This window comes from Onychomys torridus, chromosome 2, assembly GCF_903995425.1.
Source record: "Onychomys torridus chromosome 2, mOncTor1.1, whole genome shotgun sequence".
Taxonomy (NCBI): domain Eukaryota; kingdom Metazoa; phylum Chordata; class Mammalia; order Rodentia; family Cricetidae; genus Onychomys; species Onychomys torridus.
The window spans coordinates 165,592,763-165,808,721 of NC_050444.1; the positions used below are offsets into that span (position 1 = coordinate 165,592,763).

A 215,959-nucleotide genomic window follows, 5' to 3' on the forward strand; every position below is an offset into this window, starting at 1 on the left:
GGATGAGTTTTAGTAAGCAGGCTTAGCTGGACCCCTGAAGGTGGTGGCTGTTTGCCTCAGAGGATAATCATGTACAACAGCCAGCCTTCTCCCAAGGTCACCAGGCTCAAGTCAACAACAGAAACAGACACTCCTGACTTTGTGCCTGGAGGTGTGAGCAGCCCAGTTTGCCCTCGCTGTGAGCCTGAGGCTACATGGACTCCTGTGTTTGCTGTCTCTGTTTATGAGCCTTGCCTATCCCTAGATGAGGCTGAGACTGAAATTATAACCCTCATTGATGTGGGGGGGGGTGATTTTTCTGCCCTGACTATTGCTGGTTTGGTCTTCTGGTCCCTAGACCTCCTCACTGATACTGATGGTAAGCCCCAACCAGCCTGATTTACACCCAACATACTTTCACTCATTCCTTTCTGGCCCAACCTATCTTCCCCATTCCCCCCTTGGCAGGACGTCACATCTAAATGTCAAGTTCAGTTAAGGCTTTTTGTGAGTCTAGAGGCTCTTATGAAATTCTTGAGTCCCCTGACCTGAAATGGCCTGGAGCCATCTAGTATCCAAGGACCCTTGTTGTAGAATATTAGTTTAAGATGTGTTACATTTGTTTATACTCTGATACATTTGTTTAGTGGTGCAAAGATGTTGCATATTTAACTCTGTGAAGCTACTGTTACTTTGCCTGTCTAAAACACCTGATAGTCTAATAAAGAGCTGAACCGCCAGTAGCAAGGCAGGAGAAAGGATAGGCAGGGCTGGCAGGCAGAGAGAATAAATAGGAGGAGAAATTTGGGAGGAAAAAGAAGAGAGATCAAGAAGCAAGAGAAGGAGGAGGATGCAAGGGGCCAACCACCCAGCTACACAGCCAGCAATGAAATAAGAAAGAAAGGTATACAGAACTAGAAGAAGGTAAGAGCCCAGAGGCAAAAGGTAGGTGAGTTAGATTAAGAAAAGTTGGCAAGAAACAAGCCAAGCTGAGGCCATGTAGACGACATAGAAATGTCCTTTCTCAGAATACAAAATAATGAAATAAATAAATAAACAAAAAATTAAGAATAAGCCTCCATGTGTGATTTATTTGGGAGTTGGATGGCAGGCCCCCCCAAAGAGGAAAGAGTAAAAAGAGAAAAAAACAACCAACAACAGTCCCTCCCCATATGTCTCTAGTTCACCAGACAAGTTCCCTCTCACATCTGGTATACTCCCATTCCTGGGTGCTCACGAAGAGATGCAACTGCCCCTAAGGACTCCAACAAATGTTCTGAAAGTCTCCAATATCCTAAAACTTGAAGCACAGAAATGTTCATAGCCTCTCTCAGTGAATTTCTAGTTAGTAGGCTTCTGTACTCTTGTAACACTCCATGAAACACCTCTACTTCAACAGTAAGGCAGTCAGATGGATCCTACAGAAGGGTCCAGAACCTGAGACCTGTAAATGAGACTATGCTCTCCATTTACCCTGTATGTCCCCATCCTTATACCCTCTTGGGACAGATGCCTGCAACACCTTCTGGGTCACACTGTTAGCTCTAAAGAGAGTTTTTCTTTCATATTCCTGCCCCCCAGACTCTAAGATCCTACTTTTCTCGTAATGGCAGGACCCATCTACCCAGATTGCTCAGCAGCTCCTGGGGATTGTCTCACCTCAGGGCTTTTAGTCTAGCCTCTGACTTCATGGACAGACCCTAGTAAGAGACCTGCCATCCTCTAAATTTTACCCTGGAATTAGTTAGCCTCCTTCCTCACACCCATCATTTAGACACCATCCTAACTCTTCAGAAACAGCCTCATATAGACAAAAAGGGTTCTCTTTCAAAGGCTCAAGTCTGTTTGCAAAAGGTACAGGTCTTGGGACCAGCTAGACTGTATAATGGGTCACACAGTGAAGATCTAGTTTTAACTACAGACCCCAGCCACAAAACAAATAACCACAGACCCTCTTGGGGACAGTCAGATTTTGCTTATAATGCAGATGTTCAGTGGGTGCTGCTGGGCCAGTGTGGGGGCACACACTCCCTGCCTGTCTGTGCTTGCCTCTGTTCTGAGCTCTCCTGTGATGCTCCTCAAAAGCCTGAGGGCTAGGTTAGTCATAAGAGCCAGTCACGGGAACATGTGATTTTTATTATATTACAAAAACAAAATTTCCCACCAAACACAGCTAAAAAAATAACAACATTTTTCTAAGATGACATTACCCAAAACAGTTAATAGTGTCATTGGACTACATCCACCAATACTGCTTGGAGAAGCATTTCATTACATTGAAAATAGAGAGTTTGGTTTTGGTTTTGTCTCCTGTGTGAAATGCTGTTCTAAGTAGCAACTTTTGAACCTTGCAGGAGTCTTTCCCAGGGATCCAGCATTGGTGCTGCAAGCTCAGTGCAATGACCTCAAAGAACCAGAGCCAGAGCTATCAGACGTGGTAAGCAGTACTGGAGGGCAGGAGAGCTGCTGCCAGCTGGACACACTAACCTTCCTGGGACCATTACAGGCTGAGGCTGGAGTGGCCTGCTGGTCCAGCTAATGTGAGAAATATCACTAGCAGCAATTCAGAGTCTGCTTAAAGGGCAAAGGAATTTATTAGAGAAAGAAACTCATGAAACAGAACAGAGGAATTATTGCAGGATCCTGGAAGGGTGAGGCATAGCCCCACACCATTCTTCCACCTGTGAGGTACCTGCCCTTGCTCAACAGGTGTCTTCTGGGGCACCCCCAAACTCACTTCCAGACTACCACTTCAGCACTCCTGGGAAACCTGGTGACTGCAAGACTGGCTATCTCCTGCTTTCTGTGTTTTGCAACAGCCAAAAGGCTAGTCCCTGGAGAGCTACATGTGTGCTCAGCTATGGCAAGGCTTGCTTCTGTGACACTTATTTTCTGGAAGATGGTCCTTGGCGGTTTCCTCCAAACGTGGCAAGATCCTGGAGGCTCATGAGACAGCTTTGGCACTTGAGGCAGGGTCTGAGGAGACACACAGCTTTGGAGACACACACACTGGAGATGGGTCTTCCCTCCTCACATGTCTATTGAGAGCCACCTTTAAACCATGCCCCCCACCCCTTCTGGGAGCATGTGGTGAGGTGCTTACAATGGTCACTCCTGGGCAATGCCCGAGACATACTCATGTGAGACCCCAGAACGCAAGCACATCTCAGTGGGTCTCACAGACCCAGGACTGAGGATATACCTGTGTAGTTCCTGAGGTAGCATGTGCCTCAGGAGTAACCACCCACCTCTGCCATGGCCTGATGCCAGAGGCAGGGATGCAGGGGATGCAGGGGATGCAGTCTTTCTAGCCTCAGTTCCCTCACCTGTGCAACAAGAAGTGTATACGTGCTCTCACTCTGTGAGGTGTGTCAGCACATGCCAGGATGATGACACCCTGCAAGGTCTAAGCCCACTGCTATAGCTGCTATGGACCATCTGGGTGCAGGCCTGCTTTTCTGGGAAGACTGGGGCCCCCAGAGGCTAAGTCATCAACGCCTGTCCATTTGGAAGAGCCTACATAGTCAGCCCTGATATCTGGCAACCTGGTGCTTGCACCCACCCTGAGTGCACTCGAACCCTCAGAGTCCCATAAAGGTGGTGTGGGTGGTACCACCTGAGTTTGCAGAGCCTGCTAAGATTGTCAATGTCTGCCCCTATGCTTCCAGGAGGCAGCCCTGATAGGAAGCTCATCCTGTAGTACTGACTATATTGCCATCCCATGGGATTCACTGCCTCTGCTGGGTCATGCTAATGAAAGCCAGGTCTAAGAGGAATGGCTGCACAGGGCCTTGGCAGCCCAGCAGGCTTCACTGCAGCAGGGGCTCCTCTGTGGCACTCCACTCCTGCAGAAACTGCTAGGGCTCTTGTTGCAGAAGTTTGCTAAGTTTCTGGCAGAAAGAGGGGGCCCCACTGGCTGAGTGCAGGAGCTGTCTCTCCAAGCCCACTCCCTCCTTGGGGTACATCATGAAGGCTGGGGTCCCCAGAAGCTGCCCCAGTTCCACCCATGAGGATGAGTTAGCATTCAAGGTGAGCAGAGCAGATGTTCTCACAGCTGGGCTTTGACTTGCCCTCCCACAGCTGTGCTCTTTCTGAGTTTCTTTCCTAACTAAACATCCTGACTTGAACATAGGGTTTTTTTAGACTTGATGACAACAGCATGTGGAAAAGCCAGGAATGCACTAGGTTGATCTCAGAAAGGAATGATGGGAAAGTTAGAGGGGAAAACAAAAAGGAACCTGACCCATCAGGTAGAAAGAGTAACATTTTATCAAATATTGACAATTCAATTTTCGATAGTCTGAGACTCTCACACTGTCCGTCTGTCTGCTGAGAGGTGTCTGTGGAGGGGCTGTGGCCAGCATGTTTTAAGTGCTGGTTGAAGGCTGATCCCAGAAGCTTCCACTGGTCTGCAAGTCTCCCCTAACCCCAGCAAACTGGACTCTGACTTTGTTCCGGGCAGGAGATACAGGGGAACAGCAGAGTGGCATCCATTAGGGACAGATCTGTCCCCATTTCCTACAGAGGATGTCTCTGGACTTCACCTTCAAGATGCAGTTCGAAATCCACCTGCAGATAAGTGCAGAAGACATAGTGGTCCAGCTGCTCACGGCTAGCCTGGAACGAGAAGACGCTGGAATACTTTGTGGCAGAGGATAGTGAGAGAAGGTTCTCGCTCTGTCCTGGAGATGGCAGAGTCCTCAAGAAAGAAGGGGCACAGAGAGTGGGTGCTGGCATATCCACCCACAAAGGGATAGCCCCTGTCTCAGCATTTGGCCCACAACCTGCCTCGTGTACTTGTAGGTAGGGCAGTTCTCTCAGAAGTTTCCTAAGGGCAGTTCACGAGTGACACCCCTTCAGAAATGGCATCTAGCAGCAGGCCCTTGCTGTTTCCACGCGCACAGCTGAAGGGGCCTGCGTCCAAGAGTAGTTTCTCCCAGGGGAAGGAGAAGGCACACCCCTCAGTGGCTCTCTGTCTCTGTGAACTCCTCTTTGATGGGTTGCTTACGAGATTTGCAATCAGGCAGGTCAAAACCAAAGTCTGCCCACTCGTCGGGGCCTGTCACTCCACCTGGGCCTCCGCGGTTGGGGATAGTGATGGTGTGGCGTACACGGAAATGCACAGCTTCCATGACCCGCTGCCGCTGCAGCTCGCCAGAGCCACCAATGGAGATGGTGGCTGCATTGCTGCTGGAGCGTAGCAGCTGCTGACCACAGTCATGGCTCTGCTTCAGGTCCTGTAGGCCCCTCCAGATGGTCATACGGTACTGATCAGGGATTTTCAGCGCCCCAAGGTCCTGCAAGAGTGACGGCCACCTTAGGGTTATAAAAGGGAAGCTACAGGGTTGTGGGTCCCCCACACCAGGAATGTCCTACCTGCAAGGAAGCTATTTTGGGGGTGGGGGGCACTGACTGATTAGAACATGACAATGTAGATGAAAGCAGCCCAGAGAGGGACAGCATCAGGATCACCTGTGCACAGTGTCTAGCCACATATTTTTAGCTAAATGACCTGTGGGGAGTGTTGGAGGGGACAGTGATGAGGGCCTCTCTGGGGCTGCATGCAGTCTGGAACCTGGGTCATAGAGGCCTAAGAGACCACCTATCTCCTGGCCTCAATCTGCCCCTTGGCACGTATTAGCTGATTGCTACTCCAGGCTCATCCCTCAGCTTCAAGCACACAAATCTCTCCAGGGAGGCAAGGGTTAATATGTGACTCAATGTAGAAGGACAGTAGTTAGTGGTCACACAGATGCAAGTTGTTAGGTGCTGGCCTCACTGCCTCTGATGAGTCTTTGTGTCCAGCTTGGGTCCCTGAGCAGGGGACAAATATGGACTTGCCTCTCAGGCTAGGTAAGAGTCTAGAAAATAGTTACGGGAGAGGCAGGAGGTACTGAGATGATGCACCCTAGGCCCATGGCTGTGTCCCATGGAACAAATCAAGGCTGACTGTGTTACTAGGCTGTAACCAGGTGCCAGGGCTTTGGTCTTGATGTCTAGAACCATTCTAGCCCACATTCAACCCAGAACGTGCTGTGCTGTATGTATAAGCTGGTCTCTGGGCCTCGTGTCTTCTTTCTAGGCCTGTCCCCCCTCCATCCCCATCCCCACTTCTGTACTTCTTAACCATTGGGTTCTGGAGAAACCTCAGCCTCCCAAATTAAAGGTAGCCTGGCTGGGGGCTTTAACAAGAGAGAAAGCCCTGCAGGCTACCCCTAAGGGCTCAGCCCTGTGTTCACTGAGCCTCCTTCAGGTCATATGAGCCTGTATCAGCTTCTGAGAACTGACTTCAGAACAGAATCTGACTGTTTGTGGGAAAGGCTCTGGGAGTCCCCCCAATTATCCACCCCAGGTGGTGCACTCTGCCTTGGGCCAGGCCCTCTGTCCCTTTGGGGAGGTCTGCGGGCGTTTACCTCTATGGTGAGGTTCTGCAGGTGGTAGATGCTCTGTAACCCTTGGGAGGTGAAACATTCGATGCAGTTTGGACACCCCAATCCTGTTAAAAAACTGCAGAGAGAATTTGAGAAAGTAGCATTAACTCCCGGTGCTGGGCTGTGTGCTCAGGTCCCCCAGGAGTGGCCCTACTGGGGAGGGAACTGTCTATCTCCAAGGGCAAAGTTGCTGGTCTCTTGGAGCAGGTGTGGCCAGCCGTCAGTATCTCAGCCCAGGAGTCCTGGCTCAAGTGCCCTTCTTCCTAAGGTTCTATGCCAGCGCGTGCTGGTGAGCCCTGATATGACATGACCATCTTAGCCTGTCTTCCCATGGGCCAGCCAAGCAATTAAAACACAGGATGAGACAGAATCACATGCAAGACTGCTCCCCCTTGCAGGAACCACACAGTTAGTAGGAGGTGGGCAAGAGGGAGGTGCAGCACAAACCCAGGTCCAGCCACAGCCTACGCACCTGACAAGGCTGGGGTCTGCGTGATAGGGGGGTGGTGGGGTGCAGTGGGATCCTGAAACCATGGTCTGGGAGCTGTGGCCGCCATTCATCTCGCCATTGGCTGGTATGGTATGGCTGTGGCTGTTGAGCATCCCGGAACCTGGGCAAAAGAGCGGGTCTAGGAATCTGAGAGTAAGCCCCACACACCATGGGGGGTGTCCCAGGTCATGATGCAGAATGGTAATGTGACACAGCATTGTAAGGGCTGTCTGAGGCTGAGCAAGGGCTGAACCCCTAGGCCCAATTCTTTCCCTCAAGAGGTGGAAGTGGAAGGGGGTTGTGTACAGGGCACTTGGTTTAAATGAGCCAAGGTTAGCAGCTGGCACGTGGGTGTTACCAAGTTCCAGAGCCCTTATGTGGGACCACCTGGGGGTGTTGTTCAGTGTCAGGAGTGTGTCCATTAGTGCCCACATAAAGGCCTTTCAGAGGAGACCCACACTGCAGTCTGCCCAGCTCTACAGCTGGCCCCCTGTGAGGTCTCATATCCTATATTTGAAATGAGGGGAGCTGGTATTTCCATTTTGCTGATGGAGATAGTGAAGCAGAGTGAAGCTAGGGATCTTCTTTAAGAGGAAGGACAAGATATGTATGTGTTATTAACTCTATCACTTCTGCAAAACCCAGACACAGAACTCCTGAGATTGGAATGAACATAGGCAACCCCCCCCCCCTCCATGGCCATTGCCTTCTCCAGACTGGAGCTGCGGGGAAGGAAGGCATCAGGAGTCCTCTACCAACCCTGTTCATGATCCTGGTAAATCCAGTCAGGCCCTCCCTTGGGTCTCTGTAGCCCACACGAGGCCTCCACTGCCCCAGGGACTCACCCATGGGTCCCAGGTTGGACCCAGCTGCTGAGCTGTGTGGTGGAGGCTGACCCACCAGCTGGTTGACGGAGGGTAGCTTGTTAACGCCGCCGTGTATCTTATTCATTGGGGAGAGGACAGGCCCGTAGGATGGAGGCTGTAGGTGACTCCTGCTTGGAAAACAACAGCGTACATTCATAAAAGTTAAAAGCAAACTCCTTCCTCACCTGGCACTTCTGTGGACACCCCTGAATGCAGGTAGATGAAGACCCGCCTCTCAGAGAGCTACCAGGAAGATTAACACCTCACCAGCAACTCAGCCCCTCCTGCCCCTTACTGATCAACATTTACAAGGCCCATGGGAGGCAGAGGTGTGGTGGAAGTGGGGGCCCAGGATCCCAGGGCAGGCTAAGTTCCAGAAGGCTTCCTAGAGGAGAAGATGCCAGCTGAGAACTGAACTGCCTTGATCCTACTGTCCAGCCCTGTGTGCCATACCTCCTGTGCTCCTGGCCTTCTCTCTGCTGGGTCAGAATACCCACACTTCCCATCCAGACAGTGGGTTCACTCACGGCCTCTGTAGGAGCTGCTGCTGCTGCTGCTGCTGCTGCTGCTGCCGATAGGATTCAACTAGGGGCTGTGGCACAAGTTCCATCAATTCCAGACTCTCCTTGACTTTCATCAAGATCTCAAAGTTCTCCCGGCCTCGCACCTGAGCACAGAGAGGCAGACCCTCTGCCCAGGTGCCCGGGAGCCTCCACTGGCTCCACACCCCTGGTGGGAGGGGCAGCTGAAGCCTTAGGAGGACCCCAGGTGTGTAGCAAAGGGTTGCTCTTCTCTTGGAGTCCCCTGGTATTCCAAAGCTCAGGATACCCTGGATTTCTTTCTTCTTTCCAGGGGTAGGTATAGGAAGTGGGTTCCTAGGGGTTCAGAGAACCATGCCCAGTCTTCCCTGCTAAGAAGCTCTACTCCTCTTCCTCCCACTCACCAGCTATAGGTCTTAAAGCAGGACTCACTCTCCAGAAAATAGCATTCTTTCAGAGTACACCATGATCTCGCCACTATCCAGTGTTCAAGTCATGAAAACATAGGCTATACCCTAGAGAATCATAGATTCCTACTGAATCTCCACCGTGCAGAGCTAACCTGGCTGGCATCTTCACGCTCACTGAGTTTAGGCACTACAGGTTTGGACTCTGAACAGAGAGCATCCTTTGAACCCCACCTCCTATAGGTACATAGGCTCAATCCTCAGGTGTCAGGATGCCACCCACCCTTGCTCATCTCTGGTGGCATCTGGAATTCCCCAGTCTAGGCTCTTGGGTAATGGGAACACATAGGCCTTGTCACCCTAGCCCACCCACTTGGTAGCCAAGTGCCCACTCACATGCATGTAGAACATGTCCTCATCTCCATGTCTCCTCTTTTTCACATTGGCACCCAGGGCAGGGATGGCAGGAGGGCTCTGCTTGAATGCTGGAAAGCAGGTCAGGTAAGACACATGAGCCAGAGGGCAAAGGCTGAAGTGTCCAGGTGAACCTCAGCCACGGGTGTAGCATGGGTACGGTGCAAACCTAGGCCAGATAGAGCTAGGTCCAGAGTTGCCTCTCCCTAGCCTCAGAGCATAGACAAGTGAGATGTATTGGGTTGCACTTGTCCTGTTCAGCCAGAGAGGCAGTGAGACCATAGACGGGAGTACGCTTGGTGCCTTTCTGCGGTGGCGCTCCAGCTCATACCCGGCATGTCCAAGTCCATCCTCAGGGATAACCCACCCTGCCCCTTGGCCCAGAGCACCACGCACCACGTTTACTGGCAGCCCCATTCTTTGTGGCACTCTCATTCAGGGCCTGCTGCTCCCGGTAGTGGTCTTCATCAGCTTTGCGGTCACGGCCAGGGCAGGCACAGATGCGACCCTCGAAAGACCGGCGGCCCAGCACCTGTCCACTGTTGGGTGCACACAGCACAACTATCAGCTCAGAGGACCACTCCTGACCATGCTCACCCCTGCACATCCCACAGGTCTGGCCTTGGAGTTGAGTGCCCTCAGAAGAGAGCAAGCCCTCTCTGTGTCCATGACATGCCCCCCAGAGTGCTGGCCCAAGTCCCTGCCCCACCTCTACCATCCTGTCACCGCAGACTCACTCCCGGGTCTCCAGGGTGATGATAACGAGGATGGGCCTCCGATTCATGCCCCCTACGCAGCTGCTGTTACACATGAAGTTGTAGAGGATGGTGGTGAATTCTGTTCCCACCTGTCCACAGGGGAGGCAGGGAAAGGGCTCGGTGTTAGCAAGCAGGGCCCACATATTGGAGAAGGCTCTTTCTAGCTGCCACATTTGGCCCTGGTTCTGCATAGGCATAGAAGTGCTGCACTCTGTCATCTACCCATCTAGCCACCATCTATTGATCATGTCTATGCACTCATCCATTGATCTCTCTACTTACCCATATACCATTCATCAAGTCATTCACCCATCCGTCCACTTACATGTCTGCCCACTCATCCACATATCCAGCTACCCAACTATCTACCTACCCACCCACTCACCCATCTGTCTACCGACCCATTCACCTACCCCATTCACTTGCCTGCCAACTTCTCACCCATTTATCCACTCACCCATCTATTCATTCATCTACTCACCCATCCACCCATTCATTTGCTTTCCCATCTACCCACCTATCGACCCACTTACATTCCTGCCCATCCACCCTCCCGTTCATCACCCACTCACTTGACTGACTACCCACCTATCCATCCAACCCATCCCTCCACCCACACACCCATACACTCACTTGAGATTGCCTCCCCACCCACTGATCCATCTGTGCCCTCATAACACTCCTCTGGCTCTGGGACCAGAGAGCTCAGTCTTGGTTTCTGCTCTTAGGTGAAGTTCAGAGTCTATGGTGTGATTGCCTCAGCCTTCTCCAATAAGACAGGCAGAGGTCAAGTATCAAGTCTCCATGTGAGTGAGTGTGTGCATGGGCCTTTGTGGCATGTGTGCATTGCATACTGTGGGTTCATTTGAGCAGAAGAATGAGAAGGAATCCATCCCCAGAATGGAGTTTCCATGATCTTGCTAGATCAGGACACGAAAGCCCTAAATGCCAACCCTTTTTAGAACTTGCACCTGGCAGCCACTAGAGGGCAAGAGAAACCCACTTTGTCTGCAAGCCTGAGCTGGTGGGACCTCCTATGAGGAAGGGGAGGATGCTGGTGTGTGCATGCTCCTCCCTGGGCCCTGTCCTACTGCCACAGCAAACTTTCTCAGAGGACCACAGGGCTTGGCAGAGGGTGGGGGCAGGCCTCATCTTGGCACAGAGATGAGACCTAACTGAAGTCCTTCTTGGGGTCTCCACCCTGGTGCCACCCACCATCATTCCTGCAGTGCAGCTTCCCTCCACCTTGGCCTTTGGCCCCAACTGGAGCTCATGTCAGATCTAGAATGGTGATCACATGCCCTTCTGCTGTCAAAGTTGACACCCTCCTTCTCCAGTCTTTCTTCACTTGACTACTTTCTGTAACCATCACTTACAGCCCTCACATCAGCCCTCCAGCCTGAGCCTCTACGTCCACCCTGTACCCCATATCCAGCCTGGGCCACTTACCTCCACTATACTCCACCTCCAGCTTGTGCCCCATTTCCAATCTGAGGCTTGGCACACAGGCCCTTCAGTCTCATCCTTCACTCCATCTTTCCTACCCTCCTGAGGCCACATTCCACAGCTCCAGTCCCCTGTAGTTATCTCCCTAGCCTGGTCTTGGGACCTTTTCATGATCTCTAGCCCCCAGCATGGAATTCCCTACCTTCCATTTAACACCCTATGCTTGCTGAATTGTTTTTTGTCCCTACCAATGGAGTCTGAGATGCCCAGGAACTCTTTCTCACTCCCATGTCTAGGAAGCTATACCAACATTGGGAGACACAGACAAGAAGATTAGCACCTCCTAGGAGGGAAGGGCTGAAGACTTGGAGGTCATGTGATCATTTGCTATACAGTTGGGGATAGTGTGTGTGTGTGTGTGTGTGTGTGTGTGTGTGTGTGTGTGTGTGTGTAGAGAGAGAGAGAGAGAGAGAGAGAGAGAGAGAGAGAGAGAGAGAGAGAGAAAGTGAGAGAGAGAGAACTGAAGAGAACTGAAGTTGGATAGAGCCCAGGCCTGAGGGTCAGGGCTCACAATGTGTGGTCACAAATAAACTGTCAAGAAAAGTCCCTAAGAGGCATGCTGAACTCAGAGCAGTGTCTCAGGGAACCCCATCCTGTAAGGTTGGCTTTGTATCCCAATCTGGTCCCCAGCCTACCTGTGGGGGTTCGTATGGTACAACCACACTTTGCCTGCCAGTGACAGGATCATCCACATACTGGGAGAGGTTGTTGCCTTCTACTCGGATGAGGTGGCTAGCCGGGGCAGACTGTCCTGCCAGGAGGGGATACAGCTTTAGAGAGAGGTACATCTTCCAACTTGTCACCCCTGTACCAGGTGCATGGCAGAACTGACACTGTAGGGCTTGTCCCTGTGGGAGTCCTAGGCAAGGCTCACATCTCTGCAACCCTCGTTCAGGTGGCTTTGAGCCTGTAGGATGCTGTTCCAACATCTTCTGACCCTGGGGTTATTATAGGCTTCACAAGGAACACTGCAGAAATGGTCCACAAGGCTCCCCGGTGTTAGCTGGTCCCTCGGACTTCTGAGCTACACCCTTGCTGGAACATTAGCTTCTTGGGCTGCACTCAGAGCTGAGGAAATGGACTGAAAGGGGTGGGGTGGGGTGCTTGCTGAAAGTTCCTGGTGAGGGGACTGCTGAGAGCACCACCAGCCCACACTCACGGGCCTGCATCTCTCAGTTCCGCTGCTGGCAAGGTTCCCCCTTCAGTTGGGCCCTCAGGCCACTGGCCATGGTGCTACCGAGTTTGGGGACCCACAGTGGAGAGGGGGTGCTCACCTTCATTGAAGTCCCTGCCAAGCTCGTGGTTAGGGCAGCGCTTAACGATGTCAGTCACGTGCTCTGCCTTCTTGTAGACAGGCATGGCCCGGATGGCCGTGCCTGGGGGCGGTGGTGTGGACACCTTGATCTGGATAGGGCACGTCTTGGCAATCTGACAATACAGCTTCTTCAAAAGTGGGGAGTACTGGAGGGAGGGAAGGGCCAGGTTGAGATCACAGCCCAGCCCCATAGGCTTGTCCGGGCTGGACCCCTTCCACGACACCCCTTTCCAAGCACCCTGACGAGGCCTGCTTCCATGTACCCCTCTTTCAGGAATCCTTCCTTCAGAGTGTAGAGATGGGTATGTCTGCTGCCCACTCAGCAACTGCCTGGCTATTTACACCTGAATCCCGAAGGCTGCACGGGGTGGGCTGTCGGATGAAGATGGTAAAGGGTGGGAAAATATGGGGAGGACAGTGGGAATCAGTCTGTCTTCGGCCTGGCTGCAGAGGTAGATGTGCAGCATTGAGCTTGTTTGACAAGCTGCCTTGCACAGAAGAAACACTCTGTAGGTGGACCGCTTGCCCCTGCCACCCTTATTCTCCAATGGAGCGCTCTCTGGACCATCAAGGCCTTACCAGTTGACCAGCCACACAGCACTGCTCCACCAGTGAATGTTACTAAGTCCAGGCAGCCAAACTCTGCAGCTGTGTGAGGCAAGACCCAGTTCCTCCCTCTCCCCCATCCTAGACCCTGACTGGACCTGAGATCATGCCAGGGCCTGCCCTGGGGACAATAGATGCTACCATTGCTCCAATATCCATGTCCTGTGACCCAGGCCACCCATCTGAGGACTGAAGTGGCCTTGCTGAGGTCACTTCAGTTCATTTATTTGCAGCCTAGCTGACCCTCCACTCTTGCTCCTGAAACTCCTGGAGACTCCTCACACCTTCCTCCTCAAGGGCAGTGGAGGTTCCCCCCACTTGAGTTTAGAGGGGATTTTTATGGTGCTTCACCCCAAGAAAGTCCCCATTGACTCAGAATCATGAGTTACAACAGCCTGGAAAGTGTTCACCATGCTCCATTATGACAGTTGGGGAAACCGAGGTCAGAGATGGCAAGCTGTTAAGAAAACTGGAAAGAGCAGGTGATGCTCACACAGCAAGTCTTTTCTTTTAAGAGAGAGTGGAGGATCCTATAGGCCTAAGGTTTCCCATAAGGAGCTTGCAGAAATCTCATCTACCATGGGCAAATGCAAGGAAGAGAAGGCAGGGAGAGAGAGGCACATGAAGTAGGTCCCTTCCGTTCTATTTAAAAAGCGAGAGAGGCTCACTATAAGGACCTGTAGAAGGCCTGAGGGGTTGTTTTGAAAGGCAGAGAGAGCCGTTGAAGGAGCCTGTATTCTCAAAGGAGCAACTTGGAGCCACACCAGGGAGGCCAGCTTGATTTTCTGGGGTGACATGAAGTTCACAGTGTGGGGATCCCCAAGCATTAAGTAAATTCATACACACAGTGTCAGGCAAACAGTTGGTACCAGTGGAGTGCCCAGGCCTCTTGCTGGTACAATTGGAGGCTTCCCAACAAGACCCAGGCTCAGATAATTGCACATGACCTAGCTAGTCCTGAGCTCAGAGGGGGCTCAACTTAAGGTCAACCAAGGCAGCTTCCTGGTGAAGGGATATCCATGATTAACAAGCATCAGCTGAGTACCCATTGTTTGCCCATTGCTGGGGCCTAGGCTACCTACAGAAAACAGGCTGAGTGGTGGGGGTGGCACTGGGGTCAAAGTCACCAGGGGCAGCAAAAGAAGATTAGCCTTTGAAGTCTGGCCGATTGGCTCCCTGTTCTGGCTCAGGAATGTAGGCTGGATCGCTCTAAACACTGGACCACCTGCCAAGTTTGTCTACCACTGACTTACCACAAGACCCCCAGATGCCAGCTGTGTGGCCAAGTGCCAGCAAGGTCAGATGCCTCTTATTCCAGCATGGTTGCTCTCGTTACCAGGTGAGATAATTTGTGGGTTGGCACAGCTGACCGGGGACCCACAGACCTGGGGTCTCCTACAGTAGTCTTTCCAGAGCTGACTACCCAGAGGTTCCTCCCTCTCCCAGGCTTTAGCTCATGACCTGAGAAGGGGTCACAGACCCAGTGGGGCCTGAGCCAGGACAGGCTGGGAGCAGGCCAGGTATGGTGGTTCCCTGGGGCCACATTCCTGGGAAGCCCAAACAAGCCTGGAGGGAGGGAGGGTGCATTATGCTCCTCTCTGTGTTCCTACCAGGATGGAGCCAGGCTCAGGGCACAGCCCAGACACAGAGGGAGGCATCAGAGCTCCCCTCACCCACCCACTCCGGAGCAGTGGGAGGCATCAAACCTTGCCTCACCACAGTGCCCATTCCTAGAGCCCTGTCCCAGCCCTGCAGGCCATTGCCCCCCATCACTGCCCTGTGAGGATCTAAGACACTTGGCTACACCCCCAAGTCATGCACTACCACTGCCAAGATGTGGTCAGAGGTCTGACCCTCCTCCTCAGAAGGTGGCTTTTGTGCCTACAGGTGTCCTGGGATGGGTGTGAGGTGGTACTGCCCTCCATGGCTTACAGTGAGACCCTGAGGGGGGGGGGCGGTCTGGAGAAAGCTAAGGATACATTTCAGAGTAGCAGTGCTGGTTAAGGACAAGCCATAGATGCCCCACCCTGGGGAGGAGCTCAAAGTGCCGGGAGCTGTCCCTGGTACCAATGCAGCGACTGTGGCGTGATCATCTCCCAGAGAAAGAATCAGAGCTGGGATGTGAAGTCATCTCTGGTGGGACAAGTCTCCCACCTAGTCATTGTGGAGGGAAGCCCAAGTCCAAGGATGAAGCTACAGGGGCTTCTCTCCCTAGGGCAAGGCAAAGGCTTCTGCACCCTCAGGTGGTGTCCCTAGTCCAATGGTTTTGGGGTGTTGGGGCACACATACCTGCCAACCCTACACTGGCCACAGGTTAAATCTGTGGGGATCTATTTTAGCCAGGGTGGGGAGTTTCAGGGAGGGATGCCAAGGCTTCCCCAACCTGGGAGGGTCAGACGGTAAAACCAGCAACCTCAGGGAAAGTCTCCAAGATACTCCAGTCCTGAGACCAGGAGGTCGCCAGCGCTCCCCTCTCTGGGCAGACCTTATGGGATCAGTCCACAGGCCAGACTCTGAAGAAAGGGTGTCACGTGGGGATGCTTCCTCCCTGCTGCCCTCCTCCCGCCTCTCCTTCCCTAGAACCGCTAGGTGGATGTGTTTCAACAGATTCCGAGCTGATAAAATCTTATTTATCTTCGGCTGTTGACACAGAGCCGTCCAGACTTGCCTGCGCGCGGATGCGTGTGTTCCTCGGGCCTTGCGGGAAGTACTTTGCCCAACATCGGAGCAGAGCAGACATCCCTCCTGCCGAGGCTCCTCTCCCAACCCCTCCTCCTTCCCTCCCTCCCTGCCCCCACCCCAGTCCAAGATGGTCCGGGCCTGGCTGGAAGCCCCTAGCCTGGCAGGGCTGGTGCAGAGTGGTGGGTGAGAGGGCGGGTGGGGGCGGGCGCGGCACAGGGCTGTTAATTTCCTCGCACCCGCTCTCGGCAGCTGGGTGCCCGGCACAGGCAGGTTTGGGCAGGAGGACAGTGGGGAGGTGATAATAACTTGTCTGTCATTTTCTCGGGACATGTAGTATCTTGCAAACCGCAAATACCGTTAACCTGCTTGGGTGAATCTGTTAGGACAGATTCTGAACGAAAGGCTGTGGAGGGGGCTTTATTTTATTTTATTTTATTTTATTTTTTTCATAGCCCACTTTTATATAGTTTGTGTATGTGGTTGGTGTGTGTGTGTGTGTGTGTGTGTGTGTGTGTGTGTGTGTGTGTGTGTTTGTGTGCACGCGCGTGCCTGGTTTTGGACTCTGGGGCTCTGGACCCCTTTGAGAATCAGCCCCATGGTCACAGGCTTTTACTCTTGCTAGGGTAGATCCACAGAGCAGGGCACAGAATCTGCTAAGCTCTGACTGATCTCTTAAATCTGGAGGAACCCAGGTCCACAGCCCCTAAGTTGTAGCTCCTTTCCCTGTTTACTTTCCTCAAGAAAGGCCACTGCAAGAGATGCAGACCCATGGATCCTATCAGCCGCTCTGTGGGCACATCTGGCACAATTCACTATCATGACCACTCATTTCCATGTTCAATCGGGGGACATCTGAGAACATGGGTGGGTTCTTATGCAGAATAGGGAACCCTGATAGGACAGGGGTCTAAATCTAAGCCCTAGGGAGGGAATGATGCTCAGATGGCAGTCGCCCAGCCTGCGCTAGAGCACCTTCATGCCAGGATATAGGTTGAAGGCAGGGAGAGACCATGTCATATGAACCCATCTTTGGAGGCCTCAGGTTCCAGTGCCTGGCCCTGCCAAGTGTGAGATAAACAGGCAGTAGTTATTCTTAAAGAGCTGAAGCCTGAGGGAGGGTAAAGAATACCCGGGAGGCAGATGTGAAGCCTGACCACTGTCCTGTGAGTCCAGTGCCATAGTCTGTGGACAAAGACCTACTCCCCTGGGGAGAGGCAGGCCAAGAGCTAGCTGGGGACAGCCCTCAGGAGCTGGGCAGCCTGTCCCACCAAATAGGCAAGCGGGAGCCATACAAACACGTTGATGGCTTGGGAGACTGAGTGCTCTCTTATACATAAAGATGTAGAGTCAGAGGGCCCCAGGTAATGGGGTTTGGGCCTGCTTAGCCTCTGCATGAGCAGAGAACCTTCCAGCAGTTTCTGCCCTAGGCTATGGAGCTGGGAAGCAGATTGAGACCTACGTGTGAGGGCCAATAGAGTTGTGTCGGAGGAGAAAGGGAGGGTGATGGTTGAGAATCTGGAAAGAATTAGTGGTTGAGGGATCTACATGGAAACCCAAGGAAGAAGAGGAGCCCTGTCCATACTGCTTCCTCTGCAAGGTTCCTAGGTCTACCCCAACTTTTGGGAACTAGAACTTGGCTTTCAAAAGCTGCCAACTGAGCTGGAGTAGATCAGTAACCACACCTTGTAATGTTATATTTGCCGTACATCTCTAGTTCTTAGCAAATAGCTCTTAAAAATCTAGAGGCTCTTCAAAGCAACAATGCCTTTTTATGCCAATGACTGAATGAGGTCTAAGGGAGGCCTGCTTCCCTGTGGGGCTCCTGGAGAGATCCAGGCAGTATGTGCAGCACCACAGCCCCAGCCTTTGGGAAGGAGCAGAGAGGATGAAGGTCAATTCAGTCCCCAATGTCAGGTGATGAATCATGGCTACACAATGAAGCTTCTGCACACATCCCAAAGGACAGGATTTGGTCATCTTCTGGACAGCTGGACTTGTGGAGGTGCCTGGAGCTAGTGCCCAGAGAGAGCAGAGCCATAGAGGACTGGGAAATGATACCTTTTCTCTACCTTGTCCCACACATTCCTTCCATACCCACACTTTACCCCTTGTGTCTCTTTGTCTGCTTAGGTAAGTAGACAAGTAGTTTGCAGAGTCCTGTGAGCTGCTGGAACAGATGACAGCCCCAAATGGTAGCGGCCAGAAACCTTAAGTAAGGCAGTGGTACTATAGGGGGCAGCCTTGGGTTTAGAACCTTTCACTGGGGAAGGCAGTCAGCTCTAGACAGCTCAGCGTCAGAACTGTCTAGAGTTGGATAATGCTCGCTGGTGTCTGCTGCTGTAGTGTTGTTGGCTTGCTGTAGTGAGAAGTCTCCACACCTTCTGGAGGGGACAGTCACAGAAGTTTTAGAAGTGAGTTGGAGTTTGGTTCTGTCTTCTCAAGACCTGATACCTCAATCTTTGGCCCTTTGTTTCCACCAGACATGGCAGGCCAAGGGACTGAGATCAGGGTCTAGACACACTGGGTTAGTACAAGAGGTCAGGTGACCAAGCAGAACACCAAAGCCAGGAAAGACAGGCAGCTCTGGGCTGGGTTATGTTTCTGGGGGAGAGGAGGCTGCCGGGTGGGGGTGTCTCTCCTGACATCACATCATCAGAGTGGATGGAGCCTCCAGGAAGCTGGTTGGATGGGTGCAGCTGACCTTCGCACAAATGCTGTGTGATGCTCCAGTTCCAGAGGGCCACTGTCAGGATTTCCTGAGACTTCCCTAGGAGGTACTGTCACCTGCCCCTAGCTTGGACATCTAATCTTATTCCAGAACCCATGGCCACCTGAGATCTCAGGTGCAGCATAGCAGGGAATTTATTCAGAACTCATTGTGGTGGGGTCCTAAGTGCCATAGCCTCATCCTCCTTGTGAATCCAAACAGGACCCCGTCACTGTTTCTTCTCATCCAGTCAGCAGAACAGTAGTGCCTTGTGTCTTGACCACTTGTGGGGACAGCCTGCTGCTGTGAACAGCCCTGCCTGTCCTGTCCTCTGGCCTTCAGTCATCAGCCTCTGGAGAAAAACAATGCTCTGACAAGGGCCCAGTGATAAGGGGCTCACAGGATTGTCCCAGCACAAGATCCCACAGGAAGGCTAGTGCCCAGCCTGCTCTGTGCACAGCATGGAGCCCCTGCTGGCTGTCAGTGGAGAAGTCCCTACCCCATCCTCAAACTGTAGCTTCCACAGGCAGAATCAACCTTGTCAGTATGGGGACTGCTAAGATATCATAGGACAGTCTGACATGCCTCATCTCTACTCTAGCTGTGACCCTTCTAAACACTGACCTTGGCCAGCTCCTTCTCTCAGGACCTGTGGCTTTCCATACAGTCTCAGGGGCTAGTGACAGCCAGGAGTCAGGGAAGCAAGTTGGGGATGTATGCATGTGTGTGTGTGTGTGTGTGTGTGTGTGTGTGTGTGTGTGTGTGTGTGTTGGGGAGAGTCACTCCTCAGTGCCGTAGGCAACAGCTGGTTAGAATATAAGTTTCCACTGAACTTTTGGGACAGGAACATTCAGGAGTCTAAATCTCTGATCCTGCATTAAACATAGCATAGAAGACCAGGAGCTTCCCTGGAACCATGACCAAGTGCAGAGTACGTGTCACCCTCCCAAGGCTCAGCAGCCCCCTAGGCTGTCCAGCACAAGGGGACACCAAGTGAGTAGATACAGCAGAGACTGCTGATGGAGAGGCAGGTATACAGGCCAGGTACTGAGTGGTGTGCCTGGGATTTGGGTTACTGAATGGTTTCTGCCTTAATTGCCACATCAGCAACTTTTCCAAAGAGCTTCTCTGCCCTCAAGTGTACTGCACAGCCTGGCTTTGCAGCCTGCTACCCAGTCTCGGAGCACCAGCCTTGGTCCACCATATCTTCTTGTACCACCAGGGTGATGGCCAAAGGCCCCCTCCTCTGCACTCTCAAAGCCTAGAATATTCCAACTCATGTAAAAGCAGCAGAGTTCCTGGATGGGCTGTGGGCTTTTCCCAGAAGGGGGTGACAGGGTCTGGGCCTCCAGGGCACAGATAACTGTTCTAGAGTGGCCCCCATGCACCATAAGATTAACTTAGCTTAGCTTCCAAAGTGGGAGTCTGATAAATTTCAAGCATTTCTCCTATAACCTACCACCAGCCTGGAGGGGCAGGTATGCAAAACTCCACTCAGCTCTGGAGCTCACCTTGCTCTGTTCCCCAAACCAAGTCCAGCTTTAGCCTGTGATGGCCACTTCCCCTACCCTGGCCTCTCACCCAGCTGTGAAGTGTGCTGGTAGACCTGAGGTTCAACCAGCAGGGCTAGGATCAGCAGGGCCAGTGTATCGTGGATCAACAATGGAGAAAGACAGGAGGGGTGGTCCACAGGCCTGGCTGCCTTGCTCGCCTTGGAGATCGGTCAACCCTACAACATTCTAACCAGAAAGCATTTAACAATCTACCCAGGGTAGACAGTGGGCAGATAATGCGTCTCTCTGTCAGCACAAGTGACAACTGAAACTCTCAAGGTGATAAAGAACAGGCCAAGTTCCCTTCCTTGAGGCAAGCAGGCAGGCTCCTAAGTGTCAAAGCCTCCTTACGATTGTCCACAGAGCTCCTAAGGTCCCAGAACCACCCCTGGAGAACCTGGAGCGGTGGGCGGGCAGAGAGAGTTCCACAGACTCCTGGGATATGCCACTGGGTTACCATCCTGCCTCTGCCCTTTGCTGATCTGTGACCTGTCCTGGACCTGCCCTGAGTTTCTCATCTGTAATGTAGGAAAGGAGGTACATGCATCTACTGCAGGCTGAGGGATGGCACCAGGGGTCCTGAGATGCCACGGCTGTATCAGCTGCCCAGAGCCCAGGAAAAAGGGAGCCTTCCACAACCCCCATCAGATTAGGTCCCTATCAATTCTCCCATAAAGTTCTCCTCAGTGCGGCATGAGCTGATGTGAGAGTCTATGGAAGTATCAGCTCCAGGTCTTCCAGGGTCACACCAGCTTGCCTGAGTGGAGAGAACAGGGGAGTGAACCAGGAACCACACTCACAGTCCACACAGATGAGTCTCCAAAAAAAAAAAAAAAAAAGGATGGTTCTTTACAATATATGAATCAGAACTCAGTCCTCCATGGCACCATGGGATAGAGTCCTATCCCACAAGGTGCCCTGTTTCCTTGCCCCTACTAGAACTCCGGAGATATGTGGTGTGACTACTCAGGTGGGGAACATCCTTAGTCACAGGGACCAGATTGCCAGTGTCTAGCTGCACTTGGATCCAGGGGTTCAGAGTCTCCAGGCTAGATTCTGTGCCCACTGAGAACTAAAGTCCTTTGGGCCATCAGTGGAAAGGGGAGCAGAGACTCATTTCTGCTGCAGGTACCCAGCACAGACCCAGGGTCAGCCTACCGGGAGCCTGTCTTCTCCTGCAAAGCTACACACAATATGAGCAATTGCTGTAATTCCTCTCTAAGTGCTCTTGTTTCCCCTAATAATTCACATTTCATCTCCACAATAAACATTGTTAGAACCCTTCTCTAGGCTTTAAATATACATAATTGCTCCCGGTGCCAGTAAAAGGTATTAATTCCATTTATGCATTCCATAAACTTTTAGGATAACGCAATTGATACCACAATCATGTTGGGACACCTCCTCTATTCTTCTGCTTTGCAAACCTCTGAGGGGCTGGAAAGTTTGTTCCAAATCCATTAGTGTTGACTCAGCCCCATCCTCCCTAGGAATCCCTCACAGAGGCTTTGTGCTTTCCGCCAGGGGCTGGTGGGTGGGTGGGTAGCAGCTCTTTCTCAAGATAGGCAGACAGACAGACAGATAGACACACACACACACACACACACACACACACACACACACACACGCATGCATGCACGCACACACGCACACACGCACACACATGCACATATGCGCACACACAAAGGTTGAGGGCAGCTGAAGGTTACTTGGGGCCGTGTCCAAGCCATCTGTTCATCCATGATGCTCCCAGGCCAGTCAAGCCATCAATGAACATGCCCTCACTCTGTAGCAAGCTGGCTGTGTCACAGCATTCCCCTGGGGTTCTACAGACAGCACACCTGGCCAGGTAGTTCATTCATATGGGCCCTCTTGCCTAACTGCAGAGCCCTGTCTCTAAATGTCTGCAATACTGAAGACAGCCACCTCTCTTAGCAGGACAGAGCCAGTATGAAGGTTTGCACCAGGGCTGGACAGCAGCCGGACTCCCATCTCATCACACTGTTTGCGTTTGTAAAGAAACTTGTCCCATTTCCTCTGCTGAGGGACTCCTGAGACCAGCTGTCCACAATCTAACACAAACACAAAGCCCTCTTCTGTCCAATCCACTTGCTGCTTAGCCTTTTCTGAGGAAAGGGGCTGTCAGAACCCAAGGCAGCAACCAGGGAGGCTAGCATGTGTGCTCATATGCTCATCCACATTTGTTGGCATGCTGTGTGCTTACTGGTATATGTGTGCACATCTGTGTATCCACATATCTAGGTACCTGAGCACATGTATGTTTACATCCTTGTATGCTCACAGATATATGTGCATGCACTACACACATCTGTGTACCTAGGTGTCCATGCCTGTGGGATCCTGTGCACATGTATACAGTGTGTATATGTTCATACAAGACCACAAACTGAAGGTCCAGACCCCTTATTGCACAAGCAGATTTTCAGGCTGAGGGAAGCTGATTAGGGCAAACAGATCCTCTGGGGCTGGAAAGGCCAAGCCAAAGGCCCCATTAACAGCTGTGGTCACTTGGAGGCCAGTGGGGGTGTTTTTGCCTATCTTAGAGAAATGAAGGTAGCAGTCAATATGGAATTGTACTTGAGAAAAATATGAATTATCTATCAGTTACCAGCCAGTGGTGTGGCAGGGGCCTTAGTGGCAAGTCTGGGCAGCACTCACACAGTTGGACCCCCGGAGCTGAGAGCAGCAGCTGCCAGCCCCTTCCCTAGGCATTGAGAAAAGCCCTTGGGTGTCTGCTCCCAGGTCGCTGAGGTGCCAAAAATCTCATTATCAATGTTGGTCCCACCTCCACCCCCTGTGTGGCAGGGCTGGGAGGGGGCAGGAAATAGCATCCTCTTGCTTGACAGCTCAGATCTGCTGCCCTGGCATTGGGTGAAGTTTGGGTTGGGAGGCCAAGCCTTCTGTGCTCCCTGGTATGTCTAGCCAGCCAGGAACTACCCCATGAAGACAGTTAAAGCATGGCAGCAGGAAACAAACCATTATGGAAGGCTTGATGCCAAACACCTCAGAAGGGGTTGCAGAGGCCCCAAGTGGAAGGAGGAAGCCAACAGAGAGGGCAGTGCCTGGCTCTCTCTAAGACCATTGCTGACCGTCTGAGGTACCCTGAACCCTCAGACATGGCAGAGACTGACCTTATCAACAGCCTCAAGAAAATAGATGAAGGGCGGTAACCCCACAAGCTACATCATTTCCAGGATTTAGGGAACTTCCTCCAGACACCACCAGACATTTATGACTGGCTCATAAGGTTCCTGCCTCACCCTAAGAGAGGAAGACAGACTTAGGAAATGTGTTTGAAAGTGCAAGGGCAATATAGAGAGCCTCTTATCACTGGAGCTATCCATGTGTCTCCTGGGCTTCCTGACCTGACCCCAGGTCACTCAGCTGGGGTGGAGGAAGAGTCTAGGGTCCACCTCTGTCACCTCACCCCAGCTACAAACAGTATAGAAGAAGAGACCTTCAGCAGGGTAGTTCTATAGAAAGGCCAACTTCAGGAGGCCATGCTGGATGGCTCCCTCATGTCCACTGTCCCAAGACAAGAGGGAGAGCTGTGTACTATACCAGCTCCATCTCATTCAGACCTTATCACCATCCCTCAGTCAGCAATGGTTTGTGGTTGGGGAGAATGGAGCACATGGGCCTAGAGTAATTCTGGGTGAAGTGTGGTCTATAGTCACCTAGTCCCTCTTGGCCCATGGCAGCCCATCAGAGCTCCAGCAGTTGGGCTGAACCATCACTTAACCACATGTCAGAAGCTGGGGAGCCCACCATGAACAGTAGCCAAAAGAAACTACAGGAGGTCAAGGACTGAGACCAGACACAGGCCAAGCAGACTCATTGTCTGTGGCCACATACAGGGCTGGCTCTGTCCAGCTCTTCAGTCTCCAGGGAGAATGTGAAAGCCACAGCAGTGGGACTTGGGGTTTGGAGAGGAGCCTTGGGAAGGGGATTGCTCCTGTTTAGAAGAGGAGGTGAGACAGAGCTTGCACAGCAGAGGCTGCCCCAGCCCTAGCTCCAGCTGTTCCCCAGAGAGAATGGATGATGAAGATGCTGCTCAGTGGCTGTCCCAGTATCCCTCAGTCCGTGCACCTCCTATCATCCCAGACGGTGCAGGGGTCCTTGTGCCCAGCTGGAAATCTCTGGGACTGCCCTTCTGACCCAATGCCCTGTATACCCTGCATTTCTAGACATTGTCCCGAAGCCGTACTCTGCTCCTCCTGCAGCCCTTACTCCTGGAGACAGCCTGGATGCTCAGTGGTTAAGAAGGCTCATGGCAGTGACCACATGTCCTAAGCCTGGCACCTCCTTACTAGCTGCATAGCTCTGCACACCTCAGCTTCCCTGGCTGTACAATGGGGATGAGAACAGATTCCACCGTGGGTGAGTCAAAGCACTTAGCTGGCTACCCAACTCCCAGCAAGAGTGCAGGGGGGATTTCTGTCAACATCAGCTGATTCCCAGCCACAAACCAGACTATTCCAAGAGGTACTAGAGAAAGGACCAGAGCTCCCGGCACTGTGCTTACACCCCTGGAGACCAGGTCCCAAGCCAATGCAGGGATGTGAGAGCAAAGTCCAAATCCACAACCATCAAGTGGCCACACCACCTTGAGGAGGCAGCCTCCAACGGCCTCTGTGGGCCCCCAAGACTCAGCGGAGGCGCAAGACTCCACTCAAGATAGATTTCAAGGCACTGAGCACACACATACACACACGCACACACGCGCGCGCGTGCGCGCGCACACACACACACACACACACACACACACACACACACACAAAATAAAAATAAAAAAAATAAAAATAAAAAAGCAAAAAAAGCCAGCCATTCTCCCTGCCCCATGGACCTCATTGATTGCAACACTCCCAACCTTTCTGAACCTGTGGGAGGCTGGCTGACTCTGGTCACACATCTGTCCGTCCAAGGGGTGGGCACACCCACACTGCCCAGCCCCAGGACCCGCCTCCTGCCTGATGCTCCTCCTGGCCTTGGCCAGCTGGAAATTCCATGTGGACAGCATGTGTGCTCCGACAGGCTTCAGTGTCAGGACCATGGCATTCTACCACACTGCCCTCCCTCCAGACGCCGGCAGACAACGCAGCTACTTACCGTCCAGGTGGCTGACTTGGCTGTGCTCGACTGCTGGAAGGTGACCTCAAAGTGGTGGGGGCCAGGGTAGTCCGTGTTGGAAGGGATGACAGGCGCTGGAGACATGGTGTCGAAAGTGGAGCTGGGCTGCGCATAGGGCGAGTGGGTGGGTGCGCTGGCAGCGTGCTCTGGGGTGTAGGGGCTGGCCGGGGCCGCACGGCTGCCCATCTGGTCCATGGCGCTGCTGAGCAAATTGAACTGGGCCTGGCAAGGAAGGGGGAGGAGGGAGGGGAGAAACAAGGGCTAAGGTGGAAGGCCCAGATCAGTCTCTTGTCCCGTTGGGGAGGTGTCTTATTACAGGAGCCTTAAAGGGCCAGCCGGCTCCAAGTCATCCCAAATATTTCCTGGGGCCCCCACCCCACCCCAACAGGCCACTACTTGTGTTGGGATAAACGCACATTCACCTCTACTGCCTGCCCCTCTCTGTCTGCCTCCCAGGTGCCAGGGCTTCTGGAGATCCACCCAGGTGCCAGCAAGGTGGATTGGGGCTTGCACACCTACCTGGAAAGGAGCTATTAGGTTGGAAATTTCCCAACCAAAGACCCCTGTGGGCTCCACTATATTCCAGGGCAGCATAGGGACTAAAGTGCCATATAGCTCAATGTCCTGAAAGCCTGTAGCCTGGCAGCAAGGGTGGGGTAGGGATACACTGGGTTCTGGAGCATGGGTGCCCTGAAGCCATGGAAGGTCAGATGTGACTCCTAGGTCTAGCTCTCAGAGTGAGAGACCGAGGTCAGGCTGCCTTCAGTCCCCAGAGGTCCCAGCAGCCACTTTCAAAGGAATTCCTTTAAACTGTTGGCTTTATCTCCATTACAATGAATTCCCCATTCCTCCAGGGTTGGCTGCTCTTCCAAGCATCCCTGCCGGTTCTCTAGGAAAGTCCAGGCAGCCCAGCCCTTCCTCCAAATCAACTCAGTGAGCCCCTCCTTTACCATCCTTGGGACCCCACTGTCCCAGGAACTTTAGGGAGGCCCCACCTCCCTGCCATGGGGGTCTCAACAGGTATCAACCTGAGGATTACCCAGTCTACATCCAAAGGCATCAAGCAGGAAGGATTTGGGAAGACAGTAACAACGGCTGACGCTGGCCAGAGTGGGCCAGAGTTGCTTAATCGATCCTCTCTGTGCTGGTGATCTTTCCTGCAAACTCAGCTGGACTTCTGCAGGCCTAAGGTGGGTACTGCCTTTTGCTCCACTTCACGGATGAGAACTCCAAAACTCCCAGGGGAAAATGATTTGCCCCAGTTGGCCACAACATAGCAGAGACTGGATAGACGGTGAAGAAATGGGATCATAATGCAAAGTGCCCCACTTTACTCTGTTGCCCTCTTCAGAGAGGCCTCTGAATCTAGAATCTTGTCTTACATATGTGGTGATACTTTGTTTGTGCTCTAACAAATAAAGCTTGCCTGGAGATCAGGCAGTGGTGGCACACACCTTTAATCCTAGCACTTGGGAGGAGGAAGCAGGAAGATCAGGAGTTCAAGGTCATCCTGGGCTACACAAGACTGATCCAGTCTAAAAGGGAAACAGAGCCAGGTGGTGGTGTCTCACGCCTTTAATCCCAGCACTAGGGTGGTGGAGACAGGAAGTGATATGGCTGGGTGGAGAGAGAAATATAAGGCAGGAGGAGACAGGAGCTCGGCCCCTTTTCAGCTGAGGAGTTTGCGCGGTGAGAGGTGGCTGTGGCTGCTCCTTTGTCTCTCTGATCTTTCAGCATTTACTGGATATCTGACTCTGGGTTTTTATTATTAAGACCAATTAGGATTCATGCTACATATATATCCCCTCCCACTAGCCTGCCTCTTCTAGGTCCTAGAGCAATCAGTATTCCCAGAAACAAGGCAGGCCAAGACCCAAGGCTTGGGCTGCACAGTGCTCCAGACCACAGGTCTTTCTTCTTGCGGGGACCTTGTGCTCAGCCCCTCCTGTACCTCAGTTCTTAGATGGAGGATGGTTGTACAAAGTGGCTGGTGATGCCAAGGACCCAGTGGTCCACTGTGAGTTCTTGACAACAGTGACAACCCAAGTCCTTGAGTACAGGACAACACCAGATGGAAGCTAATACAGGAGGGAGGGTCCTACTAAAGGCTGCCCAGCAGGAGGAGGGTCAGCTAGGGGCTGGATGAGGGAACTGAGTGGACAAGGGGCAAGTGATAGGTTCTAGTTTGATTTTTTTTTTTTTTAAGATTTATTTGCTTATTTATTAGTTGATTGGTTGGTTGGTTGGTTGGTTGGTTGGTTGGTTGGTTGGTTGGTTGGTTTTTCAAGACAAGGTTTCCGTGTGTAGCCCTGGCTGTCCCAGAACTCACTCTGTAGACCAGGCTGGCCTCGAACTTAGAGATCCACCTGCCTCTGCCTCCTCCCCCTAGTCCTGGACACACTTTTCTCAACTTTCTGTGTCACAGGACACTAGTCCTTCTGTCTTACCCCAGGCAAGTGGACAAATGAGTTAGGAGACCACTGAGAACAAGGGCTGTGATAACATAGCAATTATGTAGATGTAACTCGGACCCTTGTTCTGAGCAGACACACACAGTGTGACCTCATGTCAGCAAACACCCAGAACAGGCAAAGCCAGAGAAGGCTGCGAGGCTACAGAGGAAGAAGTAGAGAGGCTCAGGCACTTTTTCTCTCTGACGAGGTGGAAATGTTCTAGAAGTGAGGGTTGCATACATCTGTTCAGACTAAACACTGCTTGGTGGTACATTTTATTATTTCCTTGTTTGCTTTATTGTTTGTAGTTTTTGAGACATGATCTCATGTAGCCCAAGCTAGCCTGGAGCTCAATATTTAGGAGGCTGACCTTGAACTCCTGATCCTTCTGCTTCCACCTCTTAAGTGCTGGGATTACAGACAAGCGCCAGGGTGCCCACTTCATACCATGCTGAAGAACTGAACCCATGGCCTCAAACACTCTAGGCAGGAAGCACTCTACCGTCTGAGTTACATGCCCCACCAGGCTGAGTTTAAATGAACAGATTGAATGGTGTGTGAATTATACCTTAATAACGCTGTCTAAAAACAGGAAGGGACCTAATCCTTACCTCCCCCAGCACCAAGGCCATGTAAGGGAAGCATGGGATGTGACAGCTGGCCCCATCAGAAAGAGAGGTTAAGCTTCCTATTCTAGAGTATCTAGACTAGAGAGACCCTGCTCCATCCCAAGATCTGCCAACAGATTCTTGGTAGAAAGGTCATGGTCGCACCCTTCCTGCTGATGAAGGAGTTTGAGAGGCATAAAGCAGAACTCTGGTTGGCCCAGCATAGCCTCCTACTCAAACACCCCCACTCTCACACTCTTCCTATAGACCTCTGATCACAGCCTTACCTCCCAGCGGAAGAAGCCTTCACCTTGGTCTTGTCACAGTCTCTGTTGAGCTCAGAGGCGCTAGCCCTAGCTACAGCAGCCAGAGCACCTCCCTGACCTTTGTCCCGTCCTCCACTGGAAGGTGTCACTACTATGTCCCCTACTGAACTGTGAGCCTCTGAGGACCTACATGGTCCTGTGAGTTACAAAGGGTTTGAGCTTGTGAAGAAAAGTATCCCAACTGCAAGGACTCTATGCCATAGAAAGAAGGTCTAACACCTCACTGCTAGTTTCAGATGACCCTAGGTTGGCAGGAGTAATTATTGATTACATTTGCTAATTCCTTTCATCTGTTTTATGTTGCAGTACTGGGCGTTGGACCCAGACTTCACACACAGCCACAGCTCTGGTCCTCTTTTCACCATGTAGCTATTGAAGTTCAGAATTCCACACATGGTTCACATTCTGCACTTGTCCCTCAGTGCTCATGAGCAATCAGACCCAGGAACCCCATGGACACCCTTATAAAGCCCTTTACAGACAATGGCATAGTATTTCTACAGAGCCTACACACATCCCCTAGCTGGCTCACAAAACCTAACACTGTATCTGCTGTGTAGTCATTAGACTGCACTGCTTAAGAAATGAAGAGAATCGTGTCTGTACATGTTCAGTATAAATGCAATTTACCCAAATATTTTTGGATCCCCACTCATTAGAATTTGAGGATACAGAGCATACAGACATGGGTCCCCACAGACACAGGATTTAACAGACTCAGGCAACCCCACAGACATAGAAGAACACATAGACAGATGGCTTGGTAGACACAAGATCCCACAGACACAAAGGAGCCCACAAACAGTATACGTATCATATACACTGAGAGTCACATAGACACAGAGGATGCCATAGATACAAAGGGGCCCCAGTCACAGGATCCCTGTGTTCCCTGAGTGGCATGTATTTCAGAATGGCTGCTTAAAGCATTTTCCATCCAAACAAAGCAGAGGGATGAATGAATGAGTGAGTGGATGTGACGGCATGGTTGTAAGTCTGGTGATGGCTCAACACATCTGAGTGATGGTCAGGAAGACTGCTCTCTCTGGTGTGGCTGTTTAGGAATGAGGACATTTTCTGTCTTCCAGGGGATCCCTGAACCTCAGGGAAGGGATTTCCCTTGTTATGTTTCCAATCCAGGATGGGACAGCAGGACCACCTCCTTCCTGCAGCCTTGGGTTCAAAGTCTTCCCAGTGAGCGGCACTGGGAAGGGAGGTCATGGCGGTGGCAGCAGGCAGTAGCAGTCTTTCCATGCCCAATTTCTGCCCCATCCCTGATGGGCAGGGAGCCCTGCCTCTCTTGCTCAGAAGCAGGGTACAGGCCCATGGCAATGAGGTTCATATTTTAACTTGTCTGCATTCTTCAATGATTGGAGGTAGGTGCCAAGGACTTAGTCATTGAACCAAAAGGAAGAGTGATAGCATCTGTGGGGAGTGTACTGCAGGAGGGACTGGGTGCTTCCAGAAAGCAGGCCTTCAGCACTGAGTGCAGAACCTGGCTGGCATGGCAAACCTGAGGCCCTGTCACAGAAGCTGGGGACACTGGGCCGGCCAGTAGACCAGCCTGCCCACGTGTCCAGTGAATGCTGGCTCTCCCACTTGCTCACAGTCTGGCCTTGGTGTCTATCATGCCTCTCAAAGATGGCAAGAACCCCACTGATTGGAAAGTGTAGGAGATCTTCTGCATAGTGTTGCCTCCTTCCTCCAAGGCTCAGGTGAAGGGACCACTACTGTTTCCTCATTGCCAGGCTGTGGGGCTCGGTCTGACCCCCTGCTTCTGCCTCCAGTCAGGCTGCTGAAATGAGGAGCCTTATCAGAGACCTAAGCAGGTCCATACAGAAGCCCAGGGGTCCTCCCAGCCCAGAGGCCACTCCCCAACCCCCAGAAGCCCAGACAAGGCCCACTTGGCCTCAGGGAAGAATCTGGGCAAAACACGAACTTTTTTGGTTTGTTTTGCTTTCAATGAGAACTCCAAGATAGTGGGCTAATTAGGACATGCCCGGCCTGCGGCAGCCCACATGTGCCTACATGTGCATGTGGGGTGCCTGGGCGTGACCTGAGGAGGCCCTGAGGAATGAGGGAGTCATGGAGTCAGCGGGTGGCCTTTCCTCCAGTGTCCAGGCTACTAGTGGACCAGCCTCCATGGAAACCCCAACATCAGGGTAGGGACAATAGCTCCGATGAAGATGAGGGTGTGAGGAGAACACAGCCCCACCCCCAGGGCCCTGTGTCACACACTAAACTTTGTCCAGAGGGGTGGGATCATCCAGCAAAACCCCCAGGAGCATAAGACCTGTCCTGGGCTCAGGCAGATGGGGTCCCTGTGAGCCCCACCCTCTACACTGTCCTGGCTCAGGCAGACGGGGTCCCTGTGAGCACCACCCTCTACACTGTCCTGGGCTCAGGCAGATGGGGTCCCTGTGAGCACCACCCTCTACACTGTCCTGGCTCAGGCAGATGGGGTCCCTGTGAGCACCACCCTCTACACTGTCCTGGGCTCAGGCAGATGGGGTCCCTGTGAGCACCACCCTCTACACTGTCCTGGGCTCAGGCAGATGGGGTCCCTGTGAGCACCACCCTCTACACTGTCCTGGCTCAGGCAGATGGGGTCCCTGTGAGCACCACCCTCTACACTGTCCTGGGCTCAGGCAGATGGGGTCCCTGTGAGCACCACCCTCTACACTGTCTTGGCTCAGGCAGATGGGGTCCCTGTGAGCCCCACCCTCTACACTGTCCTGGGCTCAGGCAGATGGGGTCCCTGTGAGCACCACCCTCTGCACTGTCCTGGGCTCAGGCAGATGGGGTCCCTGTGAGCACCACCCTCTACACTGTCCTGGGCTTAGGCAGATGGGGTCCCTGTGAGCACCACCCTCTACAGAGGCTTTCTCCACAGAGTATCCCATTCCCTCAGTCTCGGGGGTCTCTTCTTGGTCCCTGCATATAGGTCTGCTGGAGGCCTCCCAGGCACCCCTGCTGGAAGCAGGGCTATCAGTGCCTCTGCCCTCTTCCTTGGGCTCAGACTTCAAATCAGTTTTAACACTTCACCTTCCATAGTCTCTTCATGCCCTGGGGTGACAGCAGTCTGGTGATCTTGCCCTATAGCAGAGGGTCATGGAGTACAGGACACCCACAGCTGGCCTCTAGCTCCCCAAGCTCCTGCTGGAAGGCAGTTGAGTTTCTGAATAGTGGGAATGAAACCCATTCATAACTTGTAGCATGGTTGTGGGGGTGGGGGTCTGGGAGCATGAGACCTTATGGCTGGCTATTCAAAAGAAATAACCCTGGTTCAACCATCAGGACACTGGAATTCAGCAGCTCCATCGCCTTGAATTGGCATGTCACCACCAATCCACTGGCACGTGGCCCAGTGAGGAAGGGGCATAGGCTGTCTGCCCACAAGAAGCAAGGCTGGCACCAAAGACTGAGCAGGGCCATGAAGCTCCACGCGGACAGACTCGCTGTTCCTAGATAGCATCTGGGATCTCATTCTTGGATGTGTCCTGGTCATACTAACATGGAAAGAGATGCTCAGAAATTCTGGCTGAAGGAAACAGACCCTGAAATACCCACGCTGACCTAAACACAGTGGCCTTCGGGAGCCTCTGGAGGTAGTGTCCACATGTGTACTGGCTGCTGTCCCTGTTAGCCACAGACAGTGCCTGGGGCAGGGGGCAGGGGAGCCGGCTCTTCCTACTCAATGATGGAGTGAGGGCAGGGCCTCCCCCATCCATCTTTCTGTTTCCCCACCTGTCAGTCACCTGTCCTGACCAGACAAGGAAGCTCTTGCCTTCTGCTCCCAGCTCCTGCCCTCACATGTAAAACTTGGATGCTATGATTTCACCTTAATGATTCCCATCTCACATCTTAACTGTTTTAAATCCATAAACAATCTCAATTGATCTGTTCTTAGATGTCGACGGGAAATGAACATCTTTTTAAGGTTGGTAGCAAGTGCCTTCCCTACATTCTCCCTTCTGACACCATTGTCAAAGCCCAGAACACCACAATGGACCACAGAGGTGTACTGGCTGCACCCATTTCTTAGCCAAAAAGAGCACATACTTCCACATTGCATGCAATATTCTCCAGAAAAGTGTTTTGTTTTGTTTTTTCTAATGAAAATAGCAACAGAAAAACCTGCCTGTCATATGTCCTGGATGTCAAGCTTAAATGCAAAGGCCCAGGGGTGCAGGCTGACTTCACTGTCCATCTCCTCACCACAAGATCAGCCTGCCAAGGCGCCCTACCTCCTGGAAGCCCCAGTGTGCTCTCCAGCTGCCTCAGTGGCTTCCCCTCCCACTTATCTGTGTAACACACCTAGGGTGGTGTTATCTCCTGTCTCCCCGCTGCTTCACACAGAACCCAAGCTCTTCACATGACTGCTCTGTCTCAGTAACATCGAGGTGACGTAGGGTGATGATAGTGAGGGATTCACAAGTCAATACACACAGAGAAATGGGAACAGATCATGATGGAACATGGTGCTGCAGAAGTGTTGGGTACTGACGAGTCTCCCTCCATACTCTGCCATCTCAGAGAGGCACAGGCACCAGGCTCTGCTGCTGGCGTGCTTCTGAGGACCCCACACCGAAGCCTCCAGATCAACACAGACAAAGAACCAAAGCCCACACACCAAAGTTACCAATCAGTCCCTGAGCCACAGCCACCATCTCACCCTGATCCACAGCACTCAAGCATCTCTGTACTTTTTGGGAAGGAACCTTCCTTCAAGCTTCCTTCCAGCCTCATGCTGAACCCACAGCTGCTCTGATAGCCCACCTGGTCCGGCTAATTCCTCTCCTCAGCCAGGTTCACAGGGATGATGCCAAGGACCCAAGTACACAGCAGGAGGCTGCAGCAGCAGCCTTCAGGTCAGAGTTCTTACCCTGCTCTCCAAGGTTTTGATATGCACGGAGGGGGACATTGTTTCATAGACCACACAGGACAACTGGAGAGTCTGGCACACAACCCCACCCACGTCCACTGTGGCCTCAGTAGGAGAGGACCTTGTCTACCTTCTTTTCTTCTCCCCTCCACTCTTCCTCCCTTCTTTCCATCACTTCCTTCCTTCTTTCCTTCCCTCCTTCCCTTCCTCCTCTCTCCCTCACTTCCTCCTTCCTTCCTTCCTTTCTTCTCTCACCTTCCTCCTCCTTTTCTCCCTTCCTTCCCCTTTTGGTCCATCCTTTTTCCCTTTCCCCCATCCTTTACTTCCTCCCTCCTCCCCTCCTTCCTCTTCTCTTTTCCCTCCCTCCTTTCTGAAAATCACTCTGGCCTCTGTGTGTGCCCTTCTGTGGATGACAGGGAAATTCTGGCCCACAGCAGCTTCCTCGTGAAGTAGCTGGGATAGGAATTGGAGAAACAGGCTAGCTGCCAGAGCCCCATGTGCTGTGGTCCCTCAGGCCCTGGGCACTTGCTCTGCTGTCCCATGGCCTCTTCTGCTCCCTTCCTAGGGCAGTAACTCTGTGTAGGAGCCAAGAAGCATTTACCCATCCAGCACAGGTGTGGGGGCTGTGGCCCTGTGACCACATCTGCATCCATGGAGTCTCAGTATTCCTCAGGAACCTGTTCACCCCTGGGCCTCTTTCCTTTACCCTGGGCCAAGTGTCACACTCATTCTGTTCTGAGCCCACACTGATGGATGGGGAGACAGGGTCCTCCTATTTCTAGAACACCAGCCGAAGCTATGTGGACTCTTCTAAGAGTGAAAAACCTGGAACCCCAGTCTTCTCCCATAGGCATGTCTGAGCCTGGGTACAGCTTGCCCAGCGCTGGTGACTGACAGCAGCCTGGCCCTGTGGAGACAGCCATCCCTCCCGCCTGTGTGCTCTCTGGAGACCTCCATCCTGATGGTGTTTCCCACAGTCTTCCTGAGCCTATGATTAAACAGATGGAAATGTCAACATGACATGACTTGTGCATGGGGGGGATGGCTGCCTCCCTGGAGGTATGCACAGAGCACCCTCCTTTTGCCCGCTGAGGCAGAGCCTTGCCCGGTCCCATGCCAGGGCCATGTGGAACTTTCCATACCTCACACCCGGGAAACATGCCCCCAGAAGCTCCACTCAGCTCCCAGGCATGTGTCTGCAAGACCCACTGTGAAGCCCAGGCCACCCCTCCACCAGTATAGCCCGAACCCTGGGGATGATAGAGCAGAACATCCTTGAGGGTCTCTAGGCACTATACAAGCAACAGTGATTCACAGGAATTTTTTAAACCACCTGAGTGTACCCCAGTAGCACAGGGGAGGTGGCTTTCTGAGAAAGATGTAGGAGGGGGCATGCCTCTGCCAGCTTCTCTCCCTAGGCACATTCTTGTACTCTGGAAGTCAGCATCCATGTCCATGCATTCCTCTTACTGCCCTTCTACCCATCTGTCCTTTTTATGGAGCCAGCTGAGAACACCCTGGATCCCCCAGTCTCTTCCTAGATCTTAGGTCAGCATAGAACAAAGAATGAGCAGCTGAACTGGGAAATTAGATCATGACAAAGGAGATGTACAGTAAGAATGATGTGGGCCCAAGTATGTCACCTGCAGTGGTCCATCATGAGACCATGACACTATCTAAGGACCCAAAGAGGGAGAAGGCAGCCCAGTATAAGCTGGGGGATGAAAACTGAGGACAGAAGCTGCCTACATACTCAGGGTATCTCCTGGCTCTGCTTAGGCCATGGCATCTCTTTGCAGAGGGTCCTGAGCTCTCTCCGGGGAGTACAGTGATGAGCTGTCCAGCCAACCAGCAAACAAGCTCAGGGCCTCCAGGAAATAAGGGAGAACACTGCCCAGCAAAGAGGCAGAAACAGGTGTCCAGGTAGGGTGGGGCTCTGGGAGGGCAAGGACTGCTGTGGTTTCTAGTCTGTAGGAAGCAGCCCCTTGGCCCCCAAATGTCTTGTGAGATGTGATGTGGCTCCAGGCAGGACAGCAGGGAAAGGAACCTGGCCACAGGAAGGGCCAAGAGCAAGGGCTTGAGTACAACAGTTGGCACTGGGGTTCAAACTCTGGGTTCAGCAGAAAGGTCTCCAAGGACCCCCTGCTTGGTAGTGGAGGACATTTGGAAAGGCAGTGGCTCTGCATGTCTAAGCACTGGGTAGGCGGCACTGTGGCCCTTGGACACATGGTAGCAACATAAATAAGGTGTTGGGAGGGGGGTTGGGGACAGCTCTAGGGTTTGGGTCTGAGTCAGGGGAGTAGAAGACATCTCACTGGCTGAGATGATGTTGCCCAAGTGGGACACTGGAGCTCAGATTGGCTTTATGAATTGATACCCCATGAGCTGGCTCCCAGAGGGGCAGGAGGGAGCATGAAAGTAGATACATCCCTGGACAGCAAGGAGACTGAGAGATGACAGTTCCAGGATGATCTACCTGGATCAGGCTCCAGTGGGTGTGCCTCTCCCTCAGATCTAATTCTACTTGAGTTCTATCCTCCTTGGGGTTACCAGACCCCTCCCTGTGGTTGACTCTGGTCCCTTTCATAAGCTCATAGTGAAGCCCCTTGTCCCAGGTCACCATGATGCCTCATTATGGCTTCCAGGCTTCTACTTCATGTGCCTCTCTTTCCCAGAGCTGCTTCCTCCTCGCCCTCCACACAGCTCCCCAGCTCTGACTTAAATAACACTCATGTCCATCTCTACACCGTCCTGCCCCCCCGACTCCCACACCTGGGTGTCCACATGACCACCCCCATCCATGTGCATGTCCATCTCCACACCATCCTGCCCCCCCGACTCCCACACCTGGGTGTCCACATGACCACCCCCATCCATGTGCATGTCCATCTCCACACCGTCCTGCCCCCCGACTCCCACACCTGGGTGTCCACATGACCACCCCCATCCATGTGCTCAGGCTCTTTACATACCTCCCACACAGAACCCTACAGCCTTTATGACCACTGCTACAAGGCTCCTAAGGCAACTGCGGCCTTGTGCTCTAGCCTGTCTTGGTCCTGGGCAGGTTCTTCCAAGTCCTGTCTCACACCTGAACATCTCCACAGATGCCCTGTCCCGGGCCACAAGGTAGGCAGAGGCCTCTTCCTCCTTCCTTTCATTGCTTCAGGAACTCCACACTCAGTCTCCAGCTCCTACCTCGCAGTCACTCTCTGTATCTCAACTGTTCAACTGTGGAAGCACCCCAGGCACCGCACAGCCACAGTACAGTGCCCAATTGTCACTTCTAGGGCCCCTGCAGCAATTCCCCCATCACAGTAGAAAGACCTTGAGGTCACTCTCACACACTCCTGACCTCCAGTCAATCAATCATAGAGTCCAGTACAGAATCTCATTTCTCCACCTTCCCTGGGTGAAGGCTCCCTCACCTGGACCACATCCCTTCTCCGAGTCTCAGCCCTGCCCTCCTGTGGTCAGTTCCCAGAACTGCACCATGCCTTTCTAGAACCTAGGCCCGCTTCACTCAGCTCTACAGCCCTTTCTTGTTGCACCAGCTATCATTTCCCACTTGAGGCCATCCCTCGGGCTCCTCTGGTCCAGAAACCATGCTTTCTACCAGAGCACAGGGAAGCCTGCTCCAGGTATACTGCGGACTCAGACCTGGGCCACACATGCGCTTCTGGGTTACCTCACACAAGAGTATGCAGAGTTTGCACACTACTGTTTACTGACATGTGATGTAATAGAAAGGAAAACAACCAGGCTTGTCAATAATGCAACCATAATGCTGGTTCTGCAGACACAGCTGCACCCCACTTCACACACCAGATATCAAAGAACCAGGGCACCCACACTTGCCTCTATCTTCCTCTATTTTGGGGAGATTGAAGCATTCTCTCTCTCTCTCTCTCTCTCTCTCTCTCTCTCTCTCTCTCTCTCTCTCTCTGTATGTATGTATGTCTGTGTCTCTGTATACGTACACATGAAGGAGGACTGGAAATTGAGCAAGAAGCTAAGAATTTGGGGTGTCAGGAGGTAGTGCCAGCTACAACATGTTCCTGTTCATCTCATCCCATCTAGCAAGCCCAGCTCCAGTGGCCCTCAACCCCTTCCTACACTGTAAATGGGCTCCCCATATGCAGGAGGACCAAACCCATCCTGCATTGCGTTTAGGGCTGGACTCAAGCTGTGCAGCATCACTTTGCTAAAGACTTTTTAGTCCTTGGACAGAGAGAGAGGAAGGTGGGGAAGAAGCAGAGTCAAGGGCATAGGAAGCTGTAGGAGGAAGGGCTCATGCCCAGTTCTTGCAGTCACCTTCCTGTACCTCCATGGACATGTAAAGAGCTGGCACAGCCATGGCTGGACGATTTCATTGGGATCTCACAGCTCATCTCTATGGCCTGAGCAGACATCAGAGTTAGTACCACCCTGCTTACAAGAGAAGGAAATCATGCCTCAGCATGTGGCCTCACTCCCCCAAGAGTCATAGCTGGTGGGCACCAGAGATAAAGTCTGAACCCATAAGCTGAACCCCAAATCAAGATGGGGTACACTTATCCGAAAATCTATCCATGGATCAGACAGCATCCTGAAAATCAGTCACTTCTCCAAAGACAAGGCTTTCCTGTGGACTCCCAAGTGGCTGCTGCAGCCAGGCTGGGACAACAAAGACAGATGGGTGGGAGACACATGCTACTGAGTCCTTGGTTCACATTGACTTTAATATACTCTAAGCCAAAGCCTACTCTCTCCTACATGATCCTCTCATTCACTGGGACAAAGTCACAAAGAAATAAGGAAACTGAGTCACCCCCCAGTTAGGATGATGGCTTAGCCCAACTCCCAGAAGGAGAAGTTTGGAGCCCCAGCAAATCCTGGGCAACACTGCTGGGTTGGGCTGAATGCATAAAGGGAATATTGTGGCCGTGTTGATGTGATAAATAAAAGAACCAGAGTGTCCTTGGTCTAAAAAGAAACAAGATGGGGTGGGGAGATGGCTCAGTCAGTGATGTGCATGTCACACAAGAATGAGAACCTGAGTTCAACCCCCAGCACCCATGTAAAAGGCCAGACATGGTGGTGTGTGCCTGTAATTCTGGTATTGGGAAGCAGAGACAGACAGACAGCCCAATTTAGCCTACTCAGCATGCCCCCAGCAAGTGGCTGTCTTAAAATGCAAGGAGGGCAGCTCTTGATGAGTGATAGCCAGGGTTCACCTCTAGCCTGCACTTGCACACACATATAAACACACCCACCACCACAACAACAACAACAACAACAAACAACAACATAAAACACACAGACAGAAAAATGCTCAGGGTGCCTAAGCTATCCATGGCTAGCTTGACATGGTAGCCATTGCTGGCTCTGGGACCTAGGGTATCGGCAGCGGGGTGGGAGTCACTGATTATCTTGGAAGCAGGTCTCTGTGTGGTCCTGACAGTGGATCTCTGCCTCCTGCTGTCCTCAGGAAGGACACCCATGCAGGACCATGATTCAACCTCCACTCAGTCTTTCCGTGGGTGGTGCCTGCTCCATTAGAGGAAAAAGATACTAGAGTTCTTCTGCCCTCTGCTTTCAGATTAGACACTTAGGAGTTCCCTTAGATTCCAGACATGGCAGCCAGATGCCCCAGAGGTCAGTAAACTATACAGCCCAGAGCTGGGTACGGGAGTTGAAGGTTGCTGCCCAGGGAGCCCACGCCGATATCCAATAATGACACATTGGTGGACAGATAATCAATGAGTACATGGGTGAGGACATACAGAGGAAAGAAGGACACCCCTCCGTGGATTTCAGGTGTGAAGGTGGGAGGAAGGGCAGAATTGCTGTCCCTTAGAGATATGCCAGTATTCACACACACACACACACACACACACACACACACACACACACGTGTGTGTGTGTGTGTTCTGTTCACACTGCCAGGATTTGAAGCTCTCCAAAGATCTCTGGTCTTTCGCAAAGACTTCTACATCTCTGTACTCATGGCTCCTATCCTGAGCACACCTGGACTCTGCCAGCCTCCCACCATTCTTTTCCCAATGCAGGGTCCCTGCAGAGTGTATGTGCCAATGGCCCTTACTCTTCCTGCTCCCCTAAAGGAGAAATAGCCCTATGTGGGGCAGCTGCACCAATGCCTCCATCTGCTCAATTAGCAGCCTAGTGTCTGCTTGACCCCAGGGACCTGGCAAGTCTGGAAATGAGCCCAAGTCCCTTGGGCTCAGGCCAAGCACAGGCTGTGGCCCTTCTGCCTCCTGCCTTTCAGCCAGGCTAGCTGTACCTGAACGACAGGAGCAACAAGAAGCTTTGGGTCCAGCCTGCTGCCCGTCTGTGCCTTGGAGTTCATACTCACATTGGGAACAGCCCATGGCTATGTCCCATCTGTGCTGTCAAGTGAGGAAATTTCCAGGTGAGGATGCTCTCTGCAGGGCGGAGCAGCTTTACACTAAAGCCCAAAGCAAAGATGACCTCTTTGCATGAGTTCATCGGCAGCTGGGTAGACAAGACAGGATAGCTTAGGAACCCTGAGCATGGCCAGAGCCACCAACCTCGAACACTGTTTCAGGATTGCCCAATTCACAGGATAGGAGCAGTAGCTCACCCACCCCGATCAGACACCACCAGCCAAGTCTCCCAACCAGCTTCACACTCCCTGCCCATCCAGAAGCTGCTGGTCCTCAAGAGCTACCCCAGGATGAATAGAACAGAGCCTGTCTACCTTCCAGCCCAGGATCTGCCTCCAGCCTTCCCAGTGCCTCTGGTCACCCCAACTGGTAGCAGGCACCTGACCAGGGAGACAAGTGAGAGAATGTCTCTCTGAACCCCGACCACGGCAGATCCTGCCAAGCCCCTGAGATGCATGGCACCGGCTCTCTAAGCAGACCCTATACCAGGCGCAGCACACCTACCGTGGCAAGGTGTCTCATGGGATCACCGACGTAAAGCATGGTAGGCTCGTGGGGGTCTGCACACGCTGAGGAGCTGGTGTGCCGCGGGACGAGGCATGGGTCTGGGTGGCTAGGTGGGGTAGGGGCAGATTGGTGGCTTCCCGGTGGGGTGGACTAAGTGGTTGCGGCTCTGTGGCTAGGAAAGCAGGAGCCAAGGATGCTCAGGAGCGTGTGAGTTGGGAGTTGGCATTCTCTCCCTTATTTCTGTCAACTGGCTGCATCCAACAACAAACCGGGGCCCGCCCCTTTATCCTCATGGCTGTTCATCAACACAGGGCAGGCCTCAGCTTGCCCGGAGATGTGTTGGACCGCACCAAGGAGGCTATGCAGGGGGAGCTGGTGGGGATGCGGGGTCAGTGACTGGCTTGGAGATCCTTTACTCCCACCGTGCTCCTTCTAAGCTGATACCTAGTGAAGGCTCTGGGGGTTGTGGCTGTCACCTATAAACAGCCTCTGCTTTAAAGCGTGAGCAGTCAGCCCTGGTCTGGGAGATGTTGGTAGCCAGGGCTTGGCCACCCTGACGGAAGAGATGGTGTTGCCAGCCTTGGCGACCCAGGTGAGAGAACTTGCCTCCTCCCAGGGAACTGTGGACCCATAGGGATGACCCCAAGGTCTGAACAGAGGAGAGACACACCAGCATGCTTGTGCCAGGGAACCCGTGGAGAGCCAGGCACAGAGTCAAGTGGTCAAAAGCCCAAAGTGGTGGGTGCAGTCTAAGAACCCACAGCATCACCTTATAGATAGTATTTTGTCCTGGCCCTACCTAAGCCCAGGAAGCAGGGACATGGCCGCTCCACCAAACAGAATTCCCAAGAAACCCCTTGAGAATGTATCTCAGCTACCACGGACCTTGCGCAGCCGGTAGCTCCACATCAACATCTGGCTAGTGGGGACCGTACGTGGTCACCCACCACTGCTCTTCGTCTGGGGGCAACTGAGTCTCAGGTCTGTTTCAACCATGAAGTCACCTTTGGCAAGGTACCTGAACCCTTCTTGTCTACAACAGACATGTGTCCCTGAAAGTGGACATTAGCACTGAATTTCCAGGCCCCCTGAAACACAACAGCTTGAGCTCCACATTGAGAGTTTAAAGATGTTAAAGAAGATGCAGAGATGGTATGAAGACTGAATCCTTCCAGCCTTTTCTTGCCAAATTCCAAACCACCTTCTGCCTCTCCAGAGAGCTGGGAGTAGCTGGGCTGGGGCAGAGGGTGGGGGCTGTAGCTGTAGCCCCTGTTCAGAGTCCTGGGATCACAGAAGCAGTGGAGATGCTCTACCTCATCCTGAGCCCTACACTGGCCCGAGCAGCCACAGCCCCACATGGCTTGGTTGTGGTTGGAGACACAAGTTGCACCAGCTCTACACTGCTCATAGGTCAGCTCTGAATAATTAAGTCACTTTGTTAGTCAAGTTTTGGGGGAGGTGATCTTCTGGGAAACACTGCTCAGGGTGTTTACAGTAAGAAGTTCTGGGGGCAGTGGCAGCCTCCCTCCCTGGGGACTAAGGGACAGGTTTGCAGACTCCCACCCTAGGAGGTGCGGCCAGGCTGCTTCAGAGAACCCTGAAGAGACAACCTTCAGTTTCCAGAATGCAGTTTAGGAAACTGTGCCCCTCAGCAGCTCTGAGTCCTCATGTCGGTTTTACAAATACCCAAAGGAGAAATCGAAGAGGAGAATTAGCACAGGGAAGGAGAGCAAGACTGATTTCAACAAGAGCTCATGCCCACCAGAGGAGGCGTTGGCTTGAGAGCCCCATGAGAGAAGGCACGTCCAGCTCTGAGCTCTCCTCTCCACTGCAGCCTCTGCCCCAGCCTGCCTCCTGCCTCCTCCTAGGTAGTCTGTCTGTCTGCCTCAGGTGCCCCCAGGTAGTGGCAGGGGGTCCTTAAGTGCCCCCAGGTAATGGTAGGGGTCCTCAGGTGTCCCCAGGTAGTGGCAGAGGGTCCTCAGGTGCCCCCAGGTAATGGTAGGGGTCCTCAGGTGTCCCCAGGTAGTGGCAGGGGTCCTCAAGTGCTCCCAGGTAGTGGCAGAGGGTCCTCAGGTGCCCCCAGGTAGTGGCAGAGGGTCCTCAGGTGCCCCCAGGTAGTGGCAGAGGGTCCTCAGGTGCCCCCAGGTAGTGGCAGGAGTCTTCAGGTGCCTCCAGGCAGTGTCAGGGGGTCCTCAGGTGCCCCCAGGTAGTGGCAGGGGTCTTCAGGTGCCTACAGGTAGTGGCAGGGGTCCTCAGGTTCTCCCACATAGCGGCAGGGTTCCTCAGGTGCCCCCAGGTAGTGGCAGGGGTCCTCAAGTGCTCCTAGGTAGTGCCAGGGATCCTCAGGTGCCCCTCATAGTGACAGGGATCATCAGACACCCCCTATAATGGCAGGGGCCCTCAAGTGCCCCCCCATAATGACAGGGTTCCTCAGCACCTGCTTCTCTATGTCTCTCACTGGTTCCACCTTGCTGACTGCTCCTGCAGAATGCTCACAGCTGAGGCAGGAGAGTGAAGTTCTGCAGGCCCCTGTTGCTCTTTCTATACCACATGCTCTGGAGAGATAGCTTGTCAGGACAGGCAGGTGCCTGAATGTGGTGTGTTGGTTCAGGAGCAAATACACCATGTACTGACTCTGCTGGTGGCTTTGTCCTTTTCCCCTGGACCCTGGAGTTGGGGGGTCGGTTGAGTTCAGTGCTGTAAACGTAAGTCACTCTTACCACCAAAGCCTGACAAGGTAAGGGTGGCCAGGAACCACTAGGAGTAGTGGGTAGGCTTGGGGTTCCCAAGTGGACTATATTGAACCCAGTCCCTGTCCCCAACTTAGCCCCACACTTCCTCTCACTGTAAATTCTCCTTGCAAAGGTATAACCTTCCTGACCTACCTGCCCCAACAATGCATACACAGGGCTAAAGAGACACTCCCTCTTCAAAGCCAGGGAGGCTTCAGTGGATACCCCATGGGGTCTCAAGGCATTGACTCCCTGGCTCAGCCTCCTACAGGCCACTGGAAGATCAGCACAGTATATTCTGCCCTGTCCAGCTACAGCACCACCCCCAACCCTCTATGGCCCACCTGCTCACAACAGCTGATACCAGAGAAAGGTGCCAGACAGCAAGCAGGGGCACCTATGGTGGAGGTGCAGGCCTGGAGAAGGATGTGGAGGGGAAGGGAGTGATCCTGCAGCCCTGCCCAGGGCACCTGCCTGTCTCCTCTTTTCTTTGTTCAACCATGGCACCTCTATACTTTCTCTACATCCTACGAGCTGGAGGGGCCTCTGGCTCTCAGCGTCCACCTTCGTGTGGTTCACAGAGACTCTAGAAATTAGAGAAAAAGGCTGATCTAACACTGTGCATATGGGGTGAGAAGTGGGATTCCTGCCCTCAAAGCCAAGCTCCTACTGTCCCTTGTCACACATTGGTGCTCACGATGGGGACTTTGCTCTCCCTTCCATATTCCAGGACAGTGTGGTGGAAGCCTCGATAATCAGGGATTTCCTCCCCTCCTCCCCTTTGTATCCCCCCTCCCCAAGCCAACCACACACACACACACATGTGACAGCATCTGGTCCTCCAATATATTATGCACCCTAATAAAGCTTATCTAAGGATCAGAGGAAAAAGCCAGCTACTATATTAAACATAAAAGTTTAATGGTAACACATGCCTTTAATCCTAGCATTTGGGAAGCAGAGACCCATCTGGATCTCTGTGAGTTCAAGGCCACACTGGGAACAGAGCCAGGCATGGTGGCACATTCCTTTAATCCCAGTACTAACCATAAAGGTCTGGAGGTCTGTATAGACAGACAAGAAGTGACAGAGCTGGGCAGAAAGAGGAAGTGATGTAGCTGGGACAGAAAGGTATATAGGCATGGGTATACAGGAAGTTGGTCTCTTTGGAAGCTTAGGGTTGGTAAGATGAAGTTGGCTGTGGCTTGTTCTGCTTCTCTGATCTCTCAGTTTTAACCCCAATATCTGGCTCCTAGTTTTATTATTATTATTATTATTAAGACTGTTTAGCAATTCAAGTTACAATCCAGAGCCTCTCAACTTTACTGGGCACCCTAGGACAGGCTGGACCAGTCATTCCCATCCCCAGCTGTTGACATGGGCCCCTCAGCTCACCCTGCCCAGTACCTGGGAAAGGCTTCTCTGAGTTCTCCTCTTATTGAACAGGGGCTCATTTCATTTTTGAGACAAGATCTTCCTATGCAGATCAGGCTTGCTTCGAACTTGAGATTCCCCTCCTTGGGCTACCGAGGGGCTGGGATTTTAGGCATGTGCCATCACACCCAGCTACCAGGGCCTGTTTTAAAGTATGGTTTCTGTAAACCACCTGGAATCTTCAAGGACTGCCAGAACTGAAGCTCACTGCCAGGGCCAAGGAAACCCATACACAGAAGCCAAATTGGACAAGGGACAAAACCAGCTCAAGGACCTGGTGCCTCTGCCTGGCAAATTGTTTGGGATCTTCAAGAAAACAGTCTGGGAACATAGGACCTCATCCTTGCCCTCACCATCACACCCTGTGGGAGAAACAGCAACTGCTGTCCTCAAACCCTAGAGACTTCTAACTGTCCACCTCCCCATTTTACAGATGGGGCCACTGAGATCCAGAAGACTAAAGGACCTTAAGGTCTTCCCAACTTGGGAAGAGTGGGCTACAAACCCAGGACCTTCGATTTCCTCCTACCCATCACAACCTTCTAGTCATTGCTATGTCGTCTACATGGCCACAGGAAAATGAAGGCCACCAGGGCTCCCAGCTTTCCTCACCAAGCCTGGGGCTCTTCCAAGATCCACTAGGTGCCTAGCTGCTCCTGTCCACACCAAACCCAGTCACCTCAAGTAATACCAGGATGTGGTCAGATGTCAAGGCCTGGCCAGCCCCTCCACACAAGGCCAGGCAGGTGAGCTGGTACTCAGCATCAGCCGGTACTCGGGATTTTGCACATCTCCCAGCATCCTCTCTAGCCCCTTCCATCACCCAACTTCACAAGCAAGGACATGGAGACTCACAGGCATGCAAGAACTTGAACTCACTGACTGTACCAGTTTCTGCCAGTCATTAAGGTTGGGTGAAGGGCATCATATAGCTTTGAGGGTTCACTACAGCTAGTGGACCTGCTCAAGACCTCCCATGGGACAGAAAGTAGTCTTCCACTCAAGTCCCCTTGGACACAGAACAATTGAAGGGAAGAGATGTCCCACCTGTTCAAGGACTGGACTGGCTTCAGCCAGGCTACCTTTTGCTGGACTATACTGGTATTTGGGCGGGAATGTCCAGCACATAGGAACAACTAGGCACTAATCAGCACTGAGCAAGCGTCTGTTGGGGCAGGGGAGGGTACCTGAGGACACAGGAGGTAGGGTTGCTGAGAGCCCTCAGTACCTCAGATGCCAGAACTGCCCATTGACCTGAGAACAATTCTGGGTAGTATTCCTTGTCCTGGACCCAGCCAGAGACAGGCCTAGAGTTCTCAGGGCTGGGGCTAGCACTTGGGAGCTCTCATCCAGCCACAGTGTTGAATGGGCCCAGGTACCCAGCCCTCTCAGCACGGGTTCCTTTCTGTACTTCCCAGTCCCCCTGGACTCTAAGATCATACGTACTCAGTCATTCTCTTAAAAACCACCCAACGCTTCAGAAGCTACTGCAGATGCTAGGGTATGAGGCTGGGGCTTCACTTTGTGCTGATGTCCTGCTAAAAAGGAACAACACGTGGAACTCACATGTGAGTCCATGGCACGTGCACCCTCCTCCCTGTGTGAGTGCCGGCCAGCTCCTCCCTTGGATGTCCGTCATATTTCAGAGCCCCAAGTGTGAGTTGTTAACCTCAACTCCTGAGCTTCAGACACTAGATACATAAGAGCACCCACTCAACTGACCTTGAGAGTGTGGGCCTCTGCAGGCTACCCTCTGGCTTCCCCAGACCAGGAGTACCTACTCTGTAATCTGTGCCCTGACTACTTCTTCCTTAGAGCCCCACCCTGCAACAACAGGGGACTTTGTAGGTCCCCAAAACGCCCCCACAGAGCTGCACCCCAAGCCATTATTTCCATCCCATGTATCATAGGACTCAGCTGATAGCTAGGAATCCCACCACTGGCCACCTCACCTTGCTCTGGGAGCATGCTTCCTGCAGAGTCAGGATGTCCCTTTCTTCCCTGAGCATTGTGACACTGATAAGCTGTAATCAGCCATGTAATTTATGAGCTCAAACATTTCACAGTCTGCAACATTTAGTGCCCCCCACGCAGCTCCCCACAGCCCTCTGCCAGGGGTGGCAAGGCCATCTTCCTGCTGATGAGCTCTGAAGCACTGCAGGCAGATGGCCCTAGACATCGCTTATCTGAGTCTTGATCTTTTTGCTATCAGAGCTGCTGGGAGTTCTGAACATACAGGAAGCTTTTGGGGCCATAGCTGTCGCTTGAGAGGACTGGACATAAGGGTCAGATGAAGCCTGCAGAAGGGGGCCAGGAAGTCCTGGTTCCAGGGAATTCCCACTTGCAGGAGCTGAGCTGTGCACCCAAGAATTTCATCCATGGCTTTACTGCAAGACATGTTGCTACCTGACAAAGCGGGCCCCTTGTTTGTGGAGGCGTTGTGCCCCACCCGAGTTACCCCCGCTGGGAGCAGCATGCCCCAGCAGGTGAGGTCTCATGAGCACTCTGCCAACATGTTTACATTGGGCATCCTTAGGGCCAGGGGTGGGTGCCATATCCCTAGCCTCAGGGGCCTGGGCTACTGTTCCCTGCTTCCCCTTCAATCCAAGACCCCCACCAAGGTAGGTCAGTGGCGTCTCAGCACTCTGGCCTCTCAGGCATGGGATGGACGGCTTGGGCTTGGGGGAGCAGCTTCCAGCACTCCCAAGGCAGGCATCTTTAGAGTCTTTGTGTAAGCCCCCCACCCCCACCCCACTGCTCTGGAACCTGGCAGCCATCCTGTGCCTCGACTGGAAGACACTGATATACTAGATGATGAGGGTCAGGATCTTGTCTCTAAGGGGCAGCAGGCAGGATGGGGGACTATTATTCTTACCATGCTGCAAGGCCACATTCTGACCCATAAGCCCCAGGCTACCCTTCCACAGCATCTGCCTCAGTTTCCTTGCCTATAAAAATGGACACTCATAGGTGTTGAATGAGGTTGATCTGCTGCTCTGAGATACCAGGAATAGACAGGCAGAGAACAGGGCTGGACAGGCAGAGACCAGAGCTGGACAGGTAGAGACCACAGCTGGACAGCCAGAGACAGACCAAGGCTGGACAGGCAAAGACCAGGGCCAGAAAGCCAAAGACCAGGGCTGGACAGGCAGAGCTCAGAGACATGTACACCACCAGGCTGGCACCCAAAAGAACCCTGCCCACCGGGGCTGCCTCTGTAGGCAGTTTTCTCCCAGTTCCACAGGGACCAGTGGGCCTTGTCTAGCATTCCACCCTCTATGAGGGGGGTGGGACAGGAAGGTGCCTCCTGGCTCTTCAACCTTGCTCTACACTCATTCTTAAAGCTGGGTCTCCATGGGCCTCTTGTTCACTGAGGCCCAAGGTGGCCAGGCTTCCTCTTCCAAGATAGGGGTTAGCATCATACTTCCCCAGCCTCTCCAGTGCCTGGTCTTCTAGCACTTGGCCCATCAGATGCTAGTAGGAGAAAGGCTGTCCTGAGGACCTGCTCAGCCCCCTGGTGCCTCTGCGTCTGACATGTGCCAACCTGGTCTGGGCTTTGCTCTTCTGTCGTGTGCTTGCAGGGTTCCTCCAACAAGTCCCCACCCGACACCTTCCCAGCCCCCATGTCTAGTGGGGTCCTAGCACCCTGGTGGTCCAGAGGGGGGCATAGTGAAGAAAGAAGGCCTCAAGGGGCTTCTTCAGGACTAGAGGTCTTCACATGCCCCTTCTTGCATGCCCCAGCCCCTCCCTCCAGCTCATGGTACCACCAGGGCATGCCAGTGGTAGCGGAGAGTGAGCAGGGCAGAACCCCACTAGCTACTGTGGTTTGCCTTCTTGACAAGAGGAGCTCCCAGTGGGAGACCACATTTCAAAAGCTGGCTGCTTAGCACCCCTGCTGGTCCTGGGAAAGAGAACCCCCAAGATGGATCCCACTGGCCACATCTTCCCCTCCTGATAGAGAGGGCGAACCTCACTGCCCTCCATCCTGACCTGGTCCAGAGGTAGATATAGGGACACGGGCCAGTCAGAAGGACGGATAGCTCGAGGGTCAGCAGCAAGGAGCATATCAGACCAACGTGGAGCAGGCTCTCTGGGCAACGGAAAGAGAGGTGCCCTCTCCACAGGGCCTTGAGGTGTTGGGGGACCCCAACTCCCTTCTCTCTGAGGGTTGAGGGTGCCTCAAAACAAAGGCACCTCAGAAAAAACAAAGACAGAAGCGGTGAAAGAGGCACCTGGGAATCGTGTGGGTGCAGCCATGCCCGAAGCTCCTCTACCGCTAAAGCCGGCCATGCTTGAATCCATTCCTACCCAGGAGCTGACATAACATGAGCTGGCTATGTATTTACTTCTTTATAATTTAAAGTGTCCTGGCTAACCAAAGGTGGGCCACCCAAAACCCTGCTTCCTTGTTCCACCGATTCCTAAGACAAGCCAATCCAGATTTATTACCAATGTCCAAGTTTCAGCAAGGCCTGCTTCACTCACCATGACCGAGGAGGTCATGCCTGGCAGGTGGAAGACATCCATGTTGGTCTCCTCGCTGCCCACCGCCTCACTATTCCCTCTGTTGGGCGGGGGAAGGTCAAAGTAGGTGCTGTCTGGCTCCCTGTGTTGTGGGGAGAGAAAACTGGCTGTTAGCTTCGGGCCCAGCATCCCCCGGAGTTCCCCCGGCTAACCCATGGCCCCTGGCAGCATTTGTGTGTCCAAGAGATCAATCATATGTCCTCCATCTTCAATAGCTTTCCTACCTCTGCCTCCACCATCCCCACCAGCCTCAAGGCCTGGTAGTACTGGGGAAAAATTGCTTCACAAACATGATCTCCGTGCCCTGGACCTCTCCTGCCCACAGCAGTCTAGAGAACTGGCCAGAGGACAGACCATGACTGTGGGTCATATGCACCCAGGCCAAGGCCTAAGGCAGCTGCTACCCTGGCAGATCCCTCTTCCAAGCTGTTCCAAGCTGGCCAAGGCCAAGTAAGCCCAATAGGGGAGGGGTCTCCATACTCACAGAGAACTCCATAGATGCTCAAAGGTGGCTCCCTCACCCGGGGAGGAGGAGGGGGACTGGGCCATCTCCCCTACACTGCGGCTCATTCTGGAGGAAGAGGGAAGACAACATGAGCATCCAGGGAGTCCTATCCTCTGCCTTCCTCAGTACCAGGGGAGATACATGGACAGGGCTGGCTATGACAGTGCACAGAAACCCCAGAGCAGCAGCCAAGCTCTCCACCCATGCTGCTCCACTGCTGTTCCTCTCCCTGCCTCTCATTCTCTTTCTTCCCGCCTCCCTCCCCTTCTCTTCCTCCCTACCATTCCCCCCTCAAGCAGCCCATCCTCTGGTCCAGGAAGTGAGACTGAGGCAAATTTGGCTTTAGAGATGTCATTCCTACATCCTGATGAGATGGGAGGGGATCTGGACAGGCAGGAAACAGCCTCCTGAGAACAGGTAATAAGGGGACCCCTTGTGTAGATTCTGTGGGGTGAGTGAATTTAGTCTCCAGCGTCTTGGGTCAGGGGTCGGTTTGTGAAAAAATGAGCCAGGACTGCCATCACCATATTATAAGCCTACAGATATGGCCAGGATTAGGTCAAGCCAGGTCTTGATTGTGTGTTGGTGGGGGGAAGGACAGACTTGGAGATGGCTCAGACTTCATCCGTTCCTCTTAGTAAGGGCATGGGAAGGGCGCCGCCTGCTGGAGCCAGGCCTGAGATGCTGCTGTGCCGGCTGCTCAAGATGGGCAGGGTCCTCCCTGGACCCACAGGAAAGAAAATCTCACTCCGCAGAGTGTAAGGACAAGGCCCTGAGGCTGGACTGGAGTTTTCACCTGTGGGCAGTCTCCTCACACAGATAAAGGGGAGCAGGGTCACCCCAGCTAGGACTGGCTCTCTCCGCACTATTTCCTCACAAGGCCTCCCACACAGAGACTCCACCCGGGAGGGAGGGCAGGGACCAGCACATGAGTAAGTTGTATCACTGTGGGAGGGTGAGGCAGGGAAACCCCAGCCCACCTGCCCACTGCCCCCATCCCAGTTGAGGAACAGCTCCCCGGGGCAGCCTTCTGAGCCCTGGGAGCCAGCCTGGCCCAGCCCTGCACTGCCAAGCCAACAGGCCCAGACTTGCCCAGGGCTGGCAGGGCAGATCTGTCGCTTTTGTCTGACCCTAGGCAGGCGGCTGCTCATAGAGGTTTGTGGCACACATCTAGAGATGGCACACTCCAGGCCATCGGTCCCCAGAGAAGTGGCACAAGCTGGGAGGGCCAGTACAGGGGCCCAGCTGGGCATAGGCAAAGAGAAGCCTGAGGGTGGAGGCTCAGCCAGCAAGGGAGGATGGCACAGGACAAGCACCCTGTACACATCACAGCCCCGTCCTATTCAGGAGACAGGCTCTGAGACATTAAGTGCCTTGCCCAAGGCCACAAAACTAAAAGCCCAGAGATGAATAAATAATCTATACTCTTCTTCAGTAATAAGAATTAATTTTCCCCACCTTCCATTCACCACAATTATGAAGGTTTTGACAAAGCACTGGCCAATCAGCACAGAAGGTGGGAAGAAACCTGCTTTCACCAGTTCTGGGGGGCTTGCCCATTCTGGTGAGGAGGCATTCATTGGTCAGGGTGGGCTGGCCAGCTGGGCCAGGCTGGTGGATGGGGAATGAATGATGTGAAGATCAGCTGGGCTAAGCCAACACCCTCAGACCCAAGAGGACACTGCCTATGCCAGGCTCAGAAAGGGAAAGGACAGGGCTCATGTCACACAGTAAACGAAGCCCAAAGCCATTCACAGCAGTGCTATTCACTTCAGCCAGACGGGGTGGAGGGCCAGGAACACAACAGCAGAGGAGCTGACAGACATAATATGACCAAGCACATGTTAGGTGGCATTTGGCCATGACCAGAACAAGCTGCTGATTCAAAACCCCACAATGTTTATGAACTGTGAAAACAATGCTGAGCCACCCAGTGTCCGGGTCTGTTGCTTCGACAGGTATAGAACAGGAAATCTACAAAGGAGTCAAGGGTATATTGGGCGTACTAGCCTCAGGTGGTGCAATAGTGAGCAAATGCTTATGGGTCTCAGGTTTCCTTAGGGGGTTAAATATGCTGGGACCAGGGGCTGGAGAGGTGGCTCAGAGGTTAAGAGCACTGACTGCTCTTTCAGAGGTCCTGAGTTCAATTCCCAGTAACCACATGGTGGCTCCCAACCATCCGTAATGAGATCTGGTGCCCTCTTCTGGCCTTCAGTCATACATGCTGTATACATAATAAATTTTAAAAAAAAATAAAAAAAATAAAAAGACAAAAAAAAAAAATATGCTGGGACCAGACAGAAGAAGTGGTTGCACCAGAAGATGAATGGAGGTTGCTGAGGTTCAAGCTTCAAAGTGCTGTTTGGAAGCCAGTAGTGGCACATACACGCAATCTCAACCATCAAGAGGCTGAGGCAGGGACATCAGTTCAAGACCAGCCTCAACTATATGAGACCTCGTATCCAAAAGCATTGCTAATTATGTGTTAGCAGAATTTCAGGGCATTCCTTAAATTTGTATTTAATTACATTTATTTACATACCTGTGGTGCAGTATATGTGTGTACATGTGTACCATGGTGTGAGTGTAGCAGTTAGAGGACAATTTTCAGTATTGGGTTCTCACCCTACTACATGGGGTGCAAGAGCTGAACTCAGGTCATCAGACTTGGCAACAAGCATTCTTACCCACTGAGCCATTTCACGAGCTCACATCTTTTATTATTTTTTAATTAAAAAAGAGAGACCCCATGGCAGCATCTGGAACAGATGTCAGTTATGCATCTAGTTATGCACATTGCCCTAGATGGTATCCCCCGTTCCCTGGTCACCCACTGATGGCCAGAACTCAGGATAGGAATGACACTTTGAAACTCCCTGTCAGGTGGAGGACCCCAAGCACATGCTCCTCCAGGGTCCCATCTTGGATATAGTCTGGGAAGATGGCAGCAGGAGCCTTGGATTGAACTGGGGTCTGGGTATCCCAGCATAGGATATTCCAGGAGTGCCCTGCTGGTACCTCCACCTTCCACACCTCACCCCTACCTCTTGACACCCATGCTGGCTGGCCTCCTCAGTTCCAGCAATGATATTTCTGAAGATGGCAAGCCCTCTGGGAAAGCAAGGGAGAACATGGGTCCCACTTCCCCCTTGTGCCCTCATGGCCAGGACAAGCAGAGGGAGACTGAAAAGTGGCAGGTGCCGAGTGCCTGGAAACAAACCAGCAGTCAGGGAGGGGCTATCTGCCGGCACCAGACTCCCGGGAGCTCAGCAGATTTTGCAGCTCTGTCCCCACTACAAACTTGCTCAGTGCTCTTCTTTCCACACCTACTGCCTGCCAGGTCTTCCTGCATCCACACAAAAGAAGGCACATCCAACCAAAGCCTCTGTCGGGGGCTAAAGATCAAAACCTGGCCTGCTCACCATGGATACAACCCTCCCCCACTCCCATCTTGCCCCCCTCCACTGGTTCCTCTGGTCTTAATGGGGTGCGCTTGAGCCAGCTGCTGGTATTAGGCGCTACACTTCTGTTCCTTCAGCTGGGACATGCTTTTTGCCCAAGTCTGCTGTGGAATATTTTAGGATATGTTGCGTTTGTTTATGTTGTGGAACATTTGTTGTAATGAGCAAAGATGCACTTCACTCTTTTATGTTGTGTTTGTTTAACTCTGTGAAGCTGTGTTACTTTGCCTGTCTAAAACACCTGATGGTCTAATAAAGAGATGAACAGCCAATAGCAAGGCAAGAGAAAGGATGGGTGGGGCTGGCAGGCAGAGAGAATAAAAAGGAGGAAAAATCTGGGAAGAGGAGATTGAGGAGTGAGAGAAGGAGGGGGTCTCCAAGGGCCAGACACCCAGCCACACAGCAAACCATGGAGTAAGAAGTAAAGAATGATATGTAGAAATAGAGAAAGGTAAAAGCCCAGAGACAAAAGGTAGATGGAATAATTTAAGTTAAGGAGAAAGCTGGCTAGAAATAAGCCAAGCTAAGGCTGGGCATTCAAAAGAAAGAATAAGCCTCCAGCGTATTTATTTTGGAGCTGGGTGGTGGGCCCCTCAAAGAGCAAAGAACAAAGAGTAAACAAACAAACAAACAAACTACACAAGTCCACAAGTCTTTGACGGCTCCTTCCTAGCATCCAGGTCTGGACTCAGAGACCACCACAGCCTCAGGGAGACCACCTACACCATCCAGCCTTGTCTCTCTTCCCTTGTTTTCTACAAAATTCTCACAACTGCTAACCCAGTCTCATTACATTATGGCTTACAGTCTCTCTCTTCAGAGAGGGAGAGAGAGAGAGAGAGAGAGAGAGAGAGAGAGAGAGAGAGAGAGAGAGAGAGAGAGAGAGAGGAGAGAGAGACAGAGAGACAGAGAGAGACAGAGAGAGAGAGACAGAGGGGGGAGAGAGAGAGAGAGACAGAGACAGAGACAGAGAGAGAGAGAGAGAGAGAGAGAACACTCTGGGATTCTGCACCCTGAGGGCTGGGGTTTGGTGAGGGATATCCCTGGAGCTGGTCAGAACACACTGTTGGTGACTCCCTGATGGAGGGCACCAGCATGTAGTTTCAGAGCTAACACCCATTTAGCTCCCATTCACACTGCCTTCCCACTGAACCTCAAATCCTGCAAAGCTCCCTTCCTGCCCTGGCCAGCTTTGGCTCCTTCATTTTCCCATGCTCCCACCTACCACAAGTGGATGTGCAGCCAGGATACTGGGCATGCTGTCCCTTCTCATCCCAACCCAGACCTCGGTCCCGGCCTCTGCTGCCACCACTAGGAGTGTGCGATGCTGGCCACTACAGAGACAATGAAAGGGGCTTCCTGGGGCCCTGGCTTCAGGTGTGTGTGACCTCAGGGTGAGAGAGCAGGTCAGAACCTGCACAGCAGTAAGTCAACCTTAAAACTCTAAGTTAAATCCTCTCAATTAAATCTACATCCCCAATAACCTGCCGTGTGTGTGTGTGTGTGTGTGTGTGTGTGTGTGTGTGTGTGTGTGTGTGTGTACGTACATGGGAAGGCCAGGGGTCAACATGGTAGGGAGGGTCTTTCTCTATTGCTCTCCACCCTATGTTTCCTTCACTTTATTTTGTATGTGTGTTTGGGGATGCATTTTGTCTGTATGTATGTCTGTGTACCACACGTGTTCCTTGTTCCTCTTGCAGAGGCCAAAAGAGGCCAGATCCCCTGGGACTAGAGTTATGGATGGTTTGAGTCACCATAAGGGCACTGAGAATGGACCCAGGTCCTCTGGAAGTGCAGCCAGTGCTCTTAACCACCGAACCAACTCTCCAGCCCCTCCACCTTGTATTTTGCGACAGGGTCACTGGCTGAACCTGGAACACACAGATTCAACTAAACTGGCTAGCCAGCGAGCTACAGGAGTCTCCTACTTCCACAGAACTGGGATTACAGATGAATTAGGGTTAGGGTTGGTTAGGGTTACATGGGTGCTGGAAGAACTAAACTCAGGTCCTCGTGCTTGCATGGCAAGTAATTTACCAACTGAGCTATCTGTGTAGGTTCTACACTCCCTTAACTTGGAGATATGTTCACTAGAGGAACAGGAACTCAGATTTTGTAAGGATGACAAGTCATTAAAAACATTATATGTCATGATGGAAAAGAGATGGGTTTTGAGAAACTATTGTCAGAGGTTACAACAAAGTTGAAAAGTACAAATTCACTGTTGGAAGTATATATGTAAAAAAAATACAGTGTGTGTGTGTGTGCGCGGGCGTGTGCGTGTGTGCACGTGTGTGCATGCAGATGCACACCTCAAAGGTCAGAGGACAGCTTTCAGAGTTAGATTTCTCCTCCCACTATGTAGGTCCCAGAGGTAGAACTCAAACTGTCAGGATTGGTAGCAAGCACCTTCCACCACCACCACCACCACCACCACCACCACCACCACCACCACCACCACCACCACCACCCCGCCGAGCCATCTCACTGGCCTAGGAATTGTAGGTTTTTGATGAAGGCTTGAGTTTTTCTGGAGAAAGCATGCATTCTGTGATGTGATGAGAGCTACAGAAGGTCCAGGATCTTCAGAGGAAGACTTTAGGCTGAATTATACAATGCCATGATGTTTGCTGATAGCAGAAGCACCAATGGCCCTAGAGGTGCCCTGGGCTGCCTGGCCAATCATGTCGGAAGCTCTGAATCGAGGAAGGCTGTTGTATCGGTGCACATCTGTTCACAATGCAGCCAGGTCACAGCCTGTGGGCATGGCTGGGACATGGGGTACCTCTGGCCCTGTTGTAGCCCCCTCCTCCACCTCCTCAAAGCCTCAGATGAGCTCCTCTCTCTGCTGACCTGGACTTCTAGGCTTGGCAGTGCCTACACCAGTGAGCCAGGACCACTGCAAGCTGCCAAAGATGCTCTATGACAGACTCAGACCTCAGCACCTGCTACACCCCACAAACTCCCCACAAGCACTGAGAAGGGGTACATCAGCCAGGCCTGCAGTGCCCAGGACACCAGAGGAGAATAGGGTTATAGAAGGGTTCCTATATAGAATAGGAAAGCAATGCATCCAGAGAGCAAACCCTCTTTGAACCAAGCACAACACAGCTTATCACAGAGGTCTGGCAACTCTGCACTGGAGTCATGCCCCATGGGATAATTGCACATACTGGGGATAGTCCCATTGTCACAACTGGGTGATAGAGGGTCCCCTCACCCCCACAGAGAGAGCCCAGGGATGCTAACTGAAGACTCATGGAAGGACCACTGGGCTTCCTGGGTATGGCATGGGTCTTCTATCTGCAGGTCAGCAGGGAAACGCCCGAGAGGAACCCACCCTGCCTGGGACATTGCTATCGTTGTATGCCTACACGATGTCATGGTTAATGTGGTTTGTCGGTGGCTCATTTCCCATCTAGTAGTTAATTTCAGTGAACAGAGGAATGAAAGTCACAAGTGCTGGTGACAACCACAAGAGAGGCCCTCCAGAACCCATTTCAGTCACTGAGTGGCCCTTCTTCCAGAGAACATAAAATACCCTAGCACCTGTGAGATTCTAGTATGGGCAGAGGGCAGGTGTCAGGCTCAGGGACATGGTCAGGGACTATCCCTCCTGAAATGACAGTGTTTCTGGGCTGTGACACAGCCCAAAGACATAGGAAGCCAAGAACCTGACCACATTGGAGCCCTGGTGCCAGGTGCCTGTTTCTCTCAAGCTGCTTCTAGAAGGGGAGCTGCTCTCACCTAGTAGTCTGGGCAGAGACTGGGGTCCCACCTGGAGTGAGGCAGCACTTCCCTCCTCAAGGCGAGTGCGGCAACTGCCTTGGCCTGTTGGTCCTGCCCCAGCTGGAAACTGGCTGAAGCAACACCCTCCTTCAGCCTGGCATTCTGCTGCCTAGCCAGGTGGTCCTTGATATTCAGGTGGCAGCTGCCCTCTCCCCAAGCTGGGGGAGGGAAATGCTGGTGAGGAAGATGAATTTAGCCACTCCTTGCAGGGCGTGGTGTGCTGTGAAATATGAAGCAGCTGCCTTCTCTTGCCTGGGCTGAGGCCACCGGCCATGGATGGGAGTGGGGTTGGAGGAAGCCTGCTCCTCATCCCTCAGGTCACCCAGGGTTCCCTGTACTTCTCGAAGGAGACAATAGTTGGTCAAACTTCCCAGCCATGACAAGTCACCTGGCACCATGGGAACTCAGACAAGACCAAATGAAATGAATACTGCAGGATGCTGACTCGTGCCCCTCAAGACAGCATGAATTCCTCGATGTGCCGAGAATAGTATGTCCTGCATCTTATTTGACTAACCAGCAAACAGCCACAGGCTGAGTCACCCACTCAGGGCACATAATTAGGGCCTAGCTCTTGACTGCTGCACTTTATTTCACCTCCCTAGAGATGAATGTGCTTCCAGTACTCACTTCCACTTTCTCAGGGGAAGCCCCCATCCTGTTTTCAAGGCCCTGCTCACAAGCAGACATCCAGGGATTCCCCTATCCTCTGCTGACCTGCTCAGACCTTCCTTCTGCTCCTATTTCCCTACCCACATTTTGGGGTCATGTGGGACATATTGGGGGGTCTCACTCCATCATTTTCTACCCTGACACTCAGTCCTGCTAGGCACATAAGCCAGGTCCCTTCTGCTCTGTCTACACAGCCTACATCGGCCACTCTCTGGCTGTGTGAATCTGGGCAGGTGATATACTCATCCTGAGCCTCTGTGTTCTCATCTGTAAAGGGATGATTATGGATTGTCATGTCCACCCCCATGAAGTTAAGAAAGAGAATGATTGTGAAGCCACAGCTTTGGACAGGGTGATGACCCTGCACAGGGCAGATGCTGAATGCCTAGCAGAGTCACAGCGCCTTCAGTATTGGGGTCACCGTGGAAGAGAATAAGTCAGGTCCTGTTGTAAGGGAAAGGCAGGGTGAGAAACAGCATCTGTGGACAGAGACAGGTCATTGATGTGGTCTCTATGCCATCACAGCAGTTCTGGTCTCACCCGTCTTTGAAAGTTGTCTCGAGCCTGCTGAGCACGACCTTACTCATGGGACTCCTCAAAAAGTGAGTTGATTTCTATGCCATGGAAGTAGTGAGTGGGGGTAACCTGATTACCCGGGGGCAGGATGGATGATGCCTGTGGTGATGCCAAAGGCTGGATGCCAGGGAGAAGGACCAGGAAGCTGGGTCTGGACTCTCACCCTATGCCTCCCAGTTATGGTGGGTGGAAACAAGGGTGAATTGGAAGGTGGGGGCCAGAGGTATGACAGGCCTGATGGAGTGAGTTCCTCTGAAGGGACCAGGGGATGGGTGGGGCAATTCAAGGGAGCTTGCTGGTGTGACCCACCATGTACCCAGTGCAGCTGAGCAGACCTCCCCTGGCAGTGTGCAGCAGCAGCCTAGAGGAGGAACTCCAAGGGAGCATGGATGGGCAGAAGTGGTTCAGGCCAGCAAGGATGGAGTGGAAAGAGGACTGGGGTCCAGTGACTGCTGAGCACAGAGTAGGGCTCATGCTGAGGGATAGGAGAGATGGGAGCCTGCCGTCAGGGAGGGTGTCTGTCTAGACACTGTGTACAGGTGGCCAGAACAAGTCTCAGTGGGGCGAGTGCCCTCTTCATGGGAGATGTTGAAGCCTCCCCCTATGTCTCAGCTCTTCCACACACAGCCCTGCTCCCTACCAGGCTGCCAGTCACCCTTGTTCTTTCAATCTGCCCATCGAACTCATTTATACCCTGCTCACAGTGGGCAAATGGTCCCTTTACCTACTGGTCACCATCATTAGAGAGCCTGGGGTTTGGTCAGAGAGGCTCAGCTGCTAGGCATATCACATTGCTGCTGCTGAGTACAGAGGCCGAGGGAGCAAGTAGAGCTGCCAAGAACAGTGATGGGGACATGGACACCCTGACCCTCAGACCTCTGGACTGACCAGCACCAAGACCTTCAATAAATCACCAATTCAGGGGCCACCTCCTCTTCCTGTGTGTGAAGCCTAGATTCTCTAGTCCCTACATTAGGCTGTCCCACCTTCCTTGCATGAATGAGCCACGTTACCAAGGATCCAAGGTGAAAGGTAGTTCTGTGTCTGTAATTCTGCCACCTGTGGGTCTTCATGGCCCAGCTTCCATTTGGTTTTGGATATGGAAGGTGGCTTCTTGCAGGCACCCTCTGTCCCACCCACCTCTCTAAGGACTCACCCACTCCTGGAGAAAGTTCCAGGTGGCCTTTAACCTGGAAGAACTAGGTGCCAAACACATCAGAACCCTGTGCCTCAGCCCCTAGGCTGCAGGGAAGGCTCTATGCTGCCTGAAAGCAGAATCATGCTAGTCATCTGTAGGACTAGGGATGGTTCCAGAGCCTCACCTCCCACGGTCTCTGGACATCCCCTGGCTCCCTGTGTGTCATGACATCTGTTACAGGAGAAGAAGCCCATGTGTGTTCAAATATGACACAAAGAACAGACCTGACCATGTTGCTCAGTGAGTGCACCACACAAAGTTGGTGCCCAATGAACAGACCTTGGTGGCAGAGTGAATCATTTAATGTGATCAAGTGGTCCTGCAGGTCAGAGAAGGATGGGTGAACCCTCAAACCTCACCATTTGCACCCCAGGTCTAAAAGGCTCCCACAGAGGCTGAGTGGGATGGCTCAGCAGTTAAAGGCACTTGCTGCCAAGCTTGATGGCCTGAGTTCAATCTCTGGGATGTCCTCATATGCCTCCATACACATATACACACAAAATAGATATACAAAATTAAAATGACAAATATAAAGGAACTGTATCTTCATTTGATCTTCCGTTTGTTGGGAGTTCAGATTTTGGGACCCAAGGAAATGTCACTGGTCATGTGTGGCACAGCAGGACCTTGTGTCCTCTTGCTGGCCGTATTAGCTTTCTGTACTGTAGGTATGAGAGCCTCACAGCATGAGACCTATGAGGGTGACCTATAGTGAATGCTAATTGGACCAGCAATTGAAGTAACCAATCAAATCCCCAAGACAACCATGGTGATACATGCTCACAATCTCGGCACTGGGGAGACTGAGTCGGGAGGATTAGGATTCAGGGCCAGCCTGAGGTACAGTGAATTCTAGGTTAGCTTGGGCTACAGAATGAGAACCTGTCTTTAAAACTTGGAGGCAGACATCTCTCTTTCAAGCAATATTCCATCCATCTGGGATCACCTCCCAGGGTCTCTGGACATCCCCTGGCTACCTGAGTGTCATGACATCTGCTACAGGAGAAGAAGCCCATGTGGATGGTCCCAATCCTTTGAAAGGATTGATGATAAGACACAGGGTGTGGGCAATACATCCCCCCGATACTCTGCTTTCCCACCTACCCTCTCACTGATGTGTGCACACTGCCTCACAACGCACCACACAATGGAGGTGGTCATGTGTATGCACACACGTGCATACTCACACGTCCTCTGGCCTCACTGTAATAGTTTCTATGTAGGATTTTCTCTATCTCACCCTGATAGGACCCTATGTAATTTGCATTCCTAGGACATTCACCCCGTTCACAGAACAGCAGCCCAAATAGACAACAGCAGAAGAGCGTGCTGAGGCTCCTGTCCACATTCAGACCAGCCTATAGATGGCCATGTGAGTACCATGAAGCCCAGGACAGGCTCAGGCTGAAAGACACTCTGAGGGTAGGCAGTGGAGAGGTAGCTAAGGAGAACCAGTCAGTTCAGGCCAGTGGCAACATCCTGCAGGACAAACATGGCCTCAGAGGGTCCAGGTAGCTGTTTGGTGTCTCTTGGGCAGGGAATAAAGAGAAATCCAGGTGATTCAAAGGAGTGAAGGCTATGGAGATACCAGAACCACTTTTGTTCCCATCCTGACCAACTATGGGAGACTCTGTAGTCCACTCAGGACAGATGACTTTCCAAAGTGCCATACTATGACGCCTTGTCTCATCAGAACCACAGACAGTGCCTTCTCAGATTGCCTTGGCCACCAGCTTGCCTATGGGGCACTGCTCACAGAGTGCCTTACTTCTGGGCTACCAGGTGAGAGTTAGTAAGGGCTTTTGTATCTTGCTGGCACCTTGAGGCTGTTGTCCTGTGAAGGAAGGGGACAGCAAGAGAACCCTGAAGCCAGAGCTGGGAGTCAAACAGAACCCCTGCCTACCTTGGCTGAACCTGGGCCCTGGGTGGGTCGGTAGACTTGGGTAGAGGTGCTGGAGGCCCGTGATTTGCAGGCAGGCAGTGGCAGGGCAGTGGCAGCAGCGTCCCAGTTGCCTAGGTGATGACATTGGAGATACGGAAGCTGGGAGGCCTGTGTGGCCAGCTCTAAGCCAGTGGGTGGAGCCTGGCTGGGAGCCCTGGGTCTGGGGACCAGCTAGTAGGCTTACAGGTACTGTGCATGCTTATGTTCTTGACCCTTACTGATGGCAACCAACCTGAGGACAGACTCCCATTACCTGGAAAACAAGCTCAGGAGGTGAAAATCACAGGGGATAGTTTCTGCAATGTCTGCTCCCCTGTTGATGGTCCCAAGCACATAAACTAAGCCAGAAGATGGTACAGTGCACCTACTCACACTTGGGTACCATCTCTCTCCTTGCTTTTCATCCTCCCCTGAACAGTTCAAAATAAGTTCTGTGAACCCTGACATCTCAATAACATACCTCCATGTGCTGGCAGTGGCTAAGAACCTGTCCTTTTAAATGTTAGGCACCATGCCTTTGTCCTGTTCACACACACACCAAATACTGTTCACACTTACACCAAGTTCCAGTTGGTGTGGACCCAGGATGATGAGCAGCCAGAGTGCTAAATTCAGAATTTCTGCCTCGTGTTCTTAATCACTAGTCAAAGGACTTTGAAGGTCTTCCTACTACACTCCTATTGTGATACACTTTATACTGGTAAACTATTGTGTGCTGCTGAAGTTTTGCCAAAATTAGACTCTGGGAATAGGGAGGTTCCCTTGTTTCCCCCAAACCCTTTGTCCTGATTCTGAGAGGACCGGGTGGCCAAGCCAGGGCCCTAACAGGCTCCCCTAGCAGCCCTGGCATGGACCAGGACTTAGTTTCAGTTCACTTGAATGGGCTGGAGCTGAGCAAGCAATTCTCAGGAAAACCACAACTTAGGGGCAACCAATCAGCAGGTGCCCCCCAGCCTCCTGAAGGCTCAGCAGGCGTCCCCAAAGCCCTTCTGCTGGCTCAGGGGATGCCCCCAAGACTTCTGCTAAAGATAGATTTCCCTGCCCTCTCATCAACAAGCCCCTAGACACTAGACCACCACCACCACCAATGGGCCCTAACCATTACAGCCTCCCACCAATCAGCTCCCAGACTAATCTTTCCTCCACCAATCAGCACCACATTAATCCCTCCTCCCTGGAATTCTCCTAATTCTGCGGAAAGGAGCTTACAATTCCCCCCACACACACACACTTTGGGGTTGCTATTTGCCACCCCAATTGTTGGAAACAATAAATGCTCTTGCTAAATTGCATATGTGACTGCTGGTTTTTCTTGGGGGCTTCTCATGGACCCTAACAATACAGGCTGGCCACCTGACTCTATAACAAGGAAAAACAGCACACAGCTAAGAGCATCAAAAATACTGCTTTTGCTGGCAGTGTGGTGGCACACGTCTTTAATCCCAGCACTTGGGAGCCGGAGGCAGGTGGATCTGTGACTTTGAGGCCAGGCTGTTCTACATGGCAAGTTCCACACCATCCAGGGCTGCATAGTGAGACCCTGTCTCTAGAAAGCAAACCATTTCCAACAGGAGTTACTGTTGCTCATCTTGTGAAATAAAAATAAAGCATCAAGTCAGAAGCTCACAACATCCAGCAGGGATATCTGGAGTAGACTGATTGGTAGGACAAAGGTAGCATCCTCAAATTGGGGGTTTACAAACATCCAGCAGAAACTGATTGGGGAAGATGAGGCAGTCATAGTTCCTGAGCTTTCAGTGAATGTGTTTCCAGGCCTGAGCATCCCAGCTTCCCACTCCACTGAAGGCAGTTTTAAGATTAATATATTTCAATTATGAACACGCATGTGTTGGTATGTGCATGTGGGTGTAGTTGCCTTTGAGGCCTTTCTTTTTTTATTTTATTTTTTTTATTTTTCTTTCTTCCTTTCGTATTTTTTCTCCTTTTTTATTTATTATATTTGTGTTTTAATTTTACACATCAGCCATAGGTTCCCCTGTCCTCTCCCCTCCCGCCCCCGCCCCCACCTTCCCCTAGCCCCTCCCCTCCATTCCCATCTCCTCCAGGGCCAAGACTCCCTTGGGGATTCAATTCAACCTGGTGGATTCAGTACAGGCAGGTCCAGTCCCCTCCTTCCAGGCTGAGCAAAGTGTCCCTGTGTAAGCCCAAGGTTCCAAACAGCTAGCTCATGCACTAAGGACAGGTCCCGGTCCCACAGCCTGGGTGCCTCCCAAACAGTTCAAGCTATTCAATTGTCTCACTTATCCAGAAGGCCTGATCCAGTTGGGGGCTCCACAGCTTTTGGTTCATAATTCATGTGTTTCCATTAGTTTGGCTATTTGTCCCTGTGCTTTTCCAATCTTGGTCTCAACAATTCACACTCTTACAGTCCCTCCTCTTTCTCTACAATTGGACTCCTGGAGCTCCACGGTCAACAAGACAAAGCGACCGCCTACAGAATGGGAAAAGGTCTTCACCAACCCCACATCTGACACAGGGCTGATATCCAGAATATATAAAGAACTCAAGAAATTAGACATCAAAATGCCCAACAGTCCAATTAAGAAATGGGCTATAGAACTAAACAGAGAATTCTCAACAAAGGAAGCTCAAATGGCTGAAAGACATTTAAGAAATTGCTCAACATCCCTAATTATCTGGGAAATGCAAATCAAAATGACTCTGAGATACCACCTTACACCTGTCAGAATGGCTAAGATCAAAAACACAGAAGACAGCTTATGCTGGAGAGGATGTGGAGCAAGGGGAACTCTCCTCCACTGCTGGTGGGAATGCAAGCTTGTACAGCCACTTTGGAAATCAATATGGTGCTTCCTTAGAAAATTGGGAATCCATCTCCCCTAAGACCCAGCTGTAGCACTCTTGGGTATATACCCAAGGAATGCTCAATCATACCACAAGGGCATTTGCTCAGCTATGTTCATATCAGCATTGTTTGTAATAGCCAGAACCTGGAAACAACCTAGATGCCCTTTCGTATTTCTTATAGTTAACTACATTGACATTGCAAACTGCCTCCTAAATTTCTGTGCGTATTCCTGCAGCCTCAAGTAGAGATGTTTCACCTCTCAGCAAACAATGGGAAATGCAGAGATTCACCTGCCCAAGGTGCAGAAAAGTGACAGATGAGGACCCAATCCTAAACAAGTCACCTGTATCACACCCTGTAAGGCCCAGGGAACACTGTTCTGGGGCGGGCAGGGGAATGAGACCCAAAATTGACTCAACTACTATAATCATTAACTTACCTCAACTGCACTTACCACCACAGGCCCACACAAGACCAGCCCGATCAGCAATCAGTCAAGGAAGGGAGAGGGCCTCAAGGGGCTCAGCTCTTTACCTCTGAACTATGGCTATTGGTGGGTTCTGGAATATGGGGAACCACTGTCTTTGGTTGTGTACACTGTGCTGAGCCCAATGTGCTCCAGCAGATAGCTCTTAACTCACAGCCATACAGTCGGCCCAGATATTCATGACTGGTCACAAAACTAAACAAGGCAACATGAAGGGTGGACAGGTGAAAGTAGTTAATACCCAAGGCATACACTTGTGAAATTCTAAAATTAAAATTATAAAAATAAAAAAAATAAGAAAGCGTCCACATTGTCATAAGCTACAAAGGTAAGTGGGTGGTGATCACAGTGGATGCTGGAAGCAAGAGTTCCACAAAATGCCAGTTTGGGAAGTGTTACCTGAGATGGTGGCTCTGCCCTCCCGGCTAAACTCCAGCCATACCCAGTGGTCAAGTCTGAGCACTGTGTGACAGGTGACAGAAGCTTTGTAAGACAACAGGCCCTGGGTGGACAGACCCTGAAAGGAAAGTGGCGGCTGAAGATGTCCCATCACTGATCCTGTCTCCTGCATACCTTTCTCTGTTCAGGGACCCAAGGCCTAAGAGCTGGGGTACATCACACACACACACACACACACACACACACACACACACACACACACTCAGGTCAGGGATACTTGTGGGAGTGGCTGGTGCTTTTCTGGGTTCTCTGAGGATAGGCAGGGGACCAGAATCAATGATATATTATTATATTATATTGATGAACAATGGGTGAGTGGGAGGACAGATGGTGAGTGGGGGGATGGATGGGCAGTTTGGTGGATGGGAGAGTGGGTGGCCGATCACATCTCCATTTATGTGAGAAATGACAGTTCAAGCTAGGTCCCAAGCTGTTTCCTGATCCACAGAACAGGAGACACAATGGCAGCCGGCCCCAGTGCTCGGCAGGGAATTCATCAAGGAATTCAACGAGCGTTTTTGTACACCTCTCTGAAATGAGGCCAGGGTTAAAGATCTGTTCTCATCATACTCCAGGCCCAAGGAGGGTGTCCAGATGTGGACTCTAAAGTCACCCTCTGTCATTTCCATGGACAGTGGGGAACGCTTGTGAATGAACACACAGGAGCTAGTGAGTGAAGTCAGTGGCATCAGACAGTGAGTGTCTCTTCTCACACAGGACTGGAGATCTGAGCCAAACTGGCTAAAATCAAGGTGTGGCCACATGGGCTTCCTCTATTCCACAGAGACTGCTGGAGGGACTGCCTTCCATACCTCTCAATTACTCCAGACACCCATGTCTTCCATCTTTGAAACACCTGTCTAACATGCTTCTAGCATGACACACTCTCTCTAACTCTGCGCTCGCTCTCTCTCTCTCTCTCTCTCTCTCTCTCTCTCTCTCTCTCTCTCATGGCATTGGGTTGCCTGGTTAATAATCCAGGATGATCATGCTTGTCACCATCCCTGAAGCAGGAGGGAAAGCTCTGGGGGAATTAGGATGTGGTTACCTTAGGGAGCTAGTTTCCAGACTAGCTCATAGACGTCTTTTGAGCCCTGTGCTCAGAGCCAACCCTCAGCCACTCTGAGCTTCCAATAGAGACATTCACATCACACTGAAGTGGCAACGGTCAGGGCCCCCAAAGCCCTAGTGTCAATATTTACTCATTTCTAAAGCCAAAGGCTGCCTCAAGTGGGCCCTGTATCTGCTCAGTAAGACAGGACATGCCTTCCAGAGGTCAGAGACTGCCCTGGCGATAGCCAAGGCAGGGAGTTTGGCAGATGGAGGTATAGTTAAGACTACCTGCCCTCCCAACCTGCTTGACTCTCAGAGCATCCTTCCCTTGTCTCACCTGAATCTTCAGTCCTGGCTGTCAGCTGCCCCACCCCTGCACAATGGGTCCCAAGAGCGTGTAGGAGTTAAACAGAAGACGTGACGGACATCTCACGTTGATGCTGTGCATTTGGTATGAGTGTTAGTATTTACACCTATCAATGGTGTAACTGTCATACCAATACCATGAAAAGAGTTCCTATCCCTGTTTACTGATGAGAAAGTGGAGGGATTGATTTATCTAACACATAGCTCATGACTGGGACCATGTCCACCTCACTGCCTGCATCTGTTTTCACAGACGGCTGACCTGGGTCCCCTAAGCATAATCTTGGCCAAACCTTGTGCCTTTCAGTGCATTCGATTGTGTTCTCTAAGGGAGAGTCCTCAGAGAACAGGCACTAGAAGTCACCCTGCTTGCTGAAGTTTCTAATCGTCCCTTGAGTGACAGATCCAAACAGCCACTCCTGCCCCACTACAAGACCTACTCCCACCCACCCCTGAACAATACAAAGTGTATTCTTGGAGACTTGCTTCTGTGCTCCACATGGGCTATCTTATGATGTGGTAGGCTCAGTGAACTCCATATTATTCAAGAGGCCTGCACTCTGCAGGACAGAAACCTCAGCTTCAAATTGATACCACTGAACGTCAAAGGTATTTGCCCCACAACAGGGCCTAGTATACAGCAGATACTCAACAACCAGCAAGAGATTAATGTTTTCATGGTGGTTTTGTGGGTGTATGGATGAATGGACAGGTGGATGGATGGATGGATAGATGGATGGATGGATGGATGGATGGATGGATACATAGACAGATGGGAAGGATACATGGACAGGTAGATGGGTAAGTAAATGAAGTCATAAGTGAAATGCTTTTTTTTTTAATTTTTTTTTTTTTTTACCATATCCACAATCCTGTTCTGAATTTAGAAATTCAGTAACCTCATACACCAAAGGCTTGTCCCCACTCTAGTAAAGCTGGCTGGGGAGTGTTTTTATCAGCCCCTTAGTAGAATTATAATACATGGTTCAAGTATCACCTGCATTGGTGTTGAACTGGTGGACTTGAAGAGAGGTGGTAAAAATCAGTTCTCTTTTGCAACCCAGAACTTACTGTTCAGTATGAGTTTTGATCCACACAATAACCATGGTAATCAAGACAGTGCAAAGTGATGATATGATAAGATTAATCCCAATAATAAAGACTTGATAATTTTAAAAATATACATGGCTCAAGAACTGGGCTATTTGTCTAAATGAATATTCTCTGGAAACTGTTAACTCTTGCACAGTCTAAGTGCCAGCCAGGACTTGGGAGTGAGGCTAGTAGCCCAGAGTTAATCCAGACTATAAAGTATCACTGTGGCCAGGGGACAAGGGCAGGACACATCTGTTCTGCAAGGCTCTTCAGATGCCCTACAAGCCCTACAGAAACCTGACACCTTGCTGGCACACCAGGAGAAGCCATGGATAGCACTCACCCTGTCCCTTTGAAGAGATATGTCCCCTTACCTGATGAGAGCAGGGCTTGGAAAGTTCAGCCCACCATTCAGAAGTGGGATGTTCCTACCATAACTTTTATCACCTTCTGACACAATTTTCTTCATAAAATTCCTTAGGTAGCCCACACATAAGTTTGGCTCAAGAATTAAAAAGCACACATAGGGCCAAAGGGAAACAGAATGAGGGGATGGGGAGTTGACTCGGCAGTCACGAGCACATATTGCACTTGGGAATTTGACTCCCAGCATCCACACCAGGCAGCTCGCAATGGCCTGTAACTCCAAAGAGATCCAAGGTTTCTGACCTTCTCAGGCACCTACTCACAAGCACATACCCATACATACACACATGCACACAATTTAAAATAAAACTTTAAAAAAAGAAACAGAGGGAGTTTTTATTACAACTGAGGAAAGGAAGGCAGTTGGCACATGAAGGTTCTGGTGTCTCTAAAAATAACTCAAGCATCAGATATGACAAACTTAAAGAAACGGCCATGTCTCCCAAGTGGTTTTGCATGCATTGACTCAAAGGAGGCTGGGCTGACTCAAATGTGTTTTGCATACACAGTGGCACATTTTTGTATCAAGAGCAAACCTTGTCTGTAGCTCTGTTGTGTTTTGAAACTCACATCTGTCACACAAAGCTTGGGCAATGTTCTTGGAATTACTCTGACCTCAATCTTCCTGTGGTCTACCTCACTATTTTTATCCTAATCTATCATTTTCACATTAATCCAATTAGCGCCCTGTTTACCAATGCCTCATTTTTTAATTTGCAGCTTCATTCTATAAGCTCAGGGACACTTTCACAACCTTGTCTCTCCTCCCTCATTACTGCCAAATAATTAGTCAAGGAGGTGTCCCTGATCAAAAATTAAGGGCCCAGAAGCAAGCCGGAGCATGCCTTACTCCAAAAGAAAGAAGTGATAGGAGGCTGTTGCAATTACAAAGGCTTGTTGATGGTAGTTGACCACGGGGAGACCAAGGATGGTTAGTAGTGGCAGGAAGGAGGGTGGCCCACATTGTCTGATCCAAGTCTTGCAGATCAAAAAAGCTCTGTCCCTAACTTACATGGCAATCACTAACGGAGCCTCCTTCTCTAGCATGGGAGCTAAGTCTAGTCTGTATTGTGTGGTAAAGAATCCCCAGGACTCCAAAGAATGAGGGCTTGGAAAAAGAGTGGTAGGATGGGCTGCTTATTGCTCATGATCTGGGCAGCACAGATAACAGGAAGTACCCACTGCCACTGGGGAACTCACCTTCCCTTTGTGGTGCTACAGCATCTAGCAAGGGATGCTGGGATTTTTGCAGAAGAGAGACCCCTCTCTAGTATGAGCCTGTGCCTCTGCTGCTGGTGAGATACCCTGAAGATCCTGCATGTCCTCTCCTCAGCCCTGGCACCAGGGATGCTCTCCTTGATCCCAACAAGAGCCAGGGATTCCAAGAGGTCAGCTGAGCTGCCAGGGGTGTTCTCAAGCAGGGCAGCCTCCACCTGGAAGGTGGACATTGCTGGGTGAGGCTAGTGGTCTCAAAATCCAAGTCCTGGGTTTAGCTGAACCTAGAGGAGGGGACAGCTCAGAAGTCCTTTCTAAAGTCCAGGATATGATGGAAGAGTGGAGCTTCCTTACCATCTATAAAGGACCCACTGAAAGGTGTATACCATGCATATTGCCCACAGGGGAGGGGCCACGTGCCTAATTAGCACAGCTTCCCCAGACACCCCCTCCCAAGGATGGCAACTTCTCTGAGCAGCAGGTGAGCAATTAAGAGTCCCTGCTATCCCCGGGAGGGACCTGGCACCTGGCAGGGACATGGGGACAGCCTTTCTTAGATACAGCAACCCTGAGCAGGCTGACAAAGCCTTCCCTTGTGGGTCTCCTGCCAAGACCCTGCCTACTCCAGGCCCTGTCCCTGGTTGGCAAGAAGATAGGGTAATGGGGTGGGTGGTGCCCAAGGAACCTATACTGGAGCTGGTTGCAGAGAGGCTGTGCAAACTTTCTGGGTACCTGATATCCCTGCATTGCCCCCCAGGGGTTCTCAGGTGTGGTCCATGGTGGCTCAGGCAAGATCACAGGATGGGTGCAGCCTCGGCTTCTCCAGAGAGCCTGGTGTGGAGGCAGGTGGGTAACTCATGACTCCCAGAGTAGGACTTGGGGCACTCTAGCTCAACACATGACACAGTAGCATTTGAGAAAACAGCAGAAGTAGGAAGACTATGCTCTCTGTCCCTCACCCCTTACCCCTATAGAAGACCATTGATAAATGAGACTTCGTGAAGTGCAAAAGATTTTGTACAGAAAAGGAAACAGCTCCTTAGGCAAAGAGACGCACAAAACAGAAGGAAGTCTTTGCTGGCTATATGTCTGACAGGGGATTGATATCCAGAATATACAGAGAGGTTCAGCTGGTAACACTGGCTGCTCTTCTGGGAGCAAGGTTCAACTCAGTACCCAAATGGTAGTTCACAACCATTTATAATTCTTGTTCCAGGGGACCTAACACTGTCTTCTGCCCTCCATGGGCACCAGGCACACATGTGGTGCACAGACATGCATAGAAGCAAAATATCCCTACCCATAATATAAGAGAATATACAAAGAACTCAAAATACTAACTACATGGCTTACAGAGATGGTTCAGCAGTCAAAAGGGCTCACTGGTGTTACATAGGACCTGGGTTCAATTCCCAGAAATTGTATCAGGTGGCTTACAACTGCCCATATCTCCAACTCCAAGGAATTTGACACTTTTGGGTTCTTGCACACATGTGTTGCACATACATAAAAATAAAGCAAATAACCAGGTGGTTGTTGTAGAATATTATGTATGCTATGGAATATTAGTTTAATGATGCAAAGATGTGTTGCATTATTTTATGTTGCATTTGTTTAATGCTGTGAAGCTGTGTTACTGTGCCTGTGTAAAATACTTGATTGGTCTAATAAAGAGAAGAACAGCCAATAGCAAGGTAGAAGAAAGGACAGGCAGGGCTGGCAGGCAGAGAGAACAAATAGGAGGAAAATTCTGGGAAAAGATCAAGGAATAAGAAAAGGTGATGAGGAGGAAGCAAGGGGCAACCACCCAGAAACACACAAAATAAGAAGAAAAGAAAAGATATACAGAAATAGAAAAAGGTAAAAGCCCAGAGGCAAAAGGTAAATGGGGAATATTTGAGTTAAGAAAAGCTGGCTAGAAATAAGCCAAGCTAAGGCTAGGCATTTATAATAAAGAATAAGTCTCTCTGTGTGTATTTATTTGGGAGCTGTGTGGTGGGCCCCCAAAGAATCAAAGGGTTAAAAAAAAGGCAAACAAAAAAACCCCAACCATCAACAGGTGGTGGTGGCACACACCTTTAATCTCAGCATTAGGGAGGCAGAGGCAGGTGGATCTCTGTGAGTTCAAGGCCAGCCTGGTCTACAGAATGAGTTCCAGGACAGCCAGAGCTACACAGAGAAACTCTGCTTCAAACAAACAAACAAACAAATAAAGCAAATATTTAAAAAACTAAACATACATATAATCATACAACCTGATTTTTAAAAATGGACCAATGAAATGAGCAGACAGTCCCCAGAAGGGAAATACGTATGGTTAATAGTCAGAGAAATGCAAATCAAAACTATACTGAGATTCCATATCACTACCCATTCAAAATCAATAACAACCAGTGCTGGTGAGGATGTGGACAGAAGGGAGCCAGAGGGAAGGCAAACCAGTTCAGCAGCTATAGACGTCAGTAAGGAGGGTTTTAGAAATAGATCTACCATAGGACCCATCTGTACCACTCTGGGCATCTGCCCCAAGAACTCCAAATCAACACGAGGGAGAGATACCTACTTATCAATGCTCACTGCAGCACTAGTCATGAGAGCTAGCTACCCAACAGCAGAGGAATTGATAAAGAAAATGTGAAAGGCCGGGTGGCGGTGGCACACGCCTGTAATCCCAGCACTCGGGAGGCAGAGGCAGGTGGATCTCTGTGAGTTCGAGGCCAGCCTGGTCTACAGAGCTAGTCCAGGACAGGCTCCAAAGCTACAGAGAAACCCTGTCTCCAAAAACAAAAACAAAACAAAAAGAATGACAAAGTTATATCTTCTTCATAAAAATGGAAGCAACTGGAGATGATGACACGAAGTGAATTAAGCCAGTCTCAGCAAGACAAACATCATGCATTTTCTCTCAAATGTGGTACCTAGATGTTTGCATATATATATACACAAAATTACATAGGTATATGTGACAAGAAAGTAGAAATAAGTCGTCTAAAGGAATAAAGGGGACAATGAGAGAGGAGAGGGGAAGAAGCATGGAGTACAATCACTGTATACAATATATGCCTATACAAAAATGTCCTTATGTAGCACAGTACCACATACAATGAATACATACAATGAAATTCTCAGCCTGACCCCTTCTGTGCCCTGTTGTGCACTCACTATGGGATTAGCTTATTCCTAGTCTACCCCTTGTCCTCTAGCCACAGTTAAGCACACACACACACACACACACACACACACACACACACACACACAATGCACATACATACATGTAAGCAAATACTCATACCCATACAATTAAAAAAATCTTATTTAAAAATTAAAACCTAGCAGATCAATTGTGAACTTTCCTGCTGAGACTCTTCTTTCTCATTCTTGTGCAGTCCCTGCCAGGCAAGTGCTGTGCCACAGAAGTACATCCCAAACCCTTTTTACCTTCTGTTTTGAAACAGGGTCTCGCTAAGTCAGCCAGGTTGGGTTTGAACTCACGTTGTTGCCCATGGTGGCTTTAAGCTTTCAGTCCTCCTGCCTCAGCCTCCCCAGTGGCTGGGATCACAGCCCAGGCCTGAAATCATCTGTCTTTATGACAGCGGCCTCACCACCTTAGGATGAGCTCCCGCTTGCTCTTAGTTGCTGTAGTTTGGACCTCCCAGCCCTCTGCCTCTGCATCTGTAAACAGAGGAAATGAAGCCTATTGCAGCCAAGAGGACAAAGCTGTGACCTTTGTGAGTGGTTATAGTGGAGGAAGCATCATGAAAATGCGCTAGCCATGACAGCTATTCAGCCTTGTACCCAAAGCACTTTGGGAAGACAGAGGTAGAAGAGGGAGGGGGCTTTGCTGAGAACCCACAGAAGGTCCTAAAATGCCAGGTGTCACCACCCTTCAGTTCGTTGAAGCATGCCCTGGGCTGGTGCCAATCACCTCCATCCTGCACTTGGTCTTTGGGTAAACTGAGTCCAGCCTTACAACCTCATTGCCTCAGCCACAGTTCTATGGTCTATATTGAGATTCAGGACATATAACCCCTAAACACAGCTGCAGAACACTAGGATCTGTGATTCCAGAACATACCTGTTGGGCACCCTTAGTGTGTACAGGTCGTAGTGGCCTTGAGACTGCAGAGCCACAGTGGCACTGAGAAGCTGCTCTGTGTGGGGGCAGAGGGCACAGCTCTGAAGGACACATACATTAGGAAAGGGGTCCCAGCTGAGAAGGAGAGGTTCTGGACAATCGTCAAACCAAAGTCATGTCGGGGCTGGGGACACATCTGGAGCTGGGTCACTGAAGCACCTGCTGTAAGCATGAGGACCTGATTATGATCCCCAGAACTCATGTTTAAAAAGTGGGGTGTGAGGGGTCATTGAGATGATTCAGCAGATTAAGGCATTTGCAGCTAATCATGAAATTTGAGTTTGAAACTCAGACTCCATACAATAGGAGAGACCCAACTCCCCCAAACTGTCCTCTGACGACCATGACATGTACGTTCCCACAGGTGTTTCATCATCATCATCACCATCATCATCATCATCATCATCATCATCATCATCATCATCATCGCACTATAATTTAAGAAGAGAGCATTGGTGTCTTTAAAAACAAAACCCAGCATGATTATAAGTACTTGTCACCCAATGCCGGGAAGATGGAGATGGGGAGATCCCTGAGGCCCCATGGAGAGATTCAGGTACAACTGGGGGCTCTACCACAAATAAAATGGTGAATGCCACCTGAGGAACACACCCAGAGTTGACCTCTGGCCCCCATACCCATGTGTGTGTGCGTGCATGCATGCGCGCGCGCGCGTGCGCGCGCACACACACACACACACACACACACACACACACACACACACACACATGTATTTGCATATTCCACACCTGCTCCCCCTCACATTCCCACAAAGGCCTCTGCTAACCACAGGCCTCTTTCCTACCTGGGACCAAACCTTTATCTGTGGAACACCTGTGCATATGGATAGGCACAACTAAAACTGTTTTCTCCCATTCCCTATCTGGTGTAATCTTTTTCCCTCTATACTTTAGTGGCTAGGAAGGTACCTCAGTGGCTGGGACCTGCTTCCTCTGGAACTATCACAGCAGCTGTGGGATTTGGAACACTAACAGGAAGCCAGCCAGAGGCAAGAGGTCCAACTGAGGCATAACCCCACCCTAGGTCTGGTGTAAATAAGAACAGAAAAGGTCTTTGACTTTTAAGATTATCTTCAGCAGAGGGAAGCCTGTGGAAAATGGTTCTCATACAGAGACTCTGCTGGCCTTCTAGGGGAGCAGGAGATGGAGTCCAGGGCCTCCAGCCACACCAGACAAGTATCTAACACTGACCCTTGGGATTTGTTAGATCTATTTGTATGAGAATGCTTGTTTCTCTCACCCCCTCCCCACACACATACACACCATTCTTCATGTCTTTGTGGAAAGAGCAGCATCTTAGGCAGGATACAGACCCCAGCCCTGAAAGGCTATTGTCCACTGCTTCCTAAGTTAGTGACTTAAGGGTCCTGGCCAGACTAGTGCCTGCATAGATCAGCTTTATTATGGGTCAAACTGGATGAGACCCTCCCCTTAGTTTGTCCTGAGTCCTGAGAACCTGGCTCTGTGACTGGTAACCACTCTGCTCCCTCTCTCAGCTGGGAGCTCAGCACTGGCCTGTACCAGGCAGAGCTCAATGGCTCAACCATGGCCTCAGCGCTCAGTAGATCCTATATAAAGAAGAGGCCCAGGCCTGTGAGGGGCCTCTTTGTCTCCCTCATCTTCTGTGTGTGGTCAGTGCTGGTAGGGTACCGGCCCACAGCAACTGTCCTATACCCATCACTGGACAGCAAGTGAAGACTGAGCCCACATTCCTCTTGAGACTAGAGAGTTTGTATACATGTAAGTCACAACCCACCTGTCTAAAAGAAGTGAACTTGAGGGATCACAGGGGCTGCAGGATTTAAAAAAAAAAAAAAAAAAAAAAAAACCTTTTGAACACAACTCTTTTATATTCATTGTCATAAAAGTCTTACTAAAAATCTTGAGTTACCAACACCAGGAAATGTGTGTGTGTGTGTGTGTGTGTGTGTGTGTGTGTGTGTGTGTGTGTGTGTAAGAGAGAGAAAAAGGAAGAGAGAGGGGAGAAAGGAGTGAAGGGAGGGAGGGAGAGGGGAGAGACTCAGTACTTCCAGGAACACTTACTATTTGACTGGCTGAAACCTGATAATATACTTGAAAGTTTTTTTCTTTCTCAGAACTGTTATCAGAAGTTGGCCTCACAGAAGCCTGGGACTCAGAGGCTGGCAGAACTGTCTCCTGTGAGAGGAAGCAAGCATCTGGGGCTGTGCAGAAAAGCTTCTTAAAATTTCAGATTGAGGCATGGATCACTCCAGAGGCCAAGACAGGAAACTTATGACCACCAGGCTAGCATGGGCTGCATATGGAAACTGTGTCCACAAACAAACAAACAACAGGAAACAGCCCCAAAGCTCACTGTTCATCTTAGGATGCTTGAGTACTGGAAAAGAGGACACTTGAGGGAGCTAGTAATGCTCAGGGAAAAGGAGGTAAATAGTACTCTCCTGAGAGACTCGTAACAGTCAAGTGTGCCCCCAAGACCCCTTGGGGAAACTTGCATTCTCTCTTTGTACTTCTGAGAAGTGAACTTCCTTCGCTACTTCATCTGAAGACCATCCCTTGGAAGTACAAACTTTAGAGATGATTTTTCTCAGAAGAAAAAAAAATGTTGAAAAGCTGACAGAGGGGCTGGAGAGATGGCTGGTGAGCAAGAGTGCCTGCTACCCACAACCACCTGTAACTCCAACTCCAGCTTCAGGTGGTCCGGTGCCCTCTCTGGTCTCTTTAAGAAACTGCACCCACATGCACATGCTCACACACAGACACATAATTGAAAAATAAGATAAATTTAATTGGCAAAGACATAGTGGTGCATGTCTATAATCCCAGCACTTGGGAATATGGAAAGGCAGAGACATGGGAGTCCCAGACCAGCCTGGGCTACACAATAAGACTCTATTTCAAAGACAAAAGCAACAACAATAACAGTAAAATTTGACAAATGAGAAATCTTAAATTTTTCCTTATCCACAGTCTGAATAGAAAGTTTCTAATGTGCTATTAATCTCAATGTATTCCATCTACTCAAGACATAATCTGGGTCTGGGTGTAACTACCAGGTTTCAAACCTCAGCATGGGGCCAACAAGATGGTTTAGCAGGTAAAGGCACTTGCCACCAAGCCTGGCAACCTGAGTTCTATTCCCAGGACCCACAGGTTAGAAGGAGAGACCCAGCTCCTGCAAGTGGCACACAAAATAAATATGTAAAAATGTAACAATTAAAAAAAACACAACTCAGCATGGAAAGTACAGCCTTTTTCACTCTGCATGTTATACATGTATGAGTATTACATATATGTGATGTTTTTCTAGCTGCAGATAGTGTTACCAAACGTATTTCTGGGAGAAGTCTGTTTAATTGCTTAAAGAGTAATATACCCTTATATAAATTAAGTATTCCTAAAGCTCTAAAAAAATAGAAACTTAACTCGAAAGCTTTCCCTGTTCACATGAACTGCAACAATCTTTGGTAAATAAATCTAATTAAGTTTGCAGGTTTAATTTAAATACACAGATCTTCCAGGCTGTTCATGCCAAAAACGAGGCAGATACACAACAACTGCTGTTCTTCCTGGGGTCACATTTGTTCCTAGCCCTGGACAGTTAATCTTGCAGTAACTCAGGAACTAACTGTCATGTGACAGTGCCTGTAACTCCAGCTCCAAGGGATCTGTGACACCCCCTATGGCTTGTAGGTACCTCCACTCACATGCACATACCCACATGTAGACACACACATACCTATAAATAAAAAAATAAATAAACTTTTAAAATAAAGTAAACATTGTTTAAGGCAAGAGGCACCTATAAAATTTCTCCTGGAGTTTCTTATAATTCAAGCACAGCTGTTAGAAACAAAAAAAAGTAAATGGATCTCAGAAAAAAAATATAAGCAAAGTCTTCCACAATAATTAGGAATCATAATATGCCTGCTTTAAAAACAGCTGCCCAAGTCTTTTAAAATCATTTAAAAATGTATGAGTGTTTTGCTTGCATGTGTGTATGTGCACAATGTGTGTTCCTGGTATCTGAGGAGGTGAGAAAAGGGTGTCAGATCCCCTAGGATAGAAGTTACAGATGGTGGTGATCCACCATATCAGTGCAAAGAATCAAACCCAGGTCCTCTGAAAGAGCAGCCAGTAAAAACGTTCTGTGGCTGCCGTGGAACAATAATCCTTCTGTACACTGTAAAGATCTGTCATTCAAATTGGTTTAATAAAGAGCTGACTGGCTGGTAGCCAGACAGGAAGTATAGGCAGGACAACCAAACTAAGGATGTTGGGATGAAGAAGGGAGGAGTCTCAGGGGATGGCAGCAGATGCAGAGGAAGCAGGACATGTAGAAAATGAGGTAACAAGCCATGAGCCATATGGCAGAGGGTAAATAAGAAATATAGGTTAATTTAAATGTAAGAGTTAGCTAGCAACAAGCCTGAGCTATCAGCCAAGCATTTACAATTAACATTAAGTCTCCATGCTGGTTATTTGGGAACTAGCAAGCTGGAAAGAAAAGTCTGTCTACAAGTGCCACTCCGGAAAAATGCACAAGGTGCCTTGAAGAAATGCCTACATGGGCATTCCCACATTTGCTATCACATTTGCCTCACTGTTGTTTACCTCTTTGATTTCTTCTGGAAATTGGTATTATTGAGAGTTAAAATTCTTCAGTCTGTGTGTTTAAGACCAGTGGAAACTGTACGAGAAGAGGCGGGGACATCTTGTGGTGAGGAAAGTCAGAGGTGATGCTTTGAAGTTCAAGAGAAAGAACCCATTTAGTTTTAAGGTTAATTAAAAAAAAACAGCACAGAAGAAAGAAAAAAGGAGGGAGGTCTGGGATGAGGGAAGGAGGAAGGGCAGGGAGGCAGGCTGGGGAAGGAAAAACAAAACCTAAACTGATGTAGAGCATGGGAAAGAGACAACAGAGACAAAGAATCTTGGTGGTCAAGTTAGCTACTGACTCGGTTAGGGTTTCTGTGGCTGTGCTAAAACACCATGACCAAAAGCAATTTGGGGAGGAAAGGATTTGTTTCATCTTACAGCTATGGCCCATCATCTGGGGGAGTCAGGGCAGGAACTCAAGCCAGGACTTAGAGGCAGGAACTGAGGCAGATGCCATGGAGGAAGTTGCTTATTGGCTTGCTCCCCATTGCTCACTTGTCCTCTCTCCAGGACCACCTGCCCACAAGTGGCACTGCCCCCAGTGAGCTGGGCCCTTTTGCATCAATCACTAATCAAGAAAATGCCCCACAGGTTTGCCCACAAGCCAGTCTGTTGGGAGCATTTCCGTAGTTGAGGTCCCCTCTTCCCAAATGACTAGCCTGTGTCAAGTTGACATAGAAACTTGCCAGCACTTATATTTCTCACTGTGTGTCCCAGACTAGCCTCAAGCTCCCGATCTTTCTCTTCCTGTTTCTATCTCCCTCTTACTTTAGCCTCCTGAGTGCCAGTATCACAGGAGAGCTGGGATCACAGGAGTGCTCTGCATCTCTGAGTTCAAGTGATCTAAAATTGGGTACATTGTAGGGATTTTGTTGTTGTTATTGTTGTTTGATTTGTTTCTGACAGTCTCAATATGTGTCCCTGGCTGACCTGGAACTTTCTATGTATAGACCAGGCCAGCCTCAAGCTCACAAAAGATCCTCCTGCCTCTGCCTTCTGATTGCTGGGATACCTAGCTGCTAACTTTCTTTTTAAAAAACGCTTTAAAGTTTAATTTTATTACTTTATTTTATTTTATGCTTTTGGTTTTTTCAAGACAAGGATTCTCTGCATAGTTGTGGGGCCTGTCCTGGATCTCTGTCTGTAGCCCAGGCTGGCCTCGAACTCACAGAGATCCACCTGGCTCTGCCTCCCAAGTGCTGGGATTAAAGGTGTTCGTCACCAACTCCCAGCTCTTTTCTTAAAAAATGTTTTATTTTATTTTATGTGTATAAATGCTTTGCCTGCATCTAGTACAGAGATGCTTATTTCCATAGAGGTAGAGTTATTTGTGTAAGTGAAAAACAAAAACTGGCTTTGAGCCTGTGAGATGACTCAGTGTGTAAGATCATTACTACCAAGAGTGACTACCTGAGTTCCTTTCTGGAATATATGTGGTGGAAGGAGAGAACATTGTCCTCTGACAATGTATGCACTGTGGCAGACACACACACACACACACACACACACACACACACACACACACACAGAGAGAGAGAGAGAGAGAGAGAGAGAGAGAGAGAGAGAGAGAGAGAGACGTTAAGGATGTACCTGACTTACAAGGGCTCTCATAGACAAGGACTGTTACTCCCTGGAGGGACCATCATCCTTAAGGATGGACCCTGACTTGGCTGGGCCACCAGCACAGGCTTCTGAGGTCTGCTCTGGGACTCTGTCTGATTTCCATGACCACTTACCTTTGGTAGAAATGGGGTGACTGGGGAGATGGATCAGGCAGAAAGGTGTGAGGATCTGAGTTCAGATGCCCAGAACTCACATAAAACACATTTAAAAAGCGAGAGAGAAAGAAAGAAAAGCAACATCAACAACAACAACAAATAAAAAAACAAAAAACAACAACAAAAAGAGGCATGGCAGCAAATGCCTACAATCCTAGCACTGGGGGGGGCAGAGACAGCAAAAATATCAGTAATTGAAATAGATGAGAAAAATTCCATGGACTGTAAAAACTGTGGTTTGTTTATACATTCATAACTGGAAGATGAGACAATTCACTTAGGTATTGATGCAAATAAAGATGTTTTGTTTTTTCATACATGAGTTCACATGACTCTTAATTTTAGTCACCTGGCCTCAAAGAGTCCTTTCAACAGAAGGCAGTGACTCTGTCTTACATTTACTAGGCTGCTTGGCCCACACCAGCTACAGTGGAAAAAAACACCCAGAAGCCCCTGTCCTGGACTGTTGGTCAGAGTGAAGACATGTAACTCCAGGACCCTTGAATCCCATGCTAAAGCCTCCTTTGCCTCTACTGTAAATGGGCATAATTACAGTACCTACGTCAAGGAGGTGTTGGAGAATTACAGGAAAACAAAACAAAACAAAACCTAACTTTAGCCTAATACCAGAGCACAGCCATTACTAGGCGCTAATTCCCGCAGATACTTCATAAGCAGTAGTTTTGCTAAGCAATTCTTTCTTCTTTGGTCCTCCCCTGTGGAGCACCAAGTTCAGAAAAAGCAAACTCTTAAAGAGAAAGTGTCTGCAAAGGCAGACAGACCACACAGTTGCTCTGCAGGGTGGGAGGCAGAGAGAGGACATTGCCTGGATCCCAGCTGCCTGTAGCTGGACTAAAGGACAAAATGTATCTGTTAAACTCCTTGCTGCATATTCAAACAGAAACAAGATTGAGTGATCTGGGTTTTAGGAGTTTCTGTCAGAGAATTACTCATCACCGTTTCCTCTCTGATATTGAAGTAGAATTTGGTGTCAATAGCATTTCAAAGTCCCAGCTCAATCTTTGATGAACTGGAAATAAAGGCTGCTCAAATGCTGGCTAGTCAGAAGGAACACAGAGAGTGTTTGGAGGATTTTTTTTCTTTTTTTATTAACACCATTCACCATGTACATAGTCATTTGTGTGTTTGCGTCTGGGCAGTAAATTTGGTGATAGAAACAGTGTCAAACTGAGATGTACATGCAGCTATATTAAAATGCAATGAGTGTCCTTGAAGCTCCCTCAGCCCTCAGTCTCCCCTCTTCATCTCCACTTTAGCTGTGCTCCTTTGAATGCGTCAGCACTGGGAGCCCATTCCAGAACCTGGGTTGGGCATGCTCTATTAATAAACTTGAATCAGAAGCATCTTTACCAGAGGACCTACCCCTGACAGGCGCCAACAGCCTGCGCCCAGGTCAGAGGCAGATTCCTGCCTTGCTGCCACCAACTCTTCAAAACCTGGGGACTGGCCCCTCCCTGGGCTAGAGCCGAAATCTAGGACCAGAGCCACCGCATTTGGGGGCCACTTGGTGGGTATCAGCACTCTTCCAAACACTTTGGATACAGCATCCTGGCTCCTTTTCTCCCAACCCTTTGAGAAAGGCACTGTTATGACTGTTTTGCAGGTGGGTAACCTGAGGTTTGCCCAAGGTCCAAGGGCATGGACAGGTATTTTAATTCAGTGTCTGACTTCTGTTTTCAAATGGGGTACCCATCCAAATGAGCGAGCCATGCCTGTTCCACAGAGCCTTCACTAGAAGAACCATATTGCTCAGCATCCCACAGATACCTGTGCTCCCACTTAGGCCCACCAGTAGCCCAAGCCCGCCAGACTAGTGGGAATGCAACATCTTTGAAGCCACTTTATCTTACTTTTAAAATTGCACACATAGTCCATACAATCATGGATGACAAAATTTCAAATGCTTCTCTTTTGTCCACAGAGTAATGTTTTAAATTTTTTATTGAATAATTCAAAGGATGGAAGTGGGGGTCGACATTTGCAACATACTAAGATTTGTGACGCATTTTGTCTCTGTTGATTTTCTTCAAAGCTAATTATCAGCAAACAGGAACAAAGGCAGCAACAACAACCACCACCAAACGGGGCATCGAGGCACACAAGCAAAGGCGCTTGCTGCCTAGCCTGGACAGTTGAGGTAAATCCCCAAGACCGACCAGTGAGTGCACTGAGGCATGGACACACACAATTTAATTTTTAAATGAAGAAAAACAACAAGAACAGCAACCTTCCCCAAACGTTGTTGCAACCCAGGTCCCAAGTGTCCACTTAATTAATCAACAGACCACAACACACTTAGGGAACCAAGTGTCGTGGGGGTCAGAAGTCAGTACTGGTTTCCTGACTGTCCCCCCACCTCTCTATGTATGTGGACAGGCGCCCACAGATGCTCTCATCTCCTAAGTGTCCGAAGGTCATAATAGCTGCCCAGTTCAGAAGGGCCTGATCTGGAACAGGAGAGAGCGCGAGCAGCCTAGAACAGGTGAGGCATCACAGTAAACTCAACACAGGAACAGCAGCAACCCTCCAGGTAACCCACGTCTTGGGGCCAGCTTAGCGTGGCTCTACCTGGCTTTGCTGTCGATTACTAAGTCTGCATCCAGGGCAGGAACTAGAAGGCCTTCAGGTTTTGCATTCCTTGTAGGATAGGATACCCCTGCACCTCCCAACTTCCACTCGCACCAGACCTAAGCCCTAGCATCTCCCGGGATGGAGATCACCTGCTACCTGCGGTGGACAGGGTGGGCAGGAGGCAGGCCCATGGGTTGCCGAGACACCAACTGGATCAACTGGTAGCCCCACTCCGGCCCCTCCTGCCACTGACGCGAGGTCCCTGGGGCGGTTCCCAAGGCTAGCACCCCAGCTGCCGACTGCCGCTCACCCCAATCCCAGCAGCTCCAGAGCCGCATGAGGGATCCCTGGCTCTCGCATCGGTCCCAGCGCTGCCTACCTGCTGCTGGCCGGGGGTCAGCGTCGCGGAGGACTGGGCTGCACCGCTGCCTCCTCGCTGGCTGAGGGGAGGGCTGCGGGACGGCGGGTTATATGGGCGCGGGGCGGGGAGGCGGCGGCAAGGGCTTAGCGCCTTTCGCAGCAGACCGGCGGGAAGGCAGCGCGGGCACTCAGCGGTGGCGGGAGGAGGGCCGGCCACCCCGGCCCCGGGCTCCCACGCGCGCTCCGCCTCCCCAGCTGGCTCTGCTCGAGTCGGGGTCCCGGCCCCACTCCTCCCGCCTCCTTCCCGCCACCGCTTGGCGCGCGTCGCCCAGTGGAACCCCAGCGGGGTCTCCCTGCCGGGCCGCACGCTAGTAGCCCGAGCCCTCCGCTGAGTGGGACCGGACTGCGACCTTTGGCGGGGCTCGGGGCGCCAGGAAGGGTGCGCAGGCGCCGAGGGGTTGGACACAGGTGTAGACTGGGCACCCGATGCCCTGGACTCTTTCCGACCCTCTCTCTGTCTCCTCCGCCTTCTCCCCAGCCGCCCATCTCCCCCAATCCCTCTGGCTGTCCCTACTGCCCTGCGCCTGCAACCCAGGGGGTCAGGAGCGTCCTCAGCGGGGTAGCTGCGCCTCCTCAGGGGCTCGCCCTAGCCTGAGTAAACCTGGAGGAGGGACCGAAACTCAGGGCTAAAGGCCGGGGAGGAGAACCGTTGTCGACAGACCAGCATCAGCGGGTCTCCTCCTCTGAGAGCAGTTCGAAGCCCTCTCGATTTGCCTGATGGAGACTACAGCACGGCTCGAAAGAGTATTCAGTGTAGACCCTCTGGATTTGACTCTTCAAAATTCAGCCAGAGGTTGTGCCTCCTGGACCCATGCATCACCGGGGCCACGGGCCGCGCACCCTCCTCCCTCCTGGGTACGTCCGGGTTTGCTTGCCCTGGGCATCAGTCTTTTCTTGGTCGAAAGTGCAAGTGCGATGCCCAACAGAAGCCCACAAACTGCTCACACAGCGGCTTGGGGTTAGGCATCTCATCTCAGGCTCGAGATGTCTGCTGCACTACCGGCGATCTCCCTGCTGGGCAAGTGAGCAGTCTGGCGTTCTCTCACCTCAGCACTCGGGCACTGGGAAAGACCTGACACAGAACGAGTTTTGGAGTTGGCTTCAGGCACCACTAGATGTGCCCTGCTTGCGTGGTTATGGGACCCCTTAGTGGCTCCGCAGGGTGGTCCTTGCCCAAGATGTTCCCACCCGCCCTCGAAGTCGCGTTGGTGTCGCCAGTGGTATTGCAAGAGGGATGGGCTGGTGCAAACCGGATTCCCCCTCTCACCATGAACCAAGCGGATTGCTAGGTGCAGGGTAGGGACAAAGACGAATACCAAGCAAGAGTTTAGGACTTGTTGGGAACAGAAAAGACCAGCACTCCGCGCACTCTCCTGACAGTGCAAGTACCTTCAGTCATTCATTCTCGGAAGTTAGATGTATCTATCGGTGAGGAAGAGGTTCGGAGCTATGAGCTGGACCAAACAATACTAGGTTCTGTTCAGCTTTCAGAATTCGGGACCTAGCGCCAATGGCAGTGGCTGTTGGATAAAGTGATCCTTAGAGGCTCTGGGTGCAAACAGGAACAACCAACCTCCTGAATGAGCCCTCTGGGGCAGATGACTTGGGATGCTGAGTGAGTGAAGAACAGGGCACTTTGGGGAGCGAGCGGGGTCTGAAGCCCATTTGGTGCTCTATCCCACAGATGCCTAGTGGGGCTGCCAACCCTGGTGAATCAAGAGCTTCTAAGTTCACTCTCTAACCCAGTACCTCCAGGAAGGTGAGCTGACCCACATGCCTACGATTTTGTTTCGCCCTAGACCTGTGAAGCACCTGAGCATCACGGGGGTCACGCTGCAGGTGGTCGCTCTCAACAAAACCTCAAAGCAAACCTATATTTATACTTGTACATTACAAAAAATTAAATTGCAATACATACTGTGTTTTGCTTTGTTTTGTTTGAGAAAGGTCTCACGCAGCCCAAGATGGCCTCAAACTTTATAGTTAACGGAGGATGACCTCGAACTGCTGCTGCCTCTGCCTTTAGGTCTGGGATTAAACGTGTGCAGTCTCGTGCCCGGTTTGTGCAGTGCAGGGTTTCATATACGCTAAGCAAGCACTCTGCCATCTGACCCGCACCCCTACACCTTGTAACAGAAACTTTGTTACATTCTTTGTTGTTGGGTTTTTTGTTTGTTTTTCAAGACAAGGTTTTTCTGTGTAGTTTTGGAGCCTGTCCTGGAACTCGTTCTGTAGACCAGTCTGGCTTCGAACACACAGATATCCACCTGCCTTAGCCTTCCTAAAGGCAATCACTACCACCACCAACCGGCTTGTTACATTCTAAATGGATGTATCTGCATATGACTGTATACTTAAATACATACTTACAACTAAATAAATGTATGTTTACAAATACAAAGGTCTAGTTAAATCTGGATTTCAGATAAGGGTTTTTTTTTTTTTTTAGTTTAAGTATGTCCCATGTAACATCTGGGAACATATTTATATTGTGATTTATCTGAAGTCAGAATTTAGCCACGCGTTCCGCGGCTTGCTCGGAGATCCTCTATGGCGCAAAGGCGCTCGGCCCCTTTAAGGCTCGAGCTCGGACTCCCTGCCCCACAATGCCGCGCGTCCTCTCGAGGCTCCCATTGGCTGCAGCTCACTTCCGCCTCCGCACTTCCGGCCGCGGCCCGCGGCGGTTGCGGGCAGTACATAAGAGCGGTGCTAGCCCTGGCTGACCGCGGTCATGAACTTTTCGGAGTCATTCAAGCTCTCCGGCCTGCTTTGCAGGTTCTCCCCGGACGGCAAGTACCTGGTGAGCCGCGGTGCGCCGGGCAGAACCTGTGCGTGGGCGCGCGACCTGTGCTGGGGGCCAGAGCGGGTCGAAGGGGGGCGGGAAGGGGGCCCGAGTGGGACGAAGCGGGCGGCCAGGGGGACTCGAGCCAGACGTCAGGGGGACTCTCAAACTCAGGCGGAGTTTTGGGCCAGACGGGGGAAGACCTAGGTAGATGATAAGGGTAGGGGAGAGGGACCCAGGCCGAGCTAGAGGGATACTGGCAGGTGGCCAGGGTACGGAAGGGGGATGTGGAGCGGGTGCCCTGGGCAGGGCAGAGATGGAGTTGGGGATAGGTTGATACTCTGACAGGTGGTCAGGGTAGGGGAGGAGGATCTGGAGCAGGTGGCCCGGGCTGGGCGGATGCCAGCCTCCTTACTCCAGTTTCCCTTTATCAAAGTTAGGTCAGGTGATGATGCATTCACACATTTGAGGGCACAGGGGATGCCAGCTCATTTTAATTTTGTCACAAACAGCATAGTACATGTTTTCTCGCTTGTAAGCTGGTTAAAGGGTGCCCTCCTTTGTGGTCCTCACTACCTCTCCTCCTCCATCACATGCAGATTATTTTAGTAACTAGCTTTCAGTACCAATGTTGGATGTTAGCTGTCCATTCTATGGGTGACAGAATAGTGTTTAAAATACACCAATATGACCATTGTGCACTCTCTGAAGGCAGACATTTGACATTAGGAAGCCATCAAGGAAAAAAAAAACAAAACTCATGTCTTATAAAAACTATGGTTTTGGGCCACTGGGGTAGCTTGGCCAGTAAAGGAACCTGCCACTAAGCCTGATGACCTGAGTCCCATCTCTAGGACCCACATAATGGAAGGGGAGAACTGACTCCTGTAAGTTGTCCTCTGACCCCCACATAAGCCTTAGCTAGTGTATGACCTTTCCACATACAAGTGTAATCATAATTTTTAATGAGCTTCCTTTTATCCATCTATCATCTTCTTCTAATTGACAGATAACATTTTTTAAATTATTAGTTTTCAAGACAAGGTTTCTCTGTGCAGCCCTGGCTTCCCTGAAACTCACTCCAGTAGACCACGTTGGCCTCAAACTGCCCTCTTCTGCCTCCTGAGTGCTGGGATTAAAGGTGTGCACTACTGCCTGTCTTGGTTCTTAATCCACACTCGTGCTGTATTTATCCAGGTCTTTGAGACATTGTTTACCCACCTTATGTATCATTCTAAGAAAGTAGGAAATGTCAGGATCGAGATAGTGTCAGCAGGTAAAGATACCACTCTGCAAGCCTGACAGTTTGTGGAGTACGAATCCTAATTGGTCTCAATAAAAACCTGGAGCCAGATATCGGGGTAAATGCTGGAAGATCAGAGGGACAAAAGAACAAACCAAAGCCACCTCTCATCTCACCAGCTCCTCAGCTACCAAAGACTGAGCTCCTGTCTCCTCCTGCCTTATATGCCTTTTCTCTGCCCAGCCGTATCACTTCCTGTCTCAACCAACCTAGTGCTGGGATTAAAGGCGTGTGTGCCTACCAAGTACTAGGAGCATGTAACGGCATGAGATCCCAAGTGCTGGGATTAAGTGGGTGTGTGCCACCACTGCCTGACCTCTATGACTAACTAGTGGCTGGCTTTGCCCTCCAATCTTCAGGCAAACTTTGTTAGATCACACACAAAAATATCACCATAGACTTGAGTTCTGGAACCTATGTAAATGTGGAAGGAGAGAATTCTCTCCTCTCTCTCTCTCGCTATCTCTCTCTTTCTCTCTCATACACACACACACACACACACACACACACACACACACACCCTACCTTGGTATAGTTTACCTTTTACTGCCATGCAAGTCTGACAACTTGAGTTCTAGAACCCATGTAAAGGGGGAAGGAGAGAATTAACACCTCCCCCACCCCACCCACACACACTCCTACCTTGATATTTTATCTTTTTACAAGTATCTCCACAGATTAGAGTTGTTTTACTGTTGTGAAAGTTCTAATGAACAGCAAAGAGGTTTCATTTGGTTATCTGATGTTTGGGATTGCTCACTCATCAAAATATTGTGGACCTCTTGATAATTGTTTCTTGGGAGTCTTGCCATACTGTGCAGAGCAGGCTCATGTTTCCAGTTTCAGTGTCTTCAGTGGTTCATAAGGAATTCATTCATAACTGGCAACTTTTAAATCTGTGTGTACACCACATGCTTGTGTGTCTGTGTGTTAGTGTGCAACTGTACATGGGCGCCACAACACACAGAAGACAGGACAACCTGGAATATTGTTGCTTGACTTTCACCTTGTTTGAGTCAAGGTCTCCGCTGCATACACCAGGCTAGCTGGCCCATGAGCTCCTGTTTCCGCCTCCCCTCTAACCACAGGTACAGGGGGATTATAAACAAGTGCACTCAATTTTATGTGGCTTCTGGGGATCCAAACTTGCTTTTGAGGCAAATGCAAGTTCTTGGCTTTCAGACTATAGTAGAATATGCAAAGCTAGCCTCAGACTTAGAAAGTAGCTGAGCACCTCCCCAGTTTGGGGGTTACAGGTATGCACCATCACACCTAACAGAAAACCTTTTTTTTTTTTTTTTTTCCCCTAGTGGGGTTTCAGGACAGGGTTTTTCTGTATAGCTCTGGCTGTCTTGGAACTCACTTTGCAGACCAGGGTGGCCTTGAACTAAGGGATTTGCCTGTCTCTGCCTCCCCAGTACTGGGATTACAGGTGCGTACACCATACCTGGCTCCACTTGGTAATCTAATTTAAAAAAAAAATTTTTGCTTGCACAAATCTGGGGGTTACAGTTGCTAATTTGACAGATGTACACTGTTTGTAATGAAGAAACTAGGGTGGTAAACTTAAATCTTCATATGCACCAACTTTATCTTCTAACTAATTTTGGAATGAGCTCTGAAATTACTGGTCCACATGTAGCTAAGCACCTCTGAAACATGTCAGACAGGAGGGAAGGAGATGGCCATTGAGGCAAGCAGCACTGCTATTCTGAGAGCTCCTTCCTGTAGAGTAGATACTATCAAGTGCTTTCTGTCTCATTTTTTAGGCTTCCTGTGCCCAATACCGGTTAGTGGTCCGGGATGTGAAGACCCTTCAGATCCTTCAGTTGTATACATGCCTGGACCAGATCCAGCACATAGAGTGGTCAGCAGACTCCCTCTTCATCCTGTGTGCCATGTACAGACGGGGGCTTGTGCAGGTGTGTACCATGTGTCAGTGGAGCTTAGACAGATGGGTGCTACATATCTGTGGGCCCTGTTCCGGTGTGTGCTGCTTACAGACGGGGGGGGGGGGGGGGGGGGGGTGTAGGCAGGCCTATGCCATATACAGGTAAGGCTCATGAAAGTGTCCCATGTATGGATGGTGTGCATGGCATGTGTAATTGATCTGTTGATGTAGCATGTATAATTAAGAAACTTTACAGGGGTATAACTGGGAAGGAGTGGGGATTTTTTTGTATCGTCCCTTCAGGTTTGAAAAAGAAAATGCAATGAAACTCTAAAGCTTCTTTCTTTAAATACATAATGCTCTCTAATAGTTTAATCTAAATACTTTGGATGTGGGGGAAAAACCCACTAAAATGTTGTTAATCTTTAGCATGGTTTCTAGAGTGGGCAGCACTTGCCAATAGCAGTGGGGCACCTTGGACAGGGTGTCTGAGGAAGAGCTAGAAGGCAGTGTTCATCATTCACAAAGCCTAACTAAATGAGGTTCTAGGGATAGAGACATGAGCAGACCCTTTTAAAGGTACAACAGAAGGAAGTCTCCAAGAAATGAGGCCTGGCCGGGCGGTGGTGGTCACGTCTTTAATCTGTGAGTTCGAGGCCAGCCTGGTCTACAGAGTGAGATCCAGGACAGGCACCAAAACTACACAGAGCAACCCTGTCCTGAAAAGCAAAACAAAACAAAAGAGGTGAGGTCTGATCTGGCAGGTGCTGTCCTCTCCCTCACAGAGGTTTGCTGGTGGGGTGACTGGTTTGCAATCCTGTTTCTTTCACGAATCAAGGTCTGGTCCCTGGAGCAGCCAGAATGGCACTGCAAAATCGACGAGGGCTCTGCAGGGCTGGTTGCTTCCTGCTGGAGTCCGGACGGCCGCCACATTCTGAATACAACTGAATTCCATGTAAGCTGGCCACATGTGGCCCATCCTGTCCTGCCTGCCTAAAATAACCTGGGAATGTGAAAGTCTGGGCTCTGGAGTAATATGCAGGTCAGAGTTCATAAACAGCATAGTTTTTATATCCTATTTTTTTTTACATGATGTCTTTTTTAAAAAGCTTTTTATTCATGTATTTTATGTATATGAATGCTTTATCTTCATGCACACCAGAAGAAGGAATCTGATCCCATTACAGATGGTTGTGAGCCATCATGTGGTTTCTGGGAATTGAACCCAGGACATCTAGTAGAGCAGTCAAGTGCTCTTAACCACTAAGCCATCTCTCCAGACCCTTTAAATCCTATTTTAAAGAATAATAGAACATTAAAAGGGGTTGTCAAGATGGCTCAGTGGCTAAAGGCTCTTGCCACCCAGTCTGACCTCCTGAGTTTCATCCTGTAAATGCACATGCTGGAAGGGAAACCCTAAAGTAATGTAAACAAAGAAAAGTCTGTGTCTTCTGTTACAGGCTAGTAGAGGCAGGAGGCGGGGCCAACTCTGCACTTGTAATGCTAACATCTTAAAGGGACATGTGGCCTGGGCTTTTTTCTCCTTTGAGAGTTTTCTAGACAGCTTTAGTGAGCAGCCCTTCCTCATTCTTAGAATTCTGCAGACCAAAGTCCAGCCTCCATACCTCAGACCCTCAGTTAATGGCCCAAAGGAAAGTTACCCTCTCTAAAGTTTATGAAACATTTAAAAAATGTAACTTTATTCATTCAGTCATGTACACACTGACATGGAAAGGAACAAAGTAAAGTGTACAGATTGCCTTTGACTACCATTGTTATATTTTGGGACAGGGTCTCACTGTGTAGACCAGGCTGGCCTCAAACTCTTAAGAGATCTGCCTGCCTCTGCCTCTTGACAACTGGGATTAATTAAAGCTTTGTGTTACCATGTCCTACCTTATTCCTAGATTTTAAGTTTTAGCTTTTAAAAAATCCCACAGACTTCACTTACTACCAGCTATGATTGGTGGCCAGGAGGTGACCCTGTAGGCATCTGTCTGTTAGTAAGAATGGACATATAACTGAGAGGCAAACACATTCCGTTCGGGACTATTAGATCACTGATCACTGTTCTTGGGGCAGGATCTCCATGAGGGCACAGCAAAATGAAGGGAAGCCCTGCTTCTCATGCAACAAGAGGAGGGCTGAATTAGGCTGGTGCCTGAGCAGTGGAAGACACTCACCTACACACTTCTTAGAACTCCACAGGCCTTGAGAGCCTGCTGGCTCCCGAGGGCACCTTCGGCTGTGTTGTACAGTAGCCAGCTGTTGTAGGGTCTTGGAGTCTGCAATGCCTATGGCACTGTGTTTACAGTAGTTCACAGGTTATTGGAATATGCCTGGACATTGCCTCTCCTGGCAGGCATAGCTACTACTCTCGTTCCTTACAAGGAAAGGTTTGCTGGGGCTTACTCAGCTGTCATTCTGCTGCTGGGATCTGAGTTGTGGGGAGCCCAGTGGCTTTGGTCTTTCCACTGTGTCTCTTCTAGTGACAGAGGATCCTGTTGGCTAGTGCAGATGGAGGTGTTCATCTTTCCGAGGCTTTGCATTGGGATCTGAAATGGCTAATAGTCTAGGAGCACAAAAGTGATGCTGCATGGTGGGGTTTCTGTTAATGTTGGATGTGTGCTCCTGTATGTGCGAGCTCACATGTTGTGGATCTCGAGTGTCTTCCTCAGTTATTCTCCACCTTATATTTTGAGGCAATTTCTCTCACTTGAACTCAGAGCTCTTGAGTTCTGCTAGTTTAGCTAGCCAGCTTGCCTGTCTCTATCTCGCACATACCTGGGATTTTAGACAGGCCACCATACCCACCTGACATTTGGAAGAGTGCTAAGTTTCCAAACTCCACTCCTTTCTTAAGCAGAAAGGCTTTTCCCCTGAGCATCTCCCCAGCCCTTCACTGTGGTGTCAGTTTTCACCTGTGATGATTGTGACAGTCAGTGCTTTCACAGCTGCTTTATGCAGACATGCTAAATTAAACTACATATGAGTGTAGTGTGAGTCCATCTTTATCTTTTTCAGCTTCAAAAGTCTTTCTAAAGATGGGAAGCTTCCTAATCCCTCTCTCTCTCCCATTCTCCCTGGCAGCTGCGAATAACCGTCTGGTCCCTGTGCACAAAATCTGTATCTTACATCAAGTATCCCAAAGCCTGTCAGCAGGGTGAGTCTGCCAGCACCCCTCACACACAGTCTTTGTAACTGTTCTGGAGATGTCCTTCTGTCATGGAGAGCAGATACTCCCTCCAGCTAGCCTCCATGGCTGTTCCTTCCTCTATGCCCTCAGATATCTCCTGGATCTCCTCACTCTGTGCTTGTTCTGCCCTGTCTCTGTAAACAAGAGCCCTCCATGCCACTTGGTGACAACAAGATGATGTGGAAAGTAGCAGAGAGGAATGGCCTGCTGGGAGGGAGACCCTTCACCTCTGTTTGAACAGGGCACTTGGCTCTCTCTCATTAGCGTGTAGAGGGGCTTGTCTTCGGGACCTACCTGTTAGCCTCACTTCACTAACTTTTTATCTTCGGGTGTGTGTGTGTGTGTGTGTGTGTGTGTGTGTGTGTGTGTGTGTGAGAGAGAGAGAGAGAGAGAGAGAGAGAGAGAGAGAGAGAGAGAGAGGGAATTCACAGAATACAGAGAGGGCCATCACATACCCTAACGGTGGAGTTACAGGTGGTTGTGAGCCACTTGTCTTGGGTGCTGGGGTCCAGTTTTGTGGAAAAGCAGTATAGGCTTTTAACTCCTGAGCCATCTCCAGCTCATTTCACTAGCTCTTCTGTCAGGGCATCACGTCCTGTCACATCTGAGCATCCCAGAACAGGGAAAGGATATAGGAGCCTCCCCATTTGAGCCTTATCCCTGGGAGAAGGTAGAAGGCTGGGGTGGGTGTGCAGCTCTCGAACCAGAAACTACGGACAGTAGAGGGAGCAAGACACAGTGGGCCTCTTACTGTTTTCTTTGTTGCCATAAGCAATTTGCAGATCACATTGGACTGAAATGCATTGTAGGCTCATTTTGACTTTTGTCAAGTGTTTCTGTGCCTGAACAACCGTCTGGCTCTAAGTGGAGGTGGTCCTTTAGTCCTCTATTACTTGAAATGTTCTTGTCATTCATAAAGCAACAACCTCGGCCTGGGGCTTTTTATACTAATACAATCCAGGAAAAACTGCTTAATGTTTTTCTGAATATTCATCTTAATTTTAGTTACTTGAAATGATAAGTTCAAAAGTAAGAATAAGAAATGCTGGGCTGAAGAGATGGCTCAGAAGTTAAGAGCACATACTGCTTTCCCAGAGGACTCCAATTCAATTCCCAGCACCCATGTCAGGTGGCTCACAACTGCCTGTCACTTCAGCTCTAAGGGAATGGGACTCTTCTGGCCTCTGCAGGCACTCCTGCACTCCGTGCATACCTATACACAGAAACACACACATACTTACACTAATTTAAAATTTTTTAAAAAAAATCTGAAAACAAAAGAGAAATGCAGCAGTAAACTACAGAACTTACTCAGGGTGTAAAGTGCTTGTGCAAGCATGAGGACGTGAGTTCAGATCCCCAGAGTCCACCTAGGAGCCAGGCCCAGTGTCTGTAATCCCAGACTCCTATGTCAAGATGGGAGCTGGAGGCTGAGAATTCCAGAGCTTGCAGGCCAGTTACCCTGTGTCAAACAAGGTGGATGGGGAGTCCAGACACCTAAGATTGTCTTCTAACCCTTATACATATCTATGCCATGGCACAGGTGTGCCTGGATTCATATACACAGCACACACACAATAGCAAGCTGGCTTTTGACCAAATGTCGCTGTAGTTTCTTTGTGAAACATGTTAACCAGCTGGGCCCTTCATTCAGTCAGTGACATTTGTGCCACATGAAAATCAGGTGCTTGGCCCCTGCAGAGCAGTCTGTGTGTGAGTCACCACCTGATTTGCAGGAGGGATGAGACCTCTGCTTGTCAGGTTCTTGTGTGACAACGTCCTGCTCGCTAGGGGAACTGTAGTGTTTCACACTTGTGAGGCTTCCCCTTCTCTTGATTGGCTCTTTCCTGTGTCCCTTTTAAAGACTCTGCTGTTTGTCCATGTTCTGGTTCCAGTTCACCTTCTCTCTCCACAGGAGTAACTTTCACCAGGGATGGCCGCTACCTGGCCTTGGCAGAGAGGCGAGACTGCAGGGACTATGTGAGCATCTTCGTGTGCAGTGACTGGCAGCTCCTCAGGGTAGGGTAATCCTTTCCTGCTGTCGGGGAAGAGGTAGAGCCAGTGTGCTGATCATCCCAGGGGCCTTTGCAGTCCCCAGTATAGAGAGAGTGATGAGATTTCCATGGCCAGAGGGCAGGGTACTGTGTTCCTTTAAGCAGTGCACACTAAGGGTGATCCAGACCTCGTGGTGCATACTTGGTGCATATTAGAAGTTGGCATGACCTTTTAACCCTCTTGTTTGCATAAGGGAATGCCTCCCTGGGAAGAATGCTGTTGAGTTGCTCCTGAGCAAGATGCCTCAGGGGCTGTGACATTGAGCACATTGCCCCTCCACACACTTATGCTTCAGACTCAGGAATACAGTTCAGTATCAGAGTATTAAGGAATATCTGAGGGGGCACACTGGGGAAGCAGAGTGCAGGCAGATGAGGACATGTGGACCTTGCCCAGAATGGTTGCCGTTCACCAGGACAGCATGCAGATATTTTCTGTTGCTGCATGTAAAATGATGGATGCATGTGCCAGAAGCATTGGTTATAAAATAAATGTACTTATCTAAGGAAATGTTTTCAAATTGTCATGTTTTTCTCTCGTCTGGAAGCACTTTGACACAGACACCCAGGATCTCACAGGGATCGAGTGGGCACCAAATGGCTGTGTGCTAGCAGCGTGGGACACTTGCTTAGAGGTATAGCACATGGCCAGCAGCACATACTTTTTCAAGAGCATTCACCTGCAGGCACCTGTATGCACTTCAGTGCAGCGAGCTGCTGGGTGCTGAAGCATGTGTTCAGTGCCTGTGACATGTCTAATGTCTCATCTGCAGTACAAGATCCTGCTGTACTCCTTGGATGGCCGCCTGCTCTCAGCATACTGTGCCTATGAGTGGTCCCTGGGCATCAAGTCTGTGTCTTGGAGTCCCAGCAGTCAGTTCCTGGCCATTGGGAGCTATGATGGAAAGGTGGGAAATGGCTAGGGCACAGGCCAACTCCATGAGCTGCAGGACACTGGCAGCTCTGTGAGGTGTCTGCATGTCATTCTCATGGTTCCTTCCCCAGGTGCGCCTCCTTAATCATGTGACCTGGAAGATGATCACCGAGTTTGGGCATCCTACAGCCATTAATAATCCCAAGACAGTAAGTCTGCATAGATCTTCACTTGAGCACAGTGGTTTCTCCGGTGCTGTGAGCTAGTCTTGACCAACTGTGATGTTGACTTCCCTGTTGTCCCTGCACCCTCACATACTCCTCTGTCAAGGGCATGTCTGGTCCAGGCTCCTCTGGACTGTGCCTCTGTCCTAACCAGAGGCTGTGTTGATGCTGTCCTCTGCAAGGTCCCTGGTGTTTGCAGAGGGGACTGGGGAATCCTAAGCATCTGCTATCCTGCCAGGCACTGTGCTCTGGGCTTCAATAGACAAGCAGGGAAGGGTCAGGGGAGTTGTTCTGTGCAGACCTTGGGTAGGAGCAGCCCAGTTCCAGTAGCCAGGAAGTGCAGAGATACCATAGTTGAAGGCGTATTCTGTAGCTCTATAGCATTGAGTCCACGCTGTCTGCAGCAAGGACAGACTTCCAACTTCCTTGTAGAGGTCAAGGTGCTAGACCTGAGGAGGACAAGAAAGGGCCAGAACCCTAGAGGAAGGAGGAACTGGGCAGAGGCTAGCTTTAGTCAGGGTGCTCTTCAGGAGCGGTGGTTGAACTTGGCCAGAGCCCAGGTGAGGGGTAGCAGGCTGCCAAGGTTTGCCTGTGGTTCATGTGTCTAAGTCTCTTCATGTGTGCTGTGGTTTCTCTGCCTGGGACTGTGGTGTATGAGTCAGCTGTGTGTCACTGTGACAGAATGCCTGAGACAGGACCAATTTAAAGGAAGAGGGATTTATTTTGGCTCCTCATTTCCAAAGCTTCAGTCCATGGTTCCTTTGCCTTGTTACTTTGGGCCTGTATCAAGGCAGCACATTGTAGTGAGGAAAAAATGGCAAAGCAGAGCTAATCTAAAGTGGCCAGGAAGCAGAGAGGAAGAACAGGTGAGGTCTCAATGTGGGCTTCAAAGACATACCTTCAGTGACCTGCCTTCCCCCACAACTGTTTAAAGTTACCGCCAAGCCCCAACTTGTAGCCTTTAAGACTCACACTAACAGCAAGTCAGGCCTGGCTGTTTGCTGCTCCATAACCTTGCTGCTCACTGGCCTCTGGCCTGGCACCCTCATGTCATTTCTGAATAGCTGTGACATTGTTCACCACAACACAGCCATGTGATGAGGTCGGTGCCCATCTCTAAAGGACAGCCTGGTCAGTGGGACTGAGGTGGCAACTAAGCTGTCCTTCACTGTAAGGGGTCAGACTGACACCACTTCCCAGTAATAGTGGTTTCTGACACTTAAGTTGGACCATCTTCCCCTGAGTCCCTGGTTCTTGTCACTAACTGGTTAGTGGCCACATCCTATTTTTCAGGTTGTATATAAGGAAGCTGAGAAGATCCCACAGCTGGGGCTGGGCCACCTGTCCTTCCCACCACCCCGTGCAATGGCTGGTGCCCTCTCTACCTCAGAGAGCAAATGTAAGCAGCAGAGGGCTGTGTCTTTCTGTCTTAGATGGGCCTCTGTCCATGTGAATCTCAGGTGCTGTTTGTTTGGGTGGGGGAGATTTTGAGATGTGGTCTCAACCCTCCCTCAGCATAGGGATGACAGGTGTTCTCCTGTGATGCTCACCTTTCCGACAGTGCTCTGTATTCCACATCCCCTCATCCCATCTGTCACAACAGCTTGAGTTGATAGCCCTGGTCCTCCAAGGTGTCTTTTACACAGTTCTCTGAATGGACCTCAGAGGGATTTGGGAGGCAGAAGGAACAGGAACAGACATGTACTTGGTGGCTTAGCCTTTTCTGGAATAGAACCCTGAGCTTCTACTTCCTGCCCTGCAGGGAAATAGGAAGGGACCTCAGACTGAAGACGTAAGGGGACGGACATCAGCTGGGCAATGTGGGCTTAGATGGCTGAGGGTAACCAGGCTTGAGAGGTGCTGCTCATGCTGGCTGGTGTTTATCTAACATCTGCTGGTTGATACTCTTCCTTTAATTCCCAGCTGGAAGAGTGGCCATCTGTGCAGAGATGCTGGAAATGGATACACCTGCTAGATGTTCAAATAGCTGGGACTAGCTCAGAAAGCAGACCTAAGCATGCTTATACCTTTCCACTGGGGCTCCAAACTGCATGGTCCGCTCCCCACTTGGGGCCCTCTAGTCAGTGAGACTGTTGTCCCCTAGGCAACAGCCATCAGCTCTTTAAGCCCTCCACCCAGCAAATCTGTCCCCCATTTCCTGGCAATGTTTTCCCTTCCGTCTGCCTGCCCCCTCAGCCCTTCTCCACTGTAACCAGTGCCCACACGTCTTCCCTGTTGGTGTTCCAGATGAGATCGCCTCTGGGCCAGTGTCCTTGCAGACTCTGAAGCCGGTAGCTGACAGAGCGAACCCTAGGATGGGTGTAGGGATGCTGGCTTTCAGCTCTGACAGCTACTTCCTGGCAACAAGAAACGGTCAGTGTCATACTCATAAGCGGGGCCAGCTGCTCACTGTACCCTTTGATGCCAAGAGTAGAAATGATTGGAGAAACAAAGCTCAGGAGGGTGGCTGTGTGCTGTTCTCCTGATTTTCTGCTGAAGTGGATATTCTGCACAGCAGCTCCTTGCTCGCCTGTCTACACCCTAGCTGACTGCCTACTCCCTCATGCAGGCCTTCTCACTGTGCAAGAACGGGTCCAGCATTGGCCTCTGTGGGTCTGGCTTTGTTTGCATGTTTTTACATTTACAAATGTAAAAACCACAGGAAAAAGGGGTTTGTGGCCTTTGGAGGCCTTTTCTTTGTTATGGGTGCTACTCCCTGAGAAAGAAACCCAGTACACCCTTTGAGCCAGGGTTTGCTTGAAGAGGGCCAGCACTGACATGGTGCCCTATCTCTGTTTCCTTGCAGACAATGTCCCTAATGCTGTCTGGATCTGGGACATTCAGAAGCTGAAGCTGTTTGTGGTACTAGAGCACATATCTGCAGTGCGCTCATTTCAGTGGGACCCACAGCAGCCAAGGCTGGCCATCTGTACAGGAGGGAGCAAGGTGTACCTGTGGTCCCCAGCAGGCTGTGTGTCAGTGCAGGTACCTGGGGAAGGTGAGCATATCCCAGCAGACAGAGACACGGTGGCTCAGCACAGGCTGATCTACTTAAACCTTCTGCCATGTGTAGCAGTGACCTGCCTCCTGCACCATGCCTTTCTGCAAACCTGCAGGGCCGTGCCTAGTGTGTGCACCTGACAGGACCCACTGCCCTAAGCTTTATAGGCTTTGGCTTCACCAGCTCCTCACTCACTCACAGGCTGCCCTCCTTGGTCCTAGTTTCCACTCTAACCTTCTGACTACCTGTCTCTCTAGGTGACTTTCCAGTGCTTGGACTGTGCTGGCATTTAAGTGGGGATTCCTTGGCCCTCCTTAGTAAGGATCACTTCTGTCTCTGCTTTCTGGAGACCAAGGAGGGGCTTGGCACAGCCTGTGGACTACAGGATGGCCATGCCTAGGACCTGAGTGGAAACTGAGGCAGCAGGCCCTGCTGGTCCCAACATAAGCAACAGCTGCACAGTCTCTCCACATGGGATGCGATGCTCAGTTTTCTGTAGTGAGGCGTTTCTGTAAATATGTATAAAGTTGTAATATAAAATAGGTATTTGCTAATTCACGGAACAAGGGTGATCATTTTCCTCAAGGCCTTAGGTCACAGGTTCAAGGTCTGTCTTGGGAGGATGAAGAATCCTTATGACTCTTTGCTGTTTCCTGAGGCCTTCTTTCAGAGTGCTTTGGAATGAGGGTGACTGCTGTCCCACCTGTCCTGACTGCTGTCTCACCTGTCCAGCCCCTACTCAGAAGTGCTGTGAGACCCAGCACCTGTGCCAGTCCCCATGTGGGAGGTCTCTGGCCCAACAAGGCAGTTTGGCAGAGAGTCCTGGGTTTCTGCCTGGTATAGTACCACCAAACATACATCCGTATCTCTAACAAATGCCTTGAAAGCAGCCAGACCAGACTGTTGGGACTTGCGAACCAGGATTCTAACCTGAACTGTGCACTTAACCCATCCGAGTTCTTGTAAAGAGGACTACCAGGGAGGGTCCACAGCCAGCCAGCAGGTTCAGTCCCTTGGGCCTCAAGATAGTCTGTGGTTGGCATACCTGTTTTGTGACAGTAACTTCAAAAAGGAGCAACTCCATTTGGTTTTCAATGTCTTTACTACAAGACCAAAAGCACTGGGTAAAGACCAGGTGCATCTGAGGTCACCTTTCCTCTTGATCAAACCATAGCATTCTGGTCACATCCATGCTGGTTAACTTAAAGCAGAGGTATCGAGTGACAGGCCAGCATCTACAGTGTAATGAATGACAAGAGCTAGAGCATGGGGCAAGCTGGGTGTGGCTGGCGTGTTAAAGCTCAGCAGAGCTCAGTGGGGCTGATGTTACCTGGGGTGTGTGGGGCAGCAGGCTGGTCTGTTTATTAATAAACATGCACTTTTTAAACCAAACCACTCAGTCCCTTTTAAACAGAGACAGGATGATATAAACCCACCACCATGACATCCAGAAGGGGCTGGATTATGTCATGAGACTGACCTTTTCTGGGCCTAGGAAAATTGCAGTATTAACACAACCTGGATTAATTTTACGAAGTATGACTTTAGGTTAAACATATTCACAGAAGAGCAGCTTCACTAGGAACTGCCAAGCAGGCTGTCTTCTTGGTAACTAGTCTGCTGTCTGCTATTGTACTTAGCTTTTAAAAAATGGGCTGCATTTCAAAATACAAAACTTGGCGGGGTATTAGCAAATGTGCAGCAGCAGTGCAGGCACTGAGTCACTGTGTTCCACCCTGTCTGTCCACACAGCAGAAGTGGGGGGGGGAGCATTCTGCTCAGCATGCTGGAGGGGCAGGGCAGGAACAACAAGCCCAGTAGTGACACTGGAAAAAAACATTTATGTTGAGTTACAGAAGGAACACAGTGGCATGGGGACAGCCAGTCTTTCTGCCTTTATATATCATGTTGCCAAGGTGTCCAATATCCAACTAAATATATATATATATATATATATATATATATATATATATATATATATTTCACTTGACTATTCTAATCAGACACCTAAAGTGACAATGCCTGTGTTCTCTCCAGCCACAATGTGTAGCACGAGGTGGCACACCAAGTCCCCATCACCTTGGTTTTCTTGGGGACACAGCTGTCTAGAAGCCTATCTTGCCCCTGGTCATGGAGTAACCCAGCTTGGCTTCGTTGTTAATGAAGGACATTAGCCCCACGTAGGTCTCGATGAGGAGTGGGCGCTCCAGCACCAGCACGCTATTGGCCTGCCCTGGCAGTGGACTCTCCTTCTGGGCTTTCTTGACGGCCTGGATTAGAAGAGCCTTGAAGCTTTCCAACTTTAAAGAGAGAATAAGATAGAGCCTTAATCTCAGTGCTCCACCTCACAGGGAAACAAGGGGAGAAGGTCAACAGGTCAAGCTAGTGTCATCAGGTAACTCATCCCTTGCAAACATCATGACGACCTGGCGTTAAGCCCCTTCAACTCTAGATAGCACCACTCTGTCACTTAAGATGCAATCAAGAGACTCAGCAGCACGAGACAGACCAGATGCTGCCAGCAGAACTGACAGTAAACCTTGCACAGACGCACGTGCCCTGAAGTGATACAAAGTACACTGAGCAATGTGACCCTCTTAACAGCACCGTCAACACTGTACACACTGGTGTGCTGTGTGCTCAGGGCCCAGTAACATCACAGATGGATGAATTCATAAGGACTATGATGTCACTAAGTGACAGGACTTCCTCAGCCCTACCATAACCTGTCCAGAATGTGTAAGCAATGCACCATGTGCTGCATGTCTACCCTTTTGAAGAACCTCAGAGCTCCCTCAGCACCTCCCAAGTACCCACCTGCAGAGCCTCCCAGGACTTTGGGGTTTTCCCTGGATAACTCGACCAATCCAGACTGAGCATCCTGCAGCAGGATGGGGTCTCCTTCTGTTTTGTGGCCCAGCTACCCAGTTTCCCCATTATTAGGAGCTGCACTTGAAGTGCTCACATAGGACCATATAGCCTAGGATACACCCACCCATCACTGCTGGGTCCAAGCAAGGGCCCTGGATCTGCTTACATGGCATAGAGACGTGGTCTTCTCATCCATGCCAGCCATCGGGTGTTCTATGAAGGTGGCATAGGGCATGTTTGTGGACCAGGGGTTCCATCTATTGATGAAAGAAGGCCGGCTCTGCTTGTCCCACTGAATGCGAACCCCAAAGCCTTCTCGCCTGATGGAAGAGGGGAAGAAAAGCCTTGCTTACCACAGGAGTACAACATTGCAGCCAGCATCAAGAATGGCAGAGAAAGCCATGGTTTAGTGAAACATTGGTGTCCACTAGCTGCTTCAAGTACTTTCGAAGTATAAGAAGTTAATGTCTTGGCGATGCTGAGCCTCATCTTTACAGCTTATGAAACAGGCATACAGTTCAAACTAGCCAAATTATGAATGTGTTTGTTCCTTAATGTGTTATTGAATGTTGTTTAAGCTTGCAGCCATTAGCTTCCTGGATTCCCTTTTCAAATATTCATAGACTGTGGGCTCAAGTGTGGGGCTCTTAAGCTTCAGAATAATTCTTTTATAGCAAGCTGGCCAGTTCTTGGGAACTGGCTGTTAGTTTGTTTTCAGATGTATCCGGTTTTTAGTACATTCAGTCGATCCGCTTATCTTTTAAACAACTACCACCAGTAAAAGACTGAAAACGTACTCTTTGTTCCCATCCTGCTGGGAGTAAAATGTCCACTCTGGGGAGTGCTCATCGCTTTTAACAGTGGGCTAGGCTTCCACATATCCTAACAGGTAAATGGTTTTTAGTGCCGGCAACTCTACGGACTGTGCCAGCCTCCCTTTTAAGGAGGTAGTGGGCCGTCCTGAAGTCACCAGCTTCTATTTTAAGGTCCTTTTCACTGGTGCTTCAAGACCTTAAGGCCTTTAGCTCACAAGAGTGTAACAAAACCACTTACAGAGTTTGCAGGGACCCTGACGTGTAGTGCGCTGGTGCACCTACTTGTTGAGCGACTTTGGAGGAAACTGGAATTCTCCACAGGATATGGTGTCCACCGCGCTGAGCGCCACCCTGACCACCTGCTGGCACTGAAGGCTGATGAAGTCATATTTGCAGATGAGCAATGACTGGTCGGTGACCAGCACCAGCCGCTCCTTCTCGTTGTTCCAGTGGTCTACCCTGGAGGGAAGAGAGACCGCCTGTCACCAAGGCCCCCGCCCACTCCACGCCCGGCAGCCCCGAGGCTCCCACGCGCACTCGAGCAGGCTTACTCGGTCAGCAGCCACACCCCCTGAATCTCGCCGTCCTCCACCGGTCGTACGACGGCACGGATCTCCTCCACCGCCTGCTCGATGGTGCCAGGCCGGAACACGAAGTACTCCTTGACACGGGCGCGGCGTGTAGGGTCGTGGACGCTCAGCGGCCACAGTGTCTGGCGCAGCGGCGTGGCCGCCCCCGGCCGGCCCGCGCCTGCATCGTCGCCGGCTGCCAGCAGCGCCGTAGGGCTTGTGCCCGCCGAGTCCACGGTGTCCCTCAGCTGCAGCATTGCGCCGCCACCCACCGGCCCCACGGACGCGGCCGCCGCCCCGGCGTCAGCCCGGCCGCGCCCCGTCTTCGTCTGCGATTGGCTGCACCGTGCAGACCCCGCCTTCCAGGTCCGCCTCCGGCTCTGTCGACCGCGACTCGCGATTGGCTTTTCCCCAGCCCTCTTCTGCGATTGGCCCCAGCGCGCTGCCGTTCATAATCACTGACGTCCCTGCCGGAAGCAACCGCCACGCGCGGAGCCACTTCCTGTTTACTCGACGGGAAAGGTGCAGGTTGCTGGGGCGGTTCCTGGAAAGGGAAGCTACTGAGTCGCGCGGAAGGCGGGGCTCGCGCGAGGGGCGTCGCCCCTACAATGTGTCCGCGCATTGGCGTTGTGCTTTTCACCTTTTCCAAGGTTACGTTACGCTTCGAAGTGTGGCGCTTCGAGGAGGTGTACCGCGCGTTGAGGTGTATGTGCCTGGATGGTGTGGAATTGTGGTCGTGGGGGGTGTTGGCATCTGTGGATTGTGGGTGCTTCGGTGTGGGCACCTCAGATGTAGGCATCTCAGCGTGTGCTGCGTGCCTTGTGTGTGGGCATCTCAGGTATGTGGGCATATTGGGTGGGCACCTTGGGGATGTTGGTACCTAAGGTGTTGACATGGACATCCAGGGGCACCTTGGGTGTGTGGCTTTCTAGGGTATATGCACACTGGTGGTTGAATACCTCAGGGCTCCATCTAGGGTGTGTGCAGATCAGATGGACGTCAGGCATCAGTTCATATTGGGCATGATGCGCACAAGTAAGCTACCACATCACAGACTAGAGCTGCTGTGAGGGGTTTGGAAGAAAACACCATTAGATGCTCTTGGGCCCTACAGCTTCTCCCTGGGAGAGAAGCTCTTCTTAGCCCATTTCATCAGATCCAGCAGGTTCTCAGTGGGATAATGGCTCCCTTTAAGTGAATGGTGTGTGTAAACACTTCATGATAGGCATGTCTCCTGGCCTGCTCTTGACCCAGGGCACTCCATGTGTCCAGATGCTGGACACAGTCCTAGACTCGGCTGTCCTGAGAGCCTGACCCCCATGCAACCCACTATTGCACTGTCCCTCCCACAGGCTCCAAGGGCTGTGCATCTGTGACAGTTTAAGTGCTCACCTAAGTGGTCACTTGTGACTGACAGCCCCTGCCATGTTCCCTCTTATCCCCTCCTCCCCCCAAAGCCTTTTTTACTGTGTTCAGTTATGGATTCCTGGTTCAAAACACCCCCTGAGAGAGATTTCAGTTCACCAGGGCTCTGTGCTTGTTGCCGTCTTTGCTTTGTTAGAGTCCTGTTTGCACCCGTTATATTGCTCCGCGTCTGCCTGTGTGCACAGGTGTGTGTGGAAGTTGTACACAGTAGGGAGGATTGTGGATCTAGTCCCTTGCTTATGACGGGCACTTCGGGCTGTCTAACCATGGCAGACTTCCTCCCGCTGTTGCACATGCTAGGGTTGGGAGGCAGGTTTGGAGCAGTCCTGTAAGTGCCTGCAGCCACACGACACCAATGACGAGCAGAGTCCCTCCATATAGAATACATGGACCGTCAGACCTTCTGTCCCTGGGTCCTCGTGAAACTGGAGACTGCACAGCTTTCCCCCATAGCCACTCACTGCTAGAGACTTGGCAGTCACAAGAGGTGCTAAGGTTGTACCGCATTCAGAGTGTGGCAGAGCTGCCGCTCCCTCCTGTAGATGAGGGCCCAACACACCCACACACCTACCCTCTCACTGTAGGCCCCATCTTCCTGTCAACCAGTACCCCAGACCAGCTCTTGCGATTGCCTGGGCAGCCTGAGTTAGTGGGGCTAAGAGCATTGCCAACCTCCTGTGCGCCTTTCATTATGGAAAGCAGGTAGAACCCTGGCCCTCTGCTTCTGTCTCCCATCAGCTCTCTGTGCCTCTGTGTCCTTGTCTCAGTGGGATCATCGTGTCTCCTGTGGCTGTTGGGAGCATTGAGTGAGCCAGCACTGTGTAACTTTTCCTGGGATGTGCTCACCCTAGATAGGGCACTAATGACAGAGCAGAATAACAATTCTACACAAGTGTAGCTGAGCACACTAATGATGTTCCTGGGCTTGGTTGTAGGAGCAGAGATGAGGGGTTACTTGTAGGAATGTGGATGACCTCCAAACTGCTGCATCACCAAAAAGACCGCCCCAACATGGGTGAAGCGCCCCCCTCCCCCGTTTACCTTACACCCTCTATAACTCCTCCATCAATGAACACAGCTTGGACAGAATACAACAGAGAATGGCCAGAAGGCTCTGGCCAGAATCTAAGGTGAGACTCTAAGGGCCTATCTTCTCCCACCTCATTTCAGTGTGGGGTGCTCAACAGGCTGGTCCTTGAGTATCTCTTGGGGTAGTAGCTATAGTGATTAAGATGGTGATGGGAGTCACACCCACACCTCACCTGCTCTGTACCGCCTGGGCTACCCTGTGCCCATTGTTAGCCTTTACAGTCTTAACTGAGCCTCTGCCACGGTCCAGCAAAGTTCCAGGCGGCCTCCCTCCTTCCATGTTTCATGGGGCAGGGGCTGCTATGGAGCAGTTCCCTCTGGAATCTGGGGGAAGCTCATTAATACTCAGAAAGTCCCTGAAACTGATCAGAGGTAAAGCTCTGTCCCTCACAAGGTTACATAAGCAGTAGAAACTGCTGAAGAGAGGAAACTCGTATCTGTTTGGCTGCCTACAAACCACTCAGAAAGCTCCAGGGTTCCAGCTCTCAGAGTCGAGTCATCACCCATGTGAGGATGGGCTTTCAGTGACGCAGCTGCCTGTGAATTGCCCATGTTCTAGTAACCCCTCACCCATAGCCCTCTAACTCAGTAAATCCATTCGTTCACTAAGTTGTGGGCAGGTCTTGTCCTATCAACACAGAGCTAGCTAGAACTCTGACCTTCCTGAACCAGTGCCTGTGCTTCAGCTCTACCCAGGCCCTGTGCCTTGGGCTCCTGGATAGTAGCGGAGGAGAGAGCAGAGCTGCCCCTGCCTCCATGTGCTTCCACCTGCAGTGAACACTGCTCCTGAGTATCACACTAGGGAGGAGCTGCAGGGGGACAGCAGCTATGCGCCCCATGCAAGCTCCAGAGAAGGACAGCCTTTGTCCCAAGGTCACACATTAGCAGCAGGGGGTAGTTGAGAATGTGTGTGAGAATGTTCTGCCAGGGCCAGGGTGTTTGGTTGGGCAAGGACCCTGAGCTTTGGGGCCCAAGGTTGTGGGATTAGGAATAGCCAGCCCTGGCCAAGTCTGCAGGGAAGGGGCTAGCAGAGCCTAAACTCCTTCCTGTTAGAGAGACAACAGGATATGGACACTCAGGACATCCTGACCCAGAGGCAAGGGCTAAGACTAGCTTTGAGAGGGAAAATGGCCCCTTCCGCTTGACACAACATGCAGAGTGACTAGGTTGGGAGCAGTTTGAAATGGAGAGGAATGAGGAGAATCCAGAGACCCTGCCCTGTGGGTTCTGGGAGGGGCTAGAGGCTTGGTAAAGATGGTTTAGAATAGCAGGGAATAAGAAAGGGATGGAGGGATACTGATTAGGGACAGTATGGAGGTGTGGGTGTATGTGTGCCCATGTTTGTTTTGGGGCCATGGTGTCTACACACAAGGAATACAGCAATAGTCCCTGAGCATTTTCCAGGAACACTTCCCCTTCTGCAGAAACAGGCCAAATTGGCACAGGTATGTGGGTGTTGGCAGAAACCCCCAGGCCCCTGGGTCAGAGGGGAAGAAGTCTAAGGAGGAAAGCCCTGTAAGGTGTCCCTGAGCTGTTCCCACAGGGTTGCCAGTAGTGTGCCTGGATTGGTGGAGCTAATGGTCTGCTAAGACAATATGGGCCAATAGTCAGCAAGACCTAGGTTAGGAGTGAGTAACAGCCCAACACCATTTTAGCTCTGGACCTGTAGTCTGTCTTAATAGTCTGAGAGCTAGTCAGTCAACCTGCAAGACCTTTTATAGTGTGGCTTCTCTAGAGAATCCAGTTCACAGTGCTGAGGTCTCTGGGACACTGTAGGAGCAGCCATGATGACATAGATTCCTACATGAGATCCTGTCTCTGTGGATAGGGGAATGAGCTAGGCATCCATAAAGCCGAGAGCTGGCAAGGGAAGGGCAGATGATTAAGTAAGTGCATATAAGAAAATACATGTTTTTCTGTGTCCCGCATCCTAGGTGTAAGAGGTAAATCTTCATAGTCCATTTTCTGTATGAGGCATTTAGAGCTCTTCAAAGAAGCACAGCTAAGCAGGTGCTCTGTACCTGTCCCCAGCAGAGGGCACATGCATCTGGAGCCTGCTTGTCTAGCCCCCTCAATTCATTTAAGGTTGAAAAACCAGACAATCTGCTATAATACAAAGGCCATGTATCAGAAAAGAGGAGGAGAATCTCCACCCCAGGAAGATGGGGCGGGGGACCCAGCAACACCAGACTATAGGGGGAAAGGAAGGAATCTTTCTACATCGGGGACTTCAAAAACCATGCTTCACAGCATGACAGAACTGCACACTGGCCATTTTTTTTTGCCTTTTGTCCACTCTGATACCTGGCTTCTGCAGAAGTGAAAATAAATCTGTCTCATTTTTACTACCAAGTCTCCAGTATTCTCACTATGAATAAGGACCATCATATCTCACATGGGCCTGCCAGGACAGGCCACAGACTGGCTTGTTGGAAGCAACAGAAGTATGCAGTGAGGTCTGAGACCAGACAACCAGAACCACAGGCGGGGGGCTCCTTCTGACACCTGAGGACACATGTCTTCCTCTGCCTTTCCAGTTTCCAGTGTGGCCAGCCACTCTGTGTCCCTCAGCCTGTGGCTGCCTCTCCCTGTTGACAGTCTTTCCACTTTTGTAAGAGTTCCTGACATATTAGCACAGGCTCACCCTAACAGCCTTTTCTTTACCTGATCATCATCAAAGATGACCAATCAGTCACCGATTTGAAAGTATATATATATATTTTTTTTTGGTTTTTCAAGACAGGGTTTCTCTGTGTAGCTTTGCGCCTTTTCTGGCTTTCTCTTTGGAGACCAGGCTGGCTTTGAACTCACAGAGATCTGCCTGCCTCTGCCTCCCGAGTGCTGGGATTACAGGCGTGCGCCACCGCCGCCCGGCCACATGTGTCTTTAGAAGGTCCCTAATTCGTCTGGTAACGGCGGACTCATGCAGATACAAGTGACGAAGCATTACATTTAGATGACCCCCATGTACACACAGGTCAGGAGCGGGGCAAGGAGCGGGGGAGTCACTGACAGGGGTATGATTTGGGGGCTCCAGAGCCGGGTTGGCACTGAGGACCAGGAGCTTTTTCCTGGGACTTTTAAGAGGCTGTTCTCAAAGTGGTCAGCAGATGGCGCAACTCACACTCAGTCTTCCTGGTGAGGCCATAGCTTCACAGCTTGGCGGGCATGGGGTGTTTTAAAGTCCTAGGTGAAGCCATTATCTTCCTGTGGAAGACTCAGAACCCTAGCCTTAAAGAGTGGATTCTCATCTTGGTTTCCTGATGCTGTGACTTAGCATTTTGGAATAGCAGTAGGTCTCCTCCCTTACCTTTTGGGGGCTCTGCCACTTGGTATGCTTCACCCCAAGACTGAACCCCAACTTTGATGCCCATGAGGGTCCTGAGGTGGGTTCTCAGAGCTGCATGGGGCTCCTCCAGGAGCTGGTACCACCCTCCATAGATACAGATCTGTGGGCAGCCTAGAGGGTTCATGTGTTTGTGCGTGGGGGTCCTTCCTGAGCCAGCTGCACTTTGGGTTGTGCACAGGGTACATCTCTTGGGTCTACCCTCCTAGAAAAGCACCACTGGAAGTTGTCCACAGAAGACTGTTTTCTTCGCACTGTCACGAGCTCTGCAATGGCACTTCTGACGTCAGCTCAAAGCATCCCCAACATATGCAGAGATAACTTTGACAAAGAACTCACTCTTCCCAGGCTGGAGAGATGGCTCAGCAGGTAAAGGTCCTTGCTGCACACCTGATGGCCTGAATTCCTGGATCCCACATGGTGGAAGGAGAGAAGTAACTCATACAGATTGTCTTATGATCTCCACACACTCTTCTGTGCATGTGTATACATGCACAGAAAAATTTAAAAATTAGTCAAATGCACACACACATGAAGGACACCAGCTCCTAACAACTAAGACACAGGGCTCTGGGCACAAAGACGCCAGCTCCAGACAATGTGGCCTTATGGGAAATCAGCCTGACTACAGCTCCAGGTGTGTTTCTATGGTAATTTTCCCACAACCACCATGCCACCAGGATGATGATTTTGCTCCATGTCCCACTGAGTCCAAGAGGGTCTCTCTGGAACCACCAGAGTTCCAGTGTCCACCTGGTCTAATGAGGAGGCCTGGTCTTATGCAAGGTATGTCCACTAATAGACCTCCATGTCCCCCAGGTGGCCTCAGAAGGAACCTCTGTGGGTTTCCCTTTCAGAAGTGGGAAGTGGGAGGAATCTGGGCCAGGAGATATTTTTTATTTATTTTTTTAGATTAATCCTCATATATCCCACATTTTATCTAGGACTGGGGATTGAACCCAGACCTTTGTGTATGAGAGGCAAGCACTCTGCCAACAGCTACAGCCCCACCTCTACACTGAAATCTTGAAAGGATTCGAGGCACCTTTTCTGATTCTAAAAGACATGCCCAGGCTGTACATGTAAGGTGTGTCTACCAGTAGACCTCCATGTCCCCCACGTGGCCTCAGAAGGAACCTCAGCTGGCCCAGGAAAGACCCTGCAGAGAGAGGTTGGGTGTCTTGTCTGCCCCAGGGCAGGCAGCCAGTGGCTCTCTGTGGATATCTATCTCTTCTTCAAGTGAGACTTCCACAGGAGAGTCTGCCCAGGGTACAGCTTGAGGTAGAGTTCTGCTGCTGATATACAAGTGACCCCAGGCAGGCCCGTAAGCCTGCAGAGGTGCATTGCACAAGAGCCGTAGACCCCAGAAGCCTGAGGTTGGGACAGCCAGACCTCTCTCCAGTGTTGGTGGCTCTGCAGTCCCTACCAACCCGTGTTTCCTCTGTCCTATAAGGATCCCTGTTGGGTTTGGAACCCATTCTGATAATCTAGGATGATAATCTGAAACCCCTCGGTAACTTCACCAAAGACCCTGTTTCCAAATCAAGCCCCACTCAAGGATGAGGATATGGGCTGACTTTCCTAGGGAAGCTATTCAGTCCAGATGAGCCATCTCCCCAGTACCTCAGTCTGTCATGTGAATGGATGTCACTCTTACTTGTAGTGATGGCTAATAACATTCGCCACCCTGGACCTTCCTCCATCCTGCCCACTGCACCTTGGTAAAGGATAAAGATAAGGCAAAGAGTGAGGGCCTGGGATGGGTCAGACACACCCATGATCAGAAACCACATGCAGCAGTGCTGGCTAGTGTTCTTTCCAAGTGATACTAGCTAGAGTCATTTGGGAAGAGAGAACCTCAATTGAGAAAATGGCCCCACCAGACTGGCCTGTGCAGCTTTTTCTTGATTGATGAGAGGGAGTAGCCCGTTATGGGTGGTGCCACCCCAGGGCAGGTGGTCCTGTGTTATACAGGTGGTCCTGTGTTATATAAGAAAGGTTGAGCAAGCCACGGGGAGCAAGCCAGTACGCAGCCTTTCTCAATGGCCTCTGCTTCATTTCCTGTGTCCGGATTTCTGCCTTAAGTTCCCACTCTGACCTTTTTCAGTGATGGAGTGTGACCTGAGAGTTGTAAGTAAAAATAAATCCTTTCCTCTCCAAGTTGCTTTTGATCATGGTGTTTTTAATCACAGCAGTAGAAACCATAATTAAGACAGTAGCTATAGACTCATTGAAGCTGTGCAGGCTGGAGGTTCAATGACTGAGCAGGAGCCAGCTTCCAGATAGGTTGTTGTGTTTCCATATCATGCTCAAGATCAGGAAGACACAGAAATATAGTGACTGGTGCAAGCCAGACAGCCTGGGTCCTTGTGGCAGAATCCCATGCCCTCACTCCATGCTGGGCCACAACAGCTCATATGAATGACATACATTTCTCTCGCACAGCAAGTTTAGAGCTTTAGAAATGGAGGTGAGAATTGGTGAGCCACAGGCTTCTAAAGGAGTTGCTTGGCATTTGGGCAGGCACCAGGTGTATGCTTTGGTCTCTAGAGAATATCCCTGTCTGTCTCTGGCTTTTGCCAAATTTTTGGTTATCACTAATGAATGATGTCATTTTCAGAAATAGGTGGCTGTGGTCAGCATGTTGCATCTGAGTACATGAAGATATCTTGGGCATTTGCTTATTTTTGCTTTTTGAGAGAGGGTCTTACCATGTTGCACAGGCTAGCCTCAAATTCCCAATCCTTCTGCGTCAGTCTCCTTCATAAAGTACTGGAATCACAGACAGGTGCCACCATGTCCAGCTGTGGAGACAACCTCTGATGTCAGTTAGGTTGGCCTTTCACTTGTTAGAAAAAGCCATGAAAACTCAGATGAGACATTAGCTTATTTTCTTGGGGTGGTGGCCTTTGGCTCAGCAGCTGATGTCTCTGTAACTGCAGGGGATGCCTTGGATTTCTGTCTGTCGGGCTGGGCTCTCTCTTCTAGCTCCTGCAAGATGCATCAGGCTGCAGAGCAGGGCAGCCAGCATGGCTCTGGGAAAGGAGGGAGCGGTTTGCTTTGGAAATTAGCACTGTGGTTTGAGTCCTCTCCCTCCCTACGTTATTTTTCCTTCAGCCAAAGACTATTTTAATTATTTCCAGCAGAGAATGAAATAACAACAATGAAAAGTATTGTCTCCTCAGGGCACAATGTTCCAGGCCTTTAATCCAAGCAGCTGGTAGGGGCAGGCAGAGCTCTGTGAGTTCAAGGCTAGCCTGGTTTACATAGGGAGTTACAGGACAGCCAAGGCTAGTGAGGGGGAAAATGTGCTTTTAGGGAAATGAGAGAAGTTGTTCTCTAGGTGTGAAAATGGAACTACAGTCATGACTCTTGTCTGTTTGGGATGGACCATCAAACAAAGTCCAGCACTGAGTGTCACCAGAGTTATGACTCAGGACATTTGAGCACACTGCTGGATGGGAGGTGTAGCGACAGGATGGGCTGAGGAAGCGAGAAATCTAAGATCCCAGAAGGTGTGTGCTGTGGCAGTGAGCTCTGACCTGGATGTAAATGCTACATAACACTCTTTGAAAGCTCATGGTTAAATAAGTATATATGAAGGCAGGGTGTGGTGGTGCATGCCTTTAGTCATAGCACTGGGGAGGCAGAGGCAGGTGGATATTTTATTTCAAGGCCAGGCTGGTCTACAAAGAGTTCTAGGAGAGCCAGGGCTACAGAGAAATCCTATTTCAAACAGAACCAAATATATTTGTGTGCATGTATGTATGTATGTATGTATGTATGTATGTATGTATGTACATGTGCACTCACACACACCCATCTTCAGTATGTCCAGTACCCACAAGGGGGTGCTGTGTCAACAGTCCAGTTCCTGTAGAGACTCCTGAAGTCCTCAAATTAACAGGTTTAAGGCAATTGTAGCTAAATTCCAGCGCAATTTGACAGGAACTGAATAGCTTATCCTCCAAATTAATTTGGAAGAATGACCAAGAATTACCATTATAGGGCCAACAAGATGGTTCAGCAGGTAAAGGTGACTGCTGAAAAGCATGATGACCTGAGTTTGATCCCTGTGACATACATCATAGAAGAACCAATTTCATCCAATTGTCCTCTGATCCTCACTCATGCACTGTGACACATGTGCTACCCAATAAATGAATAAGTCTAATAAAAAATTAAGAAAAAGAATGCTGATATTGTTTGCAGGGAAAACCAAGTTACACACTTCATGGACCTACAAATACAACTATGTAAAACCTTCACCCAGAGCTATCATGGTACAACGATTTGGGATGGAATCATTGGAAACACTCAGAAGCATGTGCTATTTGTGTCAAGCTAGGAGAGAATGTGGTATCAGTTGTAGCCAGGTGACTAGGTAGCTGGCCATGTTCTCTCAACAGCAGACACTGGATGGACTCCATACAGCAGATTCAACAACAGAACACGTAGCCATCGTTCTAAGCCAAGTGCCTATGTATGTATGTATGTATGTATGTATGTATGTATGTATGTATGTATGTATGTTTTTTCGAGACAGGGTTTCTCTGTGTAGCTTTGGTGCCTGTCCTGGAGCTTGTTCTGCAGACCAGGCTGGCCTCTAACTCACAGAGATCTGCCTGCCTCTGCCTCCTGAGTGCTGGGACTAAAGACATGTGCCACTGCTGCCAGGCGCTTATTTTTATACACAGATTTCTGTAAGGATATTATCATGCAAGTACTTAATGAACTTGGAGCATGACCCTTCACCTCACCCCTGTACTTATTTCTCAGTGATGGAGAGACATACTAAGTCCACAGCTCATGGAGCTAGGCTGCTCCATTAACTGTGTTCTGTCACTCCAGCTCATAATTTGAAATAATTATGTCCTAGAAGCTGTCACTTCATGAAAAAGCAACAATGTAGCTAATTTTTGGAGAATATTCGTTATGTTTAATTTAGTAGCTGTAAAAGAGAACTGTTCGTTGTGAGTTATAAAAGTGTATGAAACACACATGTGCAGTCTGATTTCTAGTTTTGTTTTGTTTTTTGTTTTTGTTTTTTAAAGATAAGGTCACATGTTGCCCAGGATGGCATCAAACTTGCTGTGTAGCTGGGGATGACCTTGAGCTTCTGCTCTTCCCGCCTCCCCAGTGCAGGTGTGGAGCACTACACCTTGTTTGTGTGGCGCTGGGGATTGGACCCAGAAAATCATGCATGCTAGGCAAGCACTCTACATTCTGATTACGTTTAAAATGGCAAACTCTAAGTGTCCTCTTTACTCCATTGTTGTGTTGGGAACTAGACACTCATTAGGGAAGCAGATGCTCACACACTCCCATAGGAGCCAGACTGGACAAGGAAAGGGTCTCTGGGGCCTAGGTGAGACTCCAGCCAACACCAGTCTATGTGATGGGCTTTGTTTGAAGATGTGAGCTCCATACTACAGGGTCCACCTACCTGCACCTGACTGGGAACAAGGACTCTGGGAATAGTGGACAGACCCACTCTGCCCACGTGCATTCCTCCTGCCTTAAATGACACCTGGGGATGGACACACCTGCCATGGAAGAGGATGTACAGGTGTCATAGCCTAACCACAAGGACTCCAACAGGATGTACCTGACTCCTGTCTGACTGACCGCCTGACGCCTACCGGGACTCTTTACATGACAGGGAATTGGTGCTTGGACAGGGCATGGGCAGAGCTGGAATAACCTAAGGTCAATAAAGCTTTGATCCAGGGAAATCGTCAAGAAATTTATGCACAAAGCCATGTACTTTTGTAAACATAGCAAAAGCATTTCCTTTTGTATAATTTTTTTTCAGTAAGGTCCCCACATAGGATTCAGGATACTAAAAGTGCATACCCTGTCCCACCTAGAGATTCTCTTTCTAACCCAGGACCACCTTCTTCCTTCTGGTGAGTCATCTTCCACCACTACCCCCAGCCCTGGCCCTGGCCCTAGGGCACGGTTTAGTAGAGCAGGCAGTGATCTTTTCCAGGGTCCTAATCCATGCATGCATACCCTACTGATTGCACACTCGTGAAAGGCAGCTCCAGGGGAGAAAGAGGTGCAGAGAAGGAACAGCAGATGGACCCACTGCAGTTCTGGCTTGGGGAGGCTCCTGGCTGAGGTGGGGCATTCCAAGGTTTCTTGGGTGCAGACACTTGGGAGGCTGGTACTTCAGAGTCACCCAGAAGGCTGGGGTCAGCCTCTGCTATTGAGATCCAGGGAGGATCCAATGATGAGTTCAGGCAGAAGGATCCAGAACAGAACAGCGAAGGGCAAACTAGGGTCCTGTCTGGGCAATCAGGTAGCAAGTTCTAGGACCAATTCTCTCTCTCCCTCTCTCTCCCTCCCCCTCCCCTCCTCTTCTCTCCCTCTCCCTCTATCTCCCCTTCCTCCCTCCCTGAGGCCAGGCTCCTCTCCTGTGGTTAGTGCTCAGATCTGCAGTCTGTAGTCCTGTAAGCTGAGGCAGAGGACCCTGCTCCTTTCCTTGCCCTGTGGTTCCCCACTCGGGTCAGCATCAGGTCTGAGCTGACAGTACACATGCCCATTAATGCAACTGCAGCCTTCTGAAATGGGAGTGGGACACTTTTGAACCTCCACTTCCAGGTCCCTTGGCCAAAGATCCCCTCAAGCACTTGCCATTGGGGAGGTAGTTGGAACACCTATCTCATTCCTCAGGGAACGGTGGAGGAGGGAGGTCTTCAAAAAAATGGCAGGCTAGGCCTACCAATCCATGTAAAGGCAGGCACATCTCTCCAGGAAGAGAAGCAGGGGCTGATCCTCAAACACAACTATCTTGCAACTAGTGAGGTCCCCTACTGTGCCCTTTTGGAACTACCCCAGCTCAACTTTGAAAAGGAGTCCCTCTGAGTGTCTGGGTAAATCCTGGCCTCAAAGGCACCATGTCTAGCGCTGAACAGTCTGGCCCTAGCCCTGGAGAAAGTCACATCAAACCAAAACCAGGCTTAAAGGACAGCAAATAGGCCGGAGCAGGGAGTTGCCTCGCCTTCTAGACCCCTGTGCAGCTGCCTGGTGGGACTTACACACGCACTCCACCCCATGCCACCGTCCCAAAGCACTCAGCATAGAACTAGGAATACAAATGCCCAGACGGTGTGTTACCTATAATGTCAGTACCCAAAGGAGGTGCCCAGATTCTTCCCTGCTTCTTGGGCAGCGGAGGCAGGGCATGGAATGAGGGGCCAAGGGAAGGTGAATGCAGAGTCGGTGGAGAGGAGAAGCCAAGGATGCGCTTGCCCAGGTCCCGGGGCATGGTACAGCCATGTTTGAGAGGTATGCGACGCTCAAATCTGACAGGACTGGTCACTTGAATAGGACCAGACCTGGAACTCTTGGTCAGAGGTGCTCAGGGAACGCCAAGAGGATGCTCGAATGAAGCTAGATGTCGGGTACAGAGAAGCGAGCTTAGTCTTGTGGGCTGGATTAGGGGCTGGCGCGAGGCTGGAAGTGGGCTCTCTCTAGTGGGACGGCCTGGGCGGGGCCGAAGGCGGAACGGGCGTGGCCTGGTCTGGGGGTGGGGCCGAAAAGGGGCGGGAGCCGGGGCGGGAGGGGGCTGGGGTCCAGGCGGGGGGGGGGGGGCGTGCGGCGGGCGGGCCTGAAGTCTGGGGCGTCCCGCTCCGAGTTCGCTCTCCATCACTCCTGGCAAGTGTCTACAGAGAAGAGCGCGAAGGTCTCAGCGCTCGGGGCAGCTGCACCATCCACACCTGCGGCGACCTCCGGCCCCGCACCTGGCGCGGCACGGTTGCGGTGCCCGCTGTCCTCCAGGGCATGGCGCGCGTGAAGACGGGGTCTCGCGGCCGCAAGGACCGCCTGTGAGTCGGCGAGCAGAGGACCGAGTGGGAGCGCGACCGCGCGCACGATGCTTGTCCTGGCGGAGGCGAAAGCCGCTTGGCGCGCGGTGGCCCTGGCTCTGCTGCTGCTCCCTGCTGTGCCTGCAGCCGTTCCGCCGCTACCCCCGCGCCCGCTGCAGCCGAGCATGTGAGTGGCGCGAGTCGCGAGGCTCGCGGCAGCGACGCTGACCCGGACAGAGCTCGGGGCTTTGTCCCTGGGGCCCCAGAACAATGGGCTCTTTGCCTTAACTAGGAGGGGATGGTCTAGACGTGGGGTTTCGGGTTGGATCTGGGGCCCTCGAGACTGCCACAGAGCCCCTAGCCTCCCGGTTCCCGCCTCTGCAGTGAGGGTCCTGCAGACTTAGGCAGGCGGATGCCGAAGTTTGGAGAGATGAGGAATCCAAGCCCCTGAGGCGCGGGGTCCAGCTGGGGAACCGGCTTGGAGGCAGCCGAAAGGAAGCAGCCTGGTCCCACTTCCTCCCCAAGCTGGTCTCCTGGGGTCTGGGGGCCTGCGCAGGGGCGGGGATGCCCAGAGGGGGCTGCCAGAACTGGTTTGTGTGTTAAACACGTGCGCTCTGGGGCCTCGGGAGAAGGAATTTAGTACTAGAATGGGCAGGAAGAGAGGGTCAGGGAGCCAGCGGCGACGGATTTAATTTTGAAAGATGATTCCCCAACAGGCCGGTTAGCGGTCTCTCTTAAACTGCAAAGCGATCCCTCTGTTGGCCTCAAAGGAAAACCGGTGCGAACTGAGCCCAAGTAGATGAGGTGCAGGGATGAGAGGGCCTGCACCCCCCACCCCTTCCCTGCAGGGTGCAAGGTGGAGCCTTGTAAATTTGGCAAAGCTGCTGGGGCTGCAAGGGGAGTGGATGAGGGGACCCTTCAGGCCTGAGTTGGGACTTCTTCTCTGCCAATTAGAGTGTCCTTTCAGCCACAGAAGGGACTTGCTGCTCCTGTGCGGGCCAGCACTAGTGGATCCGCCATGCACTTGGCCTTAAGGACAGAGCCGTGGCTCCCTGGGAGAATGAGAGGACACGCTTCCCGCTGGGGCAGGCGCTCTCAGGACTCCCTCCCTGGGTCTAGCTTTGGTCCTTGTGGCTATTATGTTGGAGAACTGAGCTGAGTTGGGGCCTCTCACCCGTGAATGGAAGCAGCCTGCGTCCCCGGCTGCTGCTCATTGCTCTTACTTGTGAGTTTACCCAAAAGGAGTTCAGCCTCAGAACGATTACCGCAATTAGCACGGTGGGCTAGGGTTGCCAGCCTGCCTGCCCCTTTTCATGGTTGAGAGGGGCAACAGGCACAGCCTTCCTGAGGTTCTGGGTGGATGGATGCAATCTGGAACGTGTGGAAACTGTCTGTCGTCCTTTATGGATTCTGTCCACTCCAGCTGATCTCCCTAGGAGTGGAGCCAAGGGCTTGCTGCCTGTGTCCTGCTCACCTGGGCCCAGGAAGTCTTTAACTGTTGAAAAAAAGTTGCTGGAACTAGTTGTGAATGGGTGGGAGGAGAGCCTGTCCCTTCCTGCTTGATGCGTTTTCCAGAGCCCACCTTCCCTTCTTCCTGCGGTGGGAGCTGCATCTCCGGGCTTGTGCCCCCACTTCTGGCTCTTGTGTCCCAGTAGGCCCCTGTCCTCAGATTGTCCATTTTGAGTGAGTTTGAGTTCCACTTAGTCAAAAATTCTGGCTGTCTTCCCCAGAAAGAACTGCAGCTCTCTGGCATCTGCACATGGACCGTAGCTGGCTGGGCTAGTGCAGGAGAGTTTCATTTGGCCACACCAGTGGAGATATCTTGCTGGGTTTTGGAGAAGAGCACTTGAGCAGGCAGCAAGTGGAAGCCATGAGGACCAGCTTCCAGAAGTGACTTTGCAGGTTTACTCCTAGCTCTCAACATTCAGAGGAGCAGGGGAGGAGGGCTGGGAAGGCAGCCAGGACCCTAGAAAATACTTCTTCCTGGCTGACCCTCTCTGCCCTGCTGCCTTTCCCCCCTGAGGAGTTCTGATGAGCCGGCAGGGCCTGGTACGGCTGCCACACCTCTTTGGCCAGTTTTCCTGAAGTGATAGCTGCTGACTTTTTGTAGTACTTTGCCCTCCTGCCCGTAGCCCCTACAGCTGGTGTGTAAGCCATGGGCCTCTGTGGATTCTAAGGGTAGGGCAGCTCTGACTCCCACCCCAGGTTACCTGTATACCATCACGAATCTGCTGGAACAATGTGGGTGATTCTCTGGCTGCTATTGACTGAGGGTGCTCAGATTCAGTGGGCAGAGCCTGGCTACCTTCTTGTTTTTTTGCCTCTGAGTGACTTTCTAGCTTTGTGGAAGCATGGCTTGCCTGTTTGATCTGGAGATGGGAGTGTTTGCTGAGCAGTGCAAAGTTGGCATGGCTGCTTAAGGGCTTCCTGCTGTCCCACTGAGCGTGGAGAGCAGGGATGCCCTGGCTGAAGCTGCACCACAGTCTTCATACACAGTTTCAAAACACAGGGCTTTGCCCAGGCTGGAGCCCTTGGGCAGCTGTGCCACAGGGCTTTGGAATCAGCTAATGATGATGACCCTCCTACTCTAGGCAGGTTGTAGGCCCCTCCAAGCTCAAGTTCCATCTTGCAAGGAGCTCTTTGGGTCTACTGGCCCTGAGGGCTTAAACACCCACATTCTCCGTGGCTGAGGCCTTTTCCAGTTTATCTCTTGAGTAGCTCCTGATACCCCTCTTCAGGGTATGGGGAAGCCGATGTGGTGACTGGCCAGATGTCTCAGAAGACAGGAGGTGCTGTGCCTGCAGGGGGCAGAGCAGTGGAAGAAGTGCATGCCTGCTGGACCTCCTGTGATGGTCGCAGTGGACGGTCTCGTGCCTGGTGGGAGGCCTCTGAGGGTCTCGGATCTGCCTTCACACAGTGTTAGGGTGTCCCAGACAGCCACTGGGCTTCTACCCCAGTGTGCCAGCTGTACCCAGGGGAAGTATGCTCAGAGGTGAGCCATGAGGTCAAATGAGGGAGGTATTGACAAATCATCCTTCTGAAGATGTGTCAGGCTGGTTATAAAGACAGTGTGCCTCCCACTTCCACACCTTGGTAAAGAGTGCTGTTGCCGTTGCCATGAGCATCCCTGGCCTCTAGCTCCTGCAAAGACTACTAGCTTCTCGGACCCCCATTCCATGCTTCTGCAGCTGGGCCAAAGTCCCCTCCCTCCACTGGCCCTTGGTCTACCTTGTGGTTTGGGCTTTGCCCTTCCCGCCTTGGTGAGAAGCTGCATGCAAGTACAAGAAACACAAAGATACCTTTGGCTCAGAGAGGAGCTTGAGTGTTTGCTGGGTTCTTCTGGGGCCTGAGCTGAGGTGTCTTTTTGTCCACTTTCCCTAGATTCCCCATCCTCCACCATGTACCTTTGCCTGTACTTCCTAGGAGAGGCATTCAGTCCAGCATGTGCCTCCTCATCCCTCAGTTAGTGTCAATTAACCACCCTGTTGGGCCATTGTAAGAGCTTCAAAGCCTCTGGGCTGGGCTTCTGTCCATGTAACTTCCTGTAGACTGTCCTCACATGGTTGGGGCCAGTGGTATTCTCTACCTGTCACAGATGTCCTAATACCAGCTGTGTTGCTCTCTCGGGCCTTAGAGCTGCACAGAGCAGGTCAGGGTGAGCAGAGCGAACATGTAGTAAGGGCGACCATGTGACCACAGTGGAGCAGCTACTGCTCGCCAGGAAAGTTTCTAAGTGGTTGGGGAGACAGACACCCAGTGTCCCTTCCAGGCCCCACCTGTTGGTCTTCTAATCAGCTACACTTACCACTAGCCAGAGGGCAGGTGTGTGTTCAAAGGAAGTTGCATATGTTCAGGGGTTCCATAGAAGGCATTCTCCTGCAGGCACACAGCAAAGTGGAGGCCAGGGCCCTGGCCGGGAATGCTGAGGAGGGCTTTTCTTGTGTGGGGACTGCTGCTCTTGTGCAAACCCTTGCCCTAGCCTCTCCCTGTGTTCTCAGCCTAGGATCCTCGGCACACAACAGGCTCTTGGAAATCTGGGTCCCCCATTCCTTAGCTAGCCATCTGAGAATCTCAGCAGAGCTCAGGAAGAGGTGGAGTCTTTGGTCCAGGTACCGTGTCGGGTTAGCAGGTGATCTTAAGACAGTTCAGGGAAATCACTGTCACGGGGTGATGCTTAAAGGTGCCTGGTAGCAGCATGGGGGAGGAGGTGAGGTGGTGGGGTGGTTGTGGCCATCCTGGTTGTCATGGTCGCTGTGTTTGCATGTCCCCCTGGGGAAATGCCTTTATGAGGTGGCAAAAATCTTTTCCATTTGTCCCTGGGACTTCACAGCTGCTCAGTCCTGTCTGGGGTTCCACCTAGCCATGGAGAATGAGTTCACAGCTCTAGTGCACATGTCGGGTCCACAGCATATTCCAGATCCCGCTGCTTTGTCCTGGGACCCAAGAGTCCTTGCCCTACAGTCACCCCAGACTTGGTAAGGCTAGCTTCTACCCTAGATAGGAAGTTTGGGAGACTGGGGAAGGTGTTGTGGGGCTGGGAAGTCTTAGGACATGTTATGACAGTCCTGTGCCTAAGATTGCCTAGGGCTGTGGTGCTGACTCTGCCTTGTCTGTGTTGTGACTGATGGAAAGTTAGGGTTTAGAGTAGATGGTCTGGTGTCCTGCTGGGCAGTTGCAGACCCTGCTTGCCATGACTGGTAGCCCCTGATGCCATGACTGCAAGCCCCATGGGGGAGCTACCCACCACCCCCACATTTCCCCAGAGTGCTCTTGAGTAGGAGCAGCAGGAAATATTAGATAGAAGGATTCGGAGGGGGGAAGAAACAGATAGAAAATACAGATAGCTTCCAGAGGGCCTGGAACCTATTCCAACGGGCCAAGAACATTATTCCAAAGGTCTGTTTATAATAATGCCAAGGGGTGGAGCAAAAGACACCCCTATCCCCTTAGTTACAGTCAAGTGTAGACCCTTACAAATACCTGATACTCAGGCTCGTGGTCCAATCAATCTCTTATGCAGTCCTCCTGGGTATAGCCACTAGGAAACCTAGTGGGCTACAACAAAACCCCTAATGATGCCATGGTTGGGCAGGTCAGACCCTGCTCCAGGCTGGGAACCTCTGATGTTTATTTTTCTACATTCATCTCATCTGCAGGTGGTCCATACACTTCCCCAAGGAGGTGGCTTCCCACACAGCAGAGCCAGGGGAAAAACAAAAATAAAGGCCTCTCGGTCAGAACATCCGTCTGGGGGTGGATGGTCTGGGGTCAGAGCTGCTGGTTGGTGTGATCAAGTCTCTCTCTCTCTCTCTCTCTCTCTCTCTCTCTCTCTCTCTCTCTCTCTCCCACTCTCTCTGCCTCTCTGCTTTTTTCGAGACAGAGTTTCTCTGTCCTGGATCTTACTCTGTAGACTAGGCTGGCCTTGAACTCGCAAAGATTCACCTGGCTCTGCTGGGATTAAAGGCATGTGCCACCGCCACTGCCACCTGGCTGTGGTCTCTTAAGTGGTGAACTTTGGGCAGCACCCAAGAAGTCACTGGGAATGTTGAGGCCATTTGGGGAGGAGTGCCTCATTGGGCATGGGGTGGAGGCAGAGGTCAGGGGCAAAGCCAAAGACTCATATCCCCTGGTGGAGTAGGGACCTCAGCTAGCATGGGGGTGGGTATACCCGAGAAGAAGGAAGGGCTTTTTGCAGAGGATTGCCAGGCTCTCTGCAGTACCCAACAGATTGGAAATGATTCTGCCCCATGTGCGTGTACTGGTAACCCTTTGTGCTCTAGATTGAGCTCAGAGTCTGGCCATGCAGGTTGAATGTTCCTTTTACTTCCCAGGCTTGGTCCAATGTAGTGGGTCATCTGTCCCACAGTTTGGTTCCTCAGGGGTACAGGCTTGAGTGAGCCTGAGCTTTGTGTCCATTACCTGATGAGCACCTCCAGAGTGCCTCTCCAGTTAACTTTCTCTCACAGGGCTGGAGCCTTTTCTACCCTTGGTGTGCCTGGAGGGCTGTCTGTCGTAGGCTGCCCACCTTTGGCACCTGTGCTCCCCAAGACTGACTTCTGGGACAAGTGGAGAGCAGAGTCATTAAAGAGTCACTGCCCTGGGTATGGCTGGATAGTGACCAGATTTTCTTGTTTTCTCTTTCCTAATTCCTATTTGTCCTCATCCCTCCTCCTAGGTCGTGTCCACACACTCCTGTGTATCCTGAGGATACGAGGGAGGCACTGGGGTGGCAGGAGTGAAGGAGGGTGTAGAAAGAGCATTATTTTGGGGACCAGTCTGAGCCTCAACAAGGGCTATCTAAAGGGAACAGACAATTTTGCCTACCTTGAAGATTCTTAGGGACTGGGGCAGTACCTTGTGCAGCACAGGATCCTGGCAGAAGATGCTTGTGACCATCATTCCTTCTCAGTCCCCTTGTCCTGGAGTCCAGAGTGGATGCCAGGTGGGCATTGTGCTGTGGCCTAGCCATAGTTGGATACTTACTGTAGGTGTACAGGCGTGACTGGTGACAGCCAGCTGTTGGTAGTGGAGAAGTTAAATGTCATTGTCCTTTTTTCCAGGCCCCATGTGTGTGCTGAGCAGAAGCTGACCCTGGTGGGCCACCGCCAGCCGTGTGTGCAAGCCTTTAGCCACATAGTGCCTGTGTGGAGATCAGGCTGTGGGCAGCAGGCATGGTGTATTGGCCAAGAGCGCAGGTATGTAGCAGAGATCCTGGTCTAAGGGGGAACAGTTCTCAGCTAGGAGCACAGCAGCAGTGACCGTTAGGTTCAGACAGCTAGGGCTGGAACCCCACCTTGGTTCTACCTGAGGCCTCTCACTGAGGACATGGTCTCTTACCCCCAGACTCTAGCAGGCCTGCTTGGCAGGCCCTGGTCACTTATGAGGGTGGGGAGGAGCCCTGGTGGTGGTGGGACCTTGCAGGGAAGGAGTGCTGATTGGCACAGAAGGTAGAAGCCCAGCTCAGCCCTGAGGTCCCAGCTGGAGATTTTTGCCACCTGACCCCTGGGGCCTAGTTCCCAAGCCTGTGAAAAACTTATTGCTCAATGTTTTATTTAAAAATCAAACTGAAGGAGTGTCTTTGCATAGCTCTCTCTGCAGGGCTGAAGGGAAACTGGACCATGGGGGAGAGCAGTATGGGAGTGGAAACATTGGGTGGTGGTAAGGGAATGATTGAGTTGGCTGTAGCCCTAGCTAGGTGGAGGTGTGTGTCTGGGGAGGAAAAGGATAAGTCCTGAGCTGGGCAGGGTGCTCAGCAGGGAGAAGCACGCCTTTAATGTTGCCTGCTCATGTGGGGTCTGGGGTTCATGGGCTTCCTGCTGCTCATGTGGGGTCTGGGGTTCATGGGCTGCCTGCTACTTATGTGGGGTCTGGGGTTCATGGACTGCCTGTTGCTCATGTGGGGTCTGGGGTTCATGGGCTGCCTGCTGCTGATGTGGGGTCTGGGGTTCATGAGCTTCCTGCTGCTGCTGCTCATGTGGGGTCTGGGGTTCATGGGCTTCCTGCTGCTCATGTGGGGTCTGGGGTTCATGGACTGCCTGCTACTTATGTGGGGTCTGGGGTTCATGGGCTGCCTGCTACTTATGTGGGGTCTGGGGTTCATGGACTGCCTGCTACTTATGTGGGGTCTGGGGTTCATGGGCTTCCTGCTGCTCATGTGGGGTCTGGGGTTCATGGGCTTCCTGCTGCTCATGTGGGGTCTGGGGTTCATGGACTGCCTGTTGCTCATGTGGGGTCTGGGGTTCATGGGCTGCCTGCTACTCATGTGGGGTCTGGAGTTCATGGGCTTCCTGCTGCTGCTGCTCATGTGGGGCCTGGGGTTCATGGGCTGCCTGCTGCTGCTGCTCATGTGGGATCTGGGGTTATGGGGCACCTGGGCCTGCTCTGCCTGATCTAGGACCTCCAGGGAATGTTTCAGAATTCAGTATTTGTTTGCTGTCCATTAGGGCTGGTGTAGAATAGAGATGGAAAAAGTACAGTGGAGAATCATAGTTTCTCAGGGACTGTTGTCTCCATGCCTGGGACAACCATGATAATGTCTGAGGCAGGAGGTGCTGAGGTGTGAGGGTGAAGTGCTGACCTGGATGGGGCATGCTGCTCACGTCTGCCAAACATAGCACAGTCCCTCCCTGTGGAGTGACAGGCTGTAGGTCAGAAGACTGAGGGACCCTGAGGGGAAGGAGAGGTCTCCTTTCCTTACAGCCTTCACATGGTCATGGGTGCACATGTTTATGACACAGGGTTTGGTACTCTACACTGTGTTTCTCTGTCCAAAGCTTGTGAAAGACACTATTTCTGGAAGCAGCTGGAAGCCACTGGGGCCCTAAGGCTGGAGACTGTGACAGGGACCTGATGTGGCAGGGTTTCCTAAGTGGCTGATGACCTCCAGCCTCCTGGCATGATGTCCTCAAGAGTCCTGATAACTGGGAGGGCCACACTTCCCTGGCTGTGTTTGTGTGTTGGGGAGACAGGACATTGATGGATAGGTATGGGGGATGGCGTAGTTGGCATAGTGTCGGAGTCAGGGTTTTCTGGATATCTCAAAATGGCTTGTGTCCTGGTTCTGGGATCCCTCAACATACTGCCCAGCTCAAGGCATCTGGTTCCCTTCACTCACCCTTTGGCCTATAACATGGAGGGGTTCCATGGGGCATTTTGGGTCCACAAGTGAGGACCAGGGCTCTATGGATGAGCAGCTGTCTACTGTGGTTGAAGCCGTCGTCTTGGTTGGACAGAGGCCTGTCTCCCTCCTTCACCCATCCTGCTCTGAGGTGTACCTGAAGAGGATGAGGGGTCCCACCAGCTCATGGAGATCAGAACTCAGTACACACACTAACCAGGCTCACCTCAGCTGCCAGTGTACAGCAAACACTGGCATGCTTGAGGTCTTGAAGTCCTTACTGTTTCTCCCAAGCCCTGGGAAATTCCCCCAATCCTCATTTGGCCATCTTCCAGTGGCTGTCCTGCTGTGGTGGCCCCAGCACATCCCTCTTAAGAAGCCAGCCCTGGGACTACCCTCCCTCCTCCAGTGTGTCTGACCCAGTGGGATATTGCTCTTTCCCACTAACCGTGTCTGGGTCCCAGTCTCCACCCAGAACCGTGGGACCTGCCCCTCTTCCTAGGCTCATGAACAGAGCCCACACTGGGATGTAGTCTGAGGTTGGCCTGAGTGGCACAGATGTTTAATGTGGGAATGAAGTCAGAAAAGGACCTCACCATCAAGTAACTGCAGGGACGTGGGGGACAACAGAGTGGTCTCTGGGACAGAACTCTGCTAGTGGGCTCTATGGTCAGCCTTGTTGGCCCCACAGCAGGCTGAGCCTGTGACTCAGTCAAGTATTGAAGCCACCTGTGCAGTCAACAGTGGGCTTAGGAGGTGTCCAAGCCCTGAGGGACATCACTTCACATTGTAACCTCAGACTTTGGTCATGGTGTGGCTACGCTGGTATGGAGGCTTCTCTGTTTCTGTCTTTTGCTTTCTGATCTGTTATGTGTGTGTATGGTGTATGCATGTGAGTGTGCAGGATACTTATGGTTGGGTGTGACCGTCTGTGTGCATATGGAGGTCAGAGATGTCCTTGTGTATCCCGCTCTTCCTTGCTGTCTTGAGGTGGGTTCTCTTACTGAGCTGGAAACTCGCTGTTTTGGCTAGACTGGCTGACCAGTAAGCTCCTTGTGCCAACCCCCTCTTCCAATCCTGGGGTTACAAGTATATGTAGCCATGCCCAGCTGTCTACATGGATGTTGGGGGTTCGAACTTACACCCTCTTGCTTTCGCAGTAAGCGTTCTTACCCAACGAGCCCTTTCCCTAACCCCTGGGGATTTGTTTGTTTTAGTTTTTTTGGGGGGTGGGAGTGAGTTCTCTTCTTGAGCTCTTGTGTGGCCGGCCAGGTAGGACATCACAGGATGGACTTGGGATTCCAGCCCTCAGTCTGAGTGTTCATGGCCACGTTGAGAACTAGTTCTCACCTCAGTTTCCCCATCTCTATTGACCTGGGTGAGGCTATGGTGACTACTGAGGCCATTCCCCACATGTGGCCATTACCTGGTGGCTCTTACCACCATCTTTTGTCTTGAGGTAGTGGGCATTTGGTGGTAGTACGTGGCCTCATCAATAACAGACAAGGCTGTGGTGACACCTGAGAGGCCAGAGGGAGTTCAAGGGTCTCATGTGAGAGAGTCTTGACAGACTAGACAGACAACCAGCTCACCAGGCTAGGAACTCTCTGGACTACATCAAGAGCTTTCTAGGCTACATAAAGAGGTCCTTTGAGGGGCAAGGAAGGAGTCACTCAGAAAAAGGAAGGAAAGGAGAAGGAATGGAAGGTGGCTCCATTCAAATCATAGGGCCTGTGACCCTCTTGGAAAGCCCAGAGTGAGGAGTACTATGGCCCCCATTCTGATGTGGTCCCAGCAGCCTCCAGCCGTACAGATAGCCCATGTGAGCTGGTGCTATCTGAAGGTGAGTGGAGTTTGCTTCTCATGGCTGCCTGGCCTCTCCAAAACCTTTTTCCTTCAGGGGGCCTTGTGGAGGAGTGTCCAGGGGGAGCCGCACATAGCCCAGCCCTGTCTGCAGCCAGGCAAGGGGATAAATATTTACGATGGCCAGGCTCTGGTGCGCTATCGCTGCCAAATATTGTTCACACTGTGTTCGGTTTCTGTCCAGGCAAGTGGTTTCATGTCCTGCCAAGGTGGTATTTTGTAAAGCACTCCCAGAGTTTCTGTGTGCAGAGCTTGTGCAGGAACACATGCTTCCGGGAAGTGGCCTCAGCCTTGTTTATTGGGCAAAGCCCAGGGCCACATGGCTTCCCGTGTACTGGTCCCAGAAAGCACAGCCTTGTTTGTTGCCTAGAGACACATCTTGGGCCACCTGACCATTCCCAGGGCCTTAAGGGCCCTTGACCTTGTGGCTGTTGGCTTAGCTTCTGGATGGGAGGGTGACCTTATGGCCTTAAGGGCAGTTGACACTGCAGGCTGGAGGCCAGTTGGGGAGACTGGAGTCACCATCTTCTTTTCACCTGTCTTTCATATGCAGTCTCTGTCTCTGGTCTATGTCTCATTCCTGGTCTGTCCCTACAAACAGAAATTTCATAGTCATTAGGCTCAGGGGCACTTACCAAGCTGTGAGTTCTGTGTCCATTTCTTAGAACTGTTGTGATGTTGACAAGTCTTAAAAACAGTGTTGGAGGAGTCTGGGGAGATGGTTCAGTTGGTAAAGTGTTTGCCATACAACATAAAAACTTGAGTTCAGAGCCCCCAGAACCCTGGGGGAGTCAGTGTTCAAGCTCATTATCAGAAGTGACGGATACCATGTCAGACTAGATGGAGCTGACAGCTGGGAGTGCAGCCATCTACCTTACTGGTCACTAGAACAAAGAAGGGAGTCTGTGCGGCAGGTACAGGTGGGCACAAGAGTCCTCCCTGATGGGATGGAGCCTCCAGTAGTCCTATGGGCTACTAAGAGCCATCCCGTGAAGAGGGCAGAGACTTTGAGGGACAGAAGGAGCCAGGCACTGGTGTGTGGGGTATCAGTTCCCTGGGCACTTCAACCTGCTCAGCTTGCATTGGTGAGGGCATATTTTGGGGGTATTGTGAGAGCCCAAGTGCTGGCCCTGTGATGATCAACACATCCTTCCTCTTCTGTTCCAGGACTGTCTACTATATGAGCTATAGGCAGGTGTATGCCACGGAGGCCCGCACTGTGTTCAGGTGCTGCCCAGGGTGGAGCCAGAAGCCTGGCCAGGAGGGCTGCCTCTCAGGTGAGTGCCTGTCTCTCTCAACTGGTACTGGGCAGACTCTGAACAGAGGCATGTCCAATTGGGAGCATCTGCCTGGCCTTGTCTCTCTGGGTGCTGACCCATGGCTTCTATACTCCTAGCCCCTGCCCTCAGCCACATTAGAGATGCCCAGGGACCTTCAGCACCACAGTTCTGTCTGCCAAAGACTGTGTGAATAGAATTCAGACAGAAGGGACAGTGGAGGTCCAGCATAGTCTGATAGAACCATGAGAGGCAGCGCTGGCCTATGCCAGGGACAAAAGAACAGGCTCCTAGCCCTGGAGGATGGCTAAGGCTGCTGCTGAAAGGCCTTGGCCTGCAGGTATGGGACAGGTGGCTGGCAGGTGGATGTGGGGACAGGTGGCTGGCAGGTGTTATAGAGACAGGTGGCTGGCAGGTGTTATAGAGACAGGTGGCTGGGAGGTGTTATGGGGAAAGGTGACTGGCAGGTGTTATAGAGACAGGTGGCTGGCAGGTGTTATGGGGACAGGTGGCTGGCAGGTGTTATAGAGACAGGTGGCTGGCAGGTGTTATGGGGACAGGTGGCTGGCAGGTGTTATAGAGACAGGTGGCTGGCAGGTGTTATAGAGACAGGTGGCTGGCAGGTGTTATGGGGACAGGTGGCTGGCAGGTGTTATAGGGAAAGGTGGCTGGCAGGTGTTATAGGGAAAAGTGGCTGGCAGGTGTTATGGGGACAGGTGGCTGGCAGGTGTTATAGAGACAGGTGGCTGGCAGGTGGATGTGGGGACAGGTGGCTGGCAGGTGTTATAGGGAGAGATGGTTGGCAGGTGTTATGGGGACAGGTGGCTGGCAGGTGTTATAGAGACAGGTGGCTGGCAGGTGTTATAGAGATAGGTGGCTGGCAGGTGTTGTGAGGACAGGTGGCTGGCAGGTGTTATAGAAACAGGTGGCTGGCAGGTGTTATAGAGACAGGTGGCTGGCAGGTGTTATGGGGACAGGTGGCTGGCAGGTGTTGTGAGGACAGGTGGCTGGCAGGTGTTATGGGGACAGGTGGCTGGCAGGTATTGTGGGGACAGGTGGAAAGCAGACAAGTGTGTTATTCCTCTAGAAAGATCATTCCTAAAGTCATTGGGGTGGCTGGGAGTCACACTCCCCACATCGAAGGTTAAGAGTGGTGGACTTCACCATTGGAGACTTAGCTGCTCATCCTGAGGTGAACTCCAGTGAGAAATAGGGAAAGGAGAAGGGATGCTTGGTGATTTTTTTTCCAGGAGGGAAGTGAGTCACTCTCCGGAAGGGAGCAGAGGGAAGAGGACAGGAGGCCAGCTTGGAGGTGACAAGCCTGGGAAGCTGTCCAGCACTCCAGGTTGGGGTATTCTGGCCCAATACCAGTATCTCCCTTCCCTTGGTGGCTCTCTGAAGGCATCTGACATGTCCCCTGCTTCCTATGGCTTATCATGAATGGGGCACAGATATCAAAGCCTAGGGCCCCAGGGTTTCTGCTCTGAGGTGGGGGTTCCCTGGGTCTGCCAGAGGAAGCACTAATAATAATAGGATGAGACATCAGGGAGGCAGAGAGCATGCATGGCTGGATGGGAGGGAAATGGGGCTCTAAGGCTTACTGGGACAGGTGGACAGGGATGCTCTGGGCAGGATGGTGGGGTGGGGAAGGGGAACAGGGCAGCCTATAACCCCATGTCCCCTTTGAGTCATGAGCTGAGGTCTGGTGAACATCCCAGGGTGGTGGGCAGAGGCAGGCCAAGCCAGGCTTGACCCATCTGTACAGGCTAGCTGTCTCCTGCTGTGTGGTGGAGTCAAGTCATAGGTGGTGGCTTCTATGGGAAGTGAGGTCATCATGACAGAGTGGGTCTGTAGCAGCACTGCTGAGCATGGCCATGACCATCTTCCCTCCCTAGTCTGGCTGATGGGAGAGCTGGGTCTGTCCTGTTATCCCCAGATGTCTGTGTAGGAACCAGATGCCAGACTGTCACCCATATGTAGAACCACAGAGAGCTCAGGTTGCTTGTAAATCCTGGTCTGTAGCAGAAGTGGGTATGGGAGCAGGGCCACCCAGCCCTGATGAGGTTGTGGTCTCTATGGAACTCTCCCTGGGCAAGTAGTAGTGACAATGGGGTTCTGGTTGTCACATGGCCTGTGAGCCATCGCAGGATCTCCACCCAGAGCCAGGGCTTCCTTAGTTGTTTGTTTTGAGGCTTGTTTTCAATGAAGGACTCTTAGTTACGTGTCTGACATTGTTTATGTAATGGTTGCGGCAGAGCTTAGGATCCAGCATCTCTGTCTCCGGATGCTCTTCCCTGGCCTTCCTTGTTTACCACAGTCTGGTTCCCATCCTTGAGGGGCTGGTGTAGGTGTGAATCTGCCTGTCCCTTGCCTAAGGGCTGGAGATCCAGCATGTTCCCTGGTGGCCTCATACTCCTTCCTTTGTCTGCCAGTTTCTTGGACTGTCTCCAGTAGCTACTCACTGCTGATGCTGGGGCTGGGAGCTGGCAGGGACAGCACCTGCCTTGGGAACCCTTGATCTGGTGAGGAGGCTAGTAGTAAGGAGATACAAATGTTGTGGTTAGTGTGGGAGGAGGTGTAGAGTTGAGGCTAGGCAGGTGAGGAGAATCCTAGGGGTGGCTGGTTGGCAGGGTGGGGTTTGGTCATGGTGTCTGCCCCACATCATCAAGTTTGTCTCACCCTTTCATGGCTGTCCTTCTGGAGCTGACATGCTGTGAGCCACAGCCTCATGGTCACCATGCCAGCCTCTCTGAGGTTCTGTTTGCGGAGACAATGAGCCAGGCAGAGTCTGGGGCTTCTCTAAGTGAGTGGTCTTGTAACTTTTGCCTGACCCAGACAGGAATGTGGGACAAGTAGCTACTAATGGGCTAGATACCTACCCTGTGAGAGTCTGGAAATGGAGACAAGGAACCCTGGCTTAGTTCCCTCCCTGCCCATGTGACCTGTGGTGTCAGTCCCCAAGGCCTTGGCTTGGGCTGGTGACACAGGTATGACAATGCCCATCTGAGAACCATGGATGCAATGAGTAACTCCTTATAGAGACTACTGGTAATATACAGTAGGAGCTCAAGCAGTGTCCACTTGTCCAGTTATTATTATAGAAGTTCCAGATACCTGCTGGCAGAGGGGGCAATAGCATACAGGGTCACTTTGCTGAGGGTTCAGGTAGATCTGTGTCAAGTTGTGACCTCCAGGGGTGGAGTCTGGGGACTGCCTGATAGGATGCCTTAGCGGCTTAGGGTAGTTGCTGTCTCCTGTGAGGTCCACTGAGCTCAGATACTTGCACTGGCTCCCACAGAGCAACCTAGCCCTGCAATTCTCTAGAGACCTTGGGGAGCCTCATTCCATCTCTGCTGTGTGCTTTCCACTGTTGTGAGAGACCAGGACAGGTGCAGGTGGGTAGGGCTTCTGACCTAGAGTGGAAGTCTCAGATTCTTCTCAGTGCCTGGAACCCTTAGAGGTCCTGGCTCCCCATGGTCAGGTGTGAACATAAGCAACTGCCCACAGTCCCCTCCCAGTCAGTGTGCCAGTAAGGATCAGCGAGAACTAGGTGGGGTCAGAAGTCCTCATGCAGGAGAGAAAGAGATGCTCATTTATTTCAAGGGCTGAGGTATGCCTCCCCATTCCTTCATCACCTCTAGCTCCCTCCACAGGGAAGGGCAGTGCTCTGGCTGCTAACTCCAGCCCTTCCCCAGCCATTGTGAAGTTTCCTTGCTTCATGTGACCTGGAAACTGTAGGAGGACAGTGTCAGCCTGAGGGTGCTCGGGGAACCTCACGGTGTTTGTGTAGGGTTGATGGAGTGATCGAGGCCAGAGAATGGCAGGAAGCTGCTAATCTGGTTGTGATTTCTCCCAGGTCCATTTATGGGATTGTGGCTGGGAGGTGACCAAAAAGAAAAAGTGCTGGGTGGGGTGTTAGGGATAATTACCAGGCTTCCCGAGAGCCCTTGTGGCCCTGTGACGGGGGGGTGCAGCTGGGCCCTGCCCTCTGCTGTGCTCCCTTCCGCTTCTTTAAAAGCAAAGCAAAGCAAAGCAAAGCAAAGCAAAACAAAAAAAAACCCACATAATTTTTTATTGATTCTTTGGAAATTTCATATCATGCACCCCATTCCTGCAGTGTCCCCCTAAGAGAAACTCCCCCACAAATTAATTAAAAACAAGACAGACAAAGCTACCTTGCTCCTCCATCTGTCTTTCTTTCTTTTTCTTTCTTTCTTTCTTTCTTTCTTTCTTTCTCTCTCTCTCTCTCTCTCTCTCTCTCTCTCTCTCTCCTCCCTCCCTCCCTCCCTCCCTCCCTCCCTCCCTCCTTTCTTTCTTTCTTTCTTTCTTTCTTTCTTTCTTTCTTTCTTTCTTTCTTTCTTTCTTTTTTAAGATTGATTTATTTATTATGTACAGTGTTCTGCCTGCATGTATCCCTGCAGGCCAGAAGAGGGCACCAGATCTCATTACAGGTGGTTGCGAGCTACCATGTGGTTGCTGGAAACCAAACTCAGGACCTCTGGAAGAGCAGTCAATGCTCTTAACCGCTGAGCCATCTCTCCAGCCCCCAGCTCCTCCATCTTTCTAACATCTCTTCATTCATCCTAGTGGCACTGGGAGCTGCAGTGTGTCATGGAGTATGCCCTTTTGTCCAATCAGCCCTACCCACAAAATGTTTGTTGCAATGAGTCATTGATCTGGTTGAAGGCCTCTGTCACACCACCATAACTGGACCCTCACCGAAACTCTTCTCAGATACCTTGCTGTTGCCCCGAGTCATGGAGGTCCTTTGGAACATAGAACCCTCACATGCTCCGGCAGGTTACAAAGATAGGGTAGCTGTTATGATGGGCCAACTGAAGGCCTAGGAAGTGGATCTGGTGGTAGCTGAGCTGGTTGGTCTAGGCCACTGAGACTGCCCCCACCTCAGGTGAGGGGTGGGGCCAGCTCTCCCAAGTGTGGGAGTTGAGGGGGCAACTCTCCCATGAGGGGTGGAGCAGTTCTCCTGCTGCTGTGATGGGGGAGAGGGGTGGGAGGTGGGGGTGGGAGGCAGGGCCAGCCCAGCATGGCTCTCAGATTCCAACACACATGGTTCTTATGACCCTCTGTGGCGATGTGGGCCTTGAACATCAACACAGACCTCAACTACAGCAGGAAGATGGACCCAGACATGGCCCTCGGCACCAGCTCAAGCTGGTGTGTCACCATGGCCCTGGTGGCAGCACAGACCCAGTATGACCCCGGCTATAGCAAGGCCCTCAGTCACCAACATGGTCTGAGAAGGCTGACCAGACCCTGGGCATCTGCAAAGCCCTGTGTAGTAACAGGAGCCATGGACATCAACTCAGACCCTGGCTGTGATGAGGTCACGGACCCAGACATGGCCCTTAGCAGCAGCCCGGGCCTGGACATCACCATGGCATTTTGTGGCAGGGCAGACCACACAGATCTGTATGGCCCCAGCTTCAGTATGACCCTCAGACCCCCCACCTGGCCTCAGGTGATAGCCCAGACCCTGGCTATGGTAGGGCCACACTGGATTCCATTCTTATTCCAATTAACTGGCAAATTTTGTTCAGACCCTCCTAATGTCTAAGCCACAGCTGCTCAAGGCCTGTGTTGGGACTTACCCCCTTCCACTGAAGGAGGGGAACTTGTACACAGCCAACAAGGTGCCTGTCCTAAACAACCAATCTCCGTCCTGCTGCATCCAGTTCCTGAGACAGACCTCCAGGGGTGAAGCACTAGCCTGTGGTGGCTGGGCTCAGTTCAGGGGAGTGAAGACCCAGTGTGGGCTGTGGAGGACAAATGTCAGGAGCTGCCTCAGCTCCATGGAGCATGAAGGAAACTGTGTAAGCAGTCTGTAAAAGAGTCCAGTCTCTCTCTCTCTCACTCTCTGCCTGTCTGTCTCTGTCTCTTTCTCTCCCTCTCTGAGTTCCATAGGCTTCATTTTTGCAGGATATGTATTGTGGGTTCCCAAGACAGACTATTATAGTGTATCCCGAACTGAAGACAAGGGCTGTGTTCAGAAAGAGAAGCACCATATCAAGGCAGCACAGTGCCTTGATGCATATGTTAGCACATACCAGTATGAGTGTACCACTCCATAGTTGCCATGGAGCAGAGGAAGTAGGGGGTGGGGCACATGGCCTCCTGGGAGGGTGGGAAGTTCTCCTGAGCAGGAAGAAGGCAGGGCAGGGTGGAGTGGCAGGGTGGAGAAAGCCCTGTTCGATGGTAGCCTGTGTGTGAAAGTGGCCTTGTGTGTACTTGGGTAGGAGTCCCAGCAGGACCTGGGGTTTGAGGTGCAGTACCAGGGAAGGACGAGGTCAGGGTAATGGAGATAGGAGACTCCTATGGCTGTGGCAGCGATGGCAATGGGGCATCTTAGGTGACTAACCCTTTCAGAGTTGATATCTTAGTTTCATTTTCAATGATAAAAACTAAACGTAGGGAATAAAGGGTTTGTGCTGGTTCATTTTTATCAACTTGACACCAGCCAGAGTCATCTAGGAAGAGGGAACCTCAATTGAGAAAATGCTTCCATCAGATTGACCTGTAAGCAACTGTGTGAGAATTTTCTTGATTTGTGATTGATATGGGAGTGCCACCCCTGGTCTTGGGTTGTTTAAGAAAACAGATTGAAGCCAGGTGGTGGTGGCATACACCTTTAATCCCAGCACTTGGGAGGCAGAGGCAGGCACATCTCTCAGTCTGAGGCCAGCCTGGTTTAGAATGAATTCCAGGACAGCCAGGTGTAAACACAGGGTCCTCTCCCATCTGCCTGTTCTCAAATACCAGGAGCTGCTTCCCAAATTACCACACAGAGGCTTATATTAATTATAAATGCTTGGATGATGGCTCAGGCTTATTATCAACTAGCTCTTACATTTAAATTAACACATTCCTATTAATCTATTTATTGCCATGTGGTCTGTGGCTTACCAGTCCTCCAGTATCCTGCTTCTTGAGTGACTTACAGTGTCTCTACAGACTCTGTCCTTCCCCTGAGTCCTTAGTTTGATTCTTCCTAACCTTATCTTGCCTTTCAATAGGCCAAAACAGCTTTATTATCAACCAATGAGAGCAATATACATTCACAGAGTACAGAAGGACCATCCCACAGCAGCCAGGGCTACACAGAGAAACCTTATCTTAGGGAAACAAACAAATAAGGAAGGAAGGAAGGAAGAGGGGGAGAGAAAGAGGAAGGAAGGAAGGAAGGAAGGAAGGAAGGAAGGAAGGAAGGAAGGAAGAGGGGGAGAGAAAGAGGAAGAGAGAAAGGAGAGAAAGAGGAAGGAAGGAAGGAAAGAAGGGAGGGAGGGAGGAAGGGAGGGAGGAGGGAGGGAGGGAGGGAGGAAGAGCGAGCAAGTAAGCAGATTGAGTAAGCCATAGAGAACAATCCAGTAAACATGGTTTCCCCATTGCTTCTGCTTCAGTTCCTGCCTTGAGTTCCTTCCCTGACTTCCCTTAATAATCTAGACACCTGGCCAGTGTGAGCCAGGTTGTAAAATGAAACAATCCCTTTCCTCCCCAGTTGTTTTTGGTCATGGTGTTTTATCATAGCAACAGAACCCCAAGCAAGACAGGATTTATTCAGCTCACAATTCCAGGTGACATCTATCACTGCAGAGAAGTCAAGGTATGAATTTGAAGGAGTTAGTCACAGCCAGTGAAGAACAGGGTGTGTATGTTGGAGGGGGTGGCGGGATATACATGCATGCTGCACATATTTTGCAGCTCTCTCTTTTATCAGCTCTCTCATTTTTGTTTATGAAATAGAATGATGCTGCCCATATTTTGAATCTTTCCACCTCAACCCAATCAAGAAAATCTTTCATGGCATGCCCTCTGGCCAACACAGTCCAGACAGTTCATCACTGAGTCTCTCTTTCCAGGTGATTCTGGAGTGTGTAGTCACAGCTGATAGCTGCAACCTGACATCCAGGGCCTGCGTCAACCATGCGCCCTCTCCCAGCTGCTGGTAGCCCAGATGTCCTTGGTGTCCGAAACACATAGCCACTTTGTTCTGCCACTGCTTCTGTCTATGTATGACCTCCTGGTTCCTGCTCCATGTAAGGACACTACATGTGTTTAGGACCCACCCTAGTCCAGGTCTTCATTTCCACCTTGATGCTGACCCCATTTTCAAGCAAAGCAACATTGTGAGGTCCCCTATTGGTATGAGTCTTAGCCAGGTGCCACTTGGTGCAGGTCCTTAAGCGCGGGGCAGAACAGTGACAGCACAGGTTGGGGGTGGGGAGCCTAGACAGCTATGGAGGGCTGAGGTAGGGTTGGCAGGAACCCTTCTGTCTAGCATTGAGAGGTTCTGGGATGTGGTCAGAGTAGCCAGGGGGGAGATAAGCAGCTGTCCACATGGCAAAGGAACTCAGACCTGCTCTACCTCCAGAAAGCTGGCCGCCCAGAGCTTCTCATATGCTGGTCCCTGCATGTACTTTGTATGTCTGAGGGAAGAGAGCTCAGGCTCTTGTCTCTGCTCTGGCAACTTCAGTCTGGAGGATATGTGGTGAGCACACTCAGACTACCTCAGGTCCTGACCTTTCCTGACCACACCTACCTCCATGGTGCTAGGGAGGGCCCACTGCCAGGCTATCCAGGAAGAGGCCAGACATTTTCTTAGAAAAATTCCTGGGCAGGTGGAGGCACTAGTCACTATGGGAAGCGAGAGGTATGTGCCTCTGATCCTATTCACCGCTGTAGATGTAACCATCTTGTTAAATAAGAAACACAGAGCCAAATACAGAGTTAAAAGCCAAGAGGTCAGAGCAATAGCTGAGAGCTGAAAACCTTACCCTTCACTGCTGCTGCTGTCTTTCCTCTCTGCAAGAGACCTACTTCCTGTGTCCTGTCTTTTTTATAGACTTTCTGTTCTGCCTTCTCATTGGTTGTAAACCCAACCACATGATCTCCTCCTGTCCCTGCCTATCTGTACAGACCTTCAGGTCATCTATGGTTGGTATTGAGATTAAAGGTGTGTGTCGCCATGCTGGCTGTATCCTTGAACACACAGAGGCCTAGCTTTGCCTCCCAAGTGCTGGGATTAAAAGCGTGCACCACCACTGCCCAGCTTCTGCTATAGCTTGCTCTGACCCCAAGCCACTTTATTAACATACAAATAAAACCACATTTCAGCACCATGCACCACCTTGGTTCCCAGTAGCCTGGACACTCACAGTTGGTCGGCTAGGGTAATGCTTGGGCTTGGGTGACCAGTTGGTGCACCAGGCAGGTGGCTCCTGAAGATCTGCTTCTCCCAGGACATTTGGGTCTCTCTGGCTGGCCTGTCAGGGAGATGTTAGAGGAGCTGCAGGAAGGCACTTGGACCCCAGCTCCCCTCTGCTTCCTGCCTCAGCACCTGCTTTTCCTTTTCTGTTTCCTTTCTGGCTGCCCATCAGCCCTGCACTCCAGTGTGGGAACTGGATACGCCAGGTCCCAGCTCCTGGGTTTCCCTTTCTCCACATGGATGCAGGGCCTGCTCCACAGAGCCCACAGGGCTCTGCTGTGCTACCGTGACCTCCTCTTGTTATTTCCTTTAAGTACCTCAGGTCGCCCAACCATAGAGTACAATTTCCATGCTTGTGTACTTAAACTGCCATCCACCCAGGTGAACCAGCCATATTCTGCCCTGTATAGATAGATTCATATACACAGAGAAGCTCCACCCACTCATGCTCATGTAGTCATTCGCTGCTTGCTTGTATAGCATAAGCTCAGATGCATATAAGGCGTTCTGTCTTAGTGTACCATTGTTGTGAAGAGGCACCATGACCATGACAACTCTTATACAGGAAAGGATTTAATTAGGGCTTGCTTACATTTTCAGGGGTTTAATTCTTTATCATCATGGTGGGGAGCATGGTAGCAGCCTGCAGGTAGACATCGTGCTGGAGAGGGTGCTGAGAGTTCTGCATCTGGATTCACAGGCAGTGGGAAAAAGAAAGACACTGGGCCTGGCTTGGGCTTTTGAAAAATTAAAGCCCACCATTAATGACAAACTTCCTCCAACAAGGGCACACCTCCTAATCCTTCTCAAGTAGTGTACTCCCTGGTGATTGAGCATTCAAACAGAGAGCCTATGGGGTCCAGCCATTCAAACCACCACACTCCCACACAGCATGTGTGCCTGCACATGCCTATACTTGCACACTTTCAGAGGCCCACACATGTCAATTTCGACAGCATGCATACACTTTATCTGGGAGTCCCATATTCAGACCCTTGGTCCCCTGGGTGGGCTTCTCCTTCCTGCACTCTGGAAGGGGTTCCATAGCATGAGATTGCTGGTAGGGAAGAGGCTGTTGGGTGGGGCAAATCAGGACCGACCCAAGCAAGTCTCAGGTGCCAGCAGTAGGGATAGAGAAATAAGCAGGAAGGCACCATGGTTTGCTAAGACACTGGCTCTGGGGTGAGGAACTAGGGGTGGACAGCAGTCCCTGGAGTGTTCTGTGGCTGTGGGGGGCTTGCAGTGCCCTAGCCTTCCCTCTACCTGTTTGGGCTTCAGGGGACGTGGCCTTAGATCCCCTCCACCTGACCTTGCATTTCAGACTCCTCTGAGGGAGTTCTGAAGGGTCTCTTCAGGTCAGCAGCTAGGAGGAGACCCTGTAGGTAGACTTCCTGCCGTGGCCTGGCCCACACCAGGTATTCAGCGGATTATTGGTGATTTTATAATTACCTTGTACTGTACTTGATACCGTGTGCTCAGTTTTATAGTTTGGTTGTTAACAGTGCCTCTTCCTTGCCGCCCGCCTCCTCCTCTGCCCCATGCTAGGGCTGGGGCCAGAGTTCGTGTTTTAAGCAAGCACTCTGTCACCGAGCTGAATGCACACATGCACGCACGCACACACTGCCTATTCTTTATCCATAATTCTATGACTCCCATTCCTTATGAGGTGTGGAACCTCACGAAGCTAAGGCTAAGGTCTGATGTTTGTGAGGGGCCCTCAGGTGGGGTTTCCTCAGGCTCCCATGTTCGGGACCTCAAAGGGGTATTTGTCCACCAATAAGGCAACCTGTGGCTTCAGTGTCAACCCCTTGGAGGGCACAGGGTGATATTGCTACCATCATGTCCTGACACAGTGACCCACACAAGCACTGTTCATTTATTTGTTTGCTTTTGTTTTTTCCAGACAGGGTTTCTCTGTGTAGCCCTGGATGTCCTGGAACTCGCTCTGTGGACCAGGCTGGTCTTGAACTCAGAGATCCCCCTGCCTCTGCCTCCTGAGTGCTGGGATTAAAGGTGTGCACCACCACTGCCCAGCACAAGCACTGTTCTTATTACCTTCCCACCCCATGGGAGCCAGGCTGTGCCTGTCTGCTCCTTTGTGGCTCATTTGCTGGTCCTGACTCAGGCTTCTGCCTCACCTGGAGTATGAACCTGTGCCACCCACAGAAGCCCCAGGATTCCTCCTCGTGGCTTGTCTCCAGCACTCTTTGAGCTACCAGAAGTGTGTACTCTTGGTTTGAAGTACCTTTGTCTCAAAATCAGGGAATTGGTGTCATCTATATGTGCCCACCTTTGAGTGTTGGCTCCCATCTGTTCCCCTAAGGTGAAGCGTCACATTGCCTGGTCGTCATGCTTGTTTGGTTGACAGCCACCATTTCATAGTGTCAGTCCTAGTCTTAGTGAGGTGGAGCTGGAACCTGCTTTTGAGAGCCCCTGGTTCAAGACAGGTTAGCTGTCATCCCACCATGGGGTAGGGGCTGGGAAGCACGCTGAGATCTGGGTGGGGTGTGACAGGCAGGGTCACTGAATGGGCTTTTGTGCCAAGTTAATATAGCTCTGCTGAAGGGGTTATGAGGGAATTGGACAGCAGGAGGCATTTGCAGGGGCCAGAAGTGGTGGTAGTTTCAACCAGCATGGTGGCTGTGGAAACAGGTCTGGTAAAGGGGTGTGCGTGTGTTGGGGAGTCTACATGCTGGCCTGAGCCTCTAGGTGGATGGTGATAGGCAACAGTGATTGGGGGTGTTGTGTACTAGTGCAATACCACTAGTGCTTGGCTTGGAGAGCAGCTGTGGTCAGAGAGAACTTGAGTAGGAGGAGGCCCTGGTGGCTAGGGGTCCTGGTAGGTCTATATGTATATGTATATCTATCAATCATCTATTTATCACCTGTCTACCATCCATCTGCCTGCCTGCCTGTCTGTCTGTGGAACACTCAAACTTGCAGTAGAACCATTGAACTTGTGTCTCCTGTCACTGGATAGAGGGTCCTACTTTTATAGCTGGTGTTTTCAGTAAGGACAGCCAGTGGTGCCCACAAAGATGAGGCAGTGGGGTCTGGTTAGAATGTTCAGAAGCCATTTCTTTCCTCTTTGTTCCACAATTAGATGCTTCTCCAGGGAGAGAATGGGCAAAGACCTGGGAAGGAAACAAAGGATTCTTAAGGACACAATGTGGGCAACAGGCCCTTAACATGGAGCTGGGCTCAGCCTGAGGGAAACAGGAAGATGCTACCTTAGAGATGATGCTTCTATCCCTTGGACAGAGACAGGACCTGACTCCCAAGCCCAGCTCTAGGCTGACCACTGTCAGGTCCAGGGCCACTGCAGCTAATGTGACAGGCCTCCCTAATTCCTCTGCTGAACAGAGACCGATGAATCAAGTGTCTAGCTGGTACTGCTTTCCACCCAAGGTGGCCACCTTGGCTCTTTGGGAATGGAGGTCTCTGGACATCAGGAGCCTCCTACTTGGTGAAAAAGCAACCCCAGCCTGCTACTCTAGAGTGAAGACTGTGGAACCATAGGCTTTGGCTCTATGCCCCCTTCAATGCTGTTACCCTGATGCACAACCAGGTGGCTCCTTAGCAAAGAAGGACTTCCATGTGTGGATCATGGGGTCATGGCAGGCTTTGTCCTGGCTTTGGTACCTTGTGGACATGAGTTAGGGTTTTGCCCCACTTAGAGGTCCTATTTAGCTGTGATTAGGTGAGGCCATGTATACTTCAGGTTACAGTGTATGGCACAGGATAGACGGAGCTGGGGCCTGTGACTGGTGAGCTGGGTTGGCCATAGCCCATGATAGTCTCCCCAAGGCTTAAAGAGCAGGAGGCTTTCCCATGTACAGGCCCTGCCCCCGCTTTCTCTGTAGGGCTAGAAAGCACAGTGTAGACCAGCTGCTGGAGCTGTCTTCATGTCCAGCATTTCTGCATCCTGTTGGGGCGCCAAACCTGCCCCACCCTCATCACAGCCCCTCTCCTTTCTCCACAGTGGCATGCACCAATGTTTTAGTGGTGACTGCTCTGTGCCAGGCTCAGCCTAGCAGGGCCACTGTCCCAAAGGCTTCCACGGTTTGCACTGTTGGTTTGGTGAATTGAGCCCTACCGAGACGGCAGGCGCTGGCTGTGTGTAGCCTGTGGGTAGAGAAATGTAGATGGGCATGGCATTTTCCTGTGGATTCTTCAGGCTCCTTGTTGCCTGTTTGAGGCTGGTGGGGAAAGGGGCTCTGAGATATATCATCAATGTTGTGCTCTGTGGCTGTGACCTCAGAGCTTATACTGTCCACCATGGTATTTGCGGATGAGGTTGCACCCTGAGAAGGGATGGAGTGGAAGGTGTCCCTGGCCTACACTGCCAGCTGGCCAGAGTCCAGTTCTTCTTATCTCTGTATCATCATTGGGGGCTCAGTATCCAGTGGGAGGGTGCATCTGGGTTCAAGGCAGCATGTGCTATGTGGGCTCACATATTGTACATGTGATACTTACAGTATGGGTGACTTAGGGGCCCTTGCCCATAGGCATCTTATGTCATATAGGCACTGGAATCCAGACTTGGTCTTTACAATTGCATCCTCAATGCTGGTCATCACAGGCTGGCCTCTGGGGATCAAGGTGGACCCAGAAGGTGGAGTGACTTCCTTGCTGTGAGCTTGGCTCTCTCTCTGTTGCCTCTTGAATCCTCACAGGTCAGGGCACCTGTTCAAGGAGGGCTGGTCCTTTGGCCACATTGTATTGGTTAGATTCATAGCCTAGTGGCACATGAGTAGAAGCTGCCTTCATTGAGAGGTAGATAAGCTGTGGCGGACTTCCTGTCCTGGAAGAAGTAGAGGTTGGTTGTGTAGGTCTAAGGAGTGCAGGGTGGGGTAAGGGATGGTAATACAGTAGGGTATACAGAAATGGGTGTGTAGGACTAGCTTGCAGGGCTGCATGTGCAATAGTGTGTGCAAGGTAGGGTGTAGGTGGACTGAGCATATAGGACATGGTGTAGAGTGAGTGGGTCATGAAGGCCTGGGTGTGCAGGACTGTGTATGTAGAGTGGGGGATTATGAGAGTTCCCTTTCTGGGGAGTTATAAAGAATGTCTATCTCCTTCTTATAGCCTCCCCCCAATGATAAACCCAAGTATGATTCTTGGAGTCAAAACCAGCTTGGGGAAACCAATGAATTTATTGGGCTTATTCACAGAGCATGAGTGAGAGCGTACTTATAGGAATATGAGCAAATCCGAAACAGCCAATTACAAAAAGCTGTCACCCCAGCACAGAGAACGATGTCCCTATAAGCTTAGCTAGAGTGCCTCCCACTCAGTTAATCTTATAGTCTGTGGACTCCAGCACCTCCTGAGGCGTTAGGCCAGAACGGCATACAGATGGCTGGGAGGCACAGGAGGGAGTGGCTAGACTCTCAGATGAGTCTCCAGGGATCCTTCTCACCACTTCCTATGAGGGACACATCTGCAATTGACAGGCCTGGCCTTGATGGTTTCTTGCAAGTAATTACCATGGTTCTGCTGAAGATGATTAGCATTCTCTGATAGGGCTGGGTATGTAAAAGAGGGGTGTGCAGAATGGGACACACAGGGCCAAGCAAGTAGGGCCAGGTATGCCAACTGTGGTGTGCTGGGCTGGGCAGATAGGCCTGAATGTGCTCAGTATAGATTGGGGCCCAAAGGGTTGATCGATGAACATGCAGAGCCAGGTGTGTGAGTTCTGTGCCATTTCTAGGGACAACCTCTACCATCATACTCCTAACCAAAACCCACACAGTCACTGCCTGCTCTCTTCTAAAAGCTAGATTTGGGCACCATAGACCTGGACTCAAACATAGTTGGGAATATTTAACTAACCCCTCCATTATAATTGGTTCCAGTTTTGAAAACAGAAGCCGTATTTGGTTTTCCCCAAATTCTTCGTTTGAATAAGTGGATGAAGGAGGAAGGGTCTTTGTGGTGCCTGAGGATAATGTATGGAGAAGTGTCCCCAGGAACTGTGCCCTCGACCTCTTCCCAGCCTCTTGCATCCTCCCCACCCCCATCACAAGTCATTCTTCGTGGCATTGTCCCATACACTCCACTGCCGGGAAGCCTGGCTGCTCCAGGAGGCCAGGAGGTCCCTGGAGCACAAAGCAAGCCTGTGGAGTGGCAAGACAGGCCTTAGGCACAGCCTGTGTCAGAAGGCCATCCCCAGCAGGAGATGAGGCCAGGCCCTGGGCAGCAGAGATCCTCTGTGTGACATAGCTGGCAACACTGGCACAGTTGGCCCAGGCCACCTGTGTGACCAAACTTCAGGATGCCACTGCCAACCTGCAGGGGGTGAGCTGAGTCAGCACAAGTGGGGCCTGGGAGCAGGCTGGTGGGAAGTAAGGGGGCAGGGCCATTACAGGGACAACTTCAGTGATGGTAACGAGTGTGAGGTCGAAGGGACGGATGATTGGAGTGACCGACCACACATGGTTCCCACTCTCTCTCCTTCAGGGGGGACCCTAGGACTCCATCTTCTCTGCCATTTCAGTCAGCACTATCAGTGAAGTGGGAGAAGATATCCTGCCCCCTGTAGGTCTCCAGGGTCGGTTAGAGCTCCATTCTCCCCGACCAGCCATGCACACCCTCACCCACCAGGAATCCAACTTCATTCTGTCTCCCACCCAGAGTCATTTCTGTGTGGTGAGCTGGCAGCACCTTGTCCACCCCAGTGTCCACTGGGGACCTGCGCTTTGCATGGCTGGCATCAAACAGGGAAATGACAGGTAAAACTTGTGCTCAGGATGAGTTGTTAGCACCATGATTACTGTCCCTCTCCTGTACCCATCATGGCTGTCCTTGTGGAACCATAGCGTTTTTTGTGACCCAAGGCCAGGCTTGTTCCAGGTGAACCAAGGCTGAGTCCGAGCACTTTCTCAGTCCGAAGCTTTGTCTCTGGGATTGCTCTTAGCCTCAGTTTCTTCACCTGTGAGAGACGGGCTAACCGGGTGGGTCTCTGCTGGGGCTCTTGCATTGGAGAGGCCAATGGTCAGGGTGGCAATGCTGTTTAGCAGAGTTGGATGGCCCTCAGAGCTTCTGGGTAGAGGAGGGCCTGGGGCCTGGGACCTGCGGAGGTTTGGGATTGGGCAGGGGTCAGGATAAATTTCCAGAGCAGGAGGGAGAGGGACAGTGGAGCTGGGAGGAGGAGTTGAGAAGACTAGGCCAGATTCTCAGGAGTCGCAAGATGGAGTCACTGGTGAGCGTCTGCAGTCTGTGTGGCAGCTGGTGAGGTTCTGTCATTGTGCCAGGGGGGAGACCCACGAGGCTGCCCTCGGGTAATGGGAAGCGATGCTTGGCTGGGAAACTCTTGGGCAGCCACTGAGCTCTGGGCTATGGGCGGTGGCTCAAGGGTGCCTGGTTCTAAACTGGGATAATTGGTTAATAGAGAGAAAGCCACCCTGCCAGCTGCACTCAATGTGTCCACTGTCTCAGGGAGGGAGACTGACCCCTTACTTCAGGTCCAGATGCCACCCAGGGCTACTTTTGGCCATCAGCCGCAGTCAGGCCTGGGCGTGGTTGCCCTGGGACTCTGGCCCATGGGGAGGGACCCTGTTTTTCTGGAGAGGTCCTCCCTTGTCCTCTCCATCTTTTACACGCAAGTGGCCACGTCCTGGCTGTAGTTGAGGCTAGTCCCATCTACAACAGGGTCACTGTCCCGAGGCCTGCAGCTATGATGCCTAGCCCAGGCTGATTCCTTGGAAAGGGAACCACCAACCTGACCCTGATCCTGAGCTATGTACGGTTGCAAGCTCCCTGTATTGTTTCTCACAGTTATTTCTGGGCCCAGTCAAACTCCTGTTTGAGCCTACAACTGGCTCATTGGGGATGACACCTGGCAGGGGTGTATTCTTTGTGTTTGTAGCTGGACCCCAGCACTTGGTTATAGGGTGTCTGGGAGGACCTGAGAGAACCCTGCACACCCTGGGAGGATCTAGCTCTCCAGCCTCCAGGGCCAGGTCTCTCAGAGCAGAGGTATCCAGAGGCACTTTTGTCTCTGGCTGGGTGAGCTTTGTGCCAGCTGCCTGAGAGAATTGACACCCCACCCCCTGGGGTCTGTGCTGTACTGCCAAAGGGCTGTCCAGGAACCCCTGACAGGTGGCTCATGTCCCTGGAGAACCACTGAAGGTGTTGGGGTGCCTGGGCCCAGAAGCCTCTTGGCTTCACCCCTTATTGAGCCACCCTCAGCTCTAGGCCATTGAGGGCTCTAGGCAAGAAAAATCATTCCATCCCTGTAGCCTTCCGTGCTCTCCTCTCCCCGTGGGATGGCCCTTCAGATCCACTGTAGACGGGTATTTCTTTGGGCCACCAGCTCACAAAAAATGACTTCTTATTGATTAGGAAAGCTCAGCCTGTAGCTTAGGCTTATCCCACCAGCTCTTATAACAAATTAACCCATTCATATTAATCTACACTTTGTCTCATGGCTTTTTACCGCTTTTCCATCTTGCACCTCCGGTTTCCTCTCCATGTCCTCTGGTGTCTCTTGTGTGCCTAGATTCATCTCCTCCTCTCTCTCTGCCCAGAAGTCTCACCTAACCTCTTCCTGTTTAGCTATTGGACATTCAGCTCTTGAATGAACCAATCAGAAGGCACCTTGGCAAAATCACATCTTCACAGTACACAAAAAGATTGTTCCACACACCTCCCCCCATTTTCTGCAGAACTATTGGGGTGGCCTGCAGTGGCCCTGTGACTAGGTGGAGTAGAGGGAGGGGTGGGTGGCTTTGACTTGGCCCTCCTCTCTGGCCTTGTTTGTGGGAACAGTGGTCAGGACAGATATGGCTGCTCCAGGTCCCTCTGGGATGCTCAGCTCTGCCATGTTCTCTGCACAATTCCCACCTTTTCCTTTGTCAGCAGAGGCTAGAATGTTCATGTTTTCCCAGTGAGTCAGAATTGACCGGACTTGCCCCCTCCCCTCTTCCCAACAAAAGCACTTCTGTCTTTGTCTGGGATGGCTGTCTCCCAGGGTTGGCTTCAGAGATGGTGGTCTTCTAATGACATAATTACAGCAGACACCGTGAGAGGCCAACTGGCAGGCACAGTGCTTTTTGACCTGCCTGGCCTGGGCATCAGAAGACTGGTGGTTGGCATATCACGTGATTGGCAGTGTCCAGGCACAGTAATAGAAAGCTCCATCTTTAAGGATGTGTGAGGCCTTTGGGTCTGTCTCAGTGCTGTCCCAGGCTCAAGTCCCCCACCCCTTGTTTTTTTGGGTGGTCTCTCTGGATACTTCTCCCCAAACTGGATGTGGGAAAAGACTCAGATTTCTGAATCCTTTGATTTAGTTTTTCCCCTGCATCAGCCACAGTGCCCTGTCCAGATACAGGATCAGGCCGTCCTGGTGTGTGCTTTGGTGCTGATCACACCCTGAAAACAGGGGTGCCTGCATTGCTTGGGGTCTGTGATGGCTGATGTTCCACCCCCAGGTCTGTCCTCAAGCCTGGTGGAGGTCTGGCTGGGGTCATGAGAACCTGGATTGTGAGGACCTTATGGCCAGGAGCGCTGGATGGTGTGGGTCCCTGGGACCACTTGAGGCTAAGGGACAGTGCCTAGGCCACTGCTACATGGTTTTCTGGCTGCTGTTGCCCCAGTGAAGCCTAGCTTGTCAAGAAGCTGCAGTGACCAATTTAACAGCCCCCACTGGTCAGGCTGGGAGCTGAACACTTTCACTTTGAGCAGACGAAAGGCTGGACCAAGTCGAAGGGTGGGAGCTTTGGTTGACCAGGCACTGGATGGAGACACCTCCAACCTCCATGGGTGGCCTCCTCCCTTTCCCGAGCCCCACGCCTTCATGGCTTTGCCGTTCTTCAGCTGTCAGAGAATACAGAAGGACAAGCCTCCAGGAACTTCTGGAAAGCATGGAGGACACAAGTGTCTGCCTTTGAGGTGGACATGCCCGTGTGGGAAGCTCCCCTTCAGGAGGGACTGAAAGACCTATGCGTACTCTCACAGGCACCTACAACACCTGGGTCAGTTTTCAGGAGCAGTGGAGGCATACCAAGGAGCCAGCCTAGGGCTCTGGTTGTAGCTTCTTGTCACTTCCATGAACTGGGGACAGCATCTCAGGATGTAGCGACGGCTCACACTGCACACTTCCTCCCTTTGTGCTCCTACCCGATGGGCTGCACTGCTCTTCCAGGGCCCCAACATCCTCCAGCCAAAGAGACGTCCCTAGAAGATCCCCATTTAAAAATAAAGCTCACTCTAAGTGTGTGTTGTCTCTGGAGTGTGTGGCGCTCTCCCCAGAGGTCTGCTTTCCAGGCTGGTTAGCCTGCTGCTCAGAGGACCTATACACTGTGTTCTTGTCACTCAAGGAATCCTCAGGAGCCCCATACAGCAAAGTGACCCTGCTTGGCTTGCCCAGCTTGACAAGCCCGCAGTCTGTGTGGTCTGCACCTAAAAGAGCAAGCAAGGTGCAGCCTATGGCTGATGCAGGAGGAAGCCGCCCATTCTGATTCTGGAGACTGCCTGCCCAGAGACTTGGGGGCTCCTCTGAGGCTACTCAGTAGCACGTCTGGGGTCAACCCTGTCTGTTACCTTTGTCCCAGCCTGGCAGAGTCCATGAGCAGCTGTGGGCAGCAGCTTCCATGAACTGGGAGCTCCAGGCTACTCTGCCGGAGTGAATCAGCTGATTTGGATAAGTGAGAGCAGAGAGGAGCTTTGCACCCTTACACTCAGCCATGAGCCTAAGAGCCAAGGAGAAAAACTGTTTTCCTGTAGGGCTCCAGGCATCAGCTTGCCCTGGAGTTCACAGAGGTGCCAGCTCTAGGCTGTGTGTGCAGGGGATCCCCATGCATGGAACTCAAGTGCAGACTGAGTAGTGGCCAGTAAACATGGAGCCTAATGTGGGGAGCGGTGCCAGGTAGGGTCTCTGAGGGATAAGTCCCTTTATCCTGTAGCCAGGAGTGGATGGATGGGCTTGAAAGGCTACACTTTTGTGGTTCATGGAGCCAGTGTCTCAGTGGACAGTATTTGACAGGCTGACCCACCCTGTCTGGTGTGCCATGTGGAAGGAATTGGCTTCAGCACCTTCGTCCCAGGCTCAGAGGGATGCACAAATATGCAGCTGTAGGAATCCTACTGATTGCCATGGGATACAGTGAATGCCAGGAGTCCCTGTTGGTGTGGGGTCCCTAGCGGGTTCATGGGCTAACTCTCACCCAGCATTTGGACAAGTGGGACAGCCAACCTATGCCTCAGTTTCCTCCCTGGGAAAGAAGAGGTGGCTGTGATTACAATGGGCAGTAAGTGACAGGCTTAGTGTCTAACCACAGAGTGAAGGCGAGCTCTTCAGAGGTCAACAGGAGGGGTACTACCTCCTCCCAGTCCAGACTGCTTTCCCAAGCTCTATGGTCCCATCTTGCATTTCTGCAGCCCAAGGTCCCTGTCATGTGGCTTTGAGGTCCCTTTCCCACCTGTGGCACTGGGGTCACAATCCCAAAGCTTAGGCCTGCCAGCCCAGGTATTTCCATGCCTGCTACACCTGTCCCCAGAATCAGCCAATCCTGTAGGCCGGTCCACTTTTGCCCACCCCAAGTGTTTTAAAGTGTTGGACAGACCTGGGGGGCTCACAGCTGTGGGGCTCATAGCCCAAGGGTCCTGAGCTATGAGGTCTGTTTATGGCTCTTCCCAGAGGCAGGAGGCTCTGGCTCCCAGTGGCCTGGGAGCTGGTTCTATTCCTACTCAGAAGCAGAGGTCACCTTGCGGCTCAGACCCATTCTACCGGAGCAATGGCCACTCAGAGCCAGCATTGTCTGGGGAGGTCGGCTGTAGATCTGCTGATGGCTCATCTTGGGGATTCCTGGGGTGTGTGGTTCCTGTTCCCGCAGGATAATTAACAGTGGGTCTGCAGGGATGGGGGAGCTGGTGGCTGCTTCCCTAATCTGCTCTTGGGTCTCAGCCCCAGGCATTCCAGAGCAAGGCCTTGCCCTCTGTGCCCAGTGGTGCCAGGCCTGTACACCGTCATGAGAATGCAGGCCAGCAGATAGCAGGACAGGTAGCGTGGGAGGAGGGGTAGCCACCGAGTTGCTGACAGTTGCATAAATGGTTAGCATCCAATCAGGGCTGGCCATGAGAGAGCTGCAGCCCAGGTCATGCTTAGGCCAGCACCTCTCTGGAGCTAGGAGCAGTGGGGAGGCTGCTGCTCCGTGGTATGCTGAAAGTTTCTGAATCTGGGAGGGGAGGCCTCTAGTGGCTTCCTCTGGACACAGGTCTCAGGAGGGAGAGCAAGTCTTCCTTTTTAGATAAGCTTCTTGTGCTGGGTGCTAGGTTTCAGTAGCACCAGCCTCCAAGACCAGGATGGAGTGAATGAGCACAGTGGACCTCCAGGCACACTCTTGTTTCCTGGGTGGTAACCCAAGCCAGGGATCCTCCTCTCTCCTGAGGAACTGTAGTGTGCCTGTTACATGTGAGCCCAGAGGCCCCAAGGCCCTAGGGCATGAGGCCTGCAAGCTCATAATCATTCAGTTTAACTGGGCATTTTAGAAAATTATAGTCAGCAGATACCACTATGTTAAACCCCACTGTGGAAATCCTCCAGGATCCATTTGGCAGCCCTAGACCAAGCATCTGCTCTCAGCCCAGGCCCCAGGTTCCTGGTCTCCTTTCTTCAGCCCCAGCTTATACCTTCTCAGCCTGCCTTTTTTCTAGACTCCTTTGGAAGGCCTGACTCACCCAGCAGTCTGTGCCTGATCCTCCAGGGCTATTCCAAAATGCTGCCAAGGAGCTTTGCGCTCGAGGAAAAGGGAAGGGTGTGGTTTGGCCTCTGGCCAGCGAGGATGACATCATCTCCTTTCTACCACGACGTGTTTGGAGACGCACCCCAGGTCAGTTGCTTCCTCACATGGAGAGGAAGTGGCTACATGTCCTGGGACACCTCCCTTTGTGTCTGGGCTGTGTCTTGGAATGTGTACAGCACAGGCAAGTTCCTTGATTTTGACTGGGTCCCCTGGGCCTGTCATCCACCAGTGAAAGGACCAGACATAGGTCAGTGGTCCATTGAGCTGGTCTGCCTTCCTAGTGAACTATCTATCTCAGGGTTTGTGGCTCTGTCCACTTGCAAGTTGGGGTGCCTGCCCCTCAAGCTCTATCCAGGCCACAGCTGTGTGTGTCTTTTACTCTTCACAGTGTTCCTTATTCCCAACCAGCTGTGGGCCCTTGAGGCGTCTCCCCATCTCCTAGGAGCATCCCATCCTTGAGAGCCCTCATGTGTATACCCTGGCTGGCTTGCCCACTGTACTCCTCTGTGGCTGCTTTGCCCCTGGTGGCATGAGCACCCCTTGGTGAAGGCACAGTGCCCTCAGTTAAGAAGGTACTGAGAGCACATGGCACTAGAGATGACTGTCCCTACATGGTATTCAGAACCCATGTGACCCCTGGACCCACAGAAAAGCCTCTCTGCAGCTCCTGTAGAGGAGAGAGACCTTCACGGGGTTCAGTCCAGACTGCCCTTCTGTTGAGCTGTGTGTATATGATCTTCTCTACAGGTCTTGGGTGTCCCTATAAAACAGGGCTAGGGTCCCAGGCATTCTGTGGTGCCTGGGGCAGAGGAGTTTTCTGTAAGATTTCCTCGTCTCGCCCCATAGATGAGGAAACTGACATTTACAGGGGTAATGCCCAGACACTGAGCTCTTTAGAGGACTCCAGTGTGGTCATCCAAGTGTGTGGGGCTGAGCTGGTGGCTTGCTTTTCCTTGGCTGAGTTGCAGGGCTGGTGTAGACCGTGGGCAGGGGCTGGGCAAGGGCTCTGCTCTGCCTATAGCTCTGGCCCTGCATTCTCCTGGTGTATGGGGAAAGTGCTTGACTTGAGGCTTTTCTGTAGCCTATGGTAGGAACATCCTTATCTCTTGGTCCTATTCACTCAGGATCTCTTTGCCAGACCTCAGACCGGGGACTGTCAGGTACTGAGGATTTGAACTTGGCCCTGGCCAGATACTGTTTCCTGTGGACCACTGGGGCTGTAAGCTACACCTGGAGAAATACAGAATGTAGAATTTGCTGAGCAGGGTGAGAGGTCAGTGAAGACATACCTTAACCATGTCTGCTGTGGACCCATAGCTAGGCAGTGGCCATGATCGTGGTTGCATGGGCTGTGTGTGGTGACACCCATGGATGAGGAGGGCTGTGAATGGGGAGTGGGAATACTTGGTTGGGTACCTGTGACCACATAAGGGAGAGCAAAGGGATTCTTTCTTGTCACTGTCCAGTGGGCAGCCTCTGAAGGCTGCTCTCAAAGGGTCTTAGTATGGTCCCCATGACCTGGATGCTCAAGGCGGGCAGCCTCATGGCAGCCCAGGGACTGTACTGAATGGGTCTTGGTGACTGCCTCTCCTGTAGTTGTCCTGGTTGATACCCTCTGTGCCTCTGGAGAAGGGGCCTAAAACTTAGAGTCCCAACTATATCTGCCCTCCTTAGGGTTGTTGGCCTCTTGTCCCTTGTTGCCAGAGCTGGGGCGCCCAGCTTTCCATCTCTTCCAGACTTTTCCCTGGGTAGGAGGGAATGTTAATAGAGGAGCCCTTAAACAGCTAGGTTCAGCATTGGGCAGATTTAGAGGTTCACAGATCCCCTCCTGGAAGAGCTCAGGGTCCCCACTTCCTTTGGTGCCTTGTATTCAGGGTAGTGCGCTGGTGCCCCCTGGTGGCAGTAAGATGCCAGTTGCAGGCTTATGGATGCCTAGGATTTAGGGTCATTAGTATTACCTAAAAACAGTTATGATAGGGACAGAGTGGGCTGAGGGTCTCTGCCCTGTTGGGCTTTATTCCTGCATTTCTCACCTACTCTTGACAATGTCCAACAATGCCCATGATGATTTGATGTACCGTCTTCCCAGGATTTGGGGACAGTAGGAGAAATGGCAAGGCCCAGAACTCCCCACCCCACGCCCCACTCCGTCCAGCAATCTATTACTGGATCTCACTAGGGTTTGGTCAGCCTGGCCAACCCAAGCCCTTTCCTCTGCAGTCTGCACCATGATATTTGAAGTAATAGAGGAGAGATATTTGGACACTGGAGGCAAGGGAGAGGTGGGGCTGGGAGGTCCAGGGGGAGGTGACATGGCACAGACTTGGCGTGGGTCCAGGGTGACTCTGCCAACCTGTGCAGAGTGGCAAGCATGGTCGGGGAGGGGCTGGTTACAGGTCTGTTGGCCCTGTTAGGAGTAGGATACAAAATGCCTGTTTTGAGGGCTCCCTCTTGTTGTGGAAGGCAGAGGGTGGGGGAGCAGAAGGTCCAGGGAAAGGGTGGAGTTATGTGGGGAGATGGCAGGTGGGGCTGGGGCTAGGCTTTTCTGTGTTGACAGTAATCTAGGATGGAGAAATAGAACCCAGTGTGATGTGGGCAGGGGAAGTAGGTCCCTGTTAGTGTGGGCCCTGGGTGTGGGGAGGGTTCTTAGAGGCTCTTGGAACCTTGAACCAGGGAGGGTTGGGGAAGGAATAGGCTAGTTGGGGGCATGAGAATGAGTATGTCCGGGAAGTGCCCTGGGGAAGAGGACTCAAGCCTTCGGGGTGCTGGACACGGTGGGCAGGGCCACAGCCTTCCCTCTCTGAGCCTGCTCTGTCTCCAGGTTGCCTTATGAAGAATGGATGCCCTCACTTCCCCAACCATTCTACCTCTTAGCGCCCCCCTATGCATTTTTCCATGTGTGTGTGTGTCTGTCTGCCTATCTGTGTGTGTATTGTGGGTTATACTCCTGCAGGTTTGATGTTGACTGTAAATCTTCCTCTGTCATCCACCTTATTCATGAAGTCAGGCTCTCTCATCTGAACCCAGAGCTCACCCATATGGCTTATCAGCCATCTTACTCTAGGAGATCCCCCACCCCACCCCTGACTTCGCAGTGCTGGAATCACAGATGGGCTGCTATGGGTGCTGGGGATTTGAACTCTAGCCCTCACACTTGGCACAGCAGCACTTTACTCACTGGCCTGCCTCTTAATTCTAATACCCTAAGCATTGATTTCATTGCTCCTCTGCAGGGTGTCCTGTGGTATGATGTTTGTAGAACTTATGTCCAAACCAGATGTATGGACTAAAATCCAAGTCCAGTCTCTCTGCCTTCAGCAAGCATTCCCTCAACAAGTGCTTGTTGGCCTTTACTCTGCTTCAGGCTATCTACTACAGTTCTGTGATGTGGCCTGTTCACAGGGACCTGTATCCAGCAGGAAGGCAGATGGAACAGGCCACTCCCAGAGTCACATGGCCAACCTGGGGCCAGTACTGACTGCGAGGTCAGGGCTAGTCAACAGGCAGGGAGACTGAGAAAGGTGTGGTGGCACCAGTTGAGGGTGGGCAGAAGTCCCTAGGAGAGTCGGCTTCCTCAGGAGGCATGGGTGGCCTCTCTGGAGAGATCTTCAGCCAAGTCCCAGGCTCCTGGGATAGCCAATGTCCTTCTCTAGAGCAAGTGCATGGAGGAACTGCTGATCTGGCCATCTGTGCTGGATGGGGCAAGTCAGATGCTGGCCAGAGGATCATATGTTTGCAGCTCTTCCTTATAAACCCAGAATGTGAGCGGACATCTGGCCAGCTCTGGCTAAGGCTGACACCCAGGGTGGGTTCCCAGCCAGGGCCAGCCCCATCCCTGGCAGAGTGCTGAGCTTTGCTAGAGGGAGCCATAGGAAAGTGAAGAGCACCCCCAGATGCTCCAGTTCTTGGCCCAGCAAGAGACAAAGCTGATCATAGCTGGTTATCCAGACCATGAGGAAAACATGAATTGAGATCTTCCAAGACCCAGGAGAACCAGAAGTCAGTGTCCCTGGCAGAATGACAAAGGGAGATTGGGACAGACAGTGAGGTAGAGACAGAGGCACACGCAAGCAAGGGCTCCCAGCGTGCCTGGCCCCCGCATGCTGCTAGCTTAGTCCTGCTTGGCCCTGGTCCCCCTGCTACAGTCCTCCCTCCTGGCAGAGAAATGAAAGGTTCAGAGTCATGGCCATGGCGGCGAGTGAAGACCTGGACATTTGGGGGATCTGAGGAATGTTCTTGGCGTCTTCTGAGCTTTTTACATCTTGTCTTGTTTTCTGGGAAACAAATGGAAAAGAAAAAAATCCAAAGCCCATTTCTACAGTTTTGGAGGCTGATGTGTATGAACAGGGAACCTGACAGATCTTGGAAAGGAGTGGGAGGTGGGAAGGCCTGTTGGGGAGGCCTGTGCAGCTATGGTTTTGGTCATAGGTCCTCAGCTGCTTCAGTGATCTGGGGTGGAGGCTCTTTCCCTGGACACTCAGGGAGAGTTTTCCATCCCACACATCTAACTTAGAATCTAGATGTACCCTGCCCTAGCACCTTGGAGCCCACTTTCATCTCTGAGTGATCACTGCGTCAACTACCTGTGAGGTGTCTGCATGAAGAGCCTCTGGTTGGTGCTGGGAAGCTTTTGGATGTGACAGTGATTCCCACTGCCTGTGTCAAGTGCTGGGATTGCTGAGTCCTGGGCTAAAGGCAAGAGGAAGCAGGAGTCTTTCTGGTCTTATCTGGTGGCTCCACTTCCCGAGCAGTCTTACTGATGCTTTTGTGTGGAGCTTTTGGGTCCTGTCCTACCCTGTCACCCACACGTCTGACTTATCATCATGTCTTTCTCCCTCATTCATCTTGGGCCTCAGCTACTGGCTGAGAAGAAGCCCGGAGTTGCCCCTCAGCTGTCAGGCTGTCAGAGTGCAGTGTGGTCCTCTCTCCACTGCCCTCCATGTTGAGCTGGAGGTTGGAAGCTCCTTCCACATCCTTGGCCAGAGCCAGTGGTGTTCTCCATGACACAGACCTTACTGTTCCCAAAAAGTCTGTCTCTTCTGCTGGGCAAAGCCTTTCTTCCCTCAGGGCAGCCTCTAAGGAGCTGTCACCCAGGGCCTCCTCTGTGCCTGGCCTAAGGGTGGATCAGGGAGCCTGGGGCTTTGCCCTGCTGTCCAGAGATCCTAGAACTGTGGACAGGTATGAGTCTGAGGGCACTGGGGCCCAGGGAGGGAAGCCATCTGTGGAGGAGCCTCCCTGTCTCAACCAGAGTTATTGGCCAGCTGTTCCTGTAGCCACCGCAGTGAGAGGGCCCGTGACTTTCCTAAAGAGGTTGCCCAATGATCTTGGATGTCCAGCCAGGTGAGGAAGGCCTTTTAGGCTATTTCTGGACCACCATGTCTTGCCTTCAAGTTGCCCTGGAGACCACAGGCCATGGACGTGTGTGTGGTATGTGGGATGTGTGGAGTGGGGGGTGGGAAAGTGTATGTGTGTAGAGTGTGTGTGTGGAGTGGAGGGTAGGAGAGTGAGTGTGTGTGTGTGTGTGTGTGTGTGTGTGTGTGTGTGTGTGTGTGTGTGTTGGCTCTCAGCCTTCCTTCCATCTCCATCTTCCTGTTGGAAAATATCATTGAAAGCCCAGCTCATCAACTGTGCGTGGTTCACTGAAGTGACTGATATAAGCTGGCTACATGGCTACATCCATACTTGTGCTTCCAACTTCTGACATCCTGGCAGGGGAAGACCAGAGTTCCATCCCTGGGAGCCATGTAGTGGAAGGAGAGACTGGAATCCCACAAGCTGTCCTTTGACTTCCACGTGAGCACTGTGGCATTAGTGTTCACACACATACGTGCACGTGAAATAAATAGAAAAAAGATGTAATATGAAAAGTTAGAGCTCTCTAGGCACTAGGGAGAAAGGGATAGGAGACAGGAGACATGGAGGGCAGTGAAAATATGCTGTGCTGTCTCAGAGGACCTATGTCACTATACCTGTTCAGACCTCTGGAATGTGTAACACCCAGCGTGAACCCTGATATGGACCATAACTTGGGGTGACAGCTCTTCTGCACAAATGCACCCCCCAATGTGGTGTTAATAAGGAGGGAATTGAGCTGGAGAGATGGCTCAGCAGATAATAGCACTGGCTGCTCTTCCATAGGACCCAGGTTCAATTCCCAGTATCCACATGGTAGCTCACAGCCATCTGTAACTCCAATCCCAAGGTATCCAACATTCTCTCTGGCCTCCATGGGCACTGAGCAAACATGTGTTGTACAGACATGCATGCAACCCAACATCCATACACATACAATAATAACAAAACATTTTAAAAGTAAGGAAAGAATTATGGGTGGTGGTGTAAGGGGACATACAGGACTCTCTACTTTTTGAATTTTTTTATAACCCCAAACTGTTCCAGAAACAAAAACAAAAATGGAATAAAGAGAAAGAAAGAAAGACAAAAGAAAACAGAAAGAAAGCAGGACCATTCAGATACCTCAGCAGGTAAAGGCACTGAAATCCTGAGTTCTATACCTTAGGCCCATGTAGTGGAAGGAGAGAACAGATTCTCATGAGCCATTCTCCGACTTCCCACATGCATGCCATGGTATTCACTTGTGTATGTGTTCATGTACACACACACACACACACACACACACGTGCACACACACAGTCATTGGATCTCCCTGGAACTGTAGCTACAGATGGCTATGAGCTACCCACTGTAGGTGCTGGGAATTGAACTCAGGTCCTCTGAGAGCCCCTCCCCATTTGTAAAGGCCCATTTCTGCTTGTTGCTTAGGGCATTGCCTGATGCTTGTGTTCTCCGAGGATAGACTAGACTGATTTGGTCTCTGCCTGTCTCAATGCTTCACAAAGCTGTTTGGTCTGTGGCTGTGGTCATCACAGATGCTCACGTGTTTATAAGAAAGGGCCACATGCTGAGGTCCAGTAGTGTCACTGCAGTTGAGCAGATGGTGGTCATGGTGGTAGCGTGAGGCTGACTGTCTGCTGCAGAGCCACCCAGGGTGAGGGAGTTCTTAAGTGGTTTCTCGACACCCTGAAGCTCATTTTAAGGACAGACTGAGCATTCCCAACTTGTGCTCACATGCTGTTAAGGTCCAATGCTTTCTATCTGCTGGGTCCCAACTATCACCATTGCACAATGAGATATATTTTTATGAAAGAGTGAGGGGTCCTCTGAGGTATTCTTTTTTTTTTTTTTAAAGATTTATTTATTTATTATGTATACAGCATGTATGAATGCAGGCTAGAAGAGGGAACCAGATCTCATTATAGATGGTTGTAAGCCACCATGTGGTTGCTGGGAATTGAACTCAGGACCTCTGGAAGAACAGCCAGTGCTCTTAACCTCTGAGCCATCTCTCCAGCCCCAGCTCTGAGGTATTCTTGAAGGAATGCCTCCTGCTCAGGTTCAGGTGAAAGGCTGGAAGCTCAGTAAGGTGAAACTAGAGAGCTGGGTTGCTAGCATGAATTCCTGCCCTCCCCACTAGGACTAGAGCAGAGGATCTCATTGGTAGACAGTGGTCCCACTCATCACAACCAGCACTTAGGGAAGGGGCCCAGTCACATGGCAGAAACACTTTTCCCATGCTAAAGGGACCTTTGTAATGCCTTTAGCTACCACACTTGTCTATTTCTGAGAGAGTGGGAATGGGAAGCACATGCATGCTGTGGCATTCACACACACACACACACACACACACACACACACACACACACACACACACGTCATTGGATCTCACTGGAGCTGGTACCCTGTGTGTGGTTGGCGCACCTTCCCTGAGCCGGTTCCTTCCGAACTACTTCTGCCCTGAGGATGCTCCTTCAGAAAAAACTTCCCCGATAATGCTCCTCTAGGCTCTTCCCTTTGGCTGTACTACCCAGGTCCCTTCTCGACATCCCATGATTCTTTGCTTATCCCACCTTGCTCACATGGGGCCAGGCCTCCCAATGCTTGTTCTGGAGGGGTCCTGGTATGGATGACCTCTCACCCTACTCCTACTAGTTTGTGTTAAGGTGGACAGGGTCTGGTGGGAATCAGCCTGGAATGTTCTAGCTTCCCCAGGCTGGTGGGACTCCTGAACAGAGATAACCACCCAGGGAGGTATGCAGGTGATGGAAGCAGGCTTGCTCCAACAGTGACTCTGCTGGGCACTGTTCCCTCCCCTGAGCTGAGAGCCAAGGGCAGGCTCCAGCCCGGAGCAGTAGGCAGGCTGCTAAGCTGGCTTGTTTTTCAGTTTTGAAGGTAATCCACACCTAGTGACTGTATTAGCTTCTCTGTTACCATTCAGACTAGCACAAATGGGAGCTTTGGAAGATTTCCGCCTCATGGTTCTATCGGGTAGATTCCCTCACCAAATTTAATCACCCATCTTCTGTAGGTCTGGAAAAATCACAGCCTGGCCTTGTGTAGCTTCCCAGGGTCTCATCTACATTGGTTTGTGGCTCCTTTCTCCACCCTCAGACTTAGGGTATGACCCCTGCCTCTGACTCTAACCTCATCTCTCTCTCTTGCCCCACTCACAGGGCCCTTTGTGGTCACAGTGAACACCTCCAGGCAACTTCAGCAACTTAGCAACACTTGTTCCAGCAGCCCAACCCCACCTTGATGATGTAGCATCGCATGTTTATAGGCCTTAGGGGTGGGAGGCACACATCTCAGGGGCCAGCACTGCAGCAACTCAACACGGGGAAGTGGAACAAGGAGAGCAATTGTAGCCTCACCTCCAAAGCCCAGAACATGTACATTCTGGGAGCCCTGTACTTAGCTATCTGCCTACCTCGAGTCTGCGGCCTCCTGCCTGCCAGATCCATCATTTGTGAGGCACCCCACTCAAGTACTCCAGTGCAGGATGGAGGCTGGCATGGTCAGATTGGTCCTCAGGCCCTTGCTGAGTGTTTCTTGCTGGACCCACAGGCTGTTCTGGGGCCTAAGGGCAGCACTCCCTGGGCTTCACTGACAGAGCAGACGAGAGGCTAGGGTAGAACTGTGTGGGGTGTGGGGATGTGGGGCTACAAGCTGCTTTACTTTGCAGGAACTTCCCCCACCCCTGTGTGTGCTCCAGCCCTGGGAGAGGTAACAGAATGCTGAGTTCCATCCTATGAAGTCTTGGATATAGCAGTTACTGTCTTGTGTTTCATAAAACCAGAATGGCAGACACTTCCTGCCTCCAGGGAGTTCAGGGAGCTCTTTGGGTCAAGGTTACGGGCCCTACATAGAGCTCTCGGTTACATGGGATGGGCCACTCTGACCCCTTCTCAGCCACAATCAGAAAAGCAGAGCATGGGCTCTTAGCCTGTAGATAAAACCCAGACCTCTGTGTCTGGGTCACCCAGTGACAGGTTGGGCCTGGCCTGTTTCGGAGAGGGGCCCCTGCTGGCTAAGACTTTGGTCTGGTTCTAGGGTTATAGGTCAGTCCTAGAGGGCTAGTGTGCCAACTGCAGACTTGGAGTAGATGGGCCAAACTCTTCCCCAGGTGGGGATAGGGGACACTTACTGGCGTTGGGTTTCTTGTGAGCAGCATGTGTATGTACACAGTTGCTGACAACTATCTTTTTGACAGAGGCACAGGGAGGTCCATCTTGTCCCCTGTCACTCCACCTTGCAGATGCTTCCCTGAGAGTCATGCCCCACAACCTTGCCTGTGACCCCAGGGAGAACTGTGGTACAGGCCACAGCAGGTGTCTATCCTGACAGCCAGTGTACTGAGAAGGTTCTAGTTCACGCTGTGGGGTTCCCAGCATGTTTTTTAAGAGACTCAGCTCCTGGAGCCTACCACAGTTCCCAGGTCCCCCTATAACCAAAGGTGATGACAAGTGTCTTGGTTCTGGCTGTCTTGGGCCTGGACTAGGTAGGACCCTGGGGCTGGGGTGGCTCCTGATTTTGGTCTGTGTAGATTTACTCTAGTGGCCCAGGTAGGTCTTTTTGTTGTACGCTCCCACATCTAAGGTAAGAGAATGAACAACCGCAGAGGTTTGGGGGTCACCACAGTCCTCTTGCAGCCTGGAGGTCAAGCCATCTCAGAACTCTTGCCCATGAGATCCTTGCCCAGCTTCTGAGTACCCACCAAAACACCATCGGGTGTGAAGTACCCAAGGTTCAAGAGGGCACTTGGGCCTGGCATGTGTGGGTGTTTGTGTCCAGGACTATGAGCCCTGCCCAGCTCTGACCTTCATTGGTTACAGGCAGTGTGTCTTGGCTCCTGGGAACCACAGTGGCTGCTTTCTACAGGCCCTAGGAGCAGCTTGGGGACATTCTGAGTGGTGGCTTAGTGGCTACCCGAATGTGTGGGTGATCTCTTTTGAGTGGCCCTGGGTAGATGGATGTCCAGTGCTGGGCCTTGGCTATAGTTCTAAGAAGTGGCCCTTGGTCCCTCCTGCTTTAAAGGAGTAGGTAGGAAAGGCCCAGCAGAGATTGGGGGTTCTGCCTATCCTATCTCTACTCTAGGGAAGTCTGACCAAGCCAAAGGGTATGGACCAGCAGCCTCCAAGCCAGGGAATTAACACCTAATATCACCAGCTGATCTCAGCCCTGGCTTTAGGGTAGAGGTTTGGGAGATATGATCAATTTTACAGTCTTGAGAGGGAGAGATCAGCCATGATTCCCAAGAGTCCTGTGTGCCATTACAAGGGTCCTCTTTGGAGGGATGGAAATTAGGCATGGTAGAGAAGTGATGTGGCCTTGGAGGCAGAGGTTGGGGCAATGTGGGGGGGGTGGGGGGCCGGGCAGGGGGACCAGAGATTCTAGAGGGAGTATATTCCCCTTGCCAATGCCCTAATTTGGCTTAGTGATAGGATATAGGCTCATTGACTGTTAGAGCTGAGAGAACAAAATCATTGTTTATGCTACCTGGTTAGTGGTATTTTTTTAATTGAATTTTATTTATATGAGTGTTTTGCCTGCATGTGTATATGTGCACCGCATGTGTGCTTGGTGCCTGCAGAGGGCAGAAGAGGGTGTTAGATTTCCTGTAACTGGTGTTACAGACCATGTGAGTGCTGAGAACTGAACCTGGGTCCTCTGCAAGAGCAGCCAGTGCTCTTAGCAACTGAGCCACTTCCCGAGTCCTGGTTGGTGGTGCTTTGTGACAATAGTGACGGGAACTACCCCTGTAATTCCAGGATACCCCAGGTGCATCATTACCAACCCTTGGTCCAGTCCAGGCTCTAGGCTGTCTCAGCTCTGCCTGCTGACATTTGCCAGGCACCTGTGAGCTTGCACATACATCCCTTCCTGTCTGGCTGGACTTAACTCACCAGACCCTACCTTACCTCTGCTGTCTTACCTTCCACAGATGGCCACTATGGAGAGCAGCCTCTCGTCACCAGCTGAACAGCACTGCTAACCCCCAGTCACTGTCCTTGTCATTTCCTGTATCCCCAAAGCTGGCATAGATCCCCACTGTCTTCCTAAAAAGATCTGTTTCCCTGTCCCTGAGGCCAGACACCTGCCACAGCATTTGGCATGGTGCACAGGAAGGGAGACATGGCGGCTTCCTAGGGATAGGAGTTGTGGGGTGGGGTGGGGTAATGTGGGTGCTCAGCCCCACCCAAGCAACACCCCTGAGCTTGTTTAGCCTAGAGTGCTGAGCGGGCATGTCGGCCCTGCAGAGCAAGCTCACACAGAGGTTCCCAATTGTCCCACTGCCCCCCGAGGGAAGGAGGGGCCCATCCGGGCTCTGAAGTGGAACATTCCTAGGGAGGCACATTCCTTGGGAGGTAGAAAAGAGGCCCAGCCAATGCATCTTGCCCAAATCAGTCTCCTGGAGTGTTGTTGGCTGAAGGGATGTCCCTGGGATTGTCTCTCAGTCTGGCACAGCAAAGTGAGGGGCTGCCCACCCTCGACCCCCAGGGGAGGTGCCTTCCAGACCTCCCAGGCTCAGGGTTCTTTCTGAAGCCCCTTGTACCTGCAGCCCCTTGCTCTCCTTTGGAGCTCTGGGTGGCTGACTCTAGTCCAGCTGGTTTGCATCAGCTCTTGGCTGAGACTCAGGGAGCAGCCTCAGCCTGTCTGGGTGACACCTGGCTTTAGGAAGATGGGATTCTTGGCCTCATAAATCCTGGCTCCTGACAGGCAGCCTGAGGCTTCAGGTGGGTAGACAGGATCAGGTAGAACTGTCCCCACAGGCCCACGAGTTGAAGCCCGGGCTGTCTCCCCTATACAGTGGGTGTGGGCAGCCCCTTTGGGTGTCCCAGCCCATGTTCTGTATAGCAAGGCCTCCTGGTCTGGAAAGCTCTTCTTCATAGGCCAGTGTGTGTGTGTGTGTGGGGGGGGGTGTAGTGGGGAGGTGCATCCTTTGGCTGAGCCCTCCCCTTTTCTGTTCCTCCTAAAGATTTCTAGAAAGAACATATTGATATACCAAGAGCCCAGTTATGAGGTCATCAGGTCATCCAAAGTGGTCTAGTGAGAGTAGCCAAGGGCAGGCCTAGGTTCTGCAGGAAGGTCTAGGCTATGAGCCTCTTGCTCAAGGTGGGAGAGCTGGTGACCCTAGTCTCAAGGCCCTGGGAGTACAGCAGGAGGCAGGTGGGCCCTTCCCTGTCTTTTGGAAGGGGACTGTGTCCTCTAGCCCAGCATGCCAGCTAAGTGAACCTTGCTGCTAGTCCTTGGGCCAAGCCCGAGCTGTGGGGAGGATGGGCCTTAAGGGAAACACCCCCATGGGTAGGGGGTTGTTGGATATTGCCTTCAACTGTGGGGTACCTGGGGAGCAGAGCTAGGTGGGTGAGGCAAGTTGCCTGCCCATCAAGCCGCTCTCCCAAACTGTGGCTTCTATTTTCTTGGGCATCTCCCAGGTCTTCTTTTTAGGTTGCCCCGCTGTTTCTGGGTGCTATTCTGGACCCTAGTCACATTGCTACACATAGCCCAGCCCCAGATACTTTAATGCTGTCATTCATGTCCTCATAGCCCTCTGGGTCCTTCCTGGTCACTAGTTCTCTCCTCAGAACCTAGAGCTTGGAGAAGACCGCTGCCTCGGGTAGAGGAAGAGACAGATGAAACCAGGATCATAGGCACCATAGTGGTCAGGCTTGGATTCATGTTTCATCTCGCCTGTGGCTAGGGGCAGGGTGCTAAGCAGGCTGAGTCCCCAGTGATAAAGTGGGTGTCAAGGACCGAGCCACCACACTCCTGGTGCAGAGACAGGTTTCTGGGTTGTAACCTGATGGTGATGCCCAGCTTGGAGCCCAGTGCAGAGTGGTGGCATGGTGCCTGCCCTAGCACTTGGCTCTCGGGATGCACATCTAGTGTGGAGTGGGGGAGGGGATAAATCTTTTAAGTGCCAGACATGACTCTGGGCAGGGCTGTCTCCATACAGCTGCTTCTCCTGTGTGTGGGACCACAGTCCCTCCCCTTCTCCCCAGTTTCTGGCCTCTGCCCCCATCCAACTCCCCTGATGGTCTCCTGTACAGGACATTGTGTAAAGCTGCCTGTGGGGTCGGGGGATGTGTGGGGAAGGAGAGGCTGTAGTGTCTTGTCCTTGGTGGGCTGTTTGCTGAAGGACCCTCAGGGCTGGAATGACACACTGAAGCCAGCTTTGACAGGAGAGGAGGGCTGGGCATCCTGGGGACATGCATCCCTGGGAGAGGATTCCAAACTGACTTGCCAGAAGTCCATCTATCAGACAGCTGCTGTTGGGGCCTGAGGGACGTGTAGACGTGGACCAGCTCAGGGCCTGGCTTGTACTGTTCTTAGTGTTTTGCTAGAATTGCTTCTCCAGGGGGAGGGGAGTTCCTCACACATCACACCTCCTGCTGGCCTCCTTATGGCCCCGACACTCCCAGCAACCTCCATCCTAGATGATTAATGAGGGCCAAGGGGGCCAAGCATGCAGTCTGTCCCCTGGAGTCTGCACTGGCCTTGGCTGTTTGTCTGTGCTTCCTAGAACTATGCTTTCTCCTCTGCAGTGGACCCCATGGCATCTCACATTATTAGGGGGCTGTGCCACGATCTTACAGGACTGAATCTGTGGGGTGCCTGCCACGGCCTTGGCTCTGCTCCATGGAGATGCTGTGTGTGACAGTACTGCCAATTTTCATATCCATGTCACACCTGAGGTCCTGGCAGCCAGTCTGAGAACCCCACCAATGTACCCTCCTCTAGCATCTATGTTGATGGATGGCAGGTGAGGATGTGTTAGCCTTCTCAGGTTGAGCATCAAGATGCCAAGGTGTCTTAGTGGCTTGGTACTTATTCATGTGGAGTCACTGTACTGGGGCCTGAGCTGCAGAGGGACCCAGGCCCCACTTTCCCTTTGTGTCCAAATCCCCAAAGCAGTGGGGCACGCCTCGTGTGAAGATCATTTCCTTCTCTGTTTAAATTGAGGAGAACTTTACATTATGAAGATCAACCTTTGGACTCAGGCTTCAGTGGCACCTGGCACACCTCTGGTGCCGTGAGCCATCACCTCTCACTCTACAGTGCTTTTGTCTCCTTGGTGGAGAGCCCCGTCATCAGTGGTGGTTCACAGCACCAGCTTGTCATCTGTTTTCTGTAGTGTGACTTGTCTCATTCCAATAGCATGGCGGCAGTGTGTGGCCCCTGGGACCTTCGCTTCGCACACCCTGGGAACCTGCAGGGGCTGCTCCAACGAGTGACATTGACATGAGGAGCAGAGCATTGCAAAGAGGGATATGGAGTTATTCCCTGAGGGGTCCTCATGAACCATTGCAGGGTCATCCCAGTGGACCATGGGGTTGTCCTAGTGCATTGTGGGGGTGACTTAGTAAGCTGTCATCGGGGGATATCCTTGTGAACTGTAGGGACATCCTAGTGAGCCATGAGTGAACTCAAGGGGGCCAAGCTCCAAGGTGTTTTTCCCCCAAAGGCACATGAGGGTTGCATATATTTATCTTCAAATGACAATCCTTAGCCACCAGAATCAAAACATTAGGGGTGATGCCAGCCAGGACTGCATGGGCAGCTACTTGGTGGGCCTCTGTGCTAGGCTCTAGGTCTGCCTCCAGTGGATTCAGCTGTGAGGGTTCTTGCTTCAGATGTGCATGCATGCCAATGTCACAGCCTCCTGGCTACATTGAGAGGGTTTTATGAAAGCTCCTACCCAAAGCATGGAAATCCTACCTTTGCAAGCCATCACTCCCAGGGACAGGTGATAAATGGGACACATTCACAAGTGCTATGGAGTGCAGGGCAGACCTCAAAGGGGCAATTTACACAAGAGTGATGGGGGATCTCTACTGAACAGTTTACTAAGAACTTGAAATGTAGCACTGGGACCTTCCTTAGCCATCTCCACCTCTGAAATGTCTCCATCACTGCCCAGATGGCCAACAGGCCCTGGTTATGTGCATAGAAGGGTACTCAGCTGGGGAACCTGCCCACTCTGCCCTCCTCTCCTGGTTCCTGGTTGTGACGATTGTTACAGCCTGGGAGGGAGACTAGGGGTGAGTTCTCTGGCTTCTGTCCTGGAGCTCTTGTGTGTGGAATTTATGTGGCATTTGCTCTTTCCCATAGCCGCTGTGGGCCTGGGCTGGAGACAGGAACCCTGAGATGGGTTCCTGAGGTTCATGTATCCAATTGTGGATGACCCCCCAGTGCAGGTGATAAGAGCTGTGGAGACCCAGAACAGGGCTCAGGCTAGCCCAGAACTGAAGGGAGCTACTCAGGGCTGCTCAGCATGGAGCCCCCTAGCAGCTGCTATGGTGACAGGGCAGCAAGTGTCTAACCTGGGTACCAGGCACTGTGACCCTCGTTGTGTGCCAGGCTCAGGGTTTTTCCTGTAGACATGCAGAGCCCCCGAGGCTCTGAGCTGCAGGGGACATTCTTGCTCTGGTGTCCGCTTGGCTAAGGTACGGTCTTGTAAGGTTCCCTAACCTGGACCCAGGGCCCATACAGTGAGAGGACCTTGGTCTGGGGCCCTAACCTGCAGGTCCTCACCGGCCTCCTCTCCAGCTTCCCACACAGTGGTCTGAATGACAGGACAGGCTTAGAAGCTGTATCGTGCCTCGTATCCTGTCCTGCCAGCCTGGCTTTGATGCTGTCTCCTCAGGCCAGCAGATGGGACCGTAGTCACCCCGGCCATGACCTCTGCTGAGACTCTGTGTAACTCCCCAGGAATTCCTAGGAAATTCCCACTGTAGACTTTACAGGGCTGGTGGCTGCATTCCAAGAATCCAGAGGCAGCTGGCCAGTGTCCTTTGGCCACCACTGTTCTCATGGGCCTACGGGTATCTCTGAGGTCCTTAGCTTAGCTTTGTGAGATGGTTCTAGGGACCCTCCTGAAGAGACACTAGGGCCCCTGGGCAAGCTTTGGGCCTGAGAGTGCCTGTACCTGGTTCTGTCTACCGCCTGTGCACAGCTGGGAAGGCTTTGGCTTCCCTTCCAGCAATTGGGAGAATATGGCAGGCTTAGCCATGTGTGCCTATGACATGTTGGGGTATCCCTTGCCCTGAGCCTGCCTCGAAATTACAGGGGAGAGCTCAGCGCTTAGAGATTAGTGGTTGAGGACACAGGAGGAGCCTCCCTGGACTCAACTGGAGGCAGTCTGACCAAGCAGTAGACAGAGGCACTAGATACTGACTAGTCTACACATTTGTGAGCTGTTCTAACACCCCTGAACCTCCTCAGAACCCTGGCCCCTTCAGTCCAGGACTAGCCAGATGGGGGGCCGTTGAAGCACTGTTGCTCTTGTGTAAGACTGGACCCAGGCAGGAGTCCTCCACCCCAGCTGGCTGTCTGCCTACTCAAGTAGCCACCCATGCTCTGTACCCCTGAGAGCTGGTGGAGGAAAGGGAGCCGTGGGCTCAGGACCTGACTCATTGCCTTCCCTAACCTGACACAGCTCCACCTGATCATAAGAGCATAAAGGGGGACCAGAGCTGTCATGGTGGGACTAGGGTGTTGATTCCATTGGCAAGGTCCTGGTAGCTGTGAAGAGGGTTCATGTGGGGTTCTCTAGCTTCAGAACAAAGGGAGGCTGGCTTCTTGGAAAGCCTGATGCTGCACAGGTTATCCACCATGGCACACAGGATGCTCTGGGGCTAACACCATTGGTTGTAGCCACTCTTGAAGGTCAGATCCTCTTCTGATGAGCTGCTCAGATCATGTCTTTTAGACCAATTACACTGGATGCTAGGAGAGCCACTTTCTTGGGTGCCTGGAGGGGGAAGAGGAGATAGCAGCATGGCTCTGGGTCTGTTCATTGGGTCCCTCTTTGGGGCCTGTCTTGTTAGCTAATATCCCCCATCCCTTGGGGACACTGAGTTCCCACGGCCAAATGTTTATCTGCTTTTCTCGCCACAGATGTAGACGAGTGTGCCAGTGCCAATGGGGGCTGTGAAGGCCCATGCTGCAACACTGTGGGCGGTTTTTACTGCCGCTGTCCACCTGGCTACCAGCTGCAGGGGGATGGCAAAACCTGCCAAGGTAGGACCTGTCTGTTGTTCTGCGCTGGGGAGGAGAGGTGGGAGAGTCGGTGGTGGGAGCCAGGGGCAAGCCCAAGCTAGTACTAGATGGTAAAGTCCCAATGGGGGAAGGGCCCACATCCCTGTGGATGCCAGGCGACACCGATAGGAACCTCGCCTGTCAAGGACTGTCAGAGGCCTGGAGCTGGAAGCAACTTGCCAGCTTTGAACCGGCCCCTTTAACTCCGCCCCAACATTGCTGGCAGGCTGTCAGCAAAATCAAGACCAGACAGAAGGCGATTCTGGGGAGACACAGGGAACAGAGAGGGGAGGGAGCAGGAGGATGGAAGAGGCCCTGCTGTCCCCAGCCCCTCATTCTCTGGCTGCCCTGACATGTGAACCCAGGGCTGGTTTGAAGAGCTGACCCTGTTGGAGTGTTTGGGGCCATCTGTGGCCAGCATTCTGGGCCTGGGTCAACAGCCTGTCTGCTCCCTGTATCAGACGGTCACTTTCGTCTCGTGCCCTAGAATGTCCCCAGTGAAGTGTCACACTGTCCCCAGCCATCCAACTACCCATCTGTGAACCATCTGCCCACAAGTGGGGGCCTAGCCTGCTGGACTTGGGGTTGAGAGAAGCACTGAGGCGGGGGTGTCTGCTCTGCATGAGACACTCTGGAAGAATGAATTCCCATGGTCTCCTTTCTAACTTGTTCTTAGGCCAGCAGGAGGTTGGAAGTGGGGAATGTTGCTGTGACCTAGTGTCATGTCCCAGCTGTGGGGCAGCCCTAGGCCTGTACCTCCATGTGTCTAGCCTAAAGGGAAGTAAGTATGGGTTTGGGGATAAAGGTTTAGAGTCTCAGGAGGGCAGTGCAGATCAGGGTTAATGATTGTGTCTGTGTCCCCATGCCTGTGCAGTCAGTCTCTGATGACGCCCGCAGAGCTGAGACCTCTGCTTGCAGGTCCACTTGGGCCCCATCCAGAACTTCTTGCCAGCAGAGATCTGGGGCTTGGGTTGGCATTAGAGAGGGCTTATGATTTGAACTGGTTTAGTAAGTCAATTTGAGGGAGCAGCTTGCCCCCCCCCCCCCGCTCCTGTTCTTGTATCTCTGTGACATGGCTATACGTAAATGCACAAGACCTTCAGTGGGCCAGAGTCCCCCGCTGTGACCTATAGATGTGTCCTAGGGAGATTGGCTGGTCCCCATCAGTCACAGAGCCTGGATAGATTCCTTCATCACCATAAGCTGAGGTGTCTCCCTCTGAAGAAGGGAGTGATTGCTAAGCTGGTTTAAGGAGCAAACTGAAAGACTTGGTACAGACCTGGCCCTGGACAGCTTGCTGTGAGCCGGTTCACCTAATCAAGTATTGGTTATACCCTCCCCACGTGCCACCTGTCCCACAGCCCCCTTTCTAGATGAAATCAGACTCCCTAACTCAGCCAGGCATTGGTGGCAACGCCTTTCATCCCAGCACTCAGGAGGCAGAGGCAGGCGGATCTCTGTGAGTTCGAGACCAGCCTGGTCTACACTGTGAGTTCCAGGACAGGCACCAAAACTACACAGAGAAACCCTGTCTCAAAAAAACAAAACAAGGGTTGGGGATTTAGCTCAGTGGTAGAGTGCTTGCCTAGCAAGCATAAGGCCCTGGGTTCGGTCCTCAGCTCCGGGGGTGGGTGGGGACAAAACAGACTCCCTAGCCCCATGGCTTCCTAGATGGGGCTGGCCTGAGGTGGCTGTCCACTGTCCCCAGAGCCTCGCCTTACCTGATTGGGAGTCTGGCAATCCCCACTCTTCAGTGCCACACAGAAAGCCAGGTCAAGGGCTCTGCTGAGCAATGAAGATTCCCAGCATTACTCTGGTCTGACTGACTCCTGGAGTGTATGGAGTATGGTAGTTATCTGTAGGGCTGACCAGTGCCTGGCCTGACCTAGCAGTCACTCCTGCTGATGTCTATACCTATCTGGCAGCTCTTACACAGGGTAGATACTCAGAGCCCACTGTCTCTAGGGCCAGGCCATGATGTGAGCCTGCAGGGAAGGCCTATCATAGCCACGAAGACACCCCGCAAGTCCTTCACATGGATATTGGATTGTGGGTCAAAGAACTCAGTGTCAGGAAGAAATGGTGCTTGGAGTAGGTGGGTGCTTCTTGCCACATAGGGTTCTCTCTGTCTAGCGTACCTGCTCCAAATTTTGGTCAATTGCTTTGGGGTGTGGTGATGCAGTGAGTCAAACAGACCTTGGCTCTGCTGACCCCATATTTCTTATAGCTTAGGAGAGTGGGTTGGAAGCTCTACAATGGAATTCCAAGCAGGCATGGGAAAGGATGACTCCTAAAGACCTACAGAGCCCCAGAGAAAGGATTGCTACCTTCTCAGCCCATTTACATCTATCCTGTCTGGGAGAGGGATGCTCTTGGGTGTGTATTAGGGGGTGCTTCCCATCATCTTCCTCCCAGAAGCTGGAGTTTGTAGTGTGTGCCCTGGAGCTGGTGTGCTGTGTTGATGGCCATACAAGTAGGACATGATGTTTGGGAGCTGGGCACAGTGCCAGCAAGCCAACCAGGCCAGCCTCCACTTATGTATGAGGTAGAAAGAGGGCAGAAGAAGGTGACGACCCAAGGCCAAAGTTGGCATCCATGAGTGCTGCTGAACTTGGGCCTTGCTTGTGCTAGACAAGTCCTCTACCACTAAGCTGTACCCTCAGCCCTCTTTGAGACATGGTCTGACTAAATTCCCTGGGCTCTCCTGGATCTCACTCTGTGGCCCAGGCAGGCCTAGAACTTGAGATCTTCCTGCCTCAGCCTCCTGAGTATCTGGGAATGCAGGACTATGGCTCCAAGCTTGCTTCTGTTCCTTTCTGAGACATTGGAGTCTCTAAGGGTAGACCAGGTCCTTGCCTCTGGCAGAGGTGGGTAGAGGCAGGGACATGACCAGATGACCGAGTCTTAGGCAGAGGATGGATTGGCCTCAGACCTTGCATTCCAGCAGCACCGGCCTTCTCTCTCCTTCCTGCCTCTTCCCTGGTCTCCCCTCCTGTGGGGTTCATGCCCCAGCGCTGCGAGCTTGGGATGATTGGAGTTATAAGTCACCTCATGGCCAAGGGGCCTCTGCTGAGAGCCAGGAGCCTGCTGTGTTTTCTGTGTTCTCTGCCAGCCCAGCCTCCTCTGGCAAATAAATGAGGCAGCATAGCTTGTGACTGCGTGTGTGAGCACAGGCTGTAGGAAATGAAGACATCCCAGGAGGGAAGGATGGCCTTGCTTGCTCACGTGGGGAGGTGTGTGCAGAGTTGATGGTGGGGTGAGCCCAGAAACCGCTGTGAGTGATGAATAGTCACTGTAAAACTGAGTACTGGCATGGGAGTCTTGGCCCCGGCCCTGAGACCTGGTTCAGGCTGGGTGTACATCATGTTTTGGGACAGGGCCGAGTCCATTCAGCTGGACTGGGTGGCCAGATCGACACTAGCCTATTGGTGAAATTATTAAGGCCACCCCACGTAGTTAAAGGGGAGGTTTATTTTGTGGTGTAACTTACAAATGAAGGGATAGGTTGTAGGGTCTGGCAAAGATATGGCGCAGTCCGGCAGTGTTCTCTGGAGAACTCTGCTCAGTCTACCTCCTGCGTCCAGCATCCCAGAACCAAGCGAGAGAGCCCTCCTCTCTATCTTGGGTCTTCCGATTCCTCCTCCACCCTGCCTTGTGGGCGTGACCATTACCAAAGCCTCAATGGGGGTTGGAACTTCCAGGCCAATGCTGGAATGGCTATTCACTACACTAGTCACTGCTTCTGCCATGCTGGATGGGATCTGGTCTCTGCTCTGGACTAGTCCTGAATAGGTAGGCCCAAACCCATATGTGATAGACCTATCAGGCTCTTTGGTGATACTCATTTTATTTGTTATTTATTTAGTGTGTGTATTCACATTTGCATGTCTCTGTGTGTGTGTGTGCACACACGTGTGCTTGTGTGAGCCCCAGAAGTCTCTAGGTCTCCCCCTTTCCAGATCTGGCACTACAAGTGCATGGCACCACACCTGGCCTTCATGCTAAGGCGGCAAATACTGGCTGAACCATCTTTCTCATCCTTAACAAAGCTCCTTTCTGTACACTCCAAGGCCCTGAACTCATCTCCACTTCCACTAAGTCTGTGGCAAAGTCATTCTAGGACTCTCCTTTGGTGTCATGAGGGTGGAGCCTAGACTTAGGCCCCCACTAATGTGTGTGTCTGAGCAGTAAAACAGGACAAATAGGACTCTCAGCTCTTACGTCATTAGAGGATTGAGAGGAAGTGCTTAGAGGCTGAGGCTGGCATCGTTCTAGCAGACTGCCAGTCCCTAGGCCAGCTCTAGAGGCAGATCATGGATGGAGATGTTCTGTTGCTTATGGAGGACCAGCCTGTGTCCTGGGCCAGCACCTTCCTCTGCTTTCACCTTCCCTGGGTCCTGATGGCGGCAGGTCCTACATCATGCCTGGAGCTCCAAGTTCAGGCGAGCTCCAAGGCCATAACTCCCCTTACCTTGTTCCTGCTTTGGCTGCCCTCTGGCTTAGAGTTCATTTCTTAAACATTCTCATCAGTAAGATGGGTCCAGTCCTTACATTACGCTGAATGAATGGCCTGGAGGCTCTTGTAATATTGAACCAATGAGAATTATTCTGCCTTATTCTGAGAAGTTAGTGCTGTCAGGCGGGTGGTCAGGGCTTCTCATGGGAGGGGGAGGCTTGGGAGCCCTACCCGAGTCAGGTCTACAGGGCTGCCCTCCTATGCAGGGTGCGGCTTTGCAAGAGATGCCCCAGCTGAACCCACTCCTGCCAGGAGATGAAGGAGACTGGGAAAGAGGATGGCCACTGGTGCTGGGGGAGGCTTGATGTGCTGACCCAGGCCCTTCTCTTCCCCTCAGCTGTAGGGGTTGAAGAATAGTGCTGGGATCACCATGGAATGTTCATGAGAAGCCCGTGGGCTCCAGCTCTTCATGGACACTGCATCATTGTCCCCAAGGAGGCTCCCCAAGCTAGGGTTCCCAAGAAGCCCATCTCACCCGCTCTCAGCTGTCACAGTGACTCCAGTTCCATTTCTGTCACACCCACTAATGTTGCCTGAGAGCTCCGCCAGGTCCTCTCTGTCCCTAGGGAGAAGAAGGAACGTGGGAAGCGAATTGCAGTTCTGATTGGGAAAGGCTGACAGCGGCTGACCCAGGCCAGCTGTACTGGTCCACAGGGAAGGCCAGCGGTGCTACTTTAGACCCCTATTCTTGTGCCTGACACCTGGGGTGGCTGTATGTCTGCATCTCCTTTGCTATGGAGCCTTCTCTGACCTCCTTGTTGTGCAGTGTCTGGATCCTGGGAAGCAGCATTCCTATGGAGTCTCCCCAAAGTCTTTAGTGCCTGTGGATTTTGTACTCCTTAGGGTAGCCTGGCCTCAGTGGACAGGAAGAGCAGTGGCTGAAACACCCCACTATGCTCTTGGCACTCACAGGTACCACGTGGGTTGGTGCTGGGTCACTGCTGACCCAGACCCTCTCTTTCCCTCAGCTATAGGGATTTAAAGGTAGAGTTGGGATTGTTATAGAATGTTCCTGAGAAGTTCTAGTCCTTTGTGGACACTATGTCATTGTCCCCAAGGAGAAATCTCTACAAAGAGGCAGATGAAACATGAATCTTAAAAGATCTTTTTAATAAAAAACAAATCTAGAGCCAGGTATTGGGGTGAACGCTGAAAGATCAGGGAAGCAGAACAAGCCACAGCTAACCTCACCTTGCCAACTTCTCAGCCAATCCTGTTTCCTCAAACTGGAAGCCTCTGAGTCCTCATCCCAATGGATCGCAGCTGAACTGCTGCTAAAAGCCTAAAAGCTTAAAAAATCCTCTAGTTCCTCGTCCTCAAGCCTTATACCTTTCTGCTTCCTGCCATCACTTCCTGGAATTAAAGGTGTGTGTCTTTCCCAAGCAAGATATGAGATCTCAAGTGCTTCGATTAAAGGCGTATGTCACTATGCCTGTTTCCAGAGTGGCCTTGAACTAACAGAGATGGATCTCTGCCTCTGGAATGCTAAGATTAAAGGCATGTGCTACCACTGCCTAACCTCTATCTTTACTATAGTGGCTTTCTGTTCTCTGACCCTCAGATAAGTTTATTGGGGTGTACAATATATCAACCACAGGCAGATATGCAGGAAAGGCCTCACACCCTGTTAAAGCACTGATCTAGAAGACAGAGGGGCAGTAGTGGCTGCAGACTCCCAAGCAGGGATGATGAGCCCAGAACTGGTTGGTGAAGTTCAGAGCAGCCTGAGGAGACCCATAGGGTCCTGTGCTCAGCTGCTTGCCTGGCTCCTGCTCCCTCTGGAACCCTCTCCATTTTCCCAGTGCCTTTGGGACATGGGAGAGGTATGTTGTGTTCAATCCCTGTTTTTCTGGTCAACAATACCCAGCACATAGCTGGCATTTGTGTCTACCCATGTCCTCTGTGAACTTGGGTATACAGTTTAATCTGCAGCATAGCAGCATGAAGGGAACCTGTCGCTCCATCCATCCTCCAAGGAAGACCCAAGTGTGATCTGTGAGGAAAAGGCCTCCCCAGATCCAGTTCTGCTAGCTTCTATCCTGGCTCACTGTGGAATTCTCTGTTCAGTCAGTTCCTGCTGTTGATCATTCACCGAATGAGGCACTTAGTTATAACAGCAAGAGTGGCTTGCTCCACGGACAGAGTTTGAGGCTGGGGAATGTGGCCACACACCTGTGGGCCCTAGAGTTGGCATGAACTGGGCCCTCTGGCCACAGAGTCATAGCCTTCTTTTTGCCAGGGCCAGAACTGAGGCTTTCCCAGTCCAGTGTCCTCTGGATATGGCAAGGAAATACAACTACAAATGCAATCCTCCCAGGCCAGTGGCAGGATTTCCAGAAACATCCATGGCCAAGGCCTTCCTCCATCAGAGGTGCTGAGAGTTGAAAGCTCTCATTTCCCATTGCTGGCTCACGCTTATTCCTCTAGTGAGCAAACTGGCAGGTAGACTCTTGGTTGAAGCCAAGGCAGGAAAGTAATAGCCTTCAAGGTCAATGCATTGCCAGCTCAATGACAACAGTACAGAGGTTTGTCCCAACTTCCCAAAGTCAAGAGCACTGGGGCAGTTCTCCAGAGGACACCCCAGGATAGGCAGGTCTAGACTCTGGTCTAGCACCCTTCTTGGCAGAAGTACCATGGGCTCAGGTACTTCTGTAGACCTGCAGAGAAGAGATAGGCATAAGAGTCATGAAGGCCTAGGTTTGAGTCTCTGAGTGCTGACCTAAGACAGCATGACTCAGGGTCCCTCAATCTATGAAACTGCCTTAAAAAAATTTAAGCTGGGCAGTGGTGGTGCACACCTTTAATCCCAGCACTTGGGAGGCAGAGCCAGGTGAATGGATCTCTGTGAGTTCGAGGCCAGCCTGTCTACAGAGTGAGATCCAGGACAGGCACCAAAACTACACAGAGAAACCCTGTCTTGAAAAACAAAACAAAATAAATTAAAAGAAGCCGCATTCTCAAACAGCATAAGGAAAGGAAACATACAGCAGAATGGTGGGCCCCAAAGTGTTCTAGGAATCCTGGCTGGCATCCCAGGGGAGGATAAGTAGTCTTTGGGTTGAGAAAAGAACCATCAGATGATGCAGACAAGATCTTGCCCTGGTTCTGGAAGCTTTTGCACTGGACTAGGGGTCTTCTGGGGTGGGGAAAGGGGAGCTCCAGGCATCCCTTCTCTTGTGTCCTCCTGGTACCTCAGCTGGCCCTCCTGGATTTGCTCCCTAGTGGTCTAGGTCTCCTCCTGAGTAGAACTGTGATTGGTAGCCCTGTCGTCTGTCTCTATTCCTCTGTTGGGCCACTCTCTGCTTGTCCCATGGCCTCTGGCCTCTTAGCTTGTCCCTGTGCAGCCAGGTCTTCCAGCTGCTGTTTCTCTCAGTGCATTTGGTTGGAATGATGGCTGCACCCGCTACACAGGGCCTTGTGGGATACTTTCCCTGCCTCACTCTGTCTCTTTCCCACCCATCAGGCAGTTCTGGGTCTCACACAACCATAAGGAGAGAGAACCAACAACAGACAGCCACAGAGAAACAGATCACACACACTGTGCACACATTCTCTGAGGTCACTGAATGGCTCTAGGTCTGGCCCTTGTAGTGACTCACTGGCATTATTCTGGCATGGGGGTCTCAGATGCTTTGGGTGGGTCCAGTATCCCTGGGATGTACAGCCTCTTCTAAAGGCCATGAGTCAAACTGCTTTCCCAGGAGTCCCTCCATCTGCAAGGATAGGGGCCTCTCTTATTTCCACCTGGCCCTGCCAGGAATGGCTGCAGGCAGGAAAGGCAGCTGGATCCATTCTTCTTCCTCGGCTTCGATGAGGAGCAGAGACCGGTAATGGGTTTACCAGAAGGCTCACTCAGAATGATTCCAAGAGGCACAGCCAGACTCTATGTGCTCTGAGGCCAGGCCGGGGGCCCTGGTACACTCTGCTCCTGAAATAACCTCCACACAGCACAGTAGGAGAGGGGTTGAGAGGAATGCTGTGGAGTCTGGACTCTGTAGGGAAGTGAGCTGAACTATATTTGGCTGCAGATTGCAGATTCCTCCAAAGGTGAAGGGTCAGAAACAGCCAGCAGGTGCATGTGCTATCTGGGAGGAGGTTCAAGGCTGAGTTCCTGTTTCCCATGCAGGCTCCAGCCCTATTCTGATTTCATATCTGTTGCTCTGATAAAATACCCTGATAAAAAGCAGATTATCCCAGCACTCCTGAGGCAGAGGCAGATGGATCTCTGTGAGTTTGAGGTCAGCCTGGTCTACAGGGCGAGTTTCAGGGCAGCCAGAGCTGTTACACAGAGAAAAAGGAGACTAGGGGAGAAAGGGCTTATTTTAGCCCACAGTTCTAGGTTACAGTCCTAGTGGCAGAGCTTTAGATCACTGGTTCCAACACAACCACAGTCAAGAGCAGAGAGAAGTGATAAATGCATGCTTGTGCTCACCGCTCTCCACTCACATGGTTCAGGCCCCACTGCATAGGAAACGGTGCCTCCCACACCAGGCTGAGTCTTACTTCTTTGATTGACTCAGTGAAGGCAGTCTTCCATATGTCCCCATAGGCCAGTTTCCACAGACACTCCTTCATTGAGACTATTCCTAGTGATTCTGGGTTGTGTCATGTTGACAAAGGTAACCACCCCCAGCCTCTTTCTGGCCCTTCTCCCCTCTTTTAGGCCCATCTCCTGTAGCTGGAGATGCAGTTGGAGACTGGAGACTGGCCCTGTCCTGCTGACAGCCCACCCTGTTCTGTCTGCATGTGCTGTCTGCCCCTTTGCTGGGCCTGGAAGACGTTCCCTTCAGCTCTCTTAAGGTCCACCTGGGAGCATGCCTAGACTGGCCCAGCACAGTGGGCATGTGAAGATGCTAATGGACATCATTGCTTATTCAGCAACATACCTCACCCCACCACAGGGTAGTTTAGGACCTCAGATTTAGATCTTAGGGTTGGCTGTAAAGGTCTTTGCTTCCTCTTTTCCTTATGTCCTCACTGTCTACTGTGGAGTTGGTTATTGCTTGATCCTTCACCAGGTCCACATAGTAGTTCCACCCAGGGCTGGCTCTGTGGGATATTGCCAGGTGGGAATGTGGACAAGGTGGGGAGGTAGCCTCCACTCTGAGCTCCTAGGAACCTGGAAAAGGTGTTAAGTAGGCCCCAGACCCTCAGACGTTATGCTTCTGTGTAGCTATACCTCATCCAGTGCCACTCTGTGCTCAGCCTGGGTACTGCTCATTCCTTTGGGGTTCAGTAACATACGTAGGAGTTTGATATCCAAGTTGGACCAGGGTAAAGGATTCATGGAGAGGACAGTGAAGGATGATGCTAGGGGACAGATCCACAGAGCAGGAGCCAGTGGGGTCCCATTCTACTTTCTTGGCTCTTGGTGGTCCTGGGAGATGTCAGTTCTGCCCCATTGCCTAGAGTCAGGGGGCCTCCTAGCTCTGAAGGAAGTTATGGTGTTTGGGGAGAGTCGTTGTGGTATTTGGGGGGAATCAAGACAGAGGAGAGTAGTGCCTGCTTGCTTGGGGAGGGAGCTAGGCTGGCTGGAGGTGGGAGTGGCCCCTGCTGCTGACACAGACATTCCACAGGCAGAGCCACAGCGGGTATGTATTGGGAAGGCATTTCCCAAACAGCATCCAGAACCCAAAGTCCTGTGTCTGGATATGTTTAGTGACACCAAGGGGAGATGATGGAGACAGTAGGGTGGTTTTGTAAGTCCCTGGGCTGCCACTTGGACCAGGCTAGACAGGTGTGGGATGTGGGAATGAATGGCCCACTTGGGCTAGGGTAAGAGCTGGAGTCGGAAGAAGATGGAGTATGAGTGAGAGACCACCAGTGGTCCAGATTGTGGGGGCAGAGGTCAGCAGGCATGTGGATGTTGCTACTGGTTGATGGGGTCAGTGCTGGAGTCCTTTGACTTGTTTCAGGCCAGTCGGGCTGCCTGCCTCCCATGACATCTTTTGGACTGATAGGGAAGGACAGGTCCTTCAGGTACCAGCTCTGGACACTGTCACTGACTTAATGTTTAGCCTTGGGGTTTTGGCATTATTAGAGGGCCCCCTGGGGAGTGGTCAGACAGCCTGACCTCCCTACTCATGTCTACCCTTCCTCCACAGCAGGGAGGTGCTGCCACTGTCACTCCTTACTGTAGAGGGGGAAACTGAGGCATAGACAGGTGTCATGGCTGGGGACTGGGCATGGGAAAGACAAGTAGGCATGGTGCTGTAGCTGCAGGTGAGAGCTCACACACATCTAGATCTATAAACAGGAAATCAAGAAAGCTAACTTGAAGTGGCAAAATCTTTTAAAACCCCTTAATCCACCTTCAGTGATACACAGCTTCTAGGAGGGCTCTACCGCCCGATCCTCTCTAAACAACCAGCTTCCAGGAAGGCTACACCACCTGATCCTCTCCCAATGGCCACTACCTGGGGACCAAATATTCAAGGAAAGGGTTTATTCCAGCTTACAACTCTCAGGACATACTTGATGACTGAAGTCTGGGCAGGTGCTCAAAGCAGAAACCTGGAGGCAGGAGCTGAAGAAGAGGCCACGGAGGAGCATTGCTGTGGTGTGGCATACTTTTCCTGGGGAGATATAGCACACACACAATGTCTTTTTAACCCTGGAGCCCACAACAGACTAATAAAGTACAGTTATTCTCAGAGTCCAACTTGGGAAACCCATGAGTTTTATTGGGGTTACTTACAGAAATATGGGTGAGGGGCTCCTTAAAGCGGCAGAAATGACTCAAAGACAGCTGCATCACCAAAGCCCACCCCAGCAAGGGTGACAGCTCACAAAGCTGGGAACCTGAGCACACTGCACAGCCTGCAGGCAGCTCAGCAGGTTGGAGAGTGTCCTTTCCAAGTACCTCAGTTGGCCTAAGCCTCTGCCATGCAGCTCAGCTGGCTTCTGCTTTCAAGCTTCTTGGCTGCTCTGCTTCTTCTAGGTGGCTTGTCTTGTCTGAGAATGGCTATTGGCAATCTTGTTTACTCTTGGGAAGGAGGGGCCTAGTGAATCTGATTAGTTTCAGGAACTTCCTGCAGCTATTTAGAGTTGTTACTTTCTATCTTAAGGAATTTCCCTATCGGATAGAATGTTTCAATCTTGAAGAAACTGCTACACAACAGTTGCTGGCTGGCTTGCTGTGTTTGCTTTTTTGTATTACCCAGGACCACCTGGCCAGGAGTAGCACCATCTATGGTGGGCTGAGCTTTCCCACATAAATCTTTAATCAAGAAAATGCTTTTCAGGCTTGTCTACAGGCCAATCTGATGGAGGCATTTTCTCAGTTGAGGCTCACCTTCCCAGATAACTGTAGCTTGTTTCAAATTCATACACACACACACACACACACACACACACACACACACACCCCAATAAAAACAACCAACCCTCCCTCCCCAACACAAAAACCAAAACAGGACAAGTGAGTAGGTCTCCTACTTCTAGGGCCTTGAGTTTGGGAGGTGTTAGAGTGTGTTTTGCCTAAACAGTGTTAGTATTACTTTGCCACTTGACCCCGCCTGTGGCCCAAAGGAATGCCAGCTCAGAGGCCCAGAGGAAGCCCTGACTCATCTCTCACTGATGAAGTGATTTGAGTTGGAGTGTCTTTTCCTGCCTCTCTATGAGAGATGATTACTGTCTCTACTACCTCATTCCATGCTGGTTTGACTCAGCCAGCCCCCAACCAACCTTCCAGTAGCCAGTGACTATAGAAGTTGGGACCCTGGAGCCTCCGTGGGCAGATGGGGTATGTGTTAAACAGTAGCTAGCAGTACTACTCTATGAGAATTGCCTGCTCTCCAAGCCCTGCCCACAGCATGCTTGCTGGGGAGGTTTCTGAAAGCACCCTAAGGCAAGGGCTTGGTGTCTCTGAGATGTGCCACTAGGGAAGGCAGGAGAGGGGGGCTTACCTGGCAGACCAGCAGATCCCAGACAGGCATGTCTGCACTGTCATGCCCCAGCAGGTAGGTGATAGGACAGGCTGGGCCCTGGATTCCAGACAGGACAGAACAGGTGGGACACTGTGGGCTTGCAAGGCTTCTTCCCCCAGTCTCCAGATTACTAGGCAAGGCCACTGGCCAGCAGGGCTTTTCTCTGCCATAGATGGTCAGTGGGTCAGACTATGGGTCATAGACCTCTCCAGCCTATAGTCTGGTGTCCCAGGGAGCATGGACCCTCTTTGTTCCTGGCAGTTGTGGCTAATATAACCTTGTGCTCATTGTCTATCTGGAGTGTTCAGAGAGAGACACTTGTTGGTCACTTACAGGAAAACAGATTATGTTGTTAGGATGTTACGGCTGCCTCCTTTGTGGGTTGCTGTCTGGAGCTTCCTGGAAGTGGCTATGAACAGTTCTGTCCTCCCACTCTGGTTCAAGGACTCAGCCTAAATCTAGAGGACCTTCTCAACAGGGATCCCCTGATCACTAAGTGCCTCATCTTGTCAAGTGTCCCAGCTTGCTGGGCACAGCTCTTTTTTCCATCTTCATTCAGATCCTGGGAAGGAGGGGAGTCTGCAAATGAGTATCAGAAAAGGTGCAGGCTTAGGAAGGAATCCCCCACCCAAGCTGGTATCCCAGACCTGGCTCTCCATGCAAGATAGGCTACAGAGTAGCTGGTTAAGGGCCTGGATGTGTGTCTCCTGCAGACCCATGCCCATGCATGGGGCTGTCCCTCTTAGCTTGTCTACTCCGCTCTCTAGTGTTGTTCTCATGCTGAGGGGTGTGGGGACTCTTCCAGGCTCTTTTCCTGGAGCCCAGTGAAGGATGGAATAGATTGGGACACAGGATCTAGGGAGTGAAGTGGTGGTGGCATCCCCGTGCCTAGGATTCCAGCTTTGCACTGTGGCCTTCCACTGCCCCGCCTCCCCCGCCCCTCCCACCAAGCCTCCTCAGCAGGGCCTCCCAGCCTTGCCAGGATGGCTTTATTCTCTGCTTTTGGTTTCTCTTCTGGTTGGCCAGGAGACTGAATGTCTATGCAGTTTGTGTGTTCATCTCAGTCTGAAGTTGTGCATCTATCTGTGTATGTCTTGTGTGTGTGTTTGTACGGTGGGCCTGTGTGTGCACATGTGTCTGTATGTGCCTGCGGTTTTGTGTGGGTTTGTGTCTCTGGATCATGGTTTGATTGTGAGTACGCCAGCAGGAATGCATGGGGTGTGCAGTCGGCGGGACCAGCATGGCCCCCTGGGGGTGGTTGGGCGGGGCCAGGAGTGGAGGCGGCGCCCCCTGGAGTCTGAGGATTTGGCCTTTACCTGCAAGGGGTGGAGGGAAAGCTGAAACCATAAAGGCAAAGGGGCGGGACATGCCAGACCCAGAGCTGCTCCCTGCCGGCGCACAGCCCTAGTGCCTCAGAGTTGGAGTGTATTCGCCAGTCTGTGTCTGGGCTGGGTGTGCACTGGAGCCTGGAGCTGGAGCCCTGAACAAGATCCTTGAGCTCAGGCCACCCACCACTCCACAGACCCGGCATGGAGGCATCCCGGGGCTGGGGAGGGCTGGCTGTGCTCTGGTGCCTTGGGCTCCTGGGCAGCCTGGTGGGTGTCACCGGCACTCACTATCGATATCTGTGGAGGAACTGCTACCCATGCCACCTGAGCCAGGCAGGCTACCCCGTGAGCACCGGTGACCAGAGGCCAGGTGGGCACCCCAGGAACAGGGGTAGGTGGGGTCAGGATGCCTCTCTCTAGCATGCTCCCTTTGTTTCTTTCTCTGTCTTATATATATATTTTGTGACGTGCACGGGTGTTCTGTCTGCATGTATGTATGTATACTATGTGCATGCAGTGACCTCAGAGGCCAGAAGAGGGTGTTGGATCCCCTGGAACTGGACTTACAGTTGTGAACCCCATGTGGGTTCTGGGAAGGAAATCATCTGGATGAGCAGCAAGTGATCTTAACTACTGTGCTGTCAGCCCTTCATTTCTTTTTTGTTTTCAAAGTTTATGCCAGGCAGTGAGCACAGGGGGAGCCAGACCTGGAAGGGTCAAATAGGTGGTCACTACTGCTGAGACAGGACCCAATGTGTCCTGAGCAATCAGACCTTCCCATCCTGTAACAGCAGGGAGGTTACTTGACTGGAGGAGGCCAGCAGTCCTCAGTTTTTGCACTAAGTTTTCCATGTCCCCCTCCTCTGTGTCAGCCACTCTGGAGTCAGGTGAGAAGGGAGGTGCTTAGGAACATTTTTGGGTGACCTATGTGAGTATGGCAGGTATTGTCATTTTGGCCCACAAGGCTCTCAGTCCTAGCCAGCAGGGTCACTTAGAGGCTCTGGGCTCCAGACTCCAGCAGCCATGGGTATTAGAATCCTTTCATTCTAGTTCACCCTGGAAGCTCGGATTTGATGCCTCTGGGCCAGCCTCCCTCTGTGTGGCTGTGCAGAGCTTGGAGCTGGGCACCCTCAGGAATGTGACTAGAGGCTGTGGTATATTCCGCTCTCAAGTGACTCATCGCTTGCACCCCAGGGGAAGGCAAGGGCCTCTGGTGCTCCCTATCAAGCCCTCCTAGACTCCCTGGGGTGAATCTCACTCTTCCATGCCTGAAAGACACCTGGGCATCATCAGATGCTGCTTGTCTTCTCTGTTGTGTCCCTCAACTCCGAGGGTCCTAGAGCCTCCAACCCTGAGCTGACCTCTTGCTCAGTGTTGAGGCTGGTATGTTGCTGCCTTGTAAGTGGCACTTGGAAACCCGTGTAGCATCAGGAGGCCTCAGTTGGGCATGCCAGGCTTTGGAGAACTTGGAGCCCAGTGCCTGCTCGGAGGCTTTTACGGGGCAGCAGGAGAAGAAATCTGGTGGAGTATGGTTTTCAAGAGTGAGAACCTGGTGTCTCAGAGGTCTCTGTTTCCTGGAAGCCATGGTGATGCTTGAGAAAGCTCTGAGGTGGTTTCCACAGAAGCAACATTTGGTGGCTGGCTAGCCTTGACTGCTGTGTGTTGTTGGGTGGGGAGCTGGTGGGTTGGTACCCCTGGTCTCTCCTTATGGCATTCTTAGTGCCTCCCTGCAGCACCACCAGCCTCAGCTTAGCAGGTACTTACAGGCTTACCCAGCTCCCAAGGGAACTGGCCCAGGTTGGCACAGCAATGTTGCCATGTGCTGCGGATCCTGTCACGAGGCTGCCAAGTCCCCAGTCACTGGTCTATTCCAGTGGAAATGACTATTCCAGTCCCCCAGCTGGATGACCCTTTCCTGGTACTCTGGGGGACCCAGTACACAGTGGGTTTGAACAAGCAGGTCACATTCTGACTCTCAGGTCATGTTAGGGTGCACACTCTGCTCAGGGCCATTCTTGTTGGGTCAGCAGGAGGGTGTCTGTGCTATAGTGGCATCCCAGCTATCTCTGCCATTTGGGGGGGGGGGGGGCTCTGCTCTTTGGAGCATCTCAGGATGGTCCCACTGCAGGCTCAGTGTGACCCCAGCTGCACTATCTCTGTGGGGGAGGTGTAGCACAGTCCTGGGGCATTCCATGTGGGATGAGGAAATTTTAGGGAACCTAGCCTCTGAGCATGCCAGGGCACAGATAGCTCTTGTGAGCCTGGCCATGCAGATGACCTCCAGCAAGTACTGCTGGGTCAGGAGGCCAGGCTAGAAGCTGTGGGCTCGTGAAGTAGTAGCTCATGTGACCTGAGTCACACAATAGATTTATCTGTACTCTGTATTTCTTTTTTTCTCATAACCACTCTTGAAGTTCAATATCTACTTGGTACCCTAAAACAATATAGACGAAGGCTAGGGTGTAACTCAGTTGGTAGAGTGTTTGCCTGACATGCACAAAACCATTCCCAGTGTTGCATTAAAAACCAGATGTAGTGGCCTGTGTCTATAATCCCAGCACTCAAGAGGTGGAGGCAGGGATTAGAAGTTCAGGGCTGGGTCTGGAAAGATGGCTCAGTGCTTAAGAGCACTGAATGTTCTTCCAGAGGTCCTAAGTTCAATTCCCAGCACCCACATGGTGGCTCACAGCCATCTGTAATGAGATCTCGTGCCCTCTTCTGGCCCGCAGAGACACATGCAGGGGGAACACTGTATACATAATAAATAAATAAATCTTTAAAAAAGTAGTAGTAGTAGTAGTAGTAGTAGTAGTAGTAGTAGTAGTAGTTCAGGGCTATCCTTGGCTACATAGTGAATTTGAGGCTGGCCTTGGCTATATGAGACCTATCTCAAACAAAAACAGTGAAACCCGACTAGTTACCTGTGGTTGGTGGAGGTGGGAGTCCCCAAAAGGCTAGAATTGAGATGTAAGCATCGAGCAAAGCTGGGAGGAAGAACCTGTGTCTTCTCCCTCCTGGTGCTCAGAGGCCTGGACTCAGTACTGAAGTGACAGACCTGTCCATCCCCACCTCCTTGCTCTCTCTGACCCTCCCATTCCCTTGTGAGCCTTGTGGTGGCCTTGAATTTGTCCAGATAATCCAGGACTCTTCCCAAGTCAACGCCCTCTGCACAGTCCTGTCTTCAGTTTCCATTTTGCTGAATGGTGTCATGAGAATGGGATGCGAGCATCTTTAGGGACATTATCTAGCCTGCCATGCTAACTTTAAGGACTATTGAGCCCATGGCTCCTCAGGTCATAGCTAAAGCTCTGCTTGTAGGTTCAGCACTTCAGAGTTCCTCCAAATTGTTTGAGAACTGCTCTGTGCTGCCGCCCTGTGGCCCACTTTGGGATGAAACAAGTAGGGTCCTGCCTTGCTTTCAGAATGTCAGTTATTTCTGTAAAAAAGGGTTTGTCTCTGTTCAGAAGAAGCTTGGCTGCCAGGGCTGAAGGGATGTGTTGGGGGAAAACCCTTCAGTCTACGATGGACCTGCTGTGTCTAGATGTGGGTTCTAGAGGATGGCAGTGCTGGGGTCTGTCACTCCCACAGTAATAGGCCCTCCATTTCCAGGAAGCACATTAAAGGTAGGAAGACATCGAAGCTGGAGTTATTATGCTAGTCCCTCCTAAAAGGCATTCATGACAGTGATAAAGCCCCTATCCCCACCTGATGCCTCATAGGAGTGATCTGGGACCCTTGTAGGGAGTTGGTTGCACACAGAGGGAGGCTAGAGTAACTGTCTCTGTCTAAAAGGACTGTGGAGAACTGGGAGGTATGTGTGATCAGGGAGACCCATGCTGTCACACCTGTGTATGGAGGGCTAGCGGAGGTGTCCTGTTGAGAAACGACTGCCTTGTACCTAGAGTTCCTTCACAGACTACTTACTTCACAGACTGCTTGAGAGTCTGTGGTCAGCAGGGCTCCCGGGCTTCTGAGGAGCCTGCAGCTGTGCAGACTGACCGTTCCCCTCTGACTGGCCTGGGATGATTTAGATCCCCTTGCAGGGTTCTGATAATGGCTGAGTCCATTTCTCTTATAGCCTGTTCACCTTACTCACAGTGTTGGGGGTCAGGAGTGATGTCCAGGAATGCCCAGACTGTCTAGATAGGGTTTTGCAGACCCGCTGGCTGAGAAGGTCCCTGGCATGTACGTCAGCTAGCTGTGTGTGCTTCTGTGACCTTCTAGGGATTTGAGATCAGGAACACTCCTCTCTGGACCCCATGAAATGGGTGTTGTCACCCTAATTCTTCTAACGTGGGGCCTGAAACCCTTATCGTGCCCTGGCTCTTCTGTCTCTCGAAGTATTTTGGGTCCTCATTAGCACCATCAAGCCTTTGTTTTCAAGCCAAGGACTCATGTGGCAGTGGCTTTGTGGGACAGAAGCAGGGGCTTGTGGCTTTGTTTCCCTGCCTCTTGTGACAGGTACACAGAGCAGGGCACCCACTTGTGGCTCCAAGTGAGCCCCTTGCCAGCCTGCCAGTTGACTCTTCACCACAATCCCATTGTTGCCCAGAGGTACCTGGTGACACTCATCATACAAATTCCAGAAAACCTCCTGGAAGGGGCATCATGGAATGAGGGTCACACTCCCAGCAGACAGGTCTTAGGAAGCACTGAGAAACAGAAAGGAGGCACTGTGTGAACAGAGAGAGGTACCACTGTCCATGCCTTGAGTCCATCCTTGACCCTGAATCTCTCCTTGAGAGCCCTCATTGTCTCCTTCTGGACTCCTGGGCTGGTCCTACCTTTGGGGTCGTGTGCACCTGATATGGAGAAGACAATGGCCCATGCTGAATTTTCATTTGGTAGCTCTTCCCATTAGGGCATGCCAGCTATGGAGGATGGGCACTGACTCTGTCTGGGGTTGTTAGGGAAATAGATGTGGTCTGACAAGGTCTTGAGTTTATGCTTCCATCTGTTTAGTGCAATGGGCCTGGCCTGGTGTGTGCCTAGCCAGTAACTCCACTCTCTCTACCTAGATGTGGACGAGTGTCGTGCACACAATGGTGGTTGCCAACATAGGTGTGTGAATACCCCTGGCTCTTACCTCTGTGAGTGCAAACCTGGCTTCCGGCTCCACACAGATGGCAGGACCTGCCTAGGTAAGTGTTCCCTGTTTTGGGCTCTGAGCCTCTGATAACCCTCACTCTCCAGAATGTACTCAAGTCTGGGAAGGGGCTGAGGGAAGCCTGAGTGGGCTGGCACTGGACTATGCCCTCAGCAGCTTCTTCCTGTGGAGTATGGCTGCCTGGGAGTCCCGAACACACCCTGCAGGGTGGTACTGCTCCTCCCACCTTAGGTAAGGAAGGAGGCTGAGGTTTGGATGGGTAAAGAAGTGCATTCCAGGTCTCTGCTCATGCAGGTCCCCGTGTCTCCAGCCTGTGTATGCTCTGCAACTCTGCTGAGTCTTGTTGAGAGATTGAGACCATCTGCAGGGGTTGATCAATCAACAGGGACCCAGGCCTAGCTGGGCTGCCACCAAGACATGGGGTGGGAGACTCCTCGGGCTGCTCTTGGGTGGTAGGGAGACAGGCTGAGCCTTGGCCCTGTCAACAGAAAGCATTTCTTGGTCTGCAGAACAGGGCTTCTCTGGAAGCCTGGGGATGTGAGCTGCAAGAGCGACAAGGGGGAATCAGAAAGTGGGCCCCTGGGCCCTGGCTATCTATCTGTAGGATTTCTGCTATGAGGGAAGGGTTTAGTGGTCTCCTGAGAACACAGCGTCTCTGGCAGCTTAGCTAAAGAGACATCCAGGGTCAGGCAGAGGAAGCTGGTAAGAACAGTTAGTGGCTGTCCACTTCATAGTGCACCCTGGAGACTCTGCTGATCCCTCCTCTGTTTCTATGTTGTTCTTGGGGGAAGGTGCCCCCACTTTCTACTTTGGAGATCCAGACAGCTTGGGCCAGTTCTGAGCAGCCTGGTCTTGGCTGCTATATGGCCGGCAATGTGCCAGCCCTGGGGGGTTGCACCCCATACACACATGTCCCAGCCTTTGTCCGCTCCGCTGCAGGAGCCAGGCAGCTGCCCGAGTGAGAAGTAGAAGCAGATGCAGGAATGTTGCCATGTGTTCCAGGGTAGCTGTGATAGCGGAGTTTCTGGGAGTCTGTGGCTTGGGCTCTTTAGTCTTGGGCACCCTTGTCAGGCACGATGCTCTTTAAAGAAAGGTGATGCTGGAGATTTGGTATGAGGGGTGACCCCTGCTGTGGGCTCCCTGCTGGCTTCAGGACTAGGACACTCATTCCTATGTGTTTCTCTTCACTGTCTCCATTGATAGTGGCCCTCACAGAGATGCCCTGCCAGGATAGAGGGCCAGGGTGGGATGTATCATTAACAGTCAGACAGCAGGGATGCTTCTTAGACCCAGAGTGACCTGTGGTACTGCTCAGAGGAGCCTTAAGCTGCTGGCCTCAGGAAGTACAGGAGGGATATCCCTTTACCCTGCCCTGGTCCTGGGCCCACACCACCCATTGCTATACTGGAGACAGACATGCTAGATTCTGTACTCGTGGCGTCCCAGAAGGATGGGCTCATGGCATGTATTTATTGTGGAGGGTCTGGATTGCCCCAGTGGCTGTCCCCACAACACTGTAAGTGGGTGGGTTCTCAGGGCTTCTGACCCCTCACACCTGACAATTGACTTGCAGAGCAGTGGCCTCAGATGCTCTCTCTCTCTCTCTCTCTCTCTCTCTCTCTCTCTCTCTCTCTCTCTCTCCTCTTCAAGGTCTCATGTAGCTAAGATTGAGCTTACTGTGTAGCCAAAGCTGCGCTAAACTTCTGGTCCTCAAGCTTTTGCCTCCCAAGCATTGGGGTTATAGGCTTGTGCTACCACACCCTGCTCCGAATGCTCTAAGCATAGTAATAAAACACAGAAAGAGTTCCATTTCCATTCTCTTTTTAAATTTCATTTTTATTATGTGTATGAATATTTGTTTGCCTGTATGTATGTGTGTATACTATGTGTGTGTCTGGTGCCTGTCAAAGCCAGAAGAGGGGGTTGGATCCCCTGGACCTGGAGTTAACAGATGGTTGTGCACTGCCATTCGGATGCTGGGAACTAAATCCAGGTCCTCTGTAAGAGCAGCCAGTGCTTTTAACCACTGAACCTTCCCCTGCTCTTAAAAATGTGTATTTTAAGAAGGACTTTGCCATCAACCCACTATAGTAAGAACATTGTCTCCTGTCCTGGCTACCACTCCAACAGGAACAAAAGGGCCCCACCCATGGCTTGGGATATACTCCTGGGTGCTCTGTCCTCTGTCTCATTTCTGAGGTGATGACTTGGGGGAAGGTTTGGGGGAGGGGTGCAGCCAGGCCTGAGGCTGTTCTAGCTTTCTGTGCTTGGGCCAGATCCAGTTCCTTCTTTCCCTGGCCATGGAAAGTGGGGCCTGCCCAGGATGGTGGTTTGGCTGAGGGTCCAGGACTGTCCTTCCTACTTTCCCGTGACATTTTGCAGAGCTCCAGAGTGGAATAGCCCCGGGGTGTCATAACACTGCAAGGGAGCCCTCCTCCCCGCTGTGGCTGGGGTGCTCTGAGTGGCATGTGCCTAGCCAGTAGCTTTTAATATGGCCCGGACACTGGCCTTGTATATGGCTGTTTCCTCGTGTCCTCTGGGTTGAAGGACAAATGGGGTCAATCTGAGGGACTGTGGTTGTCGCTGGCTTAGCCCCGGGCCACAGGTGGCCTCTCTCTTCATCTCTCATCTGTTGGCTCAGGATGGACACCCTTGGAGAGGGCACTGCTGCCAACACACGCCTGTGGTGGTCCCACTGCCAGAGTCACATGGATCCTAGTGTGCTCTTGGCCTGTCCCTGGCTGTGTATCTGTGGCCTTGGCTGAGCCTTCTCTCCCCAGGCATCAGGACAGTAAAGGGCTTTACAAGCCCCAGCTTCCCCCAAGGCTCCTTCCTGAAGGAGATGCCTCAAGGAAGGTTGTTTGGGACCTGGAGGCTGCTGCTGGCAGCATCCTGGGTCTGGGGCCAAAGCCACAGGCAGCTCAAATGTGCAGACTCAGAGGCTCTTCTGCAAAACTCATCCCCATGGAGCCGCAGATGCAGCTCTGCCCATGTTTCCCAGTCCTTCCCAAACCTGGCAGGGGTTACAGTTGCTCAGGGGGTCAGTTTCCCAGCCTGGAGAAGCCTGAGGAAGCCTGGCCTGAGTGGAGCCAGTGGGAGAGGTGGGGAGCTGCTGTGGTCAGTCTCTTTCTGTCTCCCGACCCCACCCTGGGCTCTTCACGGGGCAGGGACTGCTTCCGCCCAGCCTTGGGGAAACAGGCTGAGATGAAACAAGGGTACCGAGGTTCAGCAGGCCATACTAGGTGTCTCGTCCCAACCCAGAGCTGCCAGGGAAGAGGGCACAAACCCTGAGCTAGGTACAGAACCCAGCGGGAACAGTTAGGCAGTCACACTGGGCATTCAGGGCAATTGCATGCACAGGGCACAAGGTTGGTGAGTGGAGGCAATGCTGGCTTGAAGTGGGGATGGGGGGGTGGGAGGGGTCCAGTCCTGCTGTCCCTGGGTCAGCTGCAGTGTCACCAAGGTTGACATTGGCTGTTGTAAGGAGTAGTCCTCCTTACAGGACGTATTTGCCTTCTAGGTAACCCACCAGGTACTTTGGTAAATGCTCTAGAGGAAAGAAGCTGGGCAGTTCTTGTGAGGATGCCGCTAGGTGCTAAGGCTTGGCAGTAGAAACCTGCCCAGGGTTGTGGGTGTGGTGTGAAAGATGTGAGCTGTGAGCCTAGAGGTTACCTGTATGTATGTATGCGTGTATGTATGCATGTATGAATGTATGTATGTGTTTGCATCTGTGTATGCATGTATGTATGTATGTGTGTATATATGTATGTATGTATTCATGTATGTATGTGTATGCATGCATGCATGCATGTATGCATGGTATGATGAGTCCCTCTGTGCTGCCATCTGCTCCTGCCCTGTCATAGAGCTTCCTAGGACAGGACAGACTGCTCTGGCCACTGACCATACATGGTGGCAGCTCTCAGCACCCAGAAGCCACACCAGTTTAAGGACAACAACGATAACCCTGTGACACCACCCTCCTGCTAGCCTCAAACCACCAAGCTGGTCTGAGGGCTGTATAAAAGCAGCTGATGGACGTGGCTTGGCTGATGGTAGGCAGACCTGATTCTTGTATAGTCCATACTGATGAGTTTAGCCCAGAGGCACCCCAAGACCCAGTGTGCCTGTCCCATCCCCCCACCCCACATGCTGCCAACTGCATGGCACTCATGCTCCAAGGCTCTGAGGCCATGGCTCAGGACCTAAGGTGCTGCCTTCTGAGACTGGGCTAGTGCCCTTTGTTGGGGGTGTCATCCATCCAAGAATGTTGTACAGGTTGGCACAAGTAGCCCTTTGTCTTGTAGGAAATATATTTTCTATGAGGTCCAGGATCTTCCTCCACAAAACCTGCTCCTTCCTCCGAGCTTTGCATCCCACACCCCACCCTGAGTAGTGTGACTCCTGCTGGTTGTGAGTGGAGTCTCTCTTGGAGATTCTTGGATTTGCCAGAGGTCAGTCCTGGCTGCCCTGACAAAACTCCACAGAGGCTTAAGTAACTGGGTTTTATTTTTCATATAGCTGTAAGTCCAAAAGCAAAGTGCCAGCCTTTCTTGTCCCTGATGAAACCAGAGCGCTGTCTGTGTGACCTCTTCTGACCTTAGTTAAAGCAGAATCTGAACATTGTCCTATCAGAGGGCTTCGGCTTGTGAGTTGGGGGAGGGTGCAGGGACACACACATACATGAAGACTCTAATATAGTGTGTCACCCAACTATAGTCACGTGTGTCTGATCTGGAAGTGGGCGGAGACCTATGTGAGACCTTGGGACTTGTAGGATGGGCCAATGGGGCAGGACTATTGGGTCCTGCAGGATTGTACACAGATCACAGACCCCTGCTGAGTTGGGGTGAAGTGGAAAATGGGGTGTCATGGAGCCAGACCTACCCAGCCCTGTTGCCTAGGCTGTCCTGGTGTTCCTAACCCTCCCACCTCTATCCCCAGAACTGTGATTCCAAGTGTGTCACCACCCATGGCTGAGGCGCTTGCTTGTGAATATGTACTGCTTGCAGGGAGGCCAGTCCCTGACCTCTGCTCCAAAGGTCACTCAGCTTTGGTCATGTCTGACCTCGGGCCTGATTTCTAGAACCATAACTAGGTGTGAGCTTCTGGCCTTGGCCCTGGCAGAAGTCCCCAGAGTGAGTGTCCTACAGCTGGGCCTCAGTAACTTGAGGGACCTGGAGATGTCTCCACCAGCCCTGAGGCCCAGGCACACAGACCCTGGCCATTCCCGGAGCTGTGCAGCCCAGCACAGAGAAAAGACAGTCTGTCTGGCTCAGATTTCCAGGAATCCACAAAGGATATGCTGGGTGATGCTGCCCTGCCTCCCTGGTGTGCACATCTTGGGAGCATCTGTGAAGTCACAGTTCTGTGGAGCAGAGGACAGGGATGGTTCTGAGGGTGTGAGGCTGAACTGAAATTGCAGGTCTTTAATGCCAGCCCATGGTGGACTCATTCATGGGCCGCTTTGCCCATGACCAGATTGGAGATGACATACCTTTCCCTCCTGGTTAGTGGTGCCTCCTGCCAAGGTACTGAGACATCGTGCCCCTCTGTGCCTGCCTGGTCCTGCCAGAATGGACTTCTGGTTTCTATTACATGTCCTGAGTAGAGATGCAGTTGGTGTGGTGAGCACAAGTAAACAGAGCCCCCAGGAATGTGGGGCCAGCTGAGGCCATGTGCATGGGTGCCCAGATGCCTCTGGAGGGAGGGCTGGTGTCTGAACAGCTGACTCAGGTGAGGCCAGCCAGGCCTGGGCTCGGTATGGCTTCCATCCAGTGTAGGGGTCAGAGCAGAGTTGGGGAAGGCTTCAGGTTGGCAGGCTTTCCTCAGTTCTGTAGGAACTTGCTATAGCTCCCCCCTTGATGCATATGTTGGGAGCCCTGGGTGGCCAGGAGTTTGGTCACTGCCTCCCCATGGCTGGCTTTGCCCCAGAGAAGGGGGCTTCCATGTGCTCTTCTGGCTGTGCTTCATGTGAGGAGAGACCTGTTTCATGAGCAAATGTGGCCTTTAAGCAAGCTTGCTTTAAAGGAAGCCCAGCCTTCTCAGAGCCCTGAGGCAGCTCACAAGACCCATGCCGCAGCCAGCACCCAGGCCTTGCAGTGCCATCCTCGGTTGTGCTAAGCCCCCATCCCTAGGCAGTAATTAACCATGGGCAGTACTGCTTAAAGTTGACAGTGTTCCCACATCCCAGGCAGCATCTTAGGGTACAGCCTGGCCCCCAGAGTGCTTTAATAATGACTCTTAGGTTTGCTGACACAGCTCTGAGCACAGGCCTGCAGGCAGACAGCTTTACCTCCCAGGCCAGGGGCAGCATTCTTGTGGCTTCTCTCCAGAGCTCAGTGCTAACTTCCTTTAACCACAAGGCCATTGCCAGAGACTCGATTGTAACCAAATCCATGCCAGGAGCTGGCTGCTATTGCTAGTGGAGCTCAGTGTCCATCCTGTGTGCCTTGCCATGAAAAGCATCTTTCCCATCTCCACAGGCCAGCTGGGGGTACAACTGATTTCAGCCATAGATACATAGGTATCCACCAGGCCAGCCAGAATCTCTCTTCCATGCTCTGCAGCAGTTCAACCAGAAAAGACAGGGTACTGCCCTCTGGGATATGGTTTCTCTGATGACTGATGGCTGCTGGGAAGAGTGGACACTCTGATAGGGTGTGAGGTGTGGCCTGTCCTGGGGTAGAAAGAATTTGCTTTGATTTCCCTCAGGAACTGGTAGCCAGGCCTATAGGCTGAGGTGGACATTCATAGAGGCTCCTGCCCTTCTGTCCTGGCCTGAGGACCATGGTGGTAGGGTAGATCTCACCATGCCTCCTAGCATGCTGTCAGGGAATGAGCCAGCTGCTTCTCAACAATCTCCCGGTGTTGTGTGTCTTGTGCTGTGGGGATGCTGGACTTCTGACAAGATGGACTGATCTACCTTGTATCCGGCCCCTGGGTGGTGAGGGTTCATGTGTGAGGCCATAATTATCAGTCCTTCTCAAGTGAGATTGAGAACCTGCCTTCTTGACCTGATCGAAGCTCTTCATGTCCTTAGCCATCAGCTCTTGCACTCTGGGAAATGGTGGCTGCCAGCATCAGTGTGTCCAGCTCACAGTGACACAGCACCGCTGCCAGTGCCGGCCCCAGTACCAGCTGCAGGAGGATGGCAGACGCTGTGCGCGTAAGTATTGTGGAGCTGGGAGTGTGTGTGTATGGGTGTGTGTGTGTATGTGAGTGTGTGTGTATGGGTGTGTGTGTGTGTATGGGTGTGTGTGTGTGTTGTGGGGTGCAGGATCCAGGGAAGAGCCTGATGCAGTGATGACCTGGTGGTGGGAGGCAGAGAGGCCTGGTTTGTTGTGGACCTGAGGTGCAGGAATGGTAAGCACTATTGGATGGCATGTCCTCAGGGCAGGAAGTTCAGGATGGAGACAGTACCCCTCGTCCCTAGATGTCCATCTGGGGTTTGGGCAGAGGAGGTAGCCAGGCCAGTGTGTAGGACTTTGGGCTGCTTGCATATGAGAAAAGGACTTTGCTAACGGAGTGTGTGAGGCAGGATCAGAGCCCCTCCTCCAGATGTGGAAATGGGACAGAGCAGGTGCTGGGACTCCCCAGGAGAGTAGGGAGTAAATGTAGATATGAGGGGGCCGAGGTGGGTGGAAAGGTATGGGATCTAAGGGCTGGGGGGCGGGACACAGGGCTGAACAGGTTACAGAGTCAGGGGTGTTGTTATGGAACTCGGGGTCATAGGGCTGAGGGATACACAGGTGAGAGTTTCACAAGGCTGAGGGACTCAGGCGGAGGAGGAACACAAGGCCCTGGAGGATCACAGGGTTGGATGATCACATGGGGTCCTTGGGTCAGAGGACTGGGGAGAAGGGTTTGGGGCTTCTAGCCCTGGTGTCAGTTTCAACACCTTACCTGAAAGCAAGAACTCTGGGAGGAGCAGGCAAGGCTCACAGCCAGAGCTGACCTGGTCTGGCCACCTTCTTCCTGGAAGGCCCTCTTCTGGCGAGGCCTTGCTTTCTGCCATAGTCCACGTTCCTTGAGAACCATGACATTCACAAGTCATGGGTATTTGTGGGGTACTGACTCTGGTGTTTTGATTGAGCCTTAAGAGCTTGGCCTTGGCTATGGAGTCTTTTTGGGAAAACTCAGAGCTACCCACACCTGGGAGACCACGGCACAGGCTGGAGCAGAGAGGGATTCCTGTACTGAGGAGGAATACTGCATCTATCAGTCCCTTCCCCATCTCTTCCTTTGCCTCTACCCCTCTGGCTCTGTTATGCAGGAAGAAGCCCGTGTGCAGATGGCAATGGTGGCTGCATGCACGTATGCCAGGAGCTCCGAGGCCTTGCCCACTGTGGCTGCCACACAGGTTACCAGCTTGCTGCAAACCGCAAGGCCTGTGAAGGTAGGATGCTTTACCTAGCCCAGCATCCCTGAGGCACCCTTCTGGATGGGTCTTTGGGTGACCTAGGGTGACATTCAGTATCCTCTCCCTGGTGGGGGTTATAGTAGGGGGACAGACCAAAGGAGCTGTCTACAACCCAGAAATGTTTCTGCAGAAGGGAGGGAACTCAGGTTTCTGTTTTAGACACACTTCCTGTGGTGCCCACCTAGCACCTGATCCTTAAGACCCAGGAGAGGAGAGCAAGGGAGGGGACAAGAGACCACAGATAAACCCCAGGAAGTATCCCAGTGAATCAGTGCTGGGCTTCCTCAAGGCAAGTGTTGTCAAATGCATCATTAATTATAGGCTACAGTTTGGCCATAGTTTCCAGAATCCTTTCTTTCATCCTGCTGGCCAGGTTTATGCTTCACTATATATATATTCACTATGTGCTGTCCCGACTTCTCTGTAGATAGTAGATCTGGGATGAGCAGCCTTGGGGAAAGTCTGCCCTTTGCCCAGTGACTTCACAGTGAGTGCAGTGGCCTCCCAAGATGTCATGCCAGATGCCCAGGTGCCTGCAGGATACATACCCATCGGCACTAGGAAGTCATTACTGGTACAACAGAAAAGACCCCCTCTGGCCTCAACATGAGACACGATTTGTGTGCACTCCCTCCCTAAGAATCTGTCAGGGTGTGCCGGCAGGTATTGGGCAGCATGATCTACACTAAACTGTCCAAGCTGTTAATGTGTCCAGGGATATGGGGCCACCACCACTTTTCCCACTGTTGAGAGCCTCTAACAACCCTTTCTCTGTCTCTGCCTTTCAGATGTGGATGAATGTGCCATGGGGCTGGCCCAGTGTGCTCATGGCTGCCTCAACACTCAGGGATCCTTTAAATGCGTATGCCACGCAGGCTATGAGCTGGGGGCTGATAGCCGGCAGTGCTACCGTAAGTAGTCAGTGAGCAGTGGACTGGGGGGTATTTGAGGTGCTAATGTGGCACCCCAAGACCCTAAAGTCAGTTTCTGTTGGGCAGCTCTGGGTGTGGGTGCCCAGGGGCTGGTTAGGGAGGGCTGAACCTTGTCCCACATCCCAGCTGTCTGATGTCATCACAGGGATTGAGATGGAGATTGTGAACAGCTGCGAGGCTGGCAATGGTGGCTGCTCACATGGCTGCAGTCACACTAGCACCGGACCCCTGTGTACCTGCCCTCATGGTTACGAGTTGGATGAAGACCAGAAGACCTGCATTGGTGCGAACCAGTTCCTTCCAGGGTGCCCTGCCCCTCCAGCCCCAAGACTCGTGGCTACACCCAGTTTGGGGCTTGTTTGGTGCCATGACTTGGAAGTTTTCTCTCTCTGCTGCTCTGACTGTCTGGGCTCAGCAGGAGCTGCAGGAGAAGCTGATGAGAATCAGCAGCTCAACTCAAAGGATTCTGAGCACTTGCCTTGGCCTACTGGGCTCTCCCCTGCCTGCCCCTTATAGCCATTGGGTATGCATGTGCTGTGTGTGTGTGTGTGTGTGTGTGTGTGTGTGTGTGTGTGTGTGTGTGTGTGTGAGAGAGAGAGAGAGAGAGAGAGAGAGAGAGAGAGAGAGAGAGAGAGATCATGTCCATGTAACTGTTCATGTGTGTGGTTGTGGGTATATACAATTGGATACAGGTATGTGAATATGTGAGTTTGGGCAGGAGGGCAGGAGTGAATAATTGTGCATGATTCCTTCCAGGTATGTCAGGTTCTGTGGCTGTATGCATGATTGTATGTAGTATGCAAGCGATTGTGTGCAGGCTCACATGTGGTCAGGTAGGATTGTGTATAGGCATGAACACAGGGTTGCATGGCTTGTTGCTGTGGGATTGTGGGAGGATATATGTGTATCCATGGTGACAGTAGGCTCCTGTATATACTCCACAGACATTGATGACTGTGCCAACTCGCCATGCTGCCAGCAGGTGTGTGCCAACACCCCTGGTGGGTATGAGTGCAGCTGCTATGCTGGCTACCGGCTCAACACTGATGGCTGTGGTTGTGAGGGTGAGCACATGCTACTCAGTAGCAGCTGGGGATGAGGGGAGAAATATCAGGTCAGCATGGAGGTAGGCATGCAATCGGCCTGCTTCCTGCTCTGCTTGAGGACACTGATTAAGTGCCTGCTGTATGCCCATGCACTCCCATACAATCATTCTGACCACATGCAAACTTGCCTATGAGCTCTTGCATACCACACACAATTTGTACATGTAGCTAGCCAGTCTCATGGGTATCCAGAAGCATGTACTTATATACAGTTGTGTACTTACTAACTCACACACACACACCATTGCCCCTCCCTCCCTCTTGCCCTCTGGCCTGTAGTAACTGGCTCCCCTCATAGGGTTGGGGACATGCTCCTGCCTGTTCCTTAAATGACTCCCCTGGCAGATGCCCACTGTCCCTTCATTCTTGTGTGGAAAGACTTCTGGAGCAGGCACCATGGCTGGGTGGAGGGGGGTATGGGGTGGTAGTGTTACCAGCTACTTAGGGGGATGAGCACTTGACTCTGAGCACAGCCAGGATAGGCATGGGTCTCCAAGCTTACCATGGGAGCACAACCCCAATAGCTCCATTTGTCTGCAGACGTTGACGAGTGTGCCTCTGGTCACAGCGGCTGCGAGCATCACTGCTCTAATCTGGCTGGCTCCTTCCAGTGCTTCTGTGAGGCTGGTTTCCGGTTGGACGAGGACCGGAGGGGCTGCACCCGTGAGCCTCCCCTAAGCACTGCCTTCTGGGTGTCTGATCCCAGTAGTTCACGTATCTGGCATGCTAGCTGGCTTACCATCACCTCTGTGGGCCCCATGTGGTCCTGTTTCCTGCGGTAGGGGTGGGGCCAGCAGGCTGAGGGAAGCAGGTTGGTCGGGTAAGCAATTGATTGGGTAGGGCACAGTGTTACAGGGAGTCTGGGGCATCTAGTTTCTGTACTGACCTGGTGAGAGAATAGCAGAGACCTAAGGCGGTGTTGTTGTTGAGTAGAGTACATGGGCAGCAAGAGCTGAGAGGCCCGTGTGTCATTCCCCAGCCCTAGAAGAGTCCGTGGTGGACCTGGATGGCCAGCTGCCCTTTGTACGGCCCCTGCCCCACATTGCAGTGCTGAGGGATGAGCTGCCACAACTCTTCCAGGATGACTACGGGGCTGAGGAGGAGGCAGCAGAGCTGCGAGGAGAACACACACTCACTGAGAAGTTTGGTGAGGCATGAGCTTGGCTTCAACCGTAGGGCATGGCAGCTTGCAGTCCTGGGCCATGCTGCCCTATGATTTGGGGAGGCCCAAAGAGGGTCCACCCCTTACAGTTTGTACAGCCTATTCAGGGCTAAACTGGCCCCCAGCTCCTAGGGTGGGGTTCCCATATCTCAACTTGGAACTTAGAGTCTAAGGTGTCCCTTGTCCTCTCTTCTTTGGCCCAAGGGCCTGAGGCTAGGGGATCTAGCTCTGAGGTCTCTCTCCCCATCTTCCCTCAGTCTGCCTGGACCACTCCTTTGGCCATGACTGCAGCCTGACCTGTGATGACTGCAGGAACGGAGGGACATGCTTCCCAGGCCTGGATGGCTGCGACTGCCCAGAGGGCTGGACGGGGATCATCTGCAATGAGAGTGAGGCGCTGGTGGGGTCTAGTCAGTGAGGTCCAAGAGCTGTTGATCATCAATTCTGTATGGTTCCTCCTACCTAGCCCAGGGGAAAAGAATCTGAGTATGTCCACCCACCCATCCGTCCATCCATGTGCTAACCCTCCATCTACTCACCTATCCATCTATCTATCCACCCACCAATCTAACCATCTATCCACACACCCATGTATCAATCCATTCATCTGTCCATCCATTCACCATCTTATTATTCCTTCCCTCCCCCTCCCTTTGATAAGAGTCTACTGACTGTCTCCTCCTTGTACTAGGCATGGTACTAGGATGTGGGGCATTCTGGGAACTGGCAGGACAGGGTGTGTGATGCTCCCAGTCAGTCTCTAGAGATCCAGATATCTAAGAGGTGTCCATGGAGGAGAGCTAGTAGACAGGCTTCTCTTGTACAGGTAACTGGGACTATGAAACCATCTGATGGGAGCAGACCCTTGCTCAGGGATACACAACAATTTAGTAGCTGAAGCACTCTGGAAATGGACCTGTCCAGAGCCTTTCTTATGTCTCCCAGAGCTCCCTGACCAGAAAGGCATTAGACTCTTCTTCACGCTGTGAGGATCATCTGAATGGGCCATCTGATTGAAAGGGCGCAAGATGTCAGGATGTAGTCATTGATTAGTGATGTCTGCCACGAGTGTGGTTGGGGCCATGAGGCACAAATATCATATTGACTGTTCCAGGCTGTTGTTTAGAATTGGTACCTTTAATGCCAGAAGGACCGCAAAGTTCTGCTGTTGGTAATCCTGGCGTTCCTGTCATCCCTCCATAGCTTGCCCTCCAGACACCTTTGGGAAGAATTGTAGCTCTCCCTGCATCTGTCGGAATGGTGGAACCTGTGACCCAGTGTCAGGAGCCTGCCGCTGTCCCCCGGGTGTCAGTGGAGCCCACTGTGAGGACGGTGTGTATAGCCCCTCTGGGAAGTCTAGAGAAAGGGAAGCAACGTGGAACTTGGTGCGGACTCTTGTCCTTCTTCCCCCAGGGCTTCACACTGTGCCCAGGGGGGAACAAAGACCGTAGTGAGCCTGGCATTAGTTTTGATGCTCACTTCCTGGGACTTACATATAGAAGGTCGAGACTCAGTTTGATGGATGGAGACATGTTTAGAATGGATTCCCTAGGGAGGTGGTGAGACCTTTGGGAATGTTCAAACAGAGCTGGGGATGGCCAGCTGGGATTTGTAGAAGGGATTCTCATCATTTGTAGAAAGGCTTCATGGGGTGATGCTTGACATCCTTATCTAGCTATAGCTACAGCACTGTGGAGGAATTACAGTTTGTGGGAATAAGCTTCTTGGAGGGGGGGCTTTGTCTTTGGGGCTCTAGTATTTCAGTTCTATGACTTTAACTGCTCCTGCTGGAGTGAGAGAAGACTGGAAGAGCCATGGGTGTGCCAGGCTCCCAGTGGCCTTAGGGACATTTGGCAGGTATAGGATCTGATTTTACATCACTTCCCAGAGACTTTTCTCTTGCAGTCTTGGGGGAGGGCCATCAGATTCCCCAGCAATGTATCAGTACAGGTAAAGTAAAGCGAGCCTCTGGGGACAGACAGGCAGATTTTCAGGGGTGGAGACCTCATGGAGCCCTTGTGTTGATTTCCCAGGGTGTCCCTTACTCTGTGGTTCTGTTCTTCCAGTCTCTGCCTGTGACCCCATATGACCACACCTCTTTGCTGCCTTCCCTTTCTGTCTCAAATACCACCTGCCTGTAAGCTAGGGACATTTGTTATTGGATTTGGGGGTCTTTGGGCATTGCAGGGTGGTCTCATCTCAAGATCCTGGAGATTGGGACATGGAAGCTTTTGGGGTTTCATTTTCAACTATCTACATCCTATATTCATTTCAGTAGGAGGGACATGGAGCAGGGTAGAACCAGAGGAGGTATTTGGAGAAGGGCAGCCTTCCAGACTTGGGTGAAGTCCTGACCAGATGAGGCCTTTCAACCTCTTTCGGGTAGAGAGGTTGGGTTCAACATTCTGTGTGGGTCAGAGGTTGGGGCACTTAGGAGAGCTTTTGCACCTCCCTAGGTGTGTGCTGATGAGTGTGTTCATCCTCCTTCCTTCACTGCTGGTTCTGAGGGACTGGCCATGACAACCAACAGGTGTCACCAGAAGGCTCAGCTTGTGCCCATCAGGCTTGGCTGCCACTGTCCCTTGTCCCAGCCATTGGGCCTCTGAGTGTCTCCTCATCTGAGAACCATGTGTAGGTAGGCGAACTGCTCTCTGCAGTTCTCACTGAACTGTTCCCTACAGGCTGCCCCAAGGGCTTCTATGGCAAACACTGTCGGAAGAAATGCCACTGTGCTAACCGGGGCCGGTGCCACCGCCTCTACGGGGCCTGCCTCTGTGACCCAGGGCTCTATGGCCGCTTCTGTCATCTTGGTGAGTTCTGCTGTGTCTGTATGTGTGAGTGGGACCATCTGCCTTGTGCTGAGTCTCACACTGGGAGCACTGTGCTGGCCTCTGTGGATGGGTTGGCTTGAGGTTACCAGCTGGGGTCTGTATCACTCTGTGTTGGCCTTCAGGCCTCTGGTACACTGACCCTAGACTACTGTCACTCCTATCTCTCATCTGGTAATGGAGGCAGCAGGGCCAGACTTCCCAAGAAACTGCGGGACGCTGACCTTGGCTTGTGAAACAAAGCCAACTCCTCAGCTCCTGGCAGAGTCCCCATCTCTGGGTGCACAGACACTCAGGAAGGAAGGGCCAGTGGATTAGCAGAGAAAGAGAGGGTGAAGGTAGTATTTGACATTTGTAAAGGAGTTACTTGAGAGGGGAAAGCTGGGATTGGCCCAGCTGGAAAGTAGTAGGATCCAGGAATAGCTCTTCAGCTGTGTAGAGCCTGGTTCTTAGCCCTCAGTCTCCAGACCACAAGCAGATGTGGTCATTCCTAGAATGTTCTGGGAGGGGGCTCAGCTACAGCAGGCCTGCCAGGGTCACCCTTGCTGACTCAGGCTGACTGGGTTAGTATAGTGGGCAGGCCCCATATGGTTCTATGTCTGCAGCCTGCCCTCTCTGGGCCTTTGGGCCGGGCTGTTCTGAGGATTGCCGTTGTGAGCAATCACACACGCGGTCTTGTAACCCGAGGGACGGCAGCTGCTCCTGCAAGCCTGGCTTCCATGGGGAGCACTGTCAGGCAGGTGAGTCTCTGAGGGAGAGGGAGATCCCTGGGCTACTGAGACCCCCACCTCTATTTCACATTCTGTCTTGCTTCTCACTTTGTAGAGTGTGAGCCAGGCTTCTTTGGGCCTGGCTGCAGACACCAATGCACCTGCCCACCAGGTGTGACCTGTGACCCTGTGAGTGGCGAGTGTCCCACGCAGTGTCCTCCTGGCTACCATGGGGAGGACTGTGGCCAAGGTGAGTGGCTGTCCCCTGGGGTTCCAGTGATTGGGGTTACTTGTACTGGGGAACTGCAAACATGCACAGCCGGAAGCTGCAGATTCGGAGCCTGGGTGTACATGGCCCTTTATCTACTGTCATCTCAGTGGTACTGTGGGTCCTGGACTGTCTTAGAGGTGCTCAGAGGAGGAACTGGTCTGTCTTCCTGGTCTAGACCAGAGAATTGGCCAGTTCCTCCGTGGGACGCCTCACCTCACTGAAGGTCCTGGGAGACCTCTATACTGGATGGGGAAGATGGATGAGAAGGGAACAGGAGGAGCAGGTGTGAGAAGGGGCAGGGTGGCTGCCAGGGAAGGACTCTTTGGGGAGTTCTAGTCTCACACTGGAGTCTTGTAGTTATGTGTATAAATAAGGACAGAGCCTAGATGCTCTCAGTGACTTGATATGTAGACAAAGGGCCTCAAGACTGCTGAGGGTAGATTCGTGACATGGGTCCTTAGGTGTCACTGGGAGACCTGAGGCAAGACTGCAGAGCAGATGACTTCGTAAATCACATCCTTGTTTGTTGGCAGCCCAGCTTATATGGGACTGTGACCTTGACCTAGAGGACCAGAGAGGTAGGATAAGGGGCTGTGGCCTACACCAGCAGGGGACATGTGACTAGGTACCATGTACTGTGACCCTTGATGTGAGGATCTAACCTGTGTAACTTGTGGAATGGCAGGCTGGACACTCAAACATTCAGCTCATGACCATGAGAGGATATGCCCATGTGGTCACAGACCCTTGAGGGAGGGGGAAGGCCCTTGATGTTTGTGTTGTGGTCAATACGGCTGCTACCAACAGGTTGGAGAGGTTGAGCCTCTCTTGGCATAGCACTGGCTGTCTATACCCATTGGTCAGATTAGAAGGGCGCTTCAGGGCCTGAGTACGCCCATTTTAGGGTGGGCATGGATAGAGAGGAATACAGGAGCCACCAGCCATGCCCTCCTTTCCCCTCTCTACAGGGGAGAAAAGCAGAAAAGTCCCCAGCACCACCCAGCCAGGGACAGAGGTCAGCTTGGCAGGACCAGCCAAGCTGATCCATCTGTGGGATGAGGCCTGGTAAAGGCTCTCAGGTCTCGTTGGCGCAGGAGAGAATATTCAGGGCTCCCAACTCAGTCTAGAGTCCCCAGACCTGACCTGCTCTCAGGACTCTGTGGCCCCAGGCTGTTCACCAGCTCAGAGTGTCCCTCTTTCCATCCATACAAGCATCCAGGGAGTGGACAGGACTGAGCCTCCTAACAGAGCCACCCAGAACATGCACACACACATACACCCATGTGCCTGTGTAGACACAGACACTTGTAGCTCACCTTCCTCTCCAAGCCTATGTCTTCCTTTTCGAGATTCTATGCTGCTTGCAAGGCCCAGTGAGGCAGCTGTGCAGGGGAGCCTTCTGCCTACCAGTCCTGGAGCCTGCCCCCTCTGCTGAAAGGAAAAGGAACCCCCTTTTCCTTTCTTTACTTTATTAAAGCCTCCACTGCCCCCAAGGACAGACCACAGGAAATGACATACATACTTTTACAGAAATGGCTCCCTTTGTTATTAGGTCTGGAAACTATTACTGCCCCAAGCACAAGTCCATGGCATGCTCAGTTGGTGGGGAGAACTCCTGAGGCCTTGAGGGACCACCTCACCAGCCACATTGGGCTGTATCCCTGGTTTGTGCTATGTGGCTGTCTCTGTGTGTGCCTGTGTGTGTGTGTGTGTGTGTCTGTCTGTCTGTGTGTGTGTGTGTGTGTGTGTGTGTGTGTGTGTGTCTGTGTCTGTGTCTGTGTCTGTGTGTCTGTGTGTGTGTGTCTGTGTCTGTGTCTGTGTGTCTGTGCCTGCATGGGTGCTATGGTCAGGCACCTAAGCATACACATGTGTCTGCTCCCTGGTGAGTGGCCGCCTGCCTGCCGTACCTCCTCTGTGTCAAGCCTGCTGTTTCATTCCAGCAACCAGCAGAGTGGGCAGATGCTAGGCGGGCAGGAATCCTTCTATGCTTCCTAAGTCTCCCCCCACCCTACCCCAGTCCCAGGCCCTGAGAGGAAGCACAGAGGTGCTTTACCAAGTGAGGCCACTCAGGGCTTTCTGGTATCCAGGGCTGTTGCAGGTACCAGGGAATGGCCATATGCATTCTTGAGGCCCTGCCTTGGACCATTCCTGTCCAGGACACTCCAATTCCCACACTGCTGTATTCCTTGGTGTAACTTGAGTGTCAGAGTATGGAGGGTCCCAGACCTCTGGGGTCCTTCCTTACTCTTTGTAGGGACCAGTTACCACTCCTTCCCACCCCACCCCTTCATTCTGTCAGCAGATGGCCACAGTTTGGTGCTGAGGAGCTGGGTATGAAGTAGAGGGTATGGACTGGCACACCTTGGTTAAACTGGCTAGTACAGGCCTCCTGGATGGACCATCCTGGAGCAGGAATGGTCCCCAGCTCCTGGGAGCTCTCCAGGGTCCTGGATGCCCATAGCTTCCCCTTGATAGGTTGCCTGTCCTCTGGCAGCCCTGCCTCTGCCTCTTCCTATGCCCCAGGCTGACCTCTCTCACCCCTGCTAAGTCCCTGTTCCCATAATCTGTCCTGGTCTCCCTAAGGCTCCAGATGCACATAGAGTGACTGAAGCCACCCTCTCTCACCTACAGAGTGCCCCGTAGGAACATTTGGTGTGAACTGCTCAGGTTCCTGCTCCTGTGTGGGGGCCCCCTGCCATCGGGTCACAGGACAGTGTCTGTGCCCACCAGGGAAGACTGGGGAGGACTGTGGAGCAGGTGAGTGACAGCTGCAGGGCTCCAAGAGCCCCAGCTCTGGGCTGTGTTTGAGAATACCATCCTGGACCACATTTAGGGACCCTTGATCCCAGTCCAAGCTCTATTTGGGGGACCCCGGTCTGGACTACATTTAAGGGTCCTTGATCTGAGATCTGGTCTCCTTGGGAACCTCACCATAGACCATTTTGGAAGCTTAGCCCTGACCATGCAGTCCTAGGCTCTGTTGTAGTAGCTTCAGGGACTCATGCTGGAACAGGCTGCGATATAGAGGGTGTCTGCAGTCTGGGCCCTGCACTGCGACCTCCTCTACCATCAGCTCCCTGCATGGTGTGTTTGTCTCTCTAGCAGGCTTCTTATTTTGCCATTGAGGTTGGGTTTACTTATCTATGGGTGGGTGCCCTGCAGCCCTGAGGTTCTGAAGCCTGCCTCTCTCCTTGGCAATCTTATATGGAAACAGTGGTCCTTTCTCTGGATTGTGGTACAAGGGACCTTCAGTGATGTGTCAAGCACACACAAGTGTGCCAACTAGGGTACTAGGGAAAGAATGACTGACCCTGGGAGTGGGCTCTAGATTGTCCCGAGGGCCGTTGGGGGCTTGGCTGTCAGGAGATATGCCCTGCGTGTGAACATGGTGCCAGTTGTGACCCTGAGGCTGGAGCCTGCCTGTGCCTCCCTGGCTTTGTTGGCAGCCGCTGCCAGGATGGTGAGTATGGCTGGTGTCTGACCTCTGCCTGAGGCCCTGGGTGGGCACACCAGGCTGCCATGCTCACCCTCCTTACCACCAACAGCTTGCCCAGCAGGCTGGTTTGGAACTGGCTGCCAGATGAGGTGTGCTTGTGCCAATGACGGACACTGCCACCCAGCCACTGGACGCTGTAGCTGCGCCCCTGGGTGGACTGGCCTCAGCTGCCAGAGAGGTATGTGGGTCCTTTGCCTGTCCTTCATCCACCAGTCCCTCCCCTGTCCTAAGATGCCCTATGTTCTGGCCTGGCTGTGGAGCTCACCTAAGGACTCTGAGCTCTGTTACAGCCTGTGACAATGCACACTGGGGACCCGATTGCATCCACCCTTGCAACTGCAGCGCAGGTCGTGGGAGCTGTGATGCCATCAATGGCCTATGCCTGTGTGAGGCTGGCTACGAAGGTCCCCAGTGTGAGCAATGTGAGTACTGGCCTGGCACTTGTAGCTCTCTCTCAGGATGCACACAGATGTGCACATGCGTATGACCACATACACAAGAACACTTTTGTATGCACATACACATGTACACATGTACCTAAGTATTCTGGTGCACACACGCCATACATGCACAGGTACTGTCTCCCACCTGTCAGTAGCAGACTTAAGGTTCACCTGGAATGGGTGCTGAGGCTGTCCCAGTCTGGGAGGAGAGGAGGGGTTCCTTAGGCCCCTTTATGTATACTTTTAAGGCTTGTGGATGGGCTGTGAGTGGGTCAGGATAGCTGGTCAGGGCAGCCCTAGGTGAGATCCTATGTGGGCCCTGAAGATGAGGTCTGGGATTCTTACCTCCCATATGAGGAAAGGGTAGGAGGAGTGTGTGGTAAGGCCAGGTGTCCCTGCTGTTGGGAGGGGAGGGGCTTCTTTGTCAGTCAGGCCTTTCCCCCTAGTCCTGGGCTCTGGCCAGATTCTTGGTGTCTGAGCCAACTGTGGACTGACCTTTGTGTCTCAGTGTGTCGCCAGGGGTACTTTGGACCTAGCTGTGAGCAGAAGTGCAAGTGTGAGCATGGGGCAACCTGTGACCATGTCAGTGGGGCCTGTACCTGCCCAGCCGGCTGGAGGGGAAGTTTCTGTGAGCACGGTGAGCTGGGGGCAGGCTGGGGTGTGGGCACAGTGAGCTGGGGGTAGGCTGGGGTGTGGGCACGGTGAGCTGGGGGTAGGCTGGGGTGTGAGCACGGTGAGCTGGGGGTAGGCTGGGGTGTGGGCACGGTGAGCTGGGGGTAGGCTGGGGTGTGGGCACGGTGAGCTGGGGGCAGGCTGGGGTGTGGGCACGGTGAGCGGGGGGCAGGCTGGGGTGTGAGCATGGTGAGCTGGGGGCAGGCTGGGGTGTGGGCACGGTGAGCTGGGGGTAGGCTGGGGTGTGGTCATGGTGAGCTGGGGGTAAGCTGGGGTGTGGGCACAGTGAGCTGGGGGCAGGCTGGGGTGTGGGCACGGTGAGCTGGGGGCAGGCTGGGGTGGGCCCTGAGTGCAGGGCAGGGTCCTCTGGCCTCTGGACCCCTTGCCAATGTCGCTTCTGTCTATAGCCTGTCCTGCTGGCTTCTTTGGATTGGACTGTGGCAGCACCTGCAACTGCTCTGCTGGGGCCAGCTGTGATGCTGTGACCGGCTCCTGCATCTGCCCAGCTGGCCGCTGGGGCCCACACTGTGCCCAGAGTATGTAAGGGACTTCCGCCTAGGTACTGTGGGCACATGGGTTGTTCTTCCTGTGGGGAACACCCCCTGGTGCCCCTTCCTGGCATCCAACTGAGGGCACAGCTTTGCCAATGAGACCCCAAGTGTCCATCCCTTAGTGGCTTCCCTGCTGAGAGGTGGCCCCAAGACGCTGGCAGCTTTGCCCAGCTCCCTGGCACCTCCTGCTGTAGATCTCTATGTCCCTGATGGCTCCTCTCCCCTTACAGTTTGCCCATCCCTCACCTACGGGCTTAACTGCAGTCAAGTTTGTACCTGTTTCAATGGGGCCTCCTGTCACCCTGTCCATGGGCAGTGCCACTGTGCCCCTGGCTGGATGGGACCCACTTGCCTGCAGGGTAAGCCCTGCCCAGGAGTTCAGGGTTCATCTTGGGTAATGGCCTCTCCGTGGGCCCATGGAGGGATGGTGTGCATGGGATGCCAGAGTAGGAGCAGGGCTCCCCTGTCAACATGGCCTTTTGGGGAAGTTGGGAGGGAGCTTGACTATGTGGCCTTTAGTGTCATGCCCCTAAGGCCAGGTTGGTGGGTCCTGGTAAGATTCCGACTTGAAAGTCAGGTTGGGCTTTGGGGATGTGTGGAAACTTATAGAACTCCAAAGCTCTCTGCTGGCCGGGCGCTGAGGCTTGCTTCTCCTCTCTGGGCCTCAGCCTGCCCCGCTGGCCTGTATGGCAAGAACTGCCAGCATTCCTGTCTTTGCCAAAATGGAGGGAGCTGTGACCCCATCTTGGGCCAGTGCACGTGCCCAGAGGGCTGGACTGGCTTGGCCTGTGAGAAAGGTGAGCTGGCTGGGTAGTAGACATGCCCTCAGGCCTAGGAGGACTCCCTGTTGAGGGGGGCAGCATCCTGGGGTTGGCTGTGGTATCTCACCTTCTACCATAGCACACAGGTGTGGGAAGGTTGGGCTAGTGTCTCTTGAACAGAGCCCTAGCTCAGAAAGTCAGACCCTCCATCCCAATCCCTGCTTTTTCAGAGTGCCTTCCTGGACACTATGGAGCTGACTGTCAGCTTAGCTGCAATTGCCTTAATGGGGGCATGTGTGACCCGCTTACGGGCCACTGCCTCTGCCCAGCTGGCTGGACTGGGGACAAGTGTCAGAGCCGTGAGTGGGTTCTGGGAAGCTGGGGGGTTCTGCCAAAGGTGACCCAGTTTTACTCCATGCTGAAGATATGGGATAGGCCTGTTTTGCACCAACATGACCCAATGAGGCGCACTGTTGAATGAGTTCAGAGTCTCTGGGCTGTACCTAAGAGGCCAGCGTGATAGGCTGGTTTGCTTCTATTTTTTAGAGAGGGGTGTGCTTCATCTCAAGGCTTCAGAGAGAAAGCCTTGGTCTCTGGACTTGAAGCCTGTACTGCCCAGGGCTCCATGATTGCAGGATGCTGCCCAGGCTGTGGTTTTTGTGCCCATGGTCCTTGTTCACCCTTCTAGGCTTTGAACCCGCTCAGAGTCTGGACAAGTGGACACTGGGCTGGATACTGCCTGGCTCATCCTCATTCTGACCTTACTGGGTCTTCTGTTCATTGGCTCCCCTTCCACATAGGCACTGTAATTTATAGACCCCGCCTAGAGAGCCCCTTGCTCAGACCCAAGCCTGGGGCTGCTGATGCTGGTAGACTGAGTTGGGATCCTTAGGGGGATCCAGTGACTCTTCATAGCTTCTGGTCCCAGTCTTCCCTTTTCCCTCGACTTCCAGGGTGAAGGCTCTGGGGCTGTGATTTCCAACTTTCCTGTCTGTCTCTCTCACTGCAGCCTGTGCCAAGAACATGTTTGGGGCTCACTGTGAGGAACACTGTACCTGTCGGAGAGGTGCCACCTGCCACCATGTCACGGGGGCCTGTCTCTGTCCCCCAGGATGGAGGGGCTCGCACTGTGAGGAAGGTAAGCACAGACAATAGTGCCTGGATCCAGCTGCTAGGAGGGGGCTGGCCCTGCACAGCCACCTCCGTTCCCCACTGCCCCCTTTCAGGAAAGCCTACCTAATTCTACCCTTCCTGTAGCCTGTCCATATGGCTGGTTTGGAGAGGCCTGTGCCCAGCATTGCCACTGCCCACCTGGTGCCTCCTGCCACCATGTTACTGGGGAGTGCCATTGTCCACCTGGTGTCACTGGACCTGGCTGTGAGCAGGGTAGGTGCTCTCCCTAACATCTGCTTTGTGGAGAGGGACAACTGGGCGATCCCCAAGGGCAAGGCCAGGGCTGACCCTACCCAACTTATACCCAGCCTGCCAGCCTGGCACCTTTGGAAAGGATTGTGGGCACCTATGCCAATGTCGTGGTGAGACCTGGGCCTGCCACCCTGCTTCAGGGGCCTGCGTATGTGCTGCTGGTTACCATGGCACTGACTGTCAGCAACGTGAGTGCTGCCCACTGCCTCAAGGGATCTGGGGTTCTGTCTGCCATTCTGGAATGCAGGGTGGAGGGGGCAGTTCACAGAGTTGCCATGCCATGTTCAGGGGTGCTGCATGTTTGACTCCAGCCCCCAGCTTATGTTGCAGACCCTCTCTCTCCCTGCAGGATGCCCACCTGGGCGCTATGGGCCAGGCTGTGAACAAGTTTGTAAGTGTCTCAATGGTGGCTCCTGCGACATAGCCACAGGAGCTTGCTACTGCCCTGCTGGGTTCCTTGGGGCCGACTGCAGCCTTGGTGAGGAGCCAGGTTGCAGGGCTGGATGGCTTATTGTTGAATTTCTGGGGAATGGGGCAGGACCCTGTTGGCCAGCCTATGGGAGGACAGCCCCCTGCCCACCTGCTTCCCTGATTCTTGGGTCCCCCATTGCTGAACTAAGGTAGAGTGGCAGTGGGGGTGTACTACCCTGGGGTATCATTTTGATCCCAGAGGGCCCCTGGCCTTCTGGCCAGCTCTGTCCCAGATATATGCCAGACACTGAGTACAATCCTGTGGCCAAGCGTCCTGTCCAGGAAAGGGCCTTTCTCCTGACTCACGTGGGGACTTTCCTCATTTGAAATCCAGGCGGAGCTGGGGGTGTTGTGTCAATGTGTCTCTGTAGAGATGGCCTGGGTCCCAGCTCCCAGCAGACCCTTTTCATGGAGGGAGGTGGAGGGCCCTGGGAATTGGTGGTGTGCCCCTGTGTCTCCTGTCAGGTCGTTGGGGTTGGTACAGCCCCTGGCAGAGCCCAGGTGGAAGCAACTACTTCCCCACTCTCTCCACAGCCTGTCCACAGGGTCGCTTCGGCCCCAGTTGTGCCCATGTGTGTGCATGTGGGCAAGGGGCAGCCTGTGACCCTGCGTCAGGGACTTGCATCTGTTCTCCTGGGAAGACTGGAGTCCACTGTGAACATGGTGAGTGTCTGCTGGGGGCTGGGCACATGCACAGTTCACTAACGTGTCATTGAGTTATGAAGCAGGCTGCTGGAGTGAACCCAGCATGAGGGGGTGTGCCCATTCCCCAGGGACGTAGTCACACTCACAGCCACTGGATTCTCCAGAAACCTCAGGGCTGAGAAGCAGTATCCTCACCATGTGAACAGCCTGCCCTGCTGGCAAATAGGTCATCTCGTGCCAACTCAGGCCCCACCCACACAGGCCTCTTGAGACTTGGTTCACTCAGTGGCCCCCTCCTGAGCCTGGTACCTGCTTGCATCCTGGTGATGTCTTCTTGGGAGAGTATCTTCCTAGTCCTTTCTGCCAGGCCCAGGCCAGGGTCCCCAGCAGATACAAGCTGGACTGGTGAGAAATGGGTGAACCACGGGACAGTAGTAATGGCCCACACTTATGTCAGTGTGCCCAGACCCAAGGCCACGCACACAGCCCCTCCCTCGGTCTCTACAAACGGCAGCTCTCGGAACCCTTGTTCTCAGCCTGGTGCTCCTAGTACTAGTGCAATCAGAAGCCTAAGGCCAGGCTGTGGCCAGGATGCCACCTTGTTCACTCCTAGGAAAGACAGCAGTGTGGGCAGGCAGTGTAAGGTGGTCAACAGGCCACCTCTGAGTCCATGTGGCTGGCCGTGGCTGGCCTGCGGTCTCCAGGACACACATTCTCAGCCCTAAGGAAGTGTGATGGGAAGCCTTCCTGACTCCTTGCTGGCTGTGCAGGTGCTCACAGTCTCCCGAAGACTGTGGTCCCCTTTATCTTAAAGTGGCCCTCAGACCAGACTTGGTGCTGGCCGCCCCAGATGCTGAGTGAAGAGTGGATGCTGTGAGGACAAAGGCCAGCACTAGGCAGCTCAGGAAGCATTTGTTGAGTGAATGTCCGTCTGTGTGGGGACATGTCCCAAGAACGTGTCCAACCCTTGCCAGAGTTCTCAGTTGTGCCTGCCCTCTGCCCCTAGGGTGTCCCCAGGATCGGTTTGGCAAGGACTGTGAGCTCAAGTGTACCTGCAGAAACGGGGGCCTGTGTGATGTTACTAATGGCAGCTGCTCCTGTCCCCTGGGCTGGATGGGGCCACACTGCGAGCAGGGTGAGTTTGAAGGGGCAGCTGGACTGAAGTGTCCACATGAATACTGAGCAGGGAGGGCCTTGCTCTGGACCCTGAGGAGGATGCAGAGTTTAGAACACTGAGTCAGGTGCACTTAAGAAAGCTTTGTCCTGTCCCTTCACAGCCTGTCCTGCTGGGCGCTATGGCGCTGCCTGCCTTCTGGGGTGTTCCTGTCAGAACAATGGCACCTGTGAGCCCACCACGGGTGCTTGCCACTGTGGCCCTGGCTTCTATGGTCAAGCTTGTGAGCACTGTGAGTGTGGCTGATCCCTTACCTTGTCCTGACACCATCTAGGCCAGTCCTGGTTCATGAGAGCAATGATCATCTTCTTGGTCATTGTTCATGAGGAGAGATGGGATGACCCTGACCAGGCTCTGATAAGGACTCCCATGCTAGCTCCTTATGCCTCTGCCTTGTCATGTGAGCCCTGGCTGGGATGCTGGAGTATGGGGGGAGCCGAGAAGGAGGGAGAATAGGACATTCTGGAAAGGGCCTCTCTCAGCTCTTAGATTTCTCTTATTCTGGGAAATCTGGGGGTTTCTGCTGCCTCCTGCCCTTGGCTCATTCTAACCACGGTCCTCCTTCAGCCTGTCCCACTGGCTTCTATGGATCTGGTTGCCAGGGAGTCTGTGAGTGTCAACAGGGAGCCCCCTGCGACCCTGTCAGTGGCCAGTGCCTCTGCCCTGCTGGCTTCCATGGCCAGTTCTGCGAGAGAGGTGAGTGTCAGGCCTCCCATCCAACCCCTTTCCCCTTTCCTTGTCTTGTTTAATTTGGGGAAGGGAACACTGAGCCCATTGCCCCCACCAGGGTGCAAGCCAGGCTTTTTTGGAGATGGCTGCCAGCAGAGGTGTAGCTGCAACGAAGGTGTGCCCTGTGATCCCATCAGCGGCCTCTGCCTTTGCCCACCAGGGCGCACAGGAGCTACATGTGACCAGGGTAAGTGGAGGGTCCTGCCCAGGATGCGACCTGAGGGTAGGCTTCCACCAACAGCAAATCAAATCATGTGGGTTGGGTCCCTGCATGTCAGGCCACAGACTGCACACTGTGCCTTTCTAAGATCTCTGCTCCAGTCTGCATCCTCTGGGGGCTGTTGGCAGTAGCCAGAACATGTCACAGGCACCCAGTGCAGCTGCCAATGTTAGGCCCTGTTCTGTGGTAGTCTAGAGTCTGGGGACTCTATCTGGCTATCATGAGAAGGGCCCCAATGAGGTAGAAATATGTCCCTGCCTTATCAGCCATGGTCATGACGCCTTCAGAGCAGACAGAGAATGGGGCTGTCCTGATGGCGTGCAAAACTGACCTTATGACTTTTGGATTCATGCAGCCTCACCAACCCAGGCACTAGGCAGAAATGTGTGCCCAGGGCTTGTGGCTGGTGCTTTTCCATGGTTGAGCTCATGGTTATAGAACACAGATTTTTTTAAAAAAAAAAGTGGGTAGGAACTGTTACTCTTTTCAGAGGAAATGGAGCCCATGGTCTTCTCTACTTCTCCAGAGGACCTCCTGCCACCTGGGCTATCTATCCATGTCCAGGCAGATGGGATGGTTGTTTATGCTTCTCTCTCCTACCTCCTGCCCCTACAGATTGCAGAAGGGGCCGCTTTGGGCCTGGCTGTGCCCTGCGCTGTGACTGTGGGGGTGGGGCTGACTGTGACCCCATCAGTGGGCAGTGCCATTGCGTGGACAACTACACAGGGCCTACTTGCCGGGAAGGTGAGTTGGGTTTCCAGGGGAGGAACTGAGACTTTCCTGTCCCTGGCCAGGAATCCACCCCTTGTCCCAGTACCACCACCAAGTGGTAGAACAAGACCAGACGGTGAGAAGCTCAGCCATCCCTTCCTGGCACCCAGAGTCCACACAGCGGGTGGTGATGAGTAGGCCTCAAGCCATTTCCCCTGGGCAGGAACGGGTTGCAGTGCCAGCCCAAGGCACCAACCCTTTCCCTAGAGAGACCTGTAAGTTGCAGCAGGAGCTCACATGGATGGGTGCTGTGTGCCCACGCATCTGTGAGCAGCAGTGTATGCATGTACACCAGTGTGTTGTGAGCTAGTGCATGTGCACATGTGCCAGTACATTGGATTAGCGACACATGTGAGGCAACTGTGCATGTACCGGTATATGTGCTTGCACAGTATGTGTATATGCTCTTGGTGTGTATATCTTCCTAGTGTGTGAACTCCGGATGTGTGTGTACTTCAGATATATGTCTTCCTGATGTATGTGTGTTCCTTCATGGTGTGTGCTCAAGGTACATGTTCTATGTGTTGCGCATGGGCTGTAGGTGTAAATTCTCAGTATGTGTTCCATGTATACATTCTTTAGGTATATGTGTGTTTCAGGTATGTGTTTCCCAGATGTGTATGCTCCATGTGTACATAGCTTCAGGTATGCATGTGTGCCCACATCTTTGTATACCATGTGCATATGCTTGTTCCAGTGATGTCTATGTACCAGGCATGTGTACCGTGTTGAATTCAAGTACATGTGCTACAGTGCATGCCTGTGCCAGGCATGTATGTTCTAGTACATGTGTGTACACCAGACACATATGTATACACATGCTTTATCGTATGCTTGTGCCTGTGTATACTGACATGCAGAGCTGAGGGAGTAGTCCCTTGATCTCTTAAGTCCCTGAGGCTCTGTGGGACTGCACCTCCCATCTGCAAGGTAGAGCTGGTTGTACTGCACCCCTGTGAATAGCCCAAACCCCTATGGTGTCTCTTGTCGGCTCCTCAGGCCCAGGCTGCTGAAGGTGCTGGGAAGGATCCCTGTGAGGGATGTGGGAGGCCAGCTGTAGTACTTTGCAGGGTAGGACATGCTAGAGGTGAGGGTCCGACCCAGGAGTCCTCAGCTGAAGGCCCTCAGTATAGACTGGATACTGTGTGAATCATTTTTAGCCTCTCCAAGATGATCACAGCCTCGAACTGTTAAGAGCCAAGCAGCGAGCTGTCAAGTTGCAATTTCCTGACTGGTGTCTGGGTACATAATGCTATCCACAGTGGCACCCAGTGGTCAAATGTGGTACTACACCATAGGACCTCAAATTCCAGAACCTTGACATTTAGCTGATCTCTGAGAACTGGGTTGTGGGGAGGGCATTCTTGGCCCCTAGCAGTCCTGGGATAGCCCTTTTCCATGGGTGGGCTTGCTTGACCTTGGGTGAAGCTTTCCTGTGTCCCACCCTGCTCAGAAGTTGTAAGAGTGAGAGCTGAGCAGACTCTTCCCCCACTGCTTACATGGGAGTGGGATGGAGGTTATGCTGGTAGATGTGGGGGTCCTTGTGAACATGGGTGGTTGATGCCTTATTGGCCCATTATTAATGTCTACTCAAGTGCACAATGTGAGCTGTCTATCACCCAACTCCCTGGGAGCCCAGAGTTCAGGTGGAGAACACACTTGCCCGGACGCTGCTCTCTGGTTAGGCCCAAAGGAATAGTCGCACACAATGATGAACACCTTTGCTTCCCTGTGCCTTCAGAACCTGGATCTTAAAGATGAGGCTAGACCATGGCGGGAGGGGCATGGGCTGTTGCATTTGCTGGGCTTAGCTGACGAAGGAGGAAGGTCACCACCTTCTGCCTGGAATTAGCTGTTTTAAGGATTCCCACCTTACCTTGTTGCTGACCCTCTTTTCTTCCCATGTCACCAGTGGCTACACAGCCATCCTCCAGCAGCCCAGCACCCCAGCAGCCCAGCAGCAGGGCCATGAGGCACTAGCTCATGGAATCCCCACAGAGGACCACTACTGCGTTCCAGCCCAAGGCACTGAGAGGACATATGTGGACCTAGGACTCCTGGTTTCACACCTCTTCTGGAAAGCAATGGATCTCTGTGGAGGGCTGTGGATAGTCACACAGCTATCTACCAAGGCCTTGCCATCATGGGGAAGAAGGCCTCAAGTGGACACAGTGGACCCAGGGAAGTGGACCAGGCCTCAGGCCACCGTTTACATGGGAACCCTGCAGGTTGTGCTGAGGAATCCTGGCCCTCTTTAGGGACCTGGGTTGGGACCAGGGTAGGAGTAGGCAAGGCCCCACCTGCCTGGCAGGTCCTTCTGGTGCTAGGCCATGGACTGCTGCAGCCAGCCAGCTGGAAACGTAGTCCAGCCCGTATTTATGTAAAGGTATTTATGGCAGCTCCACTTGCCATTGTGGCCCTAGGTCAGCTGGAAGCTACCCCATCCCAGAAGCTTGGACTCAGGCCAGTGGGCTGTGGGGTCTCCAGAGTTTTGTAAAGTCCTATGAGTTAAAGGCACAGTGGTGTCCTCATGGCCTGGGTTTTTGTGCTTTTTCATAGACTCTATATGCACACCAAGAGCAGCTAGCATGGGGGCTCTTGGATGGAAGCCTCCCCAGTCAGGGAGGCCCAAGTGGGTTCTGTACCCCTCTCCAATGGCAGGTGCCAACCAGGAAGTGGCTTCCTGTAGGAAGAATGTCTCAGAGGGAGCAGGGCGGGGCTGGCATGGAAGGGAATCCATGCTTAACCCAAATAGCTCACCCTTGCCTCAACAAAGGGGAGGGCCAGGCAGCAGCATCACAGGAGCCAGGGCTCCCTGTGGATTGAGGCTGATACCACAGGTGTAGCCCAGAGAGGAGCTGCTGGAGGAGTGGGGGAAAGCCCCGAGGACAGCAAAAATTGGAGGAGGGCTGAACTTAGACCCGAGACTCTGCTGCCACCTGCCACCTCCCACCCAGAGTAGCCCCTTGTTTTGGATCTGGGT

The 215,959-nt window shown here is 52.0% G+C and overlaps 4 protein-coding genes and 1 pseudogene across 6 annotated transcripts; 3 read left to right on the forward strand and 2 right to left on the reverse strand.

The window, feature by feature from the left end:
* Window positions 1-2,147: 2,147 nt before the first annotated feature.
* Tp73 (tumor protein p73) lies at window positions 2,148-49,829 on the reverse strand. Of its 3 annotated transcripts, XM_036178690.1 has the most exons (13): window positions 49,765-49,829; window positions 49,242-49,362; window positions 25,384-25,626; window positions 12,665-12,851; window positions 12,026-12,141; window positions 9,864-9,973; window positions 9,523-9,665; window positions 9,109-9,197; window positions 8,294-8,433; window positions 7,746-7,894; window positions 6,883-7,021; window positions 6,393-6,486; window positions 2,148-5,276 (listed from the first exon to the last, which is right to left on the reverse strand). In XM_036178690.1, exons 1-13 carry the CDS (start codon window positions 49,827-49,829, stop codon window positions 4,941-4,943), a joined length of 1,932 nt encoding a protein of 643 aa, XP_036034583.1. In that variant the 3' UTR covers window positions 2,148-4,940. The 3 variants fall into 3 exon arrangements, with proteins under 3 accessions (XP_036034583.1, XP_036034584.1, XP_036034585.1); XM_036178691.1 differs by lacking the exons at window positions 49,242-49,362; window positions 49,765-49,829 and adding an exon at window positions 40,588-40,749; XM_036178692.1 differs by lacking the exons at window positions 6,393-6,486; window positions 7,746-7,894.
* Window positions 49,830-67,610: 17,781 nt separating this feature from the next.
* On the forward strand, window positions 67,611-67,725 carry LOC118579032 (annotated as a pseudogene).
* Window positions 67,726-85,599: 17,874 nt separating this feature from the next.
* Window positions 85,600-99,654, forward strand: Wrap73 (WD repeat containing, antisense to TP73). The gene is made up of 12 exons (XM_036180108.1): window positions 85,600-85,737; window positions 88,792-88,944; window positions 89,752-89,868; window positions 92,004-92,076; window positions 94,025-94,128; window positions 94,712-94,798; window positions 94,937-95,071; window positions 95,169-95,246; window positions 96,555-96,660; window positions 97,509-97,634; window positions 98,068-98,259; window positions 98,520-99,654. Exons 1-12 carry the CDS (start codon window positions 85,669-85,671, stop codon window positions 98,660-98,662), a joined length of 1,383 nt encoding a protein of 460 aa, XP_036036001.1. The 5' UTR covers window positions 85,600-85,668; the 3' UTR covers window positions 98,663-99,654.
* Tprg1l (tumor protein p63 regulated 1 like) lies at window positions 99,346-102,843 on the reverse strand. The gene is made up of 4 exons (XM_036180109.1): window positions 102,500-102,843; window positions 102,231-102,407; window positions 101,300-101,453; window positions 99,346-100,562 (listed from the first exon to the last, which is right to left on the reverse strand). The coding sequence occupies exons 1-4, from the start codon at window positions 102,772-102,774 to the stop codon at window positions 100,368-100,370; spliced, it is 801 nt and encodes a 266-aa protein (XP_036036002.1). The 5' UTR covers window positions 102,775-102,843; the 3' UTR covers window positions 99,346-100,367.
* Window positions 102,844-116,005: 13,162 nt separating this feature from the next.
* Window positions 116,006-215,603, forward strand: Megf6 (multiple EGF like domains 6). The gene is made up of 37 exons (XM_036177067.1): window positions 116,006-116,375; window positions 122,749-122,883; window positions 127,836-127,945; window positions 167,168-167,290; window positions 186,099-186,221; window positions 193,230-193,355; window positions 194,463-194,585; window positions 195,398-195,520; window positions 195,687-195,824; window positions 196,486-196,605; window positions 197,188-197,310; window positions 197,627-197,794; window positions 198,067-198,198; window positions 199,013-199,141; window positions 200,491-200,619; window positions 201,243-201,377; window positions 201,463-201,597; window positions 204,250-204,375; window positions 204,947-205,078; window positions 205,164-205,292; window positions 205,405-205,536; window positions 206,066-206,194; window positions 206,637-206,765; window positions 207,011-207,139; window positions 207,449-207,577; window positions 207,772-207,900; window positions 208,551-208,679; window positions 208,799-208,927; window positions 209,023-209,154; window positions 209,316-209,444; window positions 209,972-210,100; window positions 211,089-211,217; window positions 211,360-211,488; window positions 211,824-211,952; window positions 212,044-212,172; window positions 212,821-212,949; window positions 214,889-215,603. Exons 1-37 carry the CDS (start codon window positions 116,257-116,259, stop codon window positions 214,954-214,956), a joined length of 4,716 nt encoding a protein of 1,571 aa, XP_036032960.1. The 5' UTR covers window positions 116,006-116,256; the 3' UTR covers window positions 214,957-215,603.
* Window positions 215,604-215,959: the final 356 nt, after the last annotated feature.

Coding starts and splice junctions, on each gene's coding strand:
- Megf6 (XM_036177067.1), top strand. CDS start 116,257: ATGCTTGTCCTGGCGGAGGCGAAAGCCGCTTGGCGCGCGGTGGCCCTG. Junction 194,586..195,397: donor AAACCGCAAGGCCTGTGAAG/GTAGGATGCTTT, acceptor TCTGCCTTTCAG/ATGTGGATGAATGTGCCATG. Junction 209,445..209,971: donor TGGGGCCGACTGCAGCCTTG/GTGAGGAGCCAG, acceptor CTCTCTCCACAG/CCTGTCCACAGGGTCGCTTC.
- Tp73 (XM_036178690.1), bottom strand. CDS start 49,829: ATGGCCCAGTCCCCCTCCTCCTCCCCGGGTGAGGGAGCCACCTTTGAG. Junction 25,627..49,241: donor GCATGACCTCCTCGGTCATG/GTGAGTGAAGCA, acceptor CTTCCTTGCCAG/GCCCAGTTCAATTTGCTCAG. Junction 9,974..12,025: donor TACCATACGAACCCCCACAG/GTAGGCTGGGGA, acceptor CCCTGTGGACAG/GTGGGAACAGAATTCACCAC.
- Tprg1l (XM_036180109.1), bottom strand. CDS start 102,774: ATGCTGCAGCTGAGGGACACCGTGGACTCGGCGGGCACAAGCCCTACG. Junction 101,454..102,230: donor CCTCCAAAGTCGCTCAACAA/GTAGGTGCACCA, acceptor CTCTTCCATCAG/GCGAGAAGGCTTTGGGGTTC. Junction 100,563..101,299: donor AGACCACGTCTCTATGCCAT/GTAAGCAGATCC, acceptor CTCTCTTTAAAG/TTGGAAAGCTTCAAGGCTCT.
- Wrap73 (XM_036180108.1), top strand. CDS start 85,669: ATGAACTTTTCGGAGTCATTCAAGCTCTCCGGCCTGCTTTGCAGGTTC. Junction 88,945..89,751: donor ACAGACGGGGGCTTGTGCAG/GTGTGTACCATG, acceptor TCACGAATCAAG/GTCTGGTCCCTGGAGCAGCC. Junction 89,869..92,003: donor TGAATACAACTGAATTCCAT/GTAAGCTGGCCA, acceptor TCTCCCTGGCAG/CTGCGAATAACCGTCTGGTC.